The sequence below is a fragment of the Elephas maximus genome, chromosome 2, assembly GCF_024166365.1.
Source record: "Elephas maximus indicus isolate mEleMax1 chromosome 2, mEleMax1 primary haplotype, whole genome shotgun sequence".
In the NCBI taxonomy this organism is placed as follows: Eukaryota; Metazoa; Chordata; class Mammalia; order Proboscidea; family Elephantidae; genus Elephas; species Elephas maximus.
Window position 1 is genome coordinate 220,527,989 of NC_064820.1, and position 288,358 is coordinate 220,816,346.

The 288,358-nt window shown below is 41.6% G+C and overlaps 1 protein-coding gene, 1 long non-coding RNA gene and 2 other non-coding genes across 5 annotated transcripts; 2 read left to right on the forward strand and 2 right to left on the reverse strand.

The window, feature by feature from the left end:
* Positions 1-14,382: 14,382 nt before the first annotated feature.
* Positions 14,383-170,233, reverse strand: ERG (ETS transcription factor ERG). The gene is made up of 10 exons (XM_049874842.1): positions 170,097-170,233; positions 101,397-101,614; positions 72,033-72,184; positions 39,821-40,024; positions 38,929-39,009; positions 36,958-37,029; positions 29,293-29,361; positions 28,461-28,517; positions 26,633-26,680; positions 14,383-18,009 (listed from the first exon to the last, which is right to left on the reverse strand). The coding sequence occupies exons 1-10, from the start codon at positions 170,112-170,114 to the stop codon at positions 17,489-17,491; spliced, it is 1,440 nt and encodes a 479-aa protein (XP_049730799.1). The 5' UTR covers positions 170,115-170,233; the 3' UTR covers positions 14,383-17,488.
* TRNAR-UCU (transfer RNA arginine (anticodon UCU)) lies at positions 87,972-88,042 on the reverse strand. The gene has a single exon. It is a non-coding gene; the product is annotated as a tRNA-Arg (tRNA).
* Positions 170,234-173,996: 3,763 nt separating the features above from the next.
* LOC126070565 (uncharacterized) lies at positions 173,997-203,374 on the forward strand. Of its 2 annotated transcripts, none has more exons than XR_007516221.1 (3): positions 173,997-174,217; positions 185,806-188,033; positions 196,704-203,374. It is a non-coding gene; the product is annotated as an uncharacterized LOC126070565 (long non-coding RNA). The 2 variants fall into 2 exon arrangements; XR_007516222.1 differs by having other exon boundaries at positions 187,864-188,033.
* A 59,483-nt stretch (positions 203,375-262,857) lies between these two features.
* Positions 262,858-262,928, forward strand: TRNAR-UCU (transfer RNA arginine (anticodon UCU)). The gene has a single exon. It is a non-coding gene; the product is annotated as a tRNA-Arg (tRNA).
* Positions 262,929-288,358: the final 25,430 nt, after the last annotated feature.

Here is a 288,358-nt window from a genome sequence, read left to right on the forward strand (position 1 = left end):
CCCAGACACCACTCTTCAAAGTGGGATGCAGAATGTTTTCTTAATAGATTTTATTTTGCCAACTGACTTGGACTACCCCTGAAACCATGGTCCCCAAACCCCTGCCCCTGCTTCACTGACCTTAGAAGCATTCAGTGTATTCAGGAAACTTCTCTGCTTTTGGTTTAGTCCAGTTGTGCTAACCTCCCCTGTATTGAGTGTTGTCCTTCCCTTCACCTAAAGTAGTTCTTATCTGCTATCTAATTAGTAAATACCCTTCTCCGCCCTTCCTCCCTCCCCCTTGTCATAACCACAAAAGAATGTGTTCTCAGTTTAAACTGTTTCTCAAGATTTTATAATAGTGGTCTTATACAATATTTGTCTTTTTTGCAACTGACTAATTTCACTCAGCATAATGCATTCCAGGTTCCTCCATGTTATGAAATGTTTCACAGATTCATCACTTTTCTTTCTTGATGTGTAGTATTCCACTGTGTGAATATACCATACTTTATTTATCCATTCATCCGTTGATGGGCACCTTGGATGCTTCATCTTTTAGCTATTGTAAACAGTGCTGCAATGAACATGGGTGTACATATATCTGTTCGTGTAAAAGCTCTTATTTCTCTAGTATATATTCTGAGGAGTGGGATTGCTGGATGGTATGCTAGTTCTATTTCTAGATTTTTAAGGAAGTGCCAAACCGAATTTCAAAGTGGTTGCACCATTTTACATTCCTGCCAGCAGTGTATAAGAGTTCCAATCTCTCCACAGCCTCTCCAACGTTTATAATTTTGTGTTTTCTGGATTAATGCCAGCCTTGTTGGAGTGAGTGGGAATCTCATTGTAGTTTTAATTTGCATTTCTCTAATGGCTAATGATCCAGAGCATTTCCTCATGTATCTGTTAGCCCCCTGAATGTCTTCTTTAGTGAAGTGCCTGTTCATATCCTTTGCCCATTTTTTGATTGGGACATTTGACTTTTTGTGGTTGAGTTTTAGCAGAATCATGTGGATTTTAGAGGTCAGGCACTGGTAGATGTCATAGCTGAAAATTTTTTTCCCAGTCTGTAGGTGGTCTTTTTACTCTTTTGGTGAAGTCTTTAGATGAGCATAGACATTTGATTTTTAGGAGCTCCCAGTTATCTGGTTTCTATTCAGCATTTTTAATGCTTTGTATTCTGCTTATGCCTTGTATTAGGGCTCCTAATGCTGTCCCTATTTTTCCTTCCATGATCTTTATCATTTTAGACTTTATGTTTAGGTCTTCGATCCACTTGGAGTTAGTTTTTGTGCATAGTATGAGGTATGGGTCCTGTTTCATTTTTTATGCAGATGGATATCCAGTTATGCCAGCACCGTTTGTTAAAAAGACTATCTTTTCCCCAACTAACTGACACTGGGCCTTTGTCAACTATCAGCTGCTCATATGTGGATGGATTTATATCTGAGTTCTCAATTCTGTTCCATTGGTCTATGCTTCTGTTGTTGTACCAGCACCAGGCTGTTTTGACTACTGTGGCTGTATAATAGGTTCTAAAATCAGGTACAGTGAGGCCTCCTACTTTGTTCTTCTTTTTCAGCAATGCTTTACTTATCCAGGGCTTCTTTCCCTTCCATATGAAGTTGGGGATTTGTTTCTCCATCACATTAAAAAATGTCATTGGAATTTGGATCGGAAGTGCATTGTATATATAGATGGCTTTTGGTAGAATAGACATTTTTACAATGTTAAGTCTCCCTATCTGTGAGCAAGGTATGTTTTTCCACTTATGTAGGTCCCTTTTGGTTTCTTGCAGTAGTACCTTGTAGTTTTCTTTGTATAGGTCTTTTACATCTTTGGTAAGATTTCTTCCTAAGTATTTTATCTTCTTAGTGGCTACTGTGAATGGTATTGATTTGGTGATTTCCTCTTCGATGTTCTCTTTGTTGATGTAGAGGAATCCAACTGATTTTTCTATGTTTATCTTGTAACCTGATACTCTGCTGAATGCTTCTATTAGTTTCAGTAGTTTTCTTGAGGATTCCTTAGGGTTTTCTGTGTATAAGATCATGCCATCTGCAAATAGAGATAATTTTACTTCTTCCATGATAATCTGGATGCACATTATTCCTTCGTCTAGGCGAATTACTCTGGCTAGGACCTCTAGCACAATGTTGAATAAAAGCGGTGATAAAGGGCATCCTTGTCTGGTTCCCGTTCTCAAGGGAAATGCTTTCAGGCTCTCTCCATTTAGGATGATGTTGGCTGTAGGCTTTGTATAAATGCCTTTTATTATGTTGAAGAAATTTCCTTCTATTCCTCTTTCGCTGAGAGTTTTTATCATGAATGGGTGTTGGACTTTGTCAAATGCCTTTTCTGCATCAATTGATAAGATCATGTGGTTTTTGTCTTTTGTTTTATTTACGTGATGCATTACATTAATTGTTTTTCTAATATTGAACTGACCTTGCATAAAAAAAAAAATTTTTTTTTTTTTTTTTGCATACCTGGTATAAATCCCACTTGGTGGTGGTGGATTATTTTTTTGATATGTTGTTGAATTCTATTGGCTAGAATTTTGTTGAGGATTTTTGCATCTATGTTCATGAGGGATATAGGTCTGTAATTTTCTTTTTTTTGTGGTGTCTTTACCTGGTTTTGGTATCAGGGATATGCTGGCTTCATAGAATGAGTTAGGGAGCGTTCCATCCTTTTCTATGCTTTGAAATACCTTTAGTAGTAGTGGTGTTAACTTCTTGTCTGAAAGTTTGGTAAAACTCTGCAGTGAAGCCATCTGGGCTAGGGCTTTTTTTTGTTGGGAGTTTTTTGATTACCTTTTCAATCTCTTTTTTTGTTATGAGTCTATTTAGTTTTTCTACTTCTGTTTGTGTTAGTTTAGGGAGGTAGTGTGTTTCTAGGAATTCATCCATTTCTTCTAGGTTTTCAAATTTGTTAGAGTACAATTTTTTGTAGTAATCTGATATGATTTTTTTAATTTCAGTTGGGTCTGTTGTGATATGGCCTATCTCATTTCTTATTCGGGTTATTTGTTTCCTTTCCTGTATTTCTTTAGTCAGTCTGGCCAATGGTTTATCGATTTCGTTAATTTTTTCAAGGACCAGCTTTTAGCTTTAATTCTTTCAATTGTTTTTCTGCTCTCTAATTCATTTAATTCTGCTCTGTTTTTTATTATTTGTTTTCTTCTAGTGCCTGACAGATTCGTTTGTTGCTCTCTTTCTATTTGTTCAAGTTGTAGGTACAGTTCTCTGATTTTGGCTCTTCTTTATGTATGTGTGCATTTATTGATATAAATTGACTTCTGAGCACTGCTTTCGCTGTGTCCCAAAGGCTTTGATAGGAAGGGTTTTCAGTCTCGTTGCATTCTATGAATTTCTTTATTCCCTCCTTAATGTCTTCTATAACTCAGTCTTTTTTGAGCAGGGTATTGTTCAGTTTCCAAGTATTTGATTTCTTTTCCCTGGTTTTTCGGTTATTGATTTCTACTTTTACGGCCTTATGGTCTGAGAAGATGCTTTGATGTTTTGGATTCTGCAAAGGTTTGTTTTATGACATAAATTTGTGATCTATTCTAGAGAATGTTCCATGTACACTAGAAAAAAAAGTATACTTTGCAGCTGTTGGGTGGAGTGTTCTATATAAGTCTATGAGGTCAAGTTGGTTGATTGTAGCAATTAGATCTTCCATGTCTTTATTGAGCTTCTTACTGGATGTCCTATCCTTCTCTGGAAATGTTGTGTTGAAGTCTCCTACTATAATTGTGGAGCTGTCTATCTCACTTTTCAATTCTGTTAAAGTTTGTTTTATGTATCTTGCTGCTCTGTCATTGGGTGCATAAATAATTAATATGGTTACATTTTCCTGGTAAATTATCCCTTTAATCATTATGTAGTGTCCTTCTTTATCCTTTCTGGTGGATTTAACTTTAAAGTCTATTTTCTCTGAAATTAATATTGCCACTCCTGTTCTTTTTTGATTGTTGTTTGCTTGATATATTTTTTTTCCATCCTTTCAGTTTTAGTTTATTTGTGTCTTTTTTTTTAAGTATAAGGTGTGTCTCTTGTAGGCAGCATATAGACAGATCATGTTTTTTTTATCCAGTCTGCAACTCTCTGTCTCTTTATTGGTGCATTTAGTCCATTTACATTCAGCATAATTATAGATAAGTATGAGTTTAGTGCTGTCATTTTGATGCCTTTTTTTGTGTGTTGTTGATAATTTCATTTTCCACTTACTTTTTAGTGCTGAGTTTTTCTTTGTAAATTGTATGTTCCTCATTTTCCTAGTAGTTGAATTTATTTTTCCTGAGTCGTTATGTTTATCTTGGTTTTTATTGTGAAGTATGGAATTGTTAGACCTGTTTGTGGTTACCTTTATATTTACCCCTGTTTTTCTAAGTAAAAACCTAACTTGTATCATCCTGTATCACCTTGGTTTCCTCTCCACATGGAAGATCTATGCCTCCTGTATTTAGTCCTTCTTTTTTTTTTTTTTTTTGATTATTGTAATCTTTTACAAAATGACATCAATTATTCTGTTTTGAGCATTTTTTTAAATTAATCTTATTTTGTTTTTGTGATTTCCCTATCTGAGTTGATATCCAGATGTTCTGTTCTGTGATCTTGTGTTGTGTTGGTATCTGATGTTATTGATTTCCTGACCAAAGACTTTCCTTTAGTAATTCTTGTAGGTTTGGTTTGGTTTTTGCAAATTCTCTAAGCTTGTGTTTATCTGTAAATGTCTTAATTTCACCTTCATATTTGAGAGAGAGTTTTGCTGGATATATGATTCTTGGCTGGCAGTTTTTCTCCTTCAGTGCTTTATACATGTCATCCCGTTGCCTTCTTGCCTGCATGGCTTCTGCCGAGTAGTCTGAGCTTATTCTTATCGATTCTCCTTTGTAGGTGACTTTTTATTTATCCCGGGCTGCTTTTAAAATTTTCTCTTTATCTTTGGTTTTGGCAAGTTTGATGATAATACGTCTTGGTGATTCTCTTTTGAGATCTATCTTGTGTGGGGTTCAATGAGCATTTTGGATAGATATCCTTTTATCTTTCACGATGCCAGGGAAGTTTTCTGCCAACAGATCTTCAACTATTCTTTCTGTATTTTCTGTTATCCCTCCCTGTTCTGGAACTCCAATCACATGCAAGTTATTCTTCTTGATAGAGCCCCACATAATTCTTAGGGTTTCTTCATTTTTTAAAATTCTTTTATCTCATTTTTCTTCATCTATATTGGTGTCAATTGCCTTGTCCTCCAACTCCCCCACTCTGCATTCCAGTTCCTCGATTCTACTCCTCTGACTTCCTATTGAGTTTTCTAATTCTTTATTGTTAGTCTTTTGGATTTCTGAATGCTGTCTCTCTATGGAATCTTGCAGCTTATTAAACTTTTCACTATGTTCTTGAATAGTCTTTTGATTTCTTCAACTGCTTTATCAGTTTGTTCCTTGGCTTTTTCTGTAGATTGCCTTATTTCATTTCTGAGGTCATCCCTGATGTCTCGAAGCTTTCTGTATATTAGTTTTTTGTATTCTACATCTGGCAATTCCAGGATTGTGTCTTCATTTGGGAAAGAGTTTGATTCTTTGATTTAGGGGTTTGTAGAAGCAATCATGGTCTGCTTCTTTACGTGATTTGATATCAACTGCTATCTCCGAGCCATCTATAAGATATTGTAATGATTTATTTTATATTTGCTCACTGAGTCTTATCTTCTTGTTTTGTTTTGTTTCAGTACACCCAGATGGGCTACTAGATTGTGCTATCTTGATTGTTGTAGCCTTTAAATCACTTATGTCCTGTTACCAGTTGGTTTGAGCTGCTCCCAGATATATGAGCCTATGAGCCCACTCACTATTCTTGAATAGAATCAGCTTAGGTGTCCTGGTAGTGGGTCACCTAGTGCATGGTGTAGGCTGTCACCTATTAACTTAAAGGATAGTGGTGATGGTTATATGCACCAGATTCTAGTAGCAGAAGAGGGTCACACTTCAAGGAGGACAGGATGCTGAGAGCCTTTCCTCATGTGCCAGTGGGGTAGGAGTGTCTCTATTTTCTAGAGCCCTATGGTGGGTGGGCTCTGCAGCTGTACTTTAGGCGCCCAATGCTTGTACCTCTAAAGACTGGTAGGCATCACTATCCTCAGATCCCTTTAGCAGGTGGCTAGCTGGTGTGGGTGGAGCTTCAGCCCTCAGTTCCCTGCTGTGGATCAGTGAGGGCTCTGTTTAATCGGCAGAAAGGTATCAGGCCTCCAAAACTTGCCTTTCTACTGCTCAGCTAAAACAATTACAGTCAGATCTCTATCAGAATTGCCTTTGCATTATAATAGCCACCTGGTTCCCTATGGGGATGAAAGCCAAAGACTGTGGATCTCTTATGCTTGGCTGGAGCTGGTTCTCTATTATTTTTCCAGTTTAGGGAAGTGAGGGAAGGATTTTCCCCCGATTTTTAATTGCCGCTTCTCTCAGGCCAGGAGAATGGGTTAGAAAAAAAAACCCACAGAACACTTCACTCCCTGGCCCAGGGAATTCCAATGTTAATGAAGCCAGCTGGGGCAGGGAGGAGAGGGATCAGATAGATAGGAGAGGGTAGCATGGCAAAATAGACAAAGTTACTTATCTTGTTTGGTGAGGACTGTTTTATCTGAGATTCTGAGATTCTAGAGGGGCGTGTAGCCTGTGTGTGCTGGCTGGGTCGAGATTGCCCCCGAAGGTTAGGGCTGCATCCTGTGCTTGCGCCATCTCAGGAAGCCGTGATCAGCTCCTCCGCACTTAGTCCAAAGCCCAGTGCCAATGTTTTCTGGCTGGGTCACTGTGCTCCAGGCTCTAAAACCAGTCACTGCTTCCCCATGGTTTCTCATTCTCCTGTCAGCCACATCGGTGTGCAGGCTGCGTGCACTGGCTGGGTCACCTCTGAGGTTACTCCAGGGGGTTAGGACTGCATCCTATGCTTGCCCCATCTCAGCAAGCCGCAATCGGCCCCGATACTCTGGCTCCAGGGAACCGCGAGGGCTCAAGGCTGTGGCGTGGCTTGCTGGCTCCAGAGTGGTTGCTGCTTCAGCGCTCAGCTTTTCGCTCCCCTGTCACTCAGTTCAACTCCGTAGTTCTGTGTTTGATGGTCAGGGTTTGTAGATGGTCATGTATGTAATCGATTCACTTGTTTTTTCGAGTCTTTGTTGCAAAAGGGATCAGCAGAAGCTTCTACCTAGTCAGCCATCTTGGTCCCACCTCCCAAAAGCTTGGAAAAGCCTTTTGATGAACATAAGTATTTAATTTTTTAGGAGGTCCCACCTATTTAGTTTGTCTTCTGGAATTGGTACACTTTTAGTTATGCTAGGTACTCTATGTATGCCATAAATTGGGGCCCCTCATGTTGTCCCTATGTTTTCTTTCATGAACTATAGTTTAAGGTTTTATATTTAGGTCTTTGATCAATTCTGAGTTAGTTTTTGTGTATGGGGTGAGTATGAATCCTATTTCATTTTTCTGCAAGTGGATATCCAGTTTTGCTAGCACCATTTGTTGAAGAGACTATCTCTTCCCTAATGAATGGACTTCAAATCTTTGTCAAAGATCAAGTGTCCATAGGTGGATGGATTTATTTCTGAGTTCTCATTTCTATTCTATGAGTTGGAATTGACTCAACAGCAACTTTTTTATTTTTGGTTTAATTCTGTTCTATTGGTCTATGTGTCTGTCATTGTACCAGTACCAGGATGTTTTGACTACTGTAGCTATATAGTAGGTTCTGAGATTGGGTAGTGTGAGGCCTCCTACTTTGTTCTTTTTCAGTAATGTTTTACTTATAGGGGGCTCTTTCCTTTTCCATATAAAGTTGTTGATTAGTTTTTCCATCTCTTAAAGAATGTTGTTGGGATCAGGATTGCATTTTATCTATAGATTGTTTTGGGTAGTACTGACATTCTCACAATGTTAAATCTTCCTATTTATAAGCATGGTATTTTTTTTTTTTTTTTCCATTTATGAAGGTCTCTTTTGGTTTCTTGCAGTAGTACAGGAATAGTTTTACTTCTTCCTTACCAATTCGAATGCTCTTTATTTCCCTTTCTTGTCATTGCTCTAGCTAGGACTTCCAGTACTATGTTGAATAAGAGTGGTGATAAAGGGCATCCTTGTTTGGTTCCTGTTCTCAGGGGTAATGCTTTCAGTCTCTCTCCATTAAGAACAATGTTGGCCGTTGGTTTTGTATATATGCCCATAATTATGTAGAGGAATTTCCCTTTTATTTCTATTTTGCTGAGAGTTTTTATCAGGAATGGGTATTGGACTTTACCAAGTGGCTTTTCTGCATTCGATGAGATGGTCATTTGATTCTTTTCCTTTATTTATGTGGTGGGTTATGTTGATTGATTTTCTAATGTTGAACCATCCTCCATCCTTGCATACCTGGTACAAATCTCACTTGGTTATGATTTTTTTTTTTTTAATGCTGTTGGATTCTACTGGCAAGAAATTTGTTGAGAATTTTTGCATCAATGTTCTTGAGGGATATTGGTCTATAATTTTTTTTTCTGTGATGTCTTTGCCTGGCTTTGGTACCAGGGTTATGCTGCCTTCATAGAATGAATTCAGGAGTATTCCCTCCTTTTCTGTGTTCTGGAATTGTTTGAGTAGTATTGGTGTCACCTGTTCTCTGAATGTTTGGTAGAATTCTCCAGTGAAACTGTCTGGGCCAGGGCTTTTTTTGTTGTTATTGTTGTTGGTAATTTTTTTGTTTGTTTGTTTTTTAATGACTTCTTCAGTTTCCTCTTTTGTTGTGGTTCTGTTCATTTTTACTACCTCAGTTTGTGCTAGCTTAGGTAGGAAGTGTGTTTCTAGGAATTCTTCCATTTCCTCTAGGTTTTCAAATTTGTTGAAGTATAATTCTTCATAGTATTCTGTTATGACCCCTTTTATTTCAATTGCTTCTGTTGTGATGTCACCCACCTCATTTCTTATTTGGGTTATTCACATCTCCTTTTTTCAATTTAGCCAGTGGTTTGTTGATTTGATTGATCCTTTCAGAGAATCAGCTTCTAGTTTTGTTGTTTTAGTTGTTTTTCTGTTTCATTTATTTCTGCTCTAATCTTTAGTATTTTCTTTCTTCTGGTAGCCATGGGCTTCTTTTGCTGCTCTTTTAATATTTCTTCAAATTGTAGGGTTAAAGTATTGATTTTGGCCCTTTCTTTTTTGATATGTGCATTTATTGCTATAAATTGGCCTCTGACCACTGCCTTTGCTGTGTCCCAAATGTTTTGGTATGTTGTATTTTCATTTTTGTTTGACTCTAGGAATTTTTTTTAATTTCATTTTTAATTTCTCCTATTAGCCAGTGGTTTTTCAGCACAGCATTGTTCAGTTTCCATTTATTTGGCTTTTTTCCTTGTTCTTCCTGTTATTGATTTCTAATTGTATAGTATTGTAATCTCAGACAATGCTTTGTATTATTTCTGTATTTTGGAATTTATCAAGGCTTGTTTCATGACCTAGGACATGATCTATTCTAAAGAATGATCCATGTGCCCTGGAGAAGAACGTGTACCACACTACTGTTGGGTGGAGTGCTCTGTATATGTTTATGAAGCCAAGTTGGTTGATTGTGTCATTTAGATCTTCTCTGTCTTTGTTGAGTTTCTTTCATGTCATCAAAAGTGGTGTATTAAAGTCTACTATTATTGTATAACTATCTCTCTTTTCATTTCTGTTAGGGTTTGTTTTATGTATTTTGGAGCTTTGTCATTGGGTACATTGATATTTATTACAGTTATGTCCTCTTGGTGGATTGGTCCCTTAATCATTATATAATGTCTTTCCTTGTCTCTTATAATGGAGTTTGATTTAAAGCCTATTTTATCAGAGATTAATATTATCACGTCTGCTCTTTTTTGGTTACTGTTTGCTTGATATATATTTTTCTATCTTTAATTTTTAACTTCTTTATGTCTTTGTGTGTAAGGTGTGTCTCTTGTAGGCAACATATTGATTGGTTATTGTTATTATTTTTTCTCTGTTTTGTCACTCTCTGTCTCTTGCTTGGTGCATTTAACCCATTTACATTCAATGTGATTATCAATAGATATGAATTTACTGTTGTCATTTTGTAACGCTTTTTTTGTGGTGTTGACAGTTTCTTTGTTCTGATTATTATTCCATGCTGAGTTCTTTTTGTTTAGGGATTGTTTTTTCATTTCCTTTGTTTTTGTCAATTTTGTGTTTACTGATTCTTTTTGAATTTCTTTTTATTTTGGTGGTTAGGCTTGATAATTTTCTTTGTGGTTATTGTGAGGTTTACTTTTATCATCCTGTGTTTAAAATGATCTGTTATTTTTAGATATTGCCTTGATTTCCTGTACATATAGAAGTTCTGTAACTATACCATTCATTTCCCCTTTTTGTTTTGAAGTTGTTGCCAATTTCAGATTGACATCTCTGGTTCCCTGTTTTCGGTTCTGCAGCTTTATTTTACTTTAGAGATTTCTCTATCTGGTTTGGCATCTTGGTGATGCTATCATGTGGCTTACTCTCAGATTGTTGTCTGCTGTTGTTGGTTCTCTGTCCAAAGGACTCCCTTTAATATTTTTTTAAGGATGGTCTGGTTTTTACAAATTCCCTTTATTTCTGTTTATCTGGGAATGTCCTAATTTTGCCATCATATTTGAGAGACAATTTTGCTGGGTATATGATTCTTGGTTGGCAATTTTTTTTCCCAGGATTTTATGTACATCATCCCATTGCCTTCTTGCCTGCATGGTCTCTGTTGAGAAATCAGAGCTTAGCCATACTGGGATCCCTTTGTAGGTGGTATTTCACTTTTTCCTAGGTGCTCTCAGAGTTCTTTATCTGTGTACTTGGGAAGTTTGATTATGATATGTTTTGGTGACTTCTTTTGGGCTATATCTTGTATGGGGTTTGTTGAACTTCTTACATGGAAATCTCATCTTTCATGACATTGGGGAAGTTTTCTTCCAGCAAATCTTCAAAAGTTCTCTCTCTCTCTTTTTTTTTTTTTTTGTCTCCTCCCATCTGGGATTCCCATCACATTCCTCTTCATAGTGTTTCACATAACTCTTAGGCTATCGTTTTTTTCAGATTGTTCCTCAAACAAGTTGGTATCAAGGGATTTGTTCTCTTTTTCACTAATTCTTTCTTATACTGTTTCAATTCTACTTCCATATCCTTCCATTGCATTATCTATTTCTGATATTTTATTGTTAACCTTCTGGATTTCTAGTTGTCGTTTTTCTATGATTTCAAATTGTCTATTCTGTCATTTTGTTCTTTTATTGTTTTCCTGAATTCTTCTAGGCTTTTGTCTGTGTTTTCCTCGATCTTTTGAGTGCCCTATATATGTCTTTTGAATTCCTTATCAGGCAGTTCCATTACCAGCTCTTCTTCAGGATGGTTTCCTGATGCTTTATTTTGGTCATTTGGTGGAGCCATCTTGGCTTATTCCTTTATGGGATTTGATGTCTGCTGTCTTGGAGGCATTAAGGTGTTGTTTTATTTATGATTTGTTTTGTTTTGTTTTGATATATCAGTGTGGGTGGGTCAGATGTGCTTTGATAATCACTTGTCTGGCAGCACAGGGATGTTCACTTCCTGCTCCACGTTGGAAGGGGCAAGGGTGGGCAGGGTGAGCCTCCATCGCTTTTCACTGTACATATGTGACAGCTGAGGGCATACAGGGTTGGAACTATCCGACGGTATGGAAATGCTCACAGTCGCTGACCAGGTGGGTGGGCAACAGGTAAGGGGCAAGGTGGGCATCTGGGTGGCATGATGGCACTCAGTGGGGGTGGGGCAGTAGGCCAGGGGGCATGCAAGTGCTCCCCCTGGCAGGAGAGGGGTGAGGTGGGCAGCCAGGGGTCACTCAGGCACTCCCTCTGGTGGTGAAGGGTGGGGAAGTCAGCCTGGGGGTCATGCAGGTGCTGTCTCTGACAGAGGAGGGGTGGGATGGGTGGCCGGGGTCATGCAGACATTCCCTCCAGTGGCAGGTGCAGTGGGGCAGGTGCTGGAGGTTACACAGGTGCTCCTTGTGGCTGTAGGAGTGGGGCGTGCAACCAGGGGTCAATCAGGTGTCCTCTCTGGTGGGGGAGGAACAGGTGACCATGTCACGCAGTTGCTCTCTTCTGGGCAGGGGAGGGGTGGGAAGTGTAGCCAGGAATCGTGCAGGCTGTCTCTGGCAGGGGAGGGGCAGGACGGTCAGCCAGGTGGCATGTAGGCACTCTCTCTGGTCGGGAGGGGTGGGCAGCCAGGGAGGGTGGGAGAGAAGAATAAATAAAAAACGGGGGGTCATCTATTGCTCCACGCTTGCCACCCACCCCACCAGTCAGGTCCTATGCTGGAGAGTCACCCCATCTCTGGGTCCTGATTTCCTCCCTGCTCTGTGTATGACGGGATCCCTGAAGCTCTCATTTTCCTTCCTGTACTTTCCCTCCTCAGTTCCAGTTATGTCCTGCTCACCTTGCTTTACTCCAAGTAGGTCAACACAGTTTCTGGTCTCCTATTGGGAGTTCTGTGATGTTGTCTTCCTGTGCTCCTCACCCAGGGTCACTGCTGGCTTTGTCTCAAAATTGCCCTGCTGTGTTGGACCAGCTGGCAAAGCACCTCTACTCTCTCTCTCTCCCCATTCGCTGCTGTCTTCAGTTTCTTCGAATCTGTGTTTGATCTAAGTCTATATCCTTTCATTTGATGCTCAGGGTTCCTGGATTGTCATCTGCATCTTTTCACCTTGTTTCTCAGGTCTTTGCTGTAGGGGGATGGGATGGTGCATCTGACTAGGCCACACTTTTGAATCTTCCCCTCCAGAATCTACATTTTAACAAGATTCCCAGCCGAATCTTATAATTTCCTAGGAATTTGTTAGAAATGCAAATTCTCAGCAGAGGTTTGAACCAGAATGAACCAGTGTGAAGCCCTGAAGACATCAGACCAGGAGCACAAATGAAGTCTTGACCTAGATTTGGAAATTGTTATAGATTGAAATGTGTCCCCTGCAAATGTGTTGAAATCTTAACCCTATACCTTTAAATATGACACTGTTTGGAAGTAGGGGCTTTCTTTTATTATGTTATAGGCCATGCCAGTGTAGAGTGGGTCCTAAACCTAATCATTCCTAAGTTACAAAAATATCAGAATAGATACAGACACACAGACACAGACACAGACACAGACACACACACCCAGGGGTGGGGGTCAGGGAGACAGATGATATGTGAGGATAATCTACAAGGAAAGAATGTTAAGGATCACTGGCAGACACCAGAATCTAGGAGAGAGGCTCACACGGCCATGGCCCTGCTTCAGACTTTGTCATGGACTGAACTATGTCCCTCCCAAAATGTGTGTATCAATTTGGCTGGGCCATGATTCCCAGTACTGTATGGTTGTCCTTTATTTTGTGATTGTAATTTTATGTTAAAGAGGATTAGGGTGGGATCTAACACCCTAACTAAGGTCACATCCCTGATCCAATGTAAAAGGAGCTTCCCTGGGGTGTGGCCTGTTCCCTGGGGTGGAAGCAAGCAGAGAGTGGGGGATATCATGCCACCAAGAAAGCAGAGCCAGGAGCAGAGTGTGACCTTTGGACCTGGGGTCCCTGCACAGAGAAGCTCCTAGTCTGGGGGAAGACTGATGAGAAAGCTGAGAGAGAGAGACAGAGAGAGAAAGCCTTCCTCTGGCACTGACACCCTGAATTTGGACTTTTAGCCTACTTCACTGTGAGGAAATAGACTTCTTTTTGTTAAAGCCATCCACTTGTGGTATTTCTGGCACAGCAGCACTAGATAACCAAGACAGACTTCTAGCCTCCTGAACTGTGAGAAAACAGATTTCTATTCTTTAAAGCCCCTGACTCTGTGTTACTGCGGCACTAGGTAACTAAGAATTGCACAAGGATTTGACAAAGTACGGAGCGCCAAAGACTACTGAAGACAAGAAGAGAAGGCAAATCCCTTGCCAGCAGGAGTGAGATTCTGCAAAGATCATGAGCGTTCATCAGGGTGAACTGAGGGATGGAGAGACGCAGAGCGTGGAGGGAGGCTTGGCATGCTGAGAACGAACTGGAGAGTGACTTGGAATTAGATTATGACAGCAGGAGTTGATGTTATTTTAAGGTAGAGTTTAAGGATTATTTATTTGAGGAACTCAACATTATCATGTTATCCAAAAAGATCCCAGTTGCTGATGTGTGTCATACAGCTTGCTAAGAACCTGGGTTCAGGCGAGTTGGCGGGGGCACCTAACTGAAGACATCTGTAAAAACTGAATATGATAATCATGCCTTGTTTTTATTATTTTGTTCATGATGCAATCTTGAAAGAATAGGAATTTATATTTATATGCAGAATGTAGGTATGCCTTTTCTTTACATTCCGAAAAAAAAAGACTGACCTTTCCTATTAGAACAATTTGGGTCACCCTAGCTGCCAGCTTTTATTTCATTTATTTTTTTTAAGGAGATACAGGCACTTGGAGGTCTTTTCCCAGGCTGCTGCAGAATGAATAATGGTAGGGCTCCTTTCAATCCCGGTAATGTGGAGTGTCTGAAGCTTTGGTAATCGGATCCTGCCAACTTTAAAAACCTTTGCCAAAATATCCATAGCACAGAGGTTTGGCAACTTCATTTAATTATAGCAAAAAGGATTACAATGTATAAAACAAGCAAGCCCTGAAACAGCTATACCACTCCCCTCCCGCCAAAATTGCCATCCAGTCCATTTAAATTCATAGTGACCCTATAGGACAGGGTAGAACTGCCCCATAGGGTTTCCAAGACTATAAATTCTTACAGAAGCAGACTGCCACATCTTTCCCTCACGCAGGAGCTGGTGGGTTCCAAACATCAACGTTTCAATTCACAGCTGAGTGCTTTAACAACTGAGTCACCAGCTCCTCGAAACAAGTATAAAATCGGCCAGTTCAGAATCTGAGTCAGGCTAAGTTGCTTAGGCTTGCTCTCCCCTACGGGTACCTTGAATTAGATCTCTAGAATTACCTTCCTTGGGCCAAGGATAGGAGCCCTGGTGGTACAGAGGTTAAAGTGCTCAGCTACTAACTGAAAGGTCAGTGGTTCAAACCCACCAGCTGCTCCGTGGGAGAAAAATGTGGCTGTCTGCTTCTGTAAGGATTTACAGCCTTGGAAACCCTACAGGGCAGTGCTACCCTGTCCTATAGGGTCGCTATGAGTCTGAATTGATGCTGCAGCAATGGGTTCAGTCTGGTTTGCTAGGCCAAGGTTGGCAGCATTTGTGACATGTTGTAAAGAGAAAGGATGTGAAGGGAAACTGAATTTAGGTCATAGAAACACACGTGTCTGCGAGGGGGCGCTGATACTTGTCAGGCTCCAGGCTGGTACATCACACGTCATGGTACCCAAATTCTGCTGCGGGAAGATTAAGGCAACAGTTTACCTGATGAGATCCTCTGAAGGAAAAACCAAGAGGCAAGTCTAGAAACTGTCCCTTGTTTCTTTAAAGTAAGAAATTTCAGCTATCCATGACACTTTATTTGCCAGTAATAATGTAGATTGCCTTTAGAGCAATAGCTGTCCTCTGCTCAGCAAATATTTTACAATCATTGCAGGAATTAAGGGTGATTTGTGATTTGCTACTAGTCTTGAATTTCTCAATTACAACCTGACCTCAGTTTTGGGGCCTATTTCCATTCTTGGGGGTTCCTGAGTGGTGCGAATAGTTAACACCAAAAAGTTGTTAACCATTTTTGCTGCTAACCAAGTTGGAGCTTTGAGTCTGCCCAGAAGTACCTCAGAAGAAAGGCCTGGTGATCTACTTCCAAAAAAAAAATCAGCTATTGAAACTTATGGAACTCAGTTTTACTCTGACACACACTGCGTCGTCACGGGCTGAGTCAACGTGACGGCAACTGGTGGTCGTGGTTCCATTCTAGGCATAACGCCAAAGTGAAACTTTTGGTCCTCTGTTCCAGAAAGTGCTAGAAATGAGATAGTGAGCACGAAGGGCCTGGCGAGGCCAACACTGGTTGGGTACCAAGCATCCTATTTGAGAGAGAATCACAAAGTAAAATTATAACACAAAGCCACAACATTCAGGACAAGGTTCTATTAGGCAACTTGAGTCACTATAAAAGTGCAAATGCAGACTCCTGGGTAGATCTGATTTGCCATGCTAGGCCAAGCTTATTTTATTACATACATTCTGCATCCTAAGAACTAATAATTTCATATTGTAAACATTAAGCATACAGAGTTTAAATTCAAGGCCACATTATATCACTGATTGTCTCTTTTGTGGTATGTCTTTGGTTGGCCGAGATCAACTCGTAGTGTATAAATGCATAAGTTATATAATTATTATATAAAAAGGAAAAAAAAACACATTGACTTGTATACTTCATTCTGACAAACGCACAGCGTTCGCGACTCAAAAAGGAAAACTGGAGCCCGCCTCACCCAAATGCCTGTGTGATTTCTGATTGTGGTAGCCGAGATGGCCGCCGCTTACCTTACCCTGGTGGAGAACAAAGCCCCCACGTAATGATAAGGTCCTGAATGTTTCTTTTAAATATCAGACAATTCCAGTTAAAATTTTCTTTTAACACACAAAGAAAGAGATGCATATTTTTGTTTCTGAATTCTACTACTTCCCCTTCCACCATGACACTGTGTCCTTTAACACTGAGTTTGGTATAACACTGACTGCATTAAACCCTACATCTCCGTAACTCATTCTCCACAGTCCCATATTGTCCTAAGTCCAGTCTTCACTGCTTGAGAAGTTTCTTTCCCAGTCCTTGCTGCCTCCTCCTCTGTTTTCTCCTCTTCCTCTTCCTCCAGCCTTCATCTACATTTCCACACCCGTTCTCCATCCACTTTCTGAGTCCCACCATCTGGCTCACAGTTCCTCTAATACTGTAAAGGAGTTGGAAACTTTGGGTCATCTTCACAGTTTGAGAGAGCTGAGAGCTCTCCATCAAATGGAAAGAATCTGATTTCAACCAACACAGCAAGTGCCAAAGAGTTCCATATCAACATCCTGTGATAAGCCATAGTCTCTTTTTTTTTCTGATATGTTCCAATTTTTAAATACAGGTAGTTTTCCTTAAAAATGACATTATAAATGGTATGTTAAGTCAGAACTGTGTTATCTCTATTGCTTTAGTTGAATCCAGTTTGCCTTAGCAGGATTCCAAATGCTACTCTGAAGTTTATACACGTCTTAAGACCGGTTTCTTTGGCACTTTTTCCTTATGACGTCTTGCTTCTACTTACAATGTCTTTTATAAGCTTGGTGCACAGAGTGTATGTCCATATACATTACATTTTTAGCCTTCTCTTTATTTCTGTAGTAATACTTTAGTAATTCCTACCTTCTAAGAGTCTTTGGGATTTCTTCCCTGGTGTCCTTACCCAGGCCCAGTCAACCTTTTCCATTCCTTTTGAGGCACTTTGATTCATGTTCTCCAAAAGAGTTTCTGGCAGTTCATTGGCGATTGTATGCTGTTGGGAAGGCCTCGACTAGGTCTCTAATAGTAGGTGCCCAGGTGAGAAGGCATATGGCTGGCTGGGAGCCGAGTGTTAGGGTATATGCCTCCAGTTGGTGAATTCCAGTAGGGATTTGGGGCAGCAAAAAAACTAGAAGATGTCACTGGTAGAGCTGGGGGGTGGGCAGCCACAAAGTTCATCTTCTGTGGGTGGGCATGATAGGAGCCCATGTAAGGGAGGTCTGAAGGGTACTTGTACAGAGAAGATTCTGGAGGGTGGGGCTGGAGGGCCTGGGCGATTCCGTGGAAGTCAAACTTGTAGGCATAGCGCTTCCCATGGACTTTGGTCATGATGTTTTTGTCATAGTAGTAACGGAGGGCACGGCTGAGCTTATCGTAGTTCATATTGGGTTTGCTTTTCCGTTCTCCCCAACGCCGGGCAACCTCATCGGGGTCTGTCATCTTGAACTCGCCATTGGTACCCTCCCAGGTGATACAGTTGGAGTTTGAGCTGTCTGACAGAAGCTCTAGGAGGAACTGCCAAAGCTGGATCTGTCCACTCCCTATGAGGCCAGGAAAGGAGAAAAACAGTCCAGTGAGAACCAGGTCTGAGGTGAGGGCATGCTTCTAGCACTCACGGAATCGGGTGCTATCAGGGCCCCACCCAGACCCCCTTTTCCAGGCTGTGCACGCATCCCTCGCTTAGAGTCCTGGGTAGGGCAAACGGTCAAGTGCTCGACTACTAAACAAAAGGTTGGAGGTTTGAATCTACCCAGAGGCATGTTGACAAAAATCAGCCATGGAGAACTCTATGGAGCATAGTTCTACTCTGACACACATGGGATTGGCCATGAGTCAGGGTCCATCCGACCGCAACTAGTTTTCATTTCTTTTTTCAGTGCTCATATCCCTCAGCTGCTGGGAATGTTGGCTGCTCTTCCTCCATAGCTGCCCTCTTCTGTGGAGAACTGCCCTTGGCTGAGCAGGAACTGCCTCACCCACAACCAGAAACAGTCTGACACAGGGTACCTCAGGCCAGGCGGGACCAACTCTGTGGTATCATTCACGCTCTAGAGCTCCCTGTGGGATCAGGCTGAAGCAAGACTGTAGCTTAGGTCACAAGCGTTCTTGTCCTTTTCCTTTGCCCTATCTGGCTCCCTCACTCCCTCTCTCCTGAGAACACACCCTTAGTTAACCCCTTGCTCAAGTATCCTCATCACAATCTTTGTATCTAGGGATGAGTCCCTGAATGGCCTAAACGGTTAACCACTTCACTACTAACTGAAAGGTTGGTGGTTTGAACCCACCCAGAGATGCCTCAGAAGAAAGGCCTGAAGACCTGCTTCAAAAGGTCCCAGCCTTGAAAACCCAATGGAGCACAGTTTCACTCTGAAACACATGGGGTCGCCATGAGTTAGAGTCAATCGACTCAATGGTAACTATTTTGTTTCTTCCCTTTTGTATCTAGGGAACCTGACCTTAGATGGTGGCTGCTGGGGACTACCAGGTTCAACTAACAGATCCAAGTCCTTTACGGAATGCAGGAGAATTCTAGGGGCAAAGTTCAGGTTGGCTCCTTCCATTCCTGACTTCCTCAAAAGAAAACCAGGCCAACCTGGTGTTTTGGGGGTGGGAGGGCTACTTTTTCCTATTTTTGGGAGGCAGAAAGTGCCATTGTACGGATGGCAATAATGACTTAATGGCACTTATGTTAGCTAGGTCAAGTAAAATAATAAAAGTCAGATTTAGGAAATGAACCTTAAAAGTTTATGGAAAAAAAAATAGAGAATGGAAGTAAACACCGTTATTTCTAACATAACATTTTGCTGGCGCTCAGCGGGCGATTCTGTCAAAACTTTTCCTAGAACAGAATTAACCCACTCAAAATGAGGAAGTTTAGAAAAAAGTTGGCTCTTTTTCAAACCAGATCACCCATTTCCAGTATTTAGGCAAATGCATCGTAACGGAAATCCACACGTTGCCCTTGCAGTGCAATGCCAATTGTGTTAAGCAGTGGTTCCCAAAAGAAAAACTGCAACAATGAGAGATTGCAAGTCCTCCTGGGGGGTCAAACGAGACTCTGATTTGGTCAAAGAGCTCTCCTCTAGCTGGTGTCCACAGCCAGGATTGTCCTGACGCCACTGGCACACAGATATGGCTTTTACGTTTTATTAAATTCAGAGAAAAGCCAGGCACATCATTCCAGCAATTATGTTACAACACCTTAAGATGATTTATGGCTCCCAAAAGAAGAGAAGTATGCAAATATCAAGAGTAACACTGAGTACCAGGAAGAGCCAAGCTGTGTTGAATTGAAGCTTTAAAAATGCATGAGAGACAGATCTTCCCTCCCAAAGGCAAGCTACGGTGCTGCCTATGTGCTGAGTGAAGTCATTTAAGCAGTACAACTTGCTTATTAGCAAAGAAATGGCCTTTTATTATACTACAGGTAAATATCAATAGATGTGATAACACGATTTAAGTAACTTTCACTAGTAACTATTGCAGAGGAGAGATACATTGTAAAAAAATAATACATTTTTTCTTTCTAAACTCTTCCCACTAGCTCCCTATATGAATCATCCAACTCCTAAGTCCTTGTTTCCACTTTGGCTACATGGGAATGGATATGTTTGCGAATTCATCCACCCAACAGTATTGTGAGAAAGGGCAGCCTTTTCTGAATATGTTATGGAAAAGGGTCATTTTTAGTCTAGCAATCCATTTGAGATATATTAACAGCTTGTAGTTCATTGCAATGGAAGTCTTTGCTTTTTCGGAACATATTCGAACTGCTCTCAATCGAGTTTTGTTGCTTCCAACTTTTCATTAATATGCATGTCCAGAAAAAAACACAAAGAATGGTATGAGAAACCATATGGTTTTAGTATGTACATTGTAACCAAAAGATCGCAACTTGAAAAAAAAAATTCCATCTCTGACCTGGGAATAGGAAAAAATATGGATTTTTTATTTAACAGTCTAACATATGCTTCAATTTAAATACCTACAGTTGTTTGAAAATAAATATTCCGTGTCAATTTCCTCCTATAGAGAGAGTAATTCTGTATAAATAAACAGACCTCACCAAACAGCCAAAAGAGCACTTGGTATCTATTATTCAAAACCTTGGCATTGCCTCTTAGGAATTTCTCCCTCGCTCCTTTCCTTTATAAACATGTACAGAAGAGAACGAGGGGACAAGAGTGGCCTTCTGTTTCTCCTGCGTGAAAAACTAGAATAATGGCGACTAAATTCGTGACTGAAAACTCAAAACCCAAAGGATGATCGAGTTAATCTCTCACTAGACTATTTTACCCCTTAGCCCTGAAGACCCAGGAATCAAGTCGGTGAAAATTTCAAGGGTCTATGGAAATAAGAAAATTCTAAGCAGAATATATCAACTTCCAAACATGAGAACAAAACTGTAAGTTCAAAATCAATGAGTGTTTAACTAAACATCTGTAAAATGTAATTATCATGTCAACCTCATTAATTGTTGAATTTAGTATTCACAACAAAATTCATTAAATTTGCAAATGGTTTATAAGTTTTCTCCCTGCACAAGAATTCTCACTGATTTTCTCCTGTGCAAGAATTCTCAAAAACCTGTCGCCACTAAGTTGACTCCAACTCACGGTGACCCCATGTGCGGCAGAGCAGAACTGTGCTCCACTGGGTTTTCAATGGCTGGTTTTTTGGAATTAGGTCACCAGGCCTTTCTTCTGAAATGCTTCTGGGTGGATTCGAACCTCCAGCCTTTGGGTTAGCAGCTGAGTGCATTAAGCAGTTGTGCCATCTGGGGACTCCTGCTCAGTGGAGGCTGAGAAATTAGAGTTGATTACAAATTAAATGAGCTACACTTTTTTTTTTTATGGCCAAATAATTTCAAAAGAAAACTCAAATCTTGTTTTCCTGCTAAAACAATAACATTTAAGGTGTGCTAAGGTGTTTTTAGAAGACTGAATATGAATTCAAAGCAAGAATGTCTAGGGTTTAGGAAAGCCAGAAAATGGCTTGGGTCGCTCACTGGCCAAACCGACAAGTAAACAGAAAAAAAAAAAAGAGAGAAGCTCCTAAAAGGCAAGACTTTTCATCAGAACAGCATCGCTATCTCCACCTCATGAATCATCTTCATACCTATTTGTCCACTTCATCTTGGTAACATCTGTTATGGATTGAACTGTGTGCCTCCAAAACAGAGGTTGAATTCCTAAACCCATCACTACCTAGGAATGTGATCTTGTCTGGAAATAGGGTCTTTGGAGATGTTATCAGTTAGGTTAACATGGGGCCATACTGGAGTAGGGTGAGTCCTAATCCAACCTGAGCGGTGTCCTTATAAAAGAGGAGGAGAGACACAGAGGGTATTCGACCGTGTGACCCAGGAGGCAGAAAACCAAGAACCAAGCCTGTTGCTGTCAAGTCGATTCTGAAGCACAGCGACCCTATAGGACAGAGTAGAACTGCCCCGTAGGGTTAGTTTCCAAGGAGCGGCTGGTGGATTCAAACTACTGACCTTTTGGTTAGCAGCTAAATGCTTAATTACTGCGCCACCAGGGCCCTGAGGAGGTAGAGGTGGAGTTAAACTGTAGCTCTAAGCAAAGGAATGCCTGGGGCTACCAGAAGCTAGAAGAGACAAGAAAGGATTTCCCCTAGAGCCTTCAGAGAGAGCATGGCCCTATGGATACCCAAATTCAGACTTTTGGCCTCCAGAACTGTGAGACAATAAATTTCTGTTCTTATAAGCCACCCAGTTTGAGGTATTTTGTCACAGCAGCTCCAGGAAACTAGTACAACTCCCTATGACAGCCGCAAGCAGTGACTAGTTTTGTCCTAGGGGATTGAACTAAAAAGCCAGGATTCAAAGGAAAGAAAGGCCTTTGCTAGCTTGTTCTGCCCTGGCTGCCCCTACCACAGAGCGAAGGAGCTGGCGGCAGCTCCGCCCTTCTCCAGGAGAGCCGGACAGGAGGAAGGGAGTGGGATGTGGCCTGGAAGACAACTGAAGATAATTCTTTAACTTTTAGGAGGAACGTGGTCTCCTTACCAGGGTAAAGGCAAATTGAAACAAACACAGTTGCGAGGACACAGACTGAGCACAGGAGGACAAAAAAGTCAAACGGTTTGTAAACCACAAAGAAAAGTGGGGAGCTGCAGAGTGACTCAGCAGGCCTGGGACAAGTGGAGCCGTGGCCCGGGCAGTACCCTGAAGCCATGCAGAGGACTGAGGAACAGGGTCATAAAGAAAGCAGATGGGTCCCGACAGGCACCAAGGGGCCTGATCAGGTGGCAGTTGTTTGGGGCCCTTTTCTGTCATCGTTGGGTGGTGCAGAAAATTTGTGTGCATAGCCTGGGCCCTCCACCACACTAAGGACAAGGCTCAGGAGGGTCTACGACGAAGGGCTTGCCTGAGGCTCAGTATGGCTCAGACCTAACCTGGTGGAGTGACAGGAAGCGTGGCAGATGGCAGTTGGGAGTACCAGCTTTGGAGTTGGCCCTGCCTTGGTTGAATACTGGCTCTGTCACTTATGGGACCTTGGGCAACTCACTCAGCTCTCTGTGCCTCAGTGCCCTCATCTGTAAAATGTGGTGCAGGGTTACTATGAGAATGAACTCAGTACATGAACACTTTTGTCATGATTTGTTTGGGCTGAAAACTAGAGGTTCAAGAAAAGTATGCCACTTTCCTATAGCCAGGAAATGCCAAATGGAAGGCAACTACCTCCAGGAACACCATGTTGGCTGTGCAGAAGCTTGGGACCGTGGTGTTGTCTGGGCTGGAGTGGTCTTCTGTGGTGTTATAATAGTTGAAATCCATTGAAAGCTGATTTTCTGCCCTGTAGTGTCCTAAACACTTTGCATACATTAGTGTATTTAATCCCCACAGCAATCATAAGAGTAGCCCATTCTACAGATGAGGAAACTGGAGCTCAAAGAGACTGAGTGACTTGCCCAAGGTCAGCAAGGATTGGGACCTGGACTCAAGGCTCTCATGCCTAATCGCTGTGCAAACCATTGCTTTCAGGCCTGGCTTCGGCGCAGCCTCTGTGGGTCCCTCCCAGGTGGTCCCCTCCTTGGGCTGGAGCTTGGTGGGTCCTACGGCATGGCTGAGCACACCCATGTACATAACAAATGGCAAAACATCCCAGTACCCACGTCTCTGGTTTCTGGACCTGCATGAAGCAGAATGTATTTTCCTTCCCACCACTGAAGAATAGCCAGCTAGGATCAAGAGAGCCACGGAACATAACTGGGGCAAGCTCCTTCCCGGAAGCTGATCTCCTTAGAGGAGCCATGCTAAATTCTCAGCCAGTGGGATTGGGACATAAAGGTACTGTGTTGCTCATCTGTGATGTAAGAATGCAGGACACACTTTTCCCAGCAGGAGAAATATGGTCCGAAGGGTACATCAAAAGGATATTTGGGATAGAGACATCGGGCTGCTGATATCATCTTGTGCATTCATATTGCATGATGTAATTTTTCCATTTAAAATGATTAAAAAGGGTTTGCACTGTAATAAAGAGCAAGGGCAGAAATTTTAAGTGGTGAAGGATGTATTTATCAGAGAATGGAAAAAAAGAATCAAGCAGGAAAAAGCATCCTCGCTTACAGACAGATAAAAGACATTCTGGTATCAGGAACAAGGCCACATAAATATGACTGACACACAGCCTAAGAGCAGATGGGAAAAGGCTGCAATTCATTATAAAGGAAATAAAATAAATCCTCATCTTGAAATCACTTGACTATAAATCGTAGGTTGGATGCTACCATTTTCCCCAGGCCTGATAAAGATGGACTCAATGGAATTCTTCCTTCAGTATGGCAGTGTTGCTGACCTGTTACATACTGTAACATTTTCTCCAGGGCCTGTGATAGGTTTGCAGGGGCCTAGCCCTATCCACGTATGGTGTGCATCCCAGACTGCTGGGCACAGGGAGGGGCAGGGTACCACAGCGAGTCAGTGCTCTGCTTAGGGCAAGCCACTCTCTGTGGCCCCATTCACCAAGCCAAGCAGCACCTTTGAGCTGTGACAACATGGTCATGTGTGTATATATATATATATGTATGTATATATACACACATACATAAACATACACCTGTTGTCGTCAAGTCAATTTTGACTCACAGCAACCCTATAGGACAGAGTAGAACTTCCCCACAGAGCTTCCAAGGAGTGCCTGGTAGATTCCAACTGCTGGTTTTTTGGTTAGCAGCTGTACCACTTAATCACTACAAGATATGTATGTGTGTATATATATACATATATATATATATACACACACACACACACACACATATAAACAAAAATCAAACCCATTGCCCTTGAGTTGGAAAAAATCAAACCCATTGCCCTCAATTCGATTCTGACTCATAGTGACCCTATAGGACAGGGTAGAACTGCCCCATAGAGCTTCCAAGGAGCAGCTGGTGGATTTGAACTGCCGACGTTTTGGTTAGCAGCTGTAACACTTAAACCACTGTGCTACCAGGGTTTCCATGTATATATATATATATATATATACACACACACACACACACACATACACATACACATATGTGTGTGTATATATATGTACAAACATATATATTTATATATACTTATATACATGTTGGAGCCCTAGTAGCACACTGTTAAAAGCTACGACTGCTAACCTAAAGGTTGGCAGTTCAAATCCATCAGCCGCTCCTTGGAAACCCTCTGGGGCAGTTCTACTCTGTCCTATAGGGTAGCTATGAGTTGGAATCAACTGGACAACCCACAACAACAACAACAAATATATATGTTGTTGTTAGCTACTGTGGAGTTGGCCCCCAACTCATGGTGACCGCGTGCTCATTGGAACAAAACACTGCTGGTCCTGTGCCATCCCCGTGATCAGTTGTGGATCAGGCCATTGTGATCCAGAGGGTTTGCACTGGCTGATTTTTGGAAGCAGATCCCCAGGCCTTTCTTCCCAGTCCATCTTAGTCTGGAAGCTCTGCTGAAACCTGTTCAGCATCCTGGCAACTCACAAGTCTCTATGGACATATGAGTGGTGGTTGGGCACGAGATACGTTGGCCAGAAATCAAACCCTGGCATCCTGCATGGAAGGCAAGAATTCTACCACTGAACCACCACTGCCCCTCATAACGGATAATACTGATCTCAAAACATAATAATAATTACTTTTATTTGAACAGTTACGGCAGTAGTTGCAAATGGAAAGCTGAGCACAGCTGTGAGGAGGGGACCAAGGACACAGGAGACCTGGCCACCAGCTAGATGCTCACGTGAGAGAAAGAGCCTGAGGGGTTTCATGGTTTGGACACAGTGCTGTAATTCCCAGGTATGTGTCTCTCTCTCTACCAGACAGTAAGCCCCCTGAGGCCAGGGGCCATATCTTGCTATTCCTGCATTCACTTATTGGGCAAATAACTACCAAGCCCCGGACCTGGTAGACCAGTAAACAAACACTTGCCTCTAGCTGCTCTGCTGCTTAAAAACATTTCTTGAATTGTTTAACATCAGCTAAAATTGAAATGTCAAAGATGCTGATGTTCTATTATGGTAATATCGCATGCTGTCGAAGTACAGATCCTACTGTGGGGATGGACACCAGTTGATCTGAATCTTTTTGGTTTCCAACCCTGTGCTGGCCTCAATGTTTAGGAAATATAGATTCCAGCTTGTACTTGCAATATGCCTGGGACATCTTGGCATTCGAATTTGCTGTTGAGAATATGCAGCATATGCTGTGGGTTTCTGAAACTGATGCCAGCACAGCTGGTTCTGATCTGAATACAAACAAATAAAACAATTTAGTTGGCGCTGAAACTTGCAGACAGGTGATGATCCTTGGCAAGAAAAAACCAATTAAGGATCTGCACTTTCTCCTGGCATCCAGGTTCAGGAACGTTAAGACTGACAATGATCCTAAAGCTGAAGTCTTGTTGTTTTAATTTCCTCCTTTTCAAAACATTAGTGATTTTGTCTGCTTGTAATAGGTTGCAACGCTATCTGCTGAAGCTAAAACTTTATAAGCCGCTCCATATTTTTCCACTTAGGCAAATAATCCAGTGAGACCTAAAACTAAACTGTGTTTTGGTTCAGGAATTTCTCACCAATACAAGTTTCTCTATGAAACGGCCATGTCAAAAAAGGTACATTGGTTACAACAAAAACCTTAGCAGCATCTCACCTGGATTTGCAAGGCGGCTACTTGTTGGTCCAAGAATCTGATAAGGATCTGCAGTAAAGAGAAAAGAAGTCAAAATCCCAAAGATGTATCACGACTGGGTATAATGTACCTTAAGGCCTAATGTTGACTGAGTTGTGTTTCCAGACTGAATTGCTGAAAACATTCACCTGCCCCCATAATGGTTAATTTTACGTGTCAACTTGGCTAGGCTATGATTCTCAGTGGTTTGGCCAAACACTAGACTAGTTGCTGTTCCATAATGTAGTCTAATGTAATGTAGTCACCTCCCATAATGTTACCTAATGTCCAGTGAAACCTGTGAGAGCTGGAGCTCGATGAGACTGTCTTGTTTTTCTGGGTCTCGCAAGTTTTCCACCTTTGACAGGGTGCAGTCTTACCACTTTTCTATCTTTCTCTATTAGTGGAAAATATTTGAGCTTCCCTTCTCTGAGAGGTTTCTGCCTTACACAGGTTCCAGCTTTTGCAGGTTTTACTGTAATATTCAAACAGTTGACAGGGGAGTTTCCTAGGGTATGTGGTCTGCCTCCAGACTATGAACAGATTTTTTGGCAGAACTTGATCTCTTTCTTCACTCTGCACTATTCCCATTGCCTGACCTATGGCCTTGGGACACAAGCCTGCAGAAGCCTCCAGCCTGCCACCTGACCTACAGATTTTAGAAAATGGCAACCGCCCACAGTCCTGTGAGCCAAAAACAGTCTCCAGCCTATCACCTGACCTATGGATTTTGGACTTGCCAGCTCCCATATCACATGAGCCAATCCCTTGAAGTAAATCTCTCTCTCTCTCTCTCTCTATATCACTAGTTCTGTTTCTCTAGAGTAGTCTCACTAACACACCTCTCTGAATCCTGTAGGCCCATTCTCTGTATCAGATGTCACACAGGACTTGAGAGAAGTTTGTTGCCAGAGCTTCCTAGTTGGTGGCAGAGTTGGATTCAGCCTCAGCTTCCCGACTCCTAGCCCAGCCCGGTCCTTTCTGCTTCCCAGGATATAAAGGAAGCAGATAGCTGTAGGGTCCCCATTCAACAGCAGGGCAGATGTCAGCTGTGCTGCTCAGCACACTGATAAAACCAACCTGCTGCATTTCCTCATTGAAAGTGACACAGATGCTGAATTGATAGACTGTTGTGAATTGTGCCCCTCCAAAAGATATGGTGAAGCCCTAACTTCTGTGCCTGTGAATGCAACCCTGTTTAGAAATGGGGTCTTTGAAAATGTTATCAGTTAACATGAGATCATCCTGGAGTGGGGTATGTTCTAATCCTATATGACTGGTGTCCTTATAGAAAGAGGAGAGACACGAGACAGAGACAATGGCCATGTGAAGGTGCATCTACAAGCAAAGCAACGCCAAGGATTGCCAGCTCTCATCAGAAGCTAAGAGAGAGGCATGGAAAAGATTCTCCCCCAAAGCCTTGGAAGGAATCAACATAGCCGATACCCTGTATTTGGGTTTCTAGCCTCCAGAACTATGAGACAATACATTTCTGTTCCTATAAGCCACAGAATTTGTACACATCATATATAAGCGAACATTAAAAGAATTCATAGATCACAAAGCAGCAGCCTTGGTATGTACGCTGCCTACATGCGACCACAATGCTTTTGTTCCGTATTTACCGCATAGGTTTTGGGAACGTTTTAGCAAAATCTGAAGTCATCTCAATTGAGTAGACTGATGACTGCATCCCCATTTTCTACGTGAAACAGTCATAAAGAAGACAAGATAAAAGTTAATTTCACTCTAAAAACCTGCTGGACCTATTTCTTCCCTGATGGCGGTCTAGATGGCTCACAGAACCCACCTAACTGAGGACGCTGATCTTCAGTTTTGGGTACTGTGGAAGGAGACGGCTGAGCAGCTGCAAATCCAAAAATAAACAGACAGTTAGCTATTATTTATATTGGGCCACTAGTCTTTGAGGCTGTTTTATAATCATTTCATCACTTATTTTAGTTATTAATATAACAGTCTTGCTTTTATAGTAACAAGAATCTCAGGGCAAGGAAAAATGTCCTTTCTAGTGAAACCCAATGTACACATTGTAACCAAGTAAAGGTACTTTCACATTATTTTAAAATTTTATGTATACCACACCTTTTCACAAAAGGAAACCTTGGTGGTGTAGTGGTTAAGAGCTATGGCTGCTAATCAAAGGTCAGCAGTTCAAATCCACCAGGCGCTCCTTGGAAATTCTATGGGGCAGTTCTACTTTGTCCTGTAGGGTTGGTATGAGTCAGAATCGAAACAAAAAGAAATTGAGGTGGCCTCAAAAACAGATTAAAGTGAATTATAATATAAAATAAATAAAAGGAAACCACCAAGAAAATAAAATGAATCCAGGGATACTTTCAAACATGGCCAACATGAAGGAAATCACTAGTTACTTCATCTGTACTCAAACATTGCATGACATATTCATTTGACCACACTGAAATACACTACGCCCTTCATTTCTTTTTGCTGTGAATGTAGACGTAACTCAGAGAAAGACTCACAGCTGTGCTTTGTTGTCAATGGAACAAATCCTCTACTAGTGAAAAAATCAGATTAACTACAGAAAAGGCTATTTACTCCATCAACAATTACCACGGCCTGTGGCACCCACATTCAAGGCAGTGGGAGTCAACACTTACCTTTAGACTGGGGTGTGGGGTGGCCATGACCAGTCCAGGCTGACCTTCTGGGTGGCTCATAAGGTAAATCTGTAAAGACAAATATATTGACTAAAAGATCAATCATACAATCTTTATAATAGATATTGTGTTTTGTTTTAATTTTGTGTTTATCAGAATAAATACTGTGCAGGAAAATTCATTAATTCAAGTAAAAATTCACCCTGGATGCCACTAGATTTGAGTTTTGTTTACAAATTATAAGTTTGACTATTCTGTTGACAGTTCTGAATTTTTCACCTATTCAAGTGAAAACCCCCATGGACAAATTCCCACAGAACTTGTTGACTTTTCTAGAGTAATTTCCTACAAATATAGGTCAATATGAGAATTTTAAAGTTTCTTACCATCTAATTTGTCCAGCTTCCTACTGGGACTGACCTAAATCCATGCCTTTTCTCTCTCTCTGTGACCCACCCAACACAGAATCCATTGGTTGATAAATCAACCAATTGAGAGCTTCTTGTTTGAGGTCTACCCCTACGTCCATCAAATGATACATTCATGTTCTCTTCTTCTCCTTGGAAATGATCACTATTACTTGCCAGCTGTCTCTCTAGGCTACCCTTCATTTCCCTTTATATGCTCACCCATTTATATCAAATCAGTCTTAACTGGTCTAGTTAATTTCCTAGGCAAATGTTTGCTTCTTCTCCTTCTCTAAGTGAATTGAGAATTTCTCTAACATGAATTGCATGGAAAAGTTGTAAGGCTGAGACGGTGCTGCCCACCACATGTTAACAATGGCCACGAGAGCTAAAGCACAGGATGGCAGTTTCTTTTACTTGTAGGATCACTTGCCCTTCAACCTTCATCTCATTGTTGCATACACAAATGTAATAACCATACTGCTGTATCCTCAGTGAGAGCTCAGTTAGTGATTATCAAGGATCTAAGTCATTTCTAGCGATCTACTTCTGAAGAATCACTCATTTTTCACATGGGGCCGTCATGAGTTGAAATCAACTAGAGAGCAACTGAATTGGCCCGGAAGTCATTCCAGGCTTCTTTTAAAAATGTTTTACGGTAACACTATTCTACATGTTTACCACCTACTGCATACAGAAAAGCTATTTCTATACACAGTTTGCTCAGAAGTGGTAGTTCAGTGGTAAAATTCTTGCCTTCCATGTAGGAGACCTGGGTTTGATTCCTGGTCAACGCACCTCGTGTGCAACCACTACCCGTCTGTTGGTGGAGGCTTGTGTGTTGCTATGATGCTGAGTAAGTTTTGGCAAAGCTTCCAGACTAAGATGGAGTAGGAAGGAAGGCCTGGCGATCTACTTCTAAAAATCAGCCAATGAAAACCCTATGTATCACAATAGTTTGATGTGCAACTGATCACGGGATGTGTAGGATCAGGCAGTATCTGATTCAGTTGTGCACGGGCTATCCATGAGTCAGGGACCAACTCAACAGCAGATAACAAGAACAATACGGGGTCTTATTACAGAACCATTTCAAACCTATGTTCTTTTTGGATGGATGGGTCTTCGTTCAATGCCACGTGGCATTCTAGGAAAACCGAAAGTCATAGCCACATAGTCAACAGATGTTTTGTTGCCATGTACCCAGAGATGGCTATAAAATCTCACTTTGGGGACAGGGCAGTGTAATTGCTTCTAAGCCTTTCTTTAAACCAATACTTTAACCTTCTTTAAAACTGGCAATTGGGTGGGTCGATCTTCAAAGAGCTTGACTTTGTATCACTCAAGGACTCTATCCCGGACCTATTGAATCAGAATCTGCATTTTATCAAGCTCCCCAGATGATTTGGGTACACTTTAAAGTCTGTGAAGCCCTGGCCCAGAAACTTCCATTGCTCTCTTCTGGACATCTGTGTTCCTACATATAGCATTTTAGAAATGGTATCTGGAATGTGCCAGTACAAATAAAAACTAGTTGAAAGAGTTTGAGATTGAATGCTTTTGCCTGAGGCATAACAATGGAACTAGTCACAAGCATAAGTAGGTTCGTCAGCTACTACTTTACTTTAAACCTAAAAGTATTGCTCGTGAAATGTGATTGGAAAAAAATTAAATACCAAAATACTACTAGAAAAATATTTTGAAACTCGTTATTCATAAAATCCTTATTTTATAACCATGTCACATCCTCCCTCGAAAATAAGTCAGAACCTAAACAACACCACATACGGTCTTATTTTTAGCCAAGAGTTTGAGACAATTGGACAGTGATTGATATTTTCATAAACATACTGCCACAGAAGATAAGGGGATTTTTGTTTTCATTCACGAAATTCTGGTCCAATGCTTCCTTATCACTCCTGATCACATGCTAGGGAACCAAGTCCCCCTCCTATGGATGGAACGTTGGGAAATGTGGGGCTAAGCTTTCCTGACATGGAAGACAATCAGGGTGACCTCTTCAGCAGCTACCTCCATTCAAAGCAGGGACAGTTCTGAGTAGTTCTACTTTCTTGGCTGGAGGCCCTGGGTGGTGCAAACGGTTAACGCGCTCAGCTGCTAACTGAGAAGTTGTTGGTTTGAGTCCACTCAGAGGCACTCTGGACAACAGGCCTGGTGGTCTACTTCTGAAAAATCAGACATTGAAGATCTTATGGAGCACAGTTCTACTCTGACACACATGGGGTCACCATGAGTCGGAGTCAACTTCACAGGATCAGGGGAGGGCTCATCCTCGATCATGTGGAACCCGTTTTGCATTTACAAGGCTACTCTGGCGATCCCCAGGCTGGGGCTGGACTGGGGCTGAGGGGAAAGGATGAGATTTACTTTCTCTCAAAGAACTTAGATGCTAATAAACCAAAAAGCAAATCCACTGCCGTCAAGTCGATTCTGACTCATAGTGACCCTACAGGACAGGGTAGAACTGCCCCCACAGTTTCCAAGGAGTACCTGGTGGATTCAAACTACTGACCTTTGGTTAGCAACCGTAGCACTTAAACACTATGCCACCAGGGTTTCCTAGATTAGGGAAGACAAATTAGAAAGATGAGGAGCTTCCGCCCAGGAACTGTTGAATGGAACGGATTTCTGAAGTAAGCACTAAGAGGACTAAGTTGCTCTCTCTTGCTTCCTCCCAGATCTTCCTAGAGTCCTCTAAAACCCTGTATCAAAGACATGGAGATCTGTGGTACTCTGCATTTCCTTTTTGCTTAGGTTTGCAGATCTCTATGGTTATGTGATAACCAGAGGTAAGGGAAGAATGCATGTCTAGCCATTTATGATGTAGACCTTACACAGCACCTAATGGAGGGGTACCGTGTGGTAGCTGCGCTATCTCACTGTGACAGGTGGTGTTGACTAGCACTAAGTTGCAAGCTCCAGTGCCTGCATCACCTAAGATTCTGAGAAATTCCTGAAGAGCAACAGCTTCAGAGTAGATGTGAAGTCTGAATTTGCAGGCTCAATTCTCTGATCTCTTTTGCTGACACCCTAGAAGCCTATCGTGACATACAGGTTGCCATAGTCACAGAGGAAAGGATGGGGTTGTAGACTGTCCTCCTTGAGGTAGCCCAGAGTCTTCACATAAGCTGCCCCCAAGTTGCCATGTTGAGACACATGTCATGAGGTCAAAAAGCAGCTTGCAAGTTTCTGTGACTCAGGCTTGTCATCGTTTTTGCCACTTTACCCTGAGACATCAAGGGGCCATGGCTCCAAAGGGAGTGTGTTTGGCAAAGAAGGGTCTTTAGTGGCAGTAATAACATTAAAAAAAAAAAAAAAAATCTGTTGCCACGGAGTTGATTCCAACTCATAGTGACCCTATAGGACAAAGTAAGACTGCCCCACAGGGTTTCCAAGGAGCACCTGGTGGATTTGAGCTGCCGACCTTTTAGCTAGGAACCATAGCTCATAACCACTAGGCCACCAGAGTTTCCAGTAACGTAACATAAACCACCTCTGAAAAACATGAAACACCATAAAATAATGTTCATAAAAAATGGAATGTAAAATATCTCTGGGTGCTAACACACTACGGAGGAGAAGAGAGACTGATCTAAACGCTAATTCAACCAAGGGTTCTAAAGGAAAGTGAATTTTGAAACAGGAAAATTTGGAAAAAGTAATAGAAATAAGCATGGGAAGAGAAAGGATGAAGAAATGAACAAAGGGAAAATATGTCCATTGTTTTACTGTCTATAAAGTTCTTTAGGAGCCCAGGTGGCACAATGGTTAAGCACTCGGCTGCAAAATGAAAGGTTGGTGGCTAGAACCCACTCAGCAGCTCCTCCGGAGAAAGACCTGTTGATCTGCTTCCATAAAGATCACAGCATAGGAAACGCTATGGGGCAGTTCCACTCTGTCACATGGGGTCACCATGAGTGGAAAATCGACTGAACGGCTCCTAAAAACAACGAGGTCACTAAACAATCTTGGCCAAGTTTCATGTAAAACTGAAATGACATAGCAGCATCAAGGTTGACTAGACAAGGATTAAGGGCGCTCTGGAATGAGTGATCCATTTGGGAAATTCTGCCATGAAAGGGAGAGAAAAAGGTAGATTGGAGGCAGCCTCCCCAGGATGGGTTACCCAATATACGACGGACAAGAGGGAAGTGGGATGGGAAAAAGGTTAGGGAGCACTGGAAAGAACTCGGCAGGAAGACACATGGGGGTGGGGGAAAAGAGGGGGACCCCTGTCTAATTCAAACTAGTAAAATGTGAATACTGCTTTGTTTCTTTGACCAGAGGCTATGATGAAACCACTACAATAAAGAGAAGGAGCAAATTCTGGTTTAAATAGGGTTCTTACCTAGGACCTTGGCTCATTTGAGTGTCAGCCTAATGATGCCAACCAGAATGCCATGTTTCCATGGGATGCAGAATTAGAGAAATGGCGTAGAAACGAAGATCGTGACATGACAAGTCAAGAGTGAGGGAAACAAGGACCCTGGGTTCTATCCCAAAGGACTCTCCAGGAAAGAGTCAACCACCACTGTTCTGAAAATAGTCAGATACCCACTGACCAGATGGACATGGTCAGATCCCCAGTGACCACAGGGACGCAGTGTTGTCTCAAGCAGTACTGGGAATCAGTGATGTGGTGCCCACTCCTTTTGAACCCTCACAAAGTTCTCCATTTACACTGTCATAGGCTTTTATACTCACAGGAGCAGTCCTTCAAGGTTGATATCTGGTTGACCTTCAAGCAGTGGAAGACCCAAGGCATATAAATAATTCTCTTTTCCAAGGTCAAATCCTTAAATCTGGCTTAAAGTAAACAATGCTCGGGTTTGCTCAGCCTGATTTGAATTATTTACAGCTCAGATATTAATATTTCTATCTCCTTTCAAAATCACAGTGGCTGTGATCAAAATAGGCATTTCCAATGAAACATACTTTACTGATAACAAAATATGGAAGTATCATCTCTTCAGATCACAAGTAATGAGTCCAAGAAGGTACAAGATCAGGGTGATGCAAGGTTTGTTTTGAATTTGCCACCCTTGCCTTTCCTTGGGCTGAGGCGGATGAGTGTCCCAGCCATTGGCCTCCCAGCCGCGCCCCTCGCTGTATACCCGATTGGGCCATAACTTTCAAATCCACAGTATCCGGATAAAAAATCCATCAGTCTTAGAAGAAATACAACCAGAATGCTCCTTAGAAGCGAGAACGGAGAGACTTTGGGTCACTTATTTTGGACATGTCATTAGGAAAGACCAATCTCTAGAAAAGGCCATCATTATTTGGTAAAGTAGAGGGTCAGTGAAATGAGGGAGCTCTCAATGAGATGTACTGACACAATAGCAACAACAATAGACTCAAACATAGCAATGATCACCAAGATGGCACAGGACCAAAGTTTTGTTCTGTTGTACATAAGGTTGCCATGATTTGGAGCCGACTCAATGGCAACTAACAACAAAGTCTAGCTTATTCTAGACCTTGGGTCTTGTCCAAGTTTAAATGGCCTGTGAGATCTTCACCATGATAGGGGTCACTAAGTACTTTGGCTCTATGGAGTCACAGGGAGTGTCAGAGAGAGAACAACCTTGAGGAGCTTCTTCACTCGTATTACTTAGCTCACTGACTTCTAGACTTTCTCACTGAAAACAAACAGTAGCTGCCAAGCCTAGTTCCTTGGACCAATTCAAACTGACAGTAGCGTGGCCTGGACATGTGATACAGGTCAAAGAGCAGTAGCCTGGGTCTAAGAAGACACGAGTTCCAGATCCATGTAAAAACATGGAGACACTACCCCACTCCCTGAAGCTCAATTTCCTCAGCTGCGAAGCTGGCGTAATGATATCTAGCTTACAAGGTTATAGTAAGTCCCAGAGACAAGATCGATATCTAAGGCATTCTTCACTGGGCAAATGTCTAACCATTCTTTGGCATGTAGCTTATATAGACCTTCCTCCAGGAAAGCTTCTGTCTTCCTTTCATGCAGGGTTGAGTTCCTTCCTTCTCCTTCTCTTACAGCCTCTACGGTTAGAGATCATGACTAGTTACCCTATTGAAACACCTAGAACTTTAGGATAAACATTCATAGGTAATGTCTGCATTCCTGCTCTAGACCTTCAGCTTCCTCACCATTGTACCCTCAGGGCCTAGAACAATGACTGGCACAAAGTAAGTACTCAACAAACACCTGCTGAATGAACACATGAGCTTTATGAAGACAAGAAGTTCTTCAAGTTTGATTCACCTTTGTATTCCCAGATTCTGATATTGTGCCTGGCAATAACAGTCCCTTGATAAATATTTATTGTTATGTGAACAGACAAAACAATTAGGTAAATCAATGGCCACATTAAAGCATCTGGGAGTGCATCTAGTAAGATTCAGACGTAAATATTATCTATTCCTCGTTTGGGGTCAGAACATCGGCTTCTAGTGCTATGCTGCGAAGTGGTCACTACCGACACAGCAGGTCCCTCCTGCTTTGTGCTGTTCCCCTCCCAAAGGACAGACTTAGAATCCTTCAATGCTCTTGAAAGTGGATATATTCTCCTTATAGTCAGACATCCTGATTCTGTCTGCTCATCTTTCACGGCAATTAGTTCAGAAGCTAAGGAACCCTGGTGGTGTGATGATTAAGCACTCACCTGCTAACTGAAAGGTCAGCAGTTCAAACTCACCAGTGGTTTCATGGGAGAAAAGACCTGGCGATCTGTTCCCTTAAATATAACATCCCGGGAAACCTTATGGGGCAGTTCTACTCTGTCACATGGAGTTGGAATTGACTCAATGGGACCTAACAACAACAAGAGTTAAAGAGCCCTGGTAGTGCTTGGCTGCTAACCAAAAGGTTGGCAGTTCAAAACCACCCAGTTGCTCCCCAGGAGAAAGACCTGGTAATCTGTTCCTGTAAAGATTAGAAAAGAAAATGCTATGGGACAGTTCTAGTCTGCCACCCAGGGTCGCTACGAGTCGGAATTGACTTGACGACACCCAACAATGACAGTTAAGGAGTTAGTGTGTTTGAATTCCGCAGTTCAAGGTCTTTTGTTTGGATCTTTGAATGACATGGTGTGACCGAATTTAGTTTCAAAATCAACAGAGGCAGAATAAGGCTGTCTGGGACTCGTTTCAGCGCCAGGCTCCTCTCTCTTTGTATCGCGTGACTTAGGTCACGGATGTCAGCAGGACATCCCGGGATGTCACTAAATGCGGAGACCACACAGGGGTGTTTTCGTACCTGGCCTAGTTGTAATTCTTTGCGTAGCTTCAGGATATACTGAAGTATTTGGAAAAATAAAAGCTGCACCCCCTGCAGACAAAAGGAGAGACAAAACACGTGAAGGTCTTTTTGTTGCGGTTGTCAATTCCAGCATCACTGTCAAGCCTACTTTGCCCTGTCACCACAAGCGGGGGACTGTCCTTGAACCTGCCAGGACAGACCTCAGGGAACATGGACAAGCACAGGCTCCAAAGATAAGGAGATGCCCCATTTGTTGTAAAGTGTTTTGTGTTTGATTTCACAGCTTCCTGCTAAAGCCCCACCTATGCCCTCCAGCAATCTCATTTTATTAAAAGAATTCTACGGTGTGAGGTTTTTTGGGTTTTTTTTCCCCCAAATTGTATACAAACCCGTAAAACATTTTACAGAGCTCTTGGAAGTAGTACCAGGGAATTACAAATATTTTGCCTAAAAGTATATGGATCTTATTAAAAATGAATCCATATTTCTCTCCAGAGGCATGTTTGCCCTTTATCTCATGGAGAATATTCCCTTTTCACAGTTCAGTCCATTTGGAATTTGTTGTGCTGTTCTTACATTCCTTCTAGGTTTAACAAAGGCAGAAAGAATGAAACCAGAGATTTCTTGAAACTTTCACTCACCGTTCAAAACAATTTAAATGGCTCTGAAATTATCCGAAAATATGGATAGTTCAAAGGTGTTTCGCCCTTTTCAGGGGGTGGGGGTGGGAGGGTTACTCGAAGTTATGTTGTTTCTTGCCGCCAGGTTATTAAATCTAAACTGAAAAGGTGTACTACCAACTCATAGCATTTTTTTTTTTCTTTAGACTAAAAGTCCATTATTTTCAATATTGAAGACCAAGATAAACTAGCAAATCCATTGGAATACACAAGCCTGGACTCATCCACACTAGACATTTCAGAATAAAATGGCAACTATTTTGAAAATTGCCATATGTCTATGTGAGGGCTGAACCAGAGGTAGCTTGCTTGCTTGCTTGCTTCCGAGGGGGTTACCTAAACCTTCCCAGCACAACTGCTTTCCTTCCTAGACTAGGTGGTTGAGGAGGGTCCCTCCAGGCTAACACAGCAGGGTGAGCAGCTTGGTGGCCATGCTTCTGTGGTTGTTGCCATTAGAAGGAAGGAAATGGACGGGGACCAGGAGAACATTCATCTGTGGAAAGCCCAGCCTCTCTACTACCAGAGCCAGAGGGGAGGGAGGGAGGAGGGTTAGCCAGGAGGAAGCATTGTGTTAGACCCGACTGGGCCCAGGCAAAAGACAAAAAAAAAAAAAAAAGTAGAGTCAATGGTTAGAGATAGGCATTTGGTTAGTGACTAATTTCCCATCCTCCAAAACTATAACAGAGTTTTCCCTGTGAACAAAAGCTCACAAAAAGCAACGGACGTTCCCTACCACTGCCTTCTGCAAATATACAAAGTCTGCACGGTAGCATTAAAGTCAAGTCAGATGATCCAAAACTTCAATGGAAAGGAAAAATAAAATGCCTGCTTGCCCTGGTCAATTTGCCTTTAAGAATAGAAATGAAAAGAAAAAAAAAATAAAGGCGAATGCTAAGGGCCCCTTCCTTTGGAGCATGCTTTTAGCTTCTACAAAATTAGCACAGCGCACACTTTGGGACTCATAGCAGCAGATTATAACCTAGCAAACGTGAGCTAAGGCTATGGCAGAAGCCTAATTCTGCACATCTCCTGGGTTAAAAGAAGTCCTTTGATTACCAAAAGGAGGGAAGAGAGAAGCGCTCAGAGAACACAGACTTTCCCTTCCTTTAGGCGATGCTTCCAACACAGTCACGGGGTCTCTAGTCATCAAGTGGAACCCTCCACCGTCTGCCTTGGCATCTTGCCTTCCTGATGCACTGACTGGTCCCCCTTTTCTACCTTTAAAGCATGCAACCTGCAGACAAGGCCCTACACCTGTGCTGGGGGGCGAGGGCAGGGCCGGCATTACCTGTGTTTCTAGCATGCATTAACCGCGGAGAGTTTTGTAAGGCTTTATCCACATCATCTGAAGTCAAATGTGGAAGAGGAGCTACAAAACAAAACAAAAAGCAAATCCAAATGAAAAAAAAAAGAGAGAGTTACCTTCTTAACAAGAAAAGAAAGAAAGAAGACATCCCTCTAGTCACACCCTACCGTGATGGGTAACCTCGAGCTTGTCTCACACTCCTCGCTACTTGTTAGCGTGTTAAAACCTTGATGGGGGTCCATATTTAACTGAGAAAATAAATGGTTGGAATGCCAGGCAAAGCAATGGAGGAGAATTTACGCCACCCTTCTGTTGTACTGCTTCCTTCTACACATGCTTGATATTTTAAAAATTAAAGCATGCAGCGAACTTTGTAGATTCATGCCTCTAACCGCCAAGATGCCATTCCCAGTCTGTCGGGTTAAGCCAAATCTCAGGATAGGGGGTGCAAATGTCCCGTGTTTGGTGTTTAGGTTGGGTATGAAGGGGAACTCGGTTTAGATTTAGGGAAGATAAACCCCGTCATTCCCATTAAGGGAGAATCTTTCTGTAATGTTTCTATTTCAAATTTGGATCATCATGGAGACTAAATAATGTGTGTCCAGATAAAACTTCATTGTCCTCTGATATTTTACCTTCTGGGGTGATGACACTGGCTCTAGGCCTGGAGGAGGCAGCTGAGTGCTAATGTGGCTTTCTGACTCCTTGTCACTATGGCAATGTTCACCCTAAGTAACTGCGTTCTACATGTTTCATTCTCTCAGATCCTCAGTGGGAAATGGGCTAAAGTAGGAAGATGCTGTCAGTGGCTTAGGTTAATATCCATCACCACCAGCACCAAGGATCTATATTTTGAGTACGGGAACCGTCTTACTCTCTCTGAGGTAGTGGAGATGTGAGAGAAGAATGTCAGCATTGTAGCTCGGGGTGAGCCTCTGAAAGTCGTCTTTGGTCATCTTGCACAGTTCCTTCCCATCAATATTCTGGAACAGTAAGATGTCCACGTCTGGGAGGCTGTATTCTTTCACTGCCCACTCCAGCCACTGCCGGACATGGTCTGTACTCCATAGCGTAGGATCTGAAATGGGATCAAAACATATTTAGTCAACTCCAGAAGGCAAATTTCCAAGGGAGAGTCTAACCCAGGTGGGATGTTGCCAGCCACTGCTTTCCAGAGCAGACCCTTCCCAATGTTCCTGAAGCAGGTGCCTCAAGCCAGGCACTGGCCAGCAGACGAGAATGTCTTTGAGGAAACACAAAATGCCGATGACTCGTGCCCATAGATGATGGTCTTCAAAGGGAATTGTTCTGTACATTTAGGATTATTCATGCCATCTGCTCTCTCTGTTACTCAGATAATTTAAGATACTAAGATATCTTCTGCAGTTACTGTTATCTACCATTGAATCACCTCCAACTCAGGTGAACGCATGCACAATGGAACAAAACTCTGCCTGGTCCTGCACCATTCCCATGATCCATTGTAGATCAGACCACTGTGATCCAGAGGGTTTTCATTGGCCGATATTCAGAAGTAGATCACCACACCTTTCTTCCTAGTCTGTCTTAGTCTGGAAGCTCTGCTGAAACCTGTCCAGCATCATAGAAACACACAAGACTCGACTTACAGATGGGTGGTGACTGCACATGAGGTGCACTGGCCAGGAATCGAGCTTGGGTTTCCTGCACAAAAGGTGAGAATTCCACCCCTGGACCACCAATGTCCCATAAAGTTTCTTGTAGGGATGGTTTATTCATTTAAAATGAGTAAGACTTAAGATAATGAAAAGACAAGCCACAGGCTGGGAGAAAATATTCCCAAAACACACATCTAATAAAGGACTTGTATCCAAAATACACAAAGAATTCTTAAAATTTATCAAAAAAGAAAACAAAGAGCTCAATTACAAAATGGGCAAAAGTTCTGAACAGACATATAACCAAAGAAGATATACAGATGACAAGTGGGCATGTGAAAAGATGCTCAACATCATATGTCATTAGTAGACAACAATGAATAACACTACACATCTACTGGAATGGCTAAAATCCAGAACACTGACAACACCAAATGCTGGCGATGATGTGGACCAATGGCAACTCTCATTCATTGCTGGTGGGAATGCAAAATGGTGCCGCCACTTTGGAAGTTTCTTACGAAGTTAAACACTGGCTTATTATCCAACCCAGCAATTGCACTTCTAAGTATTTACCCAAATGAGTGAAAACTTATGTCCACCCAAAAAAACCTGCACACAAATATTTATACCAGCTTTATTCACTACTGCCAAAATTGGAAGCAACCAAGATGTCCTTCAGTGGTGAGTGGATAAACAAAGGGGTACATCCATACAACAGACTATTCTTCAGTAATGAAATGAGTTATGAAGCTATGACAAGACATGGAGGAACCTTACATGCACACTGCTAAGTGAGAGAAGCCAGTCTGAAACGGCTGCATATTGGATGATTACAGCTACAGGACATTCTGGAAAAGGCAAAACTACGGAAATAGTGGTTGTCAGGGGTTCAGGAGGAGATAGGGCATTTTAAGAGTGTTGTTGTTGCTAGGTGCCATCAAGTCGGTTCTGACTCATAGCGACCCTATTTACCATACTAGCTGGTCCTGCACCATCCTCACAATTGTTGTTATGCTTGAGCCCATCTTCGCAGCCACTGTGTCAATCCATCTCCTTGAGGGTCTTCCTCTTTTCTGCTGACCTTGTATTTTACCAAGCATGATGTCCTTCTCCAGGGAATGACCCCTCCTGACAACATGTTTTAAGAGTAGTGAAACTATTCTCCCTTATACTATAATGGCGAACACATGACATTATGCATTTGTCAAAACTCATAGGACCGTCCAACACAAAGGGGGAACACTAATGTAAACTATGAACTCTGTTAAGAATAATGCATTAATAATCTGTTCATTGTTTGTAACAAATATGCCACACTAATGCGAGACGTTGATAATGGGGGAAAGGCGGTGAAGGAGTATACGGGAACTCTGTACTACCTGCTCATTTATTCTGTAAACCTAAACCAAAACTGCTTTACAAACAAGTCTACTAAAAAATGAATAGGAATAAACGGATACTTTTTTTCCTTAGTAAACATTTAGAAGACTTACATGCAAGTAAGAGTTAGCAGCACGTATTAAACAAACCAACCCATCGCCATGGACTCGATTTCAACTCATAGCGACCCTACAGGACAGAGGAGAACTGCCCCATAGGGTTTCCAAGGAGCGGCTGGGGGATTCGAACCACTGACCTTTTTGGTTAGCAGCCTGAGGTCTTAACCACTGTGCTACCAGGGCTCCACAACACATGTTAGGAAGGTGCTAATTACAAATTACAGAAACCAAACAAAAACCAGTATTTGTACAACATACTGGAGAATATTGACCACAATACTGGAAATTAAGTGTAGGCAAACCAAATCCCTCGCACCTACCAAGCACCACCATTGCTAAGCAAGGCTGTCAGTTACAGACTCTTCCTGCTGGGAACTTGGGTTTGCAACTAACTTCACACCTGCTGGAGCCTGGGCTGGATGGGTGGCATCCACATCCCCCAGCTGTGGAGAACCAACACCCGCCCCCACAGGATGCAGGCCATGTTGTCATGCTCCACTGCCAAACACGGGAGGGGACCCTGGTGAGGGACAAGGTAGGCAGGGCCCTGGGGAGAAGGAGCAGGTGACCCTCAACGGAAACAGAGGTGGGACCACCCCTTCCCACGGGTAAATGCTCTCTGGGGAGAGGTCTTCAGAGTGCCTCACATGGCCGAATGGGCTGCTCCCTCGGCCCCCAGCTCTGGGAGGGGCCTGGCCAGGGAGCAGCCCACAGTTCCAACCCCAGGGTCTCTCAGCCTGCTGCAACCCTGGGAACGTGTCTCTCCTTCCCGTGTCTGTTTCATGTGTGAGATGAGTCCTGAACTCGGTCCTCTGGACAGGTCCTTGATGGTGTGGGAATGCACGAGTCAAGTTCAAGCTATTTTAGAACCTTGTTTGGTCTCACTAGTATTCCTGACTACTCAAGAATGGAGCATGTAGCGTGCTGTCCAGATGCTTTTGAAGTTTACAGAAGTAAATGGCAAGAGCAGTGAGGAGCTGCTGGACAGGCATTGCACCAGAGTTCTCACCTCCACCTCTGCCTCTACCCCCCTACCTAGGCCTCCTCTCTCCCTCCCTCCCTCTCTCCCTCCTTCCTCCAGATCTTTGTCTAAAAGAAATAAGTGGAAATAAACTTCGGTAGAAGCTCTCCCATCCCATTCCCCTCTGGAACACCCCAGAAATAACCACTACTGTGAAATTGATATATATATCAACTTCTTAGGTCGGCAGTACGAATCCACCAGGAGCTCCTTGGAAACTCTGTGGGGCAGTTCTACTCTGTCCTTTAGGTCGCTATGAGTCAGAACCGACTCAACGACAATGGGTTTATACATACTTTATATATGTATACTGTATAAATCTAAATACATATTATATCCTATATATAAATATATATACTACATAATTACATACATACACATTATATATATATCATGTATCAACTTCCAATACATACTTTATATCTGTATAAAACCAAAAAAATCCCAAGTATATAACTATAAATATGTATTATATACGAGCTCAGCTGCTAACAGAATCTACCAGCTGCTCCTCGGAAATACTATGGGGTAGTTCTACTCTGCCCTATAGGGCTGCTATGAGTCAGAATCAACTCTATGACAATGGATTATATATACATATGTTTACTATATACACACATATATTTCATACTCGTACTAACTCGTACGTTTTTGTTAGGTGCTGTTGAGTCGGTTCCGACTCAAAGTGACCCTATAGGACAGAATAGAACTGCCCCATAGGGTTTCCAAGGAGCAGCTGGTGGATCTGAACTGCAGACCTTTTGGTTATCAGCCGAGCTGCTAACCACTACGCCGCCAGGGCTCCTTATGTATGTGTAATATATGAATATAAATACATACTATATCCTATACATAAATATTTTTAATTATGTATATTACATATGTATCATCTTCCTATACATATATATAATATAAACAAATGCATATTATACCTTATATATAGTACATAATTACATGTTTTTTATATATGTATCAATCTCCTATACATATCTTAATACTTTTACCGTATCAACCATACATATTGCTTTGTGTTTTTTAAGTTGACATAAATGGTGAAATTTATCCAAATTAATGTACGTAGCTCTACTCAGTAATTTGGACAACCCTTAGGCATTCCCTTGTGTGAATATACACAACTGACTTCTGATAGACATCCTGTGTCCACATCCCTGTGTACATGTGGAGGAGTCTACATTGGTTCACAGCCCCAGTTGCACACTGGGATCCCCTGGGAGATTTAAAAATGACTGTTGCCTGATCTCACCTCTAGAGATTCTGATTTAACTAGTCCAGAGTGCAGCCGGGACATCAGTTTTTTAAAACTGTACAGTCAAGGTTCAGGCCAATTGCCCCAGGGCCTTGCTGCTCTTTGCGAGGTCCTAGGACCCAGCAGCATCAGCATCACCTGGGGGCTAGTTAGAAATACAGAGTTCCCAGGCCCCACCCAGTCCTGCTGAATCAGAGCCTGTGTTTTCACATGATCCTCCGGTGATTCGTGGACACACAAAATGTGGAGAGAGAAGGACGGGACTAGGGCGTGTACCTGGATATGGAATTGTTGTACCGTAGGGCATACACGCCTTCAACTTTACCAGTTAGTATCGGATTTCCGCCAATTTATAACGTTCATACTTTTGATCACCAATCAGCACAGAGCATCTGGAAACGAAGGAGAACTCTGGTTGCGCTACACAGAGAAGAACATATACAGAAACTCAAATCTAGTGTTGACAGGAAGGTGCGCATACTCCTTCGTAATCCAAACACATGGAAACATTCTGTTAGTTTGTGAAATGTTGATGTGTATATGGAAGATTAACTTTGTCCAACCCACTGAAGTTAAAATGGCTCTTTGCCATTGGGTCAGGATTTTGCCATCAGGGATAATAGGCTCTAAAATCTATCACTTTCATAGAGTGTATTTTTTCTTTGTTGTCATGGCATGGTATGATTCCTCATTACGCCAAAGCTGACCCTACCAGGGCCTTAGGGCACCCTTACAGTCAAGTCTTCTTCACCCTGGTTCTGTGCAGAGGACCATTCCAACAGACTTCACAGATAGAAGACCCTGCCTTCCACAACCCCCCAAACCCAAATCATTCCCTATAAATTCCGTCACTAGGTGTTAACCAGGCATTTCTCTTTGTTTGGTTTCTTTTGCTTTTTAGCAACATGGAGAGACGTTTTGTCTGTGTGTGTGACTATTTCTAGGAATTGGTTCATTCTGGGAATGCATTTTCTTCTCAGTGGTGGCTCTTTTCAACATGATATGTAAACATCTTATCTGAAAGCCACTGTGTTCTGTAATATTGTATTTTCATGTTAAATGGTGAAATAACATCACTGGAAATAAGCCAAAAAAGAAAAGCAATCTCTCCATTATCTCTTGGTGTGCCCTGTGATTGGTTTCCCTTTCCAAGCCAAGGGTTTGGTCATGGTTCAATCATTTTTCCTTTAAAAGAATCATGTGCAAGACCCCAGAGACCCATTGAATGGCCATTCTCATGTACACCTCGTTTTGGTATAAATCCCTACAACCTTTTTTGATGAATGATTTCACAATACCTTTCAAATGTCTTAAAAAAATGTGCATAATCCCTGACCTAAAATTTCCACTTCTAGAAATTTACCCTAAGGAAATGACAGAGGATGTGCGCAATGATGTTTTCAAGGATGTTCTTTGTAGTGTTGTTTATGATAGCGAAATATTGGAAACACCCTAACTGTCCAGTAAAAGAGGACCGGCTGAGTTGTGGTACATTTAGGGATGATCCTGTGATACGGAGGTTCTAAAAAGTACACTGCTGAAACATATTCTTGATAGGAAAAGATGTCCAAACGAGATTCGATAGAAAGGACTCAGAGCAGTATGCAAATATAACTGTATTTTAAATATAAATATATGCATAGAAAGAAGCATGGAGGAATATATAGCAAAATGCCAAGTATTGTCTCTGGGGAAAGAAAAATGAGGGATTTTTAGACTTTTCTTTTTCTCAAAACTGTATTTTCTCGTTTTGTCTATACTAAACATGTAATACTTGGGTTAAAAAGTTATTTACATGCACAGAAACAAAGGTGAATCAGTGGCTACCGGGCACTGGGGGGAGCAGGGGATGGAAGTTATTGCTTAAGGGTTGCTGAGTTTCTGTTTGGGGAAATGAAAATGTTTTGGAAATAGATAGTGGTGATGGCCATACAACACGGTGACTGTAATTAATGTCACTGACTTGTGCACTTAAAAATAGTTACAATGGCCAGTTTTTGTTATATATATATTTTATCACAATAAAATTTAAAAAGTTATTTATAAGAAATATTTTCTTCTCCTTTATGTTCCAAGGAAACCCTGGTGGTGTAGTAGTTAAGAGCTACGGCTGCTAACCAAAAGGTCAGCATTTCGAATCCACCAGGCGCTCCTTGGAAACCCTATGGGGCAGTTCTACTCTGTCCTATGGGGTCGCTATGAGTCGGAATTGACTCAACGGCAGTGGGTTTGGTTTGACTTTGGTTTATGTTCCAAACTCAAAACACTGTCTTAGTAAGAACTTTTTTTAACGTGTTGAAGTATTTTCATAAAAAATTCTTTCCAAAAAAAACCCAAACCTGTTGCTGTTGAGTTGATTCCGATTCACCAATCCTACAGGACAGAGTACAACTGCTCCCACAGGGTTTCCAAGGAGTGGCTAGTGGATTCCAACTGCTGACCTTTTGGTTAGCAGCCGAGCTTTTAACCACTGTACCACCAGAGCTCCAAAATTCTTTCAAGGGTATAAAAATTTAACCTTATTTTCTTTTACATTTGGCTAATTGCTTCATTTGAAATTACAAAATGACATGAAGCTGAGTTATTTCTGTATCCTTTTGTGATACGATCTCCACTCTCTTGCCCTCTGTTTAAGAGAAGAATGTTGAAAGCAAAATATGGCCATTCAGTAAAGTAAATGAAGTGTTCCTTTCCTGACTGGTCCATGGGCACCACTCTTTCAGGTCTCCTCTAACGATGCTACGGTGGAGATCAGTTTGCGAGAGGTAAGGCCAAACTCCTGAGTAAAGCTCCTTAGTTCCCTGGGGCCTTGCTGTCCTCCTGGGTATTATTTTCAGCCATGCCCCCACCCCTTCATCCTGCAGCCACACACCTGCCAACTCCTGTGACTGTGCCCACACACTACCCACTGCTTGAAGGACAAACCCCTTCTTGTATGCTGCGATGGTTGTTTTTTTTCTTTAATTTACTGTGCTTTAAGTGAAAGTTTACAAGTCAAGTCAGTCTCTCATACAAAAAATTAGACACGCCTTGCTATGTAACCCTAACTGGTCTCCCCCTAATGCGACAGCAGACTCCTCTCCACCCTATATTCCCCATGTCCATTCAACCAGCTCCTGTCTCCCTCTACCTTCTCAGCTCCCCTCCAGTCAGGAGCTGCCCACATAGTCTCATATGTCTACTTGAGCCAAGAAGCTCGCTCCTCACCAGTATCATTTTCTGTCTTATAGTCCAGTCCAATCCCTGTTTGAAGAGTTGGCTTCAGTAATGGTTCCAATCTTGGGCTAACAGAGGATCCAGGGGCCATGACCTCTGGGGTCCCTCCAGTCTCAGGTGGACCATTAAGTGTGGTCTTTTAATGAGATTTTGCGGTCTGCATCCCACTGCTTTCCTGCTCCATCAGGGATTCTCTGTTGTATTCCCTGTCAGGGAAGTTTGTGATGGTTAATTTTATATGTCCACTTGGTTAGGTCATCGTGCCCATGTGTTTGGTCAAACACTAGTCTTGGTGTTGCTCGGAAGGTATTATGTTGATGTGTCTAATATTTCCAATCAGTTGGCTCTAAGTAAAGAAGACTGCCCTTGATGATGTTGGTCGGCCTGATCCAATCACTTGAAGAGCTTAGGAGCAAAAACTGAGAAGGAAGAAGAAGGAATTTTCAGAGAAAGAAGGAATTCTGCCTCAAGACTAACACAGAAATCCTGCAGGAGTTTCCAGCCTGCCTGGCCTACGAATTTTGGACTTGCCCACCCCCATAATCATATGAGGCAATTCTTTAAAATCTCTCTCGTGTGTGTGTGTGCGTGCATGTGTGTACACAGACAGACATACATGGATGTTGTAGCACAGATGGCATTTATTAGGGTTTCAGTGAGTGTGTTGGGGGCCCAGCTGCCAGCTTGTGGTCTCAGTTTGTATGAGTTTCCTAGGATTGCCATAACAAAGTACCACAAACTGGGTGGCTTACAGAACAGAGATTTATTCTCTCACAGTTCTGGAGGCTAGAAGTAAGTACAAGTCAACATGCTGGCTGGGCTGTGCTCCCTCTGTCTTGTCTCTTCCAGCTTCTGGTAGTCTTGATGTCCCTTGGCTTACAGATGCACCTTCACCCAGCCATCCCTTTTCTGCTGTCTCTTCTCTGTGTCTGTTCTCTTCTACAAGGACACCACTCATGTTGGATTAGGACCCATTTTAATTGATAACACCTTTAAAGACCCTATTTCCAAGCAAGATCACCTTCACAGGTGCAGGGATTAGGACTTCAACACATCCTTCAGGAGGACACAATACAATCCATAACACAGCTCACCCTTCAACTCTATAGAGAGTCTGGCACAACCTCCCTGGTGCCTTCCCTGGTCCATTATATCTCAGCAAAGCTTTCCTGTTTCTGTCCCACCACACTATCACAGAAGGGGGCTTGGGAGCCCCAACAAGGTTCCATAGGCCCTGTCTCCTTCCATGACTTTCACTATGAAGTAGAAAGAGAGGGAAGCACCAGAGTGAGCCCCAGCTGAGATGTCACCTTTGGCTATGTTTAGGTGTGCCATATTCAGCCTCCAGGTAGTGGCATGGCTCAGAGCCTGTCACCCAACCTTACATCTAAGCCTTGTTTACCTCTTCTATAAAACAAGAACCTGTGTAGAATCCAGGGCCTAAGGATGACTCCAAGGTCCCTGGGTGGTACAAAGTTTCTGCTCAGCTACTTACTGAAAGGTTGGGGGTTCAAATTCACCCAGCAGCACCTGGAAGAAAATGCCTGGTGATCTACTTCTGTAAGATACAGTCATTAAAAATCCTATGGAGTTCTACCTTAGAAACATGTGGGGATGCCATGAGTTCAGGTCGGCATCTTAAGATGTCTCCAGTAGGATGAGGACTAAGATTAACTTAACTCAATTAAGAGTGACTGGACATTTACTTTGTAAATGTACTAAGGGGATTGAGAGGTGACCAAGACAAGGAAAGGTGATGAGAACCTACTGAAGGAGATAGCCTTGGGCACACCCCAAGGAGCAGAATTAAGTCTCTGTTATTCCAGCAGGAAGTGGAAGTACAGAGATGTAGCAGATGATCCCAGCCAGGAGGAAGGGAGACAGCTTCCCCAGGGAAGGTTTGAGCTGAGTCTGGATTAAAGAGAAGGATTTTGACATAAGAGGAATGAGTCCCTGTGTGGTACAAATGGTTAAGTGCTTGGCTGCTAACCGAAAGATTGGAGATTCTAGTCCACCATAAGTGCCTCGGAAGAAAGGCTAGGGGATCTACTTCTGAAAGATCAGCCATCGAAAACCCTATGGAGCACAGTTCAATTCTAACACACATGGAGTCACCGTCAGAGTTGACTTGTTGGAAACTGGGAGGCAGGTAGACAGGGTGACAGAAGCAGAGAAGCTTCTGAATTTAAGACAATAGCTTGAGCCAGCTTCATTCTCATTAAAAAAAAAAAAAAAAAAGTTGCCAATGAGTTGATTCCGGCTCATGGCAATCCTATGTATACAGAGAAGAACTGTGCTCCATAGGGTTTTCATGGCTATGAGCTTTTGGAAGCAGATAACTGGGCCTTTCTTTCAAGGTGCCTCCAGGTGGGTTCAAACAGCCAACCTTTGAGTTAGTAGTCAAGTGTTTAACCATTTGCCCCAGCCAGGGAGCCTTTTATACCCACAGAAGCACAAAATATCTGATATATTCAGGGAGAAGTAAGAACTTAGGTGTGCCTGGAAGAGAGGGCCTAAGGGTGAGCACAGGAAATACGAGGAGGGAGATGAAAGATGACGTCAAATCAAGGAGGACCTTGAGTATCTTGCTAAGGAGGCTAGACTTTATGATCTAAGAATTTTAGAGTCACTGGAAATGTCTGTGGAATCAAAAAACTGTTTTAAATTACACCAAGCCCAGCAAGCTTGGGGATCTAAAAAAAAGAAGGGGAAATTTTATTGGGATCCAGAATACCATTATTTGGGTTCTGATTCAACCATTTACTAGATGCAAACATTTATTCCTCTGGAATGAGTTTGCTTTCTCTCCGGGTAATTAAATGAATGCTACAGGAATAGAAAAAGTCAATGAGATAATGTGTGAGAAAACACTTTGCCAACAATAACACACTGCAGAAAAACAATGCATCAACACACTGGGTTTTGCATTGCAAACTCTGCTAAAATGAAATAAACAATCCATTATCACTGGGGCAGCCTCTTCCTCTAAGCACAGAAGTCTGATTTATCACTTTATTTTAAGAAGCTCTTGGAGGCGCTTCTGTCAGATGAATCATGAGCCACTGAAGACAAGTTGTTTTGTTTTCAAGCCTCAAGTCCAATTGTTTTGAAAATATCTGTGTCATTCCACATTTCATTGACACCCAAATGGTACACCCTTGCAGCACAAGGGAAAAGAAAGAAGCCATTGCTCTCTGAAGTCTCTTATTTGTAACCTGGATTACATGTGTGACACCCAAACGTTTGGAGGTACCTCAGTGGTGCAAGCAGTTTGCGCTTGACAACAACGTAAAGGTTGGTTGTTCAAACTTACCCAGCAGTGCCATGGAAGAAAAGGCTGGTGATCTCGTTCCTTGGAGATTACAGCCAAGAAAGCCCTGTCGAGCGCAGTTTTACTGTGTGATACATGAGGGCACCATGAGTCGGAATCGACTGGATGGCAACTAACAACAATAACCCAAAAGTTTTACAAATGCCACATCAGTAAATGGAAACTAAAAAAAAAAAAGAAGGAAAGGAAAGCATCATACATCAGGTTATAGGGTTTCACTATTCAATGTACTGTGTATATTGGTGGGGATGCTGGAAGCTCCAAGTGGTGGGTGGGAGGAGGGTTGAAATTCTATTTACATTTCCCTGAAACAGGATTGTGACCAAGTAGAATGCCACTACTGCCAGGAAAATATTAGATATTTCCAATCAGGCAAAAGGGTAATGCATTACCGAAGACATACTGTGCCTTCATGAAATGGCTCACACACGCAAACATCCTGTTCCAGGAGCCTTTCTGGAGGAATGAACAAAAGCAAGATTAAACAAGAGCCAAATTGGTGATAATATAAGGCCTGACTGTCATTTTTCTTGAACAATATCAATGTAAAATATTGGCTTCCGGATAGAAAAACCACCCTTGGTTATGAAAAAAAACCAAAAAAAAAAAAAGTAACTCTAAGCCATATCACAATTCTAATGAGGTCTTTGTTTTTAAAAACAGGCAGTGGGCAAGTCTGCCAATCTGCCATCAGACACTCATAAGCCTGCAAAAATAAGATTTAACACTTCCTTTCTCCCAGGGCCAAACTTTACATTTATAAAGCAGGCCCAATAAAGAGAACTGACTTGAATCTGGGCAATGCTTCACTCCCGTTGGCATTGAGCTGATTCTGACTCATAGTGGCCCTAAAGGGCAGAGTAGAACTGCCCCATAGGGTTTCCAAGAAGGAGTGGCTGGTGGATTCGAACTTCTGACCTTCGGGTTAACAGTCGTAGCTCCTAACCACTACGCCACCAGGGTTTCCAAGCAATGCTTCGCTCTGCTGCAAAAAAGCCCACCCTTTAGGCTCTCCCTAAACATTTTAATTTCCAGCTTACAGATGGTATTGTACAATTAGCACTTTGTCCAGAGAATGTAGTCTATATGATACGGATATTTTTTATATTTGTTGTTACTGGTGGCCTAGTATATGGTCTTAAGTGCTTAAAAAGAATTTGGATTCTCTAATTGTTGCGTGCAGGGATCTATGAATAACCATTGGATCAAAATTGGTAATTTATGTATAACTTTTCATGTCACTGATGTATCAATTACTGAGAAAAGCATATTTGAATCTCCTACTAAAGTAAGATTCGTCTGTTTCTCCTTGAAGTTCTCTTAATTTGTGGTTTGTGTATTTTGGGGCCATGTTATTAGGCATATACATGTTTATAATTACTGTATCTTTATCATGAATTTAACCTTTCTTCATTATGTAATGATCCTCAATTATGTCCAGCCATGCTTTCTGCCTGAAAGTCTATTTTGTCGGCTTTCTATTTCAGTTTTTGTCAGCTTTCTTTTGATTAGATTTTGACTAGGTTTTTTTTTTAGTATATCTGATTCCATCTATTTGTTGTGAAATGTTCTCTTATTTGTTAGATGCTTTGGTAAACAGTACATAACTGAGTTTGGGTTTTTGTTTTTTTTTTTAAATCTAGTCAATCACTCTCTGTCTTTAACGCCAAGTTTGGTCTACTTAGAGGCACTGTTACCGATGTGATTTCTACCACCTTGTTTTTGTGCTTTCTATTGTCTTCGCTTTGTCTATGCTTCTGTATCCCTCCTTTCCAATCATCAACTGGATTCATCTATTTTTATTCAAAACTTCTTTTTTTTTTCTTTTATTGTTTTGGCTGTTAAACATTCTAGTTCTGTTTGTTTACTGATTAGTCTTTAAACAAAATCTAAATTTAATCACGAATTTTATACTTTCCCCAAATAATGTAAGGATTTTAGAAGACTTCAACTCTGATCATCTGTCTCTAATCTTACATGATAATACTGTCCAGTTTTTCAATTCTACCTTATTTTTTTATTCCTTATTTAGTCATTTTTTAGGTTGATTGGAATTTTATAGTCATTTCTCTTTAATCTGCCCTCATATTAACCAATTTTGCTTTTCCCATTTCCTTCTTATATCTCACTCCCTTCTTCTAAGGTCCATTTTCTTTGTTTGATTATTAAATCTTTTGGTATTTCCTGAAGTGAGGGTTAGTTGGCAATAAACTGTCACCCTTTGTTTGAAAATACCTTTATTTCACCCTCAATTTACCTGATATATTAGAATGGATTCCTAATACATTGTATTGTCTTATGAATTTTGTTTTATTCACTTACAGACATTATTCTGAAGGCCCATCAGCTTCACCAGGCTGCCAAATGGGTCTGTGGCACACACACACACAAAATGATTAAGAGTCTAGCAGGCAGCTAGAGAGTTCTATGTCAGTTTCTCTCAACTCCATGGGAATTTTCTTCGTGTTCTGTTTTTGCTGTTGGGAAATTTGCTGCCCTTGTAATTGTCATTACTGTATACATAACATGGATTTTTTTTTTTTCTCTAATTGGTCTTAAAGTATTTTGTCTTTGGTGTTCTGCAATCTCACCATAATGTGATCAACCAGTTGCCACTGAGTCGATTCCGACTCACGGCAACCCCATGTGCGTCGGAGTATAACTGTGCTCCACAGGGTTTTCAATGGCTGATTTTTAGGAAGTAGACTGCCAGGCCTTTCCTCTGAGATCGCTCTGCGTAGACTCAAACCACCAACCCTTTGGTTAACAGTCAGATGTTTAACCATTTGTGACATCCAAAAATGCATAGTGATTGGTGTGAAATTATTTTTTATAAACTTATTTTTATTTTGTTGTACTTCCTGTATTTGCAGATTGATAAATTTTTCAACTATTTCTCCTCTTTCATTCCCTTTATTCTATCCTTTCTGGAACATCTATTGGATCTACATCAGACATTATCACTTAGTCTTTCCTATCTTTTAACACTTTTATATACTTTCCAGCTCTTTGTCTCTTTGCTACAATCTGTGTAACACCCTCATATCTATCTTTGTTAATTCATTCTTTGACCTTTTCAAACCAACAGTTTAGCCCATTTACTGAGTTCTTTTATATCAATGCTTTTTTTTATTTGTTCCTAGGAGGTCTACTGCTTCTTGAAAATTATCTGTTCTTTCCCATAGTGTCTTGCTCCATATCTTTTTTGGTTCTTTTTATGTTCTAAATTATTTTTAGATCTCTTTACTTGGGTTTCCCACCACACATCTGTCAGTTTGATGTACTGTGATGGTTTGTGTGTTGCTGTGATACTCTGGAAGCTATGCCACCAGTATTTCAAATACCAGCAAGGTCACCCATGGAAGTCAGGTTTCAGCAGAGCTTCCAGACTAAGACATAGTAGGAAGAAGATAAGCCCCTCAGGTTGGAAGGTACTCAAAATTGGGCTGTGGAAGAGCTGCCTCCTCACAGTACAGTCAACCTTAGTGACATGGATAGAATAAAGCTTTCAGAACCTCCATTTGTGGATATGGCATGACTCAAAATGAGAAGAAACAGCTGAAAACATCCATTAATAATTGGAACATGGAATGTACAAAGCATGAATCCAGGAAAACTGGAAGTCATCAAAAATTGAATGAAACACTTAAAGATCGCTATCCTAGGCATTAGTGAGTTGAAATGAATGTACAGGCCATTTTGAATCAGCCAATCATGTGGTATACTACACCAGGAATGAAAAACTGAAGAGGAATGGGATCATGTTCATTGTCAAAAAGAAAACTTCAAAACCTATCCGGAAGTATAACACTGTCAGTGACGGGAAAATATCTATACGCCTACAAGGAAGACCAGTTAATACAACTATTACTCAAATTTCCAAACCAACCACTAATGCCAAATATGAGCAAATTGGAGATTTTTACCAATTTCTGCAGTCTGAAATTGATCAAACATACAATCAAGACGCATTGATAATTAGTGGTGATTGGAATGTGAAAGTTGAAAACAAAGAAGAAGGACTGGTAGTTGGCAAATATGGCCTTGGTGATAGAAATGACACAGGAGATTACATGATAGGATTTTCCAAGACCAACGACTTAGTCATTGCAAATACCTTTATCCAACGACGACTATATACATGGACCTCACCAGAAGGAAAACACAGGAATCAAATCGACTACATCTGTGGAATAAGAATATGGAAAAACTCAATATCATCAGTCAGAACAAGGCCAGGGGCCGACTGCAGAACAGACCATCAATTGCTCATATGCAAGTTCAAGTGAAGCTGAAGAAAATTAAAACAGGTCCACGAGAGTCAGTATATGGCCTTGAGTATACCCCACCTGAATTTGGAAACCATCTCAAAAGTTGATTTGATGCACTGAACACTAATGATCGAAGACCAGATGAGTTGTGGAATGATATTAAGGGACATCATACATGAAGTAAGCAAAAGGTCATTAAAAAGATAGGAAAGAAAGATCAAAATGGATGTCAGGAGAGACTCTGAAACGTTCTCTTGAACATACAGTAGCTAGAGTGAATGGAAGAAATGCTGAAGTAAAAGTGCTGAACAGAAAATTTCAAAGGGCAGCTCAAAAAGATAAAGTGTTATAATGAAATGAGCAAAGACCTGGAGTTAGAAAACCAAAAGGAAAGAACATACTCGGCATTTCTCAAGCTGAATGAACTGGAGAAAAAATTCAAGCCTCAAGTTGCGATACTGAAGGATTCTATGGGCAAAATGGAGCTCTGGTGGTTAAGCATTTGGCTGTTAACCAACAGGTGGCCGTTCGAATCCACCAGCCTCTCCTTGGAAACCCTATGGGGCAGTTCTGTTCTGTCCTATAGGGTTGCTATGAGTTGGAATTACCTTAACGGCAAAACATTTGGTTTGGTTTGGTACAGGCATAATACTGAATGACGCAGGAAGTATCAAAAGAAGATGGAAGGAATACAGAGTCACTGTACAAAAAAAGAATTGGTCGATGTCCAACCATTTCAGGAGGTAGCATATGATCAAGAACCAGTGGTATTGAAGGAAGAAGTCTGAGCTTCACTGAAGGCATTGGTGAAAAACAGTGCTCCAGGAATTGATAGAATACCAATTGAGATGTTTCAATAAATGGATGCAGTGCTGGAAGCACTCACTCATCTGTGCCAAAAAATCTGGAAGACCGCTAGCTGGCCAACCAACTGGAAAAGATCCATATTTGTGCCCATTCCAAAGAAAGGATATCCAACAGAATGTGATCTATAATATCACACGCAAGTAAAATTTTGCAGACTGTAATTCAAAAACAGTTGCAGCACTACATTGTCAGGGAACTGCCAGAAAGTCAAGCCGCATTCAGAAGAGGATGTAGAATGAAGAATATCATTGCTGATGTCAGATGGATCTTGGCTAAAAGCAGAAAATACCAGAAAGATGTCTACCTGTGCTTTATTGACTATGCAAAGGCATTCAACTGTGTGATCATAACAAATTACGGATAACATTGCAAAGAATGGGAATTTCAGAATATTTAATTGTGCTCATGGGAACCTGTACATAGAAAAAGAGACAGTCTTTCAAACAGAACAAGAGGACACTGAGTGGTTTAAAACTAGGAAAGGTATGCGTCAGGGTTGTATCCTTTCACCATACTTACTCAGTCTGTATGCTGAGCAAATAATCCAAGAAGCTGGACTGTATAAATCAGAATGTGGCATCAGGATTGGAGGAAGATTCATTAACAACCTGTCATATGCAAATGGTACAACCTTGCTTGCTGAAAGTGAGGAGGACTTGAAGCACTTACTGATGAAGACTACAGCCTTCAGTACAGATTACACCTCAGCATAAAGAAAACAAAAATCCTCACAACTGGACCAATAAGCAACATCATGATAAACATTGAAGTTGTCAATGATTTCATTTTACTTGGATCCACAATCAATGACCATGGAAGCAAAAGTCAAGAAATCAAACCATGTATCGCATGTATAAATCTGCTGCAAAAGACCTTTTTAAAGTGTTGAAAAGCAAAGATGACACTTTGAGCACTAAGGTGTGTTTGCCCTAAGCCATGATATTTTCAACTGCCTCATATGCATGCAAAAGTTGGACAGTGGATAAGGAAGATCGAAGAACTGATGCCTTTGAATTATGGCGTTGGTGAAGAATATTGAATATACCATGAACTACCAGGAGAATGAACAAATCTGTCTTGGGAAGAAGTACAGCCAGAATGCTTCTTGGAAGTGAGGATGGTGAGATTTCGTGTCCTGTACTTTGGACACGTTATCAGGAAGGACCAATCCCCAGAGAAGGACATCATGCTTGGCAATATAGAGGATCAGCAAAAAGGAGGAAGACGCTCGACAAGATGGGTTGACACAGTGGCTGCAACGATGGGTTCAAACATAAAAATCACTGTGAGGATGGTGCAGGACTGGGCAGTGTTTTGTTCTTGTTGTACATAGGGTCGTTATTAGGTGGAACTGACTCGATGGCACCTAACATCAACAACATTGTGGGTTTAATCATGATGTTGTTTCTGGTGAATTTTGGCCAAACTAGAATGTTTCTTTCTGTGTTTTATAATCTTGGGTTATGGAGTCATCTCCAGTGGCTCTTTATGGGAATCCTGTGAAGCTTGGGTTGAGGGAAGATTTTGTATTTGCTTCTTGGGGTGTCCATGCTTATTACTGGTCTATGACCACTTTTTAATGTTCATTTCTCAGCTTGAGGGTTGTAGAAACACACGGTGTGTGTGAGGGGAGGACTCAGTTCCTGATTTGTGTAGGGATCTCCTGACGTTGCTTGATGTTTAAAATCCAAAGCTCTGTGTTGTAGACACTGGTCCGCCACCCTCTTCTCTGCACTAAGACTGCCATTTGCCAATATGAGAACATGCTCCTCTGCTCTCAGTTCCTGAGTCCCTGCATGGTGCAAAGAGTTAACATGCTCGCTGCTAAGTGAACGGTTGGCGATTCAAGTCCACCCAGAGGCACCTTGGAAGGAAGACCTGGTGATCTGCTTCCGAAAAATCAGCTACTGATAAACCCCGTGAAGCACACTTCCAGTCCAACACACATGGGGTTGCCATGAATCAGAATCCACTTGAGGGCAAATGTTCCTTGACTTTTTGCCCAGTTCAGCTGTGTACTTTCAAGGGTGTTAATTTTTATGCAGTATTTGTAGGTATTTGCAAAAGGGATGTTTTTAGGTCCTCTTATGTTCCCTGTTTTACTTGAATTAGGAGTCCTCTCTGCATACATTTTCCTTTTTGAAAATTTTTTTACCATTTTCAATGCAGCCATCACCCTAGCTCAGGCTATGCTCTACTTCATTAGTTTATTAATTAATCAATTGTTAAAAATTAATTATACATCCATCAACCCATTGACATCGAATCAATTCCGACTCATAGCGACCCTATAGGATAGGGTAGAACTGCCCCATAGAGTTTTCAAGGAGTGCTGAATTGTGTAATACCGTGTGAAAGAGTCAAAAAACTGTAAGAAAGAGTTCCTGTCCTCAACTTACTTGAGAATCTACAATTCTGTTGCATTATTTTATTTTAAAAAACACATGATTATTTTTGTTGGACTCTAAAAGCATCTCTGACATTCTGACATACCAAAAGATTTCTTAAAACTAAGCCATTCTCACCTCTTCTTGAGCTGGTTATCTAGTTTTGGAGTGATGCAGATATTTATTTTCCTTCATTTCTTTTCCTGTTCCTCTTCGTAGCTACTCCATGAGAACATTGCTAAAGCTCCTGTTTTAGAAGTGGAATGACTGATTTAAAAGTTTCCCTTCCTGGATTTTCTTTCTCTGCTCCCTCCTTAAGTGTCCCCAGTTTGGCCACTGGTCTACCAGTCTCCTCACTCCATAGTTATCCGTGGGCATTCACAAGTACACCCATGTTTTAACTACAACATACTTGCCTATGTTTGCCAAACTACCCTGTGATTCCAGGACTCTCTCCCAAATGCCAGCTCCAAATATAAAAATAAGAGCTGCATTTTTTTTTTTTTTAGTTATTACTATATTGCAGGCTGTTTAAGCATTCACATGTATTGTCTTATTTAATCCACACAGCATCAAATGCAGTGTTGTTGTTGTTAAGTGCCATTGAGTCTGTTCTGACTCATAGCAACCCTGTGTACAACTGAATGAAACAATGCCTGGTCCTGTGCCACCCTCACAACCACTGTTATGCTTGAGCCCATTGTTGCAGCCACTGTGTCAATCCATCTCATTGAGGGTCTTCCTCTTTTTCACTGACCCTCTACTTTACCAAGCATGATGGCCTTCTCCAGGGACTGCTCCCTCCTGATAACATGTCCAAAGCATGTGAGACATAGTCTCGCCATCCTTGATTCCAAGCAGCATTCTGGCTGTACTTCTTCCAAGACAGATTTGTTTGTTCTTTAGGCAGTCCGTGGTATATTCAATGTTCTTCGCCAACACCATAATTCCAAGGCGTCAGTTCTTCTTCGGTCCTCCTTATTTATTGTCCAGCTTTCATGTATATATGATGTGACTGAAAATTCCCATTTTTCAGATAAGGAAATTAAGGAACAGCAAGGCTAAGACCTAGAACTAGTAAGTTGCAGAGGTTGGAACTCGAGTACTGTGATCCCTGATAAAGAACTCTTAAACACTACGCTTTTGGCCTCTTGGCCTCCCTGGTGAGTGTCCCACAAGTATCGTAAACACAACACATTACCAAACCAAAATCATCTATCTTCACAATTTTCTTTCTACACTCATTAATATCTACCCAGCCACTCATGCTAAACAGCTATTTTCAATTCCATTCTTCCCTTTGATTTTCAAGAAAAACATTAAGCATCATTATCACTGTGGGGATGTAAAGATCAAGCACTGGGCAATGAAGCAGACTATTTAAAACATACTCTCCACCTCTCCTGTATTTAAGTCTTCTGTAACAATTTAACAAACGTATTCCATAACCCCATTTTCTTGTGTTTTTTCCTGGGTGTTTTAGCTCACGTAGTTTAGCAATAAGGAACCTTGGTGGAATAACGATTAAGTGCTCCGCTGTTAACCCAAAGGCTGGCAGTTCGAACCCTCCTGCCATTCCATGATACAAAGATGTGGCAGTCTGCGTCCATAAAGATTACAGCCTTGGAAACCCTATGGAACACTTCTGCTCCGTGCTATTAGGTCTCTATGAGTCGGAACTGGCTTAATGGCAATGGGTTTCCATTTTTTTTTTTTGGTCATCATTGCTGTTTTTAGGATTTCAGTATCAACTACTGTGTCTCACCCTGCAGCTCCCACCATAACGGGAAATTAACTTTGACTTTAGGATTACAGGTTTACTTTGTTTGGTTGTTGGACTTTGCACAGAAAAAATGTGAATGGAAGCTTACAGAAATCCATTCCGTAAGGTGACACAGCGAGAGGGATCCTCAGGAGTGACCAGTGGTGTGAGAAACTAAAACGAAGAAAGGTGTACTTTTACGAACAAATTCTTTACATCTGAGAGAGCACAGGCCTGGGGACTGGCTCTGGTTTTAACCAGCTGCACATGCATCCCTGGGAAAGTTATTTCACCTCTCTGGGTCTTAACTGTCTCTTGTTTAAATGAAGAAGTTGAACTAAAACCAGTAAGGGTTCTGCAACTCCTATGAGTCTGTGATTCCTGCTAACTAGATCTAGATGACCAGCAATGCAGTACTTTTAACTACACTCATTCTACACAATTCAATTATTGACCTCTGGAATAGGCCTGGGTGTATTCTACTACAAATCTAAAGGTTGGCGGTTCGAACCCACCCAGGAATACCACAGAAGAAAGGGCTGGTGATCTGTTTCTGTAAAAATTACAGCAAGGAAACCCTATGGAGCAGTTCCACTCTGTAGCTTGCCAGGAGTTGGAACTGACTTGATAGCAAAGAGTTTGGTTTTTACTTTATTTTTCTTGTAATAGGCAAAGTGCAAAAGGCAAAAGACGGAATCACTACATTGTGAAGTTTACAATCTAATGGCTTATAAATAACAGGCTGATAAATAACTAACTCTAAGAAGATGTCAGCCACCCAGGCATGGTCAGACAGTATATCCTTCTACACTTGCTATTCGTCTGCTTTCAAAGTCCAGCTTTGATGTTGTTAGTTGTCATTGAGTTGGCTCCGACTCATGGTGACCCTATGTATGACAGAAAAAACCTTGCCCCGTCCTGCACCATCTTCATGATTGTATGTTTGAGTCCAATTTAGGTAAGTTCAGTTTAGAAACGTCATATTTAGGAAGGATCATGGGAAACCTGGAGTCCCTGCCTGGTGCAAATGGTTAACTGCTGGACTACTAACTGAAAGGTTGGCAGTTCAAACCTACCTAGACATGCCTCAGAGGTAAGGCCTGGTGATATGCTTCTAAAAGGCATAGCTTTGAAAACTTTATGGAGTGCAGTTCTACTGTGCAACACATGGGGTGACCATGAGTCAGAACAGACTTGATGGCAACTAACATGTAAAAGCTAGTGCAAGCTACCTACCACTCAGAACTCTAAATCCTGTCTAGATTCAACTAGATCATCAAAGATTCACACCAGGCGTATGTCCCTGTAGCTCTGCCTGCACAGGGTTGTTCTCTAACATAATCCAGTGTTCGTAGGGACTGTCACAAGAAACTGCTGGTGAAATGTGGTCCTTCAACTGCCACAGGAAGATGGCCAGGTCTACAGCCTCACTGGACCCCAGGCAAAAAATCCCAGGGAACCTGCTGTTAGGATTCTGTGCTGAGAAACACATTTCCTTCCCTGGGGAATTTCTTTTTGAAAATAGGAATTATTTCCCCAAATTACTCTTTTTATTATGACAGCCAAAAAAAAAAAAAAAAAAAACCCTGTTGCCATCAAGTCAATTCCAACCCATAGTGGCCCTATAGGACAGTGTAGAACTGTCCCCTAAGCAGCTGATGGATTCAAAGTGTTGACTTTTTGATTAGCAGCCAAATGCTTAACTACTATGTCCCAGGGCTCCATTATGACTTCCAGGAAGCTCAAAACCATTTTGGAAGCTTAGTTAGAACATCTAGGCTAAGCTTACGGTCAAAATGGCTACATTCTTCCTCCACATGATTTTGGTTTTCCATTTATATTTTTATTTACCTTATTACCAATTTCTAATCTCTATTTTATCTGTAGTTTGGGTCACATGTTTATCAGTAGTTTAGTTCACAAGGCTCTTCAGTTAATTCCTCTGTGGAATTAAACGGTATATCTATATTTAAAGTTAGTATATAATGACTAAGACCTGTCTGGCCCAAGCCATGTTCTTTTAAGTTGATTCATATGTGTGTCAAAGTTGGGTAGTGGAAAAAGAAGACAGATGATGAAATTATGCATTCAAACAGGGGTACTGAGGGAGAATATTGAACATACTGTGGACTCTCAGAAGAACAAACAAATCAGTCTTAGAAGAAATACAACCAAAATGTTCCTTAGAAGCAAAGATGGTGAGATTTGATTTGCTTACTTTGGGCATGTCATCAGGAAAGACCAATCACTAGAAAATGGCATCATGTCTGGTAGGGGGTCAGCAAAAACGAGGGAAACCACCAGTGAGGTGGATTGACAACAATGGCCACAACAATGGACTCACACATACCAATGATCACGAAGATGGTCAGGACCAGGCAAAGTTTTGTTCTGTTGTACACAAAGCACCCCATGAGTCAGAGAGGATTTGACGACAACTAACAACAATATAGATGAATCAGAGAATATAACATGAAACAAAGCAGAGTAAGTGTGGTAATAAAGAACTAGTAAGATGGTACAAGAATTAATCTGCTAGAGGATCAGGATGGCTTTCTAGACAGGGTGGACTTCGTAGAAGCCTTGAAGGATGAGAAGGATTTTTTAGTGGAGAAAGGGGGAACAGCATTCTAGCAGTGGGAACGACATGGATGAAGACACTGGGTTGCGAAAATGCAGCAAAAAGTAGTATAACGTGACTGGAGGGCACAGTGTGAAAGAGGAAAATGGCGGAGGCTGCAGAAGTAGTTAGGAATCCGTATGATGAAGCTTTTCTCAACCCCGGTGCTGTTGAGTCAATTCTGACTCATAGTGACCCTACGGGACAGGGTAGAACTGCCCCATAGAGTTTCCAAGGAGTGCCTGGTACATTTGAACTGCCAACTTTTTGGTTAGCAGCAGTAGCAATGAACCACTATGCCACCAGGGTTTCCTTTTCTCTACCAGTCATGTTTATATTGATATTTGTTCTTCAGATGTTCTGAAACATCTGTCTGAATCAGTCCTTTGAGCTCTTAAGTACACACTCTCCTGCAGCAAATTACTTATGGCATGTGGATGGATTTCATCTACTTCTGACAGCCTTTGGTCACCTCCTCTGAGTTTAGTAAAAGAGCAACAGTTACTCAGTGACTGCTTCATGGATTGAGTAGAAGTTATCCAGCACAGAGTGCCCAAGTAAGATATAATAGCTTCAGCCGTGTGTGTTTGGAGGCCAAGAAGAAGAGACTGTAAGCCACATAACAAGTTTTATTGATGGTGACTGGAACATAGTAAGTGCTCAGTGAATGAATGAATGACTGAATAAATGAATAAAGAAAAAAATATATGAGTAAAGGGAAGAATGTGCCCACGCTATCTCAGAAACTACTGATTGTCACCAATGCTTGTGTTCAAGGTGGATCTTTACAAAATAAAAGCAGAAATGTTTGAAAAGCTCAATGCTTCAGCACGTAGTTTAGGCGGGAAGAAGAGAGAAAAAGAAAAATCTTTCAAAATGCTAAAAGCTGCTAAAACCAGAGGTCCTATTGCATTTTGGTCAGCATTTTGCAACTTGTAAGAAGAGTGGATGAAGGCTGTGCCTTCCTCTTTGTTAGCCTTCTTGGTTAGCACACCACTGCGTACACTGTCAATACCTGAAGAGTAGCAGTAACCACAGAAGTGGACATCCAGTGCAAAGGTACACAAGCACATGGAGGGAGCCCACTCCTGATGGCGGATGTTTTGTGACATGTCATGACACTTAAGTTCTTTAGAATGTATTTGCTCCATCGTCCCACGGGAAGCCATTGTTTCTAAATAATGGTCGAAGTTCACAGCCTTGGTGAGACAGAATTAGAAACAACTGGAAGTTGCTGTCCCAAGTTGTCACTGGCCATTGGTATGAGCACAGAAAACTGAATATGGGCCTAATATTGTGCTTGATCCAATTTGTCAGCATGGAGCTCAGAGCTGACCCCAAACAAATGGAGATGAGGGGCTTCCTCCACTCTTACATTGCATTCTATTCTGACTTATATGGGTCTGGATTCTCCCTTGGGTGCCTTTACATAATTTATTGTGTCAACCAATGACAGGCTCTATAAATACATCTTAAGAAAGCAGATTTAAGATGACAAAGTTCCTTCCTACTGAATAGGTGACTCTTCATTTTTTTTGGAATGTCAATGAGATACTATGAGTTATTTCCCATCCTTCCCTTTCGCCCTCTTCTCTCTTCTAAAAGTGACATGTCATACATTTATTAAAACTTATTTTTAAATATTTAATGCTTTAATATTTAAAATTTTCTTGATTTTTTCTTTTTCCTTTTTTGATTTTATTAAAAGTTAAAATATTAAATTATTAAAATTAAAATGAATTAAAGTAAAATTTATTTAATATCTTCTACCTAATTAGAGATTCTCAAATCTTAATTTTTGTGCATGAAAATCACCTGAGGAGCTGGTTAGAAATGGAGATCCCCAGTCCCACACTCAGATCCAAAAAATTTGCAACTGTGCATTTTTAAATTATTAATTTTCCATGTAATCCTAATACAAGTGACTCTGACCATACTTTGAGAAACTCTCTCCAGTCAAGCCCTAAATTAAACTGGAACAATAAAGAGGCATTTGACTGACCTATTAAAATTTATTTTAATGACTTATGCTTTGATCTATGACATTATGAGAAACAGCCCAATCCTAAGAGATATACCAAAAAACCAAACCAGTTGCCGTCAAGTTGATTCCGACTCATCGACCCGTGTGTTACAGAGTAGAACTGTTCCGTGGGGCTTTCTTGGCTGTAAACTTGATAGAAGCAGATCACCAGGCCTTTCTTCCATGGTACTACTGGGTGGATTAGAACTGTCAACCTTTAAGCTATCAGTTAAGCACAAACCATTTGCACCACCCAGGAATTTTATATATAGGTATACACAACACATATAGATAGATGACAACTACAATTGTGATTTACTGTTTGACCTGGGCACTTTTGAGAGGGAGCGGCACGATCAATGATCTACTAGGGCAAGAAGTGTAATGAGGACTACCCAGGACATCTAGTGGCCCTACTGGTTGAGCACTTTTCTCGTGACTTTCCTTATCTTCCTATGACAACCCAAGAAAGACATTTCTCTCTAGACTCACATTTAATAGCTGAGCTCTCTTTTCCACATTAGCTTGGTTTTATCCTGTAACTGACTAAGGCATCTCCTTTGTACTGCCTGGTGAACACTTCGACTTAAATAATGCCCATATTTTGCAATTGTGCAGGATTTAAAATATACAATTTAAATACATATTCACACGTACATTTATACAAAAAAAAAATTTTTTTTTTTTTTTTACATTTATACACAGACACTCAAACACACATACACACACACCACCCTTCTGGTATCACCAGTTGCCGTCAAGTAGACTCTGTCTAATGGTGACCCCGTGTATGTCATATTAGAACTGTACCATAGGGTTTACAATGGCTGATTTCTCAGAAATAGATCACCAGGCCTTTCTTCTGAGGTGCACCTGGGTGGACTTGAACCGCCAACCTTTCAGTTAGCAGCCAAGCACGTTAACCGTTGGCACTACCCAGGGACTGGTTTCCCAGTCTTTGTTAAATTCTTACTTAAGCATATGTACCTCATCCACTTATTTTTAAAGTTGATTCTGCCTTGCTCCTTTTTGTAAATTTATGTGAACTTAAACCCATTCTGAAGTAAGGGGCAGTATCAATACATTAAACGAAGATGTATGTTCATGCATTGGTGATGTTTTATGAGTTTCTTTGTAGCTCTTTAGTATACTAATGATAACCCCAAACCCAGCACCCTCATTACTAACGAAAAAAAAAAAAAATGATAGTGAGTCTCAAAATCACGGTGAGGGGAATCACTCCTCAAAACTGAGATCCAAGTACAAGAAACCAATCTGAACAGAGACAATACCTGCTAAGCCCTTAGTCTATTCTCCTTTCAGTCTATTTACCAACATTTCTGTCGGTGTGTATTAGGGTCATTGTCAAGTCTAGAATATAAAAACTGGTATGTAGATTGATAATAAAAATGGTTAGAAATAATTAATGGCTTAATTATTGTTTTCATTCAGCTATCTTTATGATTTGCATGTATGAGTCTAAATGAATGTGTCTAGCTATCAGGATCCAAGTCTGCAGAATTATATCTTGTGTGCGTGAGGCACCAGGTCACTCATGCCCACGTGTGCCTGAGTGACGAGCCTGGATCCGAGTACTGAAGGCACAAAAGCACCAACTAACAGAGCTGCCCTTGGGTCCTGCAACCTCACGGCCACATTGAGGAATCTTCTGGATTGTGCAATGGAGTGTGTGAGTGTGTGTGTGTATGTGTATTCCATCTGTGTGTCTGTGTATGAGCACATGTGCATGAAGCTTGACCAATAACTGAAAGACTCACAACTTGCAAAATCAGCCACAACTAGCTGTCTTACAAATACCATTAACTGAATAACTGTCTGTATTGGTGTGAAGCAACTGAAGGAGGGAACAGCTGAAAGAGGACTTTCCTCAGGAAAAGAAACCAGCCTTTAGCCAAAAAACATACCACCAGCCAATCTGCAGATCCATTGATCCATCCATCCACCCATCCATCCATCCATCCATCCAACAAGCCAACATCTCGTGAAAACCAAAACCCAGTTGAGTTGATTCTGACATGGGCACCTACTATAGATAAGAAATGCCAGATGCTCTGACTTGATTAAATTGGCTCTTTACTTCTTCCCCATGTAAACATGGTTTTTAAAATATTTTATTTAACTTTGAAAGTCTCAGTTCTGGCCCTCTTCAAAAGGATATTGATGATATCAAAGCATACTGATGACGTCACAGAAATATGGCCTTATCTGTTAAAAGACGGAGGTAGTATCAGGCATCACTTTCTAGCTCTGTAAGTCTACAGAGAACCAAGGCAAGAGTCTTCAGAACAGGCCTCTCCACACATTGAATCTCTCATCTTCCAAAAAACCAAACTCAGTGCCGTCGAGTCAATTCTGACTCATAGAGACCCTATACGACAGAGCAGAACTGCCCCACAGAGTTTCCAAGGAGCACTTGGCAGATTTGAACTGCCGACCCTTTGGTTAGCAGCTGTAGCACTTAACCACTAGGCAACCAGGGTTTCCTTTCTTGGAGAATGAAAAAATTTGTTTTATCTCAATGGAAGAAATTAAGGAGGAAGACAAAGTGTGAGATGGACTTGAGTGGACTTCCTTTGGATTTCTACTTCATCCTGTTCCTGCCGGGTCAGTGTATAAGGCAACAGTGCCCCTCCCCTCCCTAGCTGTCCCAGGCACATCCCTGTTCTCTAGACTTCTTTAGGTACTACACATCCAGGATGGGCACCTTGGACATTCACATTCCATTGTTTTACGCAATGGGACCTGCCTGTTCCAAGCACAGCAACTAGTGAAGAGGTCTTAAGTAAACAGCTCAGTCTCCATTGTCAAAGTGAGGGCAGTGGTGGTTCAGTGGTAGGATTCTTGCCTTCCACGCAGGAGACAGGGTTTGATTCCTGGTCAATGCATCTCATATACAGCTACCACCTGTCTGTCAGTAGAGGCTTGCGTGTTGCTGTGATGCTGGACATGTTTCAATGGAGCTTCCAGACTAAGATGGATTAGGGAGAAAGGCTTGGTGATCTACTTCCAAAAAGCAAGCCAATGAAAACCCTATGGGTTATAATGGTCCAACCTGCAACTGATCGTGGACACGGTGCAGGATTGGGCAGCATTCTGTTCCACTGCACATGGGGTCGTCATGAGTCGAGGGCTGACTCAACAGCAGCCAACCACAACAACAACCATGGTTAAACCAAATATATGGATTGGCCAACTGTTTAAATGCCAACTACAATTCAAGGAACATTATAACAGCTTTAAACTTGGCATCATATTCAGTACACATCAGATTTTATCACCGCTGCCGCCTATAAAACCTTGCAACATGCTTTGAGATCAGCGACAACCCCAAAATATGATCCCTTGCACAACTAACTGCACCAAATTGGCTTTATGCAGTTTGCAGACAGCCACCAAGAAACAAACGTGAGGAGAAACCCAGTCCATAAACCCAAGCCAGGTGTTCTGCCAAGCATTCTGCACGCGGAACTCTCCTGTTAGGAAGGTGATATAAGTCCACTGGAGGTGATCTTATGTGGGGTTAGGGATGAAGTCATACCATGGAGGTGACTTGGACCTGTCTGCCATAACACTTCACAGGGACGAATCCAGGTGACCCCTGGAGCAAGGGAGAATGGAGTCTGTATGAATATTACTCATACATGTATTTTAGATTTGCACAGAAGAGTAACTCGTGTAACGCAGCCAAGTGGTTAGGCATCCTTTCATCATTCTTCCCCTCACTTAATATTCATTGAGTACCTACTATGTGCCAGGCACCTTACTTGGCACTGGGGATGGGGCAGTGAAGAAGATGGCAAAAGCCTTGCCCTCTGGGAAGCTTAAGTTCTATACAGGGAGGAAGCTGATAAGCAAACTTTTACATAAATACACCATATACCGATCCATGGGAATGAATGCAATCAAGAAAAATAAGGCAGGGTGGGGGCTGAGAGTCACGGGCAGGGTGGAGCAACTCTAGATGGGGTGGTCAAGAATGACCTCTCTGAGGAGGTGGTGTTTACACAGAGCCCTGAATGAAGAACAGAGGCATGGAACTTTCTGGAATTCGAAATTTCTGGGCTAAGGTAACAGCAAGTTGGAGTCCCTGAAGCAGAACTGCTAGAATGAGTGACAGAAGGGAGACCAAGAGCCACTGGGAGGAGCTGAGATTTGATTCAATGCCGACAGGAAGAGAGCGAAGGAGTCGGGCAGACCTGAGTTCTAATTTGGCCTCTTATTAGCTGTGTGACCCTGGAAAAGGAGTTGCCCACTCTGATCTACATTGTCCTCATCTGGAAATTCATAGTACCTATTTCCCAAGATTGCGTGAGATGTTGTCTATAAATTGGTTACAAAAATACCTCACATAGAGTAAGGGCTCCTAAGTAGTAACCATTGTTGTTGTTGTTAGGATATTTTTAGTTTTTGGAGCACACTTCCTCTGAGAAGCTTAAAGTCATTCTTATTACCACTTAAAAAAAAAAAAAAAGTCTTGCTAAATAAGTAAGTTCCTGGCATTTTCGTCCAATATGGAAGAGCTACTGCTCCGAGTTGAATTTAGGATGACTTCTGTGGTAAAGAATTACTCTGGCTCTCAGAATCTGTTACAGACCAGCCTCATCTAGAAGTCTGGGTTTTTACGAGCATGTGAAAGAACAATGTATGGCTCCCAACTTTTTATTTTGTCAGATTTGAAAATTTTAAAAAGAAGACTATTTTTATAAACAGCACTTTCTACAAGAAAGGATATTTAGCTCCAAATAATCTCAGAAAACGGGGCAATTCCTCCCTAGAAAAGTCACCTTTCATGGACCTCTCCATATATACACTTATATATTATACATTTTATTATTATATTAATACATCATTATTTAATGTATTAATATAATATAGATCATCGTGCATTAATATGTACTATACATTTTTATACATTATACATAAATATGCAGATGTGTGTGTGATCCATGTGTATTGCCCCGACCTCTGTACGTGTGTGTGTACAGACATACATGCACACACATACATATATGCGTGTGTATGTGCGAGCACGTGTGTGTGCAAATGTGCATGTGTATTTGCCTGGACCTCTGTGTTTATGATTACATATGCTGCTATTTTATTAGTTGCTGCTGAGTCTATTCTGACACACGGGCAACCCCATATGCTACGGAGTAGAACTGCTCCATAGGGTTTTCTTGGCTGTGATCTTTACCGAAGCAGATTACCAGGTACTCTCTCCCATGGTACCACTAGGTGGGTTCGAACCATCAACCAACCTTTAGTTAGCACTTGAGTGTAAACCGTTTGTGCCACCAAGAGACGTGTGTGTGTGTGTGCAAATGTGCACATGTGTTATTTTCCTGGACCTCTGTCTGTAGACATATACACACACACAGATATATATACACATGCACATATAAACTTATGTACCTAAGTGTGTGTATGCATGAGTGTGTGTATTTGTTTGCCCAGACACCTCTCGATACACACACATACAGGCATACATCAGAGATATTGCGGGTTTGGTTCCAGGCCACTGCAATAAAGCAAATATTGCTATAAAGTGAGTCACACGAATTTTCTGGTTTCCCAGTACATATAAAAGTTATGTTTACACTACACTCTAGTCTATTAAGTGTGCAATAGCACAGACTGTGGCCTCCCAAAACAATTACAATAGTAACATCCTAGACCGCTGATCACATATCGCCATAACAGACATAATGATACTGAAAAAGTTTGAAAAATTGTGAGAATTACCACAACGTGACAGAGACATGAAGTGAGCACGTGCTGTAGGAAAAATTGTGCCAACAGACTTGCTCGATGCGGGATTGCCACAAAATTTCAATTTATAAAAAATGTAATATCCACGAAGCGCAATAAAGTGAAACACAATAAAACAAGGCATGCCTGTATATGAGTATGTGCACGTGTGCAAGTGTGCATGTGTATTTGTCCAGACCTCTGTGTATATACACGCTTCTTAGTATGGGTATGTGTGTATGAGCATACACATATTTGCCTGGGTCTCTCCATATACGCATATAGGTACACATGTGTGTACGTGTGTGAGTGTGAATTTGCCCTTATTTTTCCCGTTTTACTGCAGACAGTGAGCAACTCCGCCACTCGTCTGTTAGTTTGTTGTACGGTGGTGGCTTGTGTGGTGACGTGATGCTGGAAGCTATGCCATCACTGTTTCAAGTATCAGCAGGGTTGCCAATGGTCGACAGGTTTCAGTAGAGCTTTCGCCATACTTATTCAATCTGTATGCTGAGCAAATAATCCAAGAAGCACCATGATTGGAGGAAGACTCATTAACAACCTGCAATATGCAGATGAAGCAACCCTGCTTGCTGAAAGTGAAGGGGACTCGAAGCACTTACTGATGGAGATAAAAGACTACAGTCTTCAGTACGGATTATATCTCAACATAAAGAAAGCAAAAATCCTCACAACTGGACTAATAGGCAACATCATAATAAATGGAGAAAAGATTGAAGCTGTCAAGATTTCATTTTACTTGGATCCACAATCAATGCCCATGGAAACAGCGGTCAAGATTTGCATTGGGCAAATCTGCTGCAAAAGACCTCTTTAAAGTGTTAAAAAGCAAAGGTGTCACTTTGAGGACTTAGGTGGGTCTGACCCAAACTATGGTGTTTTCAATTGCCTCATATGCATGCAAAAGCTGTACAATGCATAAGGAAGACCAAAGAAGAATTGGTGCCTTTGAACTGTGGTGTTGGCAAAGAATATTGACTATACCGTGGACTGCCAGAAGAATGAATGTGTCTTGGAAGTACAGACAGAATGTTCCTTAGAAGTGAGAATGGTGAGACTTAATCTCATGTACTTTGGACATATCAGGAGGGACTAATCCCTGGAGAAAGACATCATGCTGGGTAAAGTGGAGGGACAGCAAAAAAGAGGAAGACCCTCAATGAGATGGACTGACACGGTGGCTGCAACAATGGGCTCAAACTTAGCAATGATTGTGAGGATGGCGCAGGACCGGGCAGGATTTTGTTCCGTTGCACATAAGGTAGCTATGAGTTGGAAGCGACTCGACAGCACCTAACAACAAAAATAACAGTGAGTGTGTTGCCTGGGAGGACACACTTCTGCTGGCTTCCATTTACAATCAGTAAAGAGTAAAGCTCGCATGCATCTGACCTGCCGGGACGATAACTCTGCGCTCGTTCGTGGTCATGTTTGGGGGTGGAATGTGCTTCTCCTCCATGTAGCTGCCGTAGTTCATCCCCACCGTGTCTGGGCTGCCCACCATCTTCCCGCCTTTTGCCACGCTGCATTCATCTGGGGAGTTCCTGGAGGAGGAGAAGAAGAAGGTAAAGTCTTCCATTATTACTGCGGTTGGAAAGCATGTTGTGTGGTTTTCCCCAATGCACAGAGAGAATCAGGGAAAGGAAACATGGAGGAGACTGGAGAAGAAGGGAGGAGAGAGACCAAGGGTGAAAAGGTAAATGCAGTCCCCGCGTTTGGCTGAAGCACAGGGTAGGCACGTGGGAAGCAAAGGTGCTACTTGGGTCTATGTCTAAAGCCAACTCCTTATGAAACTCTCCATCTGTGTCAACTGATTGGAGACTTCACAGGAAGGGCGAACTTTGTTGGTTTTCACTGTATGAAGGCTAACAGGTGTGTACTTAGGTGGTGGGAGGAGGCACGAGAGGGATTCACAGCTCAGCAAGGTTTATTCCAGAGCAACCATGATGTTCCTCTTCAAGATCTGTTTGAATTCCTGTGCTGCATGCCAAGCCCCTGCAGCCAATCTTCTGCTATGGAGCTTTGAAGAGTCACAGTGTTCCAAGCTCAGATGCAAGCAAGAAAGGCAGAGCAGGGAGAGGAGCTTTTGTCCTTGGAGGAGCACTGGAGAAGATCCGAACAGCCCTGTAGGGACTCCCGGAAAGGGAAACATGACATTCTGTGTACAGATGCAGAAAAGACTCAGAAGATACTTATCCTCTGTAGCAGTCCCATTTATTCAGATAAAGCCTACCTTTTCTGCAAAAAGTTGAAAGAGAAAAAAAAATTAAGCGAGATTTAAAAGCTAAAAGACGTGGTGAGGTTGTATCTAATTGGGAAATTTCCAACAGAAAATTCAGCTTAGCCTGAAAACAGAAAAATATTTCAGTGTTGTCTTCTCAGATGGTTTTAACCCAGTGTCACTGGGACTAAAAAGTTTTGCTATTTGGATTGTATCTTCTAAGGTGTATTTCCGGAAATTGCCTCCAAAGTTCCATCTACTACATAATTTTTCAGATTCTTGAGAATCTGCAAACAGCCACTGTATTTTAGATTTTTGTCCCAACGATTTGAGTTCCTAGAGGTTGTGAGTTCTACTCCAACTAACCCATGTTTTTCTCCTCCACACTTGGTCAGCTGGAGTTTTGCAGTGAATTTGCAGAATCACAGAACTATAGGCCTGGCATGGACTTGGCCTTCAAGAATGAGAATGTCAAAATATCTGAGGCAGGAGGACACTCTCTGCATGGAACAGGGCTGGAAGTGGGATGGTGTAGGTTATTCCAGACCCAAAGGCCACGGTAGGGGTGTGGACAGGAAGGGCAGATGAAGGGCCCTGGGTACTGGAAAGTGTTAGCTCAACATCTAAAACTTTGAAAATATAGGCTTGTTCTTAGCATCATTTGCAAATGTGTCTGGAGCCTAAAGGAAACTAAGTGTTAACAATAAGGAGGAAGCAGGAGCCCTGGTGGCACAGTGGCTAAGTGTTTGGGCGTTAACAGAAAGGTCGGTGGTTCGAATCCACTAGTAGTTCCATGGGATTATGATATGGCAGTCTGCTTCTGTAAAGATTAGTGCCTTGGAAACCCAATGGAGCAGTTCTGTTCTGTCTTATAGGGTCTCTTTGAGTCAGAATCGACTCAACGACAATAGGTTTAGCTCACAACTGTGGATGGGAGTTATAGTAAGGGTCCAGGGTTGGGAAGGACTAAGATCCTACCACCAGCCTAGAAATACACAGCCCTGCTTGGCTGCACCAGACAGCTGTACTAACATGAAGGAAATGGACAATAATGGTCTGAGTTCCCATGGTGCACATCCTTATATTTCCAATGCTGTCTACACATGTAGTATTTCCTCTTGATGCTATTTTTCCTGGCTTCAGACATTTATCTCTAAAAGACCCATCCGAAATATCAAAACGCAGAATGTCTTTACTTGAGACTTCATTTCCTATTCCCTTGGAAAATTCCATCAGCTGAGTGGAGTGTGTATGTTGTAGAGTATTTGTCTCAAGGAACAAAGTTACTAGGGGAGGAAAAATTAGAGGGATTTGACTCCTTAAGAAAAAAGGCTAAATGGATTATAATTCAAGGAAAAATTATAAATTCTAGGATGAGCTTTGTTCAGATTCACTCATTTACTAATCCATTAAGGCAAACTCTTTCTTCTCCAGCCAGGCAGGTAATCTTTAAAAGGTTAAAGGCCCAAGAGATGTATAGAATTATAGAAAGGGGCATTTGGGATTATGGACCTTTTAGACCAACTCTTTCATTTTCTTTCAGTCCTTAATAATTTAATTTCCATGTCTGAGGATGAGAACTCTAGGCAAGAGGTTTTCTATGGCACTAAAATAGATCCCCCACCAAACCCAGAGATGTGATGAGCTATTAAATTGCTTTTTGCCGCAGCTTCCAAAAATGTGTGTAAATATTTACAGTTGGGATCCATGTTCAATAAGCTTTCTTTGTTTTTGTCTTACAACCACAAAACATAATTCATCTCATTAACTTTTCCACCCCAGGAGGTGGAGCCAACATGGCACTATAGACAGACGCATCACGTTGTCCCTCTGCAGCAAAGACCCAAAAGCCAAGTAAAACAGATACAAATGTCAATCCTGGAACCCCAAGCAACAAATGAAGGGGTAAAGAACTAGATCAAGCACCGTATGGAAGAAGAAACTGACAGAGAACAGAGAATGAGGAGATATACGGGGTAGAAGTACCCTGCCTGTGAACGCAGCACAGCGCCACCATCTTGGAGCACAGAAGCAACGACCCTGGACAGGGAGTACAGAAAGGCAACTTCACAGAGCTCCCAACAGGAAACAGAGCACCTGGTAACCAGAGAAACAAGCTTTCTCACCCCTCACCCTTCTGCCTGTATGCTGCCTCCGCTGCTTCAAAATGGGCCATGCCACACTACTTGGCTGGAGAGAGACTGGCTTGCTGTCTCCCTGGGTCTGCCCCACCCTCAACAGCCAGCTTTCTCTGTGCCATTTTTTTCCTCTTTCCTTTCCTCCTTTTCTTTCTCCCTCCCACCTAGCCCAGTGCACCACCTCTGCCCCTTCCTGATGTGTCACACCACACCACTTGGCTGAAGAGCCACTGATCCACAGCTGCCTTGGGTCCACCATGCCCCCACCAGCTGGCTCCTGCCCTGCCATTTTTTTCTTTTCTTTTTTTCTTTCTTCCTTTTCATTCTCCCTCCCACCTAGCCTCCATGTGCCACCTCTGCCCCTTCCTGACAGGCTACACTGTGCCACTCAGCTAGGGAGCCACTAGCCCACCGCTAGCCCATGACTAGCCCACGGCTAGCCCATGGCTAGCCCACAGCTGCCCCAGGTCTGCCGTGCACCCACCTGCCAGCTTTTGCCATGCCATTTTTTTTCTTTTCTTTTTGTCCCTTTCTTCATTTTCTTTCTTTCTCCCACCTAGCCCTTTATGCCACCTCCAGCCCATCCCTCCAGGCCATCCCTCACCACCTGGGATAGATAGCCACTGGCCTATGGCCCACCCCAGTCTACCTTGCCCCCCACCCACTGACTCCCACTATCATTTTTTTGCTTTTTGCTTTTGTTTCTTTCTCTTCCCCCGCCCCCACCTTCCTGCCACTTATCTTCGTACATCACATTCCCTCCCTTCTAACTGGCCCTCAGGTCTGCCCTGACCCCACTCGCTGGGCCCCCTGCACTGCCATTTTTTTTTTTTTCATTAAAAAAAAATTTTATATTTATTTTTCTCTTTCTTCCTTTTCCTTCTCCTTCCAACCATACCCATACTCCATCTCCCTCCCATGGCTGGAGATCCACTGGCCTACCATTACTCTGGGTTGGTCCTGCCCCCACCATGCTGCAATGTTTCTTTTTTCTTTCTTTTCTTTGTATGTCCCACGTAGCCCCACTTTCCTGATGACCCCCAGGTCCACCTTGCCTCCACCAGCCTGCTACCTTTTTTTTTCAATCTCTCTTTTTTCTTTCTCCCATCCACCTAGCCCCATATGCAATCTCCCCTTCCCACCAGCCCCTGATGTGCCACCGTGGCTACAGCATCCCCAATACTTAGGCCTGCTGCTGCAACAGGCCCACACTCCCCACACCCCACCACTTGACCAGCTGCTGAATAGTGGCATGCAAGCATGTACCATTCCCACCCAACACCCCTGCCTATATGGCAAGGGGCTGTGAAAGTTCTCACACCACTGGACCAACATCAGAAGGCAGGAAGTGCTTGTCCAGTCTACCCTCAGCCACCTCACCAAGCCAGTATAAAGCAAAGTAGGCTCACCCTGCCTGCTGCTGCCCTGACCACCTGGACAAGGTGGAAAGAACTATCATACCCACATATGAGCAAGCAGCAAAACATGCCTGGCCCACCCAGCCTGATATATCAAAACAAAACAAAAAAGCAGGATGAAACAAATAACATATAATCTATAAATAAAGAAAATAATAGTGGCAGTTCCCTGTCAATATACAGTATAAGAATAAGGAAGACCGAAGAAGAGTTGATGCCTTTGAATTGTGGTGTTGGCAAAGAATATTGAATATACCATGGACTGCCAAAAGAACGAACAAATCTGCCTTAGAAGAAGTGCGGCCAGAATGCTCCTTGGAGGCAAGGATGGCAAGACTGCATCTTACATACTTTGGACATGTTGTCAGGAGGGATCAGTCCCTGGAGAAGGACATCATGCTTGGCAGAGTACAGGGCCACCGGAAAAGAGGAAGACCCTCAACAAGGTGCATTGACACAGTGGCTGCAACAATGAGCTCAAGCTTAACAACGATTGTAAGGATGGCGCAGGACTGGGCAGTGTTTCATTCTGTTGTGCATAGGGTCGCTATGAGTCAGAACTGACTCGACGGCACCTAACAACAACAACAACAACAAAGAAAATAATACCTTAATGTCTCAGAGACAGCAGACAATATCAAAACATAAAAAAGCAGGACAAGATGGCTCCAGCAAGTGACTAAAAATAAAGAATCAGATGGCCTTCTGGTAGAAGAAGAGGCAGTGGGACTACCTGATATGGAATTCAAAAGACTAATATTAGGGCTCTTGAAGAGATTAGGAAAAAGATCAAAGAACATATAGAAAAAACAAAGGAAAAAATGGACAAAATCATAGGAAGCACAGACAAAATACAGCCAAAATTAAGGAAAACATGGACAAAGCAATAGAAGAATTCAGGAAAATAACACAGGAACAAAAATGTCAAAGTAAATCAACAACTCAAAATCACACAAAAACAGAAACTAGAAATTCAAAAGACAAACAACAATTTTTCAGAAATGGGCAACTCAATAGAAGGTTTTAGGAGCAAATTTAAAACAACGGAAGACAGGATCAGCGCGATTAAAGACAAATCTATGGACAGCATTTTATTTGAGGAAACATCAGTGAAAAGAATAAAGAAAAATGAAGAAAACCTAAGAATTATGTGGGACACAATCAACAGTAAAAGTCTGTGCACGATCAGAGTTCCAGAACAGGAGGATAAAACGGAAAGCACAAAGAAGGTTGTTGAAGATTTGCTGATAGAAAAGTTCGCAAATTTCATGAAAGAAAAAAGGCTGATCATCCAAGAAACTCAACAAACCCCACAGGGGATAGACTACAAAAGAAAGTCACCAAGACGTACCATAATCACACTTGCCAAAACCAAATACAAAGAAAGAATTCTGAGAGCAGCTCAAGAAAAATGAAAAGTCACTTACAAAGGGGAAACAATAAGACTAAGCTCTGATTACTTGGCAGAAACTATGCAGTCACGAAGGAATGGAATGGCATATATAAAACTTTGAAAAAAGAAAAAACTGCCAACCAAGAATAACATATCCTGTAAAACTCTATCTCAAATACAATGGCAAGATTAGGGCATTTCCAGATAAACAGAAATTAAGGGAACTCATAAAAACCAAACCAAATTTACAAAAAATATTAAAGAGAGTCCTTCAGTTGGAGAATCCAAAACATCAGAGAACAACTGGAGTCTAGGACACAGGACAGCATGAGCCAGATCCCAACCTAGATAAAGAATGCTCAATAATAAAACAAAGTTAAAAGACTTAAAACAGGGAAGCAGAGACGTCAATCTATAAATGAGAACAACGTCAAAACAATAAAAGGGAATAAATGGTGTAGGTATTTACAGACCTAATGGAATCTCTATCCAAATACCAAGCACATTCCTTAATGAGATGGAAAAACTAATCAACAACTTTATATGGAAAGGAAAGGAGCCCCAGATAAATAAAGTATTATTGAAAAAGAAGAACAAAGCAGGAGGCCTCATACTAGCTGATCTCAGAATCTACTATATAGCCACTGTAGTCAAAACAGCCTGGCACTAGTACAACAACAGACACACAGACCAATGGAAAAGAACTGAGTACCCAGGTATAAACCAGCCAATCTTTGAAAAAGTCCTAAAGTCTATTAAATGGGGAAAAGACAATATCTTTAACAAATGATCCTCTAAATCTGGATGTCCATCTATAAAAATACAAAACAGTACCCGTACCTCAAACCATACGTAAAAACTAATTCAAAAATGTATCAAAGGCCTAAATATAAAACCTAAAACTATGAAGATCATGGAAGAAAAAATAGGGACAACACCAGGGACCCTAATATACGACATAAATAGGACACAAATTATGACAGTGCACAAACAACGGAAGATAAACTAGACAACTGGGAGCTCCTAAAAATTAAAAACTTCAGCACAACTTGACCAAAGCAAAGCCATAAAAATTTCCTAGACACATCCAAACACCTTGCGGGACCAAGTTACTGGGCTGAGGCCTAGGAATCAAGTTCTCAGGGGACATCAAGATCAACTGGCATAACATAGTTCATACAGAAAATAGAAAATGTTCTACATCCTACTTTGGCGAGTGCTTTGGTGTGGGTCTTAAAAGCTTGCAAGTGGCCGTCTAAAATACATTTACTGGTCCCATCATGTTCAGGACAAAGGAGAATGAAGAAAACCAAAGATGCAAGGAAAATATCAGTTCAAAGCACTAATGGACCACATGACCCACAGCTTCCACCAGCCAGAGTCCAGAAGAACCAGATGGTACCTGGCTACCACCACCAACCACTCTGATAGGTATCACAATAGAGAGTTCCTAACAGAGCGGGAGAAAAATGTAGGACAAAATTCCAATTCACACACACACACAAAAGACCAGACTTACTGGTCTGACAGAGACTGAAGGAACCCCTGAAACTATGATCCCTGGATACCCTGCTGACTCAGAACTGAAACCACTCCCAAAGACCACCTTTCAGCCATTGATTAGACAGGCCTATAAAAACAAAACAATAACACACATAAGGAATATGCTTCTTAGTTCAATCAAGTATATGAGACCGAACGGCCAACACCTACCCAAAAGCAATGACAAGAAGGTAAGAAGGGACAAAAATCTGGATGAATGGACATGGGGAATCCATGGTTTAAAGGAAAACTGAGAGAGGGTTGACACATTGTAGGGATTGCAACCAACACCACAAATCAATGTGTGTAAATTTTTGAATGGGAAACTAATTTGTGTTTCACCTAACACACAATAAAAAAAAAAAAGAATTAAATGGTTCTGCTTATCAAAAGACTTCACCGAAACAATAAAAACAGAACCTACAGACTGCGAAAAAGTTTTTGGCTTTGACATATCCAACAAGGGTCTAATCTCTAAATTATTTAAGATACTGCAACACCTCAACAACAAAAAGACAAATAATCCAATTAAAAAACGGGCAAAGGATATGAAGGGACACATCACCAAAAAAGACATTCAGGCGGCTAAAAGACACGTGAAGAAATGCTTGCGATCATTAGCATTAAAGAAATGTAAATGAAAACTACGTTGAGATACTATCTCACTCTGACATTACTCACACTAATTAAAAAAAAAAAAACAGAAAATAAGAAACATTGTAGAGGTTGCGGAGAGACTGGAACTCTCATGCACTGCTTGTGGGAATGTAAAATGGTATAACCACTGTGGAAAACGGTACGGATCTTTCTTAAAAAAGCTAGAAATAGAAATACCATATGATCCAGCAATCCCACTCTTAGGAATATATCCTAGAGAAACAACAGCCATCACATGAATAGACATGTGCACACCCATGTTAATTGCAGCATTATTCACAATAGCAAAAAAATGGCAACAACCTAAGTGCCTATCAGCAGAAAAATGAATAAACAAATTATGGTACATCACACAATGTAATACTACACAGTGATAAAGAACAATGATGAATCCATGAAACATCTCACAACATGGATGAATCTTAAGGACATTAAGCTGATTGAAGTAAGTCAATCATAAAAGGACAAATACTATATGAGATCACTACACGCAGAAAGAAACAATCTTTGATGGTACGAGGGAGGGGAAGGCTGACTAGAAATCACTAACTAGATAGTAGGTAAGTGTTAACTTTGGTGAAGGGAAAGATAGTACACAACATAGGGGAAGTCAGCACAACATGACCAAGGCAAAATTGTAGAAGCTCCACAGACACACCCAAACACCCTGAGGGACTGAGTTATTGGGGCTAAGGTCTGAGGATCATGGTCATGGGGACCATCTAGGTCAACTGGCATAACACAGTTCATGAAGAAAATGTTATACATCTGACTTTGTTGAGTAGCGCCTCGGGTCTTAAAAGCCTATGCCACCTAAGACACTTCTATTGGTCCCATTCCATCTGGAGCCAAGCAGAACAAAGAAAACCAAAGACACAAGGGAAATATTAGTCCAAAGGACTAATGGACCACAAGTAACACGGCATTCACCAGCTTGAGCCCAGAACAACTAGATGGTGCTGGCTATCACCAGTTGCCCTGACAGGGATGTCAACAGAGGGTCCTGGACCCAGAGCGAGAAAAATGTAGAACAAAATTCAAATTCGCACAGACACAGACACACACACACACAAAATACCAGACTTACTGGTCTGACAGAGACTGGAGGAATCCCAGAGACATGGCCTCTGGATACCATTTTAACTTATAACTGAAGTCACTCCTGAAGTTCACTCTTTGGCCGAAGATTAGACAGCTCTATAAAACAAATAATAACACAAGTGAGGAACACGCTTCTTAGTTAAATCATGTATACAAGACCAAAAGTAATGATGAGAAGGCAGGAAGGGACAGAAAAAATGGACGGATGGGAACAGGAAACCCGTGGTGGGGAAGGGGAGAGTGCTGAACACCTTGGGGATTGCAACCAATGTCACAGAACAATTTTTGTATAAATTGTTGAATGAGAAACTATTTTGCTCTATAAACTTTCACTGAAAGCATCAAAAAAAAAAAAAAAAAAAGTTTCCCATCCCAGCTTCCACTGTAGAAAAATAGCAGAATGAGACCATCAGACCCTATTTTCAAAACATTCATTTTAATTTTATCCCCTTGCATTTTGTTTTAGCTTGAGAGGAAGATAATATGGAGCCATGGTTTCAATAATTTTTATACAACATACTTCATAGACAATAATAGATTTGTTAATTAATTATTAACAATTATTTATTTGATTGTGTCTTAGGCTGAGTTGTCTAGGGAAGCAAAGCCAGTAAAGCTTATAAACATATACAGTGATTTATAACAACAAAATGGCTCATACAGTTGTAGAGGCCAGAAAGTCTCAAGTCCCTGGGTCAGGCTGGAGGCTTTTCCTGCAAAGGGATGGAGAAGCCAAGATCAGCAGGTCAGACAGAAGGGCTCTGGCTCACAGGCTGAAGAGACTGAGGAACCCCAAGATGGGCAGGCAAGACAGCAGGTAAGCTACTAGCTCAAGGTCTAAGAGCTGGAGGTTAGATGAGCAGGAGCCAGCTGCAGGATCCACAGCAAGCAAAAGCCCTTGAGCCTTGCCAGAAAGTCCACCTATATTGGTTGCAGGCCACACCCCCAAGGAAACTCCCTTTCAACTGATTGGCTGCTCACAGAGGAGTGCATTATGGAGGTGATCACATTATATCAGATCTCATCACGGAGGTGATTACATTATTATACGACTGTCAAACTACATCACAACTGCCAAACCACTGAGAGTTATGGCCCAGCCAGGTTGACACACAACCTTAACTATCACAGATTGTTTATATGATTATTTATAATTATCAGTTACACAATAAATTATTGATGATTTGCTAATAATTAATTAACTATGGTGGATAATTAAATAAATAGTAGTTTTATAATAAATAGTTTTTGTGATAAATCTAAGGAAACTCCAAGCTTAAAGAGGGAAGACGGTCCTCCCCACAGAGCCGTTGCTGTGCTGGACCCAAGCGGGTATTCAACAAATATTGGTTAAATGGGCTCCAACCGTTCTATTTCCACATTTCAGTCGTTTCCCTTTGTTAATTCTCTCGGGGAGTCCCTGGGTGGTAATAATGGTTAACACACTTAGCTGCTAACCGACAGGTTGGAGGTATGAGTCTACCCAGAGGTTCCTTGAAAGAACGATCTGATAATACACTTCTGAATATTCGGCCACTGAAAACCCTACAGAGGCACAGTTCTACTTTAACACACACGGGGTTGCCACGGGTTGGAGCTGACTCAGTGGCAACTGGCAATCCTCTTGGACACGGGAACTGCAAAAGTACAGCCCCTCTGTGTGTGTGGACACTGTCCTGAGAGCTTCGCAGTTGCCTGTTGGTCTCCTCAGGGACCCCGTGAGGGACGGGCCAACACTGTCTCCATGTTATGGAGGTGGAACCCCAGTACAGGGAAGCACTTGCTCCAGGTCTCAGCTGGCAGGAGGTAGAACTGAGATTTGAACCTGGGCAACCAACACTCACAGTCCACGCTCCTCACCACACAGGCTGCCTCCATGAAGAACAGGTAAGATGCTTTTCTTTAACAGGTAAAATAGACACTGATTTCAGGAAGGCATCAAGAATTCTCTGGCTCCCACGTTGCTCTGGATTAAGATGTGCGTTCCAGTACACACCACCGTTCCTATTGCCGACGCCATCACAGCCCTGGGGATTGTTCTCTCCCCAGCACGGCAGGTGTGCGACACAACCAGGAGGGGTATAAACCCATTCACTGTCGGTCAGTCTATTCCAACTCATGGCGACCCCATGTGTTACAAAGCAGAACAGCTCCATAGAAATTTCTTGGTGCAATCTTTTCAGAAGCAGATCACCAGGCTTTTCTTCTGTGGCACCACTGGGTGGGTGTGAACTGCCAGCCTTTAGGTTAGCAGTCCAATACAAACTGTCTGCATCACCCAGGGACCCAGGACAGGTACAGAGGCATAAATAAGAACTAGCTTTTTTAGCACTGGGTAAAAAAAAAAAAAAAATTTTTTTTTTTAGGGGCAATTCTTAGAGAAAAGAGGAATCTTCCAGGGGCATCCATTTAGACACTCCTGGTGGTGCAGTGATTAAGAGCTACGGCTGCTAACCAAAAGGTCGGCAGTTCGAATCCCCCAGATGCTCCTTGGAAACCCTATGGAACAGTTCTATTCCGTCCTATAGGGTCGCTAAGAGTTGGAGTCGACTCGATGGCAGTTTGTTTTTTTGTTGTTGTTGTTATTTAAGAAACAAACATTTTTTAATCGCGAGTCAGATCATTCAAAGTGTTCACTTGAAAGTCTCATTATAAATACAGCTCTCTGCCCTGGTGTGATAAAAACAATAATTGCGCTACAGAAATCTGCTCCCTTACTTTCTGCGCTACAGCTACGCGACCACTGTGCCTTCGGAGACTGAAGAGTCACCACGGAGAAACGTTTCATAAACAGCTTGGTGTTTCATACCCCTGTTCATCCAAGTGGCAGAGAATATCAAAGACACCGGAGATTTGCTTAGCTCTTTTAGACAATATCAGAACCACATGGTCTCTCTTCCGACAGAACAAGGGTTTGGACATTCAATGCATTGCTCTTAAAATATGAATAGCAAAGAGCATCCCTTGACATGCTGCGTTCTTGGTACATACCTATGGTTTTATAGTAGTTCCTGTGGAAATTCTGAGGCTAGACTGGTTGCTTGCTAAGTAGATAACCATTTGGTGAATATGAAATGTCCGTGTCTTACTGTTTGGGGCTTAGACTTCTTTCCCTTTAAGGATATATAAAAATTATAGTTTCTTAACCATATTCTCAAATATGTCTGGGTTCTATGTGCAAAATAGAACTGTGCTCCATAGGGTTTTCAAGGCTGTGACCTATCAGAAACAGAGGGTCAGCCTTTCTTCCCCAGGTACCTCTGGGTGGATTTGAACCACCAACCTTTTGGCAAGTAGTTGGGTGCTTAACTGTTTACACCACTAAGATGGTACCATCCCCCATACAATACGTGGCAACAGCAGTAAGAGGGAATAGGAGCTGGGCAGAGAGCTGCCTCCCTGTGTTCACAGAGGAGAAATTCCACACTGGCCCGGAGTCCGGCCCCATGAGAAGAGAGGAAGGCTGGTTCAGAATGAAGATTTTGGAGAAGGAATTGGGCAGCTGGGGTGCCAAAAAGTGGGTCACATCACTTTCCAACTCCCCCACAACATCCTTGAGGGTGTACAACTTGGGAAGGGTGGCCTCTACAGCCATCACAAAAACCCCCATGGCATGTGGGCATGATTGTGGTGACCCTGAAATAGTACAGAAAGATGACATGATCTTCAAGGTCTGCTTCTTCTGGTAACTGGAGACATGACCAATTAAATTGACCTAAAAAAAAAAATGTTGCTGTCAAGTTGATTCTGACTCATAGCAACCCTACACGACAGAGTAGAACTGCCCCACAGGGTTCCCAAGGAGTGGCTGGTGGATTCGAACTGCTGACCTTTTGGTTAGCAGCTGAGCTCTTAACCACTGCACCAACAGGGCTCTAAATCGGCCAGTTGAGCCTCTAATAACTAACCACTACAGTGACTTGGGGGCATTCAGTTCAGGTGAGCTGAGAACATAATCCTTGACTTAAAACACACAAGTATTCTGAAGTAATGGTACAAGAACATGGCAAAGACAATGCCGATTTTGCTAAATTTAAAATTGAGGCGAAAAGTAGGACATGTTGCCAAACTCAATTAGGTTCTCGTAGGATTACAGAATCAGAGGGCTGGATGGGGAAACCCCATTTCCAAGTCTCCAGGCACAGCTGCCTGGAAGCCACCTGGACGAACAGGTGTCTATTTTATGTTAATAGTTTTCCAGGGAAAAAACCCCACATGTTGCCTCGACAGCTCTCTACGACTTACCAGTTGCTCTTGAGTCGATTACGACTCACGGTGGCCCCATGCATGTCAGAGTAAAACTGTGCTCCGTAGGGTTCTCAATCGCTGGTTTTTCAGAAGTAAATCACCAGGCCTTTCTCCCGAGGCACCTCTGGGTGGACGCAAACCTCTACCCTTCCTTCTGATTAACAGCTGAGCATGGTAACTGTTTGTGCCACCCTGGGATGTCTCTGTAACTCTAGAGTTGTCTTTACATGTACGTGCGCATCGTTTTAAATGTGTTTTATTCCCCTGCTCTTCCTCAAAACGTTTGAAGTTAGAAGTGGATTATAAAAGAATGCATATAAGACAAAATAACATAAATACCTGAGGGAATGTAAATGAATTGGAAATAAGGGCAGAAAAGTAATCAAGAGATTAAATCAGCACATCAAGTAAGCTTCCTATGGTCCTTCATAGATGTTAGAGGTAGGATACCAATTAATCTTTGAGCTTCCTACTGGCCAAAGCAAAGGGGGAAGGCTTCAAAATGTCAACAAGATAAAAACAAACCAGTATCTCAGCAGAAGCAAAGCTTTCATGGTCTCAGATTTGAGAGTTTCTCTCCCGGCTTCGCATGACAAGAACACCAGTGATATGGTAGGCAGTATCCTGCCAGCAACTCATAACAGACCCACACAGGGTTAGCAGCGGCCAATCACAAAGCAAGGCGCACAGGCACACAGCTCTCAGCTCCCTCAGCTACAGAAATCAAAAGACTGGGCAGTCTCAGCCAATTCTTCATACGGACTGTTTCTTGACACTGTTTCTTAGTGAGACCTGGCCAACCAGACAGATCAGTGCATATACACACACACACACACACACACACACACACACATACATATATATATATAAAATAATTAAATGAAAAACCTCAAGAGATACAGTGTTATATATTCCCCTGGTTTCCACAATGACCTAATGTCTAGACTTTAAATTCAAATTTGTCAGCATTAAATAAGGTGATACTTAAGCCTCAAGAGCACCCAGGGCATTGTGGTTAAGCTCAACACACACGTGGTCAATAAACAAATCCTTACAGACCTTATTGGGTTTCTCTTCTGTTCAGTATGTGGCTGCTTACCATGCTAGGGATGAGCCAAAGCCCTTTTCACGTATTCGTATTACAGTAACCGTGTGGGCGAGGGCAGTGGTGGTTCAGTGGAGAGTCCTCGCCTGCCGTGAGGGAGACCCGGGGTTGAATTCCTGGCCAATGTACCTCGTGTACAGCCACTACCTGTCCAGCAGTGGGAGGTCTGCATGTTGCTACCATCCTGAACAGGTTTCATCAGAGTTCCTAGACTAAGAGGAACTAGGAAGAAAGGTCTGGTGACGTACTTCCAAAAATCGGCCAAGGAAACCTCTACGGATCACAATGATGGAATGGTACAGGACCGCTGTACATGGGGTCGCCATGAGTCAGGGGCTGACCTGACAGCAGCGAACAACAACTACAAATACATGCGTAAAGCACTTAAAAGGGTGCCTAGCACATGATAAAGGAGCGTTGGTGGTGCAACGGTTAAGCGCTTGGTTGCTAATCAAAAGGCTGGCGGTTCGAACCCACCAGCTAAGATCTGGCAATCCGCTCCTGTAAAGATTACAGCCTAGAAAACCCTATGGGGCAGTCTACTCTGTCACCTGAGGTCACTATGAGTTGAAATCGACTTGACAGCACTTAATAACAACAGCAACAGTACATGATAAATACTGAGAGTTAGCTGTTACTATTGTTTAATTCTCACAACAACTCCAGGAGGTAAATGTTACTAAGCAGCAGCAATTGTACAGACGAGGCACAAAGAGGTTGAATAACTTACCCAAGGTTACGCAATCAGGAGCTGGGATTTGAACCCAGATAGCTGGAGTCTTAAGTGCACATATTTGCCCTTTAAGCCACAGGACCTCACTTGGCAAGTCACAGACATAAAACATAGTTGAACCAACCCTCACATGACTCCATTTCATTACTACTGAGTATTTTCAGATGAATGCCCTTGGGGTGGTCCCTGAAGGCAGATATGGAAGAATGTTCCAGATGTGAGCCAAGTAGGGGGCAGCCTCGTGGGAGCAACGGCAGAATCTCCCAGGAGACTGTGAAGATGGCAACGTGTATTTAGACACAGCTATGAGTTTTAATAAGTTTGGTTTAAAAAAAGTCAGTCACTTCAATTTATAGTTAAATTTCACATGCTTCTCCCCAACACTTCATTGACGTACTTGGCATAAACAATGAATGTGAAAGGAAATGAAAGGAGAATTTCCCGAGCTAAGGGGGCAGAGTAGAAAAGAATCAGACTCAGGTCATGGGCATGAGAAGAGAGACAACTGAGAATCAGAAGAGAGAAGCTGGACCCCCAGGAAAGTTGTTACTAACTGCCAGTGAGTTGGCCCCTGGCTCCTGGTGACCCCATGCACAATGGAAGGAAACACTGCCCGGTCCTGTGCCATTCTCATGATTAGTCGCAAATTAGATCGTTGTGATTCAGAGGCCTTTCTTCCTAGTCCATCTCAGTCAGGAAGTTCCACTGAAGCTTGTTCAGCATCACAGCAACATACAAGCCTCCACTGGCAGATGGGTGGTGGCCGTGCATGAGGTGCATTGGCCAGGAATCGAACCCGGGTCTCCTGCATAGAAGGCAAGAATTCTACCACTGAACCACCAATGTCCCCTTACTAGAAAAGTAATCTAATTTTTTAAGATTAAGCGAAACAGAGCCCCACACCACAGCTTCATTTAGCTCTTTACATGCATAATGCTTTCTTTTCAAAGAGGTGGTAATATGCCACTAAAAATATACTGAGAAATATAAAATTAGAGCTTTGGTTTTTGAAAAGCAAAATAAACTTGTCATCTGACGTTCGTTTTCTCACATCAAAGTGCACTTACAGCGGGGTTTATTCCATCGTGGAAAGAGCCCACAGTGAAATGACACAGATGTGGCCATTAGCTTATAAGGATGGAGCCCAAGTCTACGCTGTCATCTCTGACCACAGCGAGTGTGAATGGACCTCATTTATTGAAGAGTGCCCCAAGTGAGACCTGAGCTCGCTAGACACATTAAATTTTTGACTCACCCTTGCTTCAGAACACTTAGCGGAGACACTCAGGCCTTAGAGAACCAACGCAAATCAAAATGGAATCTGGGAGGATGGTATATTCTCTTAGTCGGCAGGGGCAAACCCCCCAAACGTATCACTACCCACTCTTCAAGACTCATCCTCCTTCCTTGCCTCTAGTGGAAAACCACATGCTTCTCCCCAACACCAAAGCCTTTGTCCCCATCATACACACTGTTGGAGTATTCCGAGCTTCACTTGGAAAGTGTCCCCATCCTGCTAAAGAGTAATCTCCCCAAACATGAATTCAAGCAGTCACTTCCAACATAACCCCTTCCTTAGTTCATTGCACCATTATGGATTCCTAACTCCTATACTTGTGGATACATTTGGGAATAGGGTTTTCTTTGTTGTGTTAACAAGGCCATACAGTGTGTCCCAAATCTAATCACTTCTGAGTTATAAGGAACAGCACAGATGCAGAGACCAAGGAGCACAAAGGAGGAGAAGACAGATGCCACTCGAAGATCACCAAGAAACACTGGGGCTAAGAACCTGAGACGAAGATCACCGCTCACATCTTCCCCCAGAGACGGAGAGAGAGAGAGAGGGAGTGCTTCCTTAGAGCTGGTGCCCTGAATTTGGATTTCTAGCCTCCTAAACTGTGAGAAGGCACCCTGGTGGCACAGAGGTTAAGAGCTCAGGGTGCTAACCAAAAGGTCTGCAGTTCGAATCCACCAGCTGCTCCTTGGCAACCCTACGGGGCTGTTCTACTTGATCCTACAGGGTTGGTATGAGTTGGAATAGACTCCATGTCAAGTTTTTTCTTTTTTTAACCGTGAGAAAATTAATTTCTGTTCTTTAAAAACATCCACTTGTATTATTTCTGTTATAGCAGCACTAAAAAACTAAGACAACGCCTTAGGATAAAATCCAAACTCCGTAAACTCTCCTTGGTGATTCAGCCCTGAATCACCTCAACTCATTCATTCGTTTAACAAGTATTTACTGAACATCTGTCTATGCCAGGTACCACCCCAGGTGCTTGGGATACACCAATATCCCTGTTCTCATGGAGCAGGCACTCTGGTGTTCAAAGCCTTCGCCACCCACCAACTCCATGCACTTTGCCCTCAAAGACCACATCACACATCACCCCCTACCACTCACTCCCCCGGGGGCCTTTGCTTTTGCTATTCCTTCTACCTTCGATGTTGGAGCTGCTGCCCACGACCACCTGGCACCTGCAGTATTCACCTGCCCCAACTCACCTCTAGGGTCACATTCTCTGTGAGCCTTTCCTGGGTCTCCAGAGTGCACTGACTCCTTTACCCTCCACCGTTCTCTGTATTTGCCCGATAAATGTCTGTGAAATGAGGAACTGAATTGGCGAATATTTATGAATGAGTCTCCCCAGCTAAATAGTGAGCGGCTTATCTTATACCTATGGTGCAATCAAAAGCCCCTAATCTTGGAATCGGAAACCCTAGTGGCATAGTGGTTAAGAGCTACGGCTATTAACCAAAGGGTGGGCAGTTCGAATCCACCAGGCGCTCCTTGGAAGGAAACTCAATGGGGCAGTTCTACTCTGTCCTAAAGAGTCACTGTAAGTCGGAATCAACTCGTCAGCAATGGGTTGTTGGGCTGTTGTAATCTTAGAATCAGGAAATCACCCTTGACCATGATTGACCTTGGGCAAGTCACCTCACCTCTTGTGGCTGAACTTTTTCATTCAAAGAATGAACCAAAAGCCACCTTTGAGGGTGCTATGAAGACACTGAAATGTGTATGTGAATATGCTTTTATAAATGGTAAAGCGCTATACAAATTAACATAGCAACTTACTGTGCTTGTGTGTGTACGCGCACATGTGTACACGCCCGTGTGTGTTGTTTTTGTTCGTGCTTGATTCAGAATTACATCTCAGTAGACTCCTGATGAAGCCCGGGCAGCACAGTGGTTAAAAGCTCAGCTGCTCATCAGAAGGTTGGCAGTTCAAATCCACCAGCTGCTCCTTGGAAACCCTATGGGGCAGTTCTACTCTGTCCCATAGGGTCGCTATGAGTTCAAATCAACTTGACAGCAACAGGTTTGGTGTTTTGGTTTTAGACCCCTGATGTGGGTAAGCCAGCTAATCTTTACTACAGTGCAGTCTTTAGCCTGTTACTCTTTCTTAGAATAGCACTGTCTTCTTGAATATTCTCTTTAGTTTATTAGGTTATTTCATGCTAAGATGAACTTGGTGACGAAGGTACACGGGAGCAAGATAGTGGGCTTTTTTTGGCAGCTCGACCTGAAGAGGCCCAAACGTTCAGTTCCACGAGAGGGCCCCTGAGAAGAAGCTTGGCAGGAACAAATCTTCCAGGCCTTTCTCAAACCCGAAAGCAAATAAATCCTTTCTCAGGTGGTTTTCTTCCTAAGGATCCTAAAAACACACATGTAGTCCTAATCTAGTGAACAAACTCCTAATCAAGTTTCATGGTATGAAGTTTAGAACTGAGGTAAGTCACCACAAAGGGTATTTTTAGGACCCCAGACAAGGAGGAGATTGTCTACAGGGCTCCAGGATAATTTGCGGGTCTGTTTTATTTCTGAATCATGGAGGGAACAGAGCAGTGGAAAAGCTGGTTCAGACCCCAGGGCCAAAGCAGGGGCAGAGCTCAGCAGTGATTCATGTACAACACCGGCTCAAACTGAAACCAGAGATGTTTGTCTTCACAGCTGTGTGTTATTTTTACCCGTCCTAAATATTCTCTCTTACACCTGGAATTTCAGCCTCTTCCCACCATCCTTGTTCCCTTCCCCCACACCTGAAGCAGTTGAGGACAAAATTAATTAAAAAGTCACCACGACTCACCAACACTTAGTTCTTTGTCCCCAAAAGGGACTTAAAGTTGTCCTACAAAAGTTTCATTTTTTAAAGTAAAGATTTCTCTTTACAGCCAGCTGAAAACCACCTATCAGCAAAACTGCATAGCATTTAGTTTGTAAAAATTTGTGAGGGAATGTACCATATTGGGGATGCAATTTATTCCAATGAAATGTTCTAGAGAATAAGAGATCTACAGACTGTTACATGAGAAAGATCAAATGTGAGATCTTCTAAAGCTTATGACATCTTTTTGTTTGTTTGAAACACTTTCATTTTTCTGAGAGGGAAGAATTAAGCCCAACAGCCATTATAGCGCTTCAGGTTTTTATTTTCATAACCAAAAAAAAAAAACCCAAACCAAGTCCACTGCCATCAAGTCGATTTCAAGTCATAGCGACCCCATAAGACAGAGCAGAACTGCCCCATAGGGTTTCCAAGGAGTGGCTGGTGGATTCAAACTGCTGACCTTTTGGTTAGCAGCTACAGCTCACTGTAGCTCTTAACCACTGCACCACCAGGGCTCCATTTTCATAACAGGCTATGTAAATTCTGGTTAACCAAAATTATTTACTCTCAAGGTAGAAAATGCCAGGACAGACTCCCTCTCCCAGCTGACAACTCCCACAGTGAGCTGATGGAACGAAGTTGCACCTTGAATGAAGAGCACAACTCTTATGGTCTCTTGTTTTTCAAAAGGGTGCCAACCCATGTGACATCACAAGAGACAGCATCGAGGACCATAAGTGATGATGATGGAGAAGGGGGAGTCCTTGGGTAGTGTAAACAGTGAATGCGCTCAGCTGCTAACCGAAAGGTTGGAGGTTTGAGTCCACCTGGAGGAGCCTCGGAGGAAAGTCCCGGGAATTTGCTTCTGAAAAATCAGCCATTGAAACCCCAGTGGAGCACCGCTGTACTCTGACACACATGGGGTCGGCACGAGCTGAAATGAATTCAATGGCAACTGGCTGTTGTTGCCTGATGTTTGGTTTGGAGACACCTCCTGAAGTTAATGTGAAGGTGAGTACAGGTAAACTGACCTTCGGTAATAATATAAAATGAACATGTTTTAAAATGTTTAATATATACCAGAAATAAAATGGGAATAATAACATTAATGTCTCTTTCTAGACGAAATACTGGGTGAGATACTGTACCCAACAATCTATTAATAAATCAGTGTGCTGTGGAAATAGTGACAGTGTGATTCCTCTCAGAGTCCTTTTGCTCCTGCCCCAGGGAAGTTATTCCTGCTCTCACCTTGCTATCCCTGGGGCCTGAGCATCTCTCTGTCCTTGTACTTGGCACCGGATCTCACAGGCTCTTTCTCACCTCTGACAGACTGCCAGCTCCTCTTAACCCAACTTCGTAGTGGCTAATGCAGTACACCATACAGAGAAAGCACCAAATAACGCTGGTTTAGGGCAAGGTTTCCTGACCTCGGCACTGCTGACATTTGGGCAGAATTGCTATTTGTCACAGGGGACTGTCCTGTGCACTGCAGGATGTTGACCAGCATCCTTAGCCTCTACCCACTAGAGGCCAGCAACACCCTCCTCCAATGTCTCCAAACCTCAAACTAAACCTGTTGTTGTCGAGTCAATTCTGACTCATAGTGACCCTATAGGACAGAGTAGAGCTGCCCCACAGGGTTTCCAAGGAGCAGCTGGTAGATTCCAACTGCCATCCTTTTGGTTAGCAGCTGAGCTCTTAACCACTGCACCACCAGGGCTCCAGATTCCAGACATTGCCAATCTACCCTGGGTCAAAAATCACCTTTGGTTGAGAACCGCTGGCTTAACGAATTAAGATCTACTGAACTCAGGCAAGGAAGGAGGAACCCATCCTGTTTTGCCTGGTGTTTATTAAAGCCAAGTTCACATCCTCAATGTCATGGCTGAAGCTAAGAAGGGGCTGGGCTCTAATCCCAGTCTGTCTCCTAGTTGTGGTTGTCCACATCTCATTTGGGGTACATATACCAAACCTTGGAATCATCCTCATTTTTTCTCTTCCTCACACTATATATCCAAACCACCAGCAGAGAACATCAGCTCTACATTCAAAATAAAGCCAGAATCCAACCACCTCTCCCACCTCCATTGCTACCACCCTCACACCAGCCTCTACCATCCTTCACCCAGATTCCTGCAGGGTGCTAACTGGTCTCTGACTTCAATACAGGAGCTGGAGAGAGATTCTGTTCAAACGGACCAGCATCACGTTCCCTCCTGCTGTTTTCTAGCTCACTCAGAGGAAACTCAAAGTCACCCAATGGCCTGTGATCTCTCCAACCTCATTTCCTCTTCCCCTTGGCCACTAATTCCCAGCCACAATGGCCTCCTTGCTGTCCCTGAAAACATCAGCCTGTCCCACCTCAGGGCCTTTGCACTTACAATGCCCTCTGTCCAGAATATTCTTCTGCAGATCCCTCACTGCCTTTGGGGCTTTACTTGAATGTTATCTTCTCAGTGGTGACTTTCACAGACCACACTATCTAAAGTTGTCACCCCCTGTCCTACTTTATTTTTCTCTTTAGCACTTACCACTATCTCTTCTGCTATGTATTTCACTTAATTACTTGTTTAATTGCCTTCTTCCCACTAGAAAGTGAATTTCATGAGACAGAGGATCTTTGTACATTTTATTACTGTATGTGCTCAATAAACACTTCTATAAATGAATGGCTCCACCCATAACCAGAATGTGTGACAGCAAGATGGACCAATCTTCATCAAACTACAGGTGGCATGCACTTTATGTAATATGTCAAAGCACCTTGTTCTTATCTGATCCCAACAAGCTCGTTGCCGTCAAGTCGATTCGGATTCACAGTGACCTTATAGGACAGAGTAGAACTGCCTCATAGGGTTTCCAAGGCTGCCACATCCTTCTCCTGTGGAACAGCTGGTGAGTTTGAACCATCAGCCTTTTGGTTAGCAGCAGCCGAGTCTCCTTCCCAGACCACATAGAGAGGCAAGGCCCCGATAACACTGTATTTCCGTATACATACTCAGCCTGGCAAAGGGCTGATGGATGGGAGGCAGGGCAGACTTCCGGGAACACACTCTCCTCTGCACACTGCATTCCCCAGATTACTCACTCACCAGGCCACCTTCACCCAGTACTCGGGGTTCCCATTTTTACCACCCAGGATTATGAACAGGGCGGTGGTTCCCCCTGACACAAACAAGCATCAGGATCCCCCAGAGGGCTCCTTAAAACACAGAATGTGGGACCGCACTCCAGAATCTCTTCCGATTCAGTAGGTTTGATGGTTAATTTTATGTGTCAACTTGGCTAGGCTATGGTGCCCAGTTAAATGATCAAATACTAGCCTAGTGGCTGCTATGACGGTATTTTATTGATTGTGGTTAACATTTACAATCCGTTGACTCTAAGTCAAGGAGATGATGCTTGATAATGTGGGTGGGCCTCATCTAATCAGTTGAAGGCCTTATGAGCAGAAACTGAGGTTTCTGGGAGAAGGAAGAATTCAGACTCAATATTGCAACACAGAAATCCTGTCTGAGTTTCCAGCCTGCCACCCTGCACTGTGGATTTTGGACTTGCCAGCCTCCATAATTACATGAGCCAATTCCTTAAAATATTCTCTTCTCTCACACACGTTTTACATATATATATATATATAAAACCAGTAGGTCCTACTGGTTCTGTTTTCCTGGAGAATCCTGACTTATACCCTTGGTCTGGGGCAGGGCCTGAAAATTTACCTCGCTAACTAACTCCCAGATGGCGACGATCCTGGGACCCCACTTTGAGAACCACTACACAAGGGGACCCTCACCTCCCCATCCAACAGAATCTACTATAAATTATGACTCCAGGTGGTCTGGAGACTGGGCTATGGTAGGACTCACAGCATGGTACACAAACTCAATAGGTTCCACCTCCAATTAGCTTCCCAGTGGGGTACTTGGGATTTCCATGATTCCACAGACGGTAAGATGAGGGAGATGTGCAATGCAACCTGCCTGAGATCTGGCTGGTCTGGGACAGGGGCGCTTATCTATAGGGATGGTGGGGAAGCAGCCTAGTTTGCACACAGTGTACCCTACATACCAATGGGAAGACAAGTGTTTTGTGGACCCTGTGTGAGTGTGTGTTATTTCTTGGCCTATCTTGCTGGTGTCCAGTGGCTTGAGCTCCAGGCCCTCCTAGTAAGTTAAGGCCATTAGCAGGCAGCTGGCTAGAGACCAGGCAAGCACCAGTATTGCCAGCAGGGCTGTCTGTATGGACTGCAGAGAAACAGCTGGTTTGAGTTTGGCTACACACTGACATTTCACCATTGTGTGAACACTTGGGGTTTTTCTGTGCGTGAGGCTGGAGTGAAGAAAGGGGAACGGGAGGGCGGTCATGGACTGGTGAAGCTGAGAAGTGATGTCCTGTGTATACACAGCGTGCAATCAGATTAGTATCTGAAAGAAGTCTTCTGGCTGATACAGCAGCAGCCAGGCCAAAGCCACAACGACTTCCCAGTTGGCTCGTGAGGCAATGGCTCCTTTTTCTCCTGTTTTTCTTTTATTATTTTTTTTATAGAGACTCTATTCTAACAGCAACAGATCCCATTTCGTCGCTTGTAGGGGCTGAGGTTTTGTGGAATTCCACCACTTCGTTAGGAACTCAGCCCCAAAGCACTTGGTCTTTTCCACCATGGATGATGGATGGACAGATAGGAACAGAAGGCAGCCGTTCCCAAAGTCCGTGTTCCATGAGTGTTATGGATATGAATGGTGCCCCCTCTCACATACACACAAAACAAGGTATGTTCAAGTCCTAACCCCTGGTGCCTGTGAATGTGACCTTGTTTGAAAATGGGGGTCTTTGAAGACGTTATCAGTTAACACGAGGTCATATAGGAGTCTGGTGGGTCCTAATCCAGCATGAGTGGTGTTCTTCTAAAAGAAAAGAGATACAGAGAGATGCACAGAGGGAAGATGGCCACGTGAAAATGGAGGCAGAGATTGGAGTAATACATCTAGAAGCCAAGAATCACCAAGGATCACACATCCATGGTCAGAAACTAGGAGATAGCCATGGGACAGACTCTAAATCTCCAGAAAGAACCAACCCTGCCAACACCTTGGTTTTGGACTCCTACACTCCAGAACTGTGAAGGAATAAAGTCATGATGCTTTAAGGCACCCAGATTGTGGTACTGTGTTAGGCCGCCCTTGGAAACAACACACGAGTAAGGAGGCGGGGCACACTCTGGCAAGATGAAAGCTGGAGAGAGGACACCTGTCCTGTGAAAGGACAATGAGGAGCCAGAGAGGTAGCAGCCTACACTGGCCAACTCCCCTTGGACTTCGACAGCTATGTGTGCCACATTAAAGTATACCATACGTAAGCTCAGAGGAGCAACAATCAGAAAAAGCCTTTGAGCTGATGCTGAGATCAGTGTCTCTTCTTGTTTTGGCCCTAACTCCCCAGCATCCCTGGCACAGGCCTTTCTTGTGAAGGGCGACTGCACAGTGTCTGGAAGGATGCAGGGTAGGGGAATGTTTTGGCTGCTCGGGGGTTCAGGCGGGAAGAAGCAAGTCCACACCAAGAATGGTGTTCCTCCGAGAGCCACGCCCACCTCCCCAGAACCATGCCTCCCACCACAGGGCCACACCCACCAAGAACCACGCCCACCCCCAGAACCACACCCACTCCAGGACCATGCCCACCCCCACAGCATCCGGTCTCGGTCTCTGAGCCCCTCCCAGGCAGGATCCCTGTCTCCAAGGTCTCTGCATTCCCATCCCCCCAGCTCCAGCCCCCTCCCACTCCAGGTCTCCAGAATGAAAGCAGCCTGAATGCACGTGCCCTTGTTCCTTTCTTGGAGCTGGAACTACACACATGGAGATCACATGGCAAGCAGGCACCATCTGCAGATCTGATCTGAGGCAGCCTTCTATCTGCAAGGTCCGCTGCTGCTAAGCTGCTAATCTTCCGCGAGAGATGCATGGTTTTGAGCTTTAAGGTTTTCCTTCTTGCACGGCTGCTGAGGCAGCCTGGGGAGCCCTGAAGAGCAGACTCCGACTGCCACCCACTCCTCCGGGCTCTGCGACGTCACAGCCTGAAGGGTCCCCTCGTGAACTATGCTTCATCCCCTCTCCTACTCCCTGCCCAGCCAGGCTGAAACCCTGGGAGCAGAAGGGCTACCCTGAATCCCGGAGACAGGAAGGAGCTGCTCCCCCAGCCCCAGAACACCAGGCAGGCCCTGCACTCCGCTCCTGTGGGCCCCCTGGGCTCTGGGAGGATGGGTGCACTCTGCATTGTTGCCTTCTACACAAGGACTAATACACGTTGCCCTGCTGTCTCCTGGAAGATTCTTGGGCATGAGGAACAATGACACTGGGTAAGCAGTTGATGACAGTGGATGAGAGGTTTCCAAAGCAAACAAGCTCCGTCCCTCCCTAGTATACACCGGGTCCACCATTTTCCCAGGGCAGTGGTGGCTCAGTGGTAGAAGTCTTGCCTTCCACGGGAGAGTCCAAGGTTTGATTCTCAGCCAAAGTATCTCATATGTGGCCACCACCCATCTGTCAGTGAAGGCTTGTGTGTGGCTATGATGCTAAACAGGCTTTAGCGGAGCTTCCAGATTAAGATGGACCAGTAAGAAAGGTCTGGCGATCTACTTCTAAACACCAGCCAATGAAAACCCTATGGATCGCAATGGTCTGACCCCCAATCCGTCACGGGGATGGTGCAGGAACTGGTAGCATGTTGTTCTGTTGTACATGGGGTCGCCATGAAGCAGGCTGACTTCATAGCAGCTGACAACAACCGCCATTTTCTGTCAAGAAATTACATGGGCTTTGATCAGAGGTAAACGGAACCAACCCTGTTCTCTCAGGGACAGCACCTGCTAAGCTAGTATCAGCGCAAATCCGAGATGAAGGACGACAACATGGCAGACTTCCACTTGGGGAAGACCCATTGAAACCACATCGGTTTGCTTCGAATGCCGGAACTTATGTTTAAAAAGTCTACCTCAGGAACATCCCAGGCAATCCTGGAATTCTTTGAAAGGCTGAAAGAGAGCAGGATATTAATGTTCCCATTGTTCCTTTGAAGGAGCCTTGGTGGTACAATGGTTAGGCGTTCGGCTGTTTGAACCTACGCAGTGGCTCCTTGGGAGAAAGACCTGGCAATCTGCTCCTATAAAGATTACAGCCTACAAAACCCTATGGGGTAGTTCTACTCTGTCACATTGTCACATCAGTCAAAACTTGACTGGCCGGTACCTAACAATGGTTCTCTTGCCTGAAAACTGTACAGCTCCCTTTGAAAAGTATTTCATTTCCAGGGAAGACACCCTCAACCCCAATCTCTTCACCTGCTGGATAGAAGAACCATGAAAAAGTCTTTTCCCAGGCAGCGGGGCTGAGAACATGAGGGACGCTGCCTAGGGGACTGTGTCTTGCTTGGGGACGGAAGCCCCTCAGCCTAAGCTCAGGGGTGCCCGGCCCCTCGTCCAAGTTCCTGTGGTAAACCACTGCAGCCCGGGAAGGCCGCCACATGCCCCGTGTGGAGGCGGGTAGGTGTTGGCTGTGAAGGAAGTCACAGGCCTCTGTTGAAGAAAACAGTGTTCACTTTCCCCAGGAGACACCAGGGTTCTTCTTTTAATTCAGGAATAGCATGTGCGAACAAGAGAAACCACTGGTCCCCTTCTGAGGCTTGCTAAGTCCGGATTGGCATTCCTAGAGCTGGCCTTGGTCAGACTCTCCTGAAACAAGGCCAGGGCACTGTCCACTCTACTTATTGCCAGGTGGACATTACCGCACTACACATTGCCTTGAGCCGTTTGCTCACTCTCTCCCTCTTTCTCCTCTCTCTCCCTCCTTCGTCTCTCATTCTCTTCTTTCTCCTCCCTCTCTCTCTTGCTCTGTTTTTCTCTCACCCTTTCTTGCTTTCTGTCCTCTCTCTCTCTCCCAGTCTGTCCCACTCTCTCTCTCTCTCACACACACACACAGTTGCACGTGTTTTTTCTGTGGATCTAAATTAGTTTCTGAAGAAGAAAAGTTTTAGCGATGCTTCTTGTTCTCAGTGCTCACACCTTGACCATCGTGGCGTATATGGGATCACATGACGCCATCGGAAACAGAATCCCATCTTTCCAGTGTTAACATCACAAACCGTATTTTACATAAACACTGTTTCATTCTTTAAAATTCGATTACACCACATTCTTCTAAATCTCGGAAATATATAGTTAATGATCAGAGGGCAGATTCTATCAAATTAAGATTTACCTGTGAAATATTGACACATAGTCACTAACTTCCCAGGACTCTGACATCCTGGGCCCTGTGACTTCATTTTCTACTGATTTCTTTCAGAACTTCAGGAATTAATCCTTGATGAGGTCCAAGATGGGCCTTCCTTGGCTTGAATCCTACTTAAAGGACCCGTGTCATAGCAATATTCAAAATACTCAGTATTAGAACTGCCATCCCCATTTGCAAGGAGAAACTCAATGTCCAGACGTGAACTGACTGCTCAGATGGCTGAAGGGTCCAGCATCTTCCATCGCCCTGCTTGGCACACACGGCCTCAATGTTGATGTTGCCTCTACGGCACTGTGACTTGGCACCTTCATTAATGCTGCACTAGAAGTTGATGCAATGGTTTCCAGTGCTCATAAAACATGATACTTATTAAAAAACATATTTATCATGAAAACATATATGTAACACGAAGTCCCTAAGATAACTGTAACAGAGTGGAAAATGTCCTGGGTGTGGAGTTAAACACCCAGTCCCATTATTTTGAGTCCCTTTAAGAGGTTATTTTGGGTTAGCCAAAAAAGCTGGGGCATCAGTTTCCTCATCCATCAAATGGGGACAAGCATTCCCCCCGGGGCTACTGAAGGGGCTAATGGGCTATTGGATGTAAAAGGGCTTTTTATATGGGAGAGTACTGGAAAATGCAAGCTGTTCTTATGACCCTCTGGTAGATTGCTGCTGTTAGCTGCCTTCGAGTCAGGCCCCCATTCGTGGTGACCTCACGAAATGCTGCCTGGTCCTGCAGCATCCTCATGATTGGTTGCAGGTCTGACCGTTGTAAAGCATAGGGTTTTCAGTGACTGAGCTTTGCAAGTAGATCACCGGGCCTTCCTTCCTAGTCCTTCTTAGTCAGGAAGCTCCGCTGAAACCTGCTCAGCACCATAGCAACACACAAGCCTCGCTGACAGACAGCTGGTGGCTGCCCATGAGGTACACTGGCTGGGACTCAAACCCGGGTCTCTCGCATGGAAATTGGGGATTCTACTGCTGAACCACCACTGCCCCCATCCATCGTAGACGACCCACCATTGAAAAGAATTTCTCCTTTCTTTGTGCTGAGATTTTATATCCTCTTTCCTGAATATCATGAACTTGAGGGCACTGGGTTTGGTTTGGTTTGTTTTTTGTTTTCCTGAATATATATGAGGTTTTCTGTCATAAGTGAAATCAACTTTACCTTTCGAAGCTCCACCATATCCAGTGAAACGCTTTTGAGTGCCAGGGACAGTGCTGCATTCGATATGACATTATACATGACAGTTGCATTTTCATGACAAACCCAGGAAAGTTAATAATAATGGAGGCATCAGAGTTTAGTTTTAAGTGTAGGTAAAGATAAGAAACAGCAGGCATCAAGAAAGGGGACGGCGAGGAAAGGGGACCCACCAGCAAAGGTAAATGGCTTGGACATACGCTGTACTGCCTGGCCACGACCTGACACTCCCCCTCCATAAAAACAGAAGACAGCATTACTTCCCAGGCAATAAAAACCTCAGAGATGAATTCTGCCATATGTGAGCAAGCCAGTCTCCCCTCCCACTGAGTCCTCCTGCCTGGGGAACGGAATTGAATACCATATCTTCAAAGAGAGCGCTTGGTAAATATACTACCAGTTTTACAACCTTAATCCTCAACACCAACCACTGGAAAACACATTTTCTCAACGTTGCCCCAATTTACTGTCCAAGGGCCCTGCTTTCTGAAACACTCTCTGGAGAAGTGGGATGCGTTTCAGCCTTGCCCTTTCAAGTGATCTGAAAGCAAGAGGTCACAGGAGACAGGTGTTAGCAGTCTCCTTACCTTGAGCCGTTCACCTGGTTGGGGTTACATTCCATCTTGATGGTGACCCTGGCGGGGGGTTGAGACAGCCAGTCCTGCTGAGGGACGCGCGGACTCATCTTTGATGTCTGTCCATAATCGTTGGAGGAGGACGCGGTCATCTCTGCCTTGGCCAGGTGAGGTGTTCCGTAGGCACACTCAAACAGCGACTGGTCCTCGCTCACAACCGATAATGCTTCCTGAATGCCCAAAGAGACACATACTCAGGATACCCCAAAGGACAGTCATGTTTCAAGAAGTTGTTGACTTTAGAGTCACTTTTAAGTGGGCCTACATTCTAGGTTGTTTTCACGGGATCCATTTCTACCTTTCAGAAGCAGAAAAGGGCCTTTCTATCCTTCCTCCAGACCACAGGAGTCAGGTCTGGCCAGCCTAGGAAAACTTTTACATATCCCGGGCTTGACTGCAGCCATGCAGATAATACCCACTTTAATCTCAACTTAAGGAAGTAGAATTTCAAAGGTCTTAGAAGACATTCAATTGCATGTGTCATTATTTGACAAATGCAACCTATAATTCAAGCAGACAGGGTACAGAATGGTCATGAAGATTAAAAAAAGTAATGTGAAGGCTAACACCTATAAGCATCTGGCAAAACTGCCACAATCCCAGGAGATTTTGAGGAAGAGGTACTTAGAAGAAGGGTGAGGGGGGAGGAAAATGGAGCACCAAAGGACAAGCGGACAAAGATATGAATTTTTCCACTCTAAGTTATTAGCTGAAATGGAGTTTCAAGTGGTGCTTCCATAATGGCGAACATCTGGATGCTCAATGAACAACAACAAAAAGCTGTGAATTATCCAGATGCGTCCAAATACCAGGATGTTTAGAATATCTGGATTGCTGTCTTTACTTTTTATTAATATGTTGGCTCTCTTGCATGGTTTGGTAAGAAGAAATAGAAAACTCTCCTTGTTGGAAGTTTTTTTTTTTTTTTCTGTGGTTTTAAGTTAAACAAGTTGTTAGCCTCTGGCTGTCCTTGTACTCTATGGCCAAATCAGCAAAGATGAACTTGATTTGGAAATTTCAGCTACCTTAAGCACGTTACTGTGCAGCAATGACACAGAGCATCCACAAGACAATGCAACGTGGTTTCTATAATAGAAAAAGTAATTGTGTGTGTAGCACATTTATAACTTGGTCCTTTGGTGTCCCCAGTGTGGCTATCACTTAGTGAGAAACTAGATTTCCTGGGTGATGCAAATGGCTAACATGTTTGGCTGCCAAATAAATGGTTGGAGGTTTGAGTCTACCAGGACGTAACTCAGAAGAAAGGCCTGGAAATCTACTTCTGAAAAATTAGCCATTGAGAACCCTATGGAATGCAGCTCTGCTCTGACCCACATGGAGTTGACGTAAGTCAGAGTCAACCTGACGGCAACTGGTTTAGTGAGAAACCAATACCGGTCAGAGTACAAATTTTTCAAATGAACTTGGGGCCCAGGGAGGACCACGGAGACCTTCTAGTCCAAATTTCTCATCTCCAAATGAAAAATATGAGGTCCAGTAGATCCAGACTTACCTTGAAGTGAACTTGCCAAGACCAGCCAGAGAATTAGTGATCAAATGACTTATGTTCAGCTCTCTGCCCCTCTTGCCTCTACAGCCAACTAGGTCCTCCTTGCACCTTTTGGTTTGGGATCTGTGTTTAAATTAGCACTACCTTTTTATTCCTTCAGTTGACCTTTAAATAATTAAGGATGCTCCCCACCAGTAACAGAGACTTATGAAGCAGCCATTCTGAGGTAGAGATCTTCCTGCCTACTTGTATCATAATCTTTAGGAAACACACACAATTGTATAAAGATCTCTCCCCACCCAGTACATACTCATCTACCAGTCTAGCACACACCTACCCACAGACCATCCATATCACTCGTTTTCTAAGTCCCCAGCTTTTTTTATAGGTTCCCAAGTACATGAACCTCACTGCCTGATCCCCTGGACTACAAGACTGTGAGTCGGAAGAATCAGAAGTTAACAAACACAAAGCTTCCGCCCTCAGAGTGGTGACCAGATGTCTGTGCACAGATAATACACCCCCCACCCCCCCAGCCCCTGCAAACTTCTTTAGCATCCCGAAAATCACAGCCCTGGTGACTCTGGGACAGACTAAACCAGAGGTTTAAACAGTAATGCAGAACACACAAAAGACTTGGTTTTGCTAGCTGGAGAACCAGAATCAGGCACAAGAAAAAAAAAAAAAAATCAATGCACCTTGAACCTAGAGTAAAACCAAACACACCAACAAACAGACAGAAACACGCAAGGCAGCAGCAAAGTGGGGCATGGAGAAATGGCATCCTGAACATCGGGTGAGGTGGGTTACGAGCTCTCTGCTGGCTGCAAACTGTGCGAAACGACCAAGGAATCTGTGTAAATTCAGAGAAGTGGGCTCATACCTGAAATAGACACCAGAGACTTAGTGTTGTCATATTAAATAATAAAGGAGAAAAATTACAGCTTCTTAAATAATCTTTGCAAAACAGACCCTGCCTTCTCACAGCAGGATTTTACCCAGGCACAACAAAAAGCAGGCTGGTAGCCGTGCTCCTTCTCCTTCCTGTCCCAAAGACCCACCCAAGGCTTGGAGGGGAATAACACACTACGTAGTGTTAATTTTGGCTCACAGATGACGAGACGCATTTATAAATGTGTGATTTAGATCCGAAACTGGCAGAAATAGCTTACAAATAATGGACAGGCTAACTTTTCAATTACAAACTAAAAAGAAAATGGCTTCCATCACCAAAAAAATAATAATAATTTTAAAATAGTAGTATATCCCCCAGGTCAAGTAAAGTACTTTTGAAAACAAAGCCATTGACCAAATAAAGGTAGTGTAAAGTTGAAAAGCCTGGGCCAAACTATTAGAACTAAATGAGGCTAAAATATGTGTTTGCAGGGAGAGGAACTCATTCTCACATCTGGCGAAGGATTATTTCAGCACATGGTTTTCTAAAGAAAGAAATCAAAGTTAATTGAGATCGATTTTTTTTTTAAGCTTTACAAACGCTAGAGATAAGAGAGGCACGCTTTTTTTTATCTTCATCTTAAAATTCTTCTCAAAGTTAATACTGCATACGAATGAGAAAAGTGATACGCTGCAGAAGCTCAAAAGCAAGTCCGGAGTTGGTTGGTCCCTGAGAGCAAAACAGCCTAAAAAATGACGACGGTTCAGGGTAAACACTTCCAAAAGGGTGAAAAAGAGCCCACATTCTGGAAAGATGGAGCCATCAAAAACCATGCCGCCAAAGGGTTCTGATTAAACAACAGCTTCAGAACACCTACAATGAAGTATAGCTCAGGAAAAGGAAACAAAAAAAAATCACACACACGCACGCACACACGCACACACGCACGCACACACGCAGGTACATACACATTCCAGACAATTTAACACATTTTAACAATGTAGGGAGGAAATGAATCTGCAGAGCAGTCTTCAGAGACCTACTTCGACAGCCATGATCACTGAAGTTAGCTGCTCTTCTTCAGAAGAAAATAAATGCTACGGACCAACAGTGCCTCTGGGTCCCTCACTTGACGTTTCTATGTGCACTTTGGTTAAGGATGAATGACAAAGGCAGATACATGGAATCTCCCTGCCCAGCAGCCCTTGGACTTCAAAGGGGAGAGAGAATCCAGCCCCCATAGGATTAAAGCCGGAAAGGAGTGCCAAACACAGGCCTGGTAACCAGGAACACATGAGTTCTTTAACTCCAGCTCTGCAAGCGCCTGCTCCTGGCCTTGACTCGTGTCCGATTTTCCTGCCCTCTGGCCTCTTCCTCCTTTGTTGAGTGGGGGATGTCACTACCTACCTGCCTGCCTGCCTGCCAGGGGCATCGGTAGATGCCTTAGTTAACACGTACAGGTTATTCTTTCAAAACCTTCGGCAGCCACGAGGCTTGAGAACTGTTTGGGTTACTTCATAGCAGAGAATTCGAAAAACGTCAAAGGCTGGTAGAAATGTGGCATAATAATTTAATATGCCTGTTTCTATGTTACTATAAAAAGCCCTGAACTTTAGATTGGTGTGTGCTAGTGTGGGGGAGTGTTTTTTTTCTGTAGCTCCAGGAAAGTTGGGATATTCCGATGTGGCTAGTGGCAGTTTACCAATGCCATTTTTTTTTTTTTAATAAACTTAAATTCCTAAAACACGTACATTTTAAACAAATTACCTGCAAACAACAGGCACTGCTATGCTAGTGTTACAGTGTTTATTATTTCATTTAAATATCAAATATACAAATAACACAAGAGCATTGTTCCTTTGGATTGTGGTAACTGTGACGTTTACCTGTAGTTCCAGAAAGGGGTGAGGACTCAACTAGATTATATTGCAAATTCTAAGACTCAAATACTCTTCTGTTTCCAAGTAACTAAATTTAGATACAATGAAGAATCCAAAATGTTTAGATTGTAAACTCGAAAGGAGAAACCAAACGTCAGATGTACTCTGTGGAAATACTGACATTTCCAGCAAAAGATTTCAGGATCCTGATGCCTCTCCACAAAAGACTATTAGCTGTAGGAAGCCAAGGACATCTTAAATCAATAGCCAGCCTTTCCTGCCAGAATTCTCGTTTCATTACAGGCCAATGCAAAACTCTTTCTAAAATTCTCTTGCCCATATCTAGCAGAATTTGGTACATCACTTAACTCCTCATACTGTGATGGATAAAATACCTTTTAGTCACCTTCTCTTGACACATAAACAGCTGATCCGTCACATAGTAAGTAAAGCGGACTCGGGAAGAATTTTACATGCATTATCTTATTAACTCACATTTCATTGGATATTAAAACACACAAGTTTTCACACTTTTCCAGTTTGGAAACCTGGATGCATCTTACAATCAATGGCATGTCAGAGTTTTAACTGGTAGCTTTCTTCTTCTTTGACAGTAGATGAAATAATGGTAGCTTTTATAATCAATGTGTTATGGATTGAATTGTGTCCCCCTAATACGTGTTAAAATCCTAACCCCTGTACCTGTAAACATGACCCTGTTTGGAAATGGGGGTTTTCTTGTGTTATGTTAATGAGTTCTTACTGAAGTAGGGTGGGTCCTAGACCTCATCACTTCTGAGTTATACAAAGGTCAGAGTAGACACAGAGACATACCCAGGGGGAAGACACATGCCAAGGAATACCAAGGAACTCACAGGGCTACTGACAAGGAAAGACCTCTCCCTAGAGCCATGCCCTGAATTCAGACTTTTAGCCTCCTGAACTGTGAGAAAATCAATTTCTGTTCTTTAAAGACACCCATTACGATATTTGCCTTAAGGCTGTTCTAGATAACTAACACACAATGGCATCTTATACTGTATCAGATACGGTTATTTACTCCTTACAATCATCCTGTGAGGTCAATAGTCACCGCCCTCCACAGATGAGGAGACAGGATTAAAGGAGAAAAGTAAAGTCTACAGTTACTTCTGCTGCGTCTCTGAGCGGAATCGTTCCCCAAAGCTGCACACCAGCACCCTCTCTTGGTGTTACTGGAAGAAAGAAGAGATAGGTCAGGGGAGGTTTCATGGGGGAAAACAAAGGGCTTTATTGCCCTGTCTTGTCACGGATGTGGGGAGATCAGGGCTGTTTCTCACACAGAAGAGTTGGAACCACCTAGAGAGACAGGCTGGTGGACAGAAGAGTCAGAGGAAGGATGAGGGCATAAGTGCCCAGGATTTCGGATGGAATTAAAGGGTCAGAAAAGTAAGTGTAGAACATGTTGGACACCAGCAAGTGCTTTTCTCCCTGCGTGGTGTAAATGGTTACCATACTCAACTGCTAACCAAAATGTTGGAGGTTCAAGTCCAGCCAGAGGCACCTTGGAAAAAAGTCTGGTGATCTACTGAAAAATCAGCCACTGAAATCCCTATGGAGCGCGGTTCTACTCTAACACACATGGGGTTGCCATGAGTCAGAATTGACTTGATGGTAACTTTTTTTTTTTTTTTTAAAGAGATACACAACAATAGGTCCCCAGACACATTTAGTTACTTCTGATTTAATGGTTTAAATCAACAAACCTTTTCTTTGGTTAATCAGATTCTTCAGACCCAAAGAGATGGCTGAGTATTGGGATGTATTCCTAGCAAGTGGATGCCTGCCTTCTCTTAATGAATAACACAAGGAAAAACGGGGAGGTACGCCATTTACAAATATGCTGGAGCCCTCACCACTTTGGTGGACACTGTGGGGGACTTAATGACATTTGGTGGACTTAGTGACGCTGGAAAACTGCTTATCAGGCTGTCTGAAGCCCTATGGTTTATAGTTCCTCTTCAAGGAAAAAAGCACGCAATAGATGCTTCTGGAAAGTCCAGCTCCTAAATCACACTTGGAAAAGGGAAATACAGCACAAACAAACAATGCACAAAGGAAAAGACCCCTTACTCTCTACGGCCATTAGCCCAACACCAACAAGTCAGTCTTTCGGAAGCTTTTGTTCCAAATGTGCATACCAGACTTCTGCAATTCTAATCCAGCTGCTATGTCATGTATCAAGAAGCTTCATCTGACTGCTGTGTCTTTTAACTACAACATGCAAAAAAAAAAAAAGTAAAAAGCAAAATGTTGCAAGCTCAAGGTGCTGCATTAAGCTGGGTCTGAACCATTTTGTCCCCTTCTTGATATTATTTCCTTCTTGATTCCTCCGTGAAGGAAACGACTAAATCATGTATTTAGCAACTAGTTTCATGTTCACGTTTTTCTAATTTAACACACTGCTATTTTAGACCCTCAAAAGTATAAAAAAATCTTGGATTTACCTCAAAGGGAACACGTATATAGAAAAACGAAGTCCATTTAAAGAGCGTATTCCTCCAATATGGTATGGCTTCACCATCAAGCAGTTTTATAACTCACAATGCCAGCCCAGTGCTAAGGGAACGAGACCCAGGGTGGTGTCGACGCTACATAATCTTTATTAATAGAGCATTTCAGGTTACTTTTTTGTATTCCTGTCTTTAACCACATCCACCAGGGCAGATGAGAGAAACTGAATTCTTCCTTTCTCACCTGTTCTTACCCTTTTCCCTTCTACAGTGTGCTTTTCCCTCCCCTTAGCATTTAAAAAAAACTATTGCCATCGAGTCAACTCTGACTCATGGTGACCTCACGGTGTCAGAGTAGAGGTATATGCTGTAAAAAAAAAAAAAAAAAAAAAATTTTTTTTTTATATGCTGTAAATAAAAAAAAAAAAATTTTTTTGGGGGGTTTAAATAGCTGATTTTTCAGAAACAGATTGCCAGACCTTTCTTTTCTTTTTTTGTCTATCACTCTGTTTATTTTGTTTTGCTTTATTTTTCTTCAATATTTTTCTTCAATGACAATAATTTGAAGATGCTATGAAATGTTTACTTTGGGTTCCACAAATGTCAGAACAACCCATCCTCCCAAAGAAAAAAACTTTTAAGGAATCCAGATTGTTAGTGAATTCAAAATCAGGAGACTAGATTTCCATTTTCAGTCTGCTAACTAACCAAACCAAACCCATTGCCATCTAGTAGACTCCAACTCATAGTGACACTATAGGACAGAGTACAACTGGCCCATAGGGTTTCCAAGGCTATAAATCTTTACGGAAGTAGACTGCCACATCTTTCTCCCATGGAGCAGCTGGTGGGTCGAACCACTGACCTAAATCGCGACCTTTAGGTTAGCAGCCAAGCATTTTAACCACTGCCCCACCAGGGCTCCATCTACTAACTAGCTATGTTAATTTAGATAGTCTGCTTAATAGAATTTTCTGCTTCAATTTTTTTTTTTTTTAATTGGCTCAATGGTGATTAAAAAATACTGGTTCTGCTTATCTTGCAGAATTATTGTACAGGTTGTGAAAGTGTTTTGTTTTAAACCTATGAACACTAGATAAATTCCAGGCATACTATTACTCAGGCACCTAGATCACTGCCTGCAGCTACATGGGTAGAACGTGGTATTTGGAGGGTCTGCATGAAAAAGTAGGAGGATTGCTGTGAGTTGGCAGAGGCTTTTTTTTTTTTTCCAGTTCAACAACAGATGACTGAAGTTTGAAAATCTGAAAAACACCTCAGTGAATTCTTTTTTTTGCTTATTCAACTTTTTACTGGTGTACAACTTATTGACAGCAATTACAATAATCTGCTGTGCAACCCTACCCTTAATCAATGCAATTTTTCTAACACCGTTAAACCCTTTTCCCCCTCTCTCCCACCCCTAGTAACCACTAACAAACTTGGGTCTCTACACATTTGCCTTTTCTTATCTTTTTTTATATAAGTGAGATCATACAATATTTTTTCTTTTGTGATTGACTTATTTCGCTCAGCATGTCTTCGAGCTCCATCCATGCTGTAGCATGTATCCAGACTTCATTTCTCCTGCTGCCTGAGTAGTGTTCCCTTGTATTTATGTACCACGTTTTGTTTATCCATTCATCTGTTGATGGGCATTTAGGTTGTTTCCACATTTGGGCTACCGTGAATAGTGCTGCAGTGAACACTGGTGTACAAGTCTCTTTTCAAGTCTCTCCTTTCAAGTCTTTTAGGTATATACCCAGGAGTGGAATTGCTGGGTCAGATGGTAGTTCTATTTTTAGTTTTCTGAGGAACTGCCACAATGTTTTGGCTGCACCATTTTGCATTCCCATCAGCAATGGATAAGGGTTCCAATTTCCACATCTTCTCACCAACATTTTTTATTGTTATTATTTTTTATCTTAGCCATCCTAGTGGGAGTGAAATGTGGTATCTCATTGTGGTTTTGATTTGCATCTCTCTCTCTTTTTTTTTTTAATATGGTGAATGACACTGAACATCTTTTCATGCATTTGGTGGCCATCTAAATGTTCTCTTTGGTGAAATTCCTTTGCCCATTTTATGAGTGGGTTATCTGTCTTTTTGTTGTTAAGTTGTCACAGTTTCCTGTATATTTTGATTATTAGATTCTTGTCAGATACATGGTTTCTGAAGATATTCTCCCAGTTGGTAGCTTGTCTTTTCTTTTTTTCTTGTAAAGTCTTTTGATGAACAAAAGTTATTAATTTTTACGAGCTCCTATTTATTTCTTTTGTCTTTTGCTGTTTGTGCTTTTGTTATTACATTAGGTAATCCATTGTTGAAAGCTAGGCCTGACAGCATTGCCCCTGCTTGTTCTTCTAAGAATTTTATGGTTTTAGTTTACGCATTTAGGTCCTTAACCCATTTTGAATTTTTGGGGGGGCCAGATCTTTCTTTTGAGGCACTTCTGGGTGAACTCAAACCACCAACCTTTCAGTTGCCAGCCAAGCGTGCTAACCAAACCCATTGCTGTCAAGTCGATTCCGACTCAGTGACGGTATAGGGCAAAGTAGAACCGCCCCATAGGGTTTCCAAGGCTGTAATCTTTACAGAAGCAGACTGCCACATCTTTCTTCTGCAGAGTGGTTGGTGGGTTCAAACCACCAACCTTTCAGTTAGCAGCTGAGCACTTAACCACTGCTCACCAGGGCTCCTCCCCCTGCGTATAGCTCTTCAGAAAAGACTCTGCTGGAGAGCCATCTCCTCTGTGACGTTCAGCCAAGCTTCCCTCTTCTGAACTCACTGGATTTCTCTTCAGCTCTGAGTAGGCCTGGCTGGCCCTGTGAACTTTCTTTGCGGACATTCTTCTCCCCTGACCCCTTTACTAAAATAGAAGCATATTCAGGGCAGGCTCCTTTGCATGTACGTTCCTAGTATCCAAATGGTTTCTTAGCATCGTATTTTTGCTGATGTTCATATTAACTATAGAATTAAGTCATGAAATTATATGAAGTTCCACCATTACACTGCAAGTAAAAAAAAAAAAAAAAGCAACCTATCATGTCAAAACGAGGTGATGCATTTTTGTAAGATTAATGGCATGTGTCACCAGCGACTCGGAGTTCCCAGAGGTTTGGGAGTTAACTGCCACTGGCAATATGTCTGCGGTTGTCTTACCGTGAGGCACAATATTGCACTGTTTTACATTAAACCCACATAGGCTTAAACGAGGGGATAGCTAGAGAATATAAGGGGCGGGGCGGCTTACTAGAAAATGAACTTTTCCAAAGTTGCGAGAGAAGTATTCGATTTCCTAGAAATATTCTGAGAGATTGGCGCTTTGTAGAAAAGTTTCAAAGGAAAAATGGTTACACCCCATATAATGAAAAATAGACTAAAATACATCTTGGGAAATCAGAAACCCAACAAACACAATTTCAAACAACTCTGAATGCATTTGCAAGGAGAATGAGATGGGACTATTTAGCCTGGCAAATGTCACTTAACTGTTTAAGTAACAGTATATATGTGATGTTAAAAGTTTTCTTGTTTCTCCTGAAAACACTCTCCTGCTGCCCCAAGCGGCTTTAGGGATGGACAAACAGTGAAAACTTTGAGTGGAAACATTCTGTTTGTATGTTTGAAATGGAAGTACAAAGAAACCAGTCACCACTCCCTCTGTCTGGTGATCACCTGAACTCCCTCTTTGTTTGGCATGGAATCCCTGGGTGGTGCAGATGGCTAACATGCATGACTGCTAGCCAAAAGGCTGGCAGTCCGAGGCCACCCAGAGGCACCCCAGAAGTAAGGCTGAGAGATCTATTCTGAAAAATCAGCCACTGAAAACTCTACGGAGCCCAGTTCTACTCTGACACACGTGGAATCCCCGTGAGTTGAGACTGACTCAATACCACCCGGTTTTCCTGTTTGGTGCAGGGCTTATTCTACTCTTGGTGTTCAATACCTGTTTTGTTTTATGGTCATTGTTATCCTATAGAACTCTGAGAATATTCATCAAAGGCTTTACCTTATTTTTATCTAGTTTCAAATAATTTATTTGAGATGAAGAGATTCTATTATTTTTTTTTTTTTACTTTTTATTCCCAAATTTAAAATAAACATGGAAGTACACCAGAACATAGGAGACAGAATGCTAGAGCCTAACCACACTGGGTTTGGAATCAGAAGACCTGAATTTGAACCCGAATTCTATCCCTTGCTCTCTGTATCACCTTGGGATGGCGCAAATGGTTAAGTGCTCGATTCTAACCAAAAGGTTGGTGGTTCAAACCTACCAAGAGGCACCTCGGAAGCAAGGCCCAGTGATTTGCTTTCAAAAGGTCAAAGCCTTGAAAACCCTATGGAGCAGTTCTACTCTACAAACATGGGGTTGTGGTAAGTTGGAGTCAACTCTATGACGAATGGTTTGCTTTTTAAATTCTTTAACCCATTCCTGCTCCAAGTGCTGTGTAATGATGACCAGGAACACTCACCATTGAGGTTCTGGGGCCCCAGCCTTGCCAGGTCAGAATCTGCTTTATAACAACACCCCCAGTGAGCTGCATGCAGTCAAGTTTGAGAAGTGCTGCCTCTACCTTCTAGAATCTCCATTTCCTCAAGTATTAAATAAAGATGGTGCTCATAAGAGCATCCCAGCTCCCAACCAGGGCTCTCAGAAGACCAAATAAGATAGTGTATGCAAAAGCTTTTATAAACCGTAATATTAGATTAAAAGTATTACCACGTTATGGAACAATGATGTGACTGGCTCAAGTTTTCCAGATGATCCAAGGCAGTCATTGGACAATCCATTTCTAGTCATATTGTTCTAATAAGCCAAATATCAGGAAAATGGCACAGTCTTTTGTATATGATTAGTCATCTATTCTTTGTAAATGCTAAATTTAAAAGTTATATACGCAGAGAAGGATGATCTAGCATATTTTCTTTTATTGTTAAGAGCAGGTTTTGTCACGTTGGCACCCATGTGATGTAGCCTTTCTGGTCCTGGGTCCAGTTCTTTCACGGTTTTCAGCTGTAATTCTAGACTAGTTTGTTTGATGTCAAATATAAGTTTTGTGCAGGAAGCAATGACTCTTTTGGCTCTATCCTGTACCCTCAACAGCTGATACCAGTACACAGAATTCTACTGTTACATGGTAGAATTCTCACCTTCCACGTGGAGACTCAGGTTTGATTCTCCGCCTATGCATCTCATGTGTGGCCACCACCTGTCTGTCAGTGGAAGCCTGCATGTTGCTATGATGCCGAACAAGTTTCAGTGGAGCTTTCAGACTAAGGCAGACTAGGAAGAAAGGCCTGGTGATCTATTTCCAAAAATCAGCCAGTGAAAACCCTATGGATCACAAGGGTCTGATGGCATTGTGGATGAGGTCCCCATGAGTTGGGAATCAACTCTACAGCAGCTAACAACAGCTGATACAGTCTTTGGGATGCTCCTGGCATTCTTTAAATAACAAGAAAATAAATGAATGAGTGAACATACCACATTCTTATAAAATAATCCCCATTTCTTTTCCTAGAATAGGATCTGGTAAAAAATTAGTGGTTCTCAAAGTCCTAAAGAAATGTTTCTTTTCTAGGATATGGGATCTACAGTGCTTTGTATTGTAACTTTCCCTAAAACTTCATTTTTAATAAATTTAGACAAGGAAGTGTTTCTATGGCAGCCTCGTGGAGAAGTTCATGGTTCCATTCTACTTCTCATATTTTTCAAGCTTTCAGGTCTAGGTTGTGGTTCAGGTGATTTGGGTTTTAGAAAGCATGGCATCTGCTCAGAACAGTACCCCCAGGCTCACCAGGACATTTGCATCTTTCTTTTATGGAATAGCCTTCTCTAGACACCAGGATGGGAGCAGTATATCATTCCGTTCATGTCCAGAAGGAGTTTGGCTAAAATCAAAACTCTAAGCTAAAAATACGGCGCGTTACACATCTGGAACATGTATCATTTGTGAATCTCTGACACATGGATTCATTGTTTTCTATAAAATTCCAAGAATTTTATTCATGAGAAAATTCTGGCAGAGTGGAAAACCTTGGCAAGCACAAGAGAAGAATAGCAGATGTCCTGGCCTCCGCTCATAGCTCTGCCACTGGTTCAGCTCATTTTGATCAGGTATCCATCTCTTGCCTTCAAACTTTTGATACAAAGCTTCCCATAAGAGGGGGTATTATAATAGCCTCAATTAAAAAAAAAAAAAAAATGGACTCATTGCCCCAGATGGGTCTACTCTACCAGATTCAATATGCAAGTGTCAGGATGGGCACAATCAAATTAAATAGAAATGGCAAGGCCACAGAGTCATTGATTTGAGAAGCCGCTTCTCTAGCCTGACCACTCAGAGTGTCCTTCACTCTCCCGCCTACCTCCTTATCTATTAAATGAGGAAGGGTACCAATGTTTCATGAAGTCCCTTCTGGAACCAAATGATACTAGTTTATTTAACTAGTGACATTCTCTCCCTACAAGGGCCGAACTGCAAGCTCTACCTTCTCCATCTTTGAGCAGCTATGTGGCAATGTGGATTGAATGGTGTTCCCCAAAAATATATGTTGAAGTCCTAACCCCTGGTACCTGTCAATGTGACCTTGTTTGGAAATAGAGTCTTTGGAAATGTTACCAGTTAACATGAGATCATAATGGAGTAGAGTGGTTCCTGATCCAATACGAGTGGCGCCCTTATAAAAGAGAAAAACAGACACAGAGGGAGGGAAGACGCCATGTAAAGATGCAACTACAAGACAAGGAACACCAAGAAATTCCTGGGGGATAATATAATCTACTAAGAAAACATTCTGCATCCTGCTTTGAAGAGTGGCGTCTGGGGTCTTAAATGCTAGCAAGCAGCCATCTAAGATGCATCAATTGGTCTCAACACACCTGGATCAAAGGAAAATGAAGAACACCAAGGACACAAGGCGATTACAAGCCAAAAAGACAGAAAGGGCCACATGAACCAGCGACTACATCATCCTGAGACCAGAAGAACTAGATGGTGCCCGGCTACAACCGATGACTGCCCTGACAGGGAGCACAACAGAGAACCCCTGAGGGAGCAGGAGAGCAGTGGGATGCAGACCCCAAATTCTCATAAGACCAGACTCAATGGTCTGACTGAGACTGGATGGGCCCTGGTGGTCATGGCCCCCAGACCTTCTGTTGCCCCAGGACAGGAACCATTCCCGAAGCCAACTCTTCAGACATGGATTGGACTGGACAATGGGTTGGAGAGGGATGCTGGTCAGGAGCGAGCTTCTTGGATCAGGCAGACACTTGAGACTACGTTGGCATCTCCTGCCTGGAGGGGAGATGAGAGGGTGGAGGGGGGTTAGAAGCTGGCGAAATGGACACAAAAAGAGAGAGTGGAGGGAGAGAGTGGGCTGTCTCGTGAGGGGGAGAGTAATTGAGAGTGTGCAGCAAGGTGTATATGGGTTTTTGGGTGAGAGACTGACTTGATTTGTCAATTTTCACTTAAAGCACAATAAAAATTATTTAAAAAAAAAAGAAATGCCTGGGGCTCGAAGAAGCTGGGAGAGACAAGGAAGGGTCTTCCCCTAGAGCCTTCAGAGAGAGCACAGCCCTGCTGACACCCTGAATTCAGAGTCCCAGCCTCCAGAACTGTGAGAGAATAAATGTCTGTCTTATAAGCTACCCACTTTGTGGTCCATCGTTATGGAAGCCCTAAGAACCTAATACACGCAAGTAAGGTAGAAATCAATCACGTGTGGAGTGGCCCAAAAGTTCCTGCATATGACTGTTCAAAGTTAACTGTAGGCCCCTTCCACGCAGCCCCAGGTTTAATTATTTCCCATGTCTCTGTGCATATCTTCTTCCACGCTGATGGTGAGAAGTATTCAAGGCCCTGAGAGCTGGTTTCATGAGTTCAAGTACAGGTAGGGCCTAATCTCCTGCATTCTGTGAACTCTCTGGCCATTCTACACATAACCAATAGCAATAAATAAAACATGGTTTGACTGGTGAAAGGCTTACAAAACTGGGACTCTCTCGCGGGAAAAGGAGAACACATATGATGTCTCCACTATGCGTGTGGTGCTTGATGAGTCCTCCTTCCCTCCTTTTCCATTTCTCTCCCCAAGTAACTGTTGGCAGAGGCTGCACAACGTTTAAAGCAGACACGCATACCAATATTTCTTTTTCTCAGACTGTCTCCCATTTGGAGGTGCAAGGAGCCAGGCGTTCATGCATGGTGAGTGTCCAATGCCTGCCAAGCTCTTACTTCGGTTAGTGAGCGCTGACACCTCCCTCCCTGGAGCTGAGAGGTTAAGCCAGTGCTTTGAAAAAGATTTTCCACCCCATAAATCTGCCCTGGTTGCTGCCCAGGAAGGAGACCAAGTAGCCAGGGTGTCATAACCCTTTGTTAATGGTGTATACTGAGCTAATTCTTTTCCCATGATGCACCAGGCAGGGCCGGGGGAGCCCCTCATCCTCATTGTAACTCTTCTGCACCAAGAAGCTGGTTACAGGTGAGACATGCTTTTTATGACCCTGGGAGCCCTGACCTCAAAACTAATATGTTTGAATTATAAATTGCAAACCTGTCCAACCATTCCAAACTACACATACATATATCATACCCAATGGGGTTCCCTGGGCATCTAACTTGAGCCCCTCCGGAAGGGCTCACTGAAGTCATAACAGCTCTTTAAAAATCTATACATGCATTCATGCCAAAACAACTCTGAGAAATTGTAAAGCAATCCGATAGTCTTCAAATCTTAATGATGCCTGCCCAAGGTCTAGAGTCCCTAGTTGGTGCAACAGTTAACGTGCTTGGCTGTTAATCAAAAAGCTGGTGGTTCAAGCCCACCCACTGGTGCCTCGGGACAGAGACCTGGTGATCTACTTTCAAAAAAACCAGCCATTGAAAACCCTGTGGAGCGCAGTTCTACTCTGACACACATGGGGTTGCCGTAAGTAGGAATCGACTCGACAGCAACTGGTTGGTGCCCAAGGGTCTAAATCTTGCTCTTTGGATTACCTCCTTATCTGGGGGACCTCTTTGCTTATTACACCTCAACTCCATGGATGACGTGAAGTCATAGATATCCATGTCTAGCCATCATTCCCATAGGAAGAGGAAAGCTCAAGGCCTCAGGGCTGGCGTGCACAGCTATGCAGGTCCACTGCTGCTCAAGGAGCCCTGGTGGTGAAATGGTTAAGAGCGCAGCTGCTATCCAAAAGACTGGCACTTTGCATCTACCAGCTGCTCCTTGGAAACCCTATGGGATAGCTCTACCCTGTCCTATAGGGTTGCTATGAGTTGGAATCCACTCGATGGCAACAAGTTTTTTTTTTTTTTTTCAGTGCTGTTCAAAGGTGCCTACTGGTGGACAGGTGAGGGGTGAAATGCCTGCCAAGCCCTCTGGCCTGCAGCTGCAGGTCTCTAAGTCAACCACCCATCTAATTTGCACAACTGAGCCCTTTGGGGGTGTCGTGTGTGGCTCTGTCTATGCAAAATGGCAACTTATCTAGAACAAAAGCTAAATTGCCTTCCTTGTCTGCCAGTCTAGTAGACTTGCACTAAAAAACAATTGCTGAAGTTGATTCCGCCTCCCGGCGACCCCATGTGTGTCAGAGTAGAACTGTGTTCCATAGGGTTTTTAATGGCTGATTTTTCAAAAGGAGATCACCAGGCCTTTCTTCCATGGCACCTCTGGGTGGACTCGAACCTCCAACCTTTTGCATAGCACCCGAGTGCATTAATCGTTTGTACCACCCAGGGACCCCAGACTTGTATTAACTTATTACTATCTATGAACCTAGATACACTTTAAATTAATTAAAAAATTTCAACAAGGTATAAAGAACTGTTGGAAGTAGAAATCAGGAAATCACTTCTGCCACCACCGGATCTCAGGTCTTAAGTTTTTGATCTAAAAAACAAGCAGTCTGGATTGTTGAGCTCTCTGGCCCCTCCTGAAGTCCAGGTCAAGTGATGGCCGAGAGTTTCCATGAACCCTGGCATCTGAGGCCAAATCATTAATGAATTTGGCACTGACTGAATATTTGTAAAATCACATTGCACCTCATGATATGTGTCCAAACAGGTAGTTTTCCCTAATGTTTGCTTTCCACTCATGTAAATGTCTCTAGGTAGTCCCTGGGTGGTGCACTTAGCTAATACACTCAGTTGCTAACCAAAAAGCTGGAGGTTCGAGTCCACCCAGAGGCACCTTGGAAGAAAGGCTTGGTGATCTACTTCTAAAAAACCAGCCACTGGAAACCCTATGGAGCACAGTTCTACTCTGAGACACATGACTCATCATGAGCGGCAATCAACTCCACGGCAACTGGCGCGGTGTGGTGAAATGTCTCTACCCTTCATATTTTGCTTTCAAACAAAAGTGCGTATGTGTTGGAGGTGACAGATGGTCATGAATGGGACAGTAAGGGCCGGTATTTATTTAAATATTTCATAACTCTTTAATGAATTCTTATCTGCCACTTGCTCTTCAAACCTGTCTGAGCTGGTTCTGACTGCCCTGCCCAGATTAGCAGTGAGCTCCTTGTAGCTCCATCAAACAATCTGCGCTTCCTTTCCATACCCACTGAAGAGCAGCTAATCTTATTGGCCACTCTCTCCATTTGAACACTCAAGTCTGTTGCTCTGACACCCTGATTCTCCTTCTACTTCTCTGGCAGCTCCATTGCTATCCCTTTACACCGTCATCCTCTCCACCTTGTTCCTTACATGGCAGGTTTCCTCTCAGTGCTATCCTTGACCCACGTCTCTTACTGGGCTCCATTTTCTCTTCTCCACTTCACCCAAGTCACCATTTATACACCACTCCAATGGCCTCAGCACTCTTCCCCAGCACAGCCCATTTTTAAGAGTGAATTGCCTTGGAGGAATGGCAGGGTAGGTATTTAACAACTTGTTACAATTACCCAGTTTCTTTCTGGAGTGACCCAAGACTCCACAAGTGCAATTACTGAATGATAAGGTCAAGTTCAAAGGGGGAAGCCCTAAGACGGGGAGCTGTGGTTTTCAAATGCAAACTGACTTAAGTCAGAGATTTTAAGGTGCTGATTCCCTGTGCAAATATTCCAGAACTATCCAAGGGTTGGTCCAAGGTGTTGGTCACTGCTGGAGTCTACTTTGGGGCAACAACTTTATTGGATTTCTTTAAAAACAACATAACAAACATCGTTGCTTCCGCTACTCTGATAACTGAAGGCCAACATGGCGTTTTTACTATCCCGAAGACTGGTCAGTCTACACCATAAAGGAGGAGACTGACTCAGGCCGTCCAGTCACACGCAGATTCCTGGATTCACAGAAGTTTTAGAAGTCTGCCTCGTGGGAAGGCCGTTTCTAGTCCCCATTATAATCATACATCTCTGCCATGAATGAAGACATTTACTTGCTCATATGCTAACAAATACATACTAAGTATCTTCTATGTTTCAGAAGCTCTTCTGGGCACTTGGGTTAAATCAATGGCCAAAAATTGCAAAGATTCCTGTTCAGTTAAGGTTTATATACTAGCAAGGATGGGTAATAAATTAAAAAAAAATTTTTTAAGCATTTTATAGAGTGGATTAAAAAAATCTGTTGCTGTCGAGTCGATCCCTACTCCTAGCGACCCTATAGGATGGAGGAGAACTGCCCCACAGGGTTTCCAAGGCTGTCATCTTTACAAAGCCGACTGCCACGTCTTTCTCCCGTGGAGCTGCTGGTGGGTTCAAACTGCCAACCTTTTTGTTAGTAGCTGAGTGCTTAACCACTGCACCACCAGGGCTCCAAAGAGTAGATTCAACTCTGCTGTTCAAAGTCCGATTCAGGACCAGTGGCACTGACATCACTTGGGACCTTGTTAGACATGCAGAATCTCAGGCCCCACCTCAGAGCTACTGAATCAGAATCACATTTGACAAGACCCTCGGGTGAGTCATATGTGCGGTAATTTTTTTGTTGCTATAAAAATATTTATAACACATTTTCACATGTACAATTCAGTGACACTAGTTACATCAATCACATCGTACAACCATCACCAATATCCACGGCTGAATTTTTCATCCTGTAAACTGAAACGCAATGCTTCCTAAACAATGCTGCTCTCTCTCCCTGTCCCCAGCCCCTGACAACCACTAATAAACCTTTGTCTCTATACATTTGCCTGCACTCATAGTTTCATCTAAGCGAGGTCATACAATATCTGTCCTTTTATTATGGTTTACTTCACTCAGCATCATGTGTTCAAGGTTCTTCCATGTTATAGCATGTATCAGGACTTATCTTTATGGCTGACTAACATTCTATTTTATGGCTATACCACATTGTTTATTCATTCATCCATGCATGGACATTTGGGTCGTTTCCACCATTTGGCTATTGTGACTAGTGCTGTAATGAACATAGGTGTACACGTATCTGTGTCATTCCTTTTAGGTCTCTTGGGCGTATACCTAGCAGTGGACTTGCTGGGTCACATGGCAGCTCTATGTTTAACTTTTGGAGGAGCCACCAAACTACCTTCCACAGTGGCTGTACCGTTCTGCATTCCCACCAGCAATGGACCCACAGCTAACATCGCACTCAATGGGGAAAGACTGAGAGTTTTCCCATTCGGATCAGGAATGAGACAAAGGTGCCCACTCTCACTCCTGCTATTCAGTATTGTATTGAAAGCTCTAGCCAGAGCAATTAGGCAAGAAAAAGAAATGAAAGATATCCAAATCAGGAAGGAAGAAGTAAAACTAGCTCTATTTGCAGATGACATGGTCCTATATATGGAAGACCCCAAAGAATCCATAAGAAAGATATTAGAGCAAATAAACGAATTTAGCAAAATGGCAGAAAACAAGGTCAACACACAAAAATCAGCCAGATTTTTATACATCAACAACAAGCAATCTGAAGAGGAAATTAAGTAAACAATTCCATTTACAATAGCATCTAAAAGAATAAAATATCTAGGAATAAATTTGACTAGAGAGGTGAAAGATTTATACATTGAAAACTATATAATAGTGCTGAAGGAAATTAAAGCAGACCTAAATGAATGGAAGGACATTCCATGCTCATGGACTAGAAGACTTAATATTGTTAAGATGTCAATACTACCTAAAGCAATCGATAGATTCAATGGAACAGCCATCAAAAATCCAACTGCCTTCTTTGTAGAAATAGAAGAGAGCACATGAAATTTTCAGAATGGGCTTAAAAAGTGTAGTACTATGGAAAGAAAGTAAAGGCAGAGGTGGGTGAGGAGGGTTAAGAGGGAAGAGGTAGACTGGTGTATTAGTCAGGGTAGTCAAGGAAGAGGTAAAACCTGAAGATGTGACGGAGTGAGCTAAGTAGGTACCTGGAGAATAAGCCTTCCAGGTCATGGTAATAGCTAGAAGCCTGAAGTGAGTACAAGGGAGTAAGGGCTGCATATTGGGCTCAGGAAGAGCCAGGAAGGCAGTATTGTTACTGGAAAGGCTGGAGGGCAAGTGTGAGTAGTGGCAGAGGAGGTGAGAGAGGTAAGGGCCGGGGGCAGGTGGAGCCGCACAGGCTATTGCAAGTGCTGGGCATTTACTTGGGTGAAACGGGAAGCCTTTCTAGTTAGATGCTTGGCTAAAAGCCCAGGAATTGTCTCCTTTCCTGTGATGTACTAATATTTTCCACCTCATAAGGCCTTTGCAAAGTAAATTCTTTCTATCTTTTAAGTTTTATTGTTTTTTCAAAACTGAGTGTGATCAGAATGCATGTATTACGCCTGTCATGTGTACACCCAAAGCCACACCTAATGAAATGTTATAGCCATCCTTTGCCCCACACGCACTGGGAACTTCCATTCCTCGTCACACACAGAAACGACGCAGACTCTGAATGTGTGCTTTCCATTCGCACAGCCTGCAAATCGCAATGACCATTTTTCATAGGTTGTCTTAGTTATCTAGTGCTGCTATAACAGAAATACCACAAGTAGGTGGCTTCAACAAATAGAAGTTTATTCTCTCACAGTCTAGTAGGCTAGAAGTCCAAATTCAGAGTGCCAGCTCCAGAGGAAGGCTTTCTCTCTCTGTTGGCTCTAGGGAAAGGTCCTTATCGTCAACCTTCCCTGGTCTAGGAACTTCTCAGCACAGGGACCCCTGGTCCAAAGCACACACTGTTTTCCTGCCTCTTGTTTCTCGGTGGTATGAAGGCCCCCTGTCTCTATGCTCACTTCTCTTTTTTATATCTCAAAAGAGGTTAAGACACAATCTAATCTTATAGATTGAGTCCTGCCTTATTAACATAACTGCTGCCTATCCCACCTCATTAACATCATAGAGGTAGGATTTACAGCACATAGGAAAGTCACATCAGATGACAAAATGGCGGATAAACACGTAATACTGGGAATCATGGACTAGCTAAGTTGACAGATATTTTGGGGGGGGCCACAATTCAATCTATAACATGGGTTTTGCACATATAGGGAATACCTTATTGAGGCTTTTCCTCCCCTATCCTCAAAAGAAGGCATCCCTTGGAGAAACTGACCAAACACCAAAAATAATAATAAGCCAGTTGCCTTCAAGTTGACTCTAACTTGTGGTCACCCTTATATGTCAAAGAAGAACTGTGCTGCACTGAGTTTTCAATGGCTGACTTTTTGGAAGTAGATCACCAGAAGCGTCCTCCCGAGGCACCTCTGGGTGAATCTGAACCTCCAGCATTTAGTTGCTAAAGTATTCTCCTGCCCTTAAATCACTGTTGGCCTCTGGACCAGCTGTGGCTGTGAGGTGAGGCCTGCAGGTTAGAATGAGCTCCAGGGGGTAATGGCAGGCAAAGTGATCACTTCCTTTCTGCTCACCTCGTCCTGAGGATAGACTTCCCCCTTCAGTGGTGATGCAAATGACCGGCTATTTCCTCTTTACACAAAATGATGAACTTACTTTAGAAAGAAAGCATCTAGAAGAACCGCTTACTGCTCTGCTTGCCTGTAGAGATTTCTAATTCCCAGAGCTCTGTCTGGTAGAAGGGTGCCTCCTTATTAATGAAGGGCGGCTCCTGCTTTATTACTGGATTTTCACAGCCACTTTCAAGCCTACTTACTTACACTGAAGGCTCCTGTACTGAAATGTGCCCACTGCGTTCACTGTGGTAGCTCTCTGCCTAGCACAGAGCCAGGTAATAGATGCTGCACATCAGTGGTCTTCAACTGTGGTCCCAGGGACTCCAGGGGGTCGCAAGGCCCTTTCAGAGTCTCTTGTTCAAACACTGTTTTCATAATATACTAAGATATCATTTGCTTTTTTTACTTTCATTCTCTCCCAAGTCTACAGTAAAGTTTTCCAGAGGCTCTGTGATGTGGGACATTACCACAGACTGAATGTAGAAGCAGCTATGAGAATCCAGTTGTTGTCTATTAAGCCAGATATTAAAGAGACTGGCAAAAATGTAAAGCAATGTCATTCTTTTCACTAAATTCTTTTTGAAATATATTTATCATGAAAATGCATTTGTAATGGGCTCACGGCTATTATTTGTACATGAACTTATAAATAAATCCTTCAAAATTTTTCTATTTTTATTTCTAATCTGCTAAGTGTCAATAGATAAAACCCACATAAATAAATGCTCTTTAGGGTCCTCAATAATTTTTAAGAGTATAAAGGAGTTCTGACACCAAGAGTTTGAGAACCGCTGCTGTAGGGGGTTAAAAGTAGATAAGACACAGTCTCCCTTCTCTGAAGGAAGCCACAGTCTTATGGTAACAAGACACGTCAGGAAGAACATTTTCAGTAGCAAGTATCACACAAAAGGAATTTTGCCAGCCATTCCCTTAAGCTGATGACAGAGAGTATTTAAGAGAAAAATAAGAGCCGATTTTGAGCCTTCTGAAATATTGCTTAGCTCTGTGTTAAACTTGGAACTTCGCTGGTGGTGTTAGCTGCCCTTGAGTTGGCTCTGACTAATGGAGACCTACCTTATGTATAACAGAACAAAACGTTGCCCTGTCCTGCACCATCATCGTGATTTTAGTATGTTTGAGTCTACTATCAAACCATCTTGATGAAGGTTTCACTCATTTTCACTGGCTCTCTACTTTACCAACCATGATGTTCTTTTCTAGCGATTGGTCTTTCCTGATGATGTGTTCAAAGTAACTTAAAACTAAAAAAACAAATACCTTGCTGTTGAGCTGACTTCTACTCATAGGACAGAATAGAACTTCTAAGGAGCGACTGGTAGATTTGAACTGCTGACCTTTTAATGAGTAGCTGAGCTCTTAACCACTGCGCCTCCAGGGTTCTGAAGTAACTTTAAAAAACTTAAGCAACTTAAAAAAACAAAAGTCAGGAAATTAAAATTTCCATGTACGTTGTTATAGATTGAACTGTGTTCCTCAAAATATGTGTTGGGATCCTAGCTCCTGTACATGCAGTCCCCTTTGGGACTATGCTTTTCTTTGTTATGTTAATGAGGCCATATCAGTATAGGGTATGTCATAAACCTAATCACTTCTGAATTATAAGAAGTAGCATTAACACAGAGACAAGTGAGCACAAACGGGGGAAGACAGATGCCATGTGAAGGTCTCCAGAGAACAGAGGAACACTGGGACTGCAGAAGTTGAGACAAGGATCTCCCCCTACAGTCTACAGAGAGAGAGGTTTCTCTTAGAGCCAGTGTTCCTAGACTTCTCCTAGAGCTGAACTTGAACTTCTAGCCTCCTGAACAGAATATAAGTTTCTGTTCCTTAAAGCCACCGACTTGTGGTATTTCTGTTACAGCAGCACTAAGAAACTAAGACAATGGCTTAGGATAAAATCCAAACTCCCCAGATTTTCTTTGGTAAGGATGGTAGTCCTAGGCTTTGTGTATCTGGGAACTGATGACAAATGCTCGTAACTACTTACATATCTTTAAAGCTTCTGTTTAAATTTGTCCCAAATGTTCAAGCCTTTATTACTGTGCTAAAATAATGTATAATTTTTACCCCGGGTGGTGCAAATGGCTAAGCCATAATTACAAATTGAAAGTTGGCAGCTTGAACCCCCCAGAAACACCTTGGAAGAAAGGCCTGGAGATCTGCTTCTAAAAAGTCACAGTCAATGAAAGCCCTATGGAGCACAGTTCTATTCTGGCACACATGGGGTCTTCATAAGTTGGAATCAACTTGATGGCAACTGGTTTGGTTTTGGCTATACATCTACTCCTCACTTATTAACATGGTTAGGGTCCAAAGACCAGGTTGTTATGTGAAAATCAGTGTTACGTGAAAATGGAGGATGACCACATCATATCACAAAATGGAAGATGACTACATCGTTATATAACTGCTGAATTACATCATTATATAACTGCCAGATCACTGAGAATCATGGCTTAGCCAAGATGACACATCATCTTAACCTCACAGTCAGCATTACTCTTGCCTTGCACCTCGGTGTTCATTACTGCCAGACACACATTGTTAATGAGCAAAATAGCTGGACAGTAGATTTTTCTTACTATTGTTGTATATGTGAAATGTCAGATAATGAGACAGTCATTAAGTTAGGAGTAGGGGTGTGAGTACGTGTGTGTGTATACTGTATTTTTACACAAATAATGTACACTTTATACATTTGTTGCCAACCACAAAGCTCTCCCTTGCTATTTTCATAAGTGAACTATGCCACTTATTATATGTAGTTTATTATATATATATTATGTAGTTTATTATGTATATCATATATGATGTAGTTTATTTATGTATTACGTAGTTTATTTTATTTACATATATATAGTATCATACTATGTATATATAAACCCAAAAAAAAAAAAAAACCCATTGCCACCATCCAGTTGATTCCAACTGATAGCAACCCTATAGGGCGAGTAGAACCACCCCATAAGGTTTCCAAGAAGTGGCTGGTGGATTCAAACTGCTGACCTTTTGGTTAGCAGTCAAGCTCTTAACCACTACGCCACCAGGGCTCCAAAAAACCAAACCTGTTGCTGTGGAGTCGATTCTGACTCATAGTGACCCTACAGGACAGAGCAGGACTGCCCGGTAGGGTTTCCAATGAGCGGCTGGTAGATTCAAACTGCCGACCTTTGGTTAGAAGCCTGAACTCTTAACCACTGCACCACCAGGGCTCCATATATATATAGTACATTGGTGTTGTTAGGTGTGGAATATATAGTACATATATAAAAAACAAATAATTATGTTATATATTAAAAAAAGAACACCAAAGTCACTGCCGTTGAGTCAATTTTGATTCATAGTGATCCTACATATAGCGTAAATAATTCCTTTTGCACCCGTAGAACTGAAACACTGGAAAAAATTCATAGTTATAGTAATAATACATGTTACAATATTTTATTTAGACTGTACGAAGTATATTTATATTCTTTATCTCATCTCATTTAGGAAAATATCACTCCTGTAGGCAAGACACACTTGAATACGATTTTAATTAATTTAAAAATGTAATGAGTTTGTTTCACATTAGCAAGAGTGGCTTCGTTTCCTATACAGTGTCCCTAAGATGATCTCTCTTCGGCTCATCATGCAGACTCTACACTGTCTAGTGGGAGAGGGTGTGTGTCAGAAGCAAAGACAAAAGGAAGCGATTTAAAGAACTTCGGCAGCTTGGGATCTAAACTTTGGGGAGTTCCTTCTATGGATGGTAAATTCCCCGTATGGTAAAATGGCACTGACAACCAAGACCAGCACAGCGTATATGGCTAGACAACTCTTATGTATCCAGGCACTGATTTGTACAAACCAACTGTGCAGATAATTGATTTAATTGGTTTGGGACTATGGTGGCCTCTTCTGAAATGAAGGGAACTTACAACAGGGTGGGACCCCAAACTATGGGGTACGTGAGATCGTGTGTAAACCAAAAGGCAGGGTTTCTCTACAGGAATGATAACCCCAGTGAGTCACTCTCCTACCCCAAATAAAATCCCAATTCCTGAACCGGACAAGAAGGCCCCATAAGACCTGGCTACTTGAAAGCTGTAAGTCCTGCAAAGAGCCTACTAGTGACCTGAGCAATGAAGACCATTTCTAACCAATCAGAAGGGATGAGTGGGAAAGACCCATTAAGTTAGCAAATGACACCCTCCAATTCTACAAATTCAAGAAACATTTGGATTTGCTAGGAATCGGGATCTAAACTTGGGATTCAAGTGACTGGGTTAGGGGCTTTGTTCTTTATCTGGATGATACCACCTTGAAGTTCAGTGGAAAGATCTAATAAATAAAAATAGAAATAATATGGCACAACTCAAGTCCATAAACAAGAAGCACCTTAATGTAAAATTCTTGTGCCGCAAATGCTTCCAATGAAATGTGCATGCCTACCACACTCCAAAGCAGGTCCCTGGGTGGTGCAAAGGGTTTATGTGCTCAGCTCCTAACCGAAAGGTTGGAGGTTTGAGCCCACCCAGAGGTATCTTGGAAGAAAGGCCTGGCACATCGGTCCCTGACAACCCCATGGAGCATAGCTCTACCCTGATACACACAGGGTTGCCATGAATTGGAGCTGACTCAACAGCAGCTGGGCTTTTACCACAATCCAAAGTGGTCACTGGAGGAAGTGAGCTTGTCTTCTTACACTTTTTCCCCAAACAAGCCTCCTTCCCCAGAGCTGGTTCCCTACCTTTTGTACCTCATGTTTTTAGTTGTCATTAAGTCAATTCCAACTTGTGGGGACCCCAGGTTTGCAAAGTAGAACTACTCCATAGAATTTTCAAGGCTGGGACCTTTTGGCACCAGATCACCTGGCCTTATTTCTTAGCAACTCCTGAATGGGTCTGAATCACCAACCTTTTGGTTAGTAGTCCTGCACTGAACCCATCCAGGGGCTCCATTTGTACATTATTCAGTTTCCTAAAAAGCAGTCGGAAACCAAAGTGTGAAATCAGAATCATACAGCTTCAAAGAACAAGTGCATTTGACTCACAGGCTGGGGCGTGGGGTGGGGGAAGATGTGTCTGTGAGGGTGGAGGAAGAGAGGGAAGGTCAGGAAGAAGTGTTCTGGGGTGCCCAGACATGAAAACAAGAAAGAGGAACCCGGCAGACGCACCAGAGGGGTTCTGTAACTGTAAATGTACTGTGGTCAAGTCGCCAAATATTTCAAAGGACTCAACTCTGAGGCTGTACAGAAATCTACTAATGTGCACCTGGATGTTGGCGCTTCCAAGAAGTAGTCAGTATTTGCATTTTAGGGCCCAAGCAGCAGAAAAGAAATACATGTTCTAGTCCAAAATCAGTTGGTTAATCCTAAGTGAAGTCCACATTCCAAAAAACGTATGCTTTTCTGACAAATGACCTAGAAATCAGCCTCATTAACAAAACATGCAAGTGCACTGAGCAGTGTGTGTGAGTGTGTACGAGTGTGTATGTGAACGTGTGAGTGTGCGTGTGAGCACATTTATGTGAGAGTGTGTGAGTATGTGTAGATATATGAGAGAGTATGTCACCATGTGCACGGTCTAGGAGTACAGCCAAGCCATGGTCATTTGTGTATGCCCTATTACCTACCGTGGGACATATTCAAACCTTTGTCTCTCCCCTCCAGCATTTCACTGGCCCTCTGTGTGTCTTATCAGTATTTTCAGTGGATGGTGGTGGAGAACCACGTGGATGAGATTTGTGGTTCTCAGAGACCCTCACCTCTTTGTTGCCCAACAGGTCAGTTAATCAATAGCTCTTATCTACTAGTGAGAATAGCCTGCCTAACCTCTTCTTCTCTCCCATTGGGTGCTGAGGGGCCTGTTAAGCTCTTCTGAAGCTTCTTGCAATGGAAAAAAATGTGCATGTCTCTGGACATGGAGGGGGAAACCAGGATTAACACGGGAGTTGGCACTGTGGATTAAACTGTTTTCTAAAAGCAGCAATGAAACTTGAGACAAGCCATGGTTTGCAAAATTCCCATAGTGCTGGCCTCAGTTCCTACAGGTCATGCAATGACCTCAAAGACCAAGCTTTACCAACCAGCACAGTTAATGATGCTAAAACAGGTGTCACAGCACTGGCCAGGATCAGCACCTTCTAACCTCCCTTTGGTCAGCTGCAAACCAAAGGGAGAAGTGGAGGGACTTCAGTTCACCCACACCCCATAAAGTCACCCCAATATACCTGCCATCTCAGGGAAAGGGGGTGCTCACCATGAAAGTGTGCCTTAAACCCTTGTCCAACCACAGCCCCCAAGGTCCCCTTGATGGGAGAGGTCCCCTGGGACGTTTCCATTGTGGAAGCACTTCTAAGAAGATGGTTTCAGTAAGTGTCCAAGCAGCCTGTGCTCATGTTCACCCTCTTCTCAGAACTCTGGCCACACTTGTTTTCAAAAGTAAATCCATCCATTCATGCATTCATTAATTCATTCAGGAAACACTTAGTGACTAACTGCTCTGTGCTGGGCACCATGACACCGTTTAAATTCCTCTTGTAAGAATACCAGGTCCCCAGGAAGTGTACATGATTTGCACTCATGCTAAAGATTAGTGGTTCGAACTCACCCAGCAGCACCACAGAGAAAAGATCTGGTGATCTACTTCAGTAAAGATTACAGCCCAGAGAAGCCTACTGAGCAGTTCTACTCTGTAACACATGGGGTCACCATGAGTCAGAATTGACTTAATGGCAACATGTTTGGCTTTGGTTTTTGGTATAAGAAGTCCCAAGCATTCTAGGCACCTAACCTTTGTATGTCATTAACTTAAGAAGAAATTCCATTTGTTTAGATGGAAGTTTCATGGGAATTCAGACACAAATGCTGATAAAGGTCATCAAGGTTAATGGGCTCTGATGCTTCAGAACATTCTACTTCCTTAGAAAAATGAATGAGTACATATGGATGCAATGAATTACATTCTGCTTTTCCAAAGAATCATTTCATTTATTGCTTTGGGATATTCTTTTCTTTCTCTCTTCCCCCCCCGCCCTTTTAGGCAACAGTTGTCACTTGCAAGAAACACATTTTATGACATAGTAAGTTATTTTCTATATTTATCTTTTCAAGTAGACTGAGGAATAAAAAAAGAACTTATAGGCAGCTTTTAAGTGTGTCACGTTATTACTTGGAAAAGGTAATAAATGTGCAGGCTTAGTGTCTATGTTAATGAGCTATCCTGATAACCTCTCCCCTTTCCCGCCCATTGCACAGCTCACAGTAACTTGACATACACACTCTTACCTGATTCTAACATAATCTCTATACATTACAGATATTAACACTTGTCATATTTGTTACAAGTAGTTCCCCAATGATGTGTCTTTTATCATAATGACTGCACAAAGATGTTTATAATCTATACGTGACTATACTGCACCCCCACAGTTTATGTGTCTGTCTCAGTCCATCAAACTGTAAGGCCCTGGAGGGCAGGGGATAGATCTGGTTCATTTCTGTATCTCCACAGCCCACAACACAGCCTGACACGTTTGCTGAATAGATGCACTGCAGGTGAATTACTCATTCTCTCTGTGCACCAGTCCGTTTCTTTATCTGTGAAGTGCGGACATTTATAGCACCTGTCATCTGTTCTGATCCATAAAGTGCCTAATAAAATGCCTGGCATAAAATAAGTACTCTATTCAGTGTTTTCCAGGAGTCCTTGGGCAGTGAAAATGGTTAAGTGCTCCACTACTAGTTAAAAGGTTGGCGGTTTGAACCCACCCAGAAGGGCCTCAGAAGAAGGGCCTGGTGATCTGCCTCTAAAAGGTCACAGCCTTGAAACCCTATGGAGCCGTTCTACTATTCACATCTGGGGTCGCCATGAGTCGGAACTGACTCGATGGCCAACTAACAACATCCTAAGTGTTTTCCATTTTTGTTACTGCTGCCGTTGTTATTTATACCTGATTGAACTGAAGTTCATGAAGGCGAGATAGTGTGTACAAGTTAGATATAACTGGCAGAAAGAGGTGGAATGTCAGGGGTAGTACATCCTAGCCCACGGCTTTGCATAATCTGCCAAACTAAGCTGTAGAATTGTGTTTTTAAAATTTCTTCCATTAATGCAGTAAAAAATAACTTACCTGCAAAGATTACCCATGCTTTCTTTACTGTCCTAATTCCATTTATCTGATCAAATATAAACTGGGCATCTACACACTGGATAGCAGAGGAAATAAAACAAGTGAAAGCTGGCATCACGGCCCAGGGGCATCACTTTTCTCCCACGTATACTTTTCATAATTACACCTATCAAACAGCCTCCTAAGAAAACCCTGTGCCAGGACCTTATGATAGGAAAGCTGGAAAACAGACCCAGCCTTCAGAATATAAAAGAAAACAAAACTGAAAGTACAACTGACTTGTTCTTGTGTGCTTTTAATTCTGACAAAGAGCAACCCTACAGGACAGAGTAGACCCCCCCACAGGGTTTCCAAGGCTGAAATCTTTCCAGTCCACCACTCATCTGTCAGTTTGTCATACTGTGGAGGCTTCCACGTTGCTGAAATGCTGGAAGCTATGCCAACTGTTTTTCAAATACCAACAGGATCACCCTTGGTGGACAGGTTTCACTGGAGCTTCCAGACTAAGACAGACTAGGAAGAAGACTTGGCAATCTACTTCTGAAAAAACTGGCCAGTGAAAACCTTACAGACAGCAGCGGAACACTGTCTGATATAGTGCCAGAAGATGAGCCCCCCAGGTTGAAAGGCATTCAAAAGACGACTGGGGAAGAGCTGCCTCCTCAAAATAGAGTTGACCTTAATGACACGGATGGAGTCAAGTTTTTGGGACCTTCATTTGCTGATGTGCCATGACTCAAAATAAGAAGAAACAACTGCCAATATCCACTAATAATTGGAATGTGGAATGTACGAAGTATGTATCGAGGAAAATTTGAAATGGTAAAAAAATGAAATGGAATGCTTAAAGATCAATATCCTAGGCATTAGTGAACTGAAATGGACTAGTATTGGCCATTTTGAATTGGAAAATCATGTGGTCTACTATACCAGGAATGACAAATTGAAGAGGAATGGTGTCACATTCATGATCAAAATGAACATTTCAAAATCTATCCTGAAAGAAAACACTGTCAGTGACAGGGTAATATCCATAAGCCTACAAGGAAGACCAGTTAATAAAATTATTATTTAAATTTATACACTGACCACGAATGACAAAGATGAAGAAATTGAAGATTTATATCAATTCTTCACTGAATCTGATCAAACATGCAATCAGGATGCATTGATAATTGCTGGTGATCGGAATGTGAAAGTTGGAAACAGAGAAGGATCCGTAGTTAGAAAATATGGCGTTGGTGATAGGAATGACGTGAGATCATATGATAGAATTTTGCAAGACCAGTGACTTATTCATTGTCAATACCTTTTTCAACAACATAAACAGCAGCTACTAACATGGACCTCACTGGATGGAATACACTGGAAACAAGTTGACTACATCTGTGGAAAGAGACGGTGGAGACAATATCATCAGTCAGAACAAGGCCAGGGGCCGACTGCAGAACAGACCATCAATTGCTCATATGCTGAAAGAACTGAAGAAAAAATTTATGCCTCAAGTTGTGATAATGAAATATTCTATGAGCAAAAAATTGAATTATGCAGGAAGCATAAAAAGAAGGTGGAAGGAATACAGAGTCACGGTACCAAGAAGAATTGCTCGGCACATAACTATTTCAGGAGGCAGCATAAGATTAAGAATTGGTGATGCTGAAGAAAGAAGTCCAAGCTGCACTGAAGGCACTGGTGAAAAAACAAGGCTCCAGGGATTGACGGAATACCAACTGAGATGTCTCAACAAATGGATGCAAAGCTGGAAGCCTCACTCACCTACACTAAGAAATGTAGAAGACAGCTTCCCGGTCAATAACTGGAAGGGATCCACATTCGTGCCCATTCCAAAGAAAGGTGATCCAACAGAGTGCGAAAATTATCGAGCAATATCATTAATATCACGTCCAAGTAAAATTATGCTAAGGATCATTCAAAAACAGTTGCAATAGTATATCAACAGCAAACTGCCAGAAATTCAAGCTGGATTCAGAAAAGGATGTGGAATGAAATGAGGGATATCACTGCTGATGTCAGATGGATCTTGGCTGAAAGCAGAGAATACCAGAAAGATGTTTAGCTATGATTTATTGACTATGTGAAGGCATTAGACTTTGTGGATCAAAACAAATTAACATTGGGAAGAATGGGAATTCCAGAACACTTAATTGTGCTCATGTGGAACCTGTACGTGGACCAAGAGGCAGTCGTTTGAACAGAGCAAGGGGATAATGCATGATTTAAAATCAGGAAAGATGCATGCCGGGGCTGTATTTTTTCAGCATACTTATTCCATTTATATGCTGAGCAAATAATCTGAAAAGCTGGAATATAGAAAGAACTCAGCATTAGAATCAAAGGAAGGCTCATATGCAGATGACACAACCTTGCTTGCTGTAAGTGAAGAGAGCTTGAAGCACTTACTGATGAAGATCAAAGACCACAGCCTTCAGTATGGATTAAACCTCAACATAAAGAAAACAAAAATCCTCACAATTGGACCAACAAACAACATCAGGATAAATGGAGAAAAGATCGAAGTTGTCAAGGATTTCATTTTACTTGGATCCACAATCAATGCCCATGGAAGCAGCAGTCAAAAAATGAAATGATGCATTGCATTAGGCAAATCTGCTGCAAAGGACCTCTTTAAAGTGTTAAAAAGCAAAGACCGCACCTGAGGACTAAGGTCTGCCTAACTCAAGCCATGTTATTTTCGATCACCTCATACGCATGTGAAAGCTGAACAACGAATAAGAAAGACCAAAAAAGAACTGATGCATCTGACTTACGGTGTTCGCAAAGAATACTGAATATACCATGGACTGCCAGAAGTACAAACAAGTCTGTCTTGGAAGAAGTACAGCCAGAATGCTCCTTAGAGGTGAGGATGGTGAGACTTCGTCTCATATACTTTAGACATGTTATCACGAGGGACCAGTTCCTGGAGAAGGATATCATGCTTCATAAAGCAGAGGGTCAGCGAAAAAGAGGAAGACCCTCATCGAGATGGACTGACACAGTGGCTGCAAAAACGGGCTCAAACACAGCAATGATTGTGAAAATGATGCAGGACTGGGCAGTGTTTTATTCTGCTATAGATAGGATCACTATGAGTTGGAACCAGCTAGAGGGCACTTAAAAACAATAACAATCTTTATAGTTGCAGATCGCTAGGCCTTTACTCCTGCAGAGTGGCTTGTGGGTTCAAACCGCTACTGATCTTTTGGTTAGCAGCCACATACTTAACCGTTGCACCATGGGGGCTCCTTTAAAACCAACTTACCCCATAACCAAAGCCACTGCCGTCAAATCGATTCTAACTCATAGGTACCCTATAGATCACAGTTATGTTTATTTTTCTAACAGACTATTAAAATTGCCATGGAGTAATAGTAGACTTAGTTGGGTAACGTGCATTTTGAGTCTAAATCACATACTAACAAGAAGGCTAACGTGGAAGACATTTTCTAAATTGTCTCAGAGGACTCAGCTGTGCCCTAGTGTGGGAACAAGGCCACTCAGCAGTGCTGTTGGCGAACATAAAGAAAATTGATGCTGGGCTTCTATTTTACCTGGGTAGTCTACCCTGCACTGGCGCTCTGGTTGATGTATTTACTAGAGTTGAGTTCACCATCGTGGATGCCATTGAACGATGCATACGCATTAGAGAATTTTAAAAACATATTAACTTGTATGAAGCCTTAGATTAGATTAGGATGCCCACTGATGAAAGCAGGAAAATCGTCTGTCACTTGATTTAAATATTAAAATAAGGACACCTAGGTCCTCAACTAGAGGCAAATGCCTCTTCCCTACCCCCAAGGGAGTCTTTGGGAAGGGTGGTGGCTCTGGGGTTGTCATGATGACATAAGGGGTGCTCTAGCAATCAGTGAGCCAAACCAAAACTACACCGTGGAGTCAATCCGACTCATGGCGACTTCATGTGTTACAGACTACACCTGCGCCCTAAGATATTTTTGGCTGTGATGTTTATGGAAACAGATTGCCAGGCCTTTCTTCCATGGCACTGCTGGCTGGGTCTGAACCATCAACTTTTCTGCAGGCAGAGTTGGGGAAACCTTCAAAATGTAGTCCAGTTCTGCATAACCAAGGAAGACTGCCCACCCACAGTGCCAACAGTGCCTCCCCTACTGAGAAGGGCAATATCTACAGAGCTCATCAAAGAAAGAAAAATTGTTCACATACTTACTGAGACCAATGACTCATTCATTCCAGGACATAATCCAATCACATAAACATTTATTTCTGTTCCATCCCCACTTCCTTAATTACACCTGCCACACACTCACAGTAGGTATCAAGCCTAATAAAAAATCCAAGGCCAGCAATAAAACTACTCAATGACCAAACTATACCTAACTTTCTACGAGTAAGAAAATGAGTTGAGTCTCATTGCTTAATTTTACTTGTTTAACTTTCTTTCCTGAACTTGATCATGAAGAGCAAAAGTCTGAGCATTTACAGGCAGAAAAACAGGAACATGATGGAAACCTCCCTTGGTGTGTTAATGATGAAAAGCAATTTTTCTTCTAACTGTGCTTTGAAATATTATTGTTCAAAAAACCTGTTGTGAAAAGTAGGTACTAAGTTAGCAAGGTGAACTACTTGCAGATTCTTCAGCGTCCTCTAACCTAAACGGTTCATAACCATCTCTTGATCCTCCCTCCAAAACCTACCTCTTCCCATCACTCTCAATGTCCTTAGCCTGCTTGTATCGTGACCCATTTGCTTATTTTATTACTATCTGAGGCACTACAAACATAAGAGTACACCCCATGAAGGCAGAGACTGTGCCCTCAGAACCTAGAACAACTCCTGGCATGTACCAGGCACTGAATATTTATAAAATGAATGAATGAAATGATTGACTATACGACTTTAAAGAGCTCATATATTATGTTCTAGCACTCTAGGAAATAGATGTAACCTTAGCTAGTGTGCAAATTAATTTGCCAAATTTGTTATATATATTGAGCCCTTTTTAGTTTAATAAGTACTTTAAATTATTTCATTTAATTCCCCTAAAGCATCTCATAAAGCGCCCGGGTAGTGCAGTGGCTAAAGCTCTCGGCTGCTAACGAAAAAGTTGGTAGCTCAAACTCACCAACATCTCCATAAAGATTACAACCTTGGAAACCCTATGGGGCAGTTCTACTCTGTCCTACAGGGTTGCTATGAGTCAGAATCAACTCGATGGCAAGAGGTTTTTTGGGAACGCATCTCATTCACTGCCACCACCCATCTGTCAGTGAGACTTGTGTGTAGCTACGGTGCTGAACAGGTTTCAGTGGAAAGACTAAGATGGGCTAGGAAGAAAAGCCTGGTGATTTACTTCTGAAAATCAGTCAGCGAAAATGCTATGGATCACAACTGTCACACCTGCAACCAATCAAAGGGATAGCGCAGGATTGGGTAGTGTTTTGTTCCATTGTGCGTGGGGTCACCATGAGTCAGGGGCAACTCGACGGCAGCTAACAACAACTAACACTTCACAGAGCACAAGGGTAGATTTCATGATGCCCAGTTCACACATGAACACATGGGTCATGTTCCAGAAGTACGCTGTAAGTCTGTTATGTGTAACTTGGGACACCCTCTCCCAGAGAACTCATTGTACCAGAGGTGAGGTTGGTGAGGCTCCTGATGATATGCCACGTCTAATACCCATGCTGAACGAACAATGCTGTACAGAGGTCATTGGAGCAGCCTGAGTTCTAAGACGCGGGAGACTGAGCTCTCGGGTTGCGGAGGGAAAGGAAAGAAAGTGAGCATTTTGAAAAAGGCATTTCTAAATTGCAGTGGCACAGCTCCTGAGCTCGTTTCTCCTTTTCATGAAATCAGAACAAGGAAATGACTGCTCACGGCCGAAGCTGAGCCTGGCCTGCAGCCTCACCGACTCTGTCTGCAGTGTCTCGCTGGCCATGGCACTCACCACTCCTGCATCCCATCTCAGCCAGCCCCAGGAGGGCCCGACCTCAATGAGTTTTGCAGCCCTGTCTCCACACCGAAAGTTGGCTCCCACTGTGACCCTACACTCCCTGCCAGCCTTGCTTTGAAATTAGGATTTTGAAGAGTAGTATGTTTTCAGAATAAAAAACCATCTACAAAAATGTCCTTCAAAATAAAGGAGAGGGAGTGCGCAAAAAAAAAAAAATGAAAAAGAGAGATGGAGACATGTTAGAAAGGCACAGAAGTCACCCAAAAGAGCTCCTAATGGCCAAAGCTGGAGTAAGTTGAGCAAGAAAATAATGACAGGATTGGATCATAAAGCAAAGAATAAAATAAATACTGAAACATCCATACTGAAATAAATAAAGGACTAAATTAAACACATACATGGGAGAGAAGAAACAAAGTTCCTTTACGGAAAAATTGTAAATAATAAATGTAGAAGGACTCACAGTCATCAGCCATTAAAGAGACGCAAATCAAAACCACAATGAGATACCATCTCAACCCTACAAAAGTGGCACTGATCAAAAAACAAAAACACTGGGAAGGTTGTGGGGAGATTAGACCTCTGCTCCACTGCTGGTGGGATTGCAAATTCGTTCAACTACTTTGGAAAACGGTATGGTGCTTCCTCAAAAAGCTAGAAACAGAATTACCCTATGATCCAGCAATCCCACTCATAGGTCTATACCCTAGAGATCTAATAGCAGTGACACAAATAGACATGCACACCTATGTTCACTGTAGCGTTATTCACAAGAGCAAGAAGATGGAAGCAACCTAAGTGTCCAATAACAGATGAATGGATAAACAAATTGTGGTACATACACACAACTGAATACTATGCAGCCAGAAAGAAAAATGAGTTCCCAAAACATCTTGTAACATGGATGAACCTGGAGGACATGATGCTGAGTGAAACAAGTCAATCACAAAAGGACAAATACTGTATGATCTCACTATTAGAAAAAGACAAGAATAGGTGTACATACAGAAAGCAATGTTCTTTGGTAGTTAACAGGGATGGGAGGGAAAGCGAGGTGAAATCACTTTATAGGCAGTAGACACATGTTTGTTCTGGTGACGGGAAAGGCAATACTGAATAAGGGTGAAGTCAGTACAACTTGGCCAAGGTAAATGATGACACTGAAGAAGTATGCAAGAATAAGGGATGATTTTGTAAATGCCAGAATATATACAATTTTGCAACAACAGTAATAACAACTAAAAAATATGTCTGTGGTTACACAGATATGTATGTATATCTATGTATAAGAAGGCACGTATGAACACACAGACATGCATGTGTAGATGTATCTGTACCTGTACCCGCTGCTTTTGAGTTGACTCCAATTCATAGGTGCATCTGTAGGCATATGTATATACACGTTTATGTGTGCTGCATATATACTTATATATAAAATAAAGCACATGGGGGCACAGTTATAGATACTTCCTAGACATAACCAAACACTTTGGCAGGATTGGTTTACTGGGTTTGAGGGCTTAGGAATATAGTCTCATGGGGCAACTCAGTCAAGTGGCACAATACAGTTAATAAAGATAATGTTCTACATCCTAGTTTGGTGAGTAGTGTGTGGGGTCTTAAAAGCTTGAGAGCAGCTATCTAAGATACAACTACTAGTCTCCAATCATCCGAGCAAAAGAGAAAGAAGGAAACGAAAGACTCAAAGAAGAAACTAGTCTATAGGACTAACAGTGTACACAAAGGTCTCATCTAACTTGAGACCAGAAGGAACTAGATGATGCCTGGCTACCACTACTGACTGTTCCAACCAGGGACACCACAGATGGTCCTGGATAGAATGGGGAAAAAAGTAGAACAAAACTCGAACTCCCAAAAAATGGACAGACTTACTGGACCAGTAGAGGCTAGAGGAACCCCTGAGACCATCGCCGTGGAATACCCTTTAAACTTGGAACTCAAACCACTCCTGGAGGTCACCTTTCAGCCAAATGACAGGTTGGCTCATAAAAAAATAACATCAACCATGAGTACTGTGCTCCTCTAAATAATCATCGAAATGAAACCAAACAGTAAACATTTACTCTAGACCAAGGATGAAACAGTAAGGTGGGACAGGGAAGCTAGATTAATGGAAACAGAACAGCCAAAATGGAAATAATGAGAATGCTGACACATTGTGGAAAATGTAATGAATGTTACTGAAAAACATGTATAGAAATTATTAAATGAGAACCTAATATGTTGTGTAAGCTTTCACCAAAAACACAATAAAATATTTTTTTAAAAAGGAGAAGGAATGAGGGAAATAGAAAATCATCTTTAGAACACCCCAGTCCTAATTGCTGCAGGCAAAATCTACTGCTGGATGCCGAAATTAGTGGCAAAACTTTGAGGAGAAACAGGCTATGTGCATACCTCCCAAGTTGTTGTTGTTAGCTGCCATCAAGTTGGCCCCCAACCCATGGTGACTGCATGTACAAAGGAACGAAAATGCTGCCTGGTCCTGCACCATCCCCATGATCAGTTGTGGATCAGATCGTTGTGATCCACAGGGTTTTCATTAGCCTGTTTTCAGAAACAGATCACCAGGCCTGACTTCCTAGCTCATCTTAGTCTGGAAGTTCTGTTCAGCATCATACCCATTGCTACCCAATTGATTCTGACTCATAGCAACATGCAAGTCTCCAATTACAGACAGGTAGTAGCTGCAGTTGAGGTGCATTAGTTGGGAATCGAACCCAGGACTCCCGCACAGAGGTGAGAATTCTACCACTGAACCACCACTGCACCAGCAACTTTCAAGATAGCTCCCTCAAAGTATTAAATTACTGTTGCGATTTTAACACAGCCCCACAAATTCTTTGATACTTCTCCCTCCAGGAGATGGAGCTTTATTCCTCTTGCCTTGAGTGTGGGCTGCACTTAGTGACTTACTTACAAGGAACAGAGTAGGGAAAGAAGGGAAAGCAGTGACTGCAGTGGAGAAATCTGGCAGACACCACCTCAGCCAGCTAGCCCAGGTATGCATCACCTGTGATTAGATAGAAGGAAGGGTATCATGCACTCTCTCACGTGATGCACTGAGAAGACATCACCTCTGTGTCCTTCTTCCCCAGAATGTATAAACTCAGTCTCGTCATGATAAACCTCAAATGAGGGACATTCTGCAAAATGTCTGTCCAGCATTCTTTGAAAGGGTCAAGGTCATGAAAGACAAGGGAAGTCGGAGGAACTGTCACAGACTGGAGAAGGCTAAAGAGACATGATGACCAAGTGCGTCCTGGATCAGAAAAAGGACGTAAGTGGACAAACTGGCGAAATGTGAATAAAGTCTGTAGTATATATACAAGGAGGGGGCAGCAAACTTTTTTTTTTTTCTGGAAAGGGCCAGACAGTGAACGTTTCTGGCTTTGTAGGCCATAAGGTCTCCTTTTGAAATCACTCAGCTCTGCCATGGTAGTGCAAAAGTAGTCAGTGACAAAACGTAAGTGAGTGAGCATAGCTATATATCAATGAAACTTTATTTACAAAAACAGATGGTGGGTTGCATTTGGCCTGTGAGCCAGGGTTTCCCGACCTGTGGTTAAGAATATAGGACAATGTTAATTTCTTAACTTTGATCACTGGGTATGTAAGATGTGAACATGAGGGGAATCTGGGTGAAGGGGGCAAGAGAGCTCTTTGTACTACCTGCAATTTTTCTCTAAGTCTAAAATCATTTCAAATTAAAAAAAAAATTTTTTAATGAAGTAGAAATAATATGGAGAATGTGTGTAGTTTGGGTGGTCTTCCTTACTCCTACTTGTACCTTCTCCCCTCTGTTGACTATTTTATTCAAAAAGTGGCCATACAGACAGACCATATCCCACAAATACAGGCAACTCCATCAATAACTGTTTTCTGTACTTGCTCTGGAGAGAATGCAAGACACGAGACTCATTATATCATATAAGCGTTGGAAGTGACAGCAGGAAATACTTCCTTAGAATGAGGGTTTCCAAGCTTCAGAGTGGATCCCTTACAAGGGATAACAGAGCTGAACCCCTACTGAGCCTCTGCTCATAAAGATGGTTGGGAAGACCCCACCGAGCTAGGCGTCCCAGAATGGCAAAACTGAAAGAATGTCCTGTCTTTCACCGCAAATCCTTCCTTATACAGATGAGAAACTGTGCCTCTAGAAGTTGAGAGATTTGCCACAACTAATGAGTAGAATGACCGGAACCAGAATTCATAACTTTGGGTGCTCATCCATAACTGTGGTATTAAAACCATTCTATAGAATCAGTGAGTCTATGGGCGGCGTAAATGGATAATGAACTTGGCTGCTAACCTCTGAAAGGCTGGAGGCTGGAATCCACCGAGAGGTGTCTCAGAACAAAGGCCTGGTGATATACTTCTGAGAAATTATCCATTGTAAACCCTATGGAGCACAGTTCTACTCTGACACACATGGGGCTGCCATGAGTTGGAATCAACTCAATGGCAACTAATACATCCCATGGAACCCTTTCTCCAAACACATTCTTGGGCAGAAGTTCAACGCAGAAAGCAAGTAGCCTCACAGAGAGGTGATATTGGGACTGGGTCTTTGAAGATGAGCCAGAGCCTGAAAATCCCACCATTTTGGAGGAGGCTCATTGTGGCACCAGAAACTGCAAGGTGGTATGATGGAGAGAGTTCAGGTCTGAGACTCTGACACACCCCGTTTACTGAGGTAAGGAGTTTGGTCTTTGTTACATGCAAAGGGAAGCTGGAAAAGGTTTCTCTGCCGGTGAATGACCAAGTTTGTATTTTAGAAAGATGACACCAGAAGTGAAGGTGGGTGCGCTGGAGGGAAGCAGCCCATGCTGTGAACCAAGAAAGGAGCTGGTGGTGCCTGCGCAGCAGAAAACCCAGGGTAGGACAGGTATCTAGCCTGAGTATGAGGCTTGTCCTTTATAGGATTTCACCTGCATGCTGGGGAGTCAAGGTGGCAGTGGCGTGAAGGTCTCGTGTGAAGACCATGATGGAGGAGCCAAGGATCTGGCTCCCGGAGCTATGATTGTGCAGTCCTTTCAAGAGGCTGCTGAGAATGATGCTGCCAATAGGCGGTTCTGAGCCTCGAGTCCGACCTCCCCAGGAAGATGAATTTCCTCCTCGTGAGCACTTGTTCAGGTTGAGTAAAATAAACAAACCCTTTGCCATCGAGTCGATTCCAACTCACGGCAACCCCAGGTGTTACACAGTAGAATTGCTCCAGGTTTTTCCTGGCTATAATCTTTACAGAAACAGATTACCAGGGCTTTGTTCCATGGCACCTCTGGGTTGGTTCAAATCGCCAACCTTCTGGTTAGCAGTCAAGCCAAACTGTTTTTGCCACCCAGGGACCTCAGGTTGGGTACGGTGGCGCTAATAACCTCTGAAATGTGCATTTATGACTCAGATTCCATAAGCCATGAGTGGAAGTTCATGCGCACTACAAATACACTATGTATTCAACTGAGCTATATTGAATAACTTCCTAAATCTTATCTACAATCACGTCAGCCCCACCTTGACGTTACTCATGCTTCATCCAGACAGGAAAGGGCTCAATGAAATCATTCGTCTTTAGTAAATCCCTGGACTGTCTTGCTCAGGTTTTCTTTCTTTCTTTTTTTTTTTTTTAAAACTGTGCTTTAGATGAAGGTGTACAGAGCAAATCACTTTCTCACTAAACAATTTATACATATAATGTTTTGTGACATTGGTGGCCAACCCCATGAAATGTCAACACTCTCCCTTCTTGATCTTGGGTTCCCATTACCAGCTTTCCTGTCCCCTCCTGCCTTCTCATCCTTGCCCCTGGGCTTTGGTGAGCCCCTTTACTCTCATTTTGTTTTATGGGCCTGTCTAAGCTACTAAGCTTTGGCTGAAGGGTGAACCTCAGGAATGACTCCAGTACTGAGCTAAAACGGTGTCCAAGAGCCATATTCTAGGGGTTTCCTCAGTCTCTGCCAGGCCAGCAGCTCTGGTCTTTTTTTGTGAGTTAGAATTTTGTTCTACATTTTTCTCCGGCTCTGTCCTGGACCCTCTATTGTGATCTCTGTCAGAGCAGTCAGCAGTGGTAGCTGGGCACCATCTATTTGTACTGGACTCAGTCTGGTGGAGGCTGTGGTACTTGTGGTCCATTAGTCTAATATTTCCTTTGTGTCTTCAGTTTTCTTCATTCTTCCCTGTGAGACCAGTGGGGTATCCTAGATGGCCGCTCAAAGGCTTTTAAGACCACAGAAGCTACTCACCAAAGTAGAACATAGAATATAATTCTTTATAAACTACATTATGCCAGTTGAGCTAGATGTCCCCCGAGACCATGACCCCCAGCCCTCAGCCAAGCAATTCAGTCTCTCAGGGAGTTTGGATGTATCTATGGAGCTTGCTCAGCTTTTCATTGTTCTTTGGGACATCAAGCCCATTTTAAAAGGTTATCTGTGTCTAAATTAACATGATCTTCACATTTAGTTCTATCTGTAAAGTTGTTCTCTCTCATAAAAAAAGAAAAGCTTTCAATAAGGAAATAATTATTATAGATATAAGAAAGTTGTGAAACAGTAATGATTCAAACTGAATCCTAGCTTGATACATGGAAAATTGACTCAAATTTGGGAGTCTCACAAATTAAGAAGCATTTTTACAAATGCCTATGATGAAATATCCTTCCCTTTATGGCTACAGAGAATAGTCAAGAGAAGAAGAAGAAAAAAAAAAAAGCTGTGGTTTGGGGATACTAATATTTTGTAAAATGAAGCTGTATTTAAACATATGATAAAGATATTATTTTTAAAGCTCTCTGAAGTTCTACATACATAGAGTGAGTGAGTTTGGAACTAAACAGGTATAAATAGAAGCAAATATAACAGAAAAAGAGGAAGTTAGAAAAACGAGCCAAATGATTTTTTTTTTTCCCCTCAGACAACAAGCATCAGAGTGGGACCAAAGAAGGGTGATTAAAAGTTTACTCACAAGTAAAATATAACTTTTAAGGAGGATTTATTTCCCATAAACAGCAATGAAATCTGGGAGGGGCAGTTCTTGCCACTGTATGAGTCATCACAACCCTGAGAGGTAAGGCCCATTGTTGGTTCTTGAAGCCACTGACAAAAATGGTCAGGTCTGAGAACTTCCTGTTGGTTCTCTCACACCCCACCCTCTCCCAGAGCATTTACCACTTGAACATTCCCTAAAAGAACTCTTGGCGGACTGGAAAGGGCAAAGTTCTCAATAGGAAAACCGAGTCATGAGAAAGCCTGCGTAGACGGGAGCCCACGCTATACAACCATTACAAGTAATCAAAATCCACCATCAAGTTGGCTCCAACTCATGGTGACCCCGTATGTGCAGAGTAAAACTGCTCCACAGGATTTTCAAGGCTGTGACTTTTAGGAAGTTTGCCAGGCCTTTCTTCTGAGGTGACTCTGGGTAGGTCGGAGCCACCATCCTTTTGCACCACCCAGAGACTCCTCACAGGTGATCAGGGGACACGGAGTCTGAATGTTGACTGAGCTTCCGTGCTCTCTGTGGTCTTCCTCTCGTCTTGGGAAATCTCAGCATCACATCCCTGAGAGTCCAGGAGAGGAGCTTGTCCTCCCAGCCCTGCGGCATGTTCTGACCAGTAACACAATCTGCCCGAGGCCCAGAAAAGGCTCTGCACCAAGGATTCAGATGCTCAGTCCTCTTCTCTTCTTGCCTTCATCTTCTTCGCTTTGAAAACCATGTGCTTTTTGTGGGTTTAAAAATCTGAAGCCACTTGATGGCTGGTGGATGGATAGAGCGCTCTCTCCAGCAAAGGTGCAGACAAGTAATGAGATTGCTTCCTGTGTGAAGGTGTGACTGCTTAGCCCTTGTTTTCAGAATAAAGAAAAAGGGTGAAGTGAAAGGCTAAGCTAGACTTTTCTTTTTTTGAGAAAACACTATGATTAAAAACATCTTAACCAACAAAAACATCACCAGACTTAGCATTAATTTATCTTCACTTTTCTCAGCAAGGAAACCCTGGTGGCGTAGTGGTTAAGAGCTATGGCTGCTAACCAAAAGGTCAGCAGTTCAAATCCACCAGGCGCTTCTTGGAAATTCTATGGGGCAGTTCTACTCTGTCCTACAGGGTTGCTAGGAGTCGGAATCGACTCAACGGCAATGGGTTTTTTGGTTTCTCAGCAAAACGGATGCATCTGAAAAGAGTCTCTGGTTGGTCCACATGGTTAAGGGCTCAGCTGCTCACTGAAAGGCTGGAGGCTGGAGTCCACCCAGAGGCACCTCAGAAGAAAGGCCTGTTGATCTACTTCCAAAAAAATCAGCTACTGAAAACACGAGGGAGTACAGTTCTACTCTGGTACTCATGGGGTCACTGTGAGTCGGTATCAACTTGAGGGCAACTGACTTTTTGTTTTTAAGTAATGGAAACATATGGACAATATAAGATCTTCATAATGATAGCAGCCACTAGTAATTACATGATCGCAATGTGGCTGGATCTCTACGTGCCTCTGGACATCGACGCATTTAATTCATATGCTAACCTTTTCAAGTATGTGTTACCATTATCCCCATTTTAAAGAAGGAGAAACTGAGGCTCAGTAAGTTAAATAAATTGCCCAGAACGTATTGTCAGTAAGCGCCAGAGCCAAGATTCTAATCCAGCTGCCTGATTCCAAGGCCCAGGAATGGAACCAGTGAACACACTGCACCAAGCAGCCGAGGACTGAAACAACTGCAAAGGCACTCTGAAATGCAAGAAACTAGAGAATATGTACAACTAGCCCACCCCGTGAAGAAGCAACATATAGATGAAGGGATGAAAGAAGAAGGGGAGGCAGCCGAAATGATTTAGGTTTTTCTCAACACCTTTAACTTCTGGTCTCCTGAAAAGGGCACCCCATTTCTCCAGTACCCCATTTCTCAATCTTTTTACACCTTACAGAGAGAGGAGCTGGAGTCTGAGACCGTGCCTGATTACCACCAACACAGACAGACCATTTCTGTGTGGTTGGGTTGTTGTTCTCACCGCTTCCTCTGAGAAATGAGATTACGAGAGAGATGGCCCACGCCTCCCATATCATAGTGTTTCTCCCTCCAACCGCAGTGGCACTGTCGCTGTTCTTCAGACACCTCGAGCCTGTTCCTTCCTCAGGGGGTTTGCCCTTGCTGTTCCTTTAGCCCATAACCCTCTTCCATCAGATATCCAAGCCCTTATCCTCACATTCCTTTCATATCTTTGCCTAAGAGCCTTGCCCTGACCACCATATGCAAAACAAGACACACGAACACACTCCTGCCACCACAATATTGTTTCTTCTAACACTTAACTACCTCCTGACATATTCTATCTTTACTGGTGTTTTCATTCAACTTATCTGCCCCACCACCCAAGCTCCCTGGCCTATGAGCGCCCTGTGAGCCTGCTATCCTGTTGCCCCCAGCACCCATGCCATGGGAGATACCCAACAATCAGGGAATAAACCAACAAGCTGACACCGTACATCAAAACTTAAAGGGACAAAATGGCATTGCTCTTTTGCCACACTCTTGGAAGAAGTTCTTGAGACAAATCAAAAGAATGAAGCTACTGGCTACCAAATAAAGAAAAAATCTGCCTACTATTTCTAGGCAGGTAAGTCATGATGGCATCTACGAAATCCCTGAAATTAAACAGACATGGAGTCTGTTCCCAGGAGTTAAGTGAAGGAGCTGTCACTCCAAATGCAGAGAGTCCAGTGAGGAGGCAGCGAAGAAAAATCCTCACAGCTACAGTGGGGCCCTTTAAGAACGAAGTTCTGACCAGGTTGTTGTTGTTAGTTGCTGTTGAGTCGATTCCGACTCATGGCGACCCCGTGTGTGCAGAGTAGAACTGCTCTATAGGGTTTTCAAGGCTGTGATCTTGCACAAGCAGATCACCAGGCTTGTCTCTTGAGGCACCTCTGGCTGGGTTCAAACTGCCAACCTGATTATAGTATAATTAAAAAAAAAAAACTTCAAAAGTGAACAAAGCCCTAGGTGTCATTCTGTATTATAAGGGCAGAACTCACAGGAGGGAGCCCTGGCTGCGATCGCTTTGAGCTTTTTCATTAACAGCCTCAGTTTGGTCCAATTGTCCCTACTGTTTATAAGCCCCGGCCTTCGTAACACAGGCTGAAATGTGTTCTCTTAAAGATGTCCCCCAAGATAGGACACCGGGCTGCATTGTTTCACCGCATACCAGCGTGAATATCCCAGAGCAATCCACCCTTCTCTTAACGGCCGATGACAGCTCCAATGGCTGGGCAAAAATCAGTTGAAGGAAAGGGAAGTCTTGTCGGAAATGAGATTAATCTTGTAACGAGTGTTCAGCCCCGATAACCCATCTGGGCGCAGAGCTGCTTAAACTGGAGAGCAATTAACCTTCACCCGACAAGCTCTGTCCAACCGTTATAAACATTAAAGAGACAGAATCCTTCCCCCCTCCACCTCGTAGACTAAACAACCAGATTTGAATTCCACGTAAACCGACTCTTTCTGCAGATGTGGCCCTGACAACAGAGTCCAGGGGGGGAAAGGTGGGTATTGAGTCTATGGATAACTCAGGTAACTCTGGGCCTTGGCTTGAGCAAGCTGAGGGTCATCAGCATGAACTATCACTCTGGGAATTTTTAAATCGAACCCTGAGCTTTAGGGGACTTGGACATAGTTTCTGTCATGCCAGAACCCATGTCTTCCATAAGAATGTGTGATTTGAATTTTTTGGTTTTTGTTTGTGTTTTTCCCCCAACAGAAGGAAAATGTGCACCGAGTTTATGCCTCACTCACACTTGAGTCTTCTCTTCCAACCGCAGTCGTGTCTGCATGAGTGATGTCGCTTGTGGTTACAGAAGAGAGATTTTTTTTTTTTTTTTTTTTTAGTCTTTGAGAAGCTACTGGCTTTCACGGGGCAAGCCTGTGATCTTGTCTTTATCAGCATCTGCCGTAACCAACGGAGCTCACCAAGTTGAAATAGAGAGCAGCTAAAGAGTCTATTAGGTAACCTACAGTTAAAAATAACTTTTAGAACACTGAAGAAAAATCTCTGAGGTCATTTACCTTATCACTCAAACAATAGCATTTCTTTAGCATTAGTTTATCCTGAGTCACTGGGCTGTGCTTATGTGTATAATAGTAATAATAAATAAAGAATAGGGGCCCCTTACCTTAGAGGTGGTTACATGAACGTCGAGTTCACACACACATTTAAACAAGAAAAATATTTAAGTGTATGTACAAAGTAACATGAGAGATAGTTGCTCCATTGAACTATCTGTCTGCTACTGCGACTACACTAAGATTTTTAAAAATCATAACAATAAAAGGAAGAAAAAAAAAAAAGGAAAGCATTCGTTCAGCACGTTCTAAGCAAACGTACCTTTCCCAAGGTTTTAATCCAGTCTTCATGCTGACCTATAACCAGCTCTCAAAATAGTCTATCCTAAGATCAGATCCTATCTCTCCTTTGAGTGAGTTTTTCTTTTTTTCCAGTGGGCAAGACACGATACCCAAGGACTCACAGCGTGTCTGTGTACAAGGAGGCTGATTTTCCATGGCACAGTACACTTACGCTGGTCTCCAGACCCAGAGTACTGGAGTATGGTATTTGAGAGGGTACGCATACTGGAACCTCTGTCATCGGTATTTCAAACACCAACAGGGTCATCCACGGTGGACAGCTTTCAGCAATACTTCCACAGGAAGACGGACTAGGAAGAAAGGACTGGGGATCTACTAAAAATCAGGCAATGAAAGCCCCAGGGGTCACAGAATATGGTCCAGGACTTTGACTCACTAACTTTGGACATGTCATTAGTAGGGACTGATCTCTGGAGCACATCGTGTTTGGTTAAGTGGAGGGCCAGAGAAGGCAGCGGAAACCCTCAATGAGATGGAATAGCACAACGGCTGCAACAATGGACTCAAACACACCAACAACTATGAAGATGGCACATGACTGGGCAATGTTTTGTTTTGTTATACGTGGGGTCACCATGAGTTGAAAGTGACTCAAGGGCAACTAACAACAACAAAATGCATCATATAGGGAAGTGTCACTGCACCCTAGGACAAATAACCTTGCTTTCATGGTTTGCAAGAAACCCATTTGCATGCTTCAGAGTGCCTTTTCCTGTGTTACGAGGGAAAGAAGGGCCTTACCTTCCAGAGCAGGAGTTGTGAAAGGAGAGCAGAGAGACAGACTCTCAGATCACAAGAGTTCACACACCTCCATTAAAAAAAAAAAAAAAACCCATTGCCGTCAAGTCGCCTCATAGCAACCCTACAGGGCAGAGCAGAACTGCTCCATAGAGTTTCCTAGGACCACCTGATGGATTCAAACTGCCAACCTTTTGGTTAGTAGTCATAGCTCCTAACCACTACGCCACCAAGGTTTCCACACACACCTCCATAGGTACAAATCAAATTGTTATTGTTATTAGGTGCTGTCTAGTCAATTCCAACTCATGGCAACCCCCTGTGACAGAGTAGAACTGCACCATAGGGTTTTCTAGGCTGTGATCTTTATGGGAGCAGATTGCCAGGTCTTTGTCTGGAGGAGCCTCTGGGTGAATTCAAAACACCAACTTTTTAGTTAGCAGCAGGGCACCAGGGCAGGCAAATTAGATGCAAGCAAAGGATCCCATTGGTCCACTTCTCCCAGTCTCACTGAGGCAAGAACTCCTTGGGGCCTTTGGCCTGCAGTGAGGTGGAGAGGGGCTACGTGCCCCAAGCTGGTCAATCTCCATCCCGGGCAGTAGTGCCCTTCCTGCGGAATCAGTTTCATGGGCCTAGAGGGACTGCCATCTAATTGTGCACAGGAAGCAGACAAGGACACACGCAACAACATGGCAAGTGCCCTCCATTTAGAAAATCTTGCAGAGTCCTCACTGTCAATGAGAAGATCTATTTTCACGTTATAACCAGAGTACTTAGTGGCAGTTCATGTTTTTTGGACCAAATCCTCTAGGTATCTAACTTCTGGAGATGTCAAAGATAGAGGACAAAAACGAAGCCAGACTGCCTGACAGCAATTTAGCAGCTGTTGTGATCTGACAAGTTCTGTCTTAGAACCATATAGGTTCAACTTGAAGACTTTACAGAAGAAAGCTACATGAATCGTATTTTGTAAGATGTAAAGAGCACAGTTATCTATTATTACCCTGGGCTGGGCTAAGAGAAATGAGGCTGGTTGGCTGCTGGATAGCAAATCTCCCACTTGATTCTGCTGAGCGGTGTGGGCTACCATCTCTCCCTGCTGCGCTTCTTGACACTTACCAAGTAAAATCATGAGATAAGGGAAACCACAGTATCACCCAGTATCTGGTGAAACTAAAACGGTTGCCGAGTTCACACTTTGCCTTACAGTGATTTTATTTTGATTCTGATGCTGGATTTAACAAAGCAATGGTTGACGTACACGCTGTCAAGTTTTATGTGTTTCTTTTCCAATAAAAATAACAGCATTGACACCTTCCAAAATAGAAAATCCAGAGTTTACATGTAAGTATGAATGTAGGAATACTAACACGACTGCTTCACTTATTAGGCGCTACCAATGAATGGAGTTCTGCTCTTCTGATCGGCAGGAGATGTGCAGGTGAGAAGCTGCCACCTGATGTTTGAAGCCTGCTTTGTCTCCTTCCTATACAAGGATGCTGTTTTTAATAAAAATGTTACCATTTCAGGGTATTATATGGCCCATTAGCTTCCTGGCCAATGCACCTCGTGCACAGCCACCAGCACCACCCCCCTGTCAACGGTGGCTTGTCTGCTGCTATGATGTTGAACAGATTTCAATGGAGCTTATGGACTAAGATGAGCAAGGAAGAAAGGCCTGGCAATCTACTTATGAAAACCAGCCAATGAAAGAAAACCCCATGGATCACAATGATTCAATCTATAATCAAACATGCGGATGGTGTAAGCCTTGAAAGCCCTGTGGAACAGTTCTACTCTGTGTACATGGGTTTGCTGTGAGTCAGATTGTTTGCTTTGTTTTTTTTTAACAATTAAGAGTTTATTGATCCAGAGTATAACTGAGCTGAGAAACAATGGGGTACCATTTGTCCAATCAACGTTCTTCTAAAATGTTGACTCCCAAATAAAAATTTGTTTCCTTTCCTTTGACCCCTTAAAAACTAGACATAATCTCTGCTAGTAGATGGTCTAGGTCAGATTTCTTTTAATTACATATACTGCCGAGTGCATGTTTTGCTCAGGGGAAGATTTCAAAACACATTTCCTCATTCATTCATTCCTTCAACAAATATTTATGAGGTAGACCTTCGTGTGCCAGGCACCATGCTAGGCAATAGGAAAACAACGGTGAATCAACTTTTTAAATTATTAGATATAAAAAAAAGTTCCAAAAAGACAAATAACCCAATTAAAAAATGGGCAAAAGATATGAATAGACACTTTACTAAAGAAGACATTCAGGTAGCTAACAGATATATGAGGAAGTGTTCACCATCATTAGCCATCACAGAAATGCAGATCAAAACTACAATGAGATTTCATCTCACTCCAACGAGGCTGGCGTTAATCCAAAAAATACAAAATAATAAATGTTGAAGAAGCTGTGAAGAGACTGGAACACTTATACACTGCTGGTGGGAATGTAAAATGGTACAACCACTTTGGAAATCGATTTGGCACTTCCTTAAAAAGCTAGAAATAGAACTACCATACAATCCAGCAATCCCACTCTTTGGAATATATCCTAGAGAAAGAAGAGCGTTTACATGAACAGATATATGCTCACCCATGTTTACTGCAGCACTGTTTACAGTAGCAAAAACATGGAAGCAACCAAGGTGCCCGTTGACGGATGAATGGATAAATAAATTATGGTATGTTCACACAATGGAATACTACACATCGATAAAGAACAGTGAGGAATCTATGAAACATTTCATAGCGTGGAGGCACCTGGAAGGCATTGTGCTGAGTGAAATTAGTCAGTTGCAAAAGGACAAATATTGTATAAGACCGCTATTATAAGAACTTGAGAAATAGTTTTAAACTGAGAAGAAAACATTCTTTTGTGGTTACGAGAGGGAGGAGGGAGGGAGGGTGGGAGAGGGGCATTCACTAATGAGATAGTAGATAGGAACTACTTTAGGTGAAGGGAAAGACAGCACACAATACAGGGGAGGTCAGCACAACTGGACTAAACCAAAAGCAAAGAAGTTTCCTGAATAAACTGAATGCTTCGAAGGCCAGCGTAGCAGGGGCAGGGGTTTGGGGACCATGGTTTCAGGGGACATCTAAGTCAATTGGGAAAATAAAATCTATTAAGAAAACATTCTGCATCGTACCTTGGAGAGAGGCATCTGGGGTCTTAAACACCAGCAAGCGGCCATCTAAGATACATCAATTGGTCTCAACACACCTGGATCAAAGGAGAATGAAGAACACCAAGGACACAAGGCGATTACTAGCCCAAGAGACAGAAAGGGTCATGTGAACCAGAGACTACATCATCCTGAGACCAGAAAAACTAGATGGTGCCCAGCTACAACCGATGACTGCCCTGACAGGGAACACAACAGAGAACCCCTGAGGGAGCAGGAGAGCAGTGGGATGTAGACCCCAAATTCTCGTAAAAAGACCAGACTTAAGGGTCTGACTAAGACTAGAAGGACCCCGGTGGTCATGGCCCCCAGACCTTGTGTTAGCCCAGGACAGGAACCATTCCCAAAGCCAACTCTTTAGACATGGATTGGACTGGACAATGGGTTGGAGAGGGGTGCTGGGGAGGAGTGAGCTTCTTGGATCAGGTGGACACTTGAGACTATGTTGGCATCTCCTGCCTGGAGGGGAGATGAGAGGGTGGAGGGGGTTAGAAGCTGGCGAAATGGACATGAAAAGAGAGAGTGGAGGGAGAGAGCGGGCTGTCTCATTAGGGGGAGAGTAATTGGGAGTGCGTAGCAAGGTGTATATGGGTTTTTGTGTGATAGGCTGAGTTGATCTGTAAACTTTCACTTAAAACACAATAAAAATTATTAAAAAAAAAAAAAGCCCCTAAAATATATCTTACTAAGATAACCGAACATTTTAGGTTTTGTAAAAGATCACACTTTTAATGGCTTAAATAATTCATTAACCAGTAAGGCTCACTAAGTTAAATAACATGTGTGCTAACTTTATGCATTCAGTAGAGAATCCAATTTTATTGCCTGACTTAGATAAATTGGATTTTAATTGCTATTAAACCTAATCTTTATTTATAAAGCAGGTTATCTTGTAGTTGAATACAAAAGACTAGTTACTTATGAAAATGTTGAGCCACATCATATCCATTGCAGATGTCATTTATATAATAATTAAAGTCCTATAATAGCTGTCTGATTCACCAAGGGATAGGAAAACCTTCAGTGTGAACCAGTACATGGGATCCCAGCATATGTGTTTGAGAGATTAAGTTAGTTACAGCTTTGTTAAAACTTCTAAGGACTGACTATAATACCAAAGCAAGAAAAATGAAGAATCCCCATCACAGCCCATGAAATACAACTTTTCATTAGTTCCTGTCCAGAAAGATTTTTTCTATAATGGGTTACAACCATTGGACATTTAGATGACCCAACGCAAACACCTGAATATATAAACACTGGTAGGTGCTACCATTCGGTAAAAGCGAAAGCGGTGCTTAGTTCTGCCTCATCAAGATAAGTGGCATGGAACAAAATGCATGCTAGGAGTTGCCTGGGAACTGTACGTCTGCTTTTAATTGTCAAGTAGAAGGCATCTCCATCCATGGTCCAGCAGACGCAGGACACATTCATCAGGCACATATACACAAATGTGCAGAAAGCCCAGTTTGATTCTGGAAGCCCCATAATAATCCCACCTTCCCATACACAGGCAGGTTCTTTAGGTCACACACTTACATAGAACATTAGGCATTTGAATGTAGGGCTGGGACACATGAGACATGTGATCTTATAGGCACAGAAATGGGGACATCTAAGACATGTGGTCCTAAGACATAGAAATAGTCCTGTCCTCTGATCAAAAAACACAACACTTCTTATAACCTCCAGGGGTAATTAACCCAGAGCTTTGCACATAGTAAAAACTCAGTAATTACTTGTTGAGTTAAATGACTTAATTCTCAATGGCATGTTTACCAGGTACGACCTCACTAATCCAACCAATCACTCAAGCAACTACTCACCCAGGCAATTATTTGCTCATTTACTGCATATTTACTGAATAAACATTAACAGAGGGGCCTACTTCTTACTGGAATCCTTGAGTGGTGCAAACGGTTAACATGTTTGGCTGCTAACTGAAAGGCTGGGGGTTTGAGTCCACCCAGAGATACCTCAGAAGAAAGACATGGCAATCTACTTCCCCAAAAAATCAGCCACTGAGAATGTTACGGAGCACAGTTCTACTCTGAGATACGTGGGGTCACCACGAGTCAGAGTCCACTCCGCGGCAACCGGTTTACTTTTTACCAAGCAGCGTTAGCACAGATAAAACACTGCAAGACGACAGCAGTGTAGCTCAAGGCGTAATTTGGAACTTCTTGACAGCCAGTGTTTTGAGTTTCTGGTCTTGAATGCAGTTCCTCAGGTTATTAATCACGGAAATCAACCAGCAATATGGTAACTCAGTAGACACCTGCCCTCTTCCTCTAAAAAATGATCCAGATATAGTAGCTGGTCCAAAATAGTACTTGATCCCTGAAACTCAGGTCGCTCCCATGCAAGAATGCATTCATTCATTCACTGTCAGAGGCCAGAGGATAGGGCGGAAGGAAACAATAGCACTTCTCCAGTCCTCTCTCTTGATTTTTCTTTGAGTCATCAAAAATAAACCTTTATCTGAAGTTCAAGAAAAAAAATTAAAAAAAGAAATATTGATTTCCTGGGCTTAGGAACATGTGGCTGAGTTCAGCTGCTGAAACTCTGGTTAACATGTTCCTTGAGCCACTAAATGGACTTACAATTGTGACTCTATTGTGTTTTCTCTATTCTCCTCAAAGCAAGTAACATAAAGGAGAACACTTTCATCTTTTTAAAAAAAGCTATAAATACCCAAAGTGTATTAGAAGATTATTTTCAAAGGACAAACAGAGACAAACACAATCAGAGAAAAGATCTGATTACTTCAGAAAAAGCAAATAAGATATGAGAACAAATTAAATAATAAGAACAAGCCTAGGATAAGGAACCAGTAAGACCTCAGAATAGTTAACATTTTTGCACACTTACCATGTCCTAGAACCTGTACAAACCATATACCTGTGTTAATCCATTTAATCTTTGCAACACCACCAAGAAGCAGGTGTTATTACTATTACTGAATTTATTCTACCGATGATAAAACTGAGGCATAGAGAAATGAAGTAATCTTCAAGAGCATTGAGCCAGGGCTTGGTGAAACCATGATCCGTGCCCAGGCAGTCTGGCTCCACTCCACAATAAAAATTGGGATCCTTAGGAAGGAACATAATTTCTAACAGGGGATCATAACAGGTTTAGGCCTTACTCTTTTTCATCACTAGCCTGAAAAAAAAAGAAGTAGGTAGAAAAGGATTATTAAAGTGAATTCAATTTCTCAAATTTTATTTTTCTTTTTAAATAATGAATCTGTATACATGGAGAAAAGATTCAAAAGAATAAAAAAGACTCAAGTATTAACAGACTCTCGATGAGGCTCAGTGGTCAGCAACTAACTGAAATGTTGGTGGCTTGGACCCACCCAGAGGTGCCTGGCAAGAAAGGCCTGGTGATCTGCTTCCAAAAGGTCCCAGCCATGAAAACCATATGAAGTACTTTCCACCCTGCACGTATGGGGTTGCCATGAGTCAGAATCGACTTGTCAGCAACTAGTTTGGTTTTTGGGGGTCTGAGGATAATAACGTCAATCATTTTAACTTCTTTTTCTAAATTTTTATTTTCTAAACATCGATAATAATTGCTTTGGAAGAGGGGGAAAAAACAAAGGGTTTATTATTGTTATGGTTGTTTCAGCAATACAGTATTCAGTGGGTATACTGAACTTGCATTCACTCCATGTTGAAGAAAACCACAGCAACCCAAGCCAATCCTCGGCCAGGCAGGTCATCTTCAGAAAGGATGCCGGTAGGGACACTTCTCCTTTAGGCATCAACGACTCATCTTATCTGCTGACAGTCCCGCACCAGCATCACCTACCAGTCACGTAGGCAGCACCAGGGCCATCTAGACTCCAGATTTCAGGAGAGCTGCGTGTCATTTTGCCAAGGAGCAGAAATATAAGGGAGTATCTACCAGGAACGGTGCTGGGCAATGACTTGTGGAATTCCACTAAAAAGTAATAAAGCTACGTGATAAAGTTCCAGGGAAACAGCGGCAGAGGAAGAAAGCAGCCTTCATTCAATTGGAAGGAGACAGAGATTTTATACAGTGTCTTCCAGCCAGATAAATCAAAGTGTATGAATAAACGAGCTCCTAAAGAAAAACATCTCTTTTTGTTGTTGTTGTTGTTGTAAGGTGCCTCTGAGTACGTTCCGACTCATAGCGACCCTTTGTACAACCAAAACATATTCAGTGCCTGTGTAGATAAAACCAACAGAGTGTCATAACACCTAACCATCATCCACCCACTTCCTGGGGTCAAATGCAGTCTCTGCTTTCCCATCTAGAAACAGTGGTAGTTCAGGAGTAGAATTCCCCCCTTCCATGCAGGAGACCCAACTTCAATTCCTGGCCAACGCACCTCATGAGCAGCCATCACCCATCTGTTAGTGGAAGCTTATGTGCTGCTATAATACTGAACAAGGTTCAGCAGACCTTCCAAACTAGGATAGACTAGGAAGAAAGGCCTGGCAATCTACTTATGAAACTGAGCCAAGGAAAACCCTATGGAGTCCAACAGTCCAACCACAAGTGATCATTGGGATAGTGTAGGACCAGACATAGTTTTGTTGCATTGTACATGGGGTCACAACAAGTCAGGGGCCAACTGGACAGCAGCTACAACAACAGCAGCCTCTCTACCTGGTCAGTCATCGACACTCATAGAATCCAGACTTCAGGCAGAAGGTTCTATTAGATACCATCCCCTTGTTCAGTGCAACACAAAGCTCACAGGTGCTTTCTGGTCACCCAAAGAAGTACTTCCCCATGATGTGGCCCGTCAATGAACAGCTGCTCAGATTTCTGAATATTTCAGGGGCCATAGAAGATCTGGGTGGAGCTGTAGGTTTCCATGATTGGAGTGTGCACACAACACTCCTTGGTGCTTTGCCAGCGCTTGAGTTGACTGGCTTTCAGGTGCTATTTGTTTTGCTTCGTTTATTGTTCAGTGTTATTGTTTGTTGACTTGATATATTTTTCTCCCTACAAAGGGGCCAGTTGGTAAGGACATATCCTGTAGATGGGTAATTGATGATTCCCTATTGTTCAATGTTTGTTTGAGTTCAAAGTGCCTAAACAATGCATTCGCTGGAATTTAATAACTCCTGTAAAATCAGCACAGAGAACAATCTGTGAGCTGAGATGTTTGTAGCTAAATCTGGTGATTGCTGCTGGACCAAGGAAAGCATAAACTATAATGACCTCAAAACTAAATAACCACGGAAAAGGCCCTCAATGGGTTCTCAAAGAGGGTATTTTCTACCAAATACAAACACATTGCTCTCACTCATCCTTCTTCATGACTCAAAGTTGACTGTGGGGCCTCCAGGATACATATCTTACTCATAGTCAGGTCCTGTCTATCCTGTTCTCATCTCCTAAAAAGCCAGCAAGCAAAAGACACAGAGGAGAAAACGAAGTATGAAAATCACTGCTTTAGAAACGTCCTATTTTCACCTACCTCAAGATAGATAATTCTGCTAGAAAATCTGGGCCGATAAGCTTTATTCCTCTTGGAAAGTAGATAAGAATAGTGAACCACCCATTCTCAGAGAGGAAGCTTCCATCAGGAGCCCTTCCTGCATTGCTGCGCCCCTGGCCGGGCTGCCTATCTGTGTCGGAAGTGAACACAGGAAGTATCTGTCTACAAGCCCTTTATCCTCAAGGTAATTTCTGTAGCAGCATTTTACTGTTTACCAAAGCAGTAAACACGGGATCTAAAAAAAGATGTTTTCCATCTCCAAAGAACAAGGCTTGGAAGAAAAAAAGGGCACGCTGATTTCATAACCAGCTTATCGTCAGACTTGGTTGCAATCTATTTGTACGTGAGCCCATGGGAACAGCTTTTCAGTTAGGGCACAAGGCACCCTCTCAGGGATGTACAAGAAACAAAGAGGTGATTTTATTTGCTGGGATACGATCCTAGCCAAGTAAATTTTATTTATGTTCTTCTAAGCTATTGAGTTTGTCAGTTTGTTGTACTGTGGTGGCTGAGTGTTGTTGTAATGCTGAAAGCTGTGCCACTGGTATTTCATTTACCAACAAGGCTATCCATGATGGACAAGTTTCAGTGGTGGGTCCAGACTAAGACAGACTAGGAACAAAGACTCAGACTGACTTCTGAAAATTAGCCAGTGAAAACCCTATGGATCACAACAGAATACTCTCCAGTACAGTGCTGGAAGATGAGCCCCTAGCTTGGACGGCACTAAACACACAGTAGCTGCAGCAATAGACTCAAACAGACCAGTGATCGTGAAGATGGAGCAGGACTGGGCAACATTTCATTCTGCTAAACGTTAAGAAGTGCCTCAGCTGTAGCTAACAACAACCAGACGGAATGCACAGTTCATATGCATTATCTTCAAAAGAAGGTAAAGTCTGCAACACTCTCCATGTTGTCAAATTAGTGGAACAGGTAACTTGGGAATTCAGGTAACTCATATAGTCACTTGCTCTTGACTTGGACGATATTCTTATTTCACACATGAACACAAATATGCTTCCAGTTCCAGAAGTTCACCCCAAATCAACAATACAACCCCAAACTAGACGTGTAGCTACTGTTTTTGATGATGCTCAGCAGGCACAGGCGGGTCTCCAGATCAACTCCTCCATTTACGTCTTTTTGCCAGACTGAAGCCATTCCAGCCTGTACTGTCCCAGGTTTCCCGGGATGAGAGAAGTGATGACATTATCTTTGAGAGGCAGTTTGGAGTGAATGAAAGCAAAACCAAGAAGAAGGCTTGGGTACTCAAGATGCTCAGGGAGAAAGAGTCAGAGGCAGCATTACTGTTGTTTCTTACTCTTTTAAACCACCTGGTGGGTTATTAGCTGCTGCAGGGAAAGGGGAGAAGAGGGAAGGATGGTGAGAAGGAGCAAAGGGTAAGGAGAGAAGCAGAGGGTACCAAGGTCCTGTATGCCTCCTCTGAGGGCCTGCTTCACATAGCGAAACGCAACAGGACACTTTGCTGAGCACTGTTGTGAGCCATCTTCAGTGCAGGAAAAAGTGCTTGTGAATAATTAAGAACCCACTGTTTCTGTCTGAGTTTTTATTTTGTCATGAAGAGAAAAGAACACACTTGCCAGAGGAAACTGGACAAACTCGCTGCTCCAGGAAAAAAAAAAATCAATTCACAAACTGTTGTCGAAATTGAAAAGTGAAATGGAAAGCTTTTACGGATTGCCCGATTTGAGTCCTAGAAGGAAATTTATTTGACCCCAATGAATTAGCTAACATGTATTGAATAGCTCATGTGTGCTAAGAACAGTTCTGAACTGTTGTAATGCCCTTAGTCTCACCATAACACTTGGAAGTAGGAACTGTCATTATCCTTTTTTTACAGATGGAAAAACCTAGATTCCATGAGGATAAGTCATTCGTCAGTGGTCAAATGGCCAGGAAGTAGAATAGCCAGTGCTTGCACCCAAGAACCTGTGGGTACCCATTCTCTCAGTCATTGCACGCTGCCCATTTCCACTTCAGAGCTCCAGGTGAGGAGTTGCTGTAAACCAGCTCTGTGATCTTGAGAACAGCACAGGGTCACCACACAGAGATGAGAAGACTGCATGGACCACTTCAACTTTCCCATGAATGAACTAAGGCCAGGAGAGGTGGAGCTTCCTGACGAGGCCTCACAGCATCAAACTGAAGCTCTGGGTGGTCATCTCCCAAGCTGGCCTCTTTCTACTTCCCCTCCAGCTTCTCCACCTATGCCTCCCTATCTTTGTTGTTGTTAGCTGCCCAGTCCTGCACCATCCCCATGATAGGTTATGAGTGGACCATTGTGATCCATAGGGTTTTCAATGGCTGCTTTTCAGAAGTAAATTGACAGGCCTCTCTTCCTAGTCTGTCTTAGTCTGGAAGCTCCACTGAAACTCGTTCAGCACCCTAGCAACACACAAGGCTCCAAGTGATGGACAGGTGGTGGCTACACATAAGGTGCATTGGCCAGGAGTCAAACCCATGTTTCCTGCATGGAAGGCAAGAATTTTACCACTGAATCACCACTGATCCACTTCTCTTTCCTTACATGGACTATAAGGCTGATCCTGTCAACAGAGAGGTATTTTAAGGATTCCAGGAAGAAAGTGAGAATATTAATATCTCTCTGGGAAAAACATAAGCATGGGCTGTGCACGCTCAATTTGGGCATTCATGTTTATGTTTTTGCTGCTCTTTGGAATGTCAGGTAACACATATAATACAGATCCAAAGTGGACTACGCAATATAAAACCACATACTTTTTTTTTTGTTGTTTGCTTTAACTTGGAGCAACTTCTTGGGAAATCTACCTCAAATTGAGACACAACCTAATTTGTGTTGACAAATTCTGATGTGTTGTTTCCACAGCTTCTTCTTCCTGAAAAGTAAGTGTGCCATGTCCACTATCAACTTTTAAAAACTAAGACCCGATAAGACACCATGGGACCCAACAGGAAGGGGCTGGTCGGCTCACTCTTAGTTAATGATTTGATTTGGATGAACTGCCTTGGGGAATATAAATGGAAGGGCTGCTCTTCATTTTGGTCATCCAGCCTAGGTCAGCAGTCCTTTCTTGGGTTTACTGTTTGTTTTTAACGATGCTTGAAGGCCTGGGTGAGTTGCCAGTCCCTTGCAGGAGTTCTAGGCAGGAGCCTTCATTCCTGGCCAGAACACAGCAGAGCACTTTCAAAGCATGTCCACTTCAGGGCAAGATGAAGTTCTCAAGTCTGTGGGACCATTCCAACTCTCATTCAGTGGAGACTGACCTCAGCTTGGTCACCAACATATATTAAAGTCACCCATGAACAACATGCATTTTCCTTCTTCCTTTCATTAGAAGGGCAGAACACACCTCCTCCTCTCTTCGCAGTTCAAAGTCTCACACTATGAAACCTGTGAGAGCTGGAGCTCAATGGGACTGCCTTGTATTTCCGGGTCTCACAAGTTTTCCGTCTGTGATAGTCTTGCCACTTTTCTATCACTCTCTATTAATGAAAAGTATTTCAGTTTTCCTTCTCTGACAGGTTTCCGTTACACAGGTTCTGGCTTTCATAGGTTTTACTGTATATGAATTAAAACTTCCTGTATCAGTCACAGAAGCCTCTGTCCTTGTAAAAAGGACCAACCAAAGTAGGAAGAAATCTTGTCTGAAGCCATTTACAGCCCCGGTGAATGTGTTACTGCCAAAGAGCAGAAAGTTGTCTCTGTGTCTACACAAGCCCAAACATGCTTGGCTAGTCTTTGGCCGACAGACATTGAATTCAGCTTAATAACTTCAAGTTCAGTTTGTTTGCTCTACATCAAAGCCAACAACTAAGTTAGCATTGCTTACAACCAGAAATACACAGCAAAGCTAACATGAAATTTCTCTCTAGCAAAGTCATTTCTCTTTTCCCCCGTTTCCCTCTCCTTTTATAAGAAGGTGGGTATACGCCATGTTTAGCCAGGTGATGAGATGCGGTCAGCTCCAGCAATCAGTTCATTTCTTAAATGGTAAGTGATCATGGCTGCAATACCTGTATCATCTAGCCTCTTCCAGCTCTGCAACTTCACCTTGGCCTACTCTTCCCCAAGGTGATGGGTCTCTAGCCACACTGCTCTTCTTTAGATTTTGTGAATACACCCAAGCCCTTTCCTGCCTCAGGAACTTTGCACACGTCGTAGCCTCTACAGCAAGGCTTCTTCTCATATTCCACCTACGTATGGGGCCAGTTCCCTCAAGACGATGCTCCTCACCGTCCCATCTACTGAGACCTCACATACGCCTGCCCTTGCCCTTCTTTTATTTTCTCTTTTTCATAACTTTTATCACAATTGAGAAGTTATGTGGTATAGTTGCTTTTTTTTTTTTTTTTTAACTTATCCTTCACTAGAATGTAACTCCTACAAGGGCAATAATAATCTTTCTCTCTCTTACCACAGCACAGCACACGGCACAGTGTTGGCTCTCTGTCAATACTTGCTAACTAATTAAAAAAAAAAAAAAAAAACATTATTTGCTATACTAGAATTTCATGACAGGAAGGGAGGTGCTACCTTACTAAGATAGAATAATTTAAAGTTTATTATCTTAAATTAAGGAGCTTGGGTTCTTTGTAGGGTATGCTATAAATGTTCTTTATTGTATTTTCCAGAATTTGTCATGCATTGTTTCTTCACAAAAGTGTTTGAAGTAATAGCCCTGATGTTAAGGGAACCATGTTATGGTTGGATTATGATGTGGCACTTTAAAAATAAACAATTTTGCTTGGCCTTAGCATTTCTTTTCTGAAGTCTCAGCACTTATCTATGCACCACAGCAGATTATCCGTTCTTCCCAGGGTTTAATTCCATGAGCCCCCTGCTGAAAAGTTGGGTAAGGCGTTATGGAAAACTCAGAGTTGTATTTTCATTATCGACGCCTAAGACAAGTGCAAGGAAGTTGATACTTGGGATGAGGAAATGTAAATCAGCGACTGATCCGAAATCTGGAGCCACCGCCCTTGGATATTGACAAATATGGAAAGAATTCCCACCACCCACCAGATACAGAATTGTGGGTGAGATCTTTAGCTCTTGAATTTTCTAGCGCTTTATTTTGATTATCCATATATAGAGTATAATAATTGCCTAAAGGTTTTTGTCACACAGGGTAGATGACATAAATCAGCCAGTTATAATAATTTTCATTATCCAGTTATTTAATGTATCACAGTATTATTTATTCATCATTTTTCTCTCCACGGTAATTTAATGTTTGAGCTAGGGCAAACACAGGAAGAAAAGAGACCATCTGTGTGTAAGGAGAAAGGCGAGACAAATAAGCTTATGTGACTTAAGCAATTTGCTTAACCTCTCAAAGTCTCTATTCTTATCCGTAAAAAAGCAAGTGTCCAGGTTCCTGTGTCACATACAAGAGCCTAGTACAGAGCCTGGCATGTAAGAAGCAATTGTTAGGATGATGGTAATTTGGATTATAAATTCAAGATTTGACAGCTACCTTTTAAAATAACACTTTTTAATTTTTTTTAAATATCAATTTAATTCTATTTAGTTAATTTTATTTCACTGGGAGAAACATCTCTACAGGAATAAGACTTTTATTTAAGATCTATAGTAATGATTATACTACTCTGATATCTCAACATTCTCTTTATGACTTCAAAGAATTTTAATTAAAATTTCTTCTTTCAGCAACTACAGGAACCATATACTTTGCCAGTCGCTGTGGAGAGCACAGAAGAGATGGACAGGTTAGCGCTAAAAACTGGTTCCCGGGTTTTACTGGGGGTAAATGAACACTGAAGTATTCTCACTCACAAACACACACACACTCGAAGCTGGGAGAATGTGATGACAAGTCTGTTAGCTTTGAAAATGACAGTTGTAAGAGAGAAAGACAATGAAGAGTGAGAAAGTAGACAGAATGAGGCATGGCCTTCAATATTATCCAACAAAGCTCAGCCAAGTTCAACAGGGGAAATATGTGGGCAAAAAATTTTGATCAAATAGGGAATGAAACTATGACTAAGAAAAAGATCCAGAGGTCTCAGTGGGTCCTTAGTTGAAACTAATTTACAATAGAGGTTCACCGAAAAAAATGTCATGAAATACTATAACAAGGAAATGCAAATAAAGCTGAGATTCCATTTTCGCCTATCAAAACAGCAAAAAGTCAAAGAGTAAAACATTCAGAGTTGTTATGGGCACAGTGGAACTGACCTCATTTATGCTTGAAAGAAGTGGCAACTGGTACAACCATTCTAGAGAGTGAAGTGACAGTTTTTCCAAATTGGCAAGTCTGGAAATTTGGCAGAGACTTAAAATATTATACCCACTGGCCCAATACTTCCATTTCTGAAATAATCAGAAAATTACATCTGCGGTATCCTGCAATGTAATAAGTGAAAAATTGAAAGTGGCATTTATATCCTACAACAAATCATAGAAACAGGTGGTACAAATTATATTTTTAATTTAAATATAAAATGATACTATTTATTTGAGATGGAATATAATGCTGCATAAACATTACACTTCAGCAGAATTTTTAGGGATATGGGGAAATGTTCACAAACAAAGCTAACTGAGGTAAGCAGCATAGTCCTGTCCACAGAATAGACAGATGAACACAGAAGAAAGGCACACACCAACATGCTACTAGTAATTTTCTCTAGCTGGTAGGATTGGGAGTAGGAACAATTTATATGTGTGTTTGTAATTCTTTTTTTTTTTTTTTTCATTTTCTCTACAATGAAAATTTTTAGTCTGTACAAAACCACAAGGTACATTTTTCAAAATTATTGAGAGATGAGGACAGCATAGACTGTTCCAACAGTCTGTTTCTGCCCTAAGCAAGAGGCTATCACAGGCCTCAGTCCTCTTTCAGCAGCAGAGCAAACCATTTCCACCCTCAGGACAGGGCTAAACCAACCCTCCTGCCCAGCACCACCATGAGCAACCCCTCAGACCTTAACTGACCCCCGTGGTGGGACCTGCCCTGCTACACTCTTATAGAGGACTCTTGAGACTCCCTCCTTCTGACCTGCTCCGGCTTGTTTCTGCCCTGGCCTGAGCATGGGAGGCCACTGCAGGTAACATACAGAAATGGCCTGTCAACTCTGTCTTTTCACAATCATCTCCAGAGTGGGTCTGTATGGCCCTGGGTTTCACAATAGAAGCTAGGTCTTAGAAAACATACAAAGAATTAACAGTAGGGCCAGAAGTACAATGCATCTATTAAGAAATGTGAAATAAATAAACTTGCATTGTTAGGTGCACCTGCTATTTAGTGACCTGCTATCAGACACATGCTATTAGTGACCTCTAATGAGGCCCTCCGCAGACATGAAATCACACCAGCCCAAGGCAGGACAGCCATGATGAGCCATATCACAGGTGAGAAAACTGAGGTCAGACAGATTAGGTACCTTGCCCAGGGTTACAATGTCGTTAAAGATTCAGACACAGGTGCGTCTGTGTCCACGTATTGTAGGAGAAGAAACCTCAGGAGTGAGCGGGCAGAATCCCAAGCACTCGGCCTGATCAGGGGAGCAGCTCTCCTTCATCCATACAGAACAATGGAAGGGGACGGGTCCACCACAGCACGTGAGCTGTGGGCCAGCCCTAGAGAAAGGACCTGACATAAAGTGAGCTCCCAAACACTGGAAAGGCCTGGAGACCAGCTCTGGAGAGCATCTTCTCTGAAGATCTTGACACTTGGAGAAACTCCCATCTGCCTGGCTTTCCCGGAGTCCCCTGTCCTGCGATGATTCTCTTAGGTATCAGCCAGTAAAGCAACACATCTGCATTGGGATGCCAATGTGGATTCTCTGCTTTACGTCTCTTTTCCAGGCAAGGGAATCTCATTCTGCAGCTCTAGATGCTGAAGTCGTATTTCCCTGAAGATATCAGTCTTCGTTATTTTATGAACTGATTTTACTTTTAGTTCTGGATTGTCAAGAGAGGTTCACAAATATGTCTTTGTGTGTGTTTCTGTTTTTTTTTTTTTTTAATTATTATCATAAAGATCTCTTCGGCAAAAAAAAAAAATAATGAAATGATCATGTTAAAGGAAACATAGACAATTAAGAAATGGTTCAGAGTTTCAGAACCTTTTCTGAGATCACCGCACTCCTGCAGAAGTGTATGGGGGGAGTCCACAATAGTCATTCTCAATTATGCTTTCCATAGTCACCGCATGAGAGTGCCCTGCAGGTAGGGGTGTGAGCTGTGCGTGCCACACACACACTCACTCAGAGGGAGCTGGGACAGCTGATGCATCCATGGGCAGAGGGCAGCTATGTAAGCAAGCTGTCCATGGATGCAATCAGCAATTCGTTTCAAGATAATGATCCGTACTTCCACTTTCAGGTAACAACGGAAGATGGGGTCTGCTTCTAGGAAGTGACATTAACAGGGGGGACAGCAGCATTTTGCATCTCATCTTTTTTCCCTGTCTCCAAAACCCACTGCCCTTGAGTGGATTCCGACTCATAGCGACCCTATAGGACAGAGTAGAACTGCCCCATAGAGTTTCCAAGGAGCGCCTGGCGGATTCAAACTGCCCTGTCTCAGTGTCCCTCAAAAGTGAAAAACCCATTGCCATGGAGTCGATTCTGACTCACAGCAACCCTGTAGGACAGAATAGAACTGCTCCATAGGATTTCCAAGGAGTGGCTGGTGGATTTGAACTGGTTAGCAGCCACGTCGTAGCTCTTAACCACTGCACCACTAGGGCCCCTCAAAAGTAAAAAGGAATGAAAAAAATTCATATTTCACTCATGCCAGTGGTTTGATGAAAAATAATATGCCTATAGCTATTAAATTCATTTACTACACCCACCCATCATCATCTCCTGAGGGGATGAAGTTTCTTCCCATAACCCTTTACATAATTTCAATAAATTTCCTTCCCATAAGAAAGCAAATTCAGTGAGTGCCTGCTATGTGTAAAGCATTAAATACATAAAGCAGGCAGTATGTTCATAAATTAATAAGGTTGATTTCCTATCGCTTCATGTGTCAATTATCATCGAAATCTCTGATCTCTGTTAGGGAAAGTAACTTCCTTAAAGAAGCATTAAACAGTAATAGTGTGCCCTCAAATCTTCACCAAGCCTTTACGTGACTTTCCACATCCTCAATGAGACCTAAGATGTTTCCCACTAACGTTGCTGTTTACTCCCCCCGATCCTCCAAAATCAGATCTCCATGATACAGGAAAATCCCCACATTCAATTTTAAAAATGACAATCTTTAAACTCCAGGATCAGGGGTTGTAGCCTTGAGTTCATGGACCACCCCCCACCAGGAACCCAAGGATAGATTTGCATTTCAACAGAATTGGTTTCCCATGTAATTCTCTGTGTGTCTTTTCATGTAATTAAAAGCACCATTCTGAGAAGGGATTGATTATAGGTCTCATTAGACACTCTAAGTGGCCCAGGGCATAAAAAAGGATGAGGAAGGTCTCTGAGGGATAGGATTACAACTCTACCACTATCCAGTTATATCAATAACTACAGGTTCTTTCAAGTTTGTAAGCAAACCTGGGACAGCCTGGTGGTGTTTTGCAGGGAAGGTGGCGTTCAACACCCCTCAGTATTGCCAGATGACACCGAAACAGGTGGAACCACCAAATCTGATCCATGAATTGTTGGCATATGGGGAAATCGTCCTCATTACTGATGCCTTTTTACTAGAACTCTTAATCTGGTCTTAAAATCACAGACACTTAGTGACCAATGGTCACTCTTGATGTGAGCTCCTAAAATTTCCTTTACTTCTTCCAATTGAAACATCTATTCCCAATTTCAAATGACCAAGGGAAAACCATGGTGAGAACCACCAACACTGGATAAAAATAGTTCACCTTTCATGGTGCTTTATAGGGTCTTATAAATATTACTGCAAAACACTCGGTTATGGAATACCCACTTAACAAATTCAGCACACATCTGATACTTAATCGACTAGTTGATTGACTTACTGGAACAACACAAAACCGAGAATGCATTTGGGCCTGGAAATTGCCTGCATGACAGACTGTTTCCTAATTTCAACCGACAGCCGGCATTTTCCCTGTGCTCATTTGAGTTTGGCACTAACGTGATTAAAGCTGTAGTCAACAGACTCAAGGCCTCCTTTTTCTACTCTATAAACAAGGCTGTAAAATCATCTCATTACTTTTCCCAGGAAACCTCACAGAACCATGTCTTAAAGGAAGTTACCTATAAAACAGGGTTATTTGATTTTAACAGAGGATTTTTAAAAAATCCACTTGAAGTCATTCTCCAGGTTGACTTGGAATTAGACATATAAGGCAGTGTAATAAAATATTATACTCAGCAGGGTTTCCTAGACGAATGTAAACTATTTTCCCGGAATTTATTCAGAAGGTCACAACAGATTTGAACATCAAAAATACCCTCTTATCATCATAAATATCTATTTTGAATTAAACCACATATTTGTATAACACATTTGTATAGTTTGCAAAATTCAACCCTACCTCCTAAAGAATGGCCTGTTATTTCAATAACCTCTAACGCATGGGTTGGAAAAAAAAAAAACACCATGAGATTGAATTCAAGCTATTCAAGATTTACAAATAATATTTAATTGTGATGAATTCTGGACATAATTAAGGGCCAAGATAAGAACAAAAAGGGCAGTATTTTTTGAGTTTTAAAATTAAATAACTTCTCCCCAGGTAAGCTGAAAATGGAGTACACCAAACTCCCAATTTTTAAATTCCTTTCTATGATGGTTATATTTCTGCAAACTCCAATCCTTGAAGACAAAGAAAGAAAAATCTCTATAAAATGGAAGTCTTGGTACGTGAACTTTTTACACACTCTTGAACATACCATGTACTTTGAGAAAAATAAAACAGCACTTCTCAAACACAGTTTATATGGTAGGTATTCATCAAATTCTCTAACACACATTCCAAATTACGAACATACCAAACCAAGAAGGATTTCTAAAAATGCTTTGGCCCAATTCTGGGCCAACTTCCATTTTCATGAGCTTTCAAATGAACTAAGCCCCTTGATAAAAACACAACCAAGCAGCTTCTCATCTGTAGGCAACATAACTAAAAGGCATGCAACCCGTCTTTCTTTTTCCTCCTTTTAGCATCTGTTTCAGTGGCTGATTTTTCTCATTTCTACAAATGTCACCAAGGCATGGTGGCCTTGAAAATATTTTAACAAACCACCACCAAAACAGACCATGCTGCTAACATGTACGAATTATTAAGTTGGCTTCATTTCCAAGAATTAGCCCACTTTCAGGTTCCCAGCTGTACAAATTTACCTCCTCGTTACTCTATACATGCGGTCCATTAGAAATATTACCAAGAAAAACGTATCAGAACCAACACCCCAGAGCAAATGAGTCCAATAGACTATCGCACTCCAAACCCCACAAACATCAACAGGAAGAAAGCTTACTCGCAGTGAGGAGAGGACGTAGGTATTTTATTCGAGACAAATACATAACCCAACAAACCAAATTACCACCATCTGAGTTATAAGAACTCTTGTCTGTCACCACGGAGGTCCCAAAAATCAAGTCAACATTTGCATGTCCCGTTATAAACAGCAGCATGCCGGGTACCTCTTCATTTCCGCTGGAACTAGCATCCCTGAGCTAGGGAGTCAGTCAAGAAGCAGCCAAAAGTTCAACATTTACCAGACCATCCTTTTCTTTCACCCTGCCCTCCAACCTCTCCAAGTCCATGGCCTTCTCTCAGATATGTATCCAGGCAGCGTTAGGGATGGTTAGACCATACGAAAATTCAGAAGCGCTCCAGAAAGGCTTTGCAAAAGTAATCCACAGCACTCAACAGTGAATTTAGAAACCCCAATTTTTTTCTGAGTTTGAAGTTTTTAAGCCTTGCGAATGGTTGGAGTAGGAAAAAGGAAATTTACTAGGCAGTGCAAAGGAAATCTTGTTGTCCTCTATTGTGGCAGTGGGGGTGTTGCCCAACCCTAACTTATCTACGTTGATAAAGGAAACCAGAGAAAAGAGTAACAAGCACAAGATTTTGTCAAATTAAAAGAGACCCTCTCCTTACCTTGATAGTGCTGGCCATAATGCAATCAAGTTTATTGATCGTTAATAAATGTTAATAATAATTATTGCTTCTCTCTGACCAGAAAGTAGTTTTGATGAGGTTGTTTAGAGCGGATGAGATTGTGCTAAGTCTGGGAAATGAAGTCAACCAATGGCAGGAAGAGGTTTCTATTGGTCCTGGCTGCCCAGCCTGAAGAAACAGGATATTTGGGAGTGGAGAGATAAGAGACCCTGAAAACAATGTTGTTTTTCTTGATGATATGCAGCCAGGAGATTTTTTTTTTTTTAATAAAAAAAAAGAGGCATCAATTGCCTGTGACTGTGTGTGTCGCAGCAGGTGTGCCTGGGTGTGTGTACTGTGTGACATGCCGCCCCGAGCAGGATGCAGATGTGGGGATGTGGCCGGACCCTGCATGGTTTTGCATGGACTGTCAGCGCCTGGGGACCGAGACGGTAAAGGCGCCCTATGGCCCGGATGCCAGGCCTTCTCAGTTCACATCTCGTCAGATCTGCCCCACACCAGGACACAGACTTGAGCTCCCTGCTCCGCTGCCCTAACAGGCAACTTGGCAGGTGGGACTTATTTCATGTAAATGGACGCTGATGCTCAATAACGGCCATTTGCTTGCTGGGTTCCAACAACCTTCATTTATTCAACATCGCTAACCAATGTTCCAGTTTCATTTTCTCCTTCCAAACACAGGCAATTTTTATTTGCTCCGCAATAAACAAGTCAAAAGCACAAAGGCTCTAGAATTAACCACAGAAAATAAAGAGAAAAATAAGCCTGTCCATGTTTCCTTGCTTTCAAATATTTATTCAAAATCCAAATCATTAACATTACTACAAACACTTTTTAACACCAGTGAGCTGGTCTCTCCTTGACAAACATCAGTGTTGCAGGCGACAGGCGTTAGTAGAACGCTTGGCTACATGGAGATACCACATAAAGACCCCAATAAGCTTTTAAAATTCAAGCTGTAAGTTCACGGCCACTCGTCTGTTTTCTCCTCAAAGGAAGTACAGCTAACATTCCCTAGAGTATTTCCTACGGGTCTTTAATTACTCATTTTCAGGAAATTACTTGTTCTCTGGAAGAAACATTTTGCTTTGAATCTGGCTACACGAAAGCTGGACCAGTCCAGAGGTGTGGTCTGAATAGTGGAACTGAAGAACACAATAGCCCAAATCCCAAATCATCTGGCAGCTCTTGGTTTCAGAGGTAGATGTTCAGGAAGTGAATTTAACTCTGACTTCACGTCTGCATATTTCAGAGTTCTATAATGTTCTATATTCTTTATTGTCCCCCTTGTGTTACGAGAAGGGGTAGAAGGCAAGAGAGAAGAAGAGGAGGAGAAGGCAAAAAGAAAATAAACACATTGTAAGTAATCTTGTTCTATGTAAAAATCAGGACCCAACAAGTTTTCAGAATCTGCATTTTGAGGGGATGTTGATTTCCTCTCTTTTCATCTCTGAACAATGAATGAGATGGGAGGTTGATTAAAATGTTGTTTTCCTGAAGATTTCAAAGTATTCGGAGTTGTTTTATCTGGGTAGCTCCCACTAGAATCAGGAGCGCTAAGAAACAAAAGAAAGCAACCTCTCAGGTCCACTGAGACCCTCTCGTTGCTCTTCTCTCCTAAGAAGCATCAATTTACAGTGTTAACTGCAGTACCCCAATATGCAGCTCTCCGTTATGGATTCTCCAAACTGTAGCTTTAAATAAGGTGACCCCCTTGCTAACAAATATCTATGGAAGAACACACTGCCTGGCCCTACCTCACCATCGCCTCCCAGTTTCTAACCCTGCTCATGAACTCTGTGATATGAAAAGCATAGGCTTTTTTATGCAGACTTTCAATGGCAGCTACTCTTAACTCCTTGGTTCTTGCCTAATTCAAATGGAACAGTGAACACTGAAATTTTCTAACCTTTATTTTGAAATAATTTCAAACCTACAGAAAAGTTGCAAAATAATACAAAGAACTCCTAATACTCTTTCCCCAGCTCCCCCAACTGTCAATAATAATGAGCATCATTTGCGTTCTCTCTCTCTCTCATATTTATTTCTCTCTCTCACGTATATTTGCCATCCAGCCAGTTCTGACTCACAGCGACCCTACAGGACAGAGTAGAACTGCCCCACAGGGTTTCCAAGAAGCGAATGGTGGATTTGAACTGCCAACCTTTTGGCTAGCAGCCAAGCTCTTAACCAGTGTGCCACCAGGACTCCTCATTTATGTATAAGGTGTATGTACACATATGCATACACACACACACAAGGAGTCCTGGTGATTCAATGGTTAAGCGCTCAGATGATAAATGAAAGGTCGATGGTTCCAACCAGGGCTTTGGACTGGTTTGAGCCCCTGCTGAGAATCTGCACTTCCAACAAGTTCCCAGGTGATGCTGATGGGGCTGGTTAGAGATCAATCCTGAGAACCACTAGCAGAGCAGTGGGTCTCAAAATTTATTACACATCAGAATCACCTGGCAATCTTGTTAAACTGTAGATTCTGATTCAGTATATCTGGGGTGCAAACATAAATTCCTAGCAGGGGTTCGAACCAGAGCAAACTGGCGTGAAGCCCTGAGTCCGACCCACCACACAGAAAAAAAAATCCTGGCAATCTGCTCCCATAAAGACTGTTGTTGTGTGCTGTCGAGTCAATTCTGAATCACAGTGACCCTATAGGACACAGTCAAGATTCCCAATAGGATTTCCTAGGGTGTAATCTTTCTAGTACCTTTTAAAATACATACATAGACACACACACATACATATGCACACGAACACACATTATTCTTGAATCAACAAAGAGTCAACAAGTTCTCATCCCTGTTCTCTTTTTAACTTCTCTATGTAAGGCATATGGAGGAAGATTAGGAGTTGAGAACACTTTAGTGAGAACTATACAGTTCTAAAAATGATATATGAGCACAGCAAAGAGAATTATGGGCCATGATCTTAACTAGAGGCACAAGAGAATATTCGCTCATGGTTTGTTAACTTATTTATTTATCTGTGTATGTAACACCCATACAGTGGAATACTAATCACCATTGACAGTGATCTTGCAAGAAAACATGATGGAGTAGATATTCAGTGGTATGAAAAATTGTTCTGTATGTTGTCTGGTAAGTTAAAAAGCAAGTTATAAAGCAGCACAATATCATAAACCCATTTTGTTAAGAATAAAAAAGCAACTAAGAATATCAGTAGGCTACCCACTAAAATACTAAAGATAGAGAATCTGTGTGTGTGTGTGTGTATGCTTTCTTTACTTTTTACCCTTTTTCTTCAGTTCATCTGTATTTTCCAACAGTTTACAATAAACACGAATTGCGTTTTAATGTAAAAGTTACATCAGTAAACCGTAATGTTCTATGTTTTGTAAATATCTGAAAAATACAGCCCTGTTCTTTATACACACGCGGTACACAATAGCTATTGTTGTCAAACACTTTATCCAGGCATACCAAAATGTATGTTCCTTTTTAAGTCTACACACCAAGAATACCAAGAATAGAGTAGCTCTTTTTTGAACAGTTTTAGTAAGGAAGCCCAGGAGACGCACGTGTGTTTTGCGGTTGTCATTTATCCAGTGTCAATCCATTCGGTGTGCATTAATTAAGCGCCATTTACACACAGCACTCAGCAAACAAGGATCACACAATTCTGCCCTGTATTGGTGTTTTAGCATTCAGGAAGTCTGCCAGTCCACTCAAATTCAGCACACATCACACTGCAGAGCCTGGAACCAACCCATGAAATGCAGTCTTTTTAAGAGCAAAACAATAGGAAAAAAGCTGCTGTACATTGTTTCTAAGATGACACACAAATTTTAAATGCATAGTGTTTGGATTATTCACAAGAGCCCCGCAAGAAGGATGTCCCAAGGGTTGTTGCCAGGGACATGCCTGAGACTGTAGATAAGAATCAAGCATCTGGAGCTGCCCCCACAATGGAAAACTACATCACTCAGTGGAATTTTTCCTGAGTTCGGAAGATCTGCCTAAGAACACAGGCAGTTTAAGGGACTCGGGGCCACCCACTCCATGCTGGTTACGGACCATTTTCCATTCACGGCAGATTTCATGAGTGTGGTTTCACTCCAACAGGTAAAATTCAGTGTGTGTTTTTATGTGTGAGTGTGTGTACGTGCATGAGTGTGTGTGTGTGAGTGTATATTAGTTTGTCGATGTGAATGTGTACGTGTGCCTGAGTATGTATGTGTTTGGCATATCCTGCAGTACATTAATTTAAAAAATTACAATTTAAATAACTATTGTTTCAACACTCTAAGTGATTAATATACGCCTCAGGTCTTGGTTGATTTGACCTAACCTAAACCAAGGAAATTGTTATCACATACTAAATCCTCAACTTCTCAACACCAAGTTGCAATTTCCCTAATTTTGAAGTACGTGTAAGTTCACTTCTCTAAGTTCAAATGGAGCAATGATTTCAATGAACACAATTTCATAAGCATCCCACATGTCCCTGAGTTTATGCCAACTTCACTGTTACACCACTCCGTAGCCGTCTAAAAAGGCAGGGCTATTGCAACCATCAGAAACCTTGGTGGTGTAGTGGTTAAGTGCTATAGCTGCTAACCGAAAGGTTGACAGTTCAAATCCATGACACACTCCTTGGAAACTCCCTGGGGAGGCTCTACTCTGTCCTACAGGGTCACTATGAGTCAGAATCAACTCGATGGCAATGGGTTTTTTTTTTATCGCAACCATCATTAGGGATCCAAAATATGTCAGCTTATTAGGGATCCTAAATATGTCAGCTTATTATCCATGGTCAAAACACCTCCTAAGAGTAATTATTCTGACACAATGATTTAAAGGAGTTTAAATTTCCTGTTCAGCTATCATGTTTCCACATATAATTTGTGAACCATTAACGGAGCTGCGGGGTCTTTATGCATACGACCACGATCAGCTGCAGATTGGACCTTTGTGACCCACAGGGTTTTCATCAGCTGATTTTCTAAAGTGGATGACCTTTCTTCCTAGTCCATTTTCGTCTAGAAGCTTTGCTGAAAACTGTTTGGCATCGTGTTTATTTATTTACTCATTAATTTGTATCACAAATGGAATCGGAAATTAAGCCAAGCAGAAAAGGTCTGCCATAAACTCACTTACATTTGCATGAGTACCATCAGGCTGCTGGCAGACTTAGCTAAGTTGTACCCAGGCTCCAAGTCAGACGGTGAAACGGGGCGTCTGTGTCACGTGTGAGCAGCTATGCTGTACCCTCTCCTGCAAATTCATGTGGAGGCCTATCCTCACTTGGGAATACAGTTCAAGCCAAGGCAGGCCAGTTCTTTTCAAGTTCATTCTCACGAACATTTGCTTGATTATACTGAACTGAATTGAATTGAAACTATAAGCTACATTCATAATTTTCAACTCCTATCAAAACAAACCAAAAAGTGGTAGAATTCTTGTTTTCTACGCAGGAGACCCAGGCTCAATTCCTAGCCAGTGCACTTCATGTACAATTACCCCCGTTTGTTAGCGGAGGCTTGTGTGCTCCTTTCATAACAAACAGGTTTCCGGGCAGATTCCAGACAAAGACAGACTAGAAAGAAAGGCCTGGCACCTACTTTTGAAAATCAGCCAATGAAAACCCTACGGGTCATGAGGGGATGGCTCACGACAGGGCAGCATTTCATTCCATTGTGCATGGGGTCACCGTGAGTTGGGGGCCCACCAGACTGGAGGGCAGCTAACAACAGCAGCAGAATTCAGGGAAAACTGAAAATATCCCTCTTTGAATGTATTGCCAATGACAGGCCAGAAGAAAAGCCACGGTTTGATAGACTGCAGTTGCCTGTGGTGGATACTATTTTGTTCTTTATTTACAGCTACAAAAACAAACCCACCTCAGGAATTTTAGGAAGCAACCACATAGTGCCCCTAAGAACTAAGAACGACACAGCTTTGTTTATTTGCTAGTAGAAACCAGTCAGGAGCCTGGTGCAGATTTTTCCTTTGAACTGCTTGAATTGTTGTCGCTAGGGGGTGCTAAACGTCCCTCTAAAAGGCCCTTAGAGAGAATGCGGGATGCCTAATTCTGGACATTCAATTCCTGAAACTGACCTTATCATCCTACAAAGGAGGCTAGTTTTTTTATACACTGAAGTCTGCCATTCCTAATGCAGAAAAAGTTTCATTATAATATAAGGAAATATGCAACAATGAGCTCAAGCACAACAACGATTTTAAGGATGGTGCAGGACCAGGCAGTGTTTGGTTCTGTTGTGCATAGGGTCGCTGTGAGTCAGAACCGACTCGACGGCACCTAACAACAACAACAACAAGGAAATATGTATGTTTTAGGAGCAACAATAAATTATACAGATCTGCACAGAAGACTAAAGTCCTGATTTTTCTGGGTGAGATTTGCCCATGGAATTGTATAATGGCTCTACACCACTATGAATAACTTCAAGCCCTGAAAATTATTCTACACCAAAAACCAAACCCATTGCCACTGAGTCAATTCTGACTCATAGTGACCCTATAGGACAGAGCAGAACTATCCCATAGGGTTTCCAAGGAGTAGCTGGTGGATTTGAACTGCTGACCTTTTGGTTAGCAGCCGAGCTCTGAACCACTGCACCACCAGGGCTACTTCACAATTCAGTGTGTTAGCTGTGCAAATTCCATCCCACTAACAGGTACACGTATGGTGTATCTGTTTTCTCTGGAAGTGACACCTGTTGCGACGCCAGCTCCTTGCCTAAACCCCGACGTTAGAGGACCCTTGTCAGAGCCGAGAGTTGTGAGAGGAATACGGATTATACGGTAATAGGTTAAGTGTGAAAGACACCTTGTTGTACCTTCCTTTATTTAAAAAGAAGTAGTTTTGGAATAGGCTTCTAAAACACAACACATGTAAAAATTACACACAACATTAAGATTTATCTATATGGATCAAACAGACAACAGCAACTGGGACGATTTTACAGGAACCTTAGGGGGCAGTGAGTTTCTGTTAGTGAGGGAGGAACAACTCAGAAAAGGAGGATGAGAACGGTTACACAACTCGAAGAATGTAATCAATGTCATTGCATTGTACATGTAGAAACTGTTGAATTGGTCTATGTTCTGCTGTGTATGTTCTCAACAACAAAAACAACAAATTATTGAAAAAGACAGATGGATAAAGATACACAACGTTTTAAAACAAAATATGGATTTTTTTTCTTTGAAAATAATCCTATGAGACAATTATACGGACTTTTCAGTCATCAAATGCCAGTCAGAGCAAAATGGGAATGGCCTTCGAAACCGTTGAAGAAACTATAACTGATTTTGTAACTACCCTTTTTGTCCTTGTTTATCCTTTAAAAAACCTGTAGCAATTCCTTTTTCCTTCTCCTTAGGTTCATTTACCAAGGAATAGCGGGGTCAATGGGTGAAGGTTGTTTGTTTGTGTTCAGGACTGGCCGGGGGCGGGCGGGCGTGTGTGTGGGCTGGGCTCCAACCTCCATCTGAAGAGGCACCAGCGACTGTGGTTTGGGCTGTAGCTATTTTCCTCTTGGCCTGCCAGTGGAGCAGAGGTTCGTTTTCAATGTGCTCTACAGAGGGATAATTAATGCAGTGTTCTGTCAGACTGCTCCACGTCTATTTTTAAAGAGAAACATGACTTTTGCATCTAAATGGCATCGCAAAGCAGAGGGGATGAGAATCTGAAAACTTTACTAGCAAGGCACTCCTCAGCCAGCTTCATCAGGATGCAACTCTAAATAAAAGACATTGGCAGAACTAGGAAAACAATTCTCAGCTCAGAGTAATCAGACTAGGAAACCCACAACCCAAAACAAAAACAAACAAAAAAGGAAAACCAAATCCGTTGCTGTCAAGTCAACTCGGACTCATGGCGACCTCATCTTTTACGGAGTAGAGCTGAACTCCAGAAGGTTTTCTTGGCTGTAATCTTTAAGGAAGAAGATTGCCAGGCCCTTCTTCTGGGGCGCTGTTGTATGAGTTCAAACCACCAACCTATGACATTAGTATTCAAGTGCAAAATGTTTGTGCCACTAGGAACTTTAACACTTAAGACACTAATTACTAATTATGAGCTGGCTCCGGTGGACACTGAGGAACATCAGTACAATGCTAACTTCTATTTCAGCATGAGAAGTCGTCACAAACTCAGCTAGGAGGAGGGGAACCTCAGTGACAGCGCTCAGAAAGGAAGAGCAGAGCACAACATCCCAACCTGCAGAGGCCATGGCTCAGGGCAGCGAGGCCTCAGCTGGGCTTTGCTCCCATCTGGTAGGTGAACCCAAGGAGTCATTTATTTTATTTGTGCCAACTTTTCCATTTGTAAACGAAATAATCACTCTGAAGGTTTGTTTGAAGGCACCCCCTGAATCCACACCCAATGCCAGCAGCTCCCCTGACTCCACATAACTTGGGCCCCATTCCCATCCTCTAGAAGGATCTCTGTCCATCAATACCAGAGACATGGGAAAAACTTCCATCTCCCCCTCTGTGACTTTCACAGAAATAAGGGTGGTAAATGAGAAGCAGAGGGAGGGGATCCATTACCTCAAGTTACTAAAATGAAAAGCCCTAGTGTTTAGAAGGTGTTGTTAGTATTTTCCCTGAAACATTAGCTCCTAGAAATCAGGGGCTCTGTCCCTAGCGTGGTCTATGAGGCTTCCAGGACGCCGTGGGGGCTTCCATCGGTCAATTGTGACTATAATGAGAGCCATCTGGAGGGCTGCGAGGGTGGGCCTGGTAACCACTGGAGCTTTCCCGTGAGCAAAGGCAAGATGGACGTTCACGCAGCGTCAGCAAGTGGATGATCAGGCAGCATGGGACTCCATTTCTAAGAGCCACAGTCCTGGGTGCCCCTTCCCCAAGGAAAGCCTGAGAAAAACAGCAGTCCTGAGTGGGAATCCCCAGTATCATCCACGAGGCAATTTTTTGAGAAGTTAAGGTCTCTTGTTTTGAAGTTCACACACTGAATTCTTGCAGACAGAGTGCTGCCATTCAGATTCCAGAGAACTGGGACAGCCATCTCTCACCTCCTGGGCTGAGCTAAGATTTGAGATATTGGATTCCGTATTACTTAAAGCTGTTCCGAGCTTTTCATCAGGAATGGAAACCATTAACATGTCTCACACGCCACTCTCAGTTTTATGGAATTCTGGCACTGGGGAGCTCTCTTTATTTTATTATTTTCTTTCACAGCCAGAATGCTGAAATTTTTCAACTGTCTTAAGTGACCCTTCACCTAAGAGGTTTTGCCTAATCTGTAAATTGGAGTTAAAAGTCTTTCTGTAGCTTTGGAGTGGGGTGCTCTTTGTCCTCAAAAGAGCAAGGAGACCTTAAACAACGGGGCTATACATACATTGTGCTGCTTTGTTAGTTCCTGCAAACCAAAAGCAGATGTGGAATACCGGCAGCTACTTTGTAGTGACCCATGGATGCTGAGGCTAATCCAGATCACTCTTAATAACTCAAAACTGCTACCCTTTAACCACCTAATTTTTTTCCCTCACTTATAAATGCAAAAAAGAAGTGACAGTGTGCATTGAAATCCATTTCCCTCTGAACACTTACAGATTTTCTCCCTTAAAAGCCAGGAGGAAAGGTCTCACTCCTAAATGGTGCTGCTGTCATCTGAATATGTTTTCGTTTAGGTGATCAACACCTTTAACAAATCAAGATCTGGATAGAGAGAAATTATACCGAAAATGAGATATTCCTACCGTGGCCTTTTCCCAAGATTCAATAAGTGCTGAGTCCTTTGAATTATTCGACTCCTTGAAAATGTAAGAAAACACAGAAGGGTGAGGGTGAAGAATGTAGCAACTCAAGATGTTTCCCTAACATGGAAACCATTTTAACTTTCAATCATTTTCCTGAATTGTAAAATAATTCATCTCAGTCAAGGAGAAAAGTGAATAGATACGGGAATAATTCAGAAACCTCCCAAATGAAGAAATCAATCATTCTGCACTAAACCTGAACATTTAATCAAGGTGATGTCTATTCACTAATGTGGGTGGGACTGTTTTAATGTAAAATCAAGTAGAAAATTATTCAGACACTGAATTTTTTTTTTTTTTTACAAGGTGGAGTGCCTCTAAATTCAATGCCAGACACTGAATGATGTTTAATGACTACATACACCTCAATTATACTGCCACACTGCACACAGGACTTCTTATTCCTACTTTAAAACTAGATTTATGCATATGTATAAACTAGAGGGAGGATAAGACATTTGTATTACCATATTTCATTAAATCTAGATTGTGGATGATCAGATATAAGTTACACCATAATTTAATGTAGCACTAGGGGGGAAAGGAGCCCTAGTGGTGACTGGTTAAAAGCTATGGCTGCTCCAAAAGGCTGGCAGTTCGAATCCACCAACTGCTCCTTGGAAACCCTATAGGGTTGTTCTACTCCGTCCTATAGGGCCACTATGAGTCGAAATCAACTCAGCAGCAACGGGTTTGTTTTTTGTTTTTGTAGGAGAGAAAACAAGTTCTGCCAATCAAGCTTAGCCATAATACTTTCTTATCCATCAATTGTAAAACATATCTCAATTTCTGAGATGCTAGAAAGTAAATAAATGTGTGCTCAGAATTGATGCAATATAGGAATTTTTAGTATATTTATGAAAGAACAAATCATGAACTTACTAAAATCTTATTTGGGCTAGACTACAACCTCAGCACTATTGACAATTTGGGTCAAGTAATTCTTTGTTGTGAAGGAGCAGTCCTGTACAGTGTGGAATGTTTGCCAGCATCCTTGGCCTCTGCCCACTACATGCCATGGCAGTAGCATCCTCCCCCAAGTCATGACAACCAAAAACGTCTTCAGATAAATATTCTAGCTGGAGGTGGGAAGCCAATATCGTCAACATTTGACAACCACTGAGATACAGCAATTCAATTTTATCAGTTTTGCAGTGTAACTTAGTCTAAATACCGTATTTTTACACAAATAATGCATGCCTTCTACATTTGTGTGCTATCCACTCCCTCCCCCCATGAGGTATTTTCATAAGCGCCACTATGCTGATTTTTATACATGTTGCTGTAAGAAAAAAATGAGCACAGCATGCTTATGAAAATCTTCACAGAGGAGGGAGCAGTTGGCAAACAAACGTTGAAGGCACGTTATCTGCGTAAAAATATGGGTATACATGTCAGACTGTCAGCCAATTGGAAACTGTATTATTGCACAACAAAACACTGTTTAAACAAATATTTGGTGAACACAAAAGAGTGCATGTTGGCTATCCTAACCAGCAGGGTGTATAAGAACAAAGGTGAGCACACGTCACTATCAGTAAAATTTTACTGTCTGTAAACCATCCAATAAATACGAAGAGAAAATAAAGACTATCAAAATAAGAGAACCATAATACAATATTTTGGACCTATCTAGCTGATAAAAATGAAAAAAAAAAAAGAAAAAAAAAATATATATATATATATTTAGCCCTGGGAAATATGCCGGCAAGAGCACTTTCATCCATGTATATTGGGAATATAGTCTTGTACCTTAATCCTAACTTGAACTAGGTTTAGTTTTTCAAATAAAAAAAGAAGAGTAAATATGAGATGGATCAGACAATCATGTTGATGTGTCTGTGATTGATTAATCTCTGTAAGAGTCAAAAGCAGGGCTTTAAACAGGTTCTTTCCAGTATGAACACTTGCTGATAATTTGCATTTCTAACAAGTTCCCAGGCAATGTTAATGCTGCTCATTAGGGACCAGTTCTGAGAACCACTAGTAAAGCAGTGGTTCTCAAATTTTATCATACATAAGAATCACCTGGGAATCCTGTTTAAAATGTAGATTCTGATTCAGTATATCTGGGGTGGAAATACAAGTTCTCGGCAAGGGTTTGAACCATAATGAACTGGATCAAAGCCTGGTCAAAAGTCTCAATCTGAAGAAGTTAGAAAAACCCAAAGAATGAAGAAGAGGAAAGATAACAAAGAGAAAAATTAATAAAATAGAAAATTAATATATAATGGAGAAGATTAACAAAGCCAAAATCTGGTCCTTTGAAAAGACTATTTATAAACCTCTGATGGTCCATGATTAAGAGAAAAAGAGAGAAGGTTCAAATAACCAAAGTCAAGAATAAAAAGGGCCATTACTACAGATCCTACAGAGATTAGGAGAATAAGAGCACATTATAAACAATTTCCTATAAATAAATGTAAAAATTTTGCTGAAATACATAGATTCCTAGAAAAATACAACTTACCAAAACTGTTACAAGAAGAAACACAAAATCTGAACTCCCACAACTATGAAAGAAACTGATTTAATAACTTAAAACTTTCTCAAAAGAAACTTCAGAAAAAAAGAACGGAAAAAGGAAGTAAAGAAAACACTAGGTCCATACTGATTTGTCAGCAAATTCTAACATACATTTAAAGAATAAATAATACTCTCACACAAAATTTTCTAAATAATAGAAAAAGAGGAAATCTTGATATCAAAATGTCACCAGGGCATTACAAAAAAGGAAAATTACAGGCCAGTCTCACACATAAAACAGATGCAAAAATCCTAAACAAAATACCAGAAAACCAAATCCAACAATATATAAAGCAGAATGATATACTGTGACCAAGCTGGATTTATTCTAAGAATGCAAGATTGTATCAATTAAGATCAATATCAAATTTGCATTATAAAGAAGAAAAATCATGTGAATATCTCAAATAAAAGAGGAAAAAGCATTTTATAAAATTCAATATCCGCTTACAATTAAAAACCCTTAGGAAAATAGAAAAAAAAGGAGTTTTATCAATCTCATAAAGAATATCTGCCAAAATGTACAGAAACCACATAATTTATTGGTGAAACATTGAAATTTCATCCTTTGAGACTGGAAAAAATACAAGGAGGGCCACCATCACTGTCTGTCACAAATTGTATTAAAGGGCCTAACCAGTACATAAGGCAAGAAAATTAAATGCCAAGGGGTTGAGGGAAAATAATAATCTTTAACTATTTGCAGTTGATACAGTTTTATAACTGTTTTATACACAGAAAATCCAAGAGAATTTGGAAATAAATCATTTCAACTCATAGCTACCCTATAAGGACAGAGTAGAACTGCCCCACAGGGTTTCCAAGGAGTGGATGGTGGATTCGAACTACTGACCTTTTGGATAGCATCTAACACTTAACCACTGCACCACCAGGACTCCAATATAGGTCAGTATAGGTAGGTAAATTTTATTTCTTTACATCAGCATTAGTAGAAAATGAAAATTGTGGAAGATATTATTTTCACTGGCATCAAATTTTAAAATATGGAATAAATCCTAACATAATATGTACAGGAACTTTACAGTACATAATACTATCTAAAGAAGGCTGAAACAAATGGACAGATACACCACGCTCATGGATGGCAAGGCTTACTACTATAAAGACGCCAATTCCATACAAACCGATCAACAGATTCAGTGCAGACCCAAACAACACTGCAACAGGATTTTTATGGAACTTGACAGATTCTAAAATTTATATGGAAATACACAGGGTCAAAATAGCCAACATATTCTTGAAGAAGAGTGAGGTGGAACAGCTTGCCCTACCAAACATTACTGTAAAGGTACGGCAATTAGGTCATAGTGGTATTCATACAAGAATAAACATACCAATAGAAGAGGGGAGACCCAAGAAGCAGCTCCATAGATGCGCTCATATGGCTGACAAAGGTGGCACTTCAGAGCAGTGAAGAAAGGGACCACACAGTAAATGGTGCTGGGAAAATGGCATATCCATATGGAGAAAAATTAACTTGACAATTATCAGTGAACTGCAAATCTAAATGAGAAAGGCAAAAATAATAAATTTTCTGGAAGATAATATAGGGGAGTATCTCCCTGACTTTGGGATGGTGGGATTTTGTAAACGAGGCACAAAAACACTAACTGTAAAAGGAAAGACTGATACATTAAACTATATTAAAATTGTCATTGTTCTTGTTAGTTAGTTGCTGTTGAGTTGATTCCAACTTGCAGCTGCAAGTTTGAACTGCCAACCTTTAGGTTAGAAGCCGAGCTCTTAACCACTATACCACCAGTACACCTCTTTAGCTATTAGGGAGATGCAAATGAAAACCACAATGAGATATCACTTCACCCCCACGAGAATGTCAACGATCAAAAAACTGGAATAGGTATTGGTGAGGTCGTGGAGAAACCAGAGCCTTCATCCATTGCTGATGGATATAAAATGGTACAGACACTGTGGAAAACAGTTTGACGGTTCCTCAAAAATTTGAACATAGAGTTACCATGTGACCCAGCAATCCCAAACCTAGGTTTATACCCAGAAGTGAAGGAACACAAACTTGTGTATGTACACCAGTGTTCACTGCAGCACTTTTCACAATAGCCAAAAATGGAAACAACCAACATGCCCATCAACAAATGAATGGATAAACAAAATGTGGTATATCCATGCAATGGAATATTATGCAGCCATAAAGAGAAATGAAATTCTGATGCCTGCCACAGCATGGATGAACCTTGAAGACATCACGCTGAGTGAAATAAGTCAGTTGCAAAAGGGCAAATACTGTATGATCTCACCTACATGAAATAAACAAAAATGATTAATGGTTACTGCGGGTGAAAGGGAAGGAAAAAGGGGAGCTTTCATTTGGGGGGCACTGAGTTTGTGTTAATGGTGGTAGAATGTTTGGAAAAGGATAGCAATAATGGTGGTACGGCAAGAAAAATATAATCAATGTCACTGAATTCTACATGTGGAAGTTGCGTTGGTGAATGTTTTTGAGTGTGTATTTTCACCACGATAAAAAAAAGAAAAGAAAACCCTATGACGCACAGTTCTATTCTTGACACACAAGTCACCATGTCTCTGAATCAAGTCCACGGCAACTTGTCAAAAGGTGATAAAGTCTTCGGGGTAGCAAAAGTGGGAAGCCATGACTATCCTCGTTCCTAAGGCGGCAAAAGGAAGTAGCAGTTGTCAACACCAAGAAACAGATGCAGCTGTCGCTGTAATTACAGAGCAGAGCCAACAACAGGAGCTGTGACTTTCCATAGAGGGAAAAGGCCACCACCAACCTGTAGCCAACAGGAAGAGGAAATAAATACCTGAATTCTCTCCTCCTGGCCTCTACTTTCCTTCTGGTGCCTCTTGTGATAGTTAATTTTATATATCAACTTGGCTAGGTTACGGTGCCTAGTTGTTTGGTCAAACACTAGTTTAGACTCTGTTATGAACTAGTTACATGTGATTAAATCAGTTGGCCTTAAATAAAGCAGATTACCTTCCACAGTGTGGGTTGGCTTCATCTAATCAGCTGAAGGCCTGAAGAGCAAAAAGAGAGTTTTCCCTCAAGTGTGTTCTGCCCCCAGACTACACAAAGACATTTTGTCAGTACTCCTCACCCTTCACCCTTCTAGTTGCCTCAACTATAGGTTTGGGGACACAAGTCTGCAGGAATCTCCAGTCTGTCACCTGACCCACAGATTTTGGCCTTGCCAGTCCCCCCACAAATGCGAGCCAATTCATTAAAATAAATCTAGATAGATGATGGATGGGTGGGTGGGTGGATGGGCAGATGGGCGGCCGGACAGTTGGATGGACGGCCGAATGGCCGGATGGCTGGATGGACAGACAGATAAAGCACTGGTTCTGTTTCTTTAGGGAACACTGACCATGACACCTCTCATTAATTGAATCCAATGGGAAAACAGACGGCGAGGGAGCCCAAACAATACAGTCCATGATATCAACTTCCTGGGACAAGAAGCAGGGCAGAGAAGAACACAGAGTGGACTGGAGAAGTAAATGGAGAAAATCTAGCCCATCTACTATTGTTAAAGACTACAATTCGACTATTGAACGAACGTATACAAGACAGAAATATGTGCATGCATGCACCAAGGAACACATACAAGAATGTTTACAGCAACAATTTCTGTAATAGCCAAATACTGGAAACCACCTAAATACCCATCAACAGTAGGAAAAAAACAATAAAATATGGTATATTTATACATTGCCATGTTAAACGGCAGCAAAAATGAAGACACTGCGGCTACAACAACAATCCGGACAAACCTCACAAATACAATGCTGAGTGAAAGACGCCCAACACAAGGGAATACACTGTATGAATCCCTTTACATAAAGACTGAAAAGCAGGCAGAGCTATAGTGACTAGGCATGCACATTTAGATGGAAAATCCATAAAGAACAGCAAAGAAGCAATGCCCATGAAAACAAAGAGAAATATTTACCTTTAGGGGAGAGCGGCAAGGGTCAGAGGGGTCACAGGTGGTACTTTCAGGGTAACACTACTATTCACTCTAGTATAATTAAGTGTGGTGTGCATTTATTTTTCAGGTACTTTTCCGTATGCATTATGTTTCAAAATTTTTTACTGAGATACTAGACCATAGGTGGACACTCTGGTTTCCTCAAACATTGTGTCCAATGAGATTGGTGAAATGTAAATAAGGACCAAAACCCTGACTACACAAAGAGGAGCTGAAGGAAGGGGTAATTGAGAGGCACTTTGCCATCTGATAAGGAGCCCTGGTGGTGCAGTGGTTAAAGTGCTCAGCTGCTAACCAAAAGGTCGACGGTTCAAACCCACCAGCTGCTCCATGAGAGAAAGATGTGGCAGTTTGCTTCCATAAAGATTACAGCCTTGGAAACCCTATGGGGCAGTTCTACTCTGTCCTACAGGGTTGCTATGAGTTGGAATCGACTCAGCGACAATGGGTTTGGGTTTGGTTTTGGGATCAACATCTGATTAGCTTCCAAAAAAGGGAAACTCAGATCATGTCAGAGAAAGCATTTTGTAGAAAATATCCTTTGCATAATTCATCCCATCCTCAGGTTCCTACTGCATTTTGTTCATATCTCTCAAAAAAGAAAACCACCAAGGCTCATTTTTTCTCCTCAGACCAGCAGCTCAGAACTTTTCACAGAAGCTGTTATGGATTGGAGTGCTGTCCCCCCCAAAAGATATGTTGAAGTTCTAACCTTTGTACCTGTGAATATGTTCTTGTTTGGAAAGAGAATCTTGGAGGAAGTTATCAGTTAGGTTAACATGAGGTCATACTGGCATAAGATAGATCCTAATCCTGTATGACTGCTATTCTTGTAAGAGGAGAAGGGACAGAGAGACAGGGAGACAGAGGAAGGACACCACAAGATGCTGTAAGCTACAAGCCAGAAAACGCCCGAGCTACCAGAAGCTGGGAGAGAGGCATGGAACACATTTTCCCTCAAAGCCTCAGACGGAATCCACACAACGACACCTGATATCAGATTCTCAGCCTCCAGAACTGAGACAATATACGTCTGTTTTCAAAAGCTACCCAGTTTGTGGTATTTTGCCACAGCAGCCCTAGGAAAAAGATACCTAAGGAATAGTCTTACGCACAGTCAGATGAAACGTGGGATTTGGCAGTGAAGTAACTTCTGCGTTCCCCGTTTCCTGGGCAGGAGGAAGCAGGGAGCCTCTCTGTGGTGCATCATGAGTACTTCTCATTCAGGGTCAGCATGGAGAACCACCAGTGGCCTGTAACGGGCCAGTGTCATGAGGTGACCTCAGAAGGACACAGTCCAAGGATTAAAAATCCATTTAACCAATTCGATACCTTGTATAAAAAGCACTCTTTTTAAGTGCCTTACTTGTCTTTAATGCTCAGACAACAACCCGGTGAGACAGACAATGTTTCCATTTTACAGATGAAGACAATGAGCCACAGAAATGTAAAGTGACTTGTCCAAGGCTATACAATGTGGATGTGGAAAAGCCTTGGTTAGTCCTCAGGAGTCAGACTCCAGAGCCCACAGCAGGGACTCTGCCAGTCTTGTCTACAACTGTAGCCAAGTATCTGGCACAGAGACACCAATAGGTAAGTATTTGTCGTTACTTATATTCTGTCGGAGAGAGAGAAAGAGTTGAGGAGGGAGGATGGGAATGAAATAAAAAAGAGAACATACAATAGAAGAAAGCACTATATAAAAAATAAATAAATAAAAGTGTGCCTGCTGGTTACTGGTCATATTAGATAGGATGGTCAAGGAAGGCCTCACCAAAAAGCAAACCTTACTGAGGAGTGGCCCTCACTAGGGATGAACCTTACCAAGAAGGTGAGCCTCACCAAAGAGTGGCCCTCACCGGCAAGTGGCCCTCACTGAGACGACCCTCACCAAGGAGATGACCCTCACTGAGGAGTGGCCCTCACCGAGGAGGTGAGCCTCGGTGAGAAGGTGGCATTAAGTTAAAACATGAACAACAAATAGGAGCTAGCACGTGCGGATGCAGAGACAGCCTTCCATGCTGCAGGACCAGCTAGTTCAATATTCCTGAGCTATGAATAAGCTTGGCACATTAGAAGAACAGAAACAACACTGGAATGCAGTAACAGGGCACAGTGATTTCATATGGCATGTGCAGTGTGGGCACGGGCCAGGCCATATGAAGGAGTCTGGACTCTACCCCCAATATGGTGGGAAACGACTGAGAGAGGGATTAAATAGGGGTCACGTGATTGAATTGACATGCTTTCAAGGTTGCCCCAGCTCTACATAAAGGGTGGGTTTGTAGATGTGCACAAACGGGAGGCAGGAGAAACCAGCTAAGTTGCCCTTGCATCAGTGGTGTCATTAGGGTTGGTGTCACCCCCCCCTCCATGGAACTCCTCTCATACCAGACCATACAGAATCCTTAGTAATGTTTTTTTGTACTAATGGGACTCATAAATCCTAATTCGTGTATCACTCCTTCTTTTCCTTTAATTACCACTAACTCTCAAAAAAGCTACTGACAGAGATTCACAAACAGTAATTAACACAATATTGTAGCTAAAACACCAGAAAATATGAAAAACTATAAAAAAACGGGCAGCAACGAAAACAATAGTGTGTGCTTGTAGTGAGTGCAAACAAAACCACGTTATTCCAAGTGTCACTGTAATTGAATAATAATGACAGTTCTGACCAAGTGTCACTGTAATTGAGTAATAATGACAGTTCTGACCAGAGGGCATTAAAAAAAAACCCAGTGAATTAGAAGGTTCAAAAAGTAAATCAGCATAGAGTTTTAGCCTTGTTAGTATACTAATACATGTAAGCTGGGCTTATGAAAAATGTTTTTGTTGTTATAAGTGACTACAAGGATATTTTTCTAAAAAATAATTAAATTCTAAATTATTTCTAAAAAAATTATAAATTTCTGCCGAAACACTACACAAAAATTTTAGAGACAGTCATTTTGGTGTCACTGCCTCAGAGAGTGTCACCCGGTGTGGTCCACACCCCCATGTCACCTGGTGACGCCACTGTCTTGCATCAATCCTGGTGAGGGATGATGGACAAGGAGCTTCTCATAAAAAGAAAACATAGAAACAAAGATGAGAATTTAAATTAAGAACAATATTCGTCTTATAGGGAAAGGTATTCTTAGCTACCTAGGGCTGCTATAACAGAAATACCACGAGGGGATGGCTTTAACAAACAGAAACTTATTTTCTCACAATTCTGGAGGCTAGAAGTCTGACCAAATTATCTGATAGATTGGAGGCAGAGAGTAAGGAAAAGAGAGGAATCAGAGATTATCTGTGGTCTGTGATTGTTGATGTATTTTATTTTATGGCCCCAACAACTACAAAACTGGTATGTCCCATTTTATAGATATTGGAGGGATGGTGTTTCCATGTTACAACTCTTGGGAAGAATGAGAATACAAGATTGGAAAGAAAAGATCAAGATGCATACTTAAGTCATGGGTGCTTATGGATGTTCATGTTGAGATACAAGTTAGGGGCTGGTTATAAGTGGGAAGATAAGACTGGGAATCATCAGTATATGGATAGCTTTAATGCCACGTGATTAGATCCCATTTCTTATGGGGGAGGGGTGAGGGCAGATAACAAAGAAAAAATGATGAAAGTTGACCCTCGAGACCATCCATCACTTAAAGGTTGAGCAGGGAGAAGGGAGCTAGAGAACAACCTTGAGTAGCACACGTGTTCAAAGAAATGGACTGCCAAGCCAAGTTGAGTGCCCGTCAAGAGATCTGTGGATCTCAAATTCAAAGTGAGAGCAGCCAGCACAGTTCTGTACATTTTCTCAAGCAACAGTCAGCAGCCCAAAGTGCAGCTACTATATAGGAAGGCAAGCCAGGGGCCAATCATCACAAAATGAATACTGGGCATACGTGTTATCAGCCCAACTTTATAGCTAGAGAAAACGAGGCACAGAGAAGTAAGTTGCCTATAGTCACAGCAAGAAAACAGAAGAACCAAAAGACTTGGAACCAAAGTCTTTCTAACTCCATATGCCTCATCGGGTTCCGTAAGGATTACAGCCTAGAAAACTCTATGGGGCGGTTCTACTTTGTCACACGAAGTTGCTATAAGCCGAAAATTGACTCGACAGCACCTGACAATAACAACAAAACATTACATAATGCCATGTCCAAAAATAAAGGACTGTGGGCCAGAAGAATCTCATAAAAAGGACATTTAGAAACAAAGCTAAGAGTTTAAATTAAGAACAACATTCAGGTTATACGGGAAGGTATTCTTAGTTATCTAGAACTGCTATAACAGAAATACCACAAGTGGATGGCTTTAACAAACAAATTTATTTCCTCACAATTCGGGAGGCCAAAAGTCTGAATTCAAGGGCACTGGCTCTAGGGGAAGGTTCTCTCTCTGTCCTCAGGGGGAAAATCCTTGTTTCATCTTTTCTAGAGTTCTTCTCAACATTCCTTGAAGATCTCCGAGTAGCATCTATCTTCCCCCATTCGTGCTTGCTTCACTGACTAGTCTGTTCTTTCTGTAACTCAAAAGTGATTGGCTTAAGGCACACCCTATACCAATACAGTCTCATTAACATTTACAAAGGAAACCGTATTCCCAAATGGGATTACATCCACAGGTATAGGGGTTAGGATTCCAACATGTATTTTGGGAGATACAATTCAATCCATAATAAATATCTTCCACAGGAATATGATAATGTGAATAAAATGAGTGTAAAATGGCACAAAGGAAGTTCATCATTCAATGCGTCTGCAAAAATCAATACCATAATGCAGGTTTCGAAGTTTGGAAAGTAAAGTAAAATAGTAAAGAACTTAAAAAATGTTTTAGGAACATTCATCTGGATTTAAACATAATGATGACAGATGTCCTCTGAGCGGGCAGGAACTGAGTGCTGTGAATTATGGCCATTGTAAGTTGGGGAGCATTCAGAGGGCTTGGGGTACGCCATTATTTGTGATATTCTTGATCAAGTGTTTACAATTAATTTGTGGTTTAAATATTAAAAAATATCATGTGAATGAAATTCAGGTATCTCTGGGTAAATGTGATAATTATTCTTCCCGTCGGCTAAAGTTTTCAATATGAAGAGTTACAATCCTTGTGATGTACAATAATGGCAGATAGTACCAAATGACATTGAAGAGTTTTCCATGATGGCAAGCATTGCTTAAATCTAAACCTAAAGTAAAATTAATGATTTTGCTTAACACATTGTGTCTGCCCTGGGGAATAAGCTGCAAAAAAAAAAAAAAAAGATTGGCTTTTAGGTAGTGGTACAAGCATGGGCTGTTTCAGATGTAGGTTTTGGCTAAATTAATTAAATTAAAAATATAAAGTCAGATATGCCCTTATTCTCAAATGTAAGGAAGGATTTACATCTGAAGTAATGGTCTTTACAAAATATACCTTCTTGTTTCTTTTTATTATTGTAGCTATAAATTTACTAATAAAAGCTTTCTGGCTTGGTTTACTAACGTTTGACAAGATGGATTATATTGGTATTGCAAGAAAAGGATGTCATAAATTAAAAATGCATGCAGAAACTGTATTCTCTTATTTGCAGTATGACAAATGATTGTGCCAAATTACAATCAACAAAAGCTATCTGAAAGTTAGAAAGTGGATTTTGCCATAAATGATGTACCAGCAACGTTAAAGTACTCCAACTATTTTTAATTATTAGTTTATCCTCCAAATCAAGTGTACCAAAATACTTAATTTTCAACAAATAATTATATGTAGCTTCATATTACAATAAACCAAAAACCAAACCCACTGCCGTCGAATCAATTCCGACTCATAGCGACCCTACAGGACAGAGTAGAACTGCCCCACAGAGTTTCCAAGGAGTGCCTGGCAGATTCGAACTGCTGACCTTTTGGTTAGCAGCCATAGCACTTAAATACTACGCCACTACGGTTAACATTCAATTCAAAATATTTCCAAGGTATTTATCAAAGTTCAAGACAGGTCCTGTCTCATCAATCAATTTCAGGCCAGAAGAAAAGGACCAAGTAAATTCTTGTTTATTTCAGTACTTTTCAAGCCAGTTCCAAAGACAGAACTGCGATTTTCTTGTGAATTTCTAGAGGAAACCTGCACAACCTTGCTCTGAAAATTTGTTTACATGCTGTATGATGGCAACAAAACAAAGACAAGATGTATCAGCTCCATTCAACTGTTTCTCTCAGACATTAAGTACATTTAGGGAAGAATGGAGTTCCATATGGACTAGGGTAGTTATTTCTTACGTGGGAGGAACGTTGGCTCTGCAAAGTGGTTTATCAAAGGAGGCTTTGTGTCTGGGTCAGGCCAGTTTTCCACTCAAAATAGTTTTATTAAATGCCACTGGATCACATGCATCCAGCTTTCCCTCCTGAAACATGCCCTAGAGTTCCTAAAAACACACGTAGGTGGCAGAGAGAGCGTGTTAAAATTAATTTCTGTCCTCTCTATGTTTTCTATGCAGCTCCTGTCTGAGCACTGGATATTTTAAAAAATGAACAATCAGTTGTTGGTTGTCTGCTATAGATCAGCAATCTACTATGTCATCCCTATAACCTTCCCCAGAATCCAGAAGGTAGTGTGCTTGTTGGTGTATCTTATATAACGCCAAATCTGTACTTAGTATAAACATTCCAGTGAGGGTCTGTGACTAACAGCATCTCCCCCCGAAATATTCAGGAAACAGTTTCTAAGAAAACGCCTTTTCATTTCTTTATCCTGTTAGTACAATAATTATGTAACTACTAATTCATCAGATCCCATGAACCACAGAGAATGTTTTATGTATATTAATCATCTCAGTTAATTCTCACCACAAACCTAGGTATTAGTAGCTATTATTCCCATTTTCCAGATAAGGAGACTGAGGCTTAGCCAGGCTAAGTTCTTAGTCCAAGGTCAGATAGTAAGTAAGAAGCAGGGCCAGGGTTAGAACAAAGATCTTTCTGACCACAAAGCCGGTGTGCTGTGCTGAAGTTTTCTCTGAGCTTCCACTCTGCGCTTAACGCTGTGTTTAATTCTCACCCCATTCATTATTGTAATTCTCAATAAAAGCCAAAGTTGACCATGTGGAATACTCATCTACATCTAACCCAATTTGCTACTAGATTTCAATGTTAGTTCATCTAAAAACAATCAGTAACAAAAAGGGCCTGGATCTGGTTTCAACAACATGATCTGAAAGGCATCTTTCAAATCTGCAAACTCCAAGAAGCCAAGCAATCTCCTATCGGTACTTTGGAAGGCCCTCCCAGTACCTTCATTCTCCTTTGGACGCCTCCGTCAATCTAAAAATACACTTCTGGCTCCTCCTGCTTATAAACAGCAACAGAAAGTTCCAGAATCCAAAGGCAAAGCTGTGCTTTAAGACACATTTTGTTTTTGTAGGTGTTCAAGGATTTTGAATCAAAGCAGCAGAATTATTCAAATTAATCCAATTTTCTTTCATTTATTTTGTTAGTTCGTACCTCTAAAGATCTATTTTGGAAGGCACCATTCAATCCAACCCTTTACAAATCAAAGCCTTCTTTGGATTCCCTGAGACCTAAGCCAAGCTAGACAGTACACTCCCTGCCAGCTCCCTGTCCTCCCCACCTGGAAGGGATATGGAATGCACTATTTGACTTGAGCTCACACTTAATTACAGTGTCAAAAATGTAACTTAAACGGCTTTCATCAACTGCCAAAAATATGAGTCTTTCTGGCTTACGTTTCTATAAACAAAGAATAAATCCAAATATGTCACAAAGTGGCAGCAACTTGCTGACCACTGGACTAGAGTAGTTACGCAACCACTGCTCAGTGGGAAGAAAGTCAACGTCTTCTTACGCATGATCATTTCAAACCATTGATCAGCAGAACCATCACAAAGCTAAGCAAGCTGTCTGCGCTGGAATGACTCTGCCTCGGTCATCCAAACCGGAGGTGGATCACTGATAGAGGCGGGATGACTTGTCCTGCTCTGTTTTGGAGCCTTCTTTAAAAACACTGGTGCACTATTCAAAATACAATTAGCAAAAAGACCCTTTGTTGTAATTAGAAACTCTAAAAGGCCAGGTGACAAGAGGTTAGGTTTTCTTTGGTGAGGTGGAAAAGACACGGATCACTTGGCTGTGGAAATCTCAAAAAACGAGGATGTCCAGAACCAGAAACAGTGCCTTTTGCTTGGAAATGTTGTAGACGCTGTAAGGAGGGATGTCCCAGTGCAGACAGCCTGCTCGCTGGTGAGCAGATATCATCTGAAATGCCCCTGCAAGAGCACTGTCAAGACTGCTTTGTTTGAAATGCTTCCTGAAGAAAATAGAGGATCCTAGCAAGGAGCCCTGGTGATGCAATGGTTAAGCGCTTGACTGCTAACTGAAAGGCTGGCAGTCTGAACCCACCCAACCACTTCATGGGAGAAAGACATGGCCATTTGTTCCCATAATACAGCCTAGAAAACACTATGGGGCAGTTCTAATCTGTCACATAGGATCACTATGAGTCAGAATCTACTCAATGGATCCAACAACAGCAAAACCTAATTCTGAACAACCAGATTTGCTAATTCTAAACAATGGGATTTGATAGTCACAAATTAAGACGCTATCTTAGAAGGTGATGCTGCTTTTAATATGAGTAACTATTGGAAGGAGTCGGGGATTGATTCAGAATTAATTGTGTTAGTAATTATAGGAAGATATTTTAAAACAAAAACACTGTCATCAAGTCGATTCCACCTTATGGTGACACCATGTGTTACAGAGTAGAACTGCTCCACAGGGGTTTGGGGTTCTTGGCTGTAATCACGACAGAAGCAGATCACCAGGCCTTTCTTCCAAGGCCCCACTGGGTGGGATTGAACCATCAGTAGTCAAGCACAAACCATTTGCACCATCCAAGGACCTATAATCAAACTCACTGCCATCGAGTCAGTTCCAACTCATAGTGACTCTACAGGACAGAGTAGAATTGCCACACAGGGTTTCCGAGGAGCACCTGGTAGATCTGAACTGCCAGTGTTTTGGTTGGCAGCTGTAGCTCTTAACCACTACTCCATATTAACCTATTGCAATCAAGTCTATTCCAACTCATAGCAACCCTTTTAGGACAAAGTAGAACTGCCCCATAGGAAAATATTACGATATTGGTATTCCGTCAATTCCTAGAGCTGTTTTTCCTTTTTTTTTTTCTGTCTCACCCTTCACCAAAGGTACCACTTATCTATTGTCTAGTGTTTTTCATCCCCACCCCTCCACTCCCTCGTAATTCTCAAAGGTTGTTTCTTTTTGTATGTAAACCTTTTCATAAGTTTTTATGGTAGTGGTCTCATACAGCATTTGTCCTTTTGTGATTGACTTATTTCACTCAGCATAATGCCCTCCAGATTCATTCACGTTGTAACATGCTTTGAAGATGTAGCCTAGTTTGTTTATCCATTCATCTGTTAATGGGCATGTAGGTTGTCTCCATCTTTTTGCTATCGTCAACAGTGGAGCAATGAACATGGGCGTGCACATGTCTATTCGTGGGATGACTCTTATTTCTCTAGGATATATTCCTAGGAGTGGGATTGTTGGATCATATGGTATTTCTATTTGTAGCTTTTTAAGGAAGCGCCGTATAATTTTCCAAAGTGGTTGTACCATTTTGCATTCTCACCAGCAGTGCATAAGAGTCCCAATCTCCCCACAGCCTCTACAACATTTGTTATTTTCTGTTGTTTTTTTTTTTTTGATGCCAGTAATGGCAGCTCAACATGGTATCTCATTGTGGTTTTGGTTTGTATTTCTCTAATGGCTAGTGATTGAAAGCATATCTTCATGTGTACATTAGCCATTTAAACATATTCTTTGGTGAAGTATCTGTTCATTTCCTTTGCCCTTTTTTTAATTGGATTATATGTCTTTTTTTGTTGTAGAGGTATTGGGTTTTCCTGTAGATTTAAGAGATTACACCTTTGTCTGATTTGTCATAGCCAAAATATTCTTTCCAGTGTGTAGGTTCTCTTTTTACACTTTTGGTAAAGTCTTTTGATGAGCATAAGTGTTTAATTTTTAGAAGATCCCGGGTATCTAGCTTATCTTCTGGAGTTTATGTGTTGTTACTTATGGTTTGTACTCTGTTAATGCCATGTATTAGGGACTCTAACATTGATCCTGTTTTTTCTTCAATGATCTTTATAGTTTTTCGTTTTATATTTAGGTCTTTGATCCATTTTGAATTAGTTTTTCTGTATGATGTGGTTGCTGTTTCATTTTTCTGCAGATGGACATCCAATTTTGCCAGCACCATTTGGTTAAAAGACTGTCTTGAGACAAGACCAAGATGGCTGACTAGGTAGCAGCTTCTGCTGATCCCTCTTGCAACAAAGACTCGAAAAAACAAGTGAATCGATTACATACATGACAATCTACGAACCCGGACCATCAAACACAGAACTAAGGAGTTGACCTGAGTGACAGGGGAGTGAAAAGCTGCGTGCTGAACCAGCAACCGCTTCCGGAGCTGGCATGCCACGCCACAGCCTTGAGCTTTCACGGTTCCCTGCAGCCAGAATGATGGGGCTGAAAACAGCTTCCTGAGATGGCGTAAGCACAGGACGCAGCCCTAACCTTCAGGGGCAATCTCGACCCAGACAGTGGGCACAGGTGACACACCCCTCTGGAATCTCAGATAAAACAATCCTCACCAAACAAGATAAGTAACTTTGTCTATCTAGCCTCTCCTATCTATCTGATCCCTCCCCTCCCTGCCCCAGCTGTCTTCATTAACATTGGAATTCGCCGGGCCAGGGAGTGAAGTGCTCTGCAGGGGATTTTTTTTTTCTAACACATTCTCCTGGCCTGAGAGAAGAAACAATTAAAAATGAGGGGGGAAAAATCCTTCCCTGACTTCCCTACACTGGAATAATACTACAGAACCAGCTCCACCCAAGTATAAAAGCTCCACGGTCTTTGGCTTTCATCCCTACAGGGAACCAGGTGGCTATTATAATGCAAAGGCAATTCTGATAGAGATCTGACTATAATTGTTATAGCTGAGCAGTGGAAAGGCAAGTTTTGGAGGTCTGATACCTCTCTACCTATTAAACAGAGCCCTCACTGATCCACAGCAGGGAACTGAGGGCTGAAGCTCCACCCACACCACCTAGCCACCTGCTAAAGGGATCTGAGGATAGTGATGCCTACCAATCTTTAGAGGTACAAGCATTGGGTGGCTAAAGTACAGCTGCAGAGCCCACCTACCATAGTGCTCTAGAGAATAGAAACACTCCTACCTCACTGGCATGTGGGGAAAGCCTATCAGCATCCTGCCCTCCTCGAAGTGTGACCCCCTTCTGCTACTAGACACTGGTGCATATAACCATCACTACTACTCCTTTAATAGGTGACAGCCTACACCACACACTAGGTGACCCACTATCAGGACACCTACAAGCTGATTCTATTCAAAAATAATGAATGGACTCATAAGCTCATATATCTGGTAACAGCGCAAACCAGCTGGTAACAGGACATAATTGATTTAAAGGCTACGACAATCAAGCTAGCACAATCTAGTAGCCCATCTGGGTGTACTGAAACAAAACAAAACAAGAAGATAAGACTCAGTGAGCAAATATAAAATAAATCATTAAACCTCTTATAGATGGCTCAGAGACAGCAGTTGATATCAAATCACATACAGAAACAGACCATGATTGCTTCTACAAACCCCAAAATCAAAGAATCAAACTCTTTCCCAAATGAAGATACAATCCTGGAATTGCCAGATGTAGAATATAAAAAACTAATATACAGAATGATTCGAGACATCAGAGATGACCTCAGAAATGAAATAAGGCAATCTACAGAAAAAGCCAAGGAACACACTGATAAAGCAGTTGAAGAAATCAAAAAGACTATTCAAGAACATAGTGAAAAGTTTAATAAGCTGCAAGAATCCATAGAGAGACAACATTCAGAAATCCAAAAGATTAACAATATATTACAGAATTAGACAACTCAACGGGAAGTCAGAGGAGCAGATTCGAGGAACAGGAATGCAGAGTGGAGGAGATGGAGGAAAAGGTAATTGACGCCAATATAGTTGAAGAAAAATCAGATAAAAGAATTTAAAAAATGAAGAAACCCAAGGAATCATGTGAGATTCTATCAAGAAGAATAAGTTGCGTGTGATTGGAGTTCCAGAACAGGAAGGGATAACAGAAAATACGGAAAGAATAGTTGAAGATCTATTGGCAGAAAACTACCCCGGCATCGTGAAAGATGAAAGGATATCTATCCAAGATGTTCATCGAACACCATACAAGATAGATCCCAAAAGAAAATCACCAAGACATACTGTCATCAAACTTGCCAAAACCAAAGATGGAGATAAAATTTTAAAAGCAGCCAGGGATAAACGAAAAGTCATCTACAAAGGAGAATCAATAAGAATAAGTTCAGACTACTCAGCAGAAACTATGCAGGCAAGAAGGCAATGGGATGACATATATAGAGCACTGAAGGAGAAAAACTGCCAGCCAAGGATCATATATCCAGCAGAACTCTCTCTCAAATATGAAGGTGAAACTAAGACATTTATACATAAGCACAAGCTTAGAGAATTTGCAAAAACCAAACCAAAGCTACAGAAACTACTAAAGGAAAGTCTTTGGTCAGAAAATCAATAATATCGAGGACCAACACAACACAAGGTCACAGAACAGATATGGCAATCACAAAAACAAAATAAGATTAATTTTTTAAAAAATTGCTCAAAACAGGGAATCATTGATGTCATTACATAAAAGATTACAATAATTAAAAAAGAGGGACTAAATACAGGAGGCATAGATCTTCCATATGGAGAGGAAACCAAGGTGATACAGGATGATACAAGTTACGTTTTTACTTAGAAAAATCTGGGTAAATATTAAGGTAACCACAAAGAGGTCCAATGATTCCATACTTCAAAATAAAAACCAAGATAAACATAACGACTCAGCAAAAATAAATTCAACTACTGTGAAAATGAGGAACACGCAATTTACAAAGAAAAACTTCTCAGCACAAAAAAGTAAGCGGAAAAAAGAAATTTTCAACACACACAAAAAAAGGCATCAAAATGGCAATCCTAAACTCATACTTATGTATAATTATGCTGAATGTAAATGGGCTAAATGCACCAATAAAGAGACAGAGAGTTGCAGACAGGATAAAAAAACACAATCCATCTATATGTGCCTACAAGAGACACACCTTAGAGACACAAATAAACTAAAACTCAAAGGATGGAAAAAAACATATCAAGCAAACAACAATCAATAAAGAGCAGGAGTGGCAATATTAATTTCAAAGAAAATAGACTTTAAAGTTAAAACCACCACAAAGGATAAAGAAGGACACTGCGTAATGATTAAAGGGACAATTTACCAGGAGATATAACCATATTAAATATTTATGCACCCAATGATACAGCAGCAAGATACATAAAACAAACTTTAACAGAATTGAAACGTGAGATACACAGCTCCACAATTATACTAGGAGACTTCAACACACCACTTTCAGTGAAGGATAGGACTTCCAGTAAGAAGCTCAATAGAGACATGGAAAATCTAATTGCTACAATCAACCAACTTGACCTCATAGACTTACACAGAACACTCCACCCAACAGCTGCAAAGTATACTTTTTTTTCTGGTGCACATGGAACATTCTCTAGAATAGATCACATATTAGGTCATAAAACAAACCTTTGCAGAATCCAAAACATCGAAATATTACAAAGCCTCTTCTCAGACCCTAAGGCCATAAAAGTAGAAATAACAGAAAAACCAGGGAAAAGAAATCAAATACTTAGAAACTGAACAATACCTGCTCAAAAAAGACTGGGTTATAGAAGACATTAAGGAGGGAATAAAGAAATTCATAGAATGCAACGAGACTGAAAACACTTCCTATCAAAGCCTTTGGGACACAGTGAAAGCAGTGCTCAGAGGTCAATTTATATTGATAAATGCACACATACATAAAGAAGAAAGAGCCAGAATCAGAGAACTGTACCTACAACTTGAACAAATAGAAAGTGAGCAACAAAAGAATCCATCAGGCACCAGAAGAAAACAAATAATAAAAATTAGAGCAGAATTAAATGAAGTAGAGAACAGAAAAACAATTCAAAGAATTGACAAAGCCAAAAGATGGTTCTTTGAAAAAATTAACAAAATTGATAAACCATTGGCCAGACTGATTAAAGAAATACAGGAAAGGAAACAAATAACCTGAATAAGAAATGAGATGGGCCACGTCACAACAGACCCAACTGAAATTAAAAGAATCGTATCAGATTACTATGAAAAATTGTACTCTAACAAATTTGAAAACCTAGAAGAAATGGATGAATTCCTAGAAACACACTACCTACCTAAACTAACACAAACAGAAGTAGAACAACTAAATAGAACCATAACAAAAAAAGAGGTTGAAAAAGTAATCAAAACACTCCCAAAAAAAAAAAGCCCTGGCCCAGATGGCTTCACTGCAGAGTTCTACCAAACTTTCAGAGAAGAGTTAACACCACTACTACTAAAGGTATTTCAAAGCATAGAAAAGGATGGAATACTCCCTGACTCATTCTATGAAGCCAGCATATCCCTGATACCAAAACCAGGTAGATACCACAAAACAAGAAAATTACCAACTTATATCCCTCATGAACTTAGATGCAAAAATCCTCAACAAAATTCTAGCCAAGAGAATTCAACATATCAAAAAAATAATTCACCATGACCAAGTGGGCTTTATACCAGGTATGCAAGGTTGGTTCAATATTAGAAAAACAATTAATGTAATCCACCATATAAAAAAACCAAAAGACAAGAATCACATGATCTTATCAATTGATGCAGAAAAGGCATTTGACAAAGCCCAACACCCATTCATGATAAAAACTCTCAGCAAAATAGAAATAGAAGGAAAATTCCTCAACATAATAAAGGGCATTTATATAAAGCCAACAGCCAAAATCATCCTAAATGGAGAGAGCTTGAAAGCATTTCCCTTGAGAACAGGAACCAGACAAGGATGCCTTTTATCATAGCTCTTATTCAACACTGTGCTGGAGGTCCTAGCCAGAGCAATTAGGCTAGATAAAGAAATAAAGGGCATCCAGATTGGCAAGGAAGAAGTAAAATTATCTCTATTTGCAGATGACATGATCTTATACACAGAAAGCCCTAAGGAATCCTCAAGAAAACTACTGAAACTCATAAAAGAGTTCAGCAGAGTATCAGGTTACAAGATAAACATACAAAAATCAGTTGGATTCCTCTACATTAACAAAAAGAACATTGAAGAGGAAATCACGAAATCAATACCATTCACAGTAGCCCCAAGAAGATAAAATACTTAGGAATAAATCTTACCAAAGATGTAAAAGACCTATACAAAGAAAACTACAAAAGGTACTGCTGCAAGAAAACAAAAGGGACCTACATAAGTGGAAAAACATACCTTGCTCATGGATAGGAAGATTTAACATTATAAAAATGTCTATTCTACCAAAAGCTACCTATATATACACAATGCACTTCCGATCCAAATTCCAATGACATTTTTTAATGTGATGGAGAAACAAATCACCAACTTCATATGGAAGGGAAAGAAGCCCTGGATAAGTAAAGCATTACTGAAAAAGAAGAACAAAGTGGGAGGCCTCACTCTACCTGATTTTAGAACCTATTATATAGCCACAGTAGTCAAAACAGCCTGGTACTGGTACAACAACAGAAACATAGACCAGTGGAACAGAATTGAGAATCCAGATATAAATCCATCCACATAGAAGCAGCTGATATTTGCCAAAGGCCCAGTGTCAGTTAATTGGGGAAAAGACAGTCTTTTTAACAAACAGTGCTGGCATAACTGGATATCCATCTGCAAAAAAAATGAAACAGGACCCATACCTCACACCATGCACAAAAACTAACTCCAAATGGATCAAAGACCTAAACATAAAGTCTAAAATGATAAAGATCACGAAATAAAAAATAGGGACAACGTTAGGAGCCCTAATACAAGGCCTAAACGGAATACAAAACATTGCTAAAAATGCCGGAGGGAAACCAGATAACTGGGAGCTCCTAAAAATCAAACACCTATGCTCATCTAAAGACTTCACCAAAACAGTAAAAAGACCACCTACAGATTGGGAAATAATTTTCAGCTACGACATATCTGACCAGCGCCTGATCTCTAAAATCTACATAATTTTGCTAAAACTCAACTACAAAAAGACAAACAACCCAATTAAAAAATGGGCAGAGGATATGAACAGACACTTCACTAAAGAAGACATTCAGGCAGCTAACAGATACATGAGGAAATGTTCAAGATCATTAGCCATTAGAGAAATGCAAATTAAAATTACCATGAGAATCCATCTCACTCCAGCAAGGCTGGCATTAATCCAAAAAACATGAAATAATATATGTTGGAGAGGCTGTGGAGAGATTGGAACACTTATACACTGCTGGTGGGAATATAAAATGGTACAACCACTTTTGAAATTGATTTGGCGCTTCCTTAAAAAGCTAGAAATAGAACTACCATATAACCCAGCAATCCCACTCCTCTGAATATATCCTAGAGAAATAAGAGCCTTTACACAAACAGATATATGCACATCCATGTTCACTGTAGCACTGTATACAGTAGCAAAAAGATGGAAGCAACCAAGGTGCCCATTGACGGATGAATGGATAAATAAATTATGGCATATTCACACAATGGAATACTATGCATCAATAAAGAAGAGTGATGAATCTGTGAAACATTTCATAACATGGAGGAACCTGGAAGGTATTATGCTGAGTGAAATCAGTCAGTTGGAAAAGGACAAATACTGTATAAGACCACTATTATAAGATCTTGAGAAATAGTTTAAACTGAGAAGAACACATTCTGTTGTGGTTAGGACAGGGGGGAGAGAGGGAGGACAAAAGAGGGGTATTTACTAATTAGATAGCAGAAAAAAACTACTTTAGGTTAAGGGAAGGACAACACTCAATATAGGGGAGGTCAGCACAACTGGACAAAACCAAAAGCAAAGAAGTTTCCTGAATAAACTGAATGCTTCGAAGGTCAGCGAAGCAGGGGCAGGAGTTTGGGGACCATGGTTTCAGGGGACATCTAAGTCAATTGGGAAAATAAAATCTATTAAGAAAACATTCTGCATCTCACTTTGAAGAGTGGTATCTGGGGTCTTAAACACTAGCAAGCGGCCATCTAAGATGCATTAATGTGAGTCTCAACCCACCTGGATCAAAGGAGAATGAAGAACACCAAGGACACAAGGTAATTATGAGCCCAAGAGACAGAAAGGGCCACGTGAACTACAGACTACATCATCCTGAGACCAGAAGAACCAGATGGTGCCCGGTCACAACCAATGACTGCCCTGACAGGGAACACAACAGAGAACCCCTGAGGCAGCAGGAGAACAGTGGGATGTAGACCCCAAATTCTCATAAAAAGACTAGACTTAATGGTCTGACTGAGACTAGAAGGACCCCGGTGGTCATGGTCCCCAAACCTTCTGTTGGCCCAGGACAGGAACCATTCCCAAAACCAACTTGTCAGACATGGATTGGACTGGACAATGGGTTGGAGAGAGATGCTGATGAGGAGTGAGCTACTTGCATCAGCTGGACACTTGAGACTATGTTGGCATCTCCTGTCTGGAGGGGAGATGAGAGGGTAGAGAGGGTTAGAAGCTGGCAAAATGGTCATGAAAATAGAGACTGGTAGGAGGAAATGGGCTGTCTCATTGGGAGGGAGGAGTAATTGGGAGTATGTAGTAAGGTGTATATAAGTTTTTATGTGAGAGAGTGACTTGATTTGTAAACTTTCACTTAAAGCAGAATAAAAATTATTAAAAAAAAAAAAAAAGACTGTCTTTTCCCCATTTGATGGACTTTGGGCCCTTGTTGAAGATCAGGTGACTGTAGGTGGACGGATTTACATCTGGGTTCTCAATTGTATTCCATTGGTCAACGTATCTGTCATTGTACCAATACCAGGCTGTTCTGACTACTGTAGCTGTATAGTAGGTTCTGAGGTCAGGTTGTGAGAGTCCTCCTACTTTATTCTTCTACAATAGTGCTTTACTTATCCAGGGCTTCTTCCCTTTCCACATAAAGTTAATGATTAGTTTTTCCATCTCTTTAAAGAATGTCGCTGGTATTTGGATTGAGGTTGCATTGTATTTGCACACTGCTTTGGGTAGAACAATCATTTTCACGATGTCGAGTCTACCTATTCATGAGCATAGTATGCTTTTCCAATTATGTAGATCTCTTTTGGTTTCTTGCAGTAGTGTTTTGTAGTTTTCTTTTACATTCCTGGTTAGATTTATTCCTAAGTATTTTATTTTTTTAGGAGTTATTATAAATGGTATTGTTTTCCTATTCCCTTTTCGTCACTGTCTTTACTGGTATATAGGAAGCCAACTGATTTTTTGTATGTTTATCTTGTATCCTGCCACTCTGTCGAATCTTTCTATTAGTTCCAGTAGTTTTTCATGGAGTCTTTTGGGTTTTCTATGTATAGTATCATACCATCTGCAAATAGGGACAGTTTTACTTCTTCATTACCAATTTGGATGCTGCAGCTTTGTTTTTCAACAATATCTTCAGCGTAATGTGAACTTCTTTCTTCACCAGGCAATGTTTTGTTCTATTATACATAAGATCACTATGAGTTGGAGCTGACTGGATGGCAACTAACAACAACAACATCACAATATTGATCTTAAAAACTAAACGGGATATTTATTTCAGATATTCCAAGAAAATGAGTAGCCATGACCTAAGAGGATTCTCAAGAACCATCCCTGCTAGTGTAATATGACAATCATATGAAGTGTAGGTGACATTCCTCACATCTTCCTGGCACCTCTTCCGCTACCTCTCCACTGGCTTTAGTCCTCTTACATCTCATATTCCTGTCCATGTGCTCATTGAAAGGTAACATTCATGCCCACGGTTTTCTCTGCCTCTAAGACTGATGGTGTCCCTTGGTGGCATAAACTGTTACACACTTGGCCACTAACTGAAGGCTGGCCGTTCAAGTCTACCCAGAGGTGCCTGGGCAGAAAGGCTGGTGATCTACCTCTAAATAATCAGTCACTGAAAACCCTAGGGAACACAGTTCTACTCTGACACTCACGGGGTCACCATGTTGGAATCGACTCAACAGTAACTGATTTGGTTCAGTTTTGGCTTTAGCAGACTGATACCTTCCACAGATACCTTCCTCTGACCCTCCTCTTGACTCAGACCTGGATGTCCCAGTGCCAACCAGATGCCTCTCCTGAGCAGCCATTAGCACTTTGATATAATATGCTCAGAACCAAGTGTAAAGCTCTCCTTAGCCTCAATATTAACCCTCCAATGTTCCCTCCACCATCTCATTCATCTGAGCCAAGATAGAGGAAGTCATTTTTGAGCCATCACTCTACCTCATCCCCACTGACCAATCCCCAAGATACAGCTGGCCTTACCTCCTGAATGATGTTATTTACCCATGTTGGCTTTTTATGGAGGAGGAGAGAACATATTCATACACGTGAGAAAATTTAACTGTATACATCTCCTTCAGCTTACTGGAATTGGCAAAAGACAGGAAAGAAGCAAACCTGGGATCTCAGTCTTTGCCAGTCCTTCTACCGATCTTACCCTTAGTTGAGATATGGGCATGTGGACATGCAAAGACAGAGTGGAAGCCAAGTGAGCCAATGAGGGATATGAGCAAAACATCATGCCCCTTTTTGCTTTAAGGCAACGGTGTTAACAGCAATACATTAAGAATCTATTTTTGAGAAAAATGATGCTGTTTTGTTACGATTGTGAGGGAATGGTAACTCTAGGTTGGGGAGTATGAATTCAAAGACATATGGAATTGTGAAGGGAGTCTTGAAGAAGTTGTTAAATGCCATCAAGTTGGTTCCAACTCATAGCGAACCTATATACAACAGAATGAAATATTGCCTGGTCCTGTGACATCCTCATAACCATTATTATGCTTGGGCCCATTGTTACAGCCATTCTGTCAATCCATCTCGTTGAAAGTCTTTCTCTTTTTTGCTGACCGTCTATGTTACCAAGCACGATGTCCTTCTCCAGGCATTGGTCCCTCCGGATAACATATCCCAAGTATGTGAGACAAATCTTGTCATCCTCGCTTCTAAGGAGCATTCTGGCTGTACTTCTTCCAAGACAGATTTGTTCATTCTGGCAGCCCATGGTATATTCAATATTCCTCACCAACACCTTAATTCAAAGGCATCAATTCTTCTTCAGTCTTCCTTTCACACACACATGAGATAACTGAAAATATTATGGTTTGGGTCAGGTACATCTTAGTCCTCAAAGTGACATCTTGCTTTTTAACACTTTAAAGGGTCTTTCGCAGCAGATTTGCCCAAGCTTAATGTCATTTGATTTCTTGACTACTGCTTCCATGGGAGTTGGTTGTGGATCCCAGTAAAATGAAAACTTTGATAACTTCAGTATTCTCTCCGTTTATCATGCTTCGTGTATTGGTCCAGTTGTGAGGTTTTTTTTTTTTTTTCTTTCTTTCTTTATGTTCAGGTGTAACCCATACCGAAGGTTGTAATCTTTGATCTTCATTGGTAAGTACTTCAAGTTCTCTTCACTTCCAGCAAGCAAGGCTGTGTCATCTGCATATTGCAGGTTATTAATGAGTCTTCCCCCAATCCTGATGCCACGTTCTTCTTCATATAGTCCAGCTTCTCTGATTATTTGCTCAGCATACAGATTGAGTAAGCATGGTGAAAGGATACAACCCTGACACACATCGTTCCTGACTTTCAAGCACACAGTATGCCCTTGTTCTATTCAAATGACTGCCTCTTGATCTATGTACAGGTTCCTCATGAGCACAATTAAGTGTTCCAGAATTCCCATTCTTCACAATGGTATCTATAATTTGTTATGATCCACAAAGTCGAATGCCTTTGCATAGTCAATAAAACACAGGTAAACATCTTTCTGATTTCACCCAAGATTCATCTGACATCAGCAATGATATCACTTTTCCAAGTCTTCTTCTGAATTCAGCTTGAATTTCTGACAGTTCCCAGTCAATGTACTGCCACAACTGTTTTTGAATGATCTTCAGCAAAATTTTACTTGCAAGTGATATTAATGATATTGTTTAATAATTTCCACATTCTGCTGGATTGTCTTTCTTTGTAATGGGCACAAATATGGATTTTTTTTCCAGTCAGTTGGTCAGGTAGCTGTCTTCCAAATTTCTTGGCATAGTAGAGAGGGGCTAAAAATATTATGATATAGTCTGCTAGATACATAGATGCTACGTGTGAGGGATATTTTGGGAAAAATCAAGCAAAGGGGATATGTTCTCCTTTTGGGTTGACGAACCAGAATTGAATGTTGTCTTAGTTATCTACTACTGTTATAAAAGAAATATCACAAGTGGAGGCTTTAATAAACAGAAATTTATTCTTTCACTGTTTATGAGGCTAGAAGTCCAAATTCAGGGTGCCAACTTTAGGGAAGGCTTTCTCTCTCTCTCGGCTAAAGTCCTTGTCTCTTTTCAACATCTGTGGGCCCAGCGTTTCTCAGAGATCTTCATGTGTCTTGGCATCAATCTTTCCCTGGGTCTAGATGGTTCTAATCACAGGGATTTTGGGTCTAAAGGAAGAATTCTGCTCCTGGCTCTTCTTTCTTGGTGGTAGTGATGTCCCTCCCCTCTCTGCTCACTCCTCTCTACTTTTATCTCTTGTGAGATAAGAGGTGTGACTCAAGCAATGGTGTGACTTGAGTCACAGCCTCTTGTAAGGTAGAGACTCAAGATACACCCTACACTGACCTTGCCTCATTAACAAATAGAGATTAGGATTTACAACACATCACAAAGTGGAGGATAATTATATCAGATCACAAAACAGAGGACAACCACATAATAGTGGGAATCATGGCCTAGTCAAGTTGACATATATTTTGTGGGGGACACAGTTCAATCCATGACAAATATCAAGGAGCGTAAAACAACCCATAAATGGACCAAATTCCTTGGAAGCAGGAACCAAGAGCTAAAAGTGATTAGGAAAAAATATAAGCCTCACTTTGCAATGCATACCTACACACATGCACACACACACACACACCTCTCTTCCTGTCTCTTTTTTACCTAGTAAGTCTATTTCTACAAATTATACTAAATATATTAGAGTTTACCTACCGTAATATTAAGCACAACTTTGTGATAATACAAATCTAGAAACAATCTAGAGGAGTAAAAGGTGGATTGTACAATTGAGAAACTATAATTTATACTATGTCATAGGAGACTAGCCATGGCAGAAAAATAGAGTCATAATATACTGAGATAAATAAATGAAGCAATTTATAAAATTGTAAGTAAAATGTTAACCATTGTAATTTAAAATAAAATTTTCTACTGACAAGAAGACCAATACATAAAAATATCAACAGAAGTGATTTCTGAGTGACGGGGCTAAGGAGGGTTTAAATTTTCTTTTCACTAACTATATTTTCTAAAACGTCTACTTTGTACTAAAAATGTTACTTTTTAAAATAGGAAGAATGAAAAGCACAGGTAGAATGATATTATTTAAGCATAGGAAAGCGCAAAATCAAGGAGTAAAGGGAAGAAATTGGAAAAATTCTATCTAGAATTCTGTCTGAGCAAAGTATAGCAATTGAGACAAATTTTTCTTCTCAGCATCCTATTAATCAAAGCAATTAGGGAAACACGAAGGCTTACATAATTTTCACCATCTACTAAGAAATTTAATGTAAATATCGCCATCAATTTAAAAGAAGAGACTCAATGTATCTAGACCCTTAGATCTGAGAGTGATTTTCCATGGGGGACACTGAGGGGTATAATGAGCAAAGTCTTTGAGAGGACTTCTATAAAATGGCCACAAGCCCTACAAACACAGGATTTTCCTACATCGGCCACTGGTGTAATCCAAGGGCATAATATTAAACCAAATCTGTGAGAAGAAAATTCCAGAGTGGGGACAAGAACATGATGTAGAATCTGAAGGTCAGTGGTCTCCATACTAGCAACATCAGCATCACCTGGGAGCTTGTTAAAAATGCAAATACTTGGCCCCTGTCCCAGACATACAGAATCAGAATTTCTGGAGGTGGGCCAGAATCTGTGTTTTCACAAGCCCTCCATTTTGAGAACCCCTGTGGTAGGTAATTTCCTGCTGGCTTAGTCCAGGGATAATGCTTAGTGAATGTTGAGGAATGACTGGTTAAACAATCCCTAAATTATTCCTTGGAATATCAGTGGTCCTGGCCAGTATGCTGGCAGCAGCTGTGTGACAGGCAGGTCTGCGGTCACAAGTGAGGGTCTGAAGAGGGCGCATTGATTGCGGTGGACTGAAAGGCGGCCCACAGTGTTTTCCGGCTTCCGTTCCTCATTAATGGAGCCCCACCCCACCTCTCTTACGGGACTGCTAAAGAAAAGCTGCAACTTTCCACAGAGAGCAAGATCTGTTGAAGATCAATGAACGACTTCATACTGTTAAGAAAGCCTTTGCCCAGAAAAGCTTTGAGGTCAGACAGAGGTTACCAAACTACCATCCTGGTTAAACCTTAATGTGACAACAGTAATATCCTTGATTTTGCAGGATTGTCTTCAGTATGACTGTGAGTTAGGTGCAGCGTGGAGTCCCTGGATGGTGCAAACAGTTAAGCGCTCAGCTGCTAACTGAAAGGTTGGCGATTCGAGTCCCAGAGGTGCCTCAGAAGAAAAGCCTGGAGAACTACTTCTGAAAAATCAGCCATTAAAATCCCCATGAAGCATAGTTTTATTCCAACTCACTGGTTGCCATGAGTCAGAACTCACTCCACAGCAACTCGTTTGGCTTGGTTTTGGTCAGGGACAACACAGACCTCCAGATCATTAAATGAGTTCACTTGCTATACGGTTGTTTAGAATTACGTACCAGGAAGCTATAGCAAACTTTTCAAAAATGACTACTTTACTGAGTTTGGTATAATTTTTAGATATCCTTCCTAACAATATTTAGCTAATAAAATTCCGCTTCATTTAGAGTACTGTGATATTAGCATGAATAATAGGATGGATCTTTAATTATAAAAAGATACTATGTCTGCAACCTATTAAAAATTCATAGCAAAAGGTTCAGGCATAAATTAAACAAGAAAATCACCGTCAGCATTTTGATTTATGCCCTTTCAGCATTTTTCTATGCATATGTTTACTAAAAGCCATATGCAAAATTTGCACGCCAAAAAAGGGGGAGAGGCCTTCTATTTAAATCCTTTTATAATTTGCTTTTTTCACTACATATACTATGGCCATCTTTCCATGTCAATACATGTAGCTTTACAGCATGATCTCTAATGGCCAACTAGGACTCCCTTGCTTGGCTAGGTCAGAGCTTATTCCTTCCTGGATTTTCAAACATGCCAGGCACAATCCCACCTCTGTGCCTCTGTCCTTGCCATTTCCTCTGCCCAAGCCATGAAGACACAACTGCACACATACATACATACAGTCATGCACCACAGAGCCTGGCCCCTCACCTTCTTCAAATGTTTGCTCGATCAATGCAGACCCTGTGACTGGCTCACCACTTTATGAAAATCTCCAACCCCCATCCTGAGTACCCCCGTCCTTCTTCTCTGCTCTATTTTTCTCCATCTCACTTATCACCTTTGCTAAGGATTGAACTGCATCCCCCAAAAGATATGCTAAAGTCCTAACCCCTATACCAGTGAATGTGACCTTGTTTGGTAATAGGGTTTTTCTCTTATTAGCAGTTAAGTCAAAATCATACCAGAGTAGGGTGGATCCCAGCCCAAACCCCTTCTGAGTGGTATCTTATAAAAAGAGAAACAGGCATGGAGACAGATTCACCGACAGGGGGAAGACAGACGCCACGTGACAACAGAGGCAGGCACATCTATAATCAGCGAACAGACACTAAGGTTTGCCAGAAGATACCAAAAACTAGAATAAATGCATGGAGCTGTAACTCGAAGCCCCTAGAAGATTTCGACATGGCCAAGACCCTGATTCAGATTCTAGCCTCTAGAACTGTAAGAAAATAATTTTTTGTCCTTTAAAGCCACCTACTTTGTGGTATTTTGTTATGGCAGCCCTAGCAAACTAAAACTACCTTCTATGTGTTTTCGTTAATTACATTTGTAATTATCTCCCCCACTTGAATGATGGCTCCCAAAGGGCAGTGATTTTATCTGTTCATTCGTGCTTTACTACTGACTGAAAGGTTGTCGTTTCAAACCCACCCAGCAGCACGGAAGAAGAAAGGCCTGGAAATCTGCTTCCATAACGATTACAGCCAAGAAAACCCTGCGTAACAGTTCTCCTCGGTAACACGTGGGGTCGCTATGAGTCAGAATATTCTAGATGGCAACAGGTTTGGTTTAAGTTTTTGGTTCAAGCTTTAACCCTGTGCCAAGAACAGTGCTGATCACGTATGAGGTACTTAATTTAAAATGGTCAAATGATTGAACCACTTTCTTATCAGTAGAAAATGGGGCCATTTCCTGTATTCCCGTATTAAGAACAAAGTTCTTTTAAACTTGTCCAAGTTTAGGACTACTAAGCCAAAGGATACGAATATTTTCAAAGTTTTTGATTAATGTTCCCAAATTTGTGCCTCATACTCGACTATTAATCTTTCAATTTATAAATTATCTTTGGGTACATTATCACGTTTAAATCACCCCAATAATTAAACAATAGTTAGGGATAGAGGAATTAACCCTCAAACCTATCCACTCTTGAGGTAAGACATTTAATCAAGACACCCTCCTCTGCAGTTAATGGAGGAGAAACCTGAGACTGAGTTTTGGTCCAGCAGATGGGAGGGCTTTAAGTTCCAGTTCTAGGAAGCCAAAAAAAAAATTTTTTTTAAACAGTATATTGTCAACCCATCCTATGGAGATTATGTCCAAGAAGTTAGGTTAAGCAGTTTTACAAGATTTGGGGCCCTCCAGTTAGAACATAGTTTAAAAAAATTCTGAATTGAAAAAAATCTTTCAGGGAGTCTTTCTTCAGCTTAATACAATTACATGTCACCTAAACAGGTTATGGCTAGGTCACACTAGGTCCTGGGGTTAACAAAACAAAGGAGCAATGGGGGTCTTTTCTCATCCTCTGCTACAGACAAACCCATGTCTGAGGGTCTCAGTTCAGGGATTCGCACTTGTCTTACGCTGGGTTCTCTAGAAAAGCAAAACCACTAAAGCGTATAAATATATAAAAAGAGAGATTTATATCAAGGAAATGGCTCATGAGGTTGTAGAGGCTGGAATATCCCAAGTCTGTGGGCCAGGCTGGAGGCTTCTCCTGACTCACGTAGCCGCAGAGGCTGGAAAAGTCAATAGATCAGCAGGTCAAACAGCAGGGCTCTGGCTCAAAGGCTGCAGAGGCTGACAAATCCCAAGACTGGCAGGCTGCTAGATCAAGTCCGAAGAACTGGAGGTCAGATGAACAGGAGCCAGCTGCAGGATCCAGGGCAAGCAAAAGCCCCCAAGCCTTGCCAGAAAGTCCACGTATATTGGATGCAGAACATACCTCCAAGGAAACTCCCTTTCAACTGATTGGCTACTCACAGCAGATCCCATCATGGAGGTGATCACATTATATCAGATCTCATCATGGAAATGATTACATCATCATACGACTGCCCAACTACATCACTTACTGCCAAACCACTGAGGATCATGGCCCAGCCAAGTTTACACACAACCGTAACAATCACAGCACTACCATCTTCAGCTCCCCCTGTGTTTGTCTGTTTAGGAATTGAGCAGCTTGCAGAAATTTTCAAGTTTAATGAAATTCTTAGTAACTTCCTGTACACACTCGAAGATTCCCAGTTATGTGGGGCCATGTGATAGGCTCTGGCCATTGGCCTGTAAAGAGATGTGAAGGGTGTCACTTATGTTCCAGTATTAGGAACAGGAATGAGTTCTATGTGCTCTGTTCTCTGCTGCTAAGGTAAGCCTAGAAGCCATGTGTTGCTATGACAGTGTTACAAGATGGCGGAGCCTCGGTCAGTTCTCATACGATGAAAGTTGCTGATGGTACCTGGCTAGTTCTTTTCCTTCTCATGTTTATCTTTTCACTTATACAAAATGGGTAACATCAAGTAGAAAATGTTATTCTCAGAGGGGATTTAAGGGTGAAATATCTGCTACATAAATCAATACCATATAAACATCAATAGACAGCCACTGTCTAAATCGACTCCAATTCATAGTGACCTTATGGACAACAGAAGGCAATGTTGCCCAGTCCTGCATCATCCTCACAATTGCCACCATGTTTGAGTCCATTACTGCAGCTACTGTGCCAATCCATCTCACTGAGGGTCTCCCTTACCCTCGCTGGCTCACTACTTTACGAAACATGATGTCCTCCTGTAGTGGCTGATGATGTGTCCAAAGCAAGAGTGCTGGACAACGTTCTGTTGTCATCCACAACGTTGTCACTGGCTGATTTTTGGGAGCAGACCACCAGGACCTTCTTCCTAGTCCGTCTTGGTCTAGAAGCTCAGCGGAAACCTATCCACCACGGGTGACCCTGCTGGTATTTGAAATACCAGTGGCAAAGCTTTCAGCATCACAGCAGCACACAGGTCACCACAGTATGACAAACTGACAGTGGTGGAAAGTCCAATAGGGTTAAGATTAAAAGACCTCTTTGTTCTTCCAAAATGTATCCCATATGCTCCTATTAAAGAGAAATGAATCACGATTATAGATGACTTTCATTATGTTTCTGTTAAAGTAAGATTAAAATAGCTATCTCTAGAGCTGTGGTGACTCAGTGGTTAAGAGCTCGGCTGCTAACCAAAAGGTTGGCAGTTCAAATCCAGCAGCCACTCCTTGGAAACCCTGTGGGGCAGCTCCACTCTGTCCTGTAGGGTCGCTATGAGTCAGAATCAATGCAATGGGTTTGGATTTTGGTTTGTGGTCCACGGGAGGACAATCTCCCTAATCAGATTATGACTGGCCATGAACTAATGCTTTTGCCTGAGTCATTCCCAATTCTATATTCAAGCCACCTGGATTCATTCATTCAATCATTCATTCATCCATAAAAATTTTTGAGTAAATATGCCATGCACTGTTCTAGGCACTGGAGATACAGTAACGAATAAGACAAAGTCCCGCCCCCATGGCACTTACATCTAGTGAAAGAAACAGGCAGTAAAAAAATCTACAAATAAATTTACAACATAATGTCAAGTAAAGAAAGATACTTTGGAAAAACTAAAAACAGCCAGGGAATAAGAGATGGCTATTTTTGGACAGTGTGGTCAAGACTCTCTGGGATGACTTCTGAACAGAGAGCTGACTAATGTGAAGGGAAAGCCATGAGGATTTGTGGGAGCAGGAGCAGTGAGCACAAGGGCTCTGGGGTGGGAATGAGCTCTGGTGTTCTAGAATGTTCTAAAACCAGCAAGAAGCCAGTGTGGTTGGGGCAGACTTCACAAGCAGCAGCGGGAGGCAGGGTAGATCATGTAGGGCCTTGGGAAGTAGAGAAGGAATTTAGATTACCTTCAAATTGCCATGAGAAGTATGGGATGAAGTTAAGTAGGATTATAAAATCATCTGATTCATGCTTGGAGGAGAGCACTCTGACTTCTGCGTGGAAAAAGTCTATAAGGTTAGAGTGGAGGCAGAGAGATGAGTGAGGGGCTATTTTAGTACCCAGGAAAGGGATACTAATGACCTGAACTAAGGTGCTGGTGGTGGAGGAGGTGAGATGGAGTCAGACTAGGATATATTTTGCAGGTAGAGCCTACAGAATTTGCTGATGATTTGGATGTGAGGCGAAGAAGAGTAAACAATGATACCAAGGGTTAGAGCCTAAACAAATGTGTGAATGGTTATTCCATTTACTGAGATGGGTAGCACCTGGGAAGGAGGAGCCTTTGCAGTGTGATCAATTAAGCTTTGAGACAAAAGCTATTTTAACTATATGAGGTTCAAAAAGAGTATCAAGTTAGGACCAAATATCTAATGTATTGATGTCTGTCTTTATTCCTTCGGTCAAGACACATATCACTACCTTAGCTATTGGTGCTTACGATAAGGCATGACTTAGATATGCCTCATATACATGCCTGTATTTTATCCACTACACAAAAGCATTCAACGGTGTGGATCATAACAAAGTATGAATGATGTTACAAAAATGGGAATTCCAGCACACTTAATTGTACTCATGTAGAACCTGTACATAGATCAAGAGGCAGTCATTCAAACAGAACAAGGGGATGCTCCATGGTTTAAAATTGGAAAAAATGTGTGGCAGGGTTGTATTTTTTTGTCTTACTTATTCAGTCTTTATGCTGAGCAAATAATTCGAGAAACTAGACTATATAAGGAATGCAGCATCAGGACTGGAGGAAGACTCATTAACAACCTATGATATGCAGATGACACAACCTTGTTTGCTGAACATGTAAAGGACTTGAAGCACCAACTGGTGAAGGTAAAAGACTACAGCCTTCAGTTTGAATTACATCTGAATGTGAAGAAAATGAAAATGCTCGCAACTAGGTTCATAAACAACATCATGGATAAATGGCGAAGAAACTGAAGTTGTCAAAGACCTCACAGTAATTGGATCAACGATTGTTGCCCATGGAAGCAGCAGTCAGGAAATCAAAGCATGCACTGCACTGGGCAGATCTACAGCAAAAGACCTCTCTAAAATCTTAAAAAGTAAACATGCCACTTGGATGACAAAGGTTCACCTGACCCAAGCCATGGTCTTTTTAATCACCTCATAAGCATAAAAAACTGGACAAGGATGAAAGAAAGACTGAAGAAGAATTGATGCGTTCAAACTGTGGTGTTAGCAAAGAATATTGAATATACCATGGACTACCAGAGGAAGAAACTTATCAGTCTTAGAGGAAGTACAGCCAGAATGCTCCTTAGAAGCGAGGATGGTAAGACTTCATCTCGCTAACTTTGTATACATCATCGGGAGGGACCAATCTCTGGAGAAAGACATCATGCTTGGTAAGTAGAGGGTTAAAGAAAAAGAGGTAGACTCTCAAACAGATGGACTGACACAGTGGCTGCAACAGTGGGTTCAAATATAGCAATGATTGTGAGGATGGCACGGGACCAGGCAATGTTTCATTCTATTAAATATAAGTTCTCTGTAACTTGGAGCTGACTTGACAGCACCTACAACAACAATCCATGCACACGAAAGCTGGACAATGAAAAAGACAGAAGAATTGATGCATTCGATTTGTAGTGTTGACCAAGAATACTGAATATGCTGTTGACTGCCAAAAGAACAAACAAATCAGTTTTAGAAGAAATAAAACTAAATGCCCCTTAGAAGCAAGGATGGCAAGGCTTTGGCTTGCTTACTTTGGACATGTCATTAGATAAGACCAACTGTTAGAAAAGGACATAATGTTTGGTAAGGTAGGTTATGAAAAATGAGACAAAAACCACAATAATGGACTCAAAGTACCAACAGTTATGAAGATGGCACAGGCCCAGGCAACATAAAGTCGTCACAAGTTGGAGCTGACTCGACAGCAACTAACAACAGCAATAGATAGACAGACATAGGCATAGAAGCACTACATCCTTCTTATAAAAAAGTCAAATGACCATTAACATTTTGGTGCCTATCCTTTCGTAACTCTCTCCAAATACAAAAATATACACACTTATAATTTTACATATGCAGTATCATATATTACAGATTTTAATTTGAGTGGCATATTTTATCATTGTTATTTCCATAGGGTGGGATTTCAGACTGTATTTTTAAATTTTATTCTTTATATTTTTATGCATTGTTTGCATTTTTTTAAATGAGCAAATAACATTTATGTAATAATACACATACAAACCCAGTAAAGCTCTTCAGCAAAGCTCTTTTCATTTGAGAATAAAGAAAGTCAGAATAAGGAACAATGGGCTCTTATTACACATGGCAGGGGACTCAGGGGGAGCCCTCTAGCAGTTGAAGCAACTGCCCCCTGCTGCTTGGTCAAATCTGAAATATTATGTTTACTTTTAGTTGTAGCCTGAGCAGCACAGAATGAAATGACAGCATTTTAAAAAGTGACACTGACACTGGGAATATATCCATTGGAGAATGGCCAAAATGGTATTAAAAACCACTGCCATCAAGTTGATTCTGACTCATAGCAACGCTACAGGACAGAACAGAACTGCCCCATAGGGCTTCCAAGGCTGTATTATTTACGGAAGCAGACTGCCACATCTTTCTTCCCCAGAGCAGCCGGTGAATTCCAACTGCCAACCTTTCGGCTAGCAGCCAAGTGCTTAACCACTGAGCTACTAGGGCTCCCAACACGGTGTAAGAAATAAAAATCATGAGAAAGAAAGGCTAAAGTAGCTGAGGGAGCTGTCCTGGGAAATAAAACAATGAAGGTTCGAGGAAGGTCTGAGTGCTGCCTTCAAATATTTTTAAGTTCCATTTGGAAAAGGGATTTACTTATTCTTTGTGGTTCAAGTAGTTCCAGAGGGTCAATCTCAATCTAAGAATAATAGGCGAACATTGCAGAAAGCCAGTAAGTCTCCTCCAGTGGAAGAAAGAGGCAAGGAACGGCTACATAGCCATCTGTCAGCATCGTGCAGAGGAAGTTTCTCGATTCAGTGAAGGACTGGAGCAAGTAACTCTAAATGTCTCTCAATACAGAGTTCTACATTGTTAGGTTTCCCGGAAAGAAGACATCTTCATTTCCTTAAAACTCTATACATGGACAGTTACATACTAAACTAGTTGCTGGCTTGTCCTGATAACAATAATGAAAGGATGTAGAAGCCAGCTTTGTCTAAACAGTGAATTTGACTACTCAAGTACTTGTTTTATAATTTCCAAGAGTTTAAAGGAAAAGTCGAAAATTTAAAGATCCGGAACAGCAAATGATCTTCCAAAGTCCCAACCAGGTTTACAATGTATGATTCTGTAGTTACATCTAAACATAGAAATTCCCACCTTAGAAAATGCTCAGCAGACCACTTAGTTCACAAGGACCGACTTGGCTACTAACAGACCTACTTGGCTAACAGCTGTACATTGCTGTTGTTCTTAGCTGCCATCAAGTCAACCCCAACTCATGCCAACCCCATGAATAACAGGATTGGACCGTTGTCATCCACAGGGCTTTTACTGAATGATTTTTCAGAAGTAGACTACTGTTGTTGTTAGGTGCCGTCGAGTTGCTTCCGACTATTAGCAACCCTATAGGACAGAGTAGAACCGCCCCATAGGGTTTCCAAGGAATGGCGGGTGGATTAGAACTGCCGACTTTTTGGTTGGCAGCCAAGCTCTTAACCACTGCACCACCAGGGCTCCAGAAGTAGACTGCCAGGCCTTTATTCTTAGTCTATCTTAGTTTCGAAGCTCTGCTGAAACCTGGTCATCATCATAGCAACACTCAACCATCCACTGACAGGCAGTGGTTGTACTTGAGGTGCTCGGCTGGGGGCAGTAGTGGTTCAGGCGGAGAATTCTTGCCTTCCATGAAGGAGCTGAACATTAGCCCATGCCCAACACTCATGCCCAAAGAACAATGATCAGACTCACAGATATGGATATTAATAAGAAGTCATCATAAACTACAACTTTCTTTAATCGGGCTGGTGGGCAGGAGAGGGGGCTTTAAATGCAGCCTTCCACCAGCAAGGATGAGCATGGAACATCAGTACTGAAACATGTAGGTCCCAGGACAGTGAGAGAGCTTGGTGTGGCTGTCCCAGTGCGTCTGGTGACCAGTAGCAGGTTCCCCATGGTGGGGATGTTGAGGCATCGTTGTTCAAAGTGACCCTCCCTCAGTCAGGATAATCAGAAACAGTTCACAAATAAAAGAAGCCCTAAGATTCTTCATCTTCTCTAGGTAACTCCCACACCTGATGAGATCACTCCATATGTGGGGACATGATATTTCCAGAACTTTCTTTTTTTTTTTTTTTTTAAGATTGGAATCCAGCTGACGGCTAAAATTACCACTTATAACACAGATTGCCCTCTCTTTGACACTTTGAAGAAGGGTCTGTATAAATAACTAGCCTTACGCCTCAGTCCGAGCAGAGGAATAACAACAATAAAGAAAGGAAACCTTTGCTTTGGTGGTTGCAGAATCTGATTTTCCTTAACTGATAAAAGGCTTTTTAAAGAAAGAAAGAAAGAGATGCAATTTTTTAATTGTTCTACAACACTGGCCTGGATCTATTAAGGAAAATGTTATTTTTATGTAAAACAGGGGTAAAGCAATCTCAAGAGATTAGAAACCATGTTCTTGTGGTTTTCATTTAAAAGCTGCAAATTTGAATCCAATTGAAAGATACCATGGCATGGTAACAAAAGAAGAATGAACAAAGATGGGAAAGATTTTCTTACTATTCTACAGAGTCAAGTGGTATCGTGATGCACATGTTTCCCATTACGTATTACAGCTCAACAAGCTCAAGGAGACACCCAGAACCAGGGTGCAGGGTGCTACATAGAACCTAGTTTAGAAAAATCTTCCCAAAGTCTGCCTTTCCATGGAAACCACTGTGTAGACAATACAGCTCATCTCAAGAAAGAAAAGCAGATGTGAAGAAGAAAAATGGTATTATTACTATTTTTTATACAGTACAATATTACATGAAAGTATAGTATTTACTATATAAAATATTATAGAATTTTTAGAATGATACTAAAAATAGTATGATAGGGGATAGTATTACATTCCCTCCCGACACAAAGTTCGTGTAAGAATTACTATTGTAAATTTTCTTGGCTGTTTTCAGAACAATAGTAGGGTCACAAAGAGAATAAAAGCAGGAGAGGAGGGCTCAGCTCTCCGTTAGACAATCTGAAGTACCAGTGGGTGAGACCTTCCTCCCATTGTTCACAGGAACAGATGGACAACTGATGATAACTGGGCACCTGCAGGTTCCAACAAGCAAAACTGTTATATGAGTCATGGGTGCTCATTTCTGGCTTCATTTGAGCTGCTGGAAAAAAATCACATAACAAAGACACAAGACCTAGAGATAGACAGTACACTTATGGAGAAATGTGTTCATAGACTTCCATTTCAACCGGTGGAAAAGGATTTCTGAAGCTGCTACTAAAGGTTATTTCACAGAAACAGACCTCAACAATTCTTGTCTGGAAACAGATGATCCTCTGAGGAGCTTTATGTGAAAGGCTGGAGGATCAGCACAAGGAGCTGGGGAAGTCGACTGAAGGGAGCTGCTAAAAGCAACGGTTTCTGAGGTTGGTCCCATGCCTGGATATGCTCATGCTGAGAAGTGAGGGTCCAGGTCATCTGAGATAGTCTGGAAAGGAAGGGGCTTTGATGACATTAGTCTTCATCAGCCACTCTCGGCTCCCTTCCAACTCAATAGTAGCTATAGTTCAACGATCCCTATGGTCAGTAGAAGTAACTGTCAACCTCATGTTAAAATTGCTGACTTATGCGTGAGGAAGAATTGAAAGAAATCAAATAACAAAATGACATGAGTTGATCCAACTGACCTCCCAGTGCTTTACCAGCCATCACTTAACTTTAGAGACATTTAGTAAAAATTAACTACTTAGAAAGCTACAGAGTGTTCTAAGAGTACTATTGCTTTCTCACCTCAGTACCCCCTGGCCCAGAAGTCAGCAAAATGGCTGCTGAAATAAAATAAAGTAGCGTACTTTGAGGATACACAAAATCGAGTACCTTCTAGGACAAGAATTATGAAAATCCACTGCTAATATCCAAGGAAAGTCACAGAATCACCTTTTCTGAAAATATTTCCAGACAAGATCAATAAAATCTGTCTCAGTAATTTGAATTCTTGGAGTCCCTGGGTGGTGCAAACAGTGAACACACTCAGCTGCTAACCGAAAGGTTGGAGGTTCGAACCTACCCAGAGGCAATGTGAAAGAAAGTCCTGGCAATCTACTTCCGACAAGCCAGCCATTGAAAAGCATATGCAGCGCAGTTCCATTGTGACAAATGTGGGGTTACCAAGAGCCAAAATCGACTCGACGGCAAATGGTTTTTAATTTGAACTCTGTATCAGCATGAAACCAGGGTAGTGTTCCTTCCCTAATATTCTAGAAATGTATTTCTATTATCCATAAATTAGCCCTTCTCTTATGTCCATACAAAGAAGTCAACCAATTTGAAGATGCACCCTTTTTTTCTTAGCTTCTCTGGGTCAAGCACAAAGAAGACTCAAATAAATGATCAAAGACTTCTTAGCGATTCTTCCAAATGCACATACCGGCAAGGGCTGCTGCAATGGAATACTTTTCAGAGAGTCCTCTAAAATGAAGGTTTTGAAGACGCTTGCCAATGGAACGCTGTGCCTCACAGCTATGTTTTTTTTTTAAAGGCATTCAGTTTAAATTAATATATTTGGCCAGACAACTATATTAAAATTCCTGTTATTTTTTCTGTTATAATGGTAGTCTGTGGTATGACGAGTCTCCATCAAAAAAATCTGTATAGTTATTGCTTCTCTCTTGCCTTGGGGTACATCATGTGGTTTTCATCGGAGTGAGCTCCACTGCAATACCTCATTAAAACAAACACTTAGACTAAACGAAAGTCTCCATATCATGCCACAAAGGGCATAAATGAACCTAGAATGTTTCAGAGCCTTGTAACTCATTGAAAACCTCTTCTACCAGCTGGTCAGCTGATATTTAGCTCTGTTGGATGAGGTCAGAGTATCCATGCTCTTAAAAGTTGCCCACCTTCAGAAAGTATGTATTTTTTTTCTTATGCAATAAGCAAGAAGGAGTTATACTTGTCAACAGAGGCATTTTTTCCTACTCAGGAAATATCTCCACCTCTCCCTTCTCCACACACACACACCAAACACATTCACTGATACTCACCTTGCCACAAAGAGTCGTAGTACATTATCTGCAAATAAAGCTTTTATCGTTTGCCTCTACTGCTGGACAGCTCCCTCACTTAAGTATTCCCAATACAGACACTACCAGAAGTGCCTCTTTCGAGGTTCAGCGTACAATCCTGGGATTGCTTACCCGTTAATTACTCTCTGTACAAGCTACTAAGTCACTGCTGATAAAAGATCAAATTGTGGTGTTTAAAATTTGTTCTACTATTTTGGTTTTAAGGTTTGGGGAGGAGGTGGTCTGGGTGTTCTCAACAAAGTTTCTATTGCAAAAAGAACACTTGATTCAAAGGGTTCTCGAAAATCACTTATAAGAAGCTTCAGCTGTCAAAATATATTGTTTGTTTTGAAGAATGATTTTTTTTAAAAAGTATCAGCTGACTGAAGATAAGCAAGTGGCACTCAATAGCCTCAGACATTAATCTGTGTGTGTGTGTGTATACGTATTTCTTTTTTTTTTTTTTTTTTGGCAGCCCCCATTAGAGAGACACAGAGGGTCCTGGATGGTGCAAATGGTTAAATGCTTAACTACTAGCCAAAAGGTTGGCAGTTCATACCCACCCAGAAGCACTTCAGAAGAAAGGCCTGACAGTCTGCTTCCGAAAGGTCACAGCCTTGAAAACCCTACGGAGCAGTTCAACTCTGCACACATGGAGTTGCCATTAGTCGGAACTGACTCGACAGCAACTAACAACATAAAAAAAACGATTTTCTATCTTACACTGGCAGGTATTTCATGATTATGAAGGTGCTTTTTGCCCATTCCCACATTCATTCATTCATATAGAGGTACCATATTTTTATGCAAATAGCACATGCCTTCCACATTTGTTCGTCACATGTAAAAAAAAATTGGTATAGCGGCACTTACAAAAATACCTTGCAGGAGGAGGGAGCGGTTGGCAAACAGACATAGAAGGCAGGCATAGAAGTGTTATTGGTGTAAAAATACAGTACGCGCAATGCACTCACAGTGTGTAAGGCTCTGTGCCCAGCAACCTGGAAGGCTCAAGATGAATCAGAGGTGTGTGTAGTGGAGAATCACTTCACTCAAAGAATATGGTCTTTGTCCTTGGTTCCTGGGAGGTGAAGCTGGGGTTTCCTGAGTGACTGTAGGGTCTTAGTCATTCCTGGGGGATTCCAGACCACACTTGATACTGTGTATTAATGAGGCGACTCTGGGTATGGGCCTCAGAAGATCCTCCCTATGATATCTGCCAACCTATTGGGAGGGGAGGCAAGGGAAGGGACTAGAGATTGAGTTCAATCACACTCAAGAGCTCCTGAGTCAATCACTCTTGCCTATGTAGGGAAACCCCAATAAAAACACTGGACACTGAAGCTCAGTGAGCTTCCAGGTTGGTCAAAGACTAATGCTCAGGAGGGTGGCGCATTCCTTGGGACATGAAAACTTCACCTCGGGGACCCTCCCAGACCTCACCCTATACATATCTTTTTCATGCTGGTCTTGACTTGCATCCTTTATAAGAAAACTCTAATAAAAATATAGTGCTAAACTGAGTTCTTTGAGTTGTTCTAGTGAATTACTGACCCCGGGGGGATAGTGGGAACCCCTGAATTTCTAGTCAGCAAGTCAGGAATGCAGATGTCCTGGGGACCTCTGAGCTTGTGGCTGGTGTGGCTGCTGTTCTGAGAGGGTTAAGAAGAACCCCTGAATTTGGGGTGAACAGGTCATATGCACAAGTTGTCTGGAGACCCCAAACTGGCTGGTGTCTGAAGCCTTAGGCAGGCTGGCAGTCCAGAGGCTGTGCCTTTTAACCTGTGAGATCCGTCCTAGCTCTGGGTGGTTAGGATCAAAAGAACTACATTTGCAGTTGGTGTCAAAGAAGACACTTAGAACTGACGTCAGAAGAGACAAATTATAGATGATAAAAAAGATCTTATGTGGACATATATACAGTAATACAGAGTGTGCTGAAAGTGCCTACATTTCTAGATTTTTAAAGATGATCGCAATTTCAAATATTCTGCTACATAAAAAAAAAAAAAAATTTTCTGCTACATGGGCCCTATAAATTCCCTTGTGTTTATAAGTGAATGCACTTGATATTCATATACGCTCTCTTTTCATAAGAGGGATACAGATAGAACGGAATGAAATTTCGGGGGGAGAGGGCACTTCCTGTTAAATTCACATCTTCAACCAACAGGAAAACATAATTTTTTTTAAATTTTTGGCCTACCACTCATCATCGGTATTCATATTTTAAAGTGCTAGATGGAAAGTGTGCAATTAGCCATGATCAATAAGTATTTTAAAATGTCAAATTGATCTGGCTGAACTTATTTCAACTCTGAATTTTTTTTTTGCAAGTTAAGTTTTTGCTTACTCGAAATAGAAAAAAACAACAACACAACAATGGATTTAATGGATGTATTTTTTGGGGGAGGGGCAGGTCTATAAAATTGCAGGGTTTTGTGTTACAGGAAGAAAATGTATCCTTGAGAGTTCCTGGGTCTCAGTGGTTCTCCTTCCTTCTCCACCCTTAGACCATGGAGACAGAAATGTGTCCACGGTGGCCAACGTGGTTCTAATGAGAAAGAGGTTCTGTCCAGTCACTGTATACTCTACCACTGAGGTGCCGAGACAGAGGCACTGGCGGTGAGCAATCCCAGTTTTCTGGAATTGGTACCTGGCTGGAGCTTGTCCTGAGGCACCAAGTGGCTAAGGCTGGGAACCACTCTGTCAGAGCCCATGGTTTAATTGGAGGGGCGTAATTTCATAATAGAGGTCCCTGGGTAGCACCCCGGTGGTACAGTGGTTAAGTGCTCGGCTGCTAACTGAAAGGTCAGCGGTTTAAACCCACCAGCCGCTCTGTGGGAAAGAGATGTGGTAGTCTGCTTCCATAAATATTTACAGCCTTGGAGACCCTTTGGGGCAGTTCTACTCTGTGCTCTAAGGTTGCTATGAGTTGAAATCAACTTGACAGCAACAGGTTTGGTTTCTGGTGTCGGGTAGCACAAGGAGATAAGCGCTCGTTTACTAACCAAGAGGTTGGCAGTTTGAACCCACCCAGGGGCACCTCAGAATATAGGCCTGGCAATCTGTTTCCAAAAGCTCACAGCTTTGAAAACCTTATGGAGTAGTTTACTCTGCAAACATGGGGTCACCATGGGTTGGAATCAACCCAAGAGCAGCTAACAAAAACAACAATAAATTTCACAAGGGACTCACAACTATTTGTTTCAGCTGCATGCCCAGGAATGACTTATAATATCTGGGAGACTGTGGAACAGGAGGTGCCCTGGGTTTGTCGTCGTAACCTAGGAGAACAAGAAGATCTTGATGTGGCTCTTTTTCAAGCCCTGCTGCTGACTAGCAAGTGACCACCAGGAAAGCTATTTCACTTCTCTTGCATTTTCTAGGCTGTAAAATGAGACTGAGTTCCTTTCACAATTGCATAAGTTCTTTCCCCAGGGGGAAACCTTTTCTCCTGTCCAGAATCATTTCAGGACAATTGGGGAACCAGGACAGTAGTTAAGCCTTCCTAAGCAGGACTCAGAGTCCCTGGGTGGTGCAAATGGTTAACACACTGGGCAGTTAACCAAAAGGTTGGAGGTTCTAGTCCGCCCAGAGGTGCCTCAGAAGAAAGACCTGGCCATCTACTTCTGAAAAATCCTCCACTGAAAACCCTACACAGCACAGTTCTACTCTGACACACGCGGAGTTGCCATGAGTCGGAGTAGAGGCAACGGTTAACTGTAAAAGGCGGGATAAGTAAGCACATTAAGCTTACAGAATCTCAGTTTTCTCCTCTCTAAAATGAAAAAGATAATGCTTCTTTTATCTCACTCACACAATATTCTGAGGCAGGGGCTGACCTATGTGTAAAGGCACTTTAAGGCTGATGAGGTTCTATACGAATGTGCAGTGTGATGCTTACCACGCTCTATCTGCATATTAGCTCATTGAGCACCCCTGGGCCCACAGAGAACTCAGTACAAATACAGACAGTCCCTGGGTTACACCCCTCTAACTTATGACAACGTGCACGTGCACTTTAGTGTTATGTAAATTTGCCCTCATTTTGAAACTACTGAAACAACTCCTACCCTAAAAAGCCAAAAACCAAACCTGTTGCCATCGAGTCAATTCCAACTTGTAGTGACCTTATATGATAGAGTAGAACTGCTCCATGGAGTTTCCAAGGAGCGCCTGGTGGATTCAACGGCCAACCTTTGGTTAGCAGCCACAGCACTTAACCACTATGCTACCAGGGTTTCCACCCCTACCCTACTCACAACAAGTTCTTCATCACAATCACCTTCACCTGTTGGACGTGCAGCTTTTAAATCATTGGTAAGACTTCAAGCCTTTTCCTGCACTAAAACCAAAAAACAACAAAAAAAAACAAACCCTTTGCTGTCAAGTCAATTCTGACTCATAGCAACCCTATATGACAGAGTAGAACTGCCCCATAGATGTAAAAGGAGCGGCTGGTAGATTTGAACCCCTGGCCTTTTCGTTAACAGATGAGCTCTTAATCACTGCATTGTATGCACTTGTTCTGACTTACCTACAAATTTGACTTAAAGATGCACTTAAAGGACTCCCTGTAGTAACTTCTAGACCCATTGTCCCATATGGTAGTCACTAGCTTCATGTGGATACCAAGCATGTGACGATAACTCACTGCCATCGAGTTGATTTCGACTCATAACAACCCTATAGGACAGAGTAGAACTGCCACATAGGTTTCTAAGGCTGTAAATCTTTACAGAAGCAGACCACCACATCTTCCTCCCGCGGAACAGCTGGTGGGCTCAAACCACTGAACTTTCAGTTAGCAGCCGAGTGCTTTAACCACTGCGTGACCAGGGCTTCTTAAGCACATAAAGATAACTAGTCTAAATTGAGATGTGCTTCAAATGTAAAATACACAGTGGATTTTGAAAACTTATTACAAAAAATGGAAGGTAAAATATCTCATTAATAATTTTTTCTATTGATTACATTTTGAAATATTTGGATATTCTGGAGTAAAGAAAATATAGTTGATTGTTGCTATTCACAGCAGTTATATTCTACAAAGTCACCATGAAGACTGAATTTAGCCCTATTCAACTCCAGCAGGGAATGTGCATGTCCGGGGACTGAAGCTTTTCACCACTCTGCACTTGTCTGCAAATGACCACAAACACACTGCAATATTGATTTAGGAGTTACAAATAAATTTTAGCCCGCAGGTGAATTGTCAAACACAGAATCTATGAACAATAAGGGAATCCATGAATAATAAGGATCGGCTGTATTATTAAAACTAATTTCACCCATTTCTTTTTACTTTGGTTTTAACATGGCTACTAAAAAAAAAAAAACCCAGTGCTGTCGAGTCGATTCCGACTCATAGTGACCCTATAGGACAGAGAAGAACCGCCCCACAGAGTTTCCAAGGAGCACCTGTCGGATTCGAACTGCCGACCCTTTGGTTAGCAGCCATAGCACTTAACCACACCACCACCAGGTTTTCCAGCATGGCTACTAGAAAATGTAAAACCACATATGAGGCTCACATTCGATTTCTACTGGACAACCCTAGACTGATGAGTATAACTTTTGAGGTATTTTTGAGTGTGAGCAGATACAAAGAAATTCATGAAATACAGGCTTACAAACAAGATCTGTTCCTAACTGTGCCTTTAAGTCAAGTTTGTAGGTAAGTCGGTAACAGGTGCACATCTTAGTTAGCCTAACCTTAGTGCAAGAAAAGGCTCGAAGCCTTTTTCAGTGATGTAAAAGCTGCACATGCAGCAAGTGAAGGTGCCTGTGATAAAGAATTTGTTGCCAGTATGGGTTGGTTCAGTCGTTTTCAAAGTGAGGGAAATTTACATAAATTAAAGAGCAAGTACCAGCTGTCCATAAGTCAGACGTCCATAACCCAGAGACTTCTTGTAAAGCCAAAATGTTAATAATTAAAGATATGTAGAAATCATTACTGTATTTTGTGATGAGGTAATTCTAGAGCATGTTCCTAACCGTTTAAGCCACTGAGTTGGGCTGCCTTGCTCCCCATCTCCCCACATTTTGGTTTTGGAGAATGCGTCATGTTACCATCTACGCTCAGGAAGGGACTGGGAGTTATTGGAACTGACCGCCTACACTAATCAAGACCCAGAAAGCCAACAATGAGGACGCATGCACTTGTCCTGGAATAGTTACCTCAAGGAGCAGTATTTTTCCCTGTTCTTCTTTATTTGAGATATAATAAGTAAAAATGAATGAATGAATGAATATTTCAAAAATTCAATCTTGCAATTTTTAACAGCATTCAAAAATTTTTCATCTCGGAGGCGGAGCAAAGATGGTGGAAGAGACAGACACTTCCAGCAAGCCCTCTTTACAACAAAGACCCCAAAAAACAAGTGAAACAAGTATATTTATGACAAGCTAGGAGCCCTGAGCATCTAAGGCAAGCCTAGAAAATGAACTGAGGGGCAGGGGGAGGAAGAGATGGTTCAGAAGCAGAGAGGAGTTACTGGGCCTGAATCGTGGAGAGCCCTCAGGCACCATTCCCAGAGCGGCAGCAGTGGGCTAGTACTAGCGTTCAGCCACCGTTTCCTCAGGGAGAAGCAGCTAGCCACACAGCCTACTCAAACCTCTGGAACCAGAGAACAACGGCACTCTCAGCAAAGGCTAAGTACTTGCGTATATTTTACCACGCCCGTCCACCCCCAAGCCGGCTTCAATGGCTGAATTCTCTGGGCCTGAAATAGGCACAGTCGAGCACCTAGAGCCATCTTTTCGGCCTTGGAGAAGGAAAAAATTTGCATTTGAGGAAAAAGAAAATTTGCCAGCTCCACTAACCAGGGGAGCTCAGGACAGAAGCAGCTCCTGTCCAGGAATAAACAGTCCATGGACTTTGAGCACCTTTCCCCTATGCATGGACATGTGTGGGCCTATTTCAGGAGAATAGGCCCTTGTTGGCGACTCCAACTTTTTCAGCTGTGCAGTGGAGAGGTGGGTGTTTGATGTTTGATATTGCTTTGCCTATTAAACAGGGTCATCACCTACCCACATCAGGGGCCTGAGGACTGGTAGCTCCACTCAGGTCACACGACCACCCACAACAGGGGACCAAGGATAACTGGTACCTCCCAGTCCTTACAACCAAAAACATTGGGTACCCATGGTCTGTCTTCAGAACCTGCCCACCTGCATGCTCTAGAGAACAGGGACGCACTTTCCTCAGAGACACTCAGGTTGGTTCTCAGCCCCCTGCCTTGTTCCGAGTGTGACCACCTACGGCAATCAGATACTGGTACAAACACCAATCCTGCCCCTCTAAGACTGTAGGACAGAGCCTGTACCACACACTTGATGATCAGCTACCTGGATACCTGAGCTGCATTCATACAAGAAAAGTGAATGGACTCCTAGACTGATATACCTGGTAACAGCTCTAGCCATCTGGGGACAGGACGTCAGAGCTCCAAAGGCTAAAATAATCAAGCTAGCTCACTCAAGCTAAGCCATCTGGGCATATTAAAACAAAACAAAGGAAGAAGCTACGACACAGTAAGCAAGCATAAACTAATACAATAGCTTACAGATGGCTCAGAGGCAACAGTCAATATCAAGTCACATAAAGAGTCAGACCATGATCACCTCAACAAACTCTCAAAGAATCCAGGGATCTTCTAGATGAAAGTGCATTCCTGGAAATACCAGAGGCAGAATACAAAAGATTAATATACAGAACCCTTCAAGACATCAGGAAGGAAATGAGGCGATACACAGAACAAGCCAAGGAACACACGGATAAAGCAATTAAAGAAATTAGGAAGATAATTCAAGAACATAATGAAAAATTTAATAATTTTCATTATGGAAAATGAAAATTATAGAAAAATCCATAGACAGCCATCAGAAATTCAGAAGATTAACCATAAAATTATAGAAGTAGACAACTCGATAGAAAGTCAGAGGAGCAAAGCTGAGCAAGTAGAAGGCAGAATTTTGGAACTTGAAGATAAAGCACTTGGCATTAATACATTTGAAGAAAAATCAGATAAAAAGAATTTTAAAAAATGAAGAAAACTTGAGAATCATGTGGGACTCTATCAAGACAAATAACCTACGAGTGATTGGACTAAGAAATGTAATCGTAGATCCTCCATCTGGAGAGGAAGATATGGAAGTAGAAAGAAATAAAAGTTAGGTTTAAATTTAGAAAAATAAGGGTAAATAATAAGATAACCACAAAGGAGATGAAGTATCCTACTCATCAAAATAAAATACAGGAAAAAAATAGAGACTCAGCAGAAACAAAATCAACAATGAATATGAGGAAAGGACAATATATAACGATAAATTTTTTTTTTTTTACTCAGCACATAAAATTAAGTGGAAAAAAGAAACTGTCAACAATACACACAAAAAAAGACATCAAAATGATAGCACTAAATTCATACCTATCCATAATTACGCTGAATGTAAATGGACTAAATGCACCAAAAAAGAGACAGAGAGTGGCAGAATGGATTAAAAAACATGATCCATCTATATACTGCCTACAAGAGACACACCCTAGACTCAGAGACACAAACAAACTAAAACTCAAAGGATGGAAACAAATATATCAAGCAAACAACAATCAAAAAAGAGCAGGAGTGGCAATATTAATTTCTGACAAAATAGACTTTAAAGTTAAATCCATTAGAAAGGATAAGGAAGGACACTATATAATGATTAAAGGGACAATTACCAAGAAGCTATAACCATATTAAATATTTATGCACCCAATGAAAGGGCTGCAAGATACATAAAACAAACTCTATCAGCATTGAAAAGTGAGATAGACAGCTCCACAATAATACTAGGACACTTCAACACACCACCTGCAGTGAACGACAGAGCATCCAGAAAGAAGCTCAATAGAGACACGGAAGATCTAAATGCCACAATCAACCAACTTGACCTCATAGACGTATACAGAACACTCCACGCAAGAGCAACCAACTATACTTTCTTTTCCACTGCACATGGAACATTCTCTAGAATAGACCACATATTAGGTCATAAAGCAAGCCTTAGCAGAATCCAAAACACTGAAATGTTACAAAGCATCTTCTCAGATCATAAGGCCATAAAAGTGGAAATCGATAACAGAAAAAGCAGGGAAAAGAAATCAAACACTTGGAAACTGAACTATATCCTGCTCAAAAAAGACTGGATTATAGAAGACATTAAGTAGGGAATAAAGAAATTCATAGAATCCAATGAGAATGAAAACACTTTCTATCAGAACCTTTGGGACACAGTGAAGGCAGTGCTCAGAGGTCAATTTATATCAATAAATGCACACATACAAAAAGAAGAAAGGGCCAAAATCAAAGAATTATCCCTACAACTTGAACAAATACAAAGAGAGCAACAAAAGAAGCCCTCAGGCACCAGAAGAAAACAAATAATAAAAATTAGAGTAGAACTAAATGAAACAGAAAAACTGAAAGAATTAACAAGACCAAAAGCTGGTTCTTTGAAAAAAATCAGCAAAATTGATAAACCACTGGCCAAACTAAGAAAAAAAAAAACAAAAAAACAGGAGAGAAATCAAATAACCAGAATAAGAGATGAGATGGGCAATATTACAACAGACCCAACTGAAATTAAAAGAATCATATCAGATTACTATGAAAAATTGTACTCTAACAAATATGAAAACCTAGAAGAAAGGGATGATTTCCTAGAAGCACACTACCTACCTAAACTAACACAAACAGAGGTAGAACAACTAAATAGACCCATAACAAAAGAAGAGAATGAAAGGTAATCAAAACACTCCCAACAAAAAAAAAGCCCTGGTCCTGACAGCTTCACTGCAGAGTTCTACCAAACTTTCAGAGAAGAGTTAACACCACTACCACTAAAGGTATTTCAGAGCATAGAAAAGAATGGAATACTCCCAAACTAATTCTATGAAGCCACCATATCCCTGATACAAAAACCAGGTAAAGACACCACAAGAAAAGAAAATTACAGACCTATATCCCTCATGAACTTAGATGCAAAAATCCTCAACAAAATATTAGCCAAAAGAATTCAACAACATATCAAAAAAATAATTCACCGTGACCAAGTGAGATTCATACCAAGTATGCAGGGATGGTTCAACATTAGAAAAGCAATTCATGTAATCCACCACATAAATAAAACAAAAGACAAGAATCCCATGATTTTATCAATTGATACAGAAAAGGCATTTGACAAAGATCAGCAACCATTCATGATTAAAACTCTCAGCAAAATAGGAATAGAAGGAAAATTCCTCAACATAATAAAGGGCATTTATACAAAGCCAATAGTCAACATCATCCTAAATGAAGAAAGCCTGAAAGCATTCCCCCTTGACATTGGGAACCAGACAAGGATGCCCTTTATCACCACTCTTATTCAACATTGTGTTGGAGGTCCTACCCGGAGCAATTAGGCTAGATAAAGAAATAAAGGGCATCCGTTTTCGCAAGGAAGAAGTAAAATTATCTCTATTTGCAGATGACACGATCCTACACACAGAAAACCCTAAGGAATCCTCCAGAAAACTACTGAAACTAATAGAAGAGTTCAGCAGAGCATCAGAATACAAGATAAACATACAAAAATCAGTTGGATTCCTCTACACCAAAAAAAGAACATCGAAGAAGGAATCACCAAATCAATACCATTTACAGTAGCCCCAAGAAGATAAAATACTTGGGAATAAATCTTACCAGAGATGTAAAAGACTTACACAAAGAAAACTACAAAACACTTCTGCAAGAAACCAAAAGAGACTTACGTAAGTGGAAGAACATACCTTGCTCATGGATAGGAAGACGTAACATTATAAAAATCTCTATTCTACCAAGAACAATCTATACATTTAATGCAATTCCGATCCAAATTCCAACGACATTCTTTAATGAGATGGAGAAACAAATCACCAACTTTATATTGAAGGGAAAGAGGCCCTAGATAAGTAAAGCATTACTGAAAAAGAAGAACAAAGTGGGAGGCCTCACTCTACCTGATTTTAGGACCTATTATACGGCCACAGTAGTCAAAACAACCTGGTACTGGTACAACAACAGATACATAGACCAATGGAACAGAACTGAGAATCCAGACATAAATCCACCCACATATGAGTACTTGATATTTGACAAAGGCCCCAAAACAGTTAAATGGGGAAAAGACAGTCTTTCTAACAAATGGTGCTGGCATAACTGGATATCCGTCTGCAAAAAAATGAAACAAGACCCATACCTCACTCCATGCACAAAAATGAGCTCAAAATGGATCAAAGACCTAAATATAAAATCTAAAGCAATAAAGACCATGGAAGAAAAGACAGGGACAACGTTAGGAGCCCTAATACATGGCAGAAACAGTATACAAAACATTACGATACAGAAGGAAAACTAGCTAACTGGGAGCTCCTCAAAATCAAACACCTATGCTCATCCAAATACTTCACCAAAAGAGTAGAAAGACTACCTACAGAGTGGGAAAAGGTTTTTAGCTATGACATTTCCGATCAGCACCTGATCTCTAAAATCTACATGATACTTCAAAAACTCAACTGCAAAAAGACAAATATTCCAATTAAAAAATAGCAAAAGATATGAACAGACACTTCACTAAAGAAGACATTCAGGTAGCTAACAAATACATGAGGAAATGCTCACGACCATTAGCCATTAGAGAAATGCAAATCGAAACTACGATGAGATTTCACCTTGCTCCGGTAAGGCTGGCATTAATCCAAAAAACACAAAACAATAAATGTTGGAGAGGCTGTGGAGAGATTGGAACACTTAATCACCGCTGGTGGGAATGTCAAATGGTACAACCACTCTGGAAATTGATTTGGCGCTTCTTTAAAAAGCTAGAAATAGAACTAACATACGATCCAGCAATCCCATTCCTTGGAATACATCCTAGAGAAATAAGAGCCTTTACACGAACAGATATATGCACACCCATGTTCACTGCAGCACTGTTTACAATAGTAAAAAGATGGAAGCAACCAAGGTGCCCATCAACGGATGAATGGATAAATAAATTATGGTATATTCACACAATGGAATGCTACGTGTCGATAAAGAACTGTGAGGAATCTGTGAAACATTTCATAACATGGAGGAATCTGGAAGGCATTATACTAAATGAAATTAGTCAGTTGCAAAGGACAAATATTGTATAAGACCACTATTATAAGGACTCAAGAAATAGTTTAAACAGAGAAGAAAATATTCTTTGATGGTTACAAGAGGGGGGAGGGAGGGTAGATGGGAAAGGGGTATTCACTAATTAGTACAAAGAACTACTTTAGGTGATGGGAGAGGCAACACACAATACAGGGGAGGTCAGCACAACTGGACTAAACCAAAAGCTAAGAAGTTCCCTGAATAAACTGAATGCTTCGAAGGCCAGCATAGCAGGGACAGGGGTTTGGGGACCATGGTTTCAGAGGACACCTAGGTCAATTGGCATAATAAAATCTATTAAGAAAACATTCTGCATCCCACCTTTGGGAGAGGCATCTGGGGTCTTAAACACTAGCAAGCAGCCATCTAAGATGCATCAACTGGTCTCAACACGCCTGGATCAAAGGAGAATGAAGAACATCAAGGGCACAAGGTAATTATAAGCCCAAGAGACAGAAAGAGCCACATAAACCAGAGGCTACATCAGCCTGAGACCAGAAGAACTAGATGGTGCCCGGCTACAACCAATGACTGCCCTGACAGAGAACACAACAGAGAACTCCTGAGGGAGCAGGAGAGCAGTGGGATGTAGACCCCAAATTCTCGTAAAAAGACCAGACTTAAGGGTCTGACTGAGACTAGAAGGACCCTGGAGGTCATGGCCCCCAGACCTTGTGTTAGTCCAGGACAGGAACCATTCCCAAAGCCAACTCTTCAGACAGGGATTGGACTGGACAATGGGTTAGACAGGGATGCTGGTGAGGAGTGAGCTTCTTGCATCAGGTGGACACTTGAGACTATATGGGCATCTCCTCCCTGGAGGGGAGACGAGAGGGTAGAGTGGGTTAGAGTGGGCAAAACGGACACGAAAAGCGAGCGTGGAGAGAGGGACCGGGCTGCCTCATCAGGCGGAGAGCAATTAAGGGTAGGTAGCAAGGTGTATATAAGTTTTTGTGTGAGAGACTGACTTGATCTGTAAACTTTCACTTAAAACACAATAAAAATTTTTTAAAAAAAATTCATCTTTGTCATCCACTTTTTAACATATGTTTTATTTAGTTATGTTTTGTGCACCAGTCTCCCGCACAATTGTTATGAGTTAAAATTTAAATAAAGTTATTAATAAACTACAAGCCCATGGTGAGTGAATTATTTAATCTCTCTCAATATCCTGACACTGAACGATCTACCGAGAAAGCAAGAAAAGATGCTGACAAGAAATCCCCTACTTCTCTCTATTCCAATAGAATGAAGTTGACAGCAAGAGAGAGGCCTGTGATTATCAGTGAGTCTCAATCATCGACAAACATGCAGGTGCCAAGCTTACCAGAGCTTTCCAATGTCCCCGTTATCTCATTCTCCACCACCTGTCAGTTTGTCCTACTGTGGTGGCTTGTGCGTTGCTGTGATGCTGGAAGCTATGCCACCCATATTTCAGTTACCATCAGGGACACCCATAGTGGACAGGTTTCAGCAGAGCTTCCAGACTAAGACAGACAGGAAAGAAAGGCGTGGAGATCCACATCTGAAAATCAGCCAAAAAAAGCCATTGTCTGATATAGTGCTGGAAGATGAGCCCGCTACGTTGGAAGACACTGAAAGTACATAAAGCCTGCAACAATGGACTTGAGCATGCCAACAATGATCATGAAGGTAACCCAGGCCCAGGCTATCTCATTCTAACTCTTAATAGAAATTAAGTTTTTCTTCTGGGTGTAAACACTTCCATCGGCTTCCACAGAATCTTTTCACATCAGGTAACCCATCAGCTTTCAAGCTCTAAGTAAGAGAATATTTTGGTGGTTAACAATGGTGGACTGCACATTGGTGAGGATTAAGAAGGTTCCTGAAGAAGCCAGGACAGGGAGTCCCCGCCATCCATATCATCGAGCAATCTGCAAACAACAGAATTCATAAAGAAATCGCCTGGGCTCTTCAGGTACTATGGCTACAGCACGTTTCTTCAGCTCTACCTTCAAACATTTTGGCGGTTGTGAAAGGGTTGGGGTTGGAGTGGAAAGCAGAGAATTTGTATCCTTCAGACTGTACTTAATAACTGTGCGTAGGGTATACCATTGTATGTATATCTTGCCTATCTTTACAAGGTTTTAAAATGCTGTAAAGCCCATCTGGATGAAAGATGCCAGCTAATTATAAATTCTTATTACTCTTTTTATTGTCTTGTAAGAGTTCTCAGGCTTGCTTTTGCACACCCATATGTTTCTGTTTAAGACTCTTCATTCAAGTAGAAGTTGAAGAAAAGTCCAGATTCCCCAACCATAATTATCTGAGTAAAAACTCTCTCAATCATCTTGGTAATTCAAATAAATTCAGAGCATGAAGGCAAGTTGCCTAGATAGTTCTGGCTAAGAATTGCTCTGCCTCCCATTTCCTCTTATATTATTATAATACACTTAGTTGCAGTTTAAAATAATGGGAAACCCTTATTTTATGCTATATACTGTGATATGCTGCAGTGCAAGATAAACCTTAATGGGTGGCATATCACTATCATGAATGTTAAGGCAATATGGCAGCGTAAACAGAATCTTGGACGATTAAATGTTTCTTGTGAATGACTGAGACTGAAACACCACCAAATTAATTTTTTTTAAATATCTGACTTCAAACTCATTGACAATAGAGATAGAATAATTTAAATGATTTGTAGTGTATTCAGCATCAGAATTTAGCAATTCAAATAGAATTCATAATGCTTTTCTAAAAAACAGATATTTGGGCAATGTCAACAGCTTCAAAGTAAAAATACTATTAAAAAAAACCCAGAAACCCAGTACACTGTTAATTCTATCACTTCATTTATAAATTCCTCGAGATGCCCTGTGACTTTTCAACATAAATTACTCAAATTATCAACTTTTCTTTGTACGTATTTTCCAGTGGTTTGTTTATGAATTCTACTAGTGCATCCGCTACGATTTCTCCGAAGGCTAGAAGATGTTTACAGGACAAATGACATCATTTTGCTACGACAGGCTTAGCGATGTTTATACCATGGGGTTTAGAGGGTCTTCAAAACACTGCTTTAAATTCTTAGCTATTACATAGTTTAATGTGTTCCTGATGTTTCTGGAATAACCTATTTCTAAAAATAGAGAAATAGATTTTTTTAAATAAAATGAACTACTTGTCTGATCTATCTTACACCTATCTTACTTGTCTGATCTATCTTACGCCTGACTAATTAAATGCACTTGCACACTCTTGCAAGATAATATAACGCTTAACTCTGAAACAATGGGTTGTATATGGAGGGGGAACACTACAGCGGTATTCCATACAATTCACTACTATAGAAGAAATGGAAAGGTTTTCTTTTATTGTACTTTAAGTGAAAATTTACAATTCACATCAGTTTCTCATACAAAAACTTACACACACATTGTTATGTGACCCTAGTTGCTCTCCCTACAACGTGACAGCACACTCCTTCTCTCCACCCTGTTCCCCGTGTCCATTCAACCAGCTCCTGTCCCCCCTCTGCCTTCTCATCTCACCTCCAGACAGGAGCTGTCCACATAGCCTCATGTGTCTACTTAAGCTAAGAACCACACTCCTCATTTTATGTCTTATGGTCTAATCTTTATCTGAAGACTTGGCATCAGGAATGGCTTTAGTTTTGGGCTAACAGAGAGCCCAGGGACTGTAACCTCTGGGGTCCCCTCCAGTCTCAATCAGACCATTAAGGCCTTTTTACTAGAATTTGAGGTCTGCATCCCACTCCTCTCCTGCTCCATCAGGGACTCTCCGTTGTGTTCCCTGTCAGGGCAGGAAAGGATGTTTTATAGAAAAGGGAAAATATCCACGGGGTGTAGGAAATTTCCTATTACTATTAGCAAATATTACCTGCTTAACAGTGTTAAGAGTTGTTTAAATGTGTTTCTGCGACTTGGATTCTTAGGATGGAAGCCTAGGAAAGTACCCTGGCGGCCACCAAGGAGCACAAAGGTGACATGTGGTCATAGAGGTACTATTTGAACTTCTGGTAGCACCAAGTTGTGTTCTTTAAAAACATAGCCCCACTGGTGTGTAGCCAACTGGAGAGAAGTGTCCTTTCCATGGAGCTGAAATTGCCCTTTTTGTAGTTTTCCCCATTACTGCAAGTTCTTCCTTAGACTTATTTAGAGTAAGCATAATTTATCTTTTGTTAAAAAAAGCTGCCATTGAGTTGATCTCAACTTGTAGCAAACCTATGTGTGTCCGAGTAGAACTGTGCGCCATAGGATTTTCAATGGCTGATTTTTTGGCAGTAGATCGCCAGGCCTTTCTTCCAAAGCACTTCTGGGTGGACTCGGACCTCCAACTTTTTGGTTAGCAGCTGAGTGCATTAACTGTTTGCACCATGCACGGGCTCCTTCATAGCATGTCAGAGGTAATATACAACTGGGAAGGGGAGCAGGGGTGAAATGCAGGGAGCAATGCTAAATAGAGTAATCAGGGAAAGACTTAGTATGAAAGTGATATCTGATTAAACACCTCAGGAAGAGAGAGAAAAAACTATGTAAATGTTGGACAGAACATTCCAGACTAGAGGAACTGCAAGCCGGCCCTTGGGTGTGGTGAGCATGCCAGGCATGCTTGAGAAACACCAAGAATGCCTGTGTGGATGAAGTGCAGGGACCAAAGGGTCAAGTAGTAAGAGATGAGGTCCAAAAAGTGACTGTATCCAGGGTCATGTTGTGTAGGGGCTCATGGGTCATTGTGAAGACCTAGGCCTTTATGCTCACTGCACTGAAGAGCTGGAGCAGTGGAGTGATGTATATGCTCTAACTTAATGTTTTAACAGATTCTTCCGGCTGCCTGTTGAGAACAGACCCACAAAAGGCTGCAGCAGAAGGAGAGAGACCAGTCAAGAAAGCTAAGTCACAATCCACACCAAGACAATGGTGGCTTGGACCAGAAAGGGCAGCAGACATGGGGAGAAGTGGTCCTGCTCTGGATTTCCAAGGCTGAGCCAACAGGATTTGCAGATGAAAACACAGTTTAAAGAAATGTCTGGAACTAAGCATAACACTCCGAATGTGGTCTTGCTATGGCAGACGAGATACGATTTTACGCTTCCTTTCCCAGGGTATCCTGTTCTATCAAACACAGAAACCTCAAGGACAAGCCAACCATTTGCGCAATCAATGATTAAATAAGGTACATAGCTTTTGTAGGCTCTGAACTGATGAAGGAAAAAAATTTCTAACTGAAAATTCCTCTTGCTAACCACAGGCTTCTCTCCTTCCATCTTTCCATCTCTCTCGCTCATTCTGAACCCTCCCTGTATCCTCATTAAGACCGCTCTTCCTTGTCTAGTTCCTATGTTTCCAGGTCTTTATCAACTCCTGGTTTCACTAACCTCCCTGTGGTCAGCTCACTGTGCTCTTAACGGACACCGTAGAATCCCTTGACCCCTTGCTAAGTAGAGGTTGGACATCCCCTCTAGGTCTTCTTTCTCAATTCTAGTCCCCAAAAGCAAAGAATTGCTAGAGAAAATCATGACTTTGCTGTGGGTCTACCACAAATCATATATGTGTGGGTATGTATCTGTATTTTTTTTTTAATTCATTTGGATTCTACTCCTTAACGTTTTTTACATCTATAATTTACCTCCTGAGGGTATTGGTGGTTCAATTGTAGAATTCTCGGCTCCCATGTGGGAGACCTGGGTTCAATTCCCAGCCAATGCAACTCATGTGCAGCCACCACTCGTCTATCAGTGGAGGCTTCCATGTTGCTATGACGCTTAGTCTGGAGCCTCTAGACTAAGACAGACTAGGAAGAAAGGTCTGGTGAGCTACTTCCGAAACTCAGCCCATGAAAACTCTATGGATTACAATGGTCTGACTGAGACTGATCATGGCAATGGTGCAGGACTGGGCAGCGTTTAGTTCTGCTGTGCATGGAGTCACCATGAGTTGGGGGCCTACTCAATGACAGCTAACAACAACAATTCACTTCCTATATAATTTATATAATTCCCTACACAGCCGTTTGAAACCTTTCATTCTCCCACCCCTCACCCCTAACACTCACACTTCACTCTTAGAGGCTGATCTTGCTTTCAGCTTTGTTGAGAAGAATAAAGCTATACAATGTAAATTATTTCATCATGGGCCTCTCATCTTTAAGGTTTCTTAGCAGCTTCACCCATATCCATTCCCCTTGTGTTGTATTAGAGACAGAATCACCCTTGTTGTTGTTCTGTGCTGTTGGGTCAATTCTGACTCACAGAAACCCTATGGGACAGAGCAGAACTGCCCCACAGGATTTCCTAGGCTGTAATATTTATGGGAACAGATTGTCAGGTCTTTTCTCCCATTGGGCTGCTGGTGGGTTCAAACCACTGACCTTTCGGTTAGCAGCCAAGCGCTTAGCCATTGCACCACCAGGGATCTTAAGGCACCCTTACTCCTCTCTAAATTTAACCCCTCCATCTGTACCCTTGATGTAGGCGCAGCCTACTACATCCACACGGTCCCATCCATCATCTTTTTCCTGTTGTATTTTCTGTCTTTATTTCAGCAATGGATTTTTTTTTCCACTGTGCAAGAGAAATTTCTCCTTTTCTAAGATAAATAATCCAAAACATCTCTTGACTCCACTTAAGCTAACATTCAATTATCTCCTTTTCCCTTGTGTCAACAAAAGATAATTTAGCCAGTATGGTGCAGCAAAGACAAACATGATATAGCCCTGGCCACCGTGACCATGCTTCTCAAAAGGACTGTCAGCACATCTACCCTTTTGCTTCCTTCCTCTTTGATTACTTGCAAGATGGCGTCTACTGAGCACCACTGAAAGAGCTGTGTTGATGCGACCACATCCATTCCCAACTCTCCACTAACTTGGTGATCTTTGGAACATTCCAGCTCCCTCCAGGTCCACAGGCTCCTTAGCTCCAACACAAATCCTACTAAACATCTCTACCCAGCTCTTCAGATTCAAAAAGTCAGTAATGAAATTCTCCAAACTTCGTCATTAAGTGAAAGATGACTACATTAAACCAAAAAAGAGGGACTAAAAAATATAGTCATAGATCTCTCATATGAAGAGGAAGTCAAGGCAATATAAAGAATTAAAAGATTGGTTTAAACTTAGAAAAATAGGGGTAAATATTAAGGTAACCACAAAGGAATCTAACAATCCTACACATCAAAATAAAAAACAAGAAAAACATAAAGACTCAGCAAAAACAAAATCAACAATGAAAAAGATGAAAAGAAAATACATAAAGAAAAACAACTCAGCACAGAAATTAGGTAGAACAAAGAAACCGTCAACAACACACACACACACAAAGGCATCAAAATGACAACACTAAACTTGTACCTATCAATAATTACGCTGAATGTAAATGGACTAAATGTACCAATAAAGAGACAGAGAATGGCAGAATGTATTAAAAAATACAATCCATCTATATGTTGCCAACAAGGGACACACCTTAAAGACACAACAAACTAAAAGTCAAAGAATAGAAAAAAATATATCAACCAACCAACAATCCAAAAAGAACAGGAGTGGCAATATTAATTTCTGACAAAATAGATTTTAAAGTAAAATCCACCAAAAGATAAGGAAGGACACTACATAATGATTTAAGGGTTAATACACCAGGAGAACATATCAAATGTTTACAGACCCAACGACAGGGCTCCAAAATACATAAAACAAACTCTAACAGCATTGAAAAGTGAGATGGAGAGTTCCACGATAATAGCAGGAGACTTCAACACACCACTTTCGCTGAAGGGCAGAACATTCAGAAAGAAGCTCAGTAAAAACACGGGAGATCTAAATGCCATAATCAACCAACTTGACCTCATAGACATATACAGAACACTGCACCAAACTTTCTTTTCCAATGCACATGGAACGTTCTCCAGAACAGACCATGTATTAGACCATAAAGCAAGCCTTAACAGAATCCAATGCATTGAAATGTTACAAAGCATCTTTTCTGACCACAAAGCCATAAAAGTAGAAATTAATAACAGAAAAACCAAGGGGAAAAAAAATTAAACACATGGAAACTGAACAACACCTGCTCAAAAACTACTGGGTTATATAAGAAATTAAGGACACAATAAAGAAATTCACAGAATCAAATGAGAATGAAAACACACCCTACCAGAACCTTTGGGACACAGAAAAAGCAGTGCTCAAAGGTCAATTTACAGCAATAAATGCACACATTCAAAAAGAGGGAAGGGCCAAAATCAAAGTGTTAACCCTACTACTCAAACAGAGAGCAGAAGAAGAAAGCAAACAATGAAAATTAGAGCAGAATTAAACGAAAGAGAGAATAGAAAAACAGTTTTAAGAGTTAACAAGACCAAAAGCTGGTTCTTTGAGAAGGTCAATAAAATCAATAAACCATTGGCCAAACTGACAAAAGAAAGACAGGAGAGGAAGCAAATAACCTGAATAAGAAATGAGATGGGGAACATCACAACAGACCCAACTGAAATTAAAAGAATCATAACAGAATACTACGAAAAATTATACTCTAACAAATTTGAAAACCTAGAGAAAATAGACAAATTTCTAGAAACACACTACCTATCTAAACTAACACAAACAGAGGTAGAATAACTAAAAAAGCCTATAACAAAAGAAGAGATTAAAAAGGTAATTTAAAAACTCTCAAGAAAAAGTCCTGGCCCCGACAGCTTCACTAGAGAACTCTACCAAACCTTCAGAGAGGAGTTAACACCACTACTACTAAAGGTATTTCAGAGCACAGGAAAGGATGGAATGCTCCCAAACTCATTCTATGAAGCTAGCATAACCCTGATACTAAAACCAGGTAAAGATACCACATGAAGAAAAAATTACAGACCAATAACCCTCATGAACTTAGGCACAAAAATCCTCAACAAAATTCTAGCCAAGAGAATTCAAAACCATATCAAAAAAATAATTCATCATGACCAAGTGGGATTCATACCAGGTATGCAGGGATGGTTCAATATTAGAAACACAATCAATGTAATCCATCATATAAATAAAACAAAAGACACAAACCACATGATCTTATCAATTGATGCAGAAAAGGCATTTGACAAAGTCCAACACCCATTCATGATAAAAACTCGCAGCAAAATAGGAATTGAAGGAAAATTCCTCAACATAATAAAGGGCATCTATACAAAGCCAAAATCACTAAATGGAGAGAGTCTGAAAGCATTTCCCTTGAGAACGGGAACCAGACAAGGATGCCCTTTATCACCACTCTTATTCAACATTGTGCTGGAGGTCCTAGCCAGAGCAATTGGGCAAGAAAAGAAACAAAGGGCATCCAAATTGGTAAGGAAGAAGTAAAAGTGTCTCCATTTGCAAATGATATGATCTTATACACAGAAAACCCTAAAGAATCCACAAGAAAACTACTCGAACTAATAAAAGAGTTCAGCAAAGTATCAGGATACAAAATAAACATATAAAAATCAGTTGGACTCCTCTACACCAACAAAGAGAACGTTAAAAAGGAAATCACCAAATCAATACCATTTACAATAGCCCCCAAGAAAATAAATACTTAGGAATAAATCTAACCAGAGATGTAAAAGAACTATACAAAGAAAACTACCAGACACTACTGCAAGAAACCAAAAAAGACCTACATAAGTAGAAAAACACACCTTGCTCATGGATAAGACTCAATATAGTGAAAATGTCTATTCTACCCAAAGCAATCTATAGATACAATGCAATCCCGATCCAAATTCCAATGACAATTTTAATGAGACGGAGAAAGAAATCACCAACTTCACATGGAAAGCGAAGAGCCTCAGATAAGAAAAGCATTACTGAAGAAGAAGAACAAAGTGGGAGGCCTCACACCACCTGATTTTAGAACCTATTATACCGCCACAGTAGTCAAAACAGCCTGGTACTGGTACAACAAAAGATACATAGACCCATGGAACAGAACGGAGAATCCAGACATAAAATCATCCGCCTATGAGCAGCTGATATTTGACAAAAGCCCAAAGTCCATTAACTGGGAAAAAGATAGCCTCTTTAACAAATGGTGCTGGCATAACTGGATATCCATCTGAAAAAAATGAAACAAGACCCATACCTAACACCATGCACAAAAACTAACTCAAAATGGATAAAAGACCTAAATATAAAATCTAAAATGATAAATATCATGGAAGAAAAAATAGGAACAATGTTAGAAGCCCAAATACATGGCATAAACAGAATACAGGACACTGCTAACAATGCACAAACACCAGAAGAAAAACTAGATAATTGGGAGCTCCTAAAAATCAAACACTTAGGTTCATCCAAAGACTTCATCACAAGAGTAAAAAGATTACCTACAGACTGGGAACAAATTTTTGGCTATGCCAAATCTGATCAGTGTCTATTCTCTAAAATCTACAAGATACTGCAAAACCTCAACAACAAAAAGACAAATAACTCGAATAAAAAATGGGCAAAGGATATGAACAGGCACTTTACCAAAGAAGACATTCAGGCGGCTAACAGATGCCTGAGGAAATGCTCACGATCATTAATCGCTAGAGAAATGCAAATCAAAACTACAATGAGATACCATCTCACCCCAACCAGGCTAGCTTTAATCCAAAACGCACAAAATAATAAATATTGGAAAGGCTGGGGAGAGGCTGGAACACTTATACACTGCTGGTGGGAATGTCAAATGGTACAACCACTTTGGAAATCGATTTGACACTTCCTTAAAAAAAAAAAAAACTTCCTTAAAAAGCTAAAAATAGAAGTACCAAATGATCCAGCAATCCTGCTCCTTGGAATATATCCTAGAGAAATAAGGGCTGTCACACAAATAGATATACGCACACCCATGTTCCTTGCAGCACTGTTCACAATAGCAAAAAGATGGAAACAACCTAGGTGTCCTTCAATGGATGAATGGATAAACAAATTATGGTATATTCACACAATGGAATACTACGCAAGGATAAAGAACAACAATGAATCCATGAAACATCTCATAACATGGATGAATCTGGAAGGCATTATGCTGAGTGAAATTAGTCAGTCACAAAAGGACAAATATTGCATGAGAGCACTATTATAGGAACTCAAGAAAAGGTTTAAACACAGAAGAAAACATTCTTTGATAGTTATGAGGGTTGTGAGGGAGGGAGAGGGGTATTCATCAACTGGATAGTAGGCAAGAATTATTTTAGGGGAAGGGAAAGACAATACAGAGGAAGTCAGTACAACTGCACTAAACCAAAAGCTAAGAAGTTTGCTGAATACAACCAAACACTTTGAAGGACAGAGTACCAGGGGCGGAGGTCTGGGGTGCACAGTTTCAGGGGACATCTATGTCAAGTGGCATAACAAAGTTTATCAAGAAAATGTTCTGCATCCCACTTTGGTGAGTACCATTTGGCATCTTAAAGGCTAGCAAGCGGCCATCCAAGATGCATCAATTTGTCCCAACCCATCTGGAGCAAAGGAGAATGAGGAACACCAAAGATATGAGGAAAATATGAGCCCAAGAGACAGAAAGGGCCACAGAAACCAGAGACTCCATCAGCCAGAGAACGGAAGAACTAGATGGTGCCCGGTTACCACCAATGAATGCCCTGACAGGGAACACAACAGAGAGCCCCTGATGGAGCAGGAGAGAAGTGGGGTGCAGAACTCAAATTCTAGCAAAAAGACCAGACTTGGTGGTCTGAGACTGGAGGAACCCTGAAAGACACGTCCCCCTGACTCTGTTGACCCAGAACTGAATCATACCCGAAGCCAACTCTTCAGACAAAGATTAGCCCGGACTATAAGACATCAAACGATACTCATGAGAAGTGTGCTTCTTAGTTCAAGTAGATACATGAGACTAGATGGGCAGTTCCTGTCCAGAGGCAAGACGAGAAGGCAGAAGGGGCAGAAGTTGGTTGAATGCACTCAGGAAACACAGGGTGGAGAGGAGTGTGCTATCACATTGTAGGGGGAGCAACTAGGGTCACAGAACAATGTGTGTGTAAGTTTTTGTATGAGAAACTGACTTGAATTGTAAACTTTCACTTACAGCACAATAAAAAAAAGACCAAAAAAAAAAAAAAAACTCCAAACTTCTGTCCGTCTTCACTTTTCTGTCCATCTCCACCCTTCTCCTCCTCATGAACCTTCCTCTTTCTGAAAATGGTACCACCATCTTGCAGCCTTCAGTTATCTTTAACTCTTCGCTCACACTGATCCCCTGCACCCAGTCAGTTTTGTAGGGTTCTCCTCTTCTGGTTGCGTCTCAATGACTCCATCTTCCATGGCCCTATCTTTTTCCGTAAGTGATTTCCCAGCTGAGTGCTCTCCCTCTAAAATCCCATAGCAGTTTTGATTGTTTCCAGTTACCACATCCACTCATACTGAAACCTTTTAAGCCACATCTGACCTTCCTTGGCTCACACAAAAGTGCTCCAATTACAAGGACCCTATCCCATTCCTAAGGAACCCTGGTGGTTGGTGCAGGGGTTAAGCGCTGGACTGCTAACTGAAAGGTCAGCAGTTCAAACCCACCAGCCACTCCATGGGAGAAAGATGTGGCAGTCTGCTTCCATAAAGATTACAGCATTGGAAACCCTATGGGGAAGTTGTACTCTATCTTATAGGGTTGCTATGAGTCAGAATCAACTCGACTTCAACAGCTTTATCCTATTCCTACAGAACCATGCACACTATGAACAAGGGTTTATTAAGTGAAGGGGCTGCAGTATGCTTTCTTCAGCCCCATTCTAGCATGCCCTCCTTGTCTAGGTGTGTGCTCATGTGATACCATCATGGGTAGTGCTTCATATATAGTATCTTTTTTGCCATGATCTCCATATTGTGGTTGTTCCTGTTGTCATTAGAGTCGATTCTGACTCATGGTGACCCCATGTGTTTCCAAGAGGAACTGCACTCCATAGGGTTTTCAATGGTTGTAATCTTATGGAAGTAGATTACCAGGTCTTTCTTCCACAGTGTCGCTGGGTGGATTTGAACCACAAACCTGTCGGTTGGCAGTCAAGTCCAACCATTTCCACCACCCAGGAATACTGTGATAGGAGCTCATTTTTTAGGCTTTGATACAAGTGCCCACACCCTCAAGAGAATTCATTTCCCTTTTAGGACACATAGTTTTTTAACTACTCTCTTCTGGGGATGGAAACCCTGGTGGTGTAGTGGTTAAGAGCTAAGGCTCCTAACCAAAAGGTCGGTAGTTCGAATCCACCAGGCGCTCTTTGGAAACCCTATGGAGCAGTTCTACTCTGCCCTATAGGGTTGCTATGCGTCAGAATCGACTCGATGGCAATGAGTTTGGTCTTTTTTTTTTTTTTTATTCTGGGGACAAGTGATGTCTAGACATCTTTGGGCTTCACGGGGCCCCCAAAATGCCTGAGTTTCCCCTGCTGGCTAGTTCACCTATCAGTCAAATGAGTGGCACCACGCCCAGTCCTCAATCTAACATATTTCACCTCCCTGCTAGCCCACGAAACTAACATGTCAATTACATCCTCCCATGGGACCAGGAGTCATCCCACCCTCTTATTATTACAAAGCCTGCCTCCCACAGCTCTTGCTTATTTACTCCCTTCCCAAATACAACCCCCATGTGGCCCTGCATGGCGTGCAGTGTGTCCTCCCCCCGCTGGGAGTATATCTGACTAATAAACTGCTGTTAACTTCATCTGTCCAGTGTTGGGTCGCCTGTGTTTGGCCATCCCCATAAGCCTAGGGCAAGAATCCCTCTCTCAGTGTTTGCATGGAATTGTGTCCCCCAAAAACATGTGTTGTAAATCCTAACATCTAAGCCTGTGGTTACAATCTCATTTCGGAATGGGTTATCTTTGTTATGTTAATGAGGCAGGATTAGTGAAGGGTGTATCTTAAAAGATATTAAAGAGATTAAATGCAAGCTGGCAAGCAGAGATGGGGAAGAGAGATGCCAAGCCACATGAAGACCTCCCAGGAGCAGAAGCTCAAGGAGCAAGGACCTTCCTCCACAGCAGACAGAGAAAGCCTTCCCCTAGAGCCAGCACCCTGAATTTGAACTTCTAGCCTTCTAAACTGTGAGAAAATAAATGTCTGTTTTTTAAAGCCACCCACTTCCGGTATTTCTGTTATAGCCAAAACCAAAACCCATTGCTGTCCAGTCGATTCCAACTCACAGCAACCCTAAAGGACAGAGTAGAACTGCCCCATAGGGTTTCCAAGGAGCATCTGGTAGATTCCAACTGCCAACCTTTTGGTTAGCAGCTGACCTCTTAACCATTGCACCATCAGGGCGCCCTCTGTTACAGCAGCACTAGATAACTAAGACACTCATCAACAGGGTGGATAGGAGGTGATCACAACAGGGCCAGTGCATTTCTCCTTCTAATTGTTGTGTCAACATCAAGAGAAACACAATGAGAGGAGCTGGAGGTGGCGCCAAGAAACAACCCAGTCCAGCCTTGGCCGCTATAGAGAACGCTTGGAAAATGTTTGTTAGACATATCTACTCCTAGGATCAAGCTTCCGAGAAACAATTACCTTTATTATGGGAAAACTTAGGGTGGGAACTACAGAATACCAAGGCAGAGTTTCTCCTAGAACTTTGTCATTGGTCACCTCGCTTATCTGCCTCCCAAAGCTGAATGCTTCATAATGGTGAGGCCGGAATGGTGGCCAGTTAACCCAAGGATTCTTGATGCCTGGAAGCATGATTCAAGTATGACTTATTCATGCTAATGGAGTGAATGAATGAAGCGGTCCTCAAGCCAGCTGACAATCATTAGGAATAATCTTCTTCCCGCAGGCATGGAAGGAGATTTTGAAATACCTGTCTGTAGAATTACTTCTTGTAATTTCCTTCATTTGGGGCATGAGCTAGGGTGTTGGGAGAAGGAAAAGTCTAAGGGAAAAGTCACATGAAATTTTCCATCGCCATTGGCTTAGTCTGCCCTGGAAACCTTCTGAGTCAGTTCACAGGGTTAAATGGCAGGCCATGGATTTCCTACTATCTTCTTGACTTCAGATGTCCTCAATCTGGCATTAATTTCCAACTTTAAGTATATACAGCTATGGGTTTCTTCTTGCCAAAGTACGTGGAGTTGGGTTAGTAGCAGGAGGGGGAACGTTCTGCATTGCCTAAGATCTGCATGATTGCCAATCCATACATGATTAACTGCACATGAAATGTACAAATCCCACTACTGCTCACCAAAATCAAGAAAGTATCAAACATATTCCTGCAAGGCAAAAGGGAACGCTGCCCCCAAGGAGTCCATCTGGAGTATGCGGAAGACAGTCTCCTAACACTGAACCAAAAAAAAAAAAAACAACCAAAGGTGAGCAGTGAACTCTTAACCACCAAAGAGGGCAACCAAATCATAAGCAACATCTACCCTTGGTGCCAAAACCCCACTTCAAATTTTGCTGGCTTATGAATGTATTGGTTTTGTTTTGCTCTGTTATTTACCTTGTGGAAACCGATTTGCATTCCATAGGCAAAATAGCTGTGCAGTTACAACCACCTAAAACTATAAAAGAAAGATAAGATGAAGCTCTTAACCCAGTCAGCTATACTCTTACTACTACCAGTTCCCACCAAGTCGATTCCGACCCATGGCGACCCCAGGTATTTCAGAGTAGAACTGCACTCCGTAGGGTTTTCATGGCTGCGGCCTTTCAGAAGCAGATCACCAGGCCTTTCTTCCAAAGTGCCTCTGGGTGGGTTCGAACTCCAACCTTTTGGTTAGTAGTTGAGTGCTCAGCCATTCCTACCACCCAGGGACTACATGCTGTACCCTTAGCCATTACAATATTCTGCTGTATCTAAAAGGCTAACAATATTCCAACACCAGAACCTTTCTTACCACAGCCAGAATTTATAAGAATGCACCATTGATAATTAGAGGCAAATTTTAGTACCTAAAGTAAAACAACATGTAATAAAAGGCACAAAATGCACGAAATATTACTTCAGCCTTTACTTCCTGTATAATTAAATAAAATAACATAGATGCTAAGCAGAAAACTGCTTTAAGATACCTAGAAACAACCTAATCATAATTGCTCTACATCAGAACTAATTTGGTGATATGGTAATATTTTCCTCCAAAAATAAATCTCAGTATTTCACTCTCTCGGTCTTTCTCCCAGTCGTTAACGTCTAGCAAAAAGGAATAGCTGTAGAGATGCGAATTACACAGCTTGGCAGTTCAATGGGGGCAGTAATTACAGCTCCCTAAGTCTCCCTGGGTCATCCCTGAGTATGTGAGGGTGAGGACTGTATCCAACTCCAAGCCATCAGGAGATCTACAACGTGTGTGTGTGTGACAGCAGACATAAATTGATGGTTATTGGTTATTAGTTCCATTTTAAAATTAGGTTCTAAAAAGGAAGCTCCTTAAAGCAGTGTAAGAGCAGCATTCCAAGTTTCTTCAGGTTTGCTCCCCTTGAACAGAGACCATTCTCATATGCTTTTTAAATGGCAACGAAACAATTTTTAGAAACTCTACAACAGATTTTTTTTTTTTTTTAAATTGGTATTATTTAGAACAGTGGTGTGCAAATCCCTGGCAGCACATTAAAATCACCCAGAGGCTTTTAAAAAATAGCCACGCCCAAGCCCTACCCCTGACCAATTAGACTCTCTGGGGTGGGGTCCAGGCATGGGTAATTTTTTTTTTTTTTAATCTTCCCTAGGTTAGTCCTGTGGAGCCCTGGTAGCACAGTGGTTAAGAGCTCAAGTTTCTAACCAACAGGTCAGCAGTTTGAATCTACCAGCTGCTCCTAGGAAATCCTAAGGGGCAGTTCTGCCCTGTCCTGTAGGGTCACTATGAGTCAGAATTGACTCAGTGGCAGTGGGTTTTTGGTTTTAGGCCAGTCCTGTGGAGCCCTGGTAGCGCAGTGGTTAGGCACTCAAGCTTCTAACCAAAAGGTCGGCAGTTTGAACCCACCAGCCACTCCTCGGAAACCCTATGCGGTAGTTCTACCCTGTGCTATAGGGTCGCTATGAGTCAGAATCGACTCAACAGCAACGGGTTTGGATTTTTTGGTTTAGGTCAGTCCTTGCAACTAGGCTTGAAAACCAGTGCCTTAGAAGCGTTATCTGAAGGATCCTTAGAGTAACAGAAACCAAAAACCAAAACCAAACCCATTGCCATCGAGTTGATTCCAACTCATAGCAACCGTACAGGACAGAGGAGAACTGCCCCACGGAGTTTCTAAAGAGCACCTGGTGGAGTCCAACCGCTGACCTTTTGGTTAGCAGCTGTAGCACTTAACCACTATGCCACCGGGGTTTGGAGAAGTTCTAAATCAAGATCCCTTCCACTGAAGAGAAGGAGCCCTGGTGGTGCAGCGGTTACAGCACTCAGCTGCTCACCAAAAGGTCACCAATTCAAACCCACCAACTGCTCTGCAGGAGAAAGACGCAGAAGTCCGCTTCCAGAAAGACTTACAGCCTTGGAAACCCTATGCGGCAATTCTATTCTGCCCTATGGGGTCTCTACGAATCAGAATCAACTTAACGGCAGTGGGCGGATCTACTGAAGATCCTGACATGAACTAGCTGTGCACCCTAAACAGGGATATTTCCAAATGGCTAGTTTAGCTGCTTTATAAAAACAGACACCTAAAAAACATTTATCCATCTATTAACAGCTCAGATTTCGCTAACATAGGTGTTTAATGAACCTTCCTGTGGTTTGCTGTTAAGAATGACACACACACACATACAAACTCACAGTAACACACAGTATAGTGACTGCTGAGGATTATTTGTTGAAAAACTATAAGTAAAATTGAAAGATAAATAAGTAGTTTTTTTTTCCACAGTGACAAAAGATCTATCTCTATTCATTACGAAAAAAAATTAGAGAATCTTCAACAACATAGAGAAAGAATTTGAAGCACTTTTAACATCCATAAAATATAAAGAGTCTGTAATGGATTGAATTGTGTCCCCCAGAAATGTGTCAACTTGGCTAGGCCATGATTCCCAGTATTATGTGATTGTCCTCCATTTTGTCATCTGATGTGATTTTCCTCTGTGTTGTAAATCCTGCCTCTATGATGTTAACGAGGTGGGATTAGAGACAGTTCTGTTAATGAGGCAGGATTAGAGACAGTTCTGTTAATGAGGCAGGCGTCAATCTATAAGATTGACCTTTGTCTTAAGTCAATCTCTTTTAAGATATAAAAGGGAGAGGGAAGCAGAGAGACACGGGGATCTCACACCTCCAAAAAAGCAGCACCAGGAGCAGAGTGTGTCTTTTGGACCTGGGGTCCCTGCACCTGAGAAGCTCCTAGACCACAGGGAGATTGATGGCAAAGACCTTCCCCCCAAAGGTGACAGAGAGAGAAAGTCTCCCCTGGAAACCGGCACCCAGAATTCAGATTTCTAGCCTCCTAAAATGTGAGAGAATAAATTTCTGCTCTTTAAATCCATCCATTTGTGGTATTTGTTATAGTAGCACTAAACAGCTAAGACAGAATTTGGTACCGATAGAGTGGTGCTGCTCTAACAGATACGAAAAATGTGGAAGTGGTTTTGAAACTGTGAACAGGTAGAGGCTGGAAGAGTTTTAAAATACCTAATAGTAAAAGCCTAGATTTCCTTGAAGAGACTGTTGGTGGAATTATGGACATCAAAGACAATTCTGATGAGGACTCAGAAGAAGGGAGGAGAGCTGTAACACCAGAGACAGCACAGACAGCAAGAAGCACCAGCACAGAAACAGCCGCAAAAGAACCAGGAGACCAGCTCGGGATGGTGCTGCAACTGACCCAAGGAGGGAGGGAGCTGAGTATTAGGAGACTGGAAGGGCTGCAGGTAAAGGAAGAAGAGATGCCCAAGTCAGATACGGAGGGAAAGCTCCAGATTAGAGTAGACCTACAGCTCCTCCTTTTTGATTGGATCAGATTTTGGCAACACTTTGTGGGTACAACTGAGACTAACTAGACATTCATCAAACAATACCCATTTACCTCCTGGGCATACAGGTGGGATTCTATTTCCCAGCCTCCCTTGCAGTTAAGTGGGCCCATTTGACAGAGTTCTGGCCAATGGACTGTGAGTGAGCCCATGTGACAATGTTTTGACCAATGGAATGTGGGTAAGCCATGTGACTGAGTTCTGGCCAGTGGAATATGGGGGAGCCATGTAACTGAGTTCTGGCCAATGGAAAGCAGGTGAGCCCATGTGACAGAGTTCTGAGCAGTGGACAGAGTTCTGACCAGTGAGCCATGTGATTGAGTTCTGCAAATGGAAAGTGTGTGAGCCCATGTGACTGAGCTCTGGCCAATGGAAAGTGGGTGAACCATGTGACTGAGTTCTGGCCAATAGAAAGTAGGTAGAAAAGACTGTTGAAAACACTGTCATGCATAATCATCCACTCTCCCACCCAATGGCTGAACGGAAAGGCCTCTGGGGATGAGGAGAAGGGCAGAGGTTCAGTAGGAAGGCTGGGTAGGGTGCCTGAGTCTCTGTTCATGAGAGAGCCACTCAGGAGAACCACTTCTACCAGAACACCTGCACTGGACTATTATGTGAGTAAGGAAGAAAATTCTGTTTTGTTGAACCACTAAAATTTGGGGGATTGTTAGAAAAATCAGCCTATCCTGACTAACACTATGGGAGCCCCTCACATCCTGGAGCCAGGAGAGCCTCATCCCATAATCGGAAGTTACCATGTACAGAACTCAAGTCTCCACTAGCGCTGCCATTCAGTTAGAGTTACTAGGCCTTTCTTCACCTGTGACCCAACCCCATATTTTGTGGGACTCTGCTGAGTTCTCATCATTCAGTGACTGCAAAGCTACAGGTGTCCACAAGGAGAGAGTTCTAAACATTTCTGTGACCTGGTATCAATGAGGAGACCCTGGTGGTGTGGTGGTTAAGAGCTATGGCTGCTAACCAAAAGGTTGGTAGTTTGAATCCACCAGGTGCTCCTTGGAAACTCTATGGGGCAGTTCTATTCTGTCCTACAGGGTCACTATGAGTCAGAATCGACTCAATGGCAATAGGTTTGGTTTTTTTTTAGTTTGGTACCAATGATGGTAAAGATTACATTTCTCAGCGTTCAGAGAAAAGTTCTAAATATCCCCAATGAACACAGAAATATGAGAAATCTGGAACTTTGTCTATTTTTAGTTTTTAACATATGCATTCCCAAAAGCTTAATTTAAAGCTGAAAGGGAATATTTCCATATTGAATTTCAATAAAGCAATATGCTGTTTTAGAATAAAAATGAAAAGATCTGGTACATAAAGAATCGGTTAAAGTTGTATAATCTGTCAACTGGGGTTCTGGGGATCTGTGAGGATTAATGACCAAAGATACAGTAGCTTGAGAAAGAGAATCATGTATTTAAAACAAAAATAGTTAAATGTTTAATAAGTTAGAGGGTCTTGGGGATTCATCTGAGGATAAATTTAAATAAAGAAAAAAACTGACAATTTAGATGTAAAACCTCTTAAAGGTGCAGATTAAAATGTAACCATGTGGGAAAACAATGTGCTTTGTGGATGATTTCTGAGAGGACTCTGAGACTGTTCTAAATACGTCTTTTGGGGTGACTAAAGAGGCATGCCTCACCCTAGCACTACCTGATACTTGCCTTTCTTATTTGCTCCTGAAGATACGGAGCTAACTGATATTTGAGGCAACATGTAAAGTTTCTCTTCAGGTATTGTTATGGAATAAACTGTGTCCCCCAAACTATGTGTTGAAATCCTAATCCCTATACCTAGGGGTGTGATCCTGTTTGGAAATAGGATTTTCTTTGTTACGTTAATTAGATCATACCTGAGTAGGATGGGTCCTAAATCTAGTCATTTCTGAGTTATAAAAAGAGCAGATTAGACATAGAAACAAGTACACACAGGAAGACAGGTGCCATGGGAAGATCACCTAAAGCTCAGGAACCAAGGAATACCTCGGGGTACAGATGAAGAGGAAATCAACTCAACCAAGACCCTGATTTGGACTTTGAGCTTCCAGAACTATGAGAAAATATATTTCTGTTCGTTAAGGCCACCTACTTGTGATATCTGTATCACAGTAGCACTCGGTAAATAAGACAGGTGTCAATAAGTGAACAAAACTTGTTAAAATTATGTATGATCTGGAACTATTTTATTATTCAGTAGAGTGTCATGGCTACTGACATTTTATAATTAACATTTTCATTTCTATTTTATTTTATTTGTAGTGGGATATTAAGTCAGACTTTCCGGGTGGTCTCAGAGTTTCAGCAGAGGCCCACAGTCTTGAGAGAGATACTAGGCTATAGAGGTAGGTGATGCTACAGGGCTGACCTCCATCTGTCTGGTGAGCCTCGCGCCATAAGCCATTTCAAGGGTAGAGAAAGGAGGCAAGAGATTGGCTGGAGAAGAGGATAAATAAGGTGAGGAGAAAGAGGAGATGCTGACCACAGCTTTATTCCACACTGAAGTTGAAATAGGCCAGAACTGAGGGAGACAAGAACTTTAAATTGGATATGAGACTGAAGGTTTTGTTTAAGAATGGACTGAACTTTCCAATACCTGAAAATAAAATTGTGCATTAACAACAGCAAGTGAACAGAACCGGAGAGACCATTTGGAAGTAGAAGAAAATACTTCCTCTAAGCATGTGGAAAGATGCAGTTTGTAAGAAAATAAATAAGGCTCTACATGCATCTAACTCAGTCCAGTTCATTCAATAAACTCCTCACATAAATGTATCATGGGACTCTGGGGCTCTAATCAATAAGAAGATGAACACTATATTTTTACACAAATAACGTGCACCTTCTACATTTGTTTGCCAACTGCTCCTCCCCCCATGAGGTGTTTTCACAAGTACCGCTATACCGATTTTTTTTTATGTTGCTGTAAAAAATTAGCATACAGTGCTGAGAAAAATACCTCAAGGGGGCGAGGGAGCAGTTGGCAAATAAATGTAGAAGGTGCGTGCTATTTGGGTTAAAAAATGATGCTACTGTTTATAAAAGGTTATACTGGTAAGAGTCTTATATTTCATTCTCCAAAAAACGATAAAGTACAGTCCCTTCTACCTAGGCCCTATTAGGCATATTATTTTTTTCCTAAAGCATTCAAAAACTTCTAGTCTAAAAGGCAAAAGCTAGCAAAAGTGGAAATGCAAGACAGAACAGTGTTTAATATCACCACAGCATTCCTACAAATCTGGAATAGCTTTTCCTTGGGAATTATTTTCATCATATATCCACAAAAAAAAACCATGGCTTTAAGTGAGTCAAAAGTATGAAGAGGAGAAATCTCCCAAATATACTCACCACACATGAAGGGGAGAAAAATTACAGTGCAAAATGAGGGGAAAGTAAATAATCTCAATAAATAAGCCCAAAACATCAAAGCACATTTAAAAGAAAGGAAGTTATGATGGCAACATCTGTAAACAGATGAGCCATGAACACAAAAAGATGAGTGATGTACAATGTCTTTCATAAGGTGGAGGGAAATACATAAAATAACATTAAAATGATTAACTATCACTTAAAGCACAATAAAAATTATTTTTAAAAGAGATTAACTATATGATCAGAATAAAAAGAAAAAACAGTTGTCATCGACTTGATTCACTTTGACTCGTGGCGACCCCATGTGTATCAGAGTAGAACTGTGCTCTGCACGGTTTTCAATGGCTGAATTTTTGGAAGTAGACCACCAGTCCTGTCTTCCACAGTGCCTGTGGGCGGGCTAGAACCTCCTACCCTTTGGTTAGCAGCCGAGCACATTTACCATTTGTACCACCCAGGGACTCCATATACTGGGAACATAAAGAAAATACTGGCAAGGTAGGAGAATGTATTCACAACAAGAACTTTTTCTTGGATGATTAGAGTGAATCTGAGAATACCACATACCATTTATTTAAAAAAAAAAAAAATTATCGGGATTTTTGTTAGTAAAACTTTGACCAAGTTTTATGCCTCACATACTCTGGACCTTGAAGTATAATTTACTTAATGCCACATGAAAAGCCAGTTTTGTCATAAATTGTAGTCTGAACACAGAAAATGCTATTTTTCTATTCTTAATGACAAGGCCCTTCTTACGCATAACATTCTAAAATGAAGACATTTCAAGATATAAAAATTACCTGCAAGTTTTCATGATATATGGGAAGATTTTCAATACAGGCAGTTCCCGGGTTACAAACGAAATCCTTTCCTAAGTCTATATTTAAGTTAAATTTGTAGGTAAATCGGAACAGGTACACGTGGTTCTTATTCAGCGTCACTGAGTCAAATGTTTGTCTTAGTATACAGCATACATTTCACCTTTCTATGGAGCCCTGGTTGGCACAGGAGCCCTGGTTGGCACAGGAGCCCTGGTTGGCACAGTGGTCAAGAGCTTGGCTGCTAACCAAAAGGTTGGCAGTTGGAATCCACCAGTTGCTTCTTGGAAACCCTATGGGGCAGTTCTACTCCATCCTGTAGGGTTGCTATGAGTCAGAACTGACTGGAAGACAACTAGTTTTTGTTTTTGTTTTTTTTTTGGTTTATGCATATAAGACAATCACTTGCAAACCACGAAATTTTTTCATGAGGGTCACAAAGTGCTGTGTGCATTCATCATTATGAACCATTGTATTTGACTCACATTTTTAATATAACAGGCTTTATGGCAGCCCAGTCTTAACTAGTAGTTGTCCATAAGTCAGACATTGGTGACCTGGTGACTGCCTGTAGCTGTGTTATATTCAGGTACCAAATGCTGATCAGTGTTGCCTCATTTTAAAAATCTGTGAGAGATGCTTTCTGTACTTATACAATATGTCAAGCATGCTGGAATAACAAACCTACCTTTATTTTAAAAGCCAGTCAAAGACTACACTGATGAAATGTGCTAAACAAACGCCTATCAAGAGTATAACTAGTTGCCATTGAGTCAACTGCAACTCATGCCAATCCCAAGTCCCTGGGGGGTACAAACAGTTAACACACTTAACCACTAACTGAAAGGTTGGGGGTTCGCCATCACCCAGAGGTGCCTTAGAAGAAAGGCTTGGCGATTTACTTCCAAAAAAATCAGCCATTGAAAACCCTATGGAGCTCAGTTCTACTCTGACACACATGGGGTCACTATGAGTTGGGAGTCGACTCGATGGCACCTGGTTATCAGAATTACAAAAAATAATAACTCCCAACAGTGGAGATAAGCATCACCTGGCATTGAAGCCACAGGCCGTGCTTCTCAAAGCCTAGAAGGAGGCCAGATATAGAAACATCAGGAGTAGAACAGGAAGCCCTATGAGGGTACCCCCTCCATTTTTTTCTGGTCTTGAAATTCCAAAATCTGACTGAAGAAGGAGGTTGGAGCAAGAGGCCACCAGAAGCCCTGGGCAGAGCTGCCTTCTGGTGAGCTACATGAGATGGAAGACTTCCTGCTTTCCGGTACTGCACACACTTGGTAAAAAACAGATTCCCTTTTCTTGGGCCCCCTTTCATTTCCAGGGACTAAAAACCTCAGTGGCATAACATAGGCCCAAAGCAGCACTAAAGTAAAGCCCCCAAAGCTAAAATTCTTAGAGGCCGAAGGCTGTAATGACCAACGTGAGTTAGGTGTTTAGATGGGGATCTGACTAAGCAATGACAGACTTAACCAAAAGCCCAAAGAAAAATGTAATGTCAACCTTAAATAACAGTAAAATATAACAAATGGAGGAAAATAATTGTTTACCCAGCGTTTAAACCTAAGAAACATCCAAACAATAGAATCGGTCTAAAAGGGTATAAAAAATAATGTTAAAAAAAAAATTCTAGTTTTCCATCATGGTGGCACTTCAAAATGGTGGAAATGTCCAACAAACAGGGACCCAATCCAAGCAATAAGGACAGAGGCTATTTCATGCTGTGAAAATCCCATAGGTTTCCTCGACAAAGGGCATTTATTGTTAAGCAGAAGATAATCCTGTGAAAGGTAAACCTCCCTCCCGCCCACCCCCCCTCCCCCCCTCCCCCCACAAAAAAGAATGGGGTGGCACTATCAAGCAAATGACCCTAACAGACTTTTCAACGGAGCTTGGCACAGATACTTGCCACAAATACTTCAGAAAAAAAACTGACATTCACCTGAGCAGCCTCCAGCTATTCACACCGCAGGCTCCAAGACACCATGTCACCCAAGACAGCCCCCAGCCAAAAACTGAACATGGCGCCATACTAGAGCATGGTCGCTTCTGCCCAACCCTGCACCCCTCCACAGGCAACCTCTGCTCCAGAGCTCCCTACTGGCTTGGTTAAAACTGTCAAATCTATATGGCCATCTAAGGCTCTCCAGGCCCAATCCTGCTTAGACCGAATTTTATCCTTCCCAAGTGCACCTCCCTCCCCTCCAATAAACCTTCCACGTTCCTAATTCTGTCTCGACACCTGTTTCACAAGGAACCCCACTAACACAATGCTCCTAAAACCCATGCTAGTGAAAAGTGACTTTCCACACCTCAGTATGAAGATCCGCTTTCTGTAACCAAAATTTCATGTTTCCAATAACCCACTACGTTATTTGGCCATTTCAAAGGAGATGAGCAAGTATCACAAATTTTAAGCCTCAGCAAGTGAACTGCCGAAGTTTTACTGTCAAAAATGTTTTACACTTTTTTACATGTTTTATCATTATTGTTATTACGACACAAAATAATTCAGGTTGTATGTAACATTATTTTTACATTTTCCGTGAAGTCTTGATACTTATCGTTGATGCAAAAATTATAGTGGAGGCTCAATCCAACCTTCGGTCTAGTTACATCATCGGTTAATATCAATTGAAAGGCTCTCTAAGATATATACTTTTCATACGGTAAAATGTATAAAAGATAAAATTAAACCCTGTGTCATTTTTTTCCTGTTCACAGCCACACTTTTGTACAAGGTATTATGACTTATGTCACTGAAGACTTTTTTATTTATTATTATTATTTTTAATTTCAGGTTTGAAGCATAGAACAACGGTCTTTCGAAATCCTTTTATGGGATATATGTGAATTTTCCATTCCTAAATTCCCACAGAAGATTAAGGAACAAGCATAGCAGCATATTGTCAAAATTATTCATAAGATAAAAATACCTGCTTTCTTTGGGTCTGTTTCCTTTCGTGATGTAGTTATTGTTAACACTGCCTGTTTCCCATACGATTATTTCTCTTGGCAGTCAAATAAGACAGGTAAAAAGCCTGTTCTGTCACAATGAGATGCTGTATCACCTTGGCAATGTATAATGAAATGAGGAAATTTTACCTATGTTTCTTTTTTTTTTTTTTTTTACTAAAAAAAGGATGGGAAGTATTTGAATTTAGGGCTTTTTCAAAACAACACAAGTCATGAGAATTTTGACTTGCTTTTTGACTGGTGGCTTTAGGCACAGACTTTTGATTAGTGACAATTAAACTTAAATAGAAAGACATTTTAAACCGGGGTCTTAAAACAAAGGATACAGAAATCACATGGTTAGAAGTATATATTTTGCCAGTCTCAACTTCAGTTGGCCCAATAATACCAGAAGTGTAAAATTTTATAGGACTAATTGGAGGGGCCATATCAATTGGTGTTATTGTTTATTTTTGGATATTGATAAAAGAGCAGTGAAGAAAAAGTATGGTTAATGCTTAAAGCAGATGAAAAGTACTTGGAGGGAAATCCACAAGGACTCACTAACAAATTAATAGCTACGCTTCAGTTATATTTGTTTACTTTTTTAAAAGTACATTCTCAGAAATAACCTAGACTCTCAATTAAGCAAAACACAACCAGGATTTTAATCTAACCCTGGAATTTGATCCTTAAAATTAAAAAAAAAAAAATTTTCCCTGCTATTTACAGTTCCTGCTTTGGGATCCATCCCAACATCTGGATGCCAGAATCTGAGAAGCAAAACCCACAGAGACACACATGTGTAATTTCATGCCTGCAAACCCACTATTTTTTAGGGTAAAACCACTATGGTGCTTCTTGCCTCTTTTCTTACTCCACAGAAATCTTGAGGAGTGTTTTCCAAACATATCCAGGGTTAAGAAACAATATGTTCTATACCACAACTTGGCATACACACACACACACGTATAACTAAAGCAAAAGTTTTCTGAGTTAATACTTTCCCTTTCTATATGTGATACGCTCTGACAGTTTCCACTCCATTCCATTCCATCTCATTTCCTTCTGTTTAAAAATACTGACCTCGACCCACTAAACTGATTTCACATCTCACAAATGGGTCGTGACCTGTGGTTTGGAAACCAGCGCTTAAAAGTCTTCCTATAAAAAGGCCGGTGCTCAGACCCACATCACCAGCATCACCCGGGGACCTAGGAGAAATGCAAGCTCTCAAGGCCCACCCTGGACCTGCTGCATCAGGATCTGCGTTAACAGGTCCCAGGTGACTTGTGTGCACACTGAAGTTTGAGGAGGTCTGCTCTAAAACACAGAACGAGGTCATTCACAACTGTTGTCTGAACTGAATTTAAATCAAATACCGATTGTCACTGAGTCAATTCCAGCTCACAGTGACCCTAGAGGAGAACTGCTCCGTAGGGTTTCCAAGGAACGGCTGGTGGATTCGAAATGCCGACACTTTGGTTAGCCGCCGAGCTCTTAAGCACTGCACCACCGGGGCTCTTTAAATTGAAACAGTGCCTCTAAACAATCTTTGTTCAAAGAAGCTCCATCATTCCACTGAGTTCAAGAGGCAACATATTTTCTGACAGGAAAGTAATGTGCAAATGAAAATTCATTTTCAGTTTCATCAATTCATTCAATGGGCTTCCATTGCCAGCAGGGAGTTTCCTAACCTGGGATTCCTGGGCCTCTGGAGAGATGGAGGAGTAGGTTGACTGCAGCAGATCTTCAAGCCCCACACACTGCATATCAAAGTGTGTGTGTGTGTGTGTGTGTGTGTGTGTGTGTGTGTTTGCATACGTGAGCTTTTTCTGGGGGAGAAAATTCATAGTATTCGCCAAAGTTCTACAGAGCTCCATGATTCAGAAAAGTTAAGACACACGGCCCTTGAGAACATGCTCTCTCTGCTATAAATTGGCCGTGTGGTCACAATCATAACCTACAGAGGCAGTCAGAGAAGTGTAAAGAGTCAGGGAATACAAGACAGGTCCTTGACTGTGACCACTGCTTATTTAATTCATTCAACAAATATGTATTACCCAGAACCCAGTGCCCTCAAGTCAAGTATCTACTATTCACAAGGTAGGCAACATTGATGGTTCAGTGGTAGAATTCTTGCCTTCTAGGCAAGAGACCTGGGTTTGATTCCCAGCCAATGCACTCATGCACAGCTCCCCTCATCTGTGTCCGGTGGAGGATTGCATGTTGCTATGATGCTGAACAGTTTTCAGCACAGTTTCCAGACTAAGACAGCCTAAGAAGAAAGGCCTGGAAATCTACTTCCAAAAATCAGCCAGTGAAAACCCTTTGGCTCACAACAGTTTAATCAAACAATCAATCATGGGGATGGTGCATGACTGGGCAACATTTCGTTCCCTTATGCATGGAATCACCATGAGGCAGGGAACAATTCAAGGACAACCAACAGCATGCAGAAGGTACAATGGGAGACATAAATATGATATTATGATTCTTTTATGTGACTTATCATCTAACAAGGCAGATAAAACAGGCACAAAAATAATCAAATGCGCCCCCTCCCAAAAATGGCAAGGAGCCAAATGACAAGATTTGGAGGATAGGCAAAAGCAAGGTCAGAGGAGCACAGAGCAAGACATTAAGACATTCAGATCACCGGCGAGTAGGGTACTGGGAGGAAGGGTTGAACACACCTTGACGGGGGCACCACCAGTTTCCAACCTCCGTCTGTTCTAATTGGTTCGTGCCCATCTAGTTGTCAAATATTTTGGTTACCAGCCCTGTGGGGGGACTGCTGCAAAGTTATGCTGGAGTCATTATACACAGAACTCAGAGCTCCAGGTGAGAGAACCTGGATTCAGTGCCGTAAGAAATTCTGTATGTCTTCTGAAAGTCTTTGTTGGTGGCTTTTAAAATAAAATATATTTTCTTTTATTTCTACTAAACAAGTTACAAAGAACACTGGGAAATACACAAAAGTAACATGAAGAAAAAATAGAACTTTCTAAATTTAAAAGCTAAAGGGAAAATCCCACAGAGGGAAATATTAACAGCTTTGAGCAAATCAAAGTATTATCTCACAGGGGTCTTGAAAATGAACGTAATGAAAACTAAACGGCAAAAAAAAAAAAAAATCAATAGAACAAATACGACCTAGTTGATGTTTAAGTATCGTTAGAATGTAATATACATAAACTGTTGAGAAAAGCACTAAATCTTCTAAAGCCAAAGTCTGTAAAAAGTTGCTGCCTGAGCTGTCTCCACTTCTCTCCTCCCACTCTTGCTTAAACCAGTCCCAATGGAACTTCTGTCCACTCCATGCAAATCACTCTTATCAAGGTCACCAATGACTTCCATTTGGCCAAACCAAATGGTTGATCCTCAGTCCTTGTCTTAATGGACCCAACGCTCTCTTGGTTCTTCTCCTACCTCACTGGCTCTTCCACGCAGGCTCCTCTGTGGGTTCCTTCTCCTCTTACCTAACTCTACGTGTTGGAGAGACCCAAAGCTCAACCCTCAGAGCCCTACATATTCTATTGAAAAGTCTGTGTGCATGTGCGCACACACACGCTTTTTCTGGGAAGAAAATTTATAATATTTGCCAATTTTTTAGAGTTCCCTGATTCAAAAAGGTTAAGACACACTGCCTTGGGAACATGATCTTTCTGCTATAAACTGGGTGTGTGGTCACAGTCATCTACAGAAAAGGACAGAGAAGTGTAAAGAGTCTGTAAATACAAGGTCCTTCATTGTGACCATTGCTGATTTACTATTCACAAGGTAGAGGACATTGGTGGTTCAATGGAATCCTTTTGCATCTTGGTTCCTAGGTGATCTCATCTTGGTTCCTAGGTCACTCATCCTCCAATACAGTCTGTCTTTAGGCTCATGACTCAGTTTCTATCTCCAATCTAATATCTCACATGAACTCTGCACTCATATGGACCTCCTGGCATAACAGGCATCTCCAAATGAACGTGGCCAAAACTAAACTCCTGACTTCCCTGCCCACTGCAATGTGTTTGTTCTGTAGACTTTCCAGGCGATCGCTCACAAAAAAAAAATTCTGCATTTATCCCTGACTCTCCCACATTCCATAGCCAATCCATCAGCAAATTCTGTCTCTTCTACCTTCAAAACAGGTCCCCCCGATCTGATCATGTCTCACCATATCCACTACCATCACCCTAGTCTCTGACAGTGGTCTCCTAACCAGCCTCCCAGCTTATTCTTTACACAGCAGCCAACGTGATCCTTTGAAAACTTTGATTAATGTAAATTATACTTCAAGAAAGTTGTTTAAACAAAACTTCAATAAGATAATGTTACCTTCTGCTTAAAAGCCTCCAATGGCCCGCCTCTCATGCAGAATAAAATTAGAATGTTCTTATCTCTGGTTGGAAACCCTGGTGGCATAGTGGTTAAGAGCCACACTGCTAGCCAAAAGGTTGGCAGCTCGAATCTACCAGGTGCTCCTTGGAAACTCTATGGGGCAGTTCTACTCTGTCCTATAGGGTTGCTATGAGTTGGAATCAACTTGACAGCAATGGGTTTGGGTTTCTGGGTTTATCTCTGATTATCAGGAATCCATGATAAGGCCCCACCACTGATCGCTGGTCCTGCATTCTAGAGTTCTACCCTGACTCCACACCAGCTCCCTGGTCTCCTTTCTATTCCTTGATCATGACAAGCAAGCTCCTGCACCTGCTTTTCTCTCTCTGGGAAGCTCTTCCTCTAGGTGAGCATAGGACTCGTTCTCTCACTTCCTTAGGTCTATGCTCAAACGTCACCTCCTCACAACAACCTTCCCTTACTTCCTGTGTAAAATGCACCCCTCTCCTCCATCATTCTTCTGCCTACTCCACTTTTGTTCTGGAGAATACCAATAAGCATTACATTCAATGTTTATATGGGCATATACTATCTCAACCTCTAGATGCCAGCAGGGACCATGTCAGCTTGGTTCATCCTGTGTCCCCACCAATGTTGAATGATCTCATTGAAATGGGTTTATCATAGATTGAATTGTGTCCCCTGAAGATATGGGGCAACATGGTTAGGTCATGATTCCCAGTATTGTGTGGTTGTCCTCCATTTTGTGATGGATATAATTTTCCTATGTGCTGTAAATCCTAATCTCTGCCTGTGGTTAATAAGGCAAGGTTAGATTAGGTTAAAGAGGATTAGGGTAGGATATAACACCCTTGCTCAGGTCACATCCCTGATCCAATGTAAAGGGAGTTTCCCTGGGGTGTGGCCTGCACCACCTTTTATCTCACAAAAGATGAAAGGAAAGAGAAGTGAGCAAAGAAAGGAGGACCTCATACCACCAAGAAAGTAGTGCCAGGAGCAGAGTGCATCTTTTAGACCTGGGGCTCCTTGCAGAGAAGCTCCTAGCCCAAGGGAAGACTGATGACAAAGACCTTGCTCCAGAGTGGACAGAGAAAGCCTTCCCCTGGAGCTGACGCCCTGAATTTGGACTTCTAGCCCACTAGACTGTGGGAGAATAAACTTCTGTTAGTTAAAGCCATCCACATGTGGTACTTCTGTCTTAGCAGGACTAGATGACTAAGACAGGGTTTAAAAAAAAAATCACAAAATACACTTATTGGTAAGTACATGAAAAGATAACCAAGCCCACAAGTTTCCAAATGAAATAACATATATAAAACTCAATTTTCTACCCATCAAATCAGTAAAGGTTAAAAAATCACAAGTGGATGTGATAAAAATGATACTCTCAAATATTTCTTGAGGTGTACCAGTACTAGTACCAGTTACGGTATCCCAGTATTAGTACCAGTTGCCATTGAATTGATTCCAACTCATGACATCCCCATGTTGCAGATTAAACTGTCCTCCATAGGGTTTTCATGGTTGCGACCTTTCGAAAGTAGATTTCCAGACCTTTCTCCCAAGGTGCCTCTGTCGTCGTTGTTGTGTGTCATCCAGTCAATTCCAACTCATAGTGACCCTACATGACAGAGTAGAACTGCACCGTAAGATTTCCTAGGCTGTAAACTTTACGGGAGCAGATTGTCAGGTTTTTTCTCTCACAGAGCTGCTGGTAGATTAAAACCACCTACCTTTTGGTTGGTAGCCAAATGCTTAACCACTACACCATTAGGGCCCCTTAAGATGCATCTGTGGTTGTTGTTAGGTGCCACTGAGCCTGACTCAACTCATACAGACCCTATGTACAAAAGAACGAAGCACTGCCTGATCTTGCACCATCCTCAAAATCGTTGCTGTGGTTGAGCCCATTGTTGCAGCCACTGTGTCAATACATATCATCGGGGTCTTCCTCTTTTTCGTGACCCTCTGATGTACTTCTCCAGGGACTGGTCCGAAGTATGTGAGATGAATTCTTGCCATCCTTGCTTCTAAGGAGCATTCTGGCTGTACCTCTTCCAAGACAGATTTGTTCACTCTTCTGGAAAAGTCCATGATATATTCAATATTCTTTGCCAACACCATAATTCAAAGGCATCAATTCTTCTTTGGTCTTCCTTAGTCATTGTCCAGCTCTCACACACGTATGAGGCGACTAAAAATGCCATGGCTTGGATCAAGCACACCTTAGTCCTCAAGTGTTATCATTGCTTTTTAGCATTTTAAAGAGGTCTTTTATAGCAGATTTGCCCACTGCAATACCTCCTTTAATTTCTTGACTGCTGCTTGGGTGTTGATTGTGGATCCAAGTAAAACGAAATCTTGACAACATCAATATTTTCTCCATTTATCATGATGTTCTTTATTGGTCCAGTTGTGAGGATTCTTGTTTTCTTTATGTTGAAGTGTAATCCATACCTGAGGCCGTAATCTTTGAACTTCATCAGTAAATGCTTCAAGACCTCTTCACTTCCAGCAAGCAAGTTTATGTCATCTGCATAACACAGATTATTAATGAGTCTTCTTCCAATCTTGATGCCCCACTCTTCTTCATACAGTCTAACTTTTCAGGTTATTTGTTAATCACACAGATTAAATAAGTACAGTGAAAGGATACAACACTGACACACACCTTTCCTGATTTTAAACCACTCAGTATCCCATTGTTCTGCTTGAATGACTCCTTCTTGGTTCATGTACGGGTTCCTCATGAACGCAATTAAGTGCTCTAGAATTTCCATTCTTCACAATGTTATCCATAATTTGTTATGATCCACACAGTCCAATGCCTTTGCATACTCAATAAAGACAAGCAAACATCTTTCTGGTATTTTCTACTTTCAGCCAAGATCCATCTGACATCTGCAATAATATCGCTCATTCCACATTCACTTCTAAGTCAGGCTTGAATTTCTGGCAGTTCCCTGCTGAGGTACTGCTGCTGCTGCTTTTGAATGATCTTCCGCAAAATTTTACTTGTGTGTGATATTAATGATGATGCTCAATAATTTCCGCATTCTGTTGGATCACCATTCTTTGTAATGGCCACAAATATGGATCTCTTCCAGTCAGTTGGCCAGGTAGCTGTCTTCCAAATTTCTTGCATCCGTTTGTTGAAACATCTCAATTGGAATTCTACCAATTCCTGAGGGCTTTTTTTGCTAATGCTTTCAGTGAAGCCTGGACTTCTTTCTTCAATACCATCAGTTATTGATCATATGCTACCTAATGAAATGGTTGAACATTGAAGTCCTTTTTGGTACACTGACTCTGTGTATTCCTTCTAACTTCTTTGATGCTTCCTGCATCCTCCAATATCTTGCCCACAGAATCCTTCAGAATTCCAACTCTAGGCCTGAATTTTTTCTTCAGTTCTCTCAGCTTGAGAAATGCCAAGCATGTTCTTCCCTTTTAGTTTTCTAATTCCAGGTCTTTGCATATTTTGTTATAATATTTTACTTTGTCTCCTTTAGCCGCCCTTTTAAATCTTCTGTTCAGATCTTTTATGTCATTTTTTTCTTCTATTCACTTTAGCCAAAGTATGGCCTTGAGTGTATCTCACCTGAATTTAGAGATCATCTCAAGGAAGGATTTGACTCATTGACCAAAGACCAGACAAGACTGACATCAAGGACATCATACATGAAGAAAGTAAGAGGGAGGTGGAGCCAATATGGTGCTATAGAAAGAAGCACCATGCCATTCCTCCACAACAAAGACCTGAAAAAATAAGTAAAACAGAGACAAACATCAATCCTGAAGGCCTAACAGTCAAATGAAGAGATAAAGAACTCAACCAAGCACTGGATAGGATAAGAAACTGACAAAGAACAGAGTGAGGAGAGATATACACTGGAGGTCCCCTATCAGCTAACTCAACATGGATTCGCCACCTTGGACTCCTGTTGGAGATCGGCAGAAAGGGAGTATGGGAAAGCAGCTTCATGGAGCTCCTAGAAGGAGATAGAGCACTGCTTACCAGTGATATGCACTTTCCTACCCCCTACTCTTCTCAGCCTCCGCCACTTCCTGGGGGACCACAGTCATTTGGCCAGGGAAGCACCAGCTCTGGGCCACTTGGATTCACTCCATCCACACCAACTGGCTCCTTCAGTGCCATTTCTTTGTTACTGTACTTGTGTTTTTTTTACTTCTTTTAGCTTCTTCCCTCTCTCTCACCTCCTTCCCTTCCTTTTTCTCAAACACCTGGCTCCATGTGCCATCTCTGCTGCTTCTTGACAGGCTGTGAAGGGCTGCTCAGTTGGGAAACTGCATCCCCGGTCTGCACAGCCAAGCTGGTGGGATTCCTGGGGACATTATTATTTTCTTCTTTTTCATTATCTTTTTTCCTTTTTGTTTTTCTTCATTTATTGGTTTCTCATCTCACCCTACTTACCTTTTTTTCCTGTCTCCTGAATGCCTGGTGCTGTGTGCCATCTCCATCTCTGAGACAGGCTGTGCCCCGAGACCTGGGAGCCACTTCCTCAGTTGCCAGTGGGATCCCTGGGAGTCTTTTTTTTTTTTTCCTTCATTTCCCAGTTTCTCATTTCTCTCTACTTTCTCTACCTCCCTTCCAACCATCTGGCATCCCTTGCTTTTTTTTTCTCTCTCTCTAGGTTTTTTTGTCTCTCTCTACATTCCTTCCATTCCTTTCACCCAACCACCTAGCCTCATGTGCTTCTCTCTCTCCTATTTTCTTCTTTAATCTAGTTTATCTCTCTCTCCCTTCCTTCTTTTCTTTTCTCCTGTCTGTTTAGCTACATGTGCCCTATCTGTCCCTTCTTGATAGGCTGTGCCTCCCTGCCAGGCTAGAAAGCCACTGGCACATGGATTCCTCAGGTCTGCGCCACTCTAACAGCACATTTCCTCAGCACTTTTTTTTTTTTTTTGGGCTCCTGCTTCTCTCTTCTCTTTCTCTTCCTTCCCATACCTACTTAGCTCCACACATCACAACCTCCTACCTCCCTTTCTCCTGCCTATATGCACCATGCATTGAACATCACACCCTGAGCAACACAGGCATGATCTACTGGAACCTGCCCTGCACTGACCCTTGGCCCCCACCCTGCTGGCCCCAGTACATGCCAAGAAACAACCCACCCTAGCCCCTCCCCTTCAGCTGACCCTTCCCTGCTGCACCATAGCTGTGTGACTGGCCCTGCCCATTGGACAAGCAAACAACAAAGAACACACAGCCTGCCTGCTCACACATAGCCAAATAAAACAAAAAATCAGGATGAAACAAATCTACAATCAATAAATGAAGAAAATAACTACTGAATGTCCCAAAGATAGCACACAATAGCAAAACATATTTAAAAAATAAAAAGCACACGATGGTTCCAGTAGGCATCCAAAATAAAACACCACATGACTTCCCAGTAGAAGAAAAGGTACTAGAACTAACTGATACAGAATTCAAATCTCTAACATTGAGAGCTATCCAAGAGTTGAAGGAAAAAGCAGATAAAAATGAGAAAAAGTAGACAAATTCATGGAAAAGGCGGACAAAATCATGGAAAAGGGAGACAAAACATGGAAGAATTCAGAAAAAGAATACAGGAACAAAATGTCAAAATAAATTCACAACTAGAAATCGCACAAAAACAACAGCTAGAAATCCAAAAGATAAACAGCAAGATTTCCGAAATGGACAGTGTCATAGAAGGTCTAAGGAACAGGCTTGAAACAATGGGAGACAGAATCAGTGAAACTGAAGACAAATCCTTGGATACCGCTTTGTTTCAGGAAAAATCAGAAAAAAAGAATGACAAAAAAATGAAGGAACCCTGAGAATGATGTGGGATATGATCAAAAGCCAAAATTTATTCACAATTGGAGTTCCAGAACAGATGGAGAAAACAGAAAACACAGAGAGGATCACTGAAGAACTGCTGACAGAAAACTCCCCTAATACCATGAAAGATGAAAAGCTGACTATCCAAGAAGCTCAATGAACCCCACAGAGGACAGACCCCAAAAGAAAATCATCAAGGCATATAATAATCACACTTGCTAAAACCAAAGACAAAGAAAGAATCCTGAAAGCAGCACCAGAAAAACAAAAAGTCAAAAACAGACAGGAAACAATAAGGCTAAGCTCTGATTACTCGGCAGACACCATGCAGGCAAGATGGCAATGGGGTGACATATATAAAACCTTGAAAAAATAAAAATTGCCAACCAAAAATAATATATCATGTAAAGCTCTCGTTCATATATGATGGTGAAATTAGGACATGTCCAGGTGAAGAGAAATTAAGGGAATATGTAAAAACCAAACCAGGCTTACAAGAATTATTAAAGTTAACCCTTCAGTTTGAGAATAAACAACAGACAACAGCTTGAATCTAGGATGCAAGACCGCACAAGCCAGATACCAACCTAGAAAATGAACTCTCAAGGATTAATCAAAACTAAGATTTACAACAGTGAACCAGAGAGGTTAATCTGTAAATGACAACATCAGAACAATAAAAGAAGGAATAGAAGATGTAGGTATAAAACTTTCTAAGGCAGAGGAAGGCAAGGTAATACCAAGTAAAAAAAGAATAGTTCAAACCTAGCAAGATGAGGGTAAATTTCAAGGTAACTACAAAGAAGTTAACAAAACTACTCATCAAAATAAAGAAGAAAAACATAAAGACTCAATAAACATAAAATCTACAAAACAAAAGAAATGAAAAAAAATCCACAAACAAAAGGAATTCAGCACAGGAGAGTACGGGGAACAAAGAAAACATCAACACCACACACACACACACACACACACAAAAACTACAATATGGCAGCAATAAACTCACACCTATCAACAATTACACTGAATGTAAATGGCCTAAATGCACCTGTAGAGACAGAGAGTGATAGAATGGATTAAAAAACAGGATCCATCAATATGCTGTTTATAAGAGATAGACCTTAGAAACAAAAACACAAATTTATTAAAAATCAAAGGACGGAAAATTTTTATCAAGCAAACAGCTACCAAAAGACAGCAGAAGTGGCAATACAAATTTCCGATAAAATAGACTTTAAAACAAATACACCATAAAAGACAAAGATGGGCGTTACATAATGATTAAAGGGACAATCCATCATGAAGACATAACCATAATAACTATCTACAAAACCAATGACAGGGCTCCAAAATACATAAACTCTAACAGCACTGAAAAGAGAAACTGACAGTTCCACAATAATAGTAGGAGACTTCAACACACCACTCTCGGTAAAGGACAGAACATCTAGAAAGAAACTTGACAAAGATACAGAAGATCTAAAGGCCACGATCAGCCTACTTGATCTCATAGACATATACGGAACACTTCACCCAACAGCTGCAAGGTATTTATTCTTTTTCAACACACGTGGAACGTTTTCCAGGATAGACCACATCTTAGGCTACACAGAACACACAAAACAGTGAGATAATACAAAGTATCTTCTCCGATCACAACGCCATCAAAGCAGAATTAACAACAGGAAAAGAAAGGAAAAAAAAAATGGAATAACACCTTGCTTAAAAACCACTGGGTAATAGAAGAAATCAAAGATGGAATCGAAAAATTCCTAGAATCAAAAGAGAATAAAAACAGATCATACCAAAACCTTTGGGACACAGTGAAGGCAGTGCTCAGAGATCACTTTATACCAATAGATGCACACATCAAAGAAGAAGAAAAAAACAAAATCAAAACATTAGCTACACTACTCTGACAAATAGAAAGAGAACAGCAAAAGAAGCCCACAGCCACCAGAAGAAAGGAAATAATAAAAATCAGAGCATAAATGAAACAGAGAATAGAAAAACAATAGAAAGAATCAACAAAACCAAAAGTTTGTTCTTTGAAAGAATCAACAAAATCGACAAGCCGCCGGCCAAACTGACAAAACAGGAGAGAACACAAATAACCCAAATAAGAAATGAAATGGGGGACATCACAACAGGTATAACTGAAATAAAAAGGACCATAATAGAATACTATGAAAAACTGTACTCCAACAAATTTGAAAAACTAGAGGAAATGGACAGATTTCCAGAAACACACACCTACACAAACTAACACAAAATGATGTTGAAAATTTGAACAGACTCATAGCAAAAGAAAAGATTATGAAGAAACTCCCAACAAAAAAAAGCCCTGGTCCAGATGGCTTCACTGGAGAATTCTACCAAACATTCACAGAACAGCTTACACCACTACTACTCAAGCTATTTCATAACATAGGAAAGGAAGGAATACTTCCCAATTCATTCTAGGAAGCCAGCAAAAACCTGATGCAAAAACCAGGCAATGACACCACGACACAAGAAAATTAAAGACCAGTATCTCTCATGAATATAGATGTAAAAATTCTCAACAAAATTCTAGCCAATAGAATTTAGCATCATATCAAAAAAATAATACACCATGGCCAAGTGGAATTCATACCAGGTATGTAAGGATGGTTTGACATTAGAAAATGAATCAATGTAATCCACCACATAAAAAAAAAGTCACATGATCATCTCAATCAATGTAGAAAAGGCATTTGACAAGGTCCAATGCCTATTTCTGATAGAAACTCTCAATAAAGCATAGAAGGGAAATTCCTCAACATAAAAAAAAGCATCTATACAAAAGCAACAGCCAACATCATTCTTAATGGAGAGAAGCTAAAAACATTCCCCTTGAGAAAAGGAACAAGACAAGAATGCCATTTATAACCAGTCCTATTTAACATGGTACTGGAAGTCCTAGCTAGACCATTAAAGCAAGAAAAAGAAATAAAGGGCATCCAAAATGGTAATGAAGAAGCAAAACTGCCCTTATTTGTGGATGATATAATCCTATACATAGAAAACCCAAAAGACTCCATGAGAAAACTACTGGAACTAACAGAAAGATTCAGCAGACTAGCACGATACAAGACAAGCATACAAAAATCAGTTGGATTCCTATACACCAATAAAGACAACAATGAAAAGGAAATCAGGAAAAAGACACCATTTAAAACAGCCCCTAAAAAATAAAAATAAAATACCTAGCAATAAATCTAACCAGAGATGCAAAAGACCTATACAAAGAAAACTACAAAACACTACTGCGAGATACTAAAAGAGATCTACACAAATGGAAAAACATACCATGCTCAAGGATAAGCAGACATTGTGAAAGTGACAATTCTACCCAAAACAATCTACAAATACAATGCAATCCCAATAGAAATACCAACAACATTCTTTAAAGAGATGGAAAAACTAGTCATTAACTTTATATGGGAAAGGAAGAAGCCCCAGAGAAGTAAAGCACTGTTGGAAAAGAATAAAGTAGGAGGACTCTCACTACCTGACCTCAGAACCTACTATATACCACAAGAGTAGTCAAAATAGCCTGGTACTGGTACAAAGACAGATACATTGACCACTGAAACAGAATTGAGAACCCAGATGTAAATCCATCCACTTATGATCACCTGGAAACCCTGGTGGCATTGTGGTTAAGAGCTACATCTGCTAACCAAAAGGTTGGCAGGCACTCCTTGGAAATGCTACAGGACAGTTCTACTCTGTTCTATAGAGTCACTATGAGTTGGAATCGATTCAACGGCAACGGGTTTGTTTTTGGTTTTATGATCACTTGACCTTTGACAAGCACCCGAAGTCCACCAAATGGGGAAAAGACAGTCTTTTTAACAAATGGTGCTGGCAAAACTGGATGTCTATCTTCCAAAAAAAAGTGAAACAGGACCCATACCTCACACCATACCCAAAAACTAATTCAAAATGGGTCAAAGACCTAAATATAAAACCAAAAATTATAAAGATCACAGAAGAAAAAGTAGGATCAACGTTAGAGGCCCTAACAATACAATATTAACAGGATATAAACCATAACTAACAACACACAAACTCCAGAAGATAAGCTGGATAACTGGGATCTTCTAAAAATTAAACACATACACTCATCAAAAGACTTCACCAAAAGAGTAAAAAGGGAAACTATAGACTGGGAAAAAAATTTTGACTATGACAAATCCGACAAAGGTCTAATCTCTAAAATCTACAGGAAAATCCAACACCTCTACAACAAAAAGATAAATAATCCAATTAAATCATGGGCAAAAGAAATGAACAGACACTTCACCGGAGAAGACATTCAAAAAGCTAACAGACACATGAAGAAATGCTTGCAATTACTAGCCATTAGAGAAATGCAGATGACCACCACAGTGAAATACCATATCACCCTGGCATTACTGGCATGAATCAAAAAAGGAGAAAATAACAAATGATAGAGAGGCTGTGGGAAGACTGAAACTCATGCACTGCTTGTGGGAATGCAAAATGGTGCCGCCATTTTGGAAAATGATATGGAGCTTTCTTAGAAAGCTAGAAATAGAAATACCATAAGATCCAGCAATCCTACTCCTAGAAGTAAGAGTTGTCACACAAATAAACATATGCACACCCATGTTCACTGCAACATTGTTCACAAAAGCAAAAAGATGAAAACAACCTAGATGCCCAACAACAGATGAATGGATAAACAAACTATGGTACATACACACAATGGAGTATTATGCAATGATAAAGAACAATGATAAATCTGTGAAGCATCTCACAACATGGATGAATCTGGAGGGCATTATGCTGAGTGAAATAAGTCAATCACAAAAGGACAAATACTGTATGAGACCAGTAGTATAAAAAGTTATCAAAAGGTTTACACACAAAAAGAAACAATCTTTGATGGTTAAGAAGGAGGGGAGGCGTGAGGATGGAAAAACACAAAATAGACTATAGATCAGTGGTAACTTTGGTAAAGGGTAAGACCGTACACAATACTGGGGAAGCCAGCACAACTTGTCCAAGGCAAGGTCATGTAAGTTCCATAGACACATCCAAACTCCCCAAGGGACTGAATTACTAGGCTGGGGCTACAGGGACCACGGTCTAGGAAAACATCTAGCTCAACTGGCATAACATAGTTTATAAAGAAAATGTTCTATATTCTACTTTGCTGTGTAGCGTCTGGGATCTTAAAAGCTTGTGAGCAGCCATCTAAGAGACTCCACTGGTCTAACTCTGTCAGGAGCAAGGGAAAATGAAGAAAGTGAAAGACACAAGGGCAAAATTAGTCCAAAGGACTTATGGACCACAACTATCACAGCCTCCACCAGACTGTCCATTACAACTAGACGGTGCCCAGCTACCACCACTGGCTGCTCTGACATGGACACAATAGAAGGTCCCGGACAGAGTCAGAGAAAAATGTAGAACAAAATTATAACTCACAAAACTGGCCTGACAGAAACTGGAGAAACCCTGAGAGTATGGTCCCAGGACACCCTTTTAGCTCAGTAATGAAGTTACTCCTGAGGTTCACCCTTCAGCCAAATGCAATTGGACAGGCCCATAAAACAAAATGAGACTAAAGGGACACACCCACCCAGGGACAAGGACTAGAAGGCAAGAGGGAACAGGAAAGCTCATGATTGGGAACCCAAGGTCGAGAAGGGACAGTGTTGTGTGGTGCGGTTGTTAACCAATGTCATTAAACAATATGTGCACTGTCTAATGAGAAGCTGGTTTGTTCTTCATCTGAAGTACAATTTAAAAAAGAACATAAGAAGGCATTATTCTTTCCATTCCATAGATGCTTGTGTTACTGAAATGATATGGGCTTCATGTCATAGATCATGAGAATAACTGGGATTTTATTGCAAGCTTGCACTAAAGCCCATGCACTCTGCTATATCACACAGGCTCACTGCTGGACACTGCATACATTTTCCATCCTTCCTGGGATTTGTGTTTCTCCTCTATAAACATGGACGTATTGAGAGCATCAAAATGCCAATGGAACTATGATAAAACTTCCCTGCATCCTAAAAAAAAAAAGAGAGACTATGAAATTTGTTCTTGATGGTACAGGAGCTAAAGTGAAAGGAAGAAATGATGAAGTAAAAGAGCTGAAGAGAAGATTTCAGAGGGCAGCTCAAGAAGACAAAATATTATAATGCAATGTGCAAAGACATGGAGTTAGAAAACCAAAAGGGAAGAACGTGCTTGGCATTCCTCAAGCTGAAAGAATTGAAGAAAAAATTCAAGCCTCGAGTTGCAATACTGAAAGATTCTACAGGGAAAATATTAAACTATGCAGGAAGCATCAAGGAATACACAGAGTCACTGTACCAAAAAGAACAGTTCAATGTTCAACCATTTCAGGAGGGAGCACAGAATCAAGAACCCATGGCACCGAGGAAGCAGCCCAACCTGCACTGAAGGCACTGGTGAAAAACAAGGCTCCAGGAGTTGACGGAACACCAACTGAGTTGTTTCAACAGAGGGACACAATGCTGGAAATGCTCATTCGTCTACGCAAAAAAATCTGGAAGACAGCTACCTGGCCAACGGACTAGAAGAGATCCATGTTTGTGCCCATTCCAATGAAAGGTGATCCAACAGAATGCGCAAATTACTGAACAGCATCATTAACGTCACGGGTAACTAAAATTTTGCTGAAGATCATTCAAATGCAATTGCAGCAGTACATCAACAAGGAATGCCAGAAATTCAAGCCGGATTCAGAAACGGATGTGCAATTAGGGATATCACTGCTGATTATTAGATGGATCTTGGCTGAAAGCAGAGAATAACAGAAAGGTATACATCTGTATTTTATTGACTACGCAAAGGCATCTGACTGTGTGAATCCTAACAAATTACGGATAACACTGCGAAGACTGGGAATTCCAGAACACTTAATTGCGCTCATGTGGAACCTGTACACAGACCAAGAGGCAGTTGTTCCAACACAACAAGGGGATACTGAGTGATTTAACATCAGGAAAGGAGTATGTCAGGGTTGTATCCTTTCACCATACTTATTCAATCTGTATGATGAACAAATAATACGAGAAGCTGGACTATATGAAGAAGAATGGAGCATCAGGATCAGAGGAGGACTCATTAACAACCTGCGTTACACAGATGACATAACTTTGCTTGCTGAAAGTAAAGAAGTCTTGAAGCACTTACTGATGAAGATCAAAGACTACAGCCTTCAGTATGGATTGTACCTCAACATAAAGAAAACAAAAATCCTCACAACTGGATTAATAAGCAACATCATGATAAACGGAGAAAAGATTGAAGTTGTCAAGGATTTCATTTTACTTGGATCCACAATCAATGCCCATGGAAGCAGCAATCAAGAAATGGAATGATGTATTGCATTGGGCAAATCTGCTGCAAAAGATCTCTTTAAAGTTTTAAAAATCAAAGATGTCACATTAAGGACTAAGGTGCACCTGTCCCAAGCCATGGTGTTTTCATGAAAAAAAAAAAAATTTTTTTTTTCATATGCATGTGAAAGCTGGGCAATAAATAAGGAAGACTGAAGAAGAATTGATGCCTTTGAATTATGGTGTTGGTGAAAAATATTGAATATGGCATGGACTGCCAGAAGAACAAACAGATCTGTTTCGGAGAAAAGGACAACCAGAATGCTCCTTAGGAGCAAGGATGGCTAGACTTCATCTCACATACTTTGGACATGTTATCAGGAGGGATCAGTCCCTGGAGAAGGACATCATGCTTGGTAAAGTGGAGGGTCAGTGAAAAGGAGGAAGGCCCTCAATGAGATGGACTGACACAGTGGCTGCAACAATGGGCTCAAGCATAACAATGACTGTGAGGATGGCAAAGGACCAGGCAGAGTTTCGGTCTGTTGTACACAGGGTCGCTATGTGTGGGAACTGACTCAGCAGCACCTAGCAACAAGAGCGGCCTGAACTTATCATAGCCTGAGTTAACCTCCATTCCATGCCTCCCCCACTTTAAGTGGTCCAAATGCTAAGTCATGCAATGAGGACAATCCTCACACCAAAACTGCACAAAGAAGGACTGCATTAGTGATGGTGTCAACCATGCCAATGTTGCTAAAACTCTCAATTTTGGGGTGCTAACCTTAAAAATTCTTGATTCCAATTCCTGAGAAGCTCATTTCCTATAAGACAAAAGAAGCAAGGAATGTCACTTGTCTTCTGGACTCCATCATGCGCAATGGCAGAGATGATGTTTTCAAACCCAAATCCAAATAACAACTTTTACACCCTTAGAGAGAGTCCCTGGGTGGTACAAATGGTTAACATGCTCAGCTACCAACTGAAAGGGTGGAGGTTCAAATCCATCCAGAGATACCTGAGAAGCAGGGCCTGGCAATCTACTTCCCAAAGATGACAAAAAAAAAAAAAAAAAAACCCAGTGCCGTGGAGTGGATTCCGACTCAATCCAAAGATGACAGCCATTGAAATTCCTGTGGAGAACAGTTCTCCCACACAGGTGGGGCTGCCATCAGTCGGAGTTGACTCAATGGTGACTGGTTTGCGTAAACCCTCAGAGGTGTGACTAGGATATCCAGAGCGGCTGTGCAGAACAGCACGGACTCCAGTGTAGACAGGCCAGTTCATCTGATAAATATTGGTCTATTACTCATCTAAGCCTTTCAGAAGCACCTGGGCTGCTTGTCAATATGCAGTTCCCTGGGCCCAGACCCAAACTAATTGGAGAAGCATGTGTGGGGTAGAGCCCAGGAATCTGCATTTTAATAAGCTCCCCAGGGTACATTTGAGAACCACTCTAGGCCAACTGTACACAACTACTAACCCTTCTCCTGGGAAGCGATTTAATTTTCTTCTCAACCTGTCTACACCTGCTGGTTAAGCCCGTGTCCCTCACTGAAGGCCCCTGTCACTAAACCTTGAAAAGGAGTCACCAAGTTTGTGACCACTGTGTAACACCCAGGGATCACTCCATTAAACCCCAGTGCACACATCTGAGCACAGCGCCAAACAGGTGGAGGGACTGAAGCTACAGCATCTGACCCTAGAGCATGTCCCAACCCACTATGCTGAGGGTCGCAGAAAGCAGGCAAGAGGGAGAGACAGAAAGCACAGGCCACTAGAGCAAACTCACATAAAGGAAATGACAGGGCCCACAGACGTTAGGCCAACTTTCGTCAAGTCGATTCCTATTCACGACAGCCCCATATGTGCCAGAGCAGAACTGCTCCACAGAGTCTTCAATGGCTGAGTTTTAGGATGTAGGTCACCAGGCTTCCATCCTTTCGGTTAGCAGCCAAGCGTGTTAACTGTTCATCCCACCGCAGGACTCCCCAGACATTAGAAGCCTCCATTTTTTTGCCCTATTAAATATCTTGATTCCTCTTTAACCAATATTATTTTTCTCACTATAAAAGTAATACACAGTCATTGAAGAAATTTTAGGAAATTTGCCCTTCTATTTTCAATTAAGTGCTATCATCCTGCAAAAACAAAAATTAAAAAAAAAAAAAATGCCAAAAATGAAAGTGCAGCTATAAATAGCAGCAAAGTCACCAGGCTCATCTGGATGCGCTAACCCCACTGGAATCTGATCAAAGCTGATTGATAGAGAAGAAATAGGCTGCATATCAAAGGCTTACATCATCTGCATAGTACACAGACTTCAGGGGGAAAACTCATCTTTGCTGAATGTATCCTCAAAAGGATAAACTTCCCACCTTCCTGTGAAGCTGCAGCTATAAATCAGATTTGCAAATGTGTGCAAAATGCTGCCGACTCAACGAGTCTTTTGTCAGCCAGGCGGGAGCTGGGGAGTGAAACCCACCCTTCCTAGGGCGATGGACTAAATCACAGGCAACCCCAACACGCGTGACCTAATCCCATACACGGGATTCAGATTGGGCACTTTTTGCATCTGCTTGGTGTTATTTTACAAGAGTTATATTCATCTGCTGAGCTCTCAGGCTTCCCTGGAACCCTCCACTTTATAGTAGCTACTTTGTGACACCGTCTTAGACTCTTCCTTCTCTAACACAGAAACAGAGTTCACATTAGCATCTTTTATGGTCAGAATATTTAGCGTTACTTCCAGGGCAGCAGCCATGGAATTATGTGAGAAAAAAGTTCACTTCTTGGGAAGTACTGACCCTGCATCTGTTCAGTTCTTTCCAGAATATTCCTCTTCTTCCTTCTTCTCTTCTGCTGCTCTTATATAAGAATAATGCTAACATATAACATATTAATGTCACAGTAATAGATTATATGGTTAATATATTAATGAGGTTAATATCATACCAAATATTTTATTCTAACTTCCCTGGGTGGTGCAAACAGTTAACACACTTGGCTGCCAACTGAAAGGTTGGAGGTTCAAGTCTACCCAGAGGTACCTAAGAAGAAAGGCCTGGCAATCTACTTTCGAAAGAACAGCCATTGAAAACCCTATGGAGCACAGTTCTACTCAAATACACAAGAGGTTGCCATGAGTGGGAATCAACTGGACAGCAACTGGCATTTTTATGTTAAATTACATTGGATTGTTTCCTATTTTAGTATCGCTATGAGTTGGAATCAACTCGATGGCAGTGGGTGGGTGTTTTAGTATTCTATTATTTATATTATAAATATATAATTGATTTATATATTATATATGATCCATATGATTATATATTACTTAATACATATAATTATATGTTATATTTTATATATTAAAATATATCCTATCGTATTATACTAATAATAACATGTAATTTTTTAAAATAATACTAAGTGCTTATTGCATGCCAGGCTGTGTGCTCTGAATGTTTTAAATGCACTCAATAATTTAATCCTCATGATTCTACGAGGCAGTTGGACTATTATCATCTCCATGGTACAGAGGAGGAAACTGAGACAGCTAGTAAATGATGAAGGCAAGCTTTAACTCTAGATCATCTGGCCCCAAGACTCAGAAAAAAATTAGCAAAAATATAAAAAGAGAAAAGGTGCGTGAGGGGAAAAAAAAATAATTAGAAACAAATCCTGAATAAGCTGTTTTTCAGTCCTTTTCCACATGTGGAAACAAGTAGAAACCTGAACGGAGACCTTGTTTATCCTGTGGTCAATGGTCTGTAACTAATCCTCACACAAAATCTTGAGGAGCGGTATCTAGAGATTGCTAGATGCACCCAAGAGAATTGAGCCAACAATCTTTCATGACTCAGGAAGACAGAAGGGGTCAATGCAGCGTCAAGTTCTATGACAGGCTCTAGGTGTTTATGGTCGTGGTGGTTTCCCTGAGCTGAATGTACACCACCAGTCTCCTGGAGCACGCTCAAATAATCACCTGCATCCTTTGCCTAAAATAAACAGCAAGGTTAGAGCCCCAAGAAGATCTCAGAGGGCTGCCAGTCTGTCTAAAAGCTAAAGCAAGGCTGGCTGAGCTCCTACGGGCAGGATGTGGGTGGTGATAGACGAGCAGATGGAACACCCCATGGTGCAGACTAAGGGAAGCCAGCATCAGACGCCTTCCCAATCCCCTGGCCAGCAGCTCCCAGAGCCCCCCATGCCAGGCGTTTGAATATGCGATGTCTGCCTGGGATAGCAGATCTGTGTCTTTCTGGTCTCATACATGGAAGGCTTTGATTCGTGTGTGCTGACAACAAATGAATGAATGAGTGAACAAGTTAGGGGTAGGTTCCAAGTCATTCCTGCCTGCAAAAGGGCAATGGAACCAGTCACAAAGACAAAGCAGATGTACTCACTCCACTTAGTAAATAACTTAGTAGTAAGTATGAATTTCCCTGAGAACCTTGCCCTCAGCCTAGACCAGGCACAGCCTCTAACAGTCTCGTGGGAGAAGTCCCTTGACCTGAGCTGGCTCCTATCTCCCTTAGGAGATAAATCAGCGTTGGACCAACTGGTCACTAACGTTAACCATTTGCTACAGTGCAAAGTGGCTTACAATTAGAAAGAACCTTCCCAAATATGATTGCACCTTGAGCTACCCAACTTAGAAAACCCTGGTGACGTAGTGGTTTCACAGCTACGGTTACCAACCAAAGGGTCGGCAGTTCGAATCCACTAGGTGCTCCTTGGAAACTCGATGGGGCAGTTCTACTCTGTCTGATAGGGTCGCTATAGTCAGAACTGACTCAACAGCAACAGGTTTGGATTTTAGACCCAGCTTAATTCTCCCATTCTCTCTTCTTATTTTTTTATTACAAATATCATGCTTACAAAATAGTGTATGTAATATATTTGACCCAAGCCATGGTCTTTTCAATCATCTCATATGCATGGGAAAGCTGGACAAAGAAAAAGAACGACCAAGGAAGAATTGATACATTCGAATGGTGGTGTTGGTGAAGGATATTAGGTATACTATGGGCCACCAGAAGAACAAACAGACCAGTCTTGGAGGAGAGGACCCTCTGGGCCACAACCAAATCTCACTGTTATTAACTTGCTTTACTTTGATATTATGACTCTCTCTCTTATATCCTAAACACGTTTCAAAGCAACTAGCCAAGGTGTCCCACATATATACCCACCCACTCTGATGTGCTCACTATATATCAGAGATATGTACGTATTCTTGAAAATTACATGATGTTGTTTGGGGCGTGTACACATTTTCAAGTATATAAGTGGCACTGTGCTATATATAAAGTTCATGCCGTTTTTTTTGTTTTGTTTTGTTTTCGTTTTTTCACTCAATGATGTTTAGTAAGACATATCCATGTTGTTCCTTATTATAGACACAGTGATTCTGGATCTTTAAGGCATGTACAATTACCCTCCTTTAATAGTAATAGCTCAGAATATGTCTGCAGTTAACGTTCTCTAAGTATTTTACATGTACTAACTCATTTAATTCCCACACTGGGTTTTGGGTAACTCATTTAATCCCCACACTAACCCTATAAAGTACATTCTTCCATTTCATAAAAGAGGAAGCTGAGGCACAAAGAAATTAAGGATTTTGTACAAATCGAGTTAGTAAATGATGGGGCAGGATTTGGATCAAGTTGGCTGACTCCAGAGCCCTTGTGCTTATCCTCGACACTAGGCTAAGAACATGTGGCTCAGAGAGTTTTCATCACCAGTGTTTCTAGCTTACACGGCTGGTGAACCATGGAGCAGAGCTGAATTTCGGATCTTCCCTTCTTAGTCCATCCTTGCTCCATCAGCTCCAAAATAGAGGTATTCTATATGAGTAGCTTGTGAACAGTAAAGTGAACTAAATGCACCGATCAGGTGTAAACTTTATTAATATGCTAATCCTTTCAATAAGAGTTAGTAAATTAGACTATTAGGAAGACGGAAAGATGGCCTGGTGGCACAACAGTTAAGATCTCGGCTGCTAACCCAAAGGTTGACGGTTTGAACCTACCCAGCCACTCCACAGGAGAAAAGACCTGGTGATCTGCTTCGGTAAAGATTACAGCCTAGGAAACCCTATGAGCAGTTCTATACTGTCCCTAGGAAACTCTATGGGGCAGTTCTACCACCCCTATGGGGTCGCTATGAGTCAGAATCAACTCAGCAGCACCTAAAACAATGATGACAACAGGAAGATAGAACTCTTGTTAGAAAATTCCACCATGTAAAATGAAAAATCTCATATCAGAATTAGAATTAATAAGAGCAATACTTGCAGAATCTCAATAAAATAGTTTTGCCAATCATTTTTCTCTACTGAGATAACAGTCTGGGCCTATTTTTGGCAACTACAGACTCTATGTCTTGTGCAGTAGACCTATGGGAACTTGGGCCTACCATGATAAAAGCACAGCTGTGTGACACGATACTATTATTTGTATTATAAAAAAGTACTTGGAAGGGTCCACAGAGAAAGACAAACCGAAATGTGCTTCAGTGACTGTTAATATAGTCAACCGCAGAGAATACGCTAAAAAAAATGAAATGTAATGCTCATTGTAGTTCTCAACAAAGTGCCACAACTGTTTATGTGCATTATTTAAACCAATAATATTTTATATTCCACAGGTATTCCCACGCCTCCTTGTTTTTTATTATTTCCAGCTCCTTAGCTATAAGGTAAAAGGTAAAAGCCATTTGTTCGGGCAGAAAAGAACTATTAGTACATTATATAGAATAAATTCCTTAAAAACCAAAGATGGGTGTCTCTTTTCCAGTACAGCCTACAGAAAGTAACTTAAGGACACGCGAAGGCATTGTGGGTCTCTCTCTGGGCACCTACAATGCTACATCACTCCTGTTGAGCATTCAGGTCCTTTACAGATGACAAAAATGTTTCAGTAGCAATGAGCCGAAGACAAAACCTTCCACTATTTACATTAACACACCAAGTGGAACACTCGTGACATTTATAAGAACTTCCTCCCCCAGGAATAAATAAAATCCGCACGCCTCAGCAGAACCAGAAACTTCTCCACACATAAAATTGTACTAAAACACCCAGATCAAGCACTTGAAGGCAACAGGAGAAGAAAATCTATTTTCCTGACTTTGTGGTCACGAACATTAATTTCATATACAAAATTAATTGAGGATTATTCAAATGCCACTAGGTGGACGTTGACAGGTTTACAGAGGAAACATCTCTCCCTCACAGCCAATATCGGCTATTAGTAACTGCAATTCTAAATCACCAGGTCATCCTCAAAAAACACAGAAGCAATTCGAGTTGCAATTTATTTTTAAGAAACTCTCAGGGTTACCACTTCTCATATCTTTCACTTTACATTTATGTCAGCCAATATGATGATGATAGGATAAAGCAGAGCTAAAAGCACAGTTCATTTATGATACCAAATACAGAGCATTTCCACTAAAGCCCATTTTCAAAGACCTTGATTCTTAAATCTATACGTGACTGTTTGTTTAATGAAGGAGCCCAGGTGGTGCATGCTAACCGAAAGGTCAATGCTTCGAACTCACCAGTTGGCCTGCAGGAGAGAGATGTGGCAGTCTGCTTCTGTAAAGACTTCAGCCTTGAAAATCCTATGGAACAGTTCTACTCTGTCCTATAGGGTCGCTACAAGTCAGAATCAACTCAACGGCAATGGGTTTGGTATTCTGGTTTTCTTTGCTTAATGAATTCAACTTAAAAATCTGCAATAATTGCTTGCTGACTTCATCTTTTCCTCCCGACTATTTAGAAAGAAAAAGTCAATCAAGATGAATTTCAGTTGCCTGAGCTACTGACGATATTTGGTATATCACTTCTTCACACACATTTATACCCACCATGCTTCCTGGGGGTCTAAAACCAAAAAATCCAAAGCCATTGCCATCAAGTCCATTCTGACTCATAGCAACCCTAAAGGACAGAGTAGAACTGTCCCATAGGGTTTCCAAGAAGCTCCTGGTGGATTTGAACTGCCAACTTTTTCTTTAGCAGCCATAGCTTTTAACCACTACACCCCCAGGGTTTCCAGGGGTCTAAAAGGGACAGAAAGAAGGAAGTCTTTCCTCAGCCAGGCACACTTGCCAAATAGATTCCAAATGTTTCTGGAAAAACCTTGTCACATCCACAAGAGATTTCCCACTTGCATTTTTGCAGACATAACTGCCATACCCCAATAAAATATCCCACAAAAATCAAATGATAGTTCCTAGAAGGAGCTGCTCTTCTACGTCCCTTGGAGAAATTCAGAATTTTCAACACCTCAGAGTTGCCTCTATTACTGAAACTTCAGGGGCATCCATACAGCTCAAAGGATGCATTTAAATGCCTAGTACTTCTGATTCCATTAAAAAAAAAATTTTTTTTTAATGTGTATGAGAGTGAGAAGGAGCCCCGGTGGCACAACGATTAAACCCTCAGCTGCTAACTGAAAGGTCAGCAATTCTAACTCACCCAGCAGCTCCGCGGAAGAAAAGACCTGGCGATCTACACCCATAAAGCTTACAGCCTAGAAAATTCTATGGGGCAGTTCTACTCTGTCACATGGGTTGCTATGAGTTGAAATCAATACAATGGCACAGAACAACACCATGAGAGTGAGTTGTACACGGTACACAACACCGCCCAAATGTATTGCTTTTAAAATTAGCGTGTGTGTGTGTGTGCATGTGTGTAAGAAAAAAGAGAGAGATTGATTTTGGGGAGTATTTCATATTTCAGTTTAAAAAAAAGAAATTTCCGATACCATGAACTGTCTTCTCAGTTATAAGCCCATTCCATTTTCAGTAAATGTTTAAGACACAGAATATAACTTAGTAAAACATACCAGGACACGTACGGAAAAATGAATTTACATGGGGAAAAGTGAAGAACTGGCCATAAAATCAATTACTTTGCCCAGTGTAGACAGCTGAACCAACCAGTACAGGTGCAGACAGCCTAGCTGGATAATGTAGTTCAAGCCCCAACTTTTTTTCTACCACTTTATATGTGTCAAATATATTAAAACCATCACTTCATTTCCTCTCTGTGGCTATACCCTAGCTGTATGTGTAGTACTGAAATAAATGGGTTAGCTTCCTTTCACAGAGTTGTCTTGGCGCAAGTCTTGCTCCTGACTCTCTCAGCTCAAGAACGGCTGTTAAGTGCCTGTAAGCGAGTAGTCAGGGTAGGTGTCAGGTGATGAGCTGTTGAAGTGTTGGCATGCCCAGATAAAACAAAGTTTGAACATTGGAAATCTAAGCATTTACCTTCTAGTCTCTCACTAGGTAATCTTAGGTGAGTAATGGAGACAGAATTAAAACACAAGTTAGAAGAATTTGGATGTGGTTTTATATATTAACTTAGGGGTCAGCAAACTTTTTTCTGTAAAGGGCCAGATAGTAAATACTTTGGGAGCCATTCAGTCTTTGTTGCAACTACTCAACTTTGCTGCTGTAGCAGGAAAGCAGCCATAGACAATATGCAAATGAATGAAGGTGGCTGTGTGCCAATAAAACTTTATTTACAGACACTCAAATTTAAATTTCATATAATTTTCACACATCATGAAATCTTACTGGCCTTCTGAATTTTTTTTTTTTAACGTTTTCAAAATGCAAAACCCATTCTTAGCTCATGGGCTGTCCAAAGAGATGTGGTGGGCTGGATTTATCCAGATGTCATTGGTTTGTCCAGAACCTGGTTAATAAGCAACAGAACCAGTATTCAAGTCAGGCTGGTCTACAGACTCCAAGGTCCTGTAGTCTGCTGACCCCTGAATTAACTGACATGTGCGCAGCCATGCACAGAAATCCTCCAAGGAGGAAGCCAGAGCCGGCTTCTTGGCCAACACGGAGTTTACCTTGATATGAGCTGCTGGGTCCGGGACAGTCTGAATCATGTCCTTCAATAGGCCAACTCATCTACCAGCCGTTCAGAACCTGAGGCAGCTAGAAGACAAAGAGGGCAACACAAACCATAATAAGCAACCACATTTTTGTGTTTTATTTTCCATTAGGACTGAAAACAATTT

Coding starts and splice junctions, on each gene's coding strand:
- ERG (XM_049874842.1), bottom strand. Junction 39,010..39,820: donor TCTCCACTACCTCAGAGAGA/GTAAGACGGTTC, acceptor TTTGTTTTGTAG/CTCCTCTTCCACATTTGACT. Junction 28,518..29,292: donor CCCCACACCCCAGTCTAAAG/GTAAGTGTTGAC, acceptor TTGGATTTGCAG/CTGCTCAGCCGTCTCCTTCC.